General features: G+C 46.6%; 4 protein-coding genes across 4 annotated transcripts; 2 read left to right on the plus strand and 2 right to left on the minus strand.

Moving 5' to 3' along the window:
• Window positions 1-27,013: 27,013 nt before the first annotated feature.
• Window positions 27,014-77,623, plus strand: CASZ1 (castor zinc finger 1). Its single transcript, XM_065421369.1, has 12 exons — window positions 27,014-27,533; window positions 36,483-37,326; window positions 44,255-44,323; window positions 53,033-53,123; window positions 55,492-55,656; window positions 58,342-58,514; window positions 59,349-60,217; window positions 63,279-63,420; window positions 64,798-64,861; window positions 67,695-67,855; window positions 75,519-75,641; window positions 77,284-77,623. The coding sequence occupies exons 1-12, from the start codon at window positions 27,029-27,031 to the stop codon at window positions 77,621-77,623; spliced, it is 3,546 nt and encodes a 1,181-aa protein (XP_065277441.1). The 5' UTR covers window positions 27,014-27,028.
• A 35,190-nt stretch (window positions 77,624-112,813) lies between these two features.
• PEX14 (peroxisomal biogenesis factor 14) lies at window positions 112,814-211,492 on the minus strand. Its single transcript, XM_065421403.1, has 9 exons — window positions 211,439-211,492; window positions 195,998-196,045; window positions 160,288-160,372; window positions 133,535-133,657; window positions 125,788-125,873; window positions 122,952-123,054; window positions 121,602-121,699; window positions 115,699-115,790; window positions 112,814-113,379 (listed from the first exon to the last, which is right to left on the minus strand). The coding sequence occupies exons 1-9, from the start codon at window positions 211,472-211,474 to the stop codon at window positions 112,914-112,916; spliced, it is 1,137 nt and encodes a 378-aa protein (XP_065277475.1). The 5' UTR covers window positions 211,475-211,492; the 3' UTR covers window positions 112,814-112,913.
• A 1,234-nt stretch (window positions 211,493-212,726) lies between these two features.
• DFFA (DNA fragmentation factor subunit alpha) lies at window positions 212,727-220,243 on the plus strand. Its single transcript, XM_065421338.1, has 6 exons — window positions 212,727-212,853; window positions 214,858-215,019; window positions 216,957-217,090; window positions 218,112-218,301; window positions 218,510-218,664; window positions 219,663-220,243. The coding sequence occupies exons 1-6, from the start codon at window positions 212,727-212,729 to the stop codon at window positions 219,864-219,866; spliced, it is 972 nt and encodes a 323-aa protein (XP_065277410.1). The 3' UTR covers window positions 219,867-220,243.
• A 13,003-nt stretch (window positions 220,244-233,246) lies between these two features.
• Window positions 233,247-242,087, minus strand: CENPS (centromere protein S). The gene is made up of 5 exons (XM_065421339.1): window positions 242,017-242,087; window positions 239,888-240,011; window positions 238,445-238,478; window positions 234,656-234,722; window positions 233,247-233,405 (listed from the first exon to the last, which is right to left on the minus strand). The coding sequence occupies exons 1-5, from the start codon at window positions 242,062-242,064 to the stop codon at window positions 233,247-233,249; spliced, it is 432 nt and encodes a 143-aa protein (XP_065277411.1). The 5' UTR covers window positions 242,065-242,087.
• Between the last annotated feature and the right edge of the window lie 1,706 nt (window positions 242,088-243,793).

Raw genomic sequence — 243,793 nt, forward strand, 5'->3', positions numbered from 1 at the left:
CTACCATGAGAGGAGGAAGAGATGAGTCAACTCAGCTGGGATCTGAACATGTGGTTCCAGGGCATCTCGGTGGCTCATACCTGATGCTTCATCTATTGTGTGTCTGTCCATCTGCTTCAAAGACAAACAGTGTGGAGTTCTTGTGCTACTGAGTGTCCCTTGGAACACTGGGGTCGTGGCCATGGTCACTGATTTTCAAAGTTAAATCACTCGGCTCCTGTATTAGAAAAAGCAAAATTTGTTTCAAAAATAAAATTAGTAATGAGATGGCAGCTGGCAACAGGGACCAAGTGCTGCCAGGTCCCAGCTTTGGAGAGGAACCTGTTATCTTTCTGAATAGGTATGTAAAGGTGCTTTGAAGACAGCATCATAAGCAGCCAGAGGGTGAGTAGAACAACTTGGGCTGATCTGTAGCCAACTGAAGAAGGTTGTGTGGGGAGCTTGGCACCAGGACTCCTGGGTTCAGTGCTCAGCTCTGCCATTGATTCATATTACAACTGGGCAGGTTGCTTCATTTCTCTGTGCCTATGTTTCCCCATCAGTAAAATGGGTATATTAATGCTTCCTCAGTTGAACAGAGCTCCTGAGGCTTAATTAGCATTAGCTAAATGCTTTGGTGAAAGGGCGTATAAGGCCCCTCCCCCAGTTTTTAGGGTGAAAGGTTGCAAAGTGATATTTCAGCCACATGAAAATTAAAATGGCTGATTTATAAATCTCTGAAACACGCCTTCCCTGAGGGTCAGGTCTGTTGTGAAGCGGTGGCTTCCCCTACACTCCTCCCATTAACTTCAACCAGAGCAGAGTTAGGCTAGCACTAAGCACTGTTGAAAATGGAAGGCTGTTGAGACTGCAGCAGGTGGAAGTTCTGATCCTAAGTGTTCCCTGCAGGTGCAATGGAATTTAGAATCTCATAAGCAGGTTCATGGCCCTTTAAACTGAGAGTGAGTTTAAGTTCTGGGATGCAGACAAGGCCACCCTGATAGTGGTCTCCTACGTCAGTGGTCCGTGGAACCGGTGGTGAGTGAAGAGCTGGTTGGTCATGTGGTGCCAGCTCCTCCTCCTCATTTCTCTTCTCTAAATTGCATGGTGTGGGAGGTAATGGGACGTTCACTACTTCTCTGTTCTTACGTTTCCACGCAATTGCTAGAGTTGCCACAGGGGTGTCACCAGTGGTGGTGGTTGGGGTGTGTGTGCATGAGGCAATCTCTCTGTTGAGAGGTGCTGCATTCTGTGAAAAAGTTTAAGGCCCGCTGTACTTAACAGTTTTCTGTTCTGACTTATCTCCTGGGATGATCAGACATGTCAGATGGATAACACTTATTAGTGGGGTCCTAAGTTTTAAGGGGCAAACGCTGCTATTCTGCACCTCTCTGCACCTGCCTCTGCTTGTTCGAAGTCCCCAGTATGAAGCAAAGCTGTTAGGGTCTCTTCCTTCCAGTCAGTGCCGCTTGTTTGCAAATGTGTTTCCAGCACAACCAAGAGCCGGGGGATGTTCTGTAGTTGGAGGAATGGCAACGAAAACCTCTGAACTGGGTTGGGGTTTTCTCTTGCTCAGTTTGTGGGAGCGAGCGGGGGAGGGGGAGAAGCAGTGGGACTGATTCTCCTCGCACTCATGCCAGTGTAAATCAGGAGTAACTTCACTGAGTTCAGTGTAAAACCAGTGTGATCGAGAAGAGTCAGGCCTCATGAGTTTGGGACCTGAGACAGGCACTCGCCTTGGAGTGGCCAGGACATTTGGGACAGATAAGAAGTGGACATTGGGTTTGATTCCGTGTCTGTTTAGGACTAGAGATGAGCCTGAACCATACACCCCTGGACTATGGGGAAATTTTGATCCAATTGCAACTCTTGCAGTACCTCAGGCCCAGGGCAGTCTCTGACGGTGCAGGCTGCTAAGGACTGGCTGGAAAGATGAGGAGCTTGAGAGCATGCAAAAAGGAAAGGCTTTGGGGTTAGAGATAGTTAATCTGCCATTCCCAGAGAGCCAGTGCAGGCTGTGAAACACCTAGCCTTTGACTACTACACAGCATCTTGCTCCAGTGCTAACTTCTTGCTGCCATCCTTGTTCAAATCCCCCAGCCTCTGCCTTGCAGAGCAGCCTTGGCTGGGTTAGGGAGGGGAGGGAAAGAAGAAGCGACTGTCAAAGGCCCAGCTGAGCAGGGTGTTCCCGGCAGAAATCGCTGTGCCTGCCTAGCTGTCGATTCAGGGCCTTGCTATAGAAATAGGCTCCCGGGGCAGGTCTGAACAAGCCAACGATTCTCTTAATTTCACACTGAGACAGAAAAGCCACCAGGAAAATATGAAATCTAGAGATAAAGGGCTGCTGGGGGGAGGTGGGGAATGGCTCTGCTGGCCAAGCAGAGTGCTTCAATGATGTGTCTGAATGATAGTCCCCTCCCCCCCCCCCGCCCCCAGCCAACATGGGGGTGGGGGGAGTTAGCTCTCTTGCTCCCCATACGTTGGACACTCCCACATGCTTCCCTTTTAGTCTGGTTTGATTTGGCACCAAAGTTTGAGTGGGGTCTAGGAATAGCCTGATGGGCTATAAACAAATCCTCCGGTCCCGACCCCAAGCACCGCAGTCCCTCCGGCACAGGCTGTGATACTGTGGTGCTCTGGGGTGTTACTGCAGCATACCGGAGAACAGGCCACGAGCCGCATTTATGTGTGGCACCCACTGGGGCCCCCTACTTCCTATGGTGTTTGGGGGGGGGGAGAAGTGTTCGTGACCTTCATTTCCATTCACGTTGTGGTCCTGTATTGGTGGGGAGGTGCAGCTGGTGCTTTGTGACTTGGTCTGAGGTGGATGATTTTCCCATGGGGCTGCGTTACCCGCTGCAGGAGCAAAAGTGATGGATCTATGTCTATGCGAGTGGTAGGAGACTGGACAGGGCTGTGGCTAGTAGTATCAGACCCAGCGCCCTCCCCAGCCAGGGCTGCTCCCATAGGTTTCCTGCAGTTATGGCCCCCTGAGCAGCAGCCCAGCTGGCGTGGTTGTTTAACACACTGTAGCACAACAGTTTCTGGCCTTTCTTTTTGCCTCTTGGGCTTTTCCCCCCTTAGTACTTAGATGCCGTGGCTCCAGCGGAGGGGAAAACACTGTAGCAGAGAGGTGGCCCTTGGGGAAACACAGAAAACATCCTAGAAACAAACGAGGCCTCAAACTCCAGTGTTCCACTACCACCACCACCCCAGAGCTGTGGGGAGCAGCCTCCTGCTCTGGCACTGTGGGGCTCTCCTAATGTAGCGGTGTTTTGTGGCTGTGGGGATAAATAGGGAGGAGGTTGGATTTCCCCGCTACCCCCTCCATTGCACACCGACTCCCAGAGCATGGCGACCTCTGCCCTGCAGAGCAGAGAACCCTGGGGAATGGGCAGCATGGCCTTTGGGGGCTGACTGTCTGGGAGCGCAGCACGGACTCCTTAGCACTGGTCTTCGAGCAAGACAGGGAGTGCCCGGTGCTACACTCGCAGTTCATCCCCTAGGTGTCACTTTGTTAATACACCCCGGGGGGAGAGGCATTAGCCCCATTCACCATCTCCCTCCTCCCCCGCCTCAGCTCTGATATAAGTTTAACAACCTACGTGGAAATGCAATAAAGTCATCGGGGGTTGCCGAGGTCTCGGTTTCATTAATTCCGAGCCCCCCGCAATGCCATCCCCCCGCTCTGGCGCTCGCTTCCAGGGCTGTCCCTGCTAGTGCGGGCTCGCCTTGCGGCTTATTAAACCAGCACCTTTGAAACCTTAGGCTGAATTCAGATTCATAACGTCTGATTCCCCCACATCCCTCGCTCCCCCGGTGTCGGGAAAACAGCTTATTAAAAATCTCCACTGGTAATTGGCTGGGAATTCACCTTTTTAACGCTTTCCTCCGGGTTTTTAAAAGCTGGGCTGTTCCCTTCTCCAGCTGTGTCTAGCTGGGCGCTTGGACCCAGCGAAGGGCCATTATCACTCCTCTACCTGGGCTCTTGGGAATGTTCCCCAGATGCCCCACGACCACCTAGGCACAAATCCTGCTCCCATTGAAGTCACTGAATTCGATTGTTTTGGCCTGAAATGAACAAACCTTCCCCCATGGAGTGACTTTGAGCCCCTTGCTCAGGAGGTGCTGGAAGAAGCCAGGCAGTGCAGTGGCTGCATGGGAGCCTCTACCCATCACCGCTCAGGGTCTGCATCACCCACAAAGCCCTTTGCCTCTCAGTCCTCACAGAGGGGCTTGGAAGTGGGAGGGAAGAGCAATTGATTATTATTTATTATTTGTACTATTGTGGCACCTAGGAGCCCCAGTCAAGGACAGGATCCCATGGTGCTAGGTGCTGTACAAACGCAGAACAAAAGACAGGCCCTGTCCTGAAGAGCGTGTTTCCCCAGTTTCAGCAGGTAGGATTAGAGTCAACCAGCTTTTCCCTATTGGGAGCTGAGACTTTGCCTATTTTCCCCATTCCCCAAACGGTGGCAAAACAGCAAGAAAATCCCTGCCTTGCTGCAATAGATCCTTCTCCGAGGCCTTCAGGGAGAGCAGGAGGAGAGAGGGAAAACCAACAAGTGGGTGACCCAGCAAACTGTGTCTTGCCTCAGCCTCGGGTCTGAACCAGAAGTTTCAGAATGGTGTGTCCGAGTTTGGGACCTTATGGCTTTGGACAGAATATTTTGGACCACGGGACCAATACAGGATCTTTCCTATTGTGCATTTGCAGGCAGGGCAGCTGACTAATTTGGACTAGCTAAGCTACTTGGTTAATGTCAGTGGGTTACTTACTGTTATATAGTTGTGGTTAAGCGACTTTGTAAAGGTGACACCTTCTTACTCATTGGATCTGCTGTCTGTGGTATTCAGAATTGGATCTGCTGATTTGGCTGGCAAGAATGAGGTCCTTCCTGCTTTTTGTTCCTGTTAGCCCTGCAGAGCCAACACAGCAATGGGAGGGTGAGCTGGCTTCTACTCTGGCTTATGTGTCATTTGCAGAATAGATTGCAGAATCCTCATCACTTGAGATGAGAAGTGAAGCAGAAGGAACCCAGCTTGCTACTCAGATTCCAAGCCAAGTCTGTGGTGCTGGCACATGGTGCTGGCACATGTCTTCACTGCAGAGCTAGTTCAGGTGATCAGCACCTGGGTTAGCCTAGCCTAGGTCTGAGCAGCCACACTGCAAAGACCTACCCAACTTACTGGATCCTCACTGGCATTGCACTCCGTCATGGGTGTCTCTAGGACTTTTGGGGGTACATCCCACGGTTCTTAGTGCGGCAGTAAGATGAGCTGCTTGCTCTGTGATTCTTTCCCAGTGAATTGTGAGAGAACTTGCCTGTCCTTCTGTGCACACAGGGGGATTGTGGGGAAGTGTTGGAGAACTGTCAGCACACTGGGTTAGCTTGTGTCCACACTGCAAAGTAGGCTGGTTACCAGTCCGAGTGAAAGCCTCACTTGGGTTTAACCTATAGCCCCCATCAAGCCATCTAGCCTGGGTTGAAAGCACCAAACTCCGGTGAACTGGGTGTGGGTGTGTGCGTGGATGGGAGGGGGGCTATGGCAATAATCGGGTAAAAGATCAGGATAACTTTGCAGAGCAGACACACCCACAAGCAGTCTTTATTTGCAAATTGAATACATTTGCGCTGGAATCTAGGAGCAACTGCAAACCGAGGGACCATGTGATGCCATATGCATGGAGTGTCATGTCAGGGTTAGAGCCAGCTGCACTCTGAGCCCGGTAAAACACCACTGAGGCAAACGTTTGAGCACAACTACCAGAGACACCAAAAAGAACCCCAAATGAGGTCTTTCTTCAGTGCTGAACATGGGCAGGGAGGCCTGACAACCTACTCCCAAAGCCCACCTGCTCACCCATGCACCCTGGGAGCTCATCCTGCCGAGCACAGGGCATTGGGTGTCAGGGGTGTGTGGATTTTTAATATAATTCTAGGAAATATGATTTGGCTCCTATAAATGGAGCCCAGAGGACTGTGACCAATTGTTGTTTGTGTCCACTGGCAGTGGGACAAGAAGTAATGGGCTTAATCTGCAGCCAGGGAGATTTAGGTTCGATACTAGGAAAAACTTTCTAACTCTAAGGATAGTTAAGCTCTGGAATAGGCTTCCAAGGGAGGCTGTGAAATCCTCATCATTGGAGGTTTATAAGAACAGGTTGGGCAAACACCTGTCAGAGATGGTCTAGGTTTACTGAGTCCTGCCTCCACCTCTCAAGGTCCCTTGCAGTCCTGCATTTCTAGGGTTCTGTGATTTGTCTATAGCACCTAGGCTAAAAAAGTTCTGATGCAGGGGAGGAAGCAAGGATCCAGATCCTCCATTAGGTTGTAGGATGTGATCCTGTGGTAATGGCTCTGATTGGATTACAACAGAGAACGATCCTAGAATTATTATTATACTGTTAGATCATATGCCCAGGCCTCCCTCGCCATCCCTAGGCCAGGGCAGGATTGTTCCCTGCAGGATGTTGTGACCTGTCTAACTGTAAACCGTCCAAGCAATGAGGCCTCTCTTAGAAAACTCCTCTGCAGTCTCATAGATCTCACTGTCGGAACTTTTTTGCTGGGATTTACTATGGGGCAAGTATCCCTCGCTCTCTTAAAGCCCGGGGGATGATGGAGACAGATGGAGCCTTACAGTTGAGATCTGGTTCCAGAGCGTACAAACCCAAAGCACAGATCCAGGGGGTTGGTTTGGGCCCATCTCTATTTCCTTGGTGGAAAAAAGGGCTATGGAGATGCTTCATCCTGCCACCATGTCAGCTTCCCGCAGGCAGGAGAGCCTTGGGATCGGCAGGGCAGGGAGAGGGCAGGGCACTGTAATCATTCACTCTCTGTGGCAGCCAGCCACTTCTTTTAAAGACCTTTCCCAGAGAGGTTCAAACTGGATAAGAGGGGAACCTGGAAGCTGCTGGTGCAGGCCAGGTACAGGACAGTTTAGAGCGCTGGCTGCAGGAGGCACCAAGTCAGACTCTACTTCTGTCAATTGATCACCCATCTCCCTTCCTCCCAGTACCCATCTGTCCTCCTCCCTTCATCCATCTCCCCAGCACCCATTTCTCCTGCCTGCAACCATCTCCCCAGCACCATCTCTCTTCCTGCCTGTACCCATCTCTCTGGGACCCATCTTTCTCATCCTTGCAGCCCTTCTTCTCCATGTCTCATTCTCCCATGCTGCGGCTGTAAGGATGACTCTGAACTCGGCCTTGTCTTGGCTTCCATCCTGGCTCCGGTCGCACGATCTGTCCCACTGGTTTTGCAGCCGTTTTTTGCTGCCAGCGCAGGGCACTGAAAAATGCTGGCACTGCCAAAAACCCTGTGCGCACTATGGCTCCCCAAACATCCCTTTATTTTTATTGTTCTGTTAATTACTGTTTAAACTTTAATAAGTCACTTCGTCAGGAGGGGGGACCTGCAGCGAGGTTTCTGTGCAAACACTGGGCCCGGCAGTGACTCTAGTGTAACATAACCCTTTATACAATGTGGGAATGTTTAGACTGTAACAGAAACTTGTTATTTTAATGACAGTTAAAGCAAAAAAAAAAAAAGCGAGTGAAAGAGGAAAGCGAGTTTGATGGGGAGATGGCTCATCTAAATCTCCCTGGCTGGCCTCTGCTCTCCTGGCTATAACGGCAGCTGGGGAGGGTGCTTCTTGGCCCTTCCTGGGACAGTACAGGTCTCTGTGCTGGGCAGAACGTGTTCTTCTTCGTCGCTCTGGGCATGGGGCTAACGGCGAAGGGATGCTGGAGAAAGCAGCATGGATGTAGGGTCAAATTCAGCTTGACCCTGCAGCCTTGACCCAGGCAGGATTCCCCCCACCACTGTTGATATTGGCTGGAGTTTTCTCCACTGCTTCAATGCTTCAATTGCTTCTGAGAAACGTGAGCTGGCACAAGCAGATACTGTGAGAAGATGGCCCTCCCAAAGCCAAGGGAAGCTTCCTACTCTGCCTGATAATATGTGGCTTCCTCTCGCCATTCCATTCTCCAGTTCCATAGGCCTTGTGATGCGCATGTCATCTTTCTGTCTTTCTAGGCTGTCTATAAACTCCCCCCTGCTCACCCTCCAGCAGGAGATGCCTCGGTAATGGGCACCATAGAAATGACAAGAGAAAGTTACCTCTGTTGTATGTCCCTAGATGCAGGGAGGGTGGAGGGCTAGGAGCCACCCTATGTAGTGGATTGTTGTTGTTGATGTCCACAGCACTTTGGAGCAGTGGAAGGTGCCCATGAAGTGGCTGGTGTCCCTGCACTGCAGAGCTGAAGTCACCTCCACGTTTGGCTTGGCTATTTTTAGCGCTCGCTATAGATAGACAGTATGGAGAGTGATATATACAATCTGAAAAGCCTTCAACTCCTGCTGACCTCTCTGCTGCTAAAGCAAATTTGCCCAAAACCGTGCAACCTGGAAGGGGGTGACGTGAGACCAGGAGAGGGGAGAGCTCTCATCTGCCACCCGCCTCCCACCCTGTAACTTAGGGCAGTCTGGGTCCCAGCTGGATGGCTGGCAGTGTGGCCTCATGGGCAGCCTGCTCCCCCTCTGTATGGGGAGCTGGTGCTAGGGCCAACGGCGACTGAAATCTCAAAGGGGACCATGGGAACAGAGGTGGTAAGGGAGGGGGTAGACGTGAGGGGGAGAACCGGGGGCTGTGAGGGGGAAGGGGCGTGAGGGGGAGAACAGGGGGCTGTGATGGGTCAGCAAGGGGGAGTGCAAGGGAGGAGCTGCGTTGATGTGCAAGGAATCCCTCTCTCCGGAGAGCCCTGTTTCCTTCTCCTGGTCTGTTTCTGGGACAGGCAGGAGCCTGGACAAGTGGTACACTATGAGGGGAGGGTTTGAGGGATGGGATGTGGGGATGAAATCTCGGGCTGTGTTGGGGAGCTGTGTGTGTCCCAAGTGAGGGAGTGTGCAGCAAGCCGGCCAAAACAGCTCACACTTTCCTCACCTGCTGCTTTGGGTTGGGACTGGTATTGATTGGTTTTGCTGTTCTCTGCACGTTGTGCTTTTCCAGCTGAGCATTGGCTAGACGTTTGTTTATTTATTTTTGCACCTCTGTTTTAGTGCAAGTGAATGAGTGTGTGTGAGAGTGGGGGTGTAAACCAGTGTTTACACAAGTGAATGTGTCAAGTTTATTCACAGTCAGGTGTGTGCGTAAACTAGTGCAGGTATGGCTGGTTGTATAAGCAAGCATGCACAAGTGTTTGTGTACTTGTATTTTGCAGGGTGTCTGTGTGCATGGAAAACACATTTGTCCGCTGGCAGGGTGCATGGGATAGAAGTGATGCCGATCCTGGTCTGAATCTGAGCAGGGAAATCAAATAGGTCTGGGTTGATTTCCCCCAAATTCCTTCAATGAGATTGTTGTGGCTCCAGAGATAAGCTTGGTCATTGCACACTGGCTACTGATTCTAGTAACTGAGTAGCTCAGGTAAATGTTCCCTGCGTTTACAATGCACAGACATGGAGTTCAGATCAAACACAACTGCCTCCCCCTTTCCCTCTTCCTGCAAACCCCTATTAAAATAAATTCATTTGATATACATGGAGGGGACTGGGAAAGGGATGTTAAAACATTGACCATTTGGGCAGACAGAGCAGGCCAAGGGACCTGTATAAAGATCCTGCTTGTGCTGTTGGGAGCTCTCTGGCTGTGATATACCATGCAGGACTGAGTATTGGAGGGGGCACTCCAGCTAGTTCTAGGACCCCGGGGCTTTCTCTTGGGGGCTTCCTCCACCATGTGCTTCTGGTTCAAAATACGAAACGTTTTATCCCAAGGGCAAAGGGACCAGGAGACCAGTAGCTGGGTGGTGGGTGTGTTTCATGTCTAACCCCATGGTCATGATCGTGGGGCAACCTTTGGTCCCAGGACACCCCAGGGCACCACGCTGCCCCGTGGCGCTTGGCCATCATGTTACCCCAAAGCCCCAAGGACATAGCAGTGCATTGATCATCTCTACTCTGCACCTGCGCAGGGACCTATGTCCCCCTAAAGTCATCCAGCAGCTGAATACTATTTGCCCACACATGAAAGCTATAAATAGGAACCTTTGGGGAGAAAGAACAGGTTTCACTAAAATCCACTGGACAGGCTGAATCTTACAGTGGGAAAAATAATAGGTGCTTCTGGGCTAGGGACACTTAAGACCAGTGAACTCCCAATAAAAAACAGCCTTTGGATGTGAGGGTTGCTAGATGGGCAGAGATGAGCATCCCAGCTTAGAATTGCCAGTCGTGTGCGTCTCTGAGAACAACCACAGCCTCTTCCCCCCCGTCATTCCCTGTCTCCCCCCTGGCCGGTAGGGTCACTTTGGTTGGAGAGCACAAGCTGAGCTCAAGGGTAGAGCCCCTTGGACGGAGCCAAGGAGCCGCTGTATAAAAAACGCTGAGGTTTCCTTTTTCTGTACAGCGCGTTTCCCTAAATTGCCTTTGACTGTGTGCATCGCTAATGAAAGTTTATGCCCTTGTTAGAAGGACAGACAGGTCCGTTCCAGTTAGGGCTGGGTCTATCCTTCTGCCAGCTGCCCTCCCCACACACACACATACTCTCCCCCACCCCACCCCCTAGTGAATAAGTGGAGGCTGTTATAAAAAAAGGGGGGGGGAGGAGAGGGGGAAAAAATTTCCATATTTGTGTAAGTTGCTTTAAAAGCATTTTATCATGTCATAAAAAAAAAGGAAAGTACTTTCAGAAATTGATCCTGCACACGAGCCATTGGACAGAAGGACGACGGGATGTTAATGGCTATTTTGCTCCAGGGTGGCTTATTAAAAAATTTATACATAAATGCTTAAAATTGCATAAATTATTTAAAAAAAAAAAACAAAGTAAGCAATTTGCAATCCCGATTCCTTTTTTCTTCCTATCATCCTTTTCTGCCCTTCTTCCTTTTATTTTCTTTTATAAAAATTTTCTCCTTCCTTTTCTCTCCTTCACATCCCTTTCCTGTCTGAAAATTTGATGCAACCAAAATACTAAACAATAATAATAATAATTTTAAATGCCCCGCCGCCGAGCTGGGGATGGAGGGATTGAGGGGAAAAAAAGAAAAGAAAGAAAGAAGTTTGGATGTGATGAGTGTTTCTCGCAGGCGTGGAATGTCACCCACATATCCTGGAGATTGTACTGGGGAGGTTTATGATGGTTTCCCATTGATTTGTTTCCCCGACGCAGCTGCCGACCTCTATTGAGGGACAAACATAATCAGCACTGACGCAAATTAGATGGTTATTCGTTTTGAAAATTGACAGAAAAACAATAAAAAAGATGAAATGCTCCCAAATCAATAGATATAATGAAATTCAAATAATCCGAGAGATGAGGTCTCCATGGCAACTGATAATGTGGAAAAGAAAACAATTTAATAAAGGACAGACACACTTTGAAAACAGATTGGGCAAAGGGAAGGCGGGGGGGCAAGGGAGGGAGGGGGGCTGTGGGTTGGTTGGTAGGGGGGGCAGCGGGGAGGAGGAGGTGGTGGTGGTGGGGAGTGGGGGGAGTCTGCTGGTTCTCCGGTTGGTTAGCGGTGCTGTAGTGAAGGATCACTGTCCATCCCAAGGACGCTTGCCATAATTAAGAGAGGCTTTCGGTCCAGAAAGTGCAGATTCAGGTTTTAATACACAAAATTATTTCAGGAGCACTGAATCGGAAAGTCGTTTGTTATGACCTTCCTGAGAGGCCTGGAGCAGGGCATGCTGGAGGCGCGGCGGCTGAGCCAGCTGAGTTATGGCATATTTGTGTTTTTATAGTGTGGAGGGGAGGGGGGAAGGGGGGAAGAAGGTTAAACAGTATTTACAGCTCAGTTGTTTTCAGAAAGGAAAGAGAAATAGAGTTCATGAAAAGATGCGAGTGGAAGAGAGAGAGAGAGAGAGATTCCCCTGCCCGGTGTATACACTCCGCTGGGACGCTAACTCCAAAGAGACACTCTCCGATGCTCTCTTTGCCTTAAGGTGTGAGGTGCAGAGGGATTGGGGGAAAGAGGGGCTCTTTGGTGGGATGGGAACTTGTCTGTCCCTGCGGCTAAGTCTGTCTGTAGGGTCCGGATACGATCCCACTAGAATCTCACTCTGAGCTGCATAATAAATTGCTCTCCGCATGTGAGCGTGTGCTGAAAGTCTGTGTGTGTGTCTATTCACAAGTGTGCTTCTGCATGTGTGTGTGTGAATGCGTAATAAATTGCGTGTGTATGCACAAATGTGTATATGCATGGTTATGTGTGTGAGTGAATGTATACTGCTATGTGTGTGCGCACAAGTGTGCTTTTGCCTGTGTGTGTATGAACGCATGGTGCTGCGTGTATATGCACATGTGTGTATATGCATGGCTACGTATGTGTATGTATGTGTGAGTGCACCTCTGTGGGGGGAGTGTATGAATGCACAGCTTTATGCGTGTATGCATGCACAAGCATGCCCTTGAGTGTGGGTGTATGTACCATATATGTGTGTAGGTGTATCTCTGAGCATGTTTTGGTGTGTGTGTAGGTACGTGTGCACATTTGCATGCCTCTGCTTGTGTTTGTGCATGTTCACCTTCATGGCCTTTTGTGCTTGTGTTTGTGTGTGCTTGCATGTGTCAGTGTGCATGGCCATGTGTGCCTCTGCATGTGTTTGTGCACCTGCATGACCGTGTGTGTACATGTGTGTGCCAGCGCTGACGTATTTGCAATTAAACTGAATGGCTGTAGCACATGGATCTGCTCAGGGGGCAGGGTAAATAAGAAGATGAGCCCTAATGACCAGAAGAAACATCAGCAAAAGGCGAGACAGAGAATTAGGCTGGGTCTGAGCCCAAGGGGTGCTGGTATAAGTCCCCCCACAGCCCTGCTCACTGAGGCTTTCGCATTCACTGCTGACTTTGACAGGACTGCTGAGTTGGACAGTCCCATGGATGACCCATTTAGTTTACACCAACAGGCACTTTCCTCTTGCAAAGCTATTAACCTTTTCCACACAGGACAGACAAACACACTCATCACTCTGCTGCACCGAAGTTAGGGGCGCCAGAGCTGCCATGCAATTCAGAGGCCCCAGTGCTCCCATGTGGTTACAGGCCTTGAGGACTCCTGGGACCTCCAGGCGGAGACAGGCCCCAAGGCTGCTACACCCGAACCCCACGCTCCTCTCCCAAGGATCATGCACTGTGAGTTCTGCACCCTTGCTCCATCCCACCACTGATCTTAGCCACCACTTGAATGTCCATGGACCAGATGCCCACATGCCCAGGTCCCACACATGACACACTGCAGCCTGGGATTTAGAGGAAGGATGCAAGCATAGGCTGAGCTGCCATGAATGATCTAATCTTCCCTCCATCATGCAGCTCCTATTGAGCCCCCTGTGTAGGGATAACACCCTGATTTAGGACCTCTCCCCAGGAGCGCTGAAGAGAAGACACAAGAATGAGCAATTTCTGACCCTGTGCCCAGCGATTTCTTAGTGACTTTAGTGCTGGGCAAAGGGGCTGGCTTTACAGCCCAGGTACAAACTTTCCCCGCGTTACCCTGCTGACTTGCCTCAAACTTGACCTGAGGGGCCCCCTTTTAGGGGTGAGGGGAGAGTCCATTCCCATGGCCCACTCAACCCATGGCCTCCCTGTTGAAAATGCCCACCCAGAGTCCAGTTAGTGCCACAGAGTGCAGAGGCTTTGGACTTGATCCAAAGCTCATTGAAGTCAGTGGACAGCTTTCTACTCACTTCGGTGGCGGCTGGATCAGGCCCTGCACGAGATAACTCATTTCACCCAGGCTGCCGGCAATGTCCAATAACATCATGGAGCGATTCTCCACAGAGCTGAGTTCCAAAACACACTGCCCAGTCCCCTGAGCCAGCTAGTCCCCATCACAACACCTGCAGTCACACACACACGCATGCCCTGTGCCTCTCTTGCCAACAACAGGCTGCCACACAGCTCTGTTTTAATGAAGTTCCCCTCTGCTGGAGCCCCCTCACTGCAGTCTTTGGCAGTCCTGGGGCGCAGCTTTTCACACAAAGAAGGCCCTGTAGGAATTGGGATGGACTGGGTGTCTCCATTGGGGTTCCATGAGATGGAAGCCTGACATGCTCCCTGGACTTGCTCCAAAGATCTTCCTCTTTGTGTCCTGTGATGCTGGAAGTTCACATTCTCTCTCCTATTCCCATGGCCCTTCTTGTTCCAAGGCAATTCCCAGCAGCTTGGCCAAGCCACCTCAGATACAGGCCTTCCTCCTGTGGGTGTTTCCTGCTTGGGTGGATGCAGCCTGTTGGCCCTCCAGAGCCAGGCAGAGCTGCTGGGCTTTCCTGTGCCTGGGGAGCTGGCCGCAGGGGAAGGAAATCCTCAGAGTTGAAATAGGAAAGGGAGAGGAAACCTGGCCTGAGTTTAATAGATCAAGGAGCTGTTTGCCAGAGCTCTTATCTCAGGGTCTCTGCACATCCTTATTGCCTGGGATCCCCCACGATGGCTCCCTGCTACAGCCGTCGTGTCACTTCCCCATCGTTTTTTCTAGGGGTATCCTGATCTCTTGCTAGCTCTTGTGGCCCCCACACCAACCCCTCAGTCTTTCTCTATGTCCTCCATGCCAGATCCCTCAGTATGTGTAAGGGTGTCCTGTCTCAGCACTTTCTGGGCTTGTTGGGGTCCCCCTGCACCGGTCCCTCAGCATTTCTCAGGCTCCCGTCCAACATCAATCCCTCATCATCGTCAGGGACTGTCTCCCATACTGGCCTCTTGCACCCACACTGATCCCTTGATCATACTTTGAGTCCTTTACTAGCCCCCAACCCCCTGATCTTTTGGTATCTTCCCTTTGGTGTCTTCTGGGGTTACAGATCTGCCCCAGCCCCTCGTTGTCTTTGCCAGGAAGCACTTCCTTCTCTGGCCCACACCTCAGCCCTGTTCTCGCTCTGTCTCCTAGATGCAGCATCCTGAGGAGCTCCGTCTCTGTGTGTGTGGAAAGGTGAAGTTAGATACTGTGTTTGCATTTAGTTACCCTGACAACATGCCTGCTTCCTAGAGAGCTTTCCAAGGGCCACAGCCAGCGATCTCAGACCTGACTGTTCCTCCTTTGCTCTGCCTTCCTCTCTCTCTCTCTCTTTCCCCTTGTTTTCCTCAGGACCTGTGGGGAGATTGATGGCTGGATTGTGATGTAGATGTTAACAGTACTGCCTGATTTATAGAGTTACTTAAGCTAAGTGAGGCCACTTAGACTCGTCTGGATAGCAAACCTTTTAACTGGACTAAAATAATAATAATTAATAATAAATAATAATAAAAAATAAGGGAAGGACGGGAACCCAGATCAGAAAAGGAGATCTTCCCGGCTTTCTGTTATTTTTTAAAAAAGAAAGAAAAACTCTGTAAGGCAGAAGGTGCCTGGGCAGCAGCCTCCCTGCAGCCCTGACTCAGGCAGCAGCGAAAACCTTGCTGACTGCTCTCACAACCAGCCCCTGCACTGGAGATTGGGTTTCCTCAGAGATGTTCCATAAAAGCCCCTGCACTGAAGGGTTAGTTGGAAAGTGGCTGCAGGACAGAAAGGGCTCTCAAGCCGTTTCTAAAACTGTTCTGACTTTCCCTCCTCGTATCATTAGTTGTATTCCAGTAGCACCTAGAGGCCTCGGCGATGGTGCTAGGTGCTGTCCGTACACAGTGAGGGAAAGTCTCTACCCCAAATAGCTCACAGTCTGAATAGACTCACTAGACTGAGGGTGGGAGGAGAAACAGAGGCACAGCATGGGGAAGTGGCTCCCCTCACCCAGTGTCCCACAGCAGGTCAACGGCAGAACAAGGGATAGAACTTTCGTTGCCACTTTCCCCGCTCTTCTTTCTCCCTCTGCTCCTTTTCTTCTCTCAGTGAGTACCACAGGTTAACTGCATGTTGTGAAAGGGTCCCTCTCGTGCCCTGGAAACCCAGAGCTTGTGCAGTACATGCCAGTGTAATGTGCGGGACAGAGGGGGAAGAGATGGGCAGGACTGTGTGGCAAGCCAGTATTCGGAGGTGAGCAGAATAGTAACAGCTAACGCAGTGCCATGAAGCAAGACACAACTAATTCAGCACTGGGTGCAGACAGGACCAAACCACATGCCGGATTGGGCCAGTAACCTGCTCAGAGCAAGGTTCGGGCACGTTTTATTCTGAATTGGTGCTGAACGTTGTAGTTAAACCACTTTCATCATCCTTTGAGCCCGTTGGTTGGGGAAAGGCTTGTGAAGAGCTAGTGCGACAGAAATGGACTAGTGCAATGAGAGGTGAAGGAGTCGGTGCAGTGTGAGCGAGAAGCTCCGTGCTGTGTAAGGAGGCCAAGGCAGGGTGAGGACACAGTGCAGTGATGATTGTTAGCAGGTGGGTCTGCTCTGCTCCATGTCAGCCAGGTCTCTGCTCTCCGGAGGACTTTGCGTTGCAGCTCGTTGCACCATGGCGGCAAGAGCGTCTGTGTCTGGGCTGTGTTTGGGGCCAGCTCCTAGTGTGAGGTCTGTGTTGCCTCTCTCTCCCTGGACAGTGATATATGGCATAAATTAGGCCTCTGAAGGGGGATACTGCATCCTTAAGAAGAAATATGTTCTCATTTTTCTTAAACACCGTTTGCACTGAGTGAAATGTTTAGAAGGGACGCTGAGGGATAACTTTATTTCTTACCAGGGAGTTCAGCGCCGTTCAGTTAAACCCATAAAACACTGGGAGTAGGGAAGCTGACAGCCTGCCCGTGCATTAGAAAAGCCATTACTCATCCAGGGGAAATTCACCCCACGCCGGGACCTCACATTTACCAATGGGGCAGTTTGGGGGAAGATGCAGGGCCCTTACTCTTGGCTGCCCAGGGGTTCCCCAGGCTGATCAGGTGAGGGTGGGAAATAACTCCATTTCACAACAGCAATCCTGCGCTTTGAACGTGCTGCCCATCCGGGCTCTCACAACACTGCAGTTGATTAGATAGAGCCACGTGGGTAATTATCATCATCCTCATCCTATAAGTGAAGAAACTGAGTCACAGAGGGCTGAAGTGACCTGCCCAAGGTCACAAAGTGAGTGAGAGCCCAAGAGTCCTGACTCCCAGTCCCCTACTCAGTCCTTTCCAAAGCAAGAAGTAGAACCCAGGAGTCCTGGCTCCAAATTCCCTGTGTGAATCACTAGGCTATGTTCCCTTCCAGACCCAGAGGTGGAACCTAGTATGCCTGGCTTTGAGTCCTCTGCTCTAATCACTAGATCTTTCTTCCTTAAGAAAATTCATACTCCACTGAACAATGAGGTGGAGGGTTGGGGGATCCCTGACTAGGCAGGTGTGTATGGTAGCGAGACCTGTTACAAGTGTGGGGAGGGATTGGTCCTGGCTGGGATTCTTTCTCCAGTAGCTGGTGAACAGGACACCAGGCACCCAGGTAATGCAAGCTGACATGCCATCCCTGAGGCCCGCAAGTCCAAGGGCACAGGGCCACAGGTGCATGGCTGGGAGGCGCACGAGGCATCAGCCAGGGAGAGGGCGGCATTTTTATTTTATTTTTTTTTATTTTGAAGGCCCGACGCCAAAAGATTTAATATTTGTTTGAAATGAGAAACGGTTCTCAAATGAATTTGGAGAGCCTGGGAATTAATGTCACCCCCCCACACGCCCCTGCTCGCCAGCCTCCCCCCCTTTCAATTTCTGAAGCCTGCTGATTTGAATATTTATAAATATCAGTAAATTATTTATTGTAGCAATCTGCTGTGCCATTTCACCAATCGCCGTTAACACTTTAGGGCTCGCTCTTCAGGAGAGCACGGCTGGAGAGAATGGGTACCTGGGTGCCAGGGCGGGGAGGTGCATGCCTACAGCCAGGAGGGGAGGGCTCCCTCGCTGTGTGTAGCCAGAGGGCTGCGTGAGGTGGCTTGCTAGCGGGCTTTGCCTCTGTGTGTCACATGGGGCAGGGGAAGGTTGGAGGTTTTTGCAGAAGGGGATAGGAACCCTTCTGTGTGTTGCCAGGAGAGATGGAGAGGGTGTTGCTGGGAGGGTGAGGTTGGAGAAGGTGCGTGGCCTAAGGAGAGTCAGAGAGGGTGTGTTGGCGGGAGCGAGTGTGTTGGCGGGAGGGGAGGGCCGGAGTGGGTGTGTTGGTGGGGAGGGCAGGAGGGAAGGTTGCCTGGCTGTGTATTTCCTGATGCAGTCCTGAGAGCTGTGCCCTGTGGTGGGGTGGGCACTTCCACTGGCAGCTCAGAGCCCAGCACTAACCCTACCTGTTTGTAATTTCCACTATCTGTGGGCGAGAAATTTGTCTAAGACCCCCAGTAATTAAGTTTCTCTAGTGAAAATACGCCCAATTCATATCTGATTTGGCTGCTTTGGTGGGGACAAGGAGGGTTTGGGGGGTTGATCTGTTAATGAGTTTTATTGGCAGAAGGTCCTTGGCAGAAGTCAGGAGGATCAGAGCGGTCAGGGCTGCTGGGGTGGTAAAAGAGTAGGGACCTCCCCCAAAATGGCTTGCATAGAAAGCGCTCGCATGTTTGAGGGGAGCCCACTCTGTCCCCCCTCGTCCCTGGGCAAGGAGGGAAACTCCTCTCTCTGGGCCAGATTCTCTCTCACTCCTTCCTCTGTTTTCTGTGCCCATCCAATGAATACCGGCTTCTGTGTAAGATGCCCAGGCAGTGCCACCTGCGCATTGCCCCATCGCCGCCACCAGCACACAAAAGGTTAACTCGGCAGTGCTGAAACGCCTGTGGCTAAGCCAGGGGAGCAGTTTGTGTGCCCAGCCCTCTAGACTGTGCCCACGACCTTTCTCCCAGCCCTCTGCAGCTGGGTTGAGTCAGGCTCTCGCAGCGGGGAGTGGGAGAAAGGGTCACCGTTGCAGGCTCTAGCGCAGGGCTGAGCAGTCAGTGCTTGGCAGAGGAAGGCAAGCAGCACAGGGCTGAGCTGGGCTGGGTGCAGGGAGGCGCCTGTGGCAGGACCTGGCGGCAGAGAGCTCCCCCTTCCTTAGCTCTTTGGGGGCTTTTTCCAGTTCTTGTGGGGGAGCACCGAGGTTGAGGGGAAGCAGGGAGTGCAGCTGGCCACGCTGTGGGGAGGGCTTTCCATTCTCTCTCTCCTCTCTCTCTCTCTCTGCCCTGTACAGGGCAGACCTGGAGCCCTTTCGTTCTGATTTCCACACCGTGGGCTTTCCCCGGCCTCACACACACTCACGCAGGCGGGATCCATGCTAGCAGGGCAGAGGAGACTGTTAAAGAGCCATTGTGAACTCCCCAAGGTCAGGCAGAAGAGACAGCATCCACTAATCCAAGGTCATTTCCTGGGCTAAAAGCAATAAAATGTTTTATTGATAAACTGAAGAGGGGAAAATATACACACTAAATCCGCTCTCACACATCCTGGGCCATGCACAGGCCGCAGCTGCCTCCGCCGTAGCCCTGCCCAGGATAATGCAGGAATTGTTGCCCTAACTGTCTGGCTGGCATTAGCAGGGCACTCCTGTGGGGGAAGCACACCACGCTGGTGTCCCAGTTGGCACTGACAGCAGGGCATTGCTGTGAGGAAGTTCACCACTCCGGAGACCCAGTTGGCACTGGCAGGGCACTGCTGTGAGGAAGCTCACCACTCCGGAGACCCAGTTGGCACTGGCAGGGCACTGCTGTGAGGAAGCTCACCACTCCGGAGACCCAGTTGGCACTGGCAGGGCACTGCTGTGAGGAAGCTCACCACTCTGGAGACCCAGTTGGCACCGGCAGGGCACTGCTGTGAGGAAGCATGCCATGCTGGAGACCCAGCAGGGAATGGCTGTGAAGGTTTGGCTCTGTCTGAGGCAGCTCACAAGTGTGAAAGGCCCCAGCGTGCTGCATCCTCCGCTCTCGCTTGGCTCGCCGCCCTCCCTGCTCAGGGCTCCTTGGTGGTGTGGAATATCTCCATTCACGCTCGCACAACAGCCGTTAAAAAAGAAAAGGACTGTGCAGTGTCCCCCATCCCAAATAGCGCCATTAATAATTGATCGAATGAGAGCTCGCAGCTCCTGGAAAGCTGGCACTGGGGCCTCCCTCCTGAACGGAGCTGCTCAGCTGGGCTCAAAACTCTTCAATAAGAATATGAAGCTCCATCTGTTCAACGTACATGGCCCTCTGAAGTGACAATCCTCACAGTCCCTTCCCACTGCCAGACCCCAGCTCCAAAGCCAGAGCCCCCTTTCTATCCCCTTCCCCCAGCCAGAACCCCCTCCCCACAGCCAGGAACCTCTCCTCATCCCCTCCCCACAGTCAGAACCCCCTCCTCATCCCCTCCCCACAGCCAGAACCCCTTCCCCACAGCCAGAACCCCCACCTCATCCCCTCCCGACAGCCAGAACCCCCTCCCCATCCCCTCCCCACAGCCAGGAACCTCTCCTCATCCCCTTCCGACAGCCAGAACCCCCTCCCCACAGCCAGAACCCCCTTCCTCATCCCCTCCCGACAGCCAGAACCCCCTCCCCACACTCAGGACCCCCTCCTCATCCCCTCCCACAGTCAGAACCCCCATCCCACAGCCAGGAATTGCTCCTCATCCTATCCCCACAGACAGAACCCCCTCCCCCCAGACAGGAACCCTGTAATTCCCTCCACACAGCCAAGAACCCCTCCCCACAGCCAGCACACCCTCCTCATCCTGTCCCCACAGACAACCCCTTCCCCACAGCCAGGAACCCCATAATCCCCTCCCCACAGTCAGGACCCCCTCCTCATCCTCTCTCCACAGCCAGAACCCCCTCCCCACAGCCAAGAATCCCGTCATCCCCTCCCCACAGCCAGGACATCCTCCTCATTCTCTCCCCCTAGCCAAAATCTCCTCCTCACACCTGGAATGCCCTTCTTTTCCTGTTCCCACAGCCAGGACCTCCTCCCTGTCCCGTCTCCCCCCCACAACCTACTTGCCCCGCAGCCAAAACTGCCCCCCTCCTCTTGATCCCCTCTCTCCTCAGCCAGAGTCTTTTCCCACCCCGGTCCTTGCCCACAGAGCTGGAATTTCTCTCCCCAGCCCAATCCTTCCCTCTCAGTGGGGATCCCCCATTTCCCACGTCAATCCTGCCCCAGACTCACCGTATTCCTTCTATGCATCCACACTCCCCCTCCCCATACAGACAGAGTGCCTCCTATCTACCCTGATCCTTCTTTATAACACCTAGGCTCCCCTTCTCCCCTACCCCCCAGACCAGGATCATAAGGGCTGGATTCTCCTCTCACTGACGTGGGCAGGGCCGTCGAGAGCGGGTTCGGGCCCCGGTGAAAAAAATTTTTCGGGACCCCCAGCAAGGGCGGACCGGCTAAACAGGGCCGACGAGAGGGGGTGGGAGCCGGGCCCCCTTCCGGACCGCCGGTAGGGGCTCCGGTAATTTGTACCAGCTTCCCCTCCCTCTCGTCGGCCCTGGACGTGGGAGTAACTCACGTTGACCAACGGGTTCAAAGCAGGGTGAGAGGGGACCCAGGAGTCCTGCTCTGAAGGAAGGCAGGAGGCGTGTAGAGAGAGGCCTGAGTGTGTGTAGTTATGGCTGTACTGGGGCAGGTGGGAGGGAGGCAGAGACTCCATTGCAGCTCCTGTGGTAGAGGTTGCCTTCCTCGGAGCTCCCTTGCTGTCCCCTTGTTTTTGCTCCCTTAGAGCTCCCTGCACTGTTGTCCTTTCAGCCTGAAATTGTCCCGTCTGCCCTTTCGGAGTATGGGGTGGGGGAGTGTTTTCCCTTCCCTCCCCCATCTTGCTCTGGATTCGTCTGGCTCCGGGAACTCCAGCTGGCTGTCATTCAAAGCTGGGACTCAGCAGGGACCTGGTGCTCAGCCTGGTGGAAGACATGGTCGGATGTGATCTGAAAGAGTGTGGGTTTCGGTTAACAAAGGGTCCAGTCGTGAGAGGCAGGGTGGCCTTGGATGGGGACTTAGGAGATCTGCGTTCGGTTTATGGCTGTGCTACAAGCCTCCTGTGTGATTTTTAGGCCAGTCACTTAATCTCTCTGTGCCTCAGTTCCCATCTGTAGAACTTTGACACATCTGTTTAAATTGCAAGCTCCTCTGAGCAGGGACTGCGTCTTGCTTCATTTGTACAGCACCTAGCGCAGTGGGGCCCTGATCTCACTTGGGGCCTATAAGTGCTTCCAGAATACAAACAACAATAGTAGTACATCCTGGAGCCCAGACTCCACTGGGAACAGGACTGAGGCAGCTCGGCAGGGCGAGGACCATTCAAGGACCCTGTGCTGGACTCGCTATGTGATGTTCACTACCTCAAAGACGGCAGGTTTCCAGCAGGGCCACCGCACAGGCAAGTGCCATTCTGCAAAGGCAGCTTTACCGCCGTGAGGTTACTCTTGGGGCTTCTTCCCTGTAGTCTTTCCTCCCACCTCTCCCTCTTTGCTTTCCCTCTCTTGGCTCTCCCCTCCCTTCAAGTGAGGTGCGGCCCTCTGTGCTCTCAGACAGCAGCTCACAGCTTCCATCTGGGCCCGCCTTTCTCCCTCCCCCCATGAGCACGGGGCCCTCGCTGGCTAAGAGGGAACAGCTAGACTGTTGGGTGCAACGGCAGCAGGATGGGGATAATGGAGAGTCTTGTTGGGGGGTGTCAGTGAACTTGAGAGGGAGGTTCCACTCCCCTCCCCTGGGGCCCTATGCTCCATTTGCACCCCTTGTTCTTCAGGCCGGTTCCCCTTTGTGCTGTAGGAGGTCTCAGGGCAGAGCAGGGGGTGGCCGCGTCTCCTCCACCCCGGGGCCGCGGTATACACTCGCCGCAGTATTGTTTTCAGAGGAAGTGCTCAGTGTAAATAGAGCATGTGGGAGAGTTTGTCCTGGGCAGAGATGAAAAGTCCCTGTGACAGGCTCGGGTTATAAATGGCTTCCTCAGATTGATGTGAAATCAAAACATTTCTGTTTGGGAGAAGAAAATAAAGGGGGATGTTTACTTAGCCAGGAATCTTTAAACAGTGCAATGGAGACGCAGGGTGATGTGGGGTGTGGGGGCAGAGTGTGGGGGGGAGGGGAGACTCTGCTTAGCTCCCAAAATCCACCCACCTACCCACCCCTTGTGCAGAGGAGACCGGTGAGGATCCCTTGCTCAGCAGCTCAGTTCCGCCCCCTCTGCCTGCATGAAGGAAGTGCAGAGAGTCCGGCATCAGTGGGTTGAAGGTCACCTAAGGCGTCGGTCCCTGTACAAGCCAATGACCTAGGGAGTGCGCTCTCCTCCTGCACCCTTGACCCAGCCCGGGCAGAGGGGGAAGCAGTTGTGCTTATAAAGGGCCCTTCCTCCAGGGCTGTTGAGCGGCAATTGAAGCCCACCATGTTACAGAGAGTGAAACAGAGGCACAAAGAGGCAAAGTGACTTGCACAGGCTCACACAGTGAGTCAGCTACAGAGCTGGCAATAGAACCCAGGAGTCCTGATTCCCAGCCTCCTGTGCTGACCATTAGACCACATACCCCACCCCACCCTCTCCGGCTGACAATGGAGCCCAGAAGTTCTGACTCCCAGTCCCTTGCTCTGACCACTGCCACATGGAATGGCACTGTGTGTAGGCACGGCATTTGAAAGAGTGCCCCTCCCTGGTCCCTGACAGCACATCTGAGCTCAAGGGTTTCTGACAGAACTGCTGGGGTGGGTTTTGTGGGGTGCTGAGGGCAGTTACAGCGGTTCAGACTGTGCCCCAGTGCTGGGCCATGAAATCCAGGACACAATCCCCACCTTCAGAATAACAGGGTTCCTGGGAACCGGGGGAAGGAGAAAAGCCTGGCAGAAAGTGTGAGTGGAGCAGGGCAAAATAGTTGGTGGAGCAGACATGGGGACAACATGATGGGGATTAAGGGGAGACGTGATCTGCGAGAGGACCCCACAGATACAGGTGGAGGAGAGAGAGAGCCGTTGGATGGCGCAGAGCCACAGGGGATGATGAGGTGGGCAGAGGCAGGGGGTGAAGTGGGACGGAGGCACAAGGGGTGAGATGGAGAGAGGCACAGCCAGGAAGGGAAGACGAGTTGCAGGCTCCCTCGAGCTGCGACATATGCAGCAAGTGCAGCCTCACGAACGTCTGTTCTCCTCTTCCTTTGAATAAATATTTATAGATTCATTTGTCGTCTGGTGCGCGCACTTGGTTGCTCACCTCCAGGCCAGAATAATGGGACCTGCCCTGACTGTAGGAAGGAGGGGGAGAGGCAGACTGGGGAGAATCTCCTTCATCCTAAACCCTGGAGTTAGGGGCTGCGGATATTCTGCTGTCCCGTTGCCTCCAGCTGTAAACTTGTCTGGTCTCACTAGCGGAGCGGGGTTGGGCCTCATGAGAACTTGGATGGGGAACTACCAAGCATGCTAGAGAGAGTGGTGCTGGTGAGTCATAGATGACCGAGTGCCCTGCCCCGTGCCAGGGCACCGCATGCTGCTGGTGATGCTGTCCTAACCACCTGCAGTCAATGAAGCTCCCCTGGCCCTTTTCCCGAGCATATGGGCGTAACCTCGGTGTCCTGGCCTGATTCCAGTTGGAGTGATTAGCAGTTCCTGCTGCCTCTTTAGATTCCCTCTGCAGTTCCAATAGTACATGGGATCCTTCTTCACTTCCTGTCCTAAACGTGGATGGTGGATGCCTGGGTGGCTGGGTAGAAGTGCACAGGTGTATGTGGTTTTGCATCCTGTCAGTTTCGGCCCATGTTCATTTGGGGATGCCCCATGTTTGTGTGTGTGTGTGTGTGTGTGTGGGTGGGTGGGTGGGTGGGTGGGTGGGTGGGTGGAGGGTGAGCATGTAAGGAGTAAGTGTGAACAGGGTGTGTAAGTGTATGGGTCTGGGGAGATGTATATGCCTCTGTGTGTGTATGCAGATGTGTGTGCGTGAGAGATGTGGATATATTTATGAATGCATGTGTCTGCATTGGGGGAATGATACGTGTTTTGCTTGGGTGCGTGGGTGGGCTGGGTGCAGAAGGGGATGCACCGTTATAAGGGCACAGTGTGCATTTGTGCCTCCCTGTGTGTGTGAGGGTGGGGGAGGCTGACATGTTTGTCGCAAGGTGGGGGTGTATTTTTCTTACACTCCTTGACAGGAGATTGTGTCTGAAGCTGTCAGGAGTTTACACTAAGCAGCCGCTCTCTGGCTCTCGGACAGAGTCTAAAGTTTCAGTCTGTTTGTATTGGGCTGTCATGTTATGGGATTAGGGGCTGTCACAATGGCTTCTGGGTGCATCGTAGGGGGTCTGATTAAGCGCTTCTGTGCAGCAGGCTCTTCGGGGCTGGCCATCAGAGTTATTGGGGGAGCCTCAGCAAGAAGCACTTTTGCATGGAAAGCGCCAGTCCTCTGCGATGAGGAGGAGATGGCCCCTCTGCCCTGCCCCTCCGATGGACATGAAGTCAAAGGGCACGTTTTCCAGGGAGGGCCTGGAAATGCACTCGCATCTATTGGCCTGCATGAAACCCCAGGCTTATGTGGGCACTTAGCCATTTTGTGGGTGCCTTTCCCAGAGTCCCACATGGCTTAGGAGAGAAGTGTGAGTTCCAGTGAGAGGGTTGCCTGTGCTTTCTGGCCTCAGGACCCCAAGGGAGACGTCAGGTGAGTCTTTGTGTGGCCTAAGGACAAGGGGCAAGGATGGAGAGTGTTCTGGCTGGCCTTTGCAGTGCTGGTTGCTACCAGAGAAGGGGAGGAGCAGAGAGAATAAGCAGGATGAGAGAGTGAGTGTGGCTAGAGGGACAATAGGGGAAGATACAGGCCCACAGTAGAGAGGGCTCAGAGAGTGAGAGTGCGAATCGTGTGCAACAGGCACAGCTAGAGAACAAGGGAGCGGCAAGAGCATCAGAGCACAACGAGGGTGAAGAGGGATCAAGGGGATGGCAAGAGCACCCCAAGCATGCAGAGTGGCCACGACAAGGTGTGGCGAGATAGCAGCTGGGGTGCAGAAAGTGAGGGCGTGGGTGACACTGTCTGGTTTTGAGGACAGGTGTGTGACCGCAGGGGCAGAGCGAAGGCTGCACGCTCCTTTCCTGCCTTTGGAGCTTTAACCCTTTCTTAGCCTGGACACTCTTAAAGGCCATCTGAAAAACAACAACAACCGCGCAGCCCTAATGTTCTCTTTGTGCAGTTTGCTGCTTTTAATTGGATTAAATCTTGTTAATAGTTAATAATTATACAAGTAACTTTGTGGTAGGGACTGATCAGTTCAAAACATTCCCTCACCTTGAAGTTAAGGTCCTTCCTTCCTGTCTCTCCGTTTCCACCTTGACTAGCTGTCACATATGAGTAAACTACATTAAAATGACAAACCCCAACGAAGATTGTGCAGAGAAGCATAGGGACGGAATTTCCTATGTGTGTGTGTGAGGTGGAGAAGGGGTGTTACTGACTGATACTAAACCCCAGGACTATTCCCCCTCCTTTCCCCTCCCATCTGATTTTCCTGCCTCAGGATACAAGTAAATTGCACTGAGGCCAATGGGGGAGTTGCTTGCATTCCCTGGGGCTAGAATTTGGAGCCCTATCTTTCCTACAGAAACCTCTGATGTAACTCCATTGGCTTCAGTGCAATTGTGACAGTGCCATCTTGGCCGATGCACCGGGCATTGAACTGGGGACCTCCAGAGCTAGAATCCTGAATAGCTACAGCTTAAGAGAAAGAATCAAGGCTCCCTAGGTAGGGCTGCGTCCAACTTGTATCCTCTGTGGCTCAGGCACACAGGGGGTCTGTAACACACACTCACCAGTGGGTTACACAATTATACCAGAGGTGAATTTTGCCTGGGACATTCAGGGACCCATTCAGCCAGATTCAGTCCTGGTGTAAGTGGCTGCACACTGAAGTCGGTGGCATTTCACGCACTTACATCAGGGCTGAATGCAGCCTGATGTGTTTTAAAGGAGGCCTCTCTCTGTGGTGTTGCTGAAAGACTGTGGGTGAACTCCACGTTACGTTCCCTGAGACCCAGGTCCTTCACAAGGCATTGGGAGTTCATGGCAGTTCCTTCTTTCAGAGGGTAAACACTGGCTGGCTGTGTTTTAAGGCAGCTGGGTGGTGTCAGATGTTTGTAGATGGACTTTGAGTTTCTGAATGGCAGAGCTGTCCCTCTAATGTTGTGTATTTCTCCCTCTGTCTCTTTCCAGCTGAAAGAAGTATATGCACTGACGCAACCTCAGGAAAATCCAAGATGGCTGCCAAGCGCAAAGGCGGCCTGAAGCTAAATGCAATCTGTGCCAAGCTCAGCCGCCAGGTGGTCTTCGATCATGGGGGATCGGAACAGGTGCGGTTGGACAAGGGTCCCCAGAGGGAAAGCGGCAACAAGGAACCGCCCCAGCCTGAGACCAAGGAGCTGGGGGCCAAGTTTTCTGATGGACTTAACCGTGTTCAGAAGATAGAGGAGGACAAGCGGAGGGAGGTGATTGAGAAGTGGGTGAACGGGGAGTACAATGACGAGACCCTGCTGGGCCGAGCAGAGGGCAAGGAATGTAAGGCCACCGAGAGCGTGGAGGTGCCCCCCGAAGGGGTTTACATGGTACAGCCCAAGGGCTGCAGCGATGAAGAAGATAATGGGGACAATGCAGATGGCAGCTTCCCGGACGACAGGGATTCGGATGGGCCTGCCTCCAAGGATGAAAGTTACCGACCTTCCAGCGCCCAGACAGGCTCCAAGCTGGCTGGAGGAGCTGCCTCAGGTAAGTCATTGCCCCATCTTCCACCCCGCACAATGGAGTCCCGAGACCAGCATTTTAGGCAGGGCAGTGTGAGTCACCTCAGTTGCCCTACATCCATTGGGTAAGCTTGACTACCAGAGCAAAGGAGTGAGCGGCACTTTCAGAGCCCCTAAGTTCTCTACTGCAGCGGGCAGGCTGCTCTGTGATTTACAGCTGGGAGCTGCCCTTGAAGTCCCACTGCCCTGGAACTCCTTCTGGGGATTCCTTCATCTGGGTAGATCCCAAATCCCACCCCCGGATTCCTTCAACAAATGGATCCCAGATCCCACCCCTGGATTCCTTTATCTGGGTGGATCCCAGATTTCTTTATCTGGGTGGCTCCCACCCCACAGACCCCTTTATCTGGTTGGATCCATCCCCCACCCCACAGATCCCAGTATATAATTTAGATGAAGATAAAGGCATTTGGCACTACGTTTCATGTTCAGGTTTCCAGGTGGAGGGCAGGACCCAAGCTGCTCTCCTAGCCGAACCTCCAGTAGACTGCCAGTGTATTTATACACACACTTGCCTGCGCGCTCCCCAGTATATGGCAGGCAGGTTTGTGTAAGGAATATGGATGGTTAGACCACAGGCTTGGATGAACAGAAAGGCTGCTCTGTGTGTGTGTGTGTGTGTGTGTGTGTGTGTGTGTGTGTGTGTGTGTGTGTGTGGTTATGTGACTGCTGCCTTCACGATATTTGTGTCTGTTGCAAGTAAGTTCGTGTGCACATACATGTTTGTTGCATGTGTTCACATTTATGTATATGTGGTGTGTCTGTGTTTGTGTATGAATGCTGCACGTTTTTGTGTGTGTGCATGTAGGTTGCATGTGTCCATGCAAGTGCTTGGCTGCTGTGTGTGTTTGTTTATGCCCATGTGTGCAGATTGAAGGCAGCAGCTCTGGGTGTGACTTGCAAGCTATTGTTATTTCTTCTTATTATCTAAGGTGAGCCTTGAAAAGAGTCCAGGTGAATGAAGGAGCTGTGGTGTGGGCAGATTAGCTGGGAGATTAGAACCAAGTGTAAGGCTGTGTCTACACTGCCACTTTCAGCGCTAAAACTTTAGTTGTTCAGGGATGTGAAAAAATACACCCCTGAGCGACAAAAGTTTTAGCGCTGAAAAGCGCCAGTATAGACAGCGCTTTATCGCCGGGAGCTGGATAAAACTACCACCGCTCATTCGGGGTGGGGTTTTTTTATCGCTAAGAGAGCTCTCCACCAGCGATAAAGCGTGTCTATACTGCCCACGTCACAGCGCTGCTGCGGTCGCGCTGTAACATGGGCAGTGTAGACATCCCCTCAGAGAGGACTCCCTGCCCTCTCCTCCAGAGCAGCAACCCTGCCACTGGCCCAGTGACAAACACCTCCGACTTGGACACCACAATCCTCCACCGCTTTGTTTAGTTCTGTGAAGAAATCAGATTTCTCCTGCCAGAGCAAACTCCTTAAAAATGTCTTTCTTTCTTTCTTTCTTTCTTTCTTTCTTTCTTTCTTTCTTTCTTTCTTTCTTTCTTTCTTTCTTTCTTTCTTTCTTTCTTTCTTTCTTTCTTTCTTCGATTGACTGATTTGTTACTGTCAACATCCCCTCTATTGATATTAAACCCAGCCACATAACAGACACACTGCACATCCTGGTTCTTTCCTCACTTCCAAGGTTATCCTAGCCAGACAGGCTGAGGGGAGTCCGGGGTTTACCCCCGGAGTGGTGATGCCGTCTTACTCCAGTCCTTTGTAAGGTGCTGTGTGAAAAGCTCTGTCCTGCTCTTTATACCCTGTTAGGGTGACCAGATAGCAAGTGTGAAAAATTGGGACGGGGGTGGGGTGTAATAGGCACCTGTATAAGTCAAAGCCTCGAATATCGGGACTGTCCCTATAAAATTGGGACATCTGGTCACCCTGTACTCTGTGGTAACACTTGCTGCATACTCATGACTCAGAGAATCGATGAATTTCCAAGCCCTCAGGCTCTCCTGTCTGCCCCTTACTCCTCAGCACACCCCCTTCCAGGGGTGTTTCCCCCTCGTGGTTACATGCAGTTTTAGAATTTTAGTTTACTCCTGACGCAGAGAAATTCAGGGTCAGATTTGGCTCAGGCTGAATTTATCAAGAGGCACTGGTGGCCTGTATGTGTGTGCTGGGGGGAAGCCCAGGATGAATTATTTCATTCCTGGAGTGGCCAGTGTCTCCAGATCAACATCCAGGGCCATTTAAGTACCAAGTGTGGATGGAAGCTCAAGGCTGACTGAATTCCCCAGTGTAGAGTGGGCCCCTCCTGTTGAGATCTAGATCTGTCATACACTTGGGCTGAATCTCTTGATAGAAAGATCACACCTCCCCCGTCTGAGCACTTTGCAAATCCATCAAACTTTCCCTCTTTTGTGTGTGCGTGTGTTTTCCTCCTCCTGCTAATAATGCAGCCGAAGCTCATCTCCGTCTGTCCGTTCCCCTTCTGGAGAGGCACATTCTCTAGTCTTTGCGAGTTCAGTGGCAGCGCACATAATTATGCATATAAGATATAAACAGAGCTGTTTAATTATCCTTCGCCACATCAGTGACAGAGTAATTAACAAACATTGCAAGATCAATGAGGAAAAGTGTGACCTTCAGTTTCCTTTGATAGGAAAGCCCTTGTCGTTCCCAGACACAAGGTGATTGCGCCTGGACTCGGTTCGTAGTTTAGTTTAATTCCCCTTCTTTGCCCCTCCCCCCACCGTTTGCAGCTCGGATTTGCAAAAAAGCCAAATGGGGTGGGGGAAAGGGAGAAAATAGAAGTATGTGGCCAACCTTTGGGAACTAAAGAGGAGCCAGCGGTAAGAGAAAAGAGGGTTGCCAGCAATGTGCCTTTTTAGGTCCAGAGCATCAAAGGATCACATGCGAATGCATGCAGTTCTTGTGAGCAAGCAGGCCATGAGTGTGCAAGGTAATAGCACATTCAGTGCCCGAATGGCAGGCACAGCCATAGGGGTTGGACACACAAACAGAGGCACATGCAGGTTTCATGCACATGTTTTGAGAGTCCTGTTGGAAATGTGCCCCTGACTTCTCCCTGTAAGCCATGGGCTGAGGATTTCTTTCGTTGGGAAGGATTGAGTTCTCCTCGTTTTCTCTCTTCATTTAAGCCAATCCAAATTCTGGGCTTGGCCACACTGATATTCAGACCTGGTGTAACAGGGTGCAACTCCCATTGAATTAGATGGGGCTGCAGTTGCTGACACGAGGGAGGAATTTGGCCCTGTGGCTTGAAAAAGAGGCTGTGTGGCTTAAGAGCAGGGGAACGGGAGGCAGGATTGTAGCTCCAGGGTTCTGGCTTGTCAGGGCACTCACTACCCTGATCACTACCTAGAGACCTTTCAGCAGGGCTCCTTCCTCCCTCATTCACTAAACTCTCCTGGGATCTGATCCTGCATCTTTGCCAATTTGCACCTTGACACCTTCTCCAGGGGATTTCTTTCTGCTGCCCAGAATGAAAAACCCGATCAGAAGGGATTGAGTGGAGTGTGCAGAGAGCTTGCTGAGGACTGGCCTGAGCGTCAGCATTCAGGGCCGGCTTTTCAAGCCCCCAGACTCAGAAGCAAGATGGGACTCAGCCCAGGAGACACAATGAAAGGTGGAATCCCCTGTGGAGGGACAGTCTTGTTCTCTGCCTGGTTCCCTCCTCAGACACGGGGTTGACAAGAGCTGGGCTGAATGCGAGTCAGCTCCCAGCCTCACCTTGCGTGTTTTCCCATCTCTGACAGACAGGGAACATGTGCCAAATCTGAAAAGTGGGTGTTTGTCCAGAGACGGGTGACAGAATCTGTCACCAACACACAAACATGCTCATTCCTTCGTTCTCACACATCCACAACCCTTGCACCCGGACTGATGCACACTTCCCTACACATACTTTTATACACACCCACTCAGATCTCCCACACGGCCGTACACACACCGGTCTTACAATCTGTCCCACAGTAGGATGGTAGGGATAGTCACCCGGAGCCTTTTCCTCACTGAGCTTTCAAAGTTTCTTTCATTTATCTATTTATTTATTTGTTTTCTTTATTTATTAAGCCTGCTCCATCCATCAGAAGGTGAACGTCTCCTCTTCTTCCCCCATACCCTCCCATAAAGGGGTTTCCTCCCCACTTATAATTTCCTGGAGAACCTCCCGCACTAAGAAACATTTCAGGGGCATGCACCAGCACCCAGTTTCTCGCTTCTTTACCCTGTATCCCCAAAATTGGCGTGGTTTCCCCTCCTGGCCAGGACAACGGACAAAGCCCCATCTGGGACGCCCCATCCCCCGGTGTCCAGACCTTGCGCTCCATTTGGGCTGTTTTGCTTTTCCTTCCATATATAGTGTGCTGCTGCGGGCTATTTTTAGCCCCCTTTTTTTTTTTGCTCGCTCCGGATCCTTCGTGATACGATAGCTGCTCCGAGACACACAGATCTCTGCTCTTTGGCAATGCCCACAAATGGAGAGCAGCGGCAGGGGGAGAGGGAGCCCTTTGTTATCATGCAGAAGGGGAGAGAAAAATGTGCTGCAGGAAGAAGGGGACGGTGAGGGAGAGAGGCAGACCCAGGGGCCGTGCTGCCCAGGGCACGGGGGTTCAGCAACTATTGGGGAGGAGCACAGTCTCAGTGCAATATCCTCTCTGCAAGGGTTCACCCCCCCCTCCGCCCGCCCCACCGTCAGGAATGGGGGACCAGGTGGCTCCGTGAATTGGGATCAGGATAATGCAGCTGTTGGCCTCTAGGTCTGTAGTTCAACAAAATAGTTCCCAGCTTGTGGCTCTTTGGTGGTTTGTGTGAAATGAAGTGGGTGGGTCTCCCAGTGGGGCAGGTGTCCATGCTGTAGCCGCCACAGCTGGCTCTCACATGCCTCCGTCTCGGTAACGGCAGCACAGAAGCCAAGGGCTGGCTGGGCTTTGGGGACTGTCTCTCGTGGGTGCACCTGCAGGTCAGGGTCGAGGCACGCCGGCTGGGCAGAGTGCAGAAGAAACCTGCCCTGCTTTGCCTGAGATCTGCCTTGTTGGGGATAAAGAGAGGCCATTCGGATGGTTGGTCTCCCAGAACCTTTAATGTGATCATCCAGTACCGATTTGATCGAAGGAGAAGCAAAGTGGAGGCCGTGGCTTGTGGGACTGGGGGTGAACAGCCAGTTCAGGGGGGGGGCTGCTGCAATCCTCCCTGGGACCTGAGCTCAGCCCCAGACTCTGTCCAGGTTTGGAAAAGCCCTGAGAGCCCCCCCCCCCCCCCCCCCCCCCCCCCCCCCCAGTCATTTTGTGTTTTCAATGACCAAAGGTGATTTCCAATCCCAGTGGTGCAGTTTCCAGCAGCTCACAGGGCAGCATCTCCCAGCCTCACGGGGAAATTCTGGGTTTCCCAGGTCTCTTTTAAGGCTTTGGGTGTTTAATTTGTGCAAGGTCTGAGCCAGCCTGGAAGCTGCAAAGTTGACCTGGAATATGGGATCCAAAAGTGGGGTCTCCGCGCTGCTGCTTCCTTTGCTCGTGCTTCAGGCTGGGAATTGGGAAGCCCAGGGCAAGGAGGTGCAGCTGGGGCAGAGGGAAGGGGGGTTGTTTCTCACTTCTTTGATCTCTCCACCAGTTCTGCCCTGAGATGGGGCAAAGGTTTTGTGGATTTTACCTAAACCACAACTTGGTCTCCCACCTGTGGTGACTTCTGTAGGATTTGTGTGTGTGTGCGTTTGTGCACGCGCGCGCGATGGACACAGCAATGTTCTGATGAATGCGGGTCATCCCCACCCTCCAAGAGCAGGGGTAGGGACCGCCTGGCCCTGCCTTCCAGGGCAGCCATTAAAGCCAGCGATCACTTGCTGATTTAATTTCCTTTCAGATCCCTCCATGCTGCCCTTTCCCCCTTGCAGTTTGACTCGGGGTGGATGGGGTTTCACCAGGCCTGGGAGTCTGGGGAAACATGAGGGAGACCAGGGATCACTTTACAGGTCCAAAGAGAGATGAAAAGCAGAAGAGGGGAGACCAATTTAGTAGGAATAAGAAAATCTTAGACCCAGGGGGGATTTTATGGGATTAATCACTTCCATTGGGGCTATAGGGTTACGCTGGGATGGGGGTGGAGAAGAGGGAAAAGCAGCAAAAAGGTGAAAAACATTAAAGCAGCAGGAAATGCTTTAATGCCTCGGCGTGCGTAAGTGAAAGGTGATGCCCTTGGGATCCCAGAGTGGTGAGGGGCCACGGGAGGTTGGGAAAGGGGGAGGTAAAAAGACCCCACCCCTGTGAGAGGAGCCCTAGATTCCTGAGGTTTTTTTTCCCCTTTCTTCCCTTGTGATGTATCATTTTCTGAGCCTAGTTATCAAACACAGGTGCCTAAGTAAGGGGGCCCGGTTCTGCATTCAGGCACCTGTCTAGACTGACACTGAGAAACTCACATGGCTATTTGAGGGCTGGTATGCCACTTAGGGACAGCACATAGAGGCCTGGACATCCTGCTGGAGGGGAAATTGCACCCCTGGTGTGTGACCGGTTGGTCAATCTGCTCTTATTCCTGGTGTCTGGGTATAGTACGGGTAGGAGCACATGGTCTTTGGATCCAATACTCTGGTGCTACGCAGTGGAAAGGAGCAGTGTGCTCGACTGACTCTCAGTGCCACTGTCCTGAATTCTATATCCTAGCTTAGCAGGCACCTCCTCAGACCTTTGCTGCAAGCATCAGCCTCATGCCCTGTGTCAGTGGGACTTTGGCAATTCCATGGCCATGTGCCGGGTATACAGGCCAGCACTGCAGCAGGGTTTATGCCCCATGTGCCTGGCTGCATTGGGCATCACTGATGTGGGCCCAGCAGAAGTTTTCAGTGCCCATTGCATGGTCCTGTTTTCTCTGACTGTCTCTTCCCCCGCACACCCTTGCTGAAGCAAACAACTGGGGAGTCAAGAGACCCCTGGACCTAGGAGTCTGCTTCTTGGTCGGGCCGGTGTGTTCAGGAGCATTTGTGCATGTGTGTGTGGCACCGCTGTCTGTCAGATCCCTGGATCCCAGGGATCCATTTTAACCCCTGGGATCTGTCGAGCTCTCGCTCTTCCTCTCCTTCCTCTCTCAGCTCTCTTCCTTTCCGGATGTCTTTCAAGGCCGCGCTAATTCTCTCTGTGCGTCAAAACCATTGTGGCTTCCCCATGCCAAGAGCCCCCTTCCTGCTACTGCCGTACCTGCCCTCGCTGGCTCTCCCCCTCCCTATGAAAGATGGTGCTCGCCCGCAAGAGTTAGAGTGAATGATTGGGAAAGATGACGAGGGAGGTTTGAAGGACTCCTGCACACAGTAAATCTTCACTCTGCAGGAGAAAGCGAGAGGGAGAGGAGGAGGAGGAGGAGGAGGAACGCTGTGTCAGACTGAAGCCTAAATGAGTCCGAGCTGGCACGTCAGAGCAATCTTTATTTCCTCCTTTACACTGATATTGGGTGACCTCCAGATCCGTGTTCTTCCCCTCCTGGTGACCAGCAAAACTGCCTGAGGGAGTGAGTGGGGGAGGAAGGGAGCTCCAGGGAGCACAGCCCTCCCCACTCTCCTTAGCACCCCCACAGGGGGAACAGTCCTCCCCTCCAGCCCCCACCCAAGCAGAACAGCCCTCCCCACCATGGTCAGCCCACATCCCAGGGAGAAACAACCCTCTTCCACCCAGTTTGCATATCCTTGGGCCAGCACAGCCTGCTTCCCTAGGGCAGAATGGGGGGTTATGGATGCTCATAGCAGGGATACAGCTGTCTTTCCTGAACTGTAATGCCTTTGGGGGTCAGTAGGGGCTCTCCTCCCGCCCCTCAGGCCTCAGAGGGAAATGCTTAAGAGGAACTTCGCTGGAAAGAGACTTTAGAAAAACAATGGCAGGGGTTGGAATGGCCATGGAGCAGTGGTTCTCAACCTACGGCCCAATCAGCACACAGCTGCGGCCCATGTGACATCCTCAGGGCCATACGGATAGTCAGAGCTGGCTCCAGGCACCAGTGTAGTAAGCAGGTGCCTGGGGCGGCCAATGAAGAGGGGGGCGGCACGTTCTGCAGCAGGCGGGGCCGTCACTCCCTCTCGGAGCGAAGAACCTGCCGCCGAATTGCCGCCGTAGAATGAAGCGGTGGTAGAGCTGCTGCCGATCGCGATCGCGGCTTTTTATTTTTATTTATTTATTTATTTATTGCTGCTTGGGGCGGCAAAAACGCTAGAGCCAGCCCTGCAGATAGTATATATAATGTGTGGATGTCGCCCACATAACACACAGAGAGCTGCTTATGTGGCCCACAGTGGTAAATAGGTTGAGAATCGCTGCCATGGAGATTCACACCCCACTCACACACACAGCCTCGTCCTCTCTCTCTTCCTTCACGGCCTCCCCTTACCCTTCTTGTCTTACCTTCACTTCCCCTCTTGCCCCTCTTCATTTTCTCTCTCACCCCCTCATCTCCAAACCTCTGCTTCTCTCTGCTCATGCCTCCTACCCCCTCCTTTTCCCCACTCCACTTTGCCCCTCCCCTCGCCCCCCCTCCAAACACATGCTGCTTTCTCCCCTCACCCTCTGCCCCCCCCCACCCGTACATACACACACTCCCCCACTGGGATGCAGTTGCACAAACCCTGGCATATTGGCACTGGCCTCACTTTCAGTAAAATTACTTTTTCTTCATATTAGGCCAAGGCAAGAGTGCAGAGACATTTATGAAACTTTGTTTAATGTACTGAAAAGCCATCGGCTAGAACATTTAGGAAATTGATTTTCCTGGCATTGATGAACTCTTTTTATTTTACCCCAGTATTAATTACTTTTTTTTTAAACAAATTAATTTAAGAGTCGTAAAACCTAACAAGTGAGCCAAACGTCAGTAGATCATATTCCCCTCTTCCCCCCCTTCCCACTGCCGACGCTGGTACGGGAGAAGAGGGAAATCCACCCCTTGCGTGACTCTTTGTCCCTCCATCTCTCTGCAGGGGAAGCTTCGTCCCTGCGCGATTACGCTGCCACCACCATGAACGAGTTCCTGGGCATGTTTGGCTACAACGACCAGAACATGCGGGATGAGCTGACCCGCAAGATCAGCTTCGACAAGCTGAATGCTGCTACCTCAGAGGCCTCCTCTGCCACTGCCTCCCTCCCTGGTGAGGATGCCATGAGCAAGCGAGCCCGCTTCTCCAAGTACGAGGAGTATATCCGCAAGCTCAAGGCCGGCGAGCAGCTCTCCTGGCCCATCCACCCGGCCAAGTCTGAGGAGCTGAGCTCCAAGCTGGGCAAGGAGGCTTCATCAGTGCTGATGCAGCCCATCCGAGCACTGCCGGGGCCTGATGCCACCCTGCTAACAGAGACCAAAGCCACCATACTGCCCTTGCCCTCTCCGAGCAGCTCCCAGATGCAAGGCCTGATGTCGCGGGCCTCCAAGTACGACTTCTTCATCCAGAAGCTGAAGACGGGTGAGAGCATCAGGCCGCAGAACGGCAACACCTACAAGAAGACCTCCAAGTATGACCTGGAGAACGTGAAGTACTTGCATCTCTTTAAGCCCGGCGAGGGCAGCCCAGATATGGGAGGGGCCATTGCCTTTAAGACAGGCAAGGTGGGCCGGCCTTCCAAGTACGATGTGAGGAACATCCAGAAGCTCACTCCAGTCAAGGCTCCAACACCCAGCCTGGCCCCCAACCCTCTCGCCAGTACCCCCAGCAGTGCTCCAGTGGCTGGGCCCGAGCAGCCCGTCTCCTTGCCGTTCAACACCCCTGAGTACCTGAAGTCGACCTTCTCCAAGACGGACTCCATCACGACCGGGACCGTCTCTACGGTCAAGTAAGTCTCCTCCTATTTTTCTGTTCTTTGCATTCATCAGGGAAACAAACCCGGTTGCGGGGGGCAGTTTAAAAAGATGTTTGCTCTCCTCTGACACTGTCCTCCCCTTGATTTCTTCAGTAGGAGCTTTTTGATTCGAATTCTGGCTAATGGCTGAAGCTGGGCATGGGCACCTTCTTGGTTCTCACAGTCCCAATTCCTATCCTGAGACTAAGCTATTGGGCCTGCATTGGACCTGGGAATACAGTAGAGAAAAGTGCTGGGGTGATCAGTTCACCAGTTCCCATAGGGCAGTGGTTTTCAAACCAGGGTACGCGAGCTCTCGTCAGGCGGATAATATCCCTTACAGACCTTTTCTTTCTGTTTTCATCAGTATATTATGACCCAATCTCAGATGGGGGTATATGGTAGATTACACTATTTGGAAAGGGGTATGCAACCTAAAAAGTTTGAAAACCATTGCCATTGGGCAAAGCCAGCATTAGCAGCTGAAGCCAGGAGCTGAGTTCTGGAGCCCGGCACCTTAAAGCAAAGATGTAGGAAGCCATGAAAGCTTAGCAGAGTATGTTAGTGAGAGTTACTAGGCTATGGAACAGTCTCCCAAGGGAAATGGTGGAAATCCTGTTGTTTGGGACATTTAAATCTAGGAACTCAGCCTGCAATGTCTGGGATATGGATTGGTTGTCTGATTGGCCTTCCTCATCTTTAATGTCTCTGATTCTAAGCAAACAAAACTTCAGTTATGGGGGTGTGAGGAACAATCCCCAGCATTGATAGGGTTCTAGCCTTCTTGAGCCCATCAGCTCCGATAGCCATGCACAGATCCTACCGTCCCCTCGTGACGTGTCTGTGGAAACAAGATGCAGAAAGAAGAGCTGCTGTCGACACTCACAGGTCAAAATCATGGCTGCTTTCTTTCTCTCTGTCTTCCAGATCTCCTAAACAACCAGCCCTGCCTGGATTAGGGCCCAATTCTGTTCCCATTGAAGTCAGCGATTTGATGATTAGATTAGATGTTCCTGTGCTGTATGACACATGAGGCAACCCAGTGTGTCCGCCTCCATCTGTCTAATGCCACGTTTCTTGCTCCATTGTAATCTGTTTCCAAGATAGCAACATCTTTCTCAATGGTTTTATTATAGGTCATCTGTAGTCCTCCTCTTTTCCATCTTCCACCAAGTGGTATCCAGTCACAGGCTTGTCTAAGAACAGCGTTTTTTGACATGTGTACAACATATCCAAACCACTTCAGCCTTCTTTCTCAAATCATTGTCTACTGGCCAGTCCTTTACAACACATCAGCATTGGTTACTTTATCCCACCAGCAAACCCCAATTATTCTCTGCAAGTATCTCTATGGAATGTGTTAAGTTTCTTGTTGTGGGCTTCTAGCATTTGCCAAGTTTTGGAAGAATATAACAATATGGATATCACAGTGACATTGTGTAACCTTATCTTGGTCCTTGTGTGAATCTCTCTATTTTTCCAAACATTTGCCATTCTCAGAAAAGCTCCACTTTCCTGCCCAGTTCTTGCTTTCACCTACTTATGGGGTTGGCCATCAGCACTGATTGTGCTTCTGAGATATACGAACTGGTTAACCATGTTGTCGTCTTCACTGTCAATCACATATACACCAGTACTGCCGTCTCTTTCAACCATCATAACTCCTCTTCCAGCGATCCTGAGGTCAGTTGCATAACTCCCATTGACTTCACTTAGATGTATCTTTTCAGTCTGACCCATTTCTTACATAGACAGCCACGATTCAGTAAAACTTCTTCTCAGCTTTGGCAGGGAGATTCACATGCCATGTCTGACAAACCCCCTGCCTTGTTGGCAGACTCTGCACAGGGGCCAGGGATTGAATGAGCTATGAAGAAACCCAAAGGCTTTGTCTGCACTAGGATTATTTCTCCTTTTGCTACCACTGGTGCAGCTCCACAGGCGGTAACACTGGGGGAGACACCCATGTAGACAAGGTGCCCATGGCCACCAGCACCTTAACCATGTTTTGTAGACCTGCTTTGAGTAGTGTTAGATGCCATGGCACTTAAAACACCAGGGACTGCTTGGAGCCTTGTCTGTGCTAGGTTCCAGACGGTGCCACTGGAATGATAGAAACAATGGTGGGGAATCCTGGTATAGACACAGCCCTAGAGGTGTCCCCTCAAGGTAAGGGCTGAGGTACATTGGCTGGGCATTGAGGGCGAAGCTAGTACAGCTTCCACTAATCTTCTGTGGATAAACAAGCCTTGGGTTCTCCCATCAATCTGGCAATTTCCCCCAGCATTCAGTTAATGAAAAATGGCTCAACATCCACATTTGCTCCTCCTTCCCCGAGACCTCACACATAAGAACATAAGAATAGCCAAACCGGGTCAGAACAAAGGTTCACTTAGCCCAGTAACCTGTCTTCCAACAGTGGCCAGTGCCAGATGCTTCAGAGGGAATGAACAGAACAGGGCAATTATCAAGTGATCCATCCCCTGTCATCTAGTCCTAGCTTCTGGCAGTCCAAAGTTTAGGGACACCCAGAGCATGGGGGTGCATCCTTGACCATCTTGGCTAATAGCTATTGATGGACCTATCGTCCATGAAATTCTCTCATTCTTTTTTGAACCCAGTTATACTTTTGGCTTTCACAACATCCCCTGGCAATGAGTTCCACAGGTTGACTGAGTGTTGTGTGAAGTACTTCCTTATGTTTGTTTTAAATCTGTTTCCTGTTAATTTCATTGGGTGACGCCTGGTTCTTGTCTTAGATGAAGGGGGAAATAGCATTTCCTTTTTCACTTTCTCCACACCATTCATGATTGTATAGACCTTTATCATATCCCCCCTTAGTCTCTTTTCTAAGATGAACAGTCCCAGTCTTTTTAATCTCTCCTCATATGGAAAAGCTGCCCTATACCCCGCCTCATTTTTATTGCCCTTTTCTGTACTTTTTCCAATTCAAATTTTTTTTTTAGGTAAGCCAACAGTATTCAAGCTGTGGGCATACCATAGATTTATATAGTGGTATTATACTATTTTTTTCTTAATATCTATCCTTTTCCTAATTGTTAGCTTTTTTGACTGCCACTGCACATTGAGCGAATGTTTTCAGAGAGCTATCTACGATGATGCCACAATCTCTTTCTTGAGTGGTAACAGCTAATTTAGACCCCATCATTTTGTATGTAGCATTGGGATTATGTTTTCCAATGTGCATTACACAACACTGAATTTCATCTGCCATTTTGTTGCCTGGTCACCCAGTTTTGTGAGATCCCTTTGTAATGCTTCACAGTCAGCTTTGGACCTAGCTATCTTGAGTAATTTTGTATCACCTGCAAACTTTGTCACCTCACTGTTCACCTCTTTTTCCAGATCACTTATGAGTGATGAACAGCACTGGTTCCATGTACAGATCCTTGGGGGACCCCATTATTTACCTCTGTCCACTATGAACATTAACCATTTATTCCTACCCTTTGTTTGGTATCTTTTGACCAATTACTGATCCATGAAAGGACCTTCCCTCTTATCCCATGACTGCTTACTTTGCTGAAGAGCCTTTGGTGTGGGACGTTATCAAAAGCTCTCTGAAAGTCCAAGTACATTATATCCACTGGATCACCACCCTTGTCTAATAAATTGGTGAGACATGATTCCCCTTTACAAAAAACGTGTCGACTCTTCCCCAATATGTCGTGTTCATCTACGTGTCTGATGATCCTATTCTTTACCACACACCAAGATCATGTGGAGAAGGGGGGCACATGATTGTGGCCAGGTGTAGAGTTTAGACAGGCTGTTTCTGCAATGGAAACTCTGCTGCCCTGGTACATGGGGTCAGACTAGATGATCTAATGGTCCCTTCTGACCTTGAATCTCAAAATGTCTGGGTGCAAATAGGGAGGAAGGGACATGGTTTGCTCCACTTCCTTGTTCCTTGGTCTGGATTCTCTTGCCTCTCACTTGGCGCCTTGTTGAGGCTTGAAATATTTTTTGTGTGAGATAGCTATTGTCACCCATTACCACGGCTGCCTGGTTTTGCTCCCACATATTCACCAAAGAGACCTCTGTGGCAGCTGAGGGGAGGGGCCCCTGCTTTCTGGCCCTCCTGCCTTTCCACTGGTTTAAGCATCAATAGCTTTGGGTTGTGGATCTCAGTTGGGACTTTCTGATGTCAGCTCCAGTGTCTATACAGCCTGTTCAGTGCATCGGTCTGTTTTTTGTCAGCCAGGAGTCCCCTTGGGTCATTGATAGCAGGGCCAGCACCTATGTGCCATATGTCGTGGGATGACAGATCCGATTGAGTCCACCCAACTGCCTCGTCCCTGTAGAGAGGAAGGCTGATCTTGTGGTCAGTGTACAGGCCTGGAGCCAGGAGACTTGGGTTGTTTCCCTGAGTATGCCAAAGTTGCGCTATGCAATCTCAAGCAAGTCACCCTCCCCCATGCCTCGGTTTCCCTATGTGTAAGGCCGGGGTAATGATATCTACCTTCTGTGTGGCACAGATTAATACATTACTGTCTGCAAACAGCTTTGGGTTCTTATGGTTAAAGTGTATGGAAAAGGGCAAAGGTTTGTTATCAATTGCAGCTAAATTCACCTGGCCCCCAATCTAGGGAGCCCTCTAACCACCCCAAAATGCCCTGTCTGTTGTGTGGCACGTTGTTTCGTTAGACAGTAGCATTATCCACTCTGCTGGCTGTGCTGTGGAGCCCATGCCTGCCCCCGTGGTGCAAGTCTCCCAGCTGTGCCAGGAGCCTGTTGTAAATGCCTCGTTACAGAGCTCTCACTCGCTCGCTCTCTCCTGGGTTCATCGGTGTCTCTTGCTCCAGACGGCAGGTGGGGGCAGCTGTTGTTATGAACACTGGATTATAAATATGTATATATGCACAGCACCTTATCGTGATCAGTCCCCAGGTCTGTGGCTCCTTGACAGAGGAAGCCAATCAAGAGTCTCAAGGACACCCGGACACCCCTTCGGTATCTCTGCTCCCATGCCCATGCGTGTTGGGCATTCTGGAGCTGCACCCGGGGGCTGCTCACCATCCCTGCTTCGCTTTTGCTTCTCTTCGGGATCCCAGTTTTATTTCCTTTCTCTCACCCTCTCGCTCTTTCATTTCTGCGGCGGATTGGGTTCGCAGTGACTCAGTGATCCCTTCTCTAACCACAGGACTTCCTGAGGCTGGGGGAAGTGGGAAATGCTGACGGGGGTGCAGCTGGCAGTGGGGTTTGCACTGAGGCTTCTCCCCAGCTGCTCTCTCTCTCTCACACACACGTGCCTGCGGGTGCGTTTGATCCTTTGTAGCTTGGAGGGGGGCGGGGGTTCCATGAGGTTGTGATTCCTCCTCCTTCTGGACTCTAGCTAGTGCCCACTAGGTACAGTCCCTGGGGAACCCACTTCCACCAGAGTAGAGGTAGTTCTCTGTCTTCTGGTCTCTACACACATGGCACCTGAACTGGACACAGACCAGTAGTAATATCAGGCTTCTCCCTCGCCCATCAGCTGACCACACCTGTGGGTAACCTAGGCATGGTGGGTACCAGCATTCTGCCTTTCCCTGAGCCAGTCTTGCCACCTAGATGGGATGTTGACACACTCCAAATGTTGGCATGCTCTGGCTCTGTGTCCCTCAGATGCTAACGCAGCCCCTATCCCCCACAACCCCAGCAGGGGACTGCGCTGCACTTCCCAGCTCAGGGCCTCCCCCAAACTGGGCTGTCCCTGTGTTGGTTTGAAGGATGGCTGCGAAGGAGCTGAGAGGGGTGCAGGAGACAGAATAGTAATTGTGCTAGTGAGGATGGTGCTAATTACGTGACCTGGGACCTGGCCTTCCATTCAGAATCCCCTCCAGGACCAAATGCAGTCGCGGGAATCACCCCTTCGCTGTCACACAAGCCAAGGGGGTGAACTCTCTAACCCCTAATGCTGTTAACCTGGGCGAAACTCATGTTCCGACTTCAAATGACCGCTGTGCAAGTTATAGGTGTCCTGGTTTAACCAAGGTGTGGAGCTGCCATGCAGCCATCCGGGGCCCAAGGATGCAGGAGGAAGCCCAGTTGCAGTCCACTCTCTCGTCAGCCAATGCTCTAAGAGCAGCAGCCATGTTTTTAGAAGGCTGGGGCCCAGGCCTGTGGGTCTGTTCTGTGACTTTTTCTCTCTGTTGCTGGAGAACGTCCACCAAGATGTGCTTTCTGGCCGCGTTTTAAGGAAGATGCCTGTCTGAGCGAATGTGATGCCTGGGTGCAGTTTGAGTTTGATTTTTAATTACAAAGCTGCATCTGCGGCCTGACTGGTGTGACTGAGTTTGGGTGCCCTGTGACAATGAGGGCTGTCGGGGCTACTGGCAGGATGTGTGGAGAATGCAGTGAAAGCCATGTTGTGGAGGCCAGGTTATAAATGCACCCTCTCAAATGGTCACAGCGTGGATCTGCTCTGTAGTGCAGAGCGGTGCTCGCAGTGCCCTGATCAGTGCTAGAGTCATGTGCTCTCGAGCGGTTCTGCAGTTGGAGTACGTCTTTAAAGTCTCCCTGCTTTACAAACTGGAGCCTTGTAACAGAGCTGGGACGGTCCGTGTTTTGACTCGGCCACTGGTTCTGTGTAGACAGAGCCAGTGGTGCCTATGTGATGTTTACAAGAGCATAATTTAAGGGTAGGTCTTCTCAGCCCCTTCAGCAAACGAAATCGAGCCCTGGGGAGAGGAGACCTGCAGGAAGGGAGGTAGGTGGGTTACGTTAGCAGGACTCTAGTGCCCCTAGAAAGAGAGGGCACATGGGCATGGGGGGAGGTTACACAGGCATATATCTCTGCTGCTTACTGTTCCCAGAGCCCTCTGCCCTGGCACCCTCAGTGCTGCATGAGAGACAAGGAGCTTGGACTGTGCCCTGACACTGCCTGCTAACCAGCTCTGCCCTGTGTGTTTCTCATTAGGAACGGATTACCCACTGACAAACCAGCTGTCACCGAAGATGTAAATATTTACCAGAAATATATTGCCAGGTAGGCAAATCCCTTGGCTTTCTTGGGGAGGAGGCTGGGGGGGGAGGGGGCATGGGATGGAGGGGGGGGTCTCGTCTGTCTGTCCGGGTGAAATGTATAAACCAGTCATGGACACTGAGTCTTCCATTTCCCTCCGACATCCACACTGACTCTGTTCCCCCCTCTGGACAGTAGTAGCTGGGGGAGGCATGCAGGGAGCTGAGAACAAACCAAGGCTCCACCCCCATGAGAGTTCTCTTCTCCCCACACCCCTTAGCTAACCCCATAGAGAGTGGAGACGTGTTTCGGGGCAGAGGTTTGGGCCTTAACCCAGTGCCTTGTCTCCTGGCTGACGTTCTGCAGGCCCCTTGGTGTGGTCTCCAGCCTGTATCCCCTGCCCCGTTCAGCGACTGGAATCTCAGTGCTGGGGTGGGTCACACCAAGCAGTTCTTCGGGGACCCACCTCAGAGTTCGAATGGGGTCACATGTGAAATGAGCTTCTGAAGGGCTCAGCATCAGCCCAAGTAGATGTAATAAAAATCACAGTTCAGACAGCTTGGCAGCTTCTTCACAAGAGAAACCCAGCACTGGACAAGGGTGCAGGATGGAGGAGTATGCCAGAGCTGGAACAGCAAGGGGGGCTGCAGGACAGGAGTGAGGGGCATTGGCAGAGCTATGGGGGAAACCCAGGGCTGGAATAGCAGAGGGAGCTGGTGCAGATCAGGAGTGAATGACATTGACAGAGCTGGAGGGAATGTTTGCACAGCACCTGCCTACGCTATCCTTGGCCCTAGACAGTGCCATCAGCCCCTGACCCAAGCCTGATGACTCCTCCCTCTCTGCTGCCAGGGAGCCAGATGTGAAAGCTGAAGGCCTTGTGTAGCACAAGAATTGACAGTCTTCAGGGGAAGCAGCCAAACCAACCTCAGCTCAAGAGATAAAAGCAAAAAGGTTGCTCTTGTCAGTGCCAGGGTGTCGAGCCTGCAGGGAGGCTCCCTGAGGTGGGCCATGGGTGTGGTTAAACAGGAGTGGGGAGCTCTCCCTTGAGCTGAGGAAGAGGAAGAGCTGTGGTGGAGGACTGCTCCCCCAGCCCTGGGAGAAGAAGGGGAGGTGTGCTCCCCCGATCTCCATTACCTTAACCACTGTTGTAGGAGGTGAGAGGGGCAGCAGGGAAGGCGAGATGGGAAGACAGAAAAAGAAAGTCCATTACCAAGTCACAGTCCTCCAGCAGCAATGCCTCTGGCTGAGACTGCTGCTCACCTGGTCTAGGGAGAACTGGGGACCAGGTCAGAGTTTTAGGCCCAGGTTTGCCTAGATGGAGGCAGAGGGGGGCTGATGAGAGCTGAAATTGGCTCCTTCCCTGGGTACCAAACCTCCATCCTCAGTCGCTGCCAGCAGCTGTGCAGCGTTGGGACAGTAAGAAGCTGGAGACAGAGCTCCTCTCAGCTACACTCCGTGGAGAACAGTGTGGTTGCACTGCATAGCAGAGAAGAGAATTCATCCCTTTATCCCCGGTTTCTCTCACAAGCAAAGGACCCCTTTAAACACCTCCCCTCCTCGTCCCCTTTTTCCCCAGGCTCAGACAGTTCACCCAGGGAAGCCTATAAGACAGCTTTGGGACACCACTTCCTGCACAAAAAGCTTTGCAAGCTGCCCGTTGGCAGCCCGGCCACTTCCCTTTAATTTACATGTGGTTTTAAAAACTGTTTAAAGCTTTAAAATAAGCGGGGGGGAGGGGGGCGAACGACAGTGTGTCTTTGCTGCACAATTAGCTTAATGAGTTTGCCAAAGCCATTGCCAAAAGCTGCCCAGGGATAATCCATTGTCTCACACAACAAAAGAAAACCACATACTTAGCTAGTTTGGGCTGGGTTGGTCTTTTTCCATCCTGTATATTTAGAATTTTTTTTCTGTGGTATTTTATTTTATTTTATTTTATTTTATTTTATTAGTGCCTGAGCAGATGGTACTTCTGGCAGCTCTTGCTTAAATATTTATTTCTGTGGGTATCCCCCTGCCTTGTAATTGAGGTGGGGTTTTTTCCTCCTCCTGTCACATCATCGTTACAGGGTAATGAGTCTGTAAACACTCGCTAAGCACGCTGACGACTTTATTTATTATTTTTATTATTATTTATTTATCTTGGTGTTTCTTGCTAACTCCTGCCAGATCTGGGACTGGCTCCCGCTGGCAAAACAAGGGAATGAAACAAAATGTGGGGAAAGAACGTGTGTGTGCATATGTATCTGTGTGTGCAAACCGCATCTGTTTGCAGGTAGGTGTGCGTGGAATTGTGACTGTGAGTGCACATGTGTGCATATGTGTGTTTGCACATAAGTCTGCATGGAATTGTATGCGTGTGTGCATGTGGATATGAGTGTTGTAAATGTGTGTGTGCTCTTGTAAATTACGGGGGTTGAGTGGGCATAAGTTAGCAGGTGTGTACATGTGAGCATGAGTGTGCGTGTAAGTTAGTGTGTGGTGTGTAAGCTTTCCTGTTTTGAAAAACTAAACAGATGCTGTGTGTTAAAAATTAATTGCTTTGAACTGTTGCAAGTGTCAGAAAAAGCAGAGGATGAATATAACCCTTTAGGAGCCTAACCTTTTAATATTGAAACATAGCAACAATTCTGCCTGTCTGTTCACTTTGCCCTCGTTCAGAGTGCTATGCCTTGACCATCCCCAAAAAGAGCCCACTTATCCAATGAGTTTCCCACCCCACATTCTCCCCATCCCCTCCCCCTATTTCAGCCACACAAACACACTTCTGTAGCATAATAAACTCCAGAGTGGAAGGAGGCCAGGAGTTTGAAGTGCCATCCCCAATAATACTACAGCACTTGTCTGGCTCCTTCTCTTAAAGCTGAGCCCATGAGTTCCTCCTGTCGCTGCCTCTAGTAACTCGTGCCATACGTGGGATTCCTTTAGTGCCTGGCCCTTTCCCTAGCTTTAGTTAGCATCCCTGGTTGTTGCTCAAATAGCCTCACGGGCAGCTCTGTTCACTTGTGAAGTGCATGTATCTCAGTGAGGTCCCGTCTTCATCTCCTCTCTGCCCCACAGTGCAGATCGGCTTCTCCAGCCCTGCATCTCACTCGTTATCCTTTGTTCTCCCTTCCCCATCTCACCAACAGGGACAAAATGTTCCACATGAGCAGGGTATCCCATAACTGTGGTGTTTCCTACACCTTCCTCTGAAGCTACTGGTGTTAGCCACTGTCAGAGACAGGACTCTGGACTGGATGGACCTATGGGCCTGATCCATTGCAGCAGTTCAGGTGTAATGACTAGGTGGCCAGGTCTGCAGTCACCTTTCCAGTCCTAGTCTGGCAAGTCCCCTTTAGATAGGGCTGACCTCGTTTCTTCTCCTTCCTGTTCCACACCTTTGTTTGTGCAGCCCAGCATCATTGTTTGCCTTTTGGTTTGTTTCTCCACTGCTGCTAAGGTTTGTTCCAATTTCTCAATCACCTGTTCTGGCGTGATCCTGATTTCCTGCAGTATTTCTTCTCCGTCCCCTGGGAAAGGCATGTCTGCTTCTGGCATCTGTCCCCATCTCCCTTTGTGAATGCTGAGGCAAAGAAGTCATTTAATTTTTTAGCAGTGTCTCTCTCCTCTGTCAATTAAGTCCCCTTTCCATCTCCTGAAGGCCCTGCTGTCTCCACAATTGACCTCCTCTTCCTTATGTACTTCAGAAATGCCTTATTTATTGCCACTCTGCCCCGGCTCCCTTTCATCCTCCAACTCAGCTTTGCTGCATAGTCTGGCAATCTGAAACTTTTGGTTCTTGAATCCCCCCTCCTATCCTGTTCCCTTATCATTCCTTCCTGCACCCCCTCCTCCATCCCACCTACCCCTTTGTTTTACCCTTCATGCCTTTCTGCCCTTTCTTGCTTCTCTCTCATGCCTTTTCTCATGTGCAGTCCTAGTGTGCAGTCCTAGTCCTGGGTGACATGTGGAACCCTTGAGCAGATGGTAATTTATCTTTGAATGTTTCCTCTCGGAGTCCCCTTCCCTCCGCTGCTTTATCCCTTTCAAGCAATCCAGCTCTTCCACATTCCTCCACAATATGCTCAGTAAAATCCCTTATTGCCAATTACAGATCTTTCTTTCTTTCTTTCTTTCTTTCTTTCTTTCTTTCTTTCTTTCTTTCTTTCTTTCTTTCTTTCTTTCTTTCTTATGTGATCAGTTGTAATCTGTGGAGCAGCTGCTGGTGGTCTGCAGAGAGCTGGCTATGTCACTTGGTGCTGACTGTTCCTACTTATTTCCCACTGCTAACTTCCACTAAAAGACAGCCCAAAATACATGTGTACCCTCCTAATGCTACTTTTCTGTGGAAGCAATTGCTTTAACTGCCACGGGGATGCTATGCAATTGCGAATGATAGGTAGTGATCTGTTCTGTTATGACTGAGAGGAGACATGTCCACGGGACAGTCTTTCAGCTGTCTGTGTCATTTACCTATAGAATTACAAGTATCTTCTCTACAGGTTTGTCTACAAGTATCTTATCTGATTTATCTCAGGTATTTTTTTCTACCGATCTATCTGTTGTATCTATATCTATCCATCAATCTGTTCAGCTGTCTAAGGTATCTACGGTATCCATTCTCTGTACTGGTATCTATCTAATCCACTGACTCTTAACCTTTTCCATCATGTGCCACCCCTCCCCCCTGTTCAATCTAGCCATACATAAAGGGAAGGTGCTTGTGACCCCCTGGATCTGACTGAGACCCCCAGGGGGGTCATGACCTCCAGATTGAGAGCCTGTGATCGATCAATATATCTATCCATCTATCATATGACATTTCTTAAGCTCTCCTCACTGTAATATCTAGGTTCCAAATACATAATTAAGAATATTAGGAATCCTATTAATTTTTCCTCAAAGAAATATGCTCTCTTACCCCTCCCTAATGCAGGCATTTTATTTAATGGGACATCCATGTTTTAGTCTCTCTCCTCCTTTCTTAGTTCCCTTCTCTGTCCATGATGGCCAACTGTTCTTCAGTCATCATTATTGGGAGAGGCTTACCCCAAAATATCCTTCATGGCATAACTACCCCCCATCTTATCACTTCATCACCACACGCTGAGACACGCCTGGCTTCCACACCAGCCACAAGCTAAGGGTAATCTCCTACATGCTAGTCATTCACAGTCTGATTTGGGGCTGTTGCCTCATCCCATTGCCCAACCACATCCAATGCTTCATAGTACCTTTGTAGGAACAACTGGAGCCAGAACAAGCATCGCCCACCTGGAGTCCATTCAGCATCTCTGGTCTCACTCTCCCTGACACCTCCCTTCTCCCACCACTAAAAACCCTTGGATTTACCCCCCACTTGATTTTTTGTCTCTGCCATGTCTCCGCTAAGCCCTGGTGCCAGAGACTCCCAGGAGAGGAGTGCACTCCCTGTCCTTTGCTTACTTCCCAGTCTTGTTGCACTTGCAGCCTGGGGCATCTTAGCAACATTCCCCATCCAGAGGGACTGTATTGCCCTGTGAAGTGAGGTGGGGAGAAGAAACCTCCCTAGAGGTTTCCTCCTCTCCTCTTTCCTTTAGACTTCTGCATTCCTTGTTTCATTTTGTAGCTTACCTCCTCCCTGCTGACCTTGCCACATACTCGGCCAGCATCTTCCTTCTATTATTCTGGCTTCTGGAGGGGCTTTTTCCCCTCCTCAGACACCTGCCCCTTTCCTTCTGCAAGCTAGGTTTACCCCTAACAGCTCTGGCATGTGTACCCAGTACTCTGTGTCTGAAAGCCACAGCCTCCTGTGCTGTACAACATTCCTGGTGCTTCCTAGGGCCCCTGGGATTCCAACAGGACACCAGTTTAAAGTGGCAGCACAGCAATTGTGAGGGCAGAGAAGTCCACAACTCTATGCATCCCTCAGTCATTTACTCCCTTCCCTTTTGGTGTATCCTATCCATCCTACAGCAAGTGCCCGCTGGACCCAGCACCCCATTAATACTCTGACTCGTTGTCATCTGTTGTGACACCCAAAAGGCATCTTAAGCTCATGACTATGCACCCAGTTTTTTTCATATCAAGTCACTGCCCCCACCAGCATCTCTCCCCGTCTCTGTTTTCTTCTTCCCTCCCCATGGGTGGGGTTTTCACCCTTGCTTTTCCCTGGCTCTTTGATAGTTTCCATCTTTACCATCCCCCATGTACAAGCCCATCCTCAGCTTCTGCCTCTGACAATGTCACTGTGCAGTTCTCTCTCCCTTCCTGGAGCCACCCAAAATGGACTCTGGCGTCAGACTTCTGTTCCCTCACATATCACATCATGTGGCAAATTTCCCTCCTGGAGCTATTGCCCAGGGCACCCTGAGAGAGTCCATTGAACTTCAGTAAAGATAAGTGCAAAGTGTCCTGTGCTTAGGAAGGAAAAATCAAATGCACATCTGCAGAATGGGGAATGGCTGGCTAGGCGGTAGTACTGCTGGAAAAGATCTTGGGGTTCTAGTAGATCACAAATTGATGAGTCAACAATGTGATGCAGTTGCAAAAAAGGCTAATATCATTCTGGGGTGCATTAATAGGAGTATCGTATGTAAGACATGGGAGGTAATTGTTCCACTGTACTTGGCACCGGTGAGGTCTCAACTGGATACTGTGTCCAGTTCTGGGTGCCACACTTTAGGAAAGGTGTGGATAAATTGGAGAGAGTCTCGGAGAGAGCAACAAAAATGATAAAAGGATTAGAAAACCTGACCTATGCAGAAAGGTTAAAAAATACAAGGCATATCTAGTCTTGAGAAAAGAAGACTGAGGGGGGACCTGATAATAATCTTCAATATGTTAAGGGCTATTATAAAGTGGTGATCAATTGTTCTCTGTGTCCAGTGAAGAGTAGGACATGAAGTAATGGGGTTAATCTGCAGCCAGGGAGATTTAGGTTAGATGTTAAGAAAAACTTTCCAACTCTAAGGGTAGGTAAGCTCTGGAATAGTTTCCAAAGGAGGTTTTGGAATCCCCATCACTGGAGGTTTTTAAGAACAGGTTGGACAAACACCTGTCAGGGATGGTCTAGGTTTGCTTGGTCCTGTCTCAGCGCAGGCGGCTGGACTTGATGACTTCGCAAAGTCCCTTCCAGGCCGACATTTCTAGGATTCTATGACTTCAGTAGGCTAGCCTGGCATTGTGCCTTTAGAGCATTGGCTAGGACTATCTCTCCTCTCATGCCCAAACAGAAACTCCAGAGTGACCAGTCACCAAGGAGAGGAACAGCCTTGTTTGAGTCACAGAAGGTGGGAATGGAGGGTGTGTGGCTCAGGGCTGGTAGTGGGCTGAGCAGCCTCTCTCTGCTAAGTCACGGGTTCAAATCCTGCTCAGGTATTGTCCGGAAGTTGTTGCTATGTGATGACTGTTTTGTGACTCCTGTGATATGAGTTGGTGGGCCTTATTCCATGGCAAATGTCATAAAACCTACACCTACTGCCCCCTGCTTTTTGTTGGCAGTCTCAGCAGAGCCCAAGGACTGATTGGACCATGGATACTTCTGCCTTACCTCTGGGGAGGGCCCCCTCCAGGACAGCAGGCTGGAGCACAGTGCTTGGGAGAAGCTTGCAGTGCTGCTGCCCTGTTCTGTAGAGAGAGGACTTCAGTCCCCCGGACAGTTAGGCAGGGTCGTTAAACACACTCAGAGCACCGGTTTTGCTTCTCCTCAGGCTCTCTGTGGGCACAGAGGAGGCAGGATTTGTCCCCTAGAGATGAGCCTGCAGAAGAAGAATCACGTGTTTCTCTCTCCCCCCTTCCAAAAGCATAAGTAACCCCCATTTATTATCTTGTATTGTGCCGCCGTAAGACACTCTAATTTCAAGTATGCTGCTCTTGGACTCTCAGTGAGGCAGAAGAAAAAATCACCTTTGTTTATGGTGTAGTGGAAAAGCAGCTGCTGGCACCCTGCTTAATTGAAATGCAAATATGGCACATTACAGCTTATGCCCCATCTCTCTCCTGTTGCAACAAGTGGCCTTTGCAATCCTTCAGTTTTTCTGCTCCAAAGGAGCCGAGAACCGCACACACATCTGCAACCTCTCTGCAGCCCTCAAGTCTTCTCCTCTGTTTTGTCTTGCACCTTATTCTGGTGTGTTGGCTTTTGCCTGAGAATGGTAGTGCTTTCTTCACAGCTCCAACTGCAGCTCCCTCGATCTGATGTCCTAGATTCTGGTCCTCGACTCAGGACAGGCAGGAATGGGACAGTGGGGGAAGGATGTTTAGTTATGGGTGGAGGGGAAAAATTGATCAGGTTCCAATGGACTTCGTGTTCCAGATCTGCTGTGATTTCTTGGAAAATGATGTGTCAAAACTGATGTGTCATCCCTGCATCCTGGGAGTAGCAGCAAGAGGCTCACCAGACTCAGGAGTGATCCAGTGGGGTGGGATGAGAATAAGGTCAATTTCAAAGAGCTGAGCAATGATATTGGCTTGGGATGTAACGATATAAAACTTCGTTAGAAATGGGGCTTCTAACTGGAAGGGGACCCTCTTTCCTTCAGCTCATTATCACTGAGGAATTGCATTTTTCCTGGGGGCAGAGAGAATAGGAATCTTTGTCTCCAAGGAGTCCCATGTCTCCTCGGTACACTCTGAGGCGATGGATAGGTGTAGACTGCGCTGCAGGAGGACAGGGAGAAGGCCAAACTTGTTTCACTTGCGCCTTGATTTGCAGTCACCATCCTCAGAGAGCATCAGTTTCATTCTTTCTCTCGCCTGTGTTTCCAGGTTCTCTGGGAGTCAGCACTGCGGACACATACACTGTGCATACCAGTACCGGGAACATTACCACTGCCTCGATCCGGAGTGCAACTATCAGGTAAACAGGGTGAACATGAACTGCCAGAACCCATTGCCTGTCCTTACTGTCAAGGGATACAGCCCACAGGACTCCATCATGAAGCAGATCATCTGCTTTCTCCATGTCCTGGGAAGAGGGGGAGATACAATTTGAAACTATTGGAGTCAAATTCTGTTCCCAGTTACAACAGCCTAGCACTGCTGAACTCAGTGGCGTTATTCCAGATATGCACCACTATAACTGAGAGCAGAATCTAGCTTAATTTAAATCAGTGGGTTTACTCCAGATTTACACCAGTGTAACCAAGAGCAGGATCTGGCTCAGCTGAAGTCAAAGGAGTTACTTCAGATTTACACCAGCGTAACCAAGAAGATAAATTTGGCTATGTTATAAATTTTGCCTGAAAATAAGGAATGCTGTCTGTCAGTCTGTCTCTGTGGTTGTCCATGCAACATGAGAGCAGTAGCAGCAACAAAACACCCAATAAGACCAGCAGCAGCCTTGGATCTATGGTTGGGGAGAGGGTGGGGGAAGGGGCATGTGCAGTAATTGCTGGGAGAATTGCCAGAGTAGCAACATCAAGCCAGCTCTGAGTCACGTGCTGTGTTTGTTTACCCTCTTTCCAGGTCTGTGAGCATGGCTCTGCCATCTCTGTGGTCAGACTGTGTGTGTGTGGTGGTGGGGGGGAAGCAGGGGCGGAAATCCCAGAGTTTGCCTCTACTCTGCATCCAGCATGACTCCTGCCCCAGCCCAAAGAGGCACTTTGGTCTTGGGGGAATGAGTCTGACCACAGCAAGGGAAACCAGTTTGGCTCCACTCTGTCCGACTTCAGGTTTCTATTAGGGTGACCAGACAGCAAGTGTGAAAAATTGGGACAGGGGGTTGGGGGTAATCGGTGCCTATATAAGAAAAAGATCCCAAAATTGGGACTGTCCCTATAAAATCGAGACATCTGGTCACCCTAGTTTCAATTGATCAGACTGGGGTTTTTCCTTGGGATGTTGCTAGTGATCCAGAGAGGGACGATCAGATGGAGAGCTCTCAATCACGGCACAGAGGTCTCTGTACACAGAGAGCAGGGAGGACACAAAGGATGGAAAGACAGAAAAACCTATTATTATGATTGGCCTCATAATTATTTCCCAAGGAGTCCAGGAGCTGCTTGCAAAGGAGCTTGGCTGGTCTCACGGGGGAATAAGGATTTAGGCTGCTTTTTAAAATGCAAATTATTTTATGGCTGAGATATAGTTTATAATAAGTAACGCTCTGTAATAAATGGGCACAAATTAACGGTGATTGGCAATGGGAATCCTGTATGTACGCCATGGGAAATAGTACCTCTAGCCTCCGCGGGCTTCCTACTGAAATCCATATCCATATATCCCCTTGCCAATACCAATGGAATGATCAGGATTGATATTATAGGAGTACAGAGTGGAAGCAATAATCATTTGTCTCTTGTAAAGGGAGGCTGGAAAAGTTGCTAAATATTAGAATACAGGGTTTTTCAATCACTCCTCACAATAAATGGCTATTGATTTTTTTTTTTAAATCAGATTTCCTTTCACACTTTCACTGTTGAATATCAATGTACGTGGGAAATAAAAATGAAAAGCTTCATATTAAAGGCACTTTGTCTGCACTGATAATGGGGCACCAGTTCCTTAGTTCAAGCAAGCAGAGGATGAAGGGGATGGTCTGGTGGTTCTGGCATGGAACAGGGAGAGTTAGGGTCAATTCTCAGCTCTGCCACTGACTTTCTGTGTGATCAGGGGCAAGTCACTTCTCTCTGTGCCTCCAGTTTCCCCATAAAGCTGGTTTTCTTAACAAAAACCTGCCTATGTCCCAGGGGGGTTGTGAGGCTAAAATTCAATGATGTTTGTAGAACACTTGGAGAGCTCTAGATGGAAAAGGCACTATAGGAGAGCAAAGTATCTTTTCCCCTTTTCCTTTTGATATGGATTTAGTAGCCAGTGTCTTGCAAACCCCTAGCATGAGTGATTTGAAAACTGGGATTATTCATTTACAGCAGGTATAGTTCACTGGTTTCCTTTCCAGCTGTAGCAGCTCTTCAGAGAGCAGCAGCTAAAATCATATCAGAAGAATCATGTTCAAGACTACAGAAAGCATATCTTGGACATGGGACTATTGTATCTTTCACTCCTGGCTTATAGTTACTGAAATAGTTTGTGTTTGCATATATTGTCCCTTTAACAAAAAACAGACTTCTCCTTTAATCTAACCTGACCCTCATGGGGTGTCAAATGCATTGTATGGCTGAACTGTAAATCTGCAGTGTAAGGGGTTTCTAAAGGAAGTTACCCAACAATACTCACCTCAGCCACCCCTTTCAGGTGTGTGTCTCACTTTCTCTCTGTCTCCCCAGAGATTCACTAGTAAACAGGATGTGATTCGACATTACAACATGCACAAGAAACGTGATAACTCCCTCCAGCACGGCTTCATGCGCTTCAGCCCCTTAGATGACTGCAGCGTGTACTACCATGGCTGTCACCTGAATGGGAAAAGCACACACTACCACTGCATGCAGGTAACACAGCTGGACTGGGGAGAAGGCAGCAACGTGGCTGGGGAAAAGATGACCGGGCTGTAGGGAGAATGAAGAACCCAGAGCCAGTTGACCTGACCCATTCCCTTTCTGTTGCAAACCTAAAGGATCCTGAAATTCTGGCAACCCAACACTTGCCTTTTAGGGGGGACAGGAGCCTCTCCTACAGCAAACTGTTTTAAGGGAGAACTTCCAAGTAGCTTAAATGTAGCCTCTCCTGGTCCCTTCTGGTTCAATCACCTCTATGAAGAATCTATATCCAGTTTGCATGGACCTTCTCCTGCCAAGCATGATTCTGATCTGTAAGAAGGGCAACCCTCTGGTTTTGGGTTGGCGGGGCGTGGTTTAAGGTTTCTCCTCTGTTCTGTACCTGACTTATCCACACAGATGATCCCTTTCTGTGGGACTGGTAGCGGGACAAGCGGTGAAGTCTCTCTAGAGTGCCACTTCCTGTGCCCAAACAGACCATCTGACCTGCCACAGTTTCCCTTGATATAAGGCCTCTCTCTACACAACATCTGTCCTTTAGCACTGGATTTAGTTCCTTTGTAGCCAGCTGCTAGGACAATCAAATATTAATGGTACTCAGTTTGAAGCAAACCTCAGCTCTGCCTTCCTCACCAGCATTGCTAGAGGAGAAGTTCTGAGAAATACTGGGCATTACGTTGGGAATGTGGTTAAATTTCAAGAGCAAATGGTTTTGACAATGGTGTAACAGGAATTGGAATTACCACATAGACAGAACTTTCAGCTCTTTGTCCCTTTCTAGCCCAGAGGCAGTTGGAACCCTGGTTACTTTATCCATCTCTTAGAGTGGGATCAGCTCTGAAGCAGGGTAGGAATGGGGATACACTGAATCAGCGCCTAAAACATTCCTACACCAATGTGCAATGGAATTTTTAAGCACACAGAAAATAATCAAACACCCTCATAAGTTTTTACTACTCTAAAATTCCACTTCCTGGATTATTCTACAGTCATAAGACTCCAATTCAGCAAAGCAGTTAAGCATGTGTTTAAGGCCCAGTAAAGCCAGAAGGTCTTAAACTCATGCCCAAACGCTTTATTGAATAGGGATGGACATATTTAAGTCAAGTCAGCTTTTGACGTCAATGGGACTTAAGCACAAGCTTAATGTTAGGCAGGAACTTAAGTGCTGTCCTGAATAGGGTTGGACTTAAGCATGTGCTTAGTGTTTTGCTGAAATTGGGGCTTCATTTGGGTCTCTGCTATGGACATTTTAATGCTATTTCTCCTGTATTTTCCTTGCTCAGTTTCCTGCTGAGTTGACTAGGATGGGAATTATTTAATTTTTAAAGGGCAATCAAGATTACTCAGTCTGCAGCCACTCCGAGGTTCAATAAAGACCCCTATCTAGGCCTCTATATAAGGGTAATTTAGCCCTGTGACCACTCCCTTCCAGAAAGTCAATGACCATGTAAGCAGTGTCTTACAGGAAAGGTGTCAGAACATAAACTTGCAATTAAAATGAATATTGCTTAAATGGCAGGATTTGTGCCGTCCGCCTCATGTTTTTTTTTTTTTTCTTTATGTCCATAATTGGTGTGGATAAAATTCAGTTAGTTGTTTATATAAACTGACATTTTTTAGGCTTTAACACCAAGAGCCGCATTGCAAATTATTCCTAAGGAGGTTTTTGTTTAATTCTTTTTTTTAATGCTGCACAGGGTCTGTTTTTTTTCAAGGTGTCAGCATGGAGAGAGAGAGGCTCTTTTATATTGGAAATAGCTGGAGATCCTTTTTTTTTTCCCCCCCTGGGTATTTGTTATTGCCTGTTTGAATCAACCTGGGCTGAACCGAGAGGTGGTGTTTTCGTTCTCTTCACTTCTGAGATGGTGCAGGCGTTGGCACACACTGTGCAAAAGAAGAAAGGGAAAAAATAAAACCCGCTGTCAGCAGCTCAGCAGGGGTGATGGCGTTTTCAGATTCCACTGGTTTTTTACTCAATATGGCAAAGTTGCCCGCTTTGCCCGGGGGCAGGCAGGTTTTCAGCATTCCGTTCTCATCACACCATTCCCACTCGCTGCAGAAGGTTAAAATCATTGAGCAAACGATGTTGGGGCGTGATGGGGAAAAGCCACCGGTTCCTGGTGACTAGCTGACTGGGATTTCCACTCCGGTCTGTGACTAGCTAGAGTAGAACAGACCCTAGAGCTGTGTCCAGCTTGCTCCCCACCACCCCATTTCCCAGAGAGAGAAAATGAATAGATGAGTAACCACCAGTCTCTCCAGTGCTCCACAAGTAAGTGAAGGGCTGGAGTAGAAGCCCTAAGTCTCTCCAAATCTTCCCAAGATGACAAAGGGTCATGACAGTATTTGTCAGTCTGTCCAGCTCTTTTCAGGAACAGGACCCTCCCCGCCCTGTCCCTGAGCAGCAGCCTTAATCTCTCTACATCTCCCCCAATCCTCTGGCTCCTTCTCCTGTTCTAATTGTTTCATCCCCATAGACTCAGGCTTTTCTTAGACTCTTTGCAGCATCAGTCCTTAGGTTGGCAACCAAAGCGATGACTCAATACTGAGGGGAAATGCACAAATACAATTAAAATATCTCTGTGTTGCTGTGTGTTTATTACTGCTGGTACTAATAATAAAGCAGTAGGCTGCTGCTGGGATGGTTTGATGTCTCTTTCCCTTGGTCCTGGGCAGGTGGGCTGTAACAAGGTCTATACCAGCACCTCTGATGTGATGACCCACGAAAACTTCCACAAGAAGAACACGCAGCTGATCAACGATGGGTTCCAGCGGTTCCGAGCCACAGAAGACTGTGGCACCGTGGACTGTCAGTTCTATGGGCAGAAAACCACTCACTTCCACTGCAGGTGAGATGATGGGGGAGGGCAAAAATCCTACGTTATTGACGCACATCTGCTGGCCTCCTTCTGAAAAGTCATAACCTGAGGATTATACACAGTGGGGCAACCTACCAGGAAGGCCTTTCTGGATGTGAACCTCCCAGGCATCTTCCTGAAAGGACATAAACTCCAGAGTGGGTATAATCTGGAGAGAGCTTTCATGGTAGGAGACACCCTGATCTCTCCCTGATGAATCAAGGCAAGTATGCCCATTGGGAAATCTATGATAGAAATCTCTCAGGAAAGAGGCCACATTAGCTTTGCTTGAAAGGTCATCATTGAGGGGTACTGTTATAGTATTAATGGCACTTGCACTTCAGAGTTCTCTCGAGAGACCAGCCATCCAGCTCTCCTAGCTTAAGGCCAAACTCTGCTTTCAGTTACTTGAGTTCCCTTCCAATGACTCCATTGGGCACCCATATCATTTGGGAGAAAATCAAGGCACAGCTAGGGCCTATGTTTATGTCTAGGAATGACCCTCAGTCTGCCTTGGGCTCGTGTTCTGTTTGGGATGGCTGGTGGGCGGGGCTGGATCTCTGCCTCTATTGTGTTGGCTAGTCTTCAGAGTGGGGGCATTATCCCAGCTCTTGTACTTGGTCGCATCCTTGCTTCCCTTGGCTGGAAAGACCCTTCTTGGCGCATCCCAAGCCAACTCTAAGAGGGGCCAAGAGGCCTCTTGCTACCAGGGGTCAGTACTTTATACTGATCCCAAACCTCATCCCAGAGAGGAGGCAAGTGATGCGGCAGCCCCTTGGTGCTCCCAACTCATACAGCCTCCTACCCTCTTCTGTGCCCTTGTAGGCGACCTGGGTGTACGTTCACTTTCAAGAACAAGTGTGACATCGAGAAGCACAAGAGCTACCACATCAAGGACGACGCCTACGCCAAGGACGGCTTCAAGAAGTTCTACAAGTATGAGGAGTGCAAGTACGAGGGCTGCGTCTATAGCAAGGCCACCAACCACTTCCACTGTATTCGGGCGGGCTGTGGCTTCACTTTTACCTCCACCAGCCAGATGACCTCCCACAAGCGCAAGCACGAACGCCGGCACATCCGCAGCTCGGGGGTGTTGGGCCTCCCCACCTCCCTCTTGGGAGCCAAGGATAACGAGCAGGAGGAGTCCAGCAACGATGACCTCATTGACTTCTCTGCCATGAGCTCTAAGAACTCCAGCCTGAGTGCCTCCCCTACCAGTCAGCAGTCTTCCGTCTCCCTGATCGTCCCGGCTGCGCCTTCTTCCGCTGCTGAGCTTGCCTCCTCTCAGGCCTGCAAGCCCACCAACAGCATGCCACCGGCCACCAAGATCTCCGGCCTGCTCTCCCAGGCCCTCCCCAGCAATATACCTTTGGCCCTGGCGCTCGCCAACTCAGCACTTCCCGGAACGGCCAGCTCCTACTTCCCCATCATCCCCAGCCGGGTCTCCACGCCACATCCCGCCAGCTCAGCCAATCTAATGACTGCTGGTTCCTCCAGCACCAATCCAACATCCTCTACTGCTGCCAATTCCCCCTCCCAAGCCGTCTCAGGGTCCAGTGAGCCGACAGCCACCTCTTCCCCAGGTCCAGCAGCATCCATTATGGAGAGGATCTCTGCCAGCAAAGGATTGATCTCACCCATGATGGCCAGGCTGGCAGCGGCGGCCCTCAAGCCATCCATGGCGCTCGAAGCAGGTGAGTCCCCCAGCCCTCCCATCACACTGGAGCTGGGTAAAAGGTGAGAGAGTTGGAGACATCTGATTTGGAGAGAATGGGTCTATTCAATGGGCCACCCGCTGGCAATAGGGAGGTTGTACAAGAGCATTGCTGGGAGAAGCAATTCAGCCATGTCCAGTTAAAGCGTTGGGTGCCAAGGCACAGTGTTGGCTTGGGGGGTTTCTGTGGAACCTGGATGTCTTCACGTAGCCAGGAGAGGAGAAGCTGCTGCCCACACAGAGCCAGGCTTCTCTTAGCTCTGGAGGCGGAGCGTTCGCCTGTGTGGTGCCTCCCTCCCCATCTAACTGTAGGCTGGAAAGCGAGGGGCATTTTATTCAAAATGGAAATGGATAAAGAAATCACCGGAGTCCCAGGGTTACAGAGCATACTCGGGTCATGCTTCCCATGGTCCATCTTGAGGATCCGAGCATTGGGTCCCACAGGCGAGCAGGGTGAGTCGGACCCAGCCGATTCTCACAGCCCAACATGGAGCTCCCTCCCTACCCCCCTCTGTTTCATGTATATTGGGTGGACTCATCTGTGCAGATCCTGCCGCTCATTGCCCTCTTGCCCCTCAGACTTACTCCCCTCTCTTCCCCTGTCCCCCCCCCAGCTGCTTGTGCTGGACCTCTGAGGTGGGTGAACACTGAGCCCTGTCTCTGCCATCTGATTGGTGTCTCGAGCACCAGCCATGCCCCCAGAGACCTTGCCGACATGCACCCCTGATCAGAATCTTTTTCAGTTCACCAGGAGCATCTGGTGAGGTTGAACTTCTGCTCCTCAGGAAAACAGGGCAGGGATGAGGAGTATTAGGAGAGAAATTGGACCTGGCCTGGGGAAAAGGACAGCAGCAAGGACCTTTCATTGTTTGGTCTGTTGCTGTAGCAGGGGTAGTCAGTTATTGTTTGGCAAGGTCCAAATTTCTTGGTAAAGGTACAGTCAAGGTCCAGACGCCAGAGACAATAATAAAAAATAACAATGATAATAAGTAAATAAAACGATTTCGGGGTCTGTTCAAAAGTGCCTGGAGGTCTGGATTTGACCCGTGATCTGGCTATTGACTACCCCTGCTGGAGATGATCCATTAAGCATCAAGGGGGCTGTGACTGGGTCGTTCTGCATAAGAAAGAAGGCTGCACTCCAGGGAAGGCAGGGCTAGCCTGGAAAGGGGACAAGGACTGTGAAGCCAGTGAAAGGCAGAGGGGAAATGGAGTCAGAGGGTTCTGTGTCTAGCAGCTTTTCAGGCGAGCGTGAGAACGTGAGAGCTGAGCTGCACTGAACGACTCTATCCCCCTCACCTTGCACCTCTACTGCGGTAATTACAGGACAAACAACAGTGATAGATCTGGATCTGTGCCAGGATGTGTGCTCCTGTGAGCCATCCAGCCCACCCAGCACTCTCTTCTCACTGTGGCTCGTTCTAACTCCCTCATCTCCCGTTTTCTTTTTCTCTCCTTGGCTTGGGGGAGGGGATGAGTTTCTCCCATTGAAGCATCTGGTTGATCCTCTTAGAAACCACTGTGTTGGTTCTCAGATGGGACATTTTACCTTCCTGGGTCTGACAGGCAGGTTGCTTTCCTTCCCTCCCATCCTACCCACACATAGTCCCTTGACAGTCTGCAAGGAGCAGCCTGAATCCACGGCAGATCCCCCCACTGGGACTAATGAATCCGTTCTTTGCTGCCCTCTAGAACCTAAGTAGACAGTTCATTTGTAGCCATCCCTTTCAGCCAGAATATCTCAGGCCCCTTCCGACGAACAGGGCCAGACTGCTCTTGGTGACACCACTGTAAATCCAGAGTAACCCAACTGAAAACAATCAAGTGCCTTTGGATTTACACTGATGTGACCAAGAGTAGGAGCTGGCCTGCAGGCCCCAGCGACCTCAGACTCTGCTCCCACAATTCCTCTTTTCCCTGAGGGCATTGAAAACCTTTCCATTGTCTGGTGCCTGAGGCAAGCTGGTTGGGTCTGGGTGTGTCACCTCTGCCTCCTCCCCCCTTCTCAAACAAGAGTCCGCTCTTAATGAAGAAGAGATGAGAGTGACGTGATCTGGTTAAAAGGGGGGGGAAACTTTGAAATATTTTTCCCCTTATTATTAAAATAATTCTTTCCTAAAACACAGAAAGGTCATCGAGGGAACTATTTCTTTTATTTTTTAATAAAATGCCACTTGCTGTCTGTGAAACAGCTCACCGTCAGCGGTAGTGCCTGAGGGTAAATTAATATTTTAGTCACTTGGGGATTGTGGAAAAAAGCTCAGCGGACATGTTCCTGTCAGCAACTTTTTCCCCCCTTTCTTTATCCTCTTCTTCTTTTTTCTACTTCAGTTTTTCTTTCTTACTTCTTTCCCGCCATTTTTGCTTTTTTCCATCATCCTTTTTTTTTCATTCCCTTAATTTAAAAATCATATATATTTCACATTTTTCTCATTTAAAAAATATATATATTTCCCCCTCTCGTTGGGACAACTTGATGGGAGAGAGGTCACGCAGTTTGAACCAATCTGATTGGCTGTCAGCTTCAATAGACCTGACACAGCAGATGTTCCTTCTGGGCATGCTCAGTGGAGGGCCGGAGCGGTCGCTAAGGCAACGGCGAGATTGGGGAATGGAAAGGGGGCTTGACTAGCAGTCGAAAGCTGCCACATTGCCTCAGCATTAACAGAGTCTTTAATAAACGCTTAAGAGGCAGCCCCGCAAATTAGTTATGACAGTTTGTGCAGAGAATCAGGTCTCCCCCACGCTCCTTCCGCTCTTCTCCTTTAAAGGGCCCGTAGCCTGGACAACTTTGACATAATTTTGCAATAATTATCACTTGAAGAATTTCCATGCTGGAGTGGACGTCAGAACCCATCAAGTCAGCCCAGCGATAAACGCTGACCAGCAACCCGGGTGCTTCCCTTCCCCCCACTTGTTTTTTTTTCTTCTCTCCCATTATTTGGTGGTGGTGGTTTAATTCATTTATTTGTCTCCATCGCCTCTTTCTGACACTAATTTGTGTATTTTTCATGATTCTCTTTGGTCTCTGTCTCCTACAGGGAACGGGCAACTGATGACTCCCGGACGGTTCAATCCAGTTCAAATGAAGCAGGAGCCCGTGGAGAGTGTGGTATCCTCATCCCCGGCGACCCAGGTTTCCTTGCAGGAGCACAGCCTGGACCTGAGCGTGAAAGATCATGGGTGAGAAGGAGAGGCTGGGATACTTGGCTCCATCCACTGAGGCTCTCAAAGGCTATTCTCACATCCAGTAACACAAGGGAGAACGGTTTGATCTAACTTGTTTTACCTGTGGCTGCTAACTTGTGCTGAGTCAGAAAAATCTGTAAATTGCAAAGTGAAGAGCTTTAGTGTGCTCTGGACGGCTCCTTCAACTTCCCATGGCATTATAAGGTGCCTGTCCTCGATGGCATTCTTTGCGCTCATAAACTCCCATTGACTTCACTGGGCCCTGTTTATGGATTGAGAGCCCCTGTAACTTGGAACACATCCTCCCTTAAGTTAGAACACCAACAGGCCTCTGGCCAACCTTCTTCCCCCAGCATAGTGTTTTTGCAACCACCGTCAACACCATATATTTGATTGAAGACTAATGATGTGTCTCCATTAAGGGCCTGATCCAATGCCAGCTGACACCCATGAGAGTATTTCCATTGACTTCAGTGGGCATTGGATCATGGCCGAAGCAAGGAAACTGTTGGAGAAACATCAGCTGCATGAAACAGCTGCTTGTCTCGCTCATCCTTGCAGATGTTTAACACATCCTTACAGCCCTGCAGTTTTTGATAGCCATGTTGGTGTATTCTGGGAATCATGAAGCACCTATCCAACAGTGCCTGAGAGCAAGAGCTTTTGGGTCATTTTCCAAGAAGGACTGCATTGTGGAATGAATGGCTTTTGGGGGACTGGCTGAACCAGGGCAGCCTGCAACACCTGTGGTTTCCTCTCCATACTGAGGTTCAACCAGGCCTGAGCAAAAGACTTTGTCCCAGTTGTTGTAATCAGCAAGGTCCTGCTACTGCTTCAAAAATACCTGGATTGCCCTTGTGTGTGTGTCTCAGACATTGCACTCTAGTATCCTAGACTTTTTTTTGCAATGCCTCTTCATCTACTATAGAGAGGGCCTTTCTCAATTCACAACTGTCACCCTGTGGTTTTGTTATAGGAGCCCTGAGTGTTCTGTGGCATGTGTGTTTTAACAGTCCTGCCTGGCCTGGGGCAGGACAAAGAGTAAAGCAGAGTGAGTGAGAAATGAGCTAGGTATCAGGTGATGAGGAGGGAGCTGGGCTGGACACTTGAGGTGTGAACTGGAATACTGAATGGCCAAGAGATCCATTTTAGCTCTGGAAGCTTGAGACCCTCTTCTCCTGCATCCTAGCTACCACATAGAACTTGACCTGCCCGAGGGAGAATGGGCATCATCTCTTCCTCCAGATGCAGCAGGTGGGAAGTAGGGGAGGAGGGGGGGAGAGGACACAATTTGAAGGGAGAAGAATTAATCTCAGTGCTCACGGTCCCTGTGCACGTCTTAACTAAACCCTATTGGTTTGTGTGTTCCAGTAATGAATCAAATGGCCACACAGTCTCAGCAAATTCATCTCTTTTATCCTCGCTTATGAATAAGGTAAGAGCCATCCATCAAACGCCTTTCATTCCCCCCACCAAGAGAAATTAAAGCCGCGATGGCAAGGGGGGGGAGATGCGTTTGTTTTTTAATGTTTTGCCTCTAATAAGATGAGTTTGTACCATTTAAATTTTGAGACCATTTGTCATCGGGTATAATTTCAGAGCCCCTGCTTACGAATTAATTTAATGAACTGGCTGAAGAAATATATCGCAGCCCCTGACACCTTTTTTTTTTTTTTTTAATCCCTTCTAGACAGAGGAGGGCTCGAAAGAATTTTTTAAAAATTTGATTTCCAGAACCTGGCAACTTCTCTCTCTCTCTCTCGCTTTACAGTTATCTATTTTATTTATTTACTGTAAAACATTTGTTTCATGGCGGGCGAGTTTGTTTTTGTAAAAGAGAGCAGAAGAAAAAGACGAAATTACAAGTTTTGAGCAAAAATCATCAATTTCCGCCTTTCTGGCATGAGTAATGGTGTCCAACTGAGCCTGTTCTACCACACTCTGGAATATTTACTTTAAATAATGCACCGTTTCTTTTTCTTTCTTCCTTAAATTATACATCATCTCAAATATATTTTTCCCTTCCACATGATAAATTTTACTATAGCGAGATTAATTTTGCTACTGTATACAACTGCATTAGCGATCAGGGCAGCCTCTGAGCCACACTTTAATATCCTACTATGTGATAGGCTCTAGAGGCATAACTACTGCCATCCCCTTGGCTCTGGGCATTATATCCAGCAAGGCTATATAACCCTCAAGAAAGGGCAAAGTGACTTTGTCTAGTGCTCTCCCTCCTCCTCCCTCTTTTCTTCCATCGGCCTTTTACTCTCCATTTTTTCATTTTCACTGTATGTCACTTTTCTCCTCCATTCTGTTTTTTCCTCCATTTGGTTTTCAGTGGTTCCTTTATCACTTAGTTACACACATGCACTCTCTCTCTCTTTATACCTTCCTCCCCATAGTCTGTGATCCTGGATCTGCAGCTCTTACTTCTGAGAGTAGTCCCACTGGGTCAGAATCTCCATTGCCTGGCATCTTGAGTCATCCTTAAGGCCCCAGCTGAGGAAAGCTTAACTTTAAGTCCCATGGAAGTCGATGGATTTAAGCACATGTTTAAAGTTAAGCACTTGCTTACATGCTTTCCCAAATCAGGCATCTTACTCCTGTGCAAAATAAGTGCAGCATGGGCGTAAAACACTAGTGAATCAGATCGGTATCATTTAACATATGCACAGGGTTAAATGGTGTCATAAAGTGCAAGGCAAAGGAGAATCTGATCCATTGACTTCAGTGGGACTATTCACAAGAGTAAGGGTTACAGGACTGTATGGGTCTCTCTCTCCCCCCTTTGTCTGCTCTATAATGTCTCTCTCCTTATTGAGGAATTCTTTCTTTCTTTGTGTGAATTTCTCTTTTAAAAATGCCCTTCCAGGAAATTGAACTGAGAGCTCCAAAGGTTCCAAAGAAATAAGACAAACTGAATTTCCGACTCTCAGCCTCTAAGGATATGTCTACACTGCAACTGGGAGCGAGACTCATGCTAGTGGAGCTTGAGCAAGTGCGCTAAAAATAGCAGTGTGGCCATTGTGGCTCCGGTGCAGACTCAGGCTGGCCACCTGGGCTCAGATCCAGTTGCGACTTGAAATCCTGAGCCGCTGCCAAAGCTGCAACATCCACACTCGTGCAAGTCTGTCTACCTAGGTTGGGAGGCTCACTCTCAGCAGCAGAGTAGACATAGGGTGAGAGTTGCAGTCTCCAGTTAAGAGATGTTTTGTAGCAGCAGTAGCTTCACCTTCTGGCGGTGTTTACAGAGCTTCAGAATAGCCAGGGGTCCTGTAATGTACGGCAGTTGTTATGCAGTTTATTCAGGGTGGCTGTCAGATTTAGTTAATTAATGTTTATAAAGGGTTTTGAGATCTGCAGATGGGGGGTGATTTCTAAATGCAAAGCTTGGGCCTGATATTGCACTTTATTTGTGCCTGGAGTTCCACTGACTTTACTGGATCTATTCATGTGAGTAGGTGAGCAGGATTGAATTGTGGTATTATATTATATATTATTAGGAGATAAAGTTTGCTGGCTAAGCATTATTAAGTAATTTCAGTTTTTCAGCTTATATGTCTTTTTTTTGTACAACCTATGCCTGATCCCATCATCACTCTGTACTGGAATCAGTGAGAGTCTCTCTCTCTCAATACATGTACACACTCACACGTCCCTGTCTGTACATAAAACACAGAGGCTGAAATCATGACTCCACTGAGGTCATTAGGAGTTTTCCCCTAGACTTAAATGGAACTGGGATTTTATATATCCTTTAAATAAATATATCTTACAATTATTTTATAGGACAGAGTGCCGTCCTGTGGTTAGAGCAGGATGGTTGGGAACCAGAATTTGTGTTTCCTTTACTGACTCTGCCACTATGGGGCTCAAGTCACTGAGGCTCCAATCCTGTACTGGAAACACGGAGTCAACAGTTTTCCTTTAGGCACAGGGGTCCATCCACCTGGTTCTCAGTGCAGGGCCCATTTCTGCCTCAATTTTCCCATCTGTAAAATGGGGATAACGCTTCCACACCTGATGTAGGGGCTGAGAGGATTTGATGAGTGCCAAGTGCTTTGAGATCCTCAAATAGAGGGTGCTGGAGAAGGGCGATGATGAGTTATTGATTTATTCTGGAGCAATGTGCAGCCTTTGCAAACCTCTTGCCTGATCTTTCCTTCCAATCCTGAAAACGTGACTTTTCATGGTGTGCTTTTGAGTGGAGCCAGATTGGCCAGTGACCAGTGTCTGATGCTGTGTCTATGTTCTTGCCACAGATGAACCAGGCCAATGCCAGCCTTGGCAGCCTGCCAAGCTTGAAGACAGAAGGAGATGGCAACCAGGCAGGGGCTGGTGAGCCAACGCAATACCTGGGCAAAGCAGTGAAGGCGCTTGTTCAGGAGAAACTCTCTGAGCCCTGGAAGATGTACTTGCGCAGGTAAGGGAAGCGGGAAATTATTTCCTGCACAAAGGGGCCAACTCCTCCTGTAGCAAGTTTTAAGACCACTTACAGTCCCACCTGGATTCAATGCAGTCAATTATATTTGAATTTGAGGTCCTGATCCAGTGAAATGCTGAGTATCCCCTGCAATGCACTGAGCCCTCTCAATTCGCTTTGACTGCAGGGCGGAGAATTAGGTACTTAATATCTTGCAGGAGTTGCTCAGCACCTTGCAGGATTGGGCCACAAGTGTCCCTTGGGTGGTATCTAACAGCACAGACTCTCATGTGGCTTGAATGCTATGGCATGCACATTCATTCTGAAACCCTCCCCCGTATACCAGGCAGTGAATCCTAAGGATATCCTGTAGCTGTGCGCTTCAGCAGTGAACCAGTGTTAGACCATGCACAGTTAATACATGAAGATCACAGTAGCCTTGAGAGTACTTGCTGTGGAATTAGCGCCTCTTGTCTGATTCTGTGAGTGGACTAGTGATTCAAAGCAGGGAGCCCAGGGGGCACTGTGCAGACAATTGGTTCTTGCTCTGAGGGACTGTTTTTCTTGTCGACAAGGAGGCTTGCAGGGAAAATGGAACAGGCATAGAACTCACCCACACAGAGACACATGCACATACGTGCCCAGACTGACACATGATTTGAGTACACATGGATATGCCCAAACAGACATGAATGGGTTTGTGCTCTGACAAAAACACACTTGACTACAAGTGCCTGTGAACATATTATAGGATTGTAAACATTGAAGATGGGAAAGATCTCTGAAGTCCAACTGCCTATACCAGTGCAAGATCAATCCCTGCAGTCTGTTTGCTAGTGTTTTATCCAGTCTAGTTTTAACTATGCCAAGCAATGTAGTTCTCTCCACGCCTCTTAGAGGATTATTTTACTACCTAAAACATTTCATTGTCAGGATACTTTTTTTCTTGATATGCTGCCTGAATTTTCCCTTTCTTTATTTTGTTGCAATTCTCCTAATTATACCCCTTAAACCACAATAGTTAATTCCTCTTCTTGCCTGGAATTTACCCCCTTCAAATATTCACAGACTAGTAGCATATCATCATTTATCCAAGCTATAGTGATTTAGTTATTTGAATCTCACTTTGTAAATCAGTCCCTCCGGGCCGCTACTCATTTCTTTGGTTTGGTTCGGTTTGATGTGGGGTTTGTTGCGTCTCTCTGAACTCTCAGGTGTCCAGAAATGGATCCCCTACTCCAGTGCCATCACACCATAGGGACTGTAAGGTCCCTGCTCTGTGTATGCAGCCCAAAACTGCACTGCTGTTTTTGTATCCATCTCACATTGCACACTTGTATCACGTTTGTTGTGCACTGTGTCTCTGGGTCTCTCATTGCAACACTGCCTTCTAGGTTCCTCTCCTATTGAATATCCCCCCAGATGTATTAGTTGCATTTTTCCAAATATGAATCTCAATTTGTGATTCCCCCCCCCCCCCTGTCTCTCTAGGCATTATTGCATTATTTCTCTTCCCTTGCACTGGTACTTCCAGCTCCTCTGTTTAGGATCATCTGTGAATTTGTGAATGTGCTGTTTATACCTTCTCCTAGATTACTAATGAAGATGTTAAATAAAATCAGACCTAACTCAACTCATCCTTGCAGCACTCATGAGATACCTCCTTCCAGCTCCGTACATTGCAGTTTGTCATTACCCTTTGTTCATGGTCCTTCAGCCAGTTTTCAGTCCGTGTGGCAGTGTTCACATCCAAGCCAATTTGAATTAATTTTAAGCATATGTGAGACTCTGTATCAAAATGCTTCACTAAAGTCCAACTATATTGCAGCCCTTCATCCACTAATTGTATAATTCTATCAAAAAAAGCAATTAAATTTGTTTGGCAAGATTTATTCTTTATAATCCCCATGCTGTTTATTTGCTCATGGTTCCTTTATCCTCTAGATGTTTAATGATTTTCTCCCCTCTCTTAATATTTGTTCCATGACTTTACTGGGAAGAGACACTGAGACCAGAGGTACGATAATTGCCAGGATCATTCTTGTTTTTTCCTTAAAGAATACGTACCATATTTGTTTTTTCTAGTCTTCTGGCACCTCCCCAGTTCTCTATGACTTCAATATCAGTAGTCCAGTAAGTTTCTGAGTTAATTCAAGCATGCTCTCAGATGAGAATCATCCAGACTGGCTGATTTGTGCATAGTTACATTTTCTAAGCATTCCCGTATCTGCTTTTCTGTAAGATCTTCATTTCATCCTAACTATCTGCTTTGTCTTTATTTTTCATGTTAGAGGAAGATTTTTAAAAGGCGGTGGAGTAGCTCATCCATTTTTGAGACATAACCCGCCAACGTCATTTTTTAATGGCCCTATTTTCTCCCTAAGTATGGTACCTCTTCTCCCTGATAAAATAACCCCTTTAGTTTACATTAACTTGTGCTGTTATTGCTCCTCTTATCAGGGCCTCACTCTCTCTTATCTTCTCCCTGCAAGCTTTAACTGACCCCATGTATTCTGCATCCCCTGCCATTTTCCTTTCCCAGTACAAGATTTCTTTTGTTTCGTTTAACCTCAGATATTTAAGGTCCCACCTGGGACCACACAGGCTGCTGCTTGTTTTTGCTTTCCTGATCTTCAGAGGAACTGTAGTCTGTCACACCTTAATTATGAAGATTCCCCAGTCCTTCCACACCCAGGGAGGTTTAAATACTTCCTGCTATTGCACCTTACTAGGTTTTTTAAGTCCCTGGAATTTTGGAATTTGCTTTCTTGAAATCTCATAATCTTATGCTGCTATTCCTCACTATGGTGAATCGAAGCAGCTCATAGTCACTGGTACTGGGCTTCCCTATTATTCTTGCCTTCTTGATTAGTTCCACCCTGGTGGCAAGAGGCAGCTCCTGCAAGGCTTCTCTTCTGGTTGGAGCCTCCCACTTTCTGCACCAGAAAGTTGTTTCTTCTTCGAGTGATTGCTCGTGTCCATTCAACTTAGGTGTGTGTGCTCGCCACATGCACCAGTGCCGAAGTTTTCCCCTCAGCAGTATCCGTAGGGGACTGGATCCGGCGCCCCCTGGAGTGGCATGCATATGCCGTGGCATATAGGGCACCACCGGCCCCTTCAACCCTCAGTTCCTTCTTGCTGCCAGTGACGGTGCATGGGACTGGTGCTGCTTCAGCTAGAGCTGTTGCTTTTCATTAATTTGAACTCATTTGCCTTGCAAATATTACTGTATATATAGTTTCCCTCTAGTTTACTTCAAGCTATGTGTTAAGTTAGAGACTTAGTAGGTCCCTAAAGGGACTTCGCCTCGGGATGGGGCATGCCCCGGTCCCCAGGCTTTAAAGCCTGCGATCGCTGTAAAAGGCCCATGCCTATTAATGAGCCACAGAATAGTTGTTTACGGTGCTTGGGCGAAAGTCACATTCTTGATATGTGCAAAATTTGCAGGTCCTTCAAGCCCAGGACAAAGAAGGATTGTGACATTCGTTTGAAGGCACTCCTGATGGAATCTGCCCTTACCCCGATGCCGGAGCAGCGCTCCGATCTGGCACTGAGCACCATGACCTCGGTGTGCAGCACCCTGCTGGTACTGTCTACGAGCCGGCACTGGTCCCTTTCCATGGCTCCAGCCCAGGAAGACGGGGCAAGGAAGGTCTCCAGCTTCCCACAAGGGAAAGGACAAGTCTGAGGTGGCCCAAGGCCCTGTCTCGGGCGCCTCCTCACCCCCTTCGGGATCCCAGGCCCCAGCTCAGGTCGAGCGGTGTAGCCCAGCCCACTCCCCACAGCTACCCCAGATAGCAGCGGAGGTCCTCATCAGCTGTGGGTGCCATCCACACCGGAGGCCCTCCAAGCGAAGCAAGACATGATGTCCCTCCCGGTGCCACCCACTCTGGCCCCTGCGGGTTCCCAGCCCGGGGTAAACCCACATTGGGACCACCACAATCTCCACCTTTCCGGCAGCACTCCCTGCCAACAGTCGCCCTCTCGCAGCCGACACGCTTCTGACCACAATAGGCAGAAGCTTCATAGCCCCATCTGGTCTCCGGACCTAGGACAAGGGCAGAGAGGCCCAAGGCAGGGCTCGCTGGTGACCGGGTGCAGACCTCTGGAGGCACACGCCCCCCAGCAGGAGTTTTGGAGCTGGCGCCCGGAATCTCGGCAGCACCGGTACCGCTCCAGGGACAGGTTGAGGGAGCAACGGTACCGTTCTCTGGACCGTCGCCAATCTCACAGGGCGGCATCACTGTGTGGCTACATCTTCATGACGCCAAGCCCGCTCTAGTTCCTGATGCCGCTCCACATCCCAGTACCGCTCGTTAAGCGTGAGGCATAGATTGCCAGCCCGGGGCCGTTGCGGATCCGCTGACCGCCACTGGTCGCCGAGGCCCCGATCCAGATGCTCGTCGAGGTCAGCCAGATTCAACTCCTGGAGGGGCGACCGGTACCAATCAGCCCCATCTTGGTCACAGGGGAGCGACTGCTCGGGCTTTACCTCAGGTTAGGAGCAAGATTCCCTAGCGGCGGGACAGGCTCCGGTACCTACAATGCAGACTACGTCGGTGGCACCACAGCTGGGCCCATGGCCTCAGACTCGTCCAGGGACCACCTGGAGACGGTCGTCACCATCCCCACGATGGTACTTACCTCGCTGCAATGGTGGGCCAACCCCGGGAAAGTCCTGGAAGGAGTTCCCTTCGTCAGCACTCCTTACTCAGTCGAGTTGGTTTCGGACACTTTGGATCTTGGCTGGGGGGCACACCTCGGCATCCTCCAGACCCAAGGTATGTGGTCCCCAGAGGAGTTGACGCTACACATAAATGTCAAAGAGCTCAGGGGGGTGCACAGAGCATGCGTGGTCTTCTTACCTCACCTGTTGGGCAGAGTGGGCAGAGTCCTCACGGACAACACAGCCTTGATATTCTACATCAACAGGCAAGAAGGAGCGTGATCCTTGGCCCTTTGCCAAGAGGCACTCCATCTCTGGGACTTCTGCATCGACCACGGAATTCATCTAGAAATGTGTCACCTTCTGGGTGCCAGGAACACGCTGGCAGATCACCTAAGCAAGGACTTCTCCTCTCACCATGAGTAGGTGCTTCACCCGGAGGTAGCCGGCATGATCTTCCAGAGGTGGGGAACTCCCCAAGTGGATTTGTTCTCCACCAGGCAGAACAGAAGGTGTCACAGGTTTTGCTCCAGATGGGGTCTGGGCAAGGGCTCCCTCTCTGACGCCTTCCTCCTGCCATGGGTAGGAAGCCTGATGTCCTCATTCCCTCCGATTCCGCTCATCAGCGAGGTCCTAGCGAAAAATCAAGAGGGACAAGGCACAGGTTATCATGATCAGCCTGGCGTGGCCTCGCCAGCACTGGTTCGGGACGCTATCAAGCTTGTCAGCGATCCCTCCCTGGCCCCTGCCGAACCGACCGGACCCGCTGTCACAGGATCATGGCTGACTCTTGCACCCCAACCTGGTGTTCCTCCACCTCACGGCGTGGATGTTGCGTGGCTGAACCCGGATGAACGGGCCTGTTTGGACGGGGTCCAGAAGGTCCTCCTTGAGAGTAGAAAGCCCTCAACTAGGCAGACCTACCTGGCAAAGTGGACATTTGGGGCATTCTTCGGTGCAGTCCATCTTGGACTACCTGCTTCATTTAAGGAACCAGGGCCTGGAGCACTCCTCTATCCGGGTATACCTGGCGGCCATGTCGGCCTTTCATCCGCCAATCCAGGGGCAGACTGTGTTCTCCCATGACATGACGGTCAGGTTCCTTAGAGGCCTCGAGAGGCTCTTCCCTCAAGTCCAGTCCCCAGTGGAATTTCAGCTTGGTTCTGTCCAGGCTTATGGGTCTGCCCTTTGAGCCTTTGGCCTCATGCTCCCTCTCACCTATCATGGAAGGTAGTTTCCTCGTGATGGTGATGTCGGCAAGGCGAGTCTCCGAGCTGCAAGCCCTGACCTCAGAACCGCCGTACACAGTCTTCTATAAGGATAAGGTCCAGCTCCGGCCCCACCCGGCCATCCTTCCCAAGGTGGTGTCCACTTTCCACATGAGCCAGGACATCTTTCTTCTGATCTTCTGCCCTAAGCTCCATGAGACCAGTGAAGAGAGGCACCTTCACACTATGGACATAAGCAGGGCTGTGGCTTTCTACCTAGATCGGACAAAACCCTTCCGTAAATCGACTCAGCTTTTTGTCTCTGCTGATAGGATGAAGGGCCACCCAGTGTCCACGCAAAGGATTTCTAACTGGATCACCTCTTGCATTAGGACCTGCGACGAGTTAGCGGGAGTCCCTCCGCCGCTGATCGTCAGAGCCCACTTGACCAGAATGCAGGCATCCTCGGTGGCCTTCCTGGCACATGTTCCAATCCAGGACATCTGTCCTTGATGCACACGTTCACGGCCCACTACGCCATCACTCAGCAGGCCAAGGACGATGCTGGGTTCAGCAGAGCTGTGTTGCAATCTACATGTCCGTGAACTCCTTACCTGCCTCCAGGGGTAGTGCTGGGAGTCACCTAAGTTGAACAGACATGAGCAATCACTCGAAGAAGAAAAGACAGTTACCTTTTCTGTAACTGGTGTTCTTCAAGATGTGTTGCTCATTCAACGACCCGCCCTCCTTCCCCACTGTTGGAGTTTCCGGCAAGAAGGAACTGAGGGTGGAGGGGGCCACTGCATATGTCCATATGCCACATACGGACACTGCTGAGGGAAAAACTTCCGGTGCATGTGGTGAGCACACACACCTAAGTTGAATGGACATGAGCAACACATCTCAAAGAGCACCAGTTACCGTAAAAGGTAACTGTCTTTTCCTGTGTAATTTTGGGACTTTCTGATGATGCCTGTTGGGCTGTATTTGTTACACAGTAGACATCTGAGAAGTTACAATCCCCCTCGAAGGTGCTACACTGTGGTTTCAAGTAGAGATGTGGAAAAGCCAGGACATTTGGCTCTAGATTCAACCCCTTCCCATGCCCTTCAATGCCTTCTGAGTTAGAGGGTGTGGCTTTGGACCCACCTCAAGTTTCAAGTCCCATTGGAGTTGGCCAAGAGTTACTCATTCTCTCTGTCCTCCTGTCTTGTTAGTCTTTGGTTTGTACTTCTCAAACCCTGACCTCTGGCTCCACCCCCACATTTCTTCCTTTTTTGGCACTCCCAGTGCCATTCTAGCTGTGAGAATCATCCTATTCGGTTTGAGTGGTGCTCCCTAGGTCAGAATCCCCTTCCATTTTCATCTTCTTTCTTGCTCCCCAGGCCCGCTGCTTTTGTGCACAGATGCTTTAGAACGTTACTACTCTTCGTTTGTTTCAGGAAAACTCCACAGCCTGGTCCTATTGAAGTGAATGCTAGTTTTGCCATTGACTTCAACAGGAGAGAGTTAAGGCTCCCAATTTGTATGTTGAGGTACATGCCAGGTTCTTGTAATTGAGCAATAGTGCCAGAGATATCCTTTGCGCGCGCACACACACAGAGTGACATCAGAGCTGTGGCCTGTCCAGCTCCTCGGATCTAGCAAGTTAAAAAGAAAAGTTTAGATGCTATGATAATACAAATAATAAATAACACTAATGTGCCAGTTTGTTTCCCCACAATTCCCTTCAAATGATGCTGCCACCAAAGGGCTCTTTGTAAGCCATATGCTTGTCTCTTTTGGCCAGGTTTGGTACCAAGGATTTCTGTGACGCCCACTGCGACTTCCTCCATAAAGTGCATTTCCACTGCGTGGTGGAGGAATGTGGTGCCCTCTTCAGCACCTTGGATGGGGCCATCAAACATGCCAAGTAAGTGGAGGTTCAAGAATCCAGAGACACGCTCCAGGGAAACCCAAAGGTCACACAGTATAGGCAGCCTGGGGTGGGGCTGGGGGGTTCATTCTGTAACTGCCTTTATGAGTGGGGCTGTGGGTTTGCATGTTGGCTGAGAGGGCAGCAGTTGGAGCATCCACAGGCCTGTTTTAAACATATCCGGCTGAATTGCCTGCAGAATAGCTGGGCGTGCTCTTTAATTTTCAGTGACTCACAATAAGTGTGCACCTGTGTTGTGCTCAGCCTTTGGCAAATGTGTGTCTCATCTGGTTTGCAGTGTCAGCAGGGCTGAGAAGTGGCCAGTCCGGTTTTCCCCTAAGCTGCCCAGGAGACTGTGCACCAAGAACGCAGCTTCCCAGCCTTGTAGAATTATCCACATAGGAAAGACAGATGGGAGCACCGTTAAAAACCCGCCATTCACTGCCCTGGCACCTTTCTTGGAGTGGTGTTGGCAGCGCGGCAGTCACTGCAGAGTAGCAAACGTTGCATTTTTAACGGTGCCCACTGTATTTGTCTCGCCCGTGTCTCTGCAAATCCCGTTTAACAAGCACCTTCCCTGATTACCCAACACAGGAGAGAAGCTGCTTTCTCGGTCCCTATTTCCATGGCTCTGTTTGCTTTAAAGATCTTCGCTCCGTGTAGGCAGGATTCAGCCAGCCCAGCCCTAACATCCCTCTCAGCATGGGCAAGATAGCCTATGGCCCTTCTTGTCACCCTCAGAGTACTTTGGAGAGCAGTGGATGGGCAAGACTGAGGCAGCCAAAAAGTACTCGCATATGGGCCAGATCCTGAAGTCTGTACCACACCCAGAACTCCAGCTGACTCCAGTGTGAGTCTTGCATAAAGAAGGACTTTGGGATTTGGCCCCATTGTTGCTACAAGGAGAGCAGCGAAGGAAGGATTGGCCCCAAGTTCCGTCTGCGCTATCTGGAGGCAGAGAGATTAGAAAGTCTAATAGATATTTTCTACCCCAACTTCCAAGGGCCACTTCCAGCAGTCCCTACTCAAGCACAGTTCTTATTGAAGTCAATGGGAGATTTGCCCAAGTAAGGACTGAGTCAGGACTTCAGGGTGTGGCCATATGACTGTGGAAGTCTGGATAGTTTTAAATGGAAGGAAACTCAGAGCAAACAGAGCTGGAAAGACCTGCTAGGTCATCGACTCCTCTGTCCAGGGCAGGATTGTTTCCTGTTGCATTTCCACTGCTTTCTTCAGCCTGTATACCAATGTCCCAAGCAGTGGGGTTCCCATGCCTTCACAGACTCATGGCTCTCACTGGCAGGAAGATTTTAGACCTACATGGCTCACCTTAATCTTAGCCCATTGCTCCTAGCTACACCCTCATGTGCCTCCTTAAATAATTCCTCTCCCTGTTTGTGAGCAGATCCTGGGGGGACCTAAAGTCTGTGGGAGCTGGGGCTGCTCGACAGCTGTCCTGCACTTCTCAAAATTTGGGTCATGGTTTTACAACTGTCATGTACTCCGAGCTTGTTGTCATGTTCCCCTGACCCTTGGTCACCACTTAGCCAGCCTCTCCATAATCTGCTCTTTTTTCAGTCAAGGACTCAGAAGCATGCGCTTGCTCTCTCTAATCATGGGTTGTCTCTTCCCATTGCAGTTTTCACTTCCGAACAGAGGGTGGAGCTGTGAAAGGAAACTCTGAGTCTCCCTTCCCAAGTGCTGCAGAAACCAAGACTTCCTTGGCCCCCTCATCGCCATCCACTACTTCCATCACTATGGCAAGCGCTCCCACCCTGGATGTGCCCACTCCGAGCCCAGCGACTGTGCCCTCTGCCCCCACATTGCTAGCTTGGAAGCAGCTGGCTTCCACCATACCCCAGATGCCTCAGATCCCAGCATTGGTGCCTAACCTGGCAACTTCACCCTTGGCAACGACTTCCCTAGAGAACGCCAAGCCTCAGGTCAAACCTGGATTCCTTCAGTTCCAGGAGAAGTGAGTTCCTTGGGCAACAAGGGGATGATTGTCCTGCCTGCCCCAGGAGCCTCCATGTGCCCTCTTCAGCCCAAGAGAGTAGACAGAGGCTTCTCCCTCCCCACTTCACCTCTGTTCAATGCTTGATCAACCACTCTATGTCCACCTGAGGCTTTCACCTTGCGGCTGGGTGAGAGACAGACCCAATGAGAGGCAATTTATTCCATTCCCCAGGGTGCTCTCAGCACTTCCGCCCCTCCCACAATCTTGCAGAAAAGCAGCAATCCCAAATGTTTGAACATGTTTGGGAATCCTTTTAGATAAAGTCGGGGGCGGAGGGTAAACCTGCTGACATGTTGTCTCAGTTTTGCTGCTGTACCTCCAGGGGTGTGAAAGCAAAGGTACTGGGCTTTGCATTGGGACTGAGGCCAAATGGTATGGGCCAGAGCACTGCAAATCCTTCAGAAAGAAACCCCTGGTTGCCTGGTTCCAGGCTTTGTTGCAAAGCTAGACTCAGGCAATGTTTGCAAAAAGTTTGGTGAAATTGATCTGGGTTTGAGGCTAAGTTGGACCAGGTTTGGGATGAGTCTGGGCAAAATTGGGCCAATATGTGATGAAAACTAGGAGAAATTAATGAGTGATTTTTGACCTGAAACTAGGTGAAATTTGCCATTTCCAGCTATGTTTCACTCAAAGCAAGGACTGATGTCTGCAAAGCTAACTAGAAATGGGTTTGTACAGACCCCTGGGAAGGAAATTGCTCTCGGCTCTGCCCACAGTAACACCTGCTGCCTCTTTGTTAGAACGTCAAATCTGTATCTTGGACTACGCAGTGAATCTTCGTTTTCTCACTAAAAATTATAAACTGGAAAAAAAAGAAAGTGCTCAGACTCTCTGATCAAACCAGGAATGGGGGGAGGGGAGCAGATATCCATCACTTCCTGCCTTGGAAGAGCTTTGGCATCCCAGCTGGGCTGCTGTGAAAGGGTAGTAGGTCTCCTGAAGTGCTTTGCTCCCATTTGCAGTGTTATTTGCTATTATTTACAAGGTAATTCAGGGGCTAAGCATTTGCCTAAGTGCAGCTGTAAAATAACAACACCACTTAGCACCTTGTTAGAGTTTTCTGCTTTGAAGCCTTTTGCAAACATTCATGAAGCTTCATAACACTCCTGGGAAGCAGGCAAGTGTTATCTCCATTTTACAGATGGGGAAAAAGAGGCAGAGAGGTTAAGTGACTTGCCCAGGGCCAATGAAAGAGTCTGGGTCGCATTTGGGATTAGAACACTGCAGCTCCTGGCTCTCCATCATGTGCTTAGGCTGTAGGCCATGTCTCTCTGGGCCAGTAATTGACCCACTTATGTCCTCTTTCAAGCAAGCTTACTACAGGAAGCTCTTGTAGCAGGGCAGGTAGCACTGGGAACTGTGACTTGAATGCACAAGACAAGTGTTTGGCCATCTTATATACTAAGCCCTAGAAATTCCCGAGTCTATATTTACATGGCCTCACAGTTTGAACTATGGGGGTATGAACTGCCACACGAACACATGTGCTGCGTTGCAACTCCCCCGTGTGGACACTGCAGGTGCAACCTAAAAGGTACCTAGTTCGCAGTGACATAGTCCGCTTTAAACAAGTACCTTTTCGTTTGCGCCTGCAGCATTCACCTGGGGGAGTAACAACACAGCTAGTGTGCACTGCAATTCACACTCCACAGTCTGAACTGTGGGGCAGTGGAGGCAAGCCCTTAGAGTTCACAAACTGCAGCTGTAAAACAATGGAACGTGACTGCCCTGGGAGAGGCACCAAGGCCATTTAGGTCATCAAATAAATCAAGGTTGCACAAATTTCTTAGCCAAGGGTTACCCTGGCAATTTGCAACATGCAGCCCGAGTGCTTCACCTAATCTGTGCAAAAAATGGAGCCAAGCACAGCTCTCTTCACCCATTAACAGAAAGAATGTGGGGTCAACAGGTCCCAGCATGATCTGAAGGGAGCCACAGAGGCTCTAGGTCCCAGCATGCAGTGCTCCAGCTTCACACACTCCTGTCAAGAGCATGCATTGTCTGCTGGGGCTGATAGTGTCTGCAGGCTGCAGCTCCATGTTAACGAGGCTGGCCATGGGAGCTCTGTGGGCCGCATGTGGCCCATAGGTTGCACTTGGGCTACCCCTCCATTAAATGAGTGAATGTTGGGAAAGAAGCCAAGGTGTGAGGGAAGAAATGAGGATGATGTCTGGATTTTGGCTGTGTTCCAGTGACCCCTGTCTGGCGACGGACTGCAAGTATGCCAACAAGTTCCACTTCCATTGTCTGTTCGGGAACTGCAAGTACGTGTGCAAAACCTCTGGCAAAGCAGAGTCCCACTGCCTGGACCACATCAACCCCAACAACAACCTGGTGAATGTGCGAGACCAGTTTGCTTACTACTCGCTGCAGTGTCTCTGTCCAAACCAGGTAAGAGTAATCCAAGAAGAGTGCCCATGGAGGTGGGCCAGGCAGGGGCTGTGGAGGCGAGGGAAAGGATGCAGGAGAAAAGGAAAAGGTAAAAGCCTGGCAAAGACAGGAAAACAAACTGGGGCCAATTCATCCCTAATGTGACTCTGCTGAACCAATGAATGAATCTGGCCTCTAATGCACAGAGCTATTTGAAGGGTATAAACTAGAGAGAGCGAGACTTGGAACTTGGGAAATCAGCTCCAGACCAAAATATAGGCAGTTTGTATTTGTTCAGAGCGGGGGTGTGGGAAGATGTTGATTTTGGACCATTTCTAGTGTAAACGCCAGGTAAGGCAAGGAAATTGTCTGGGTAGGAGAGGAAATGAAACAAAGGCAAAGGCTGCCTGTTAGTGGAATAGTTTCCCAAGGGAAATGGTGGAAGTCCTATGATTTGAAAATAAATGGCCAGATGAAGAGCAAATGTACTGTGCCTCTTGAAGAATGGACAGTGTGACACATGGAACTGGAGGCCTTGCCCACCTGTGACATTAACAACTCCGTGACCTTCAGAGAGAAAGCAAGTTGCAGCAGGCAACTGAGAGCACGGTTGCTGGATAAGTCTAAAACAACCTGTCTCATTGGTTCCTCTACAGCACTGTGAATTCAGGATGCGGGGACATTACCATTGTCTTCGGCCTGGCTGCTACTTTGTGACCAACATCACCACCAAACTGCCCTGGCATGTGAAGAAACATGAGAAGGCAGAGCGAAGAGCAGCCAATGGTTTCAAGTACTTCACCAAACGGGAAGAGTGCGGCAGGCTAGGTAAACTCACCCTATTCATCCTGTAACCAAGCCATGAGATATAGTGCCTGACAGCTCAGGCTGATAGCATACTCAGTCTCTGGGTCGCTTTCTCAATCTAAGGGTGTAGCCATTCTCCCGATACACAAGCGACTCCAGTCATTATAAACCTTCCTTTGACAATATTTTTCATATTCTCTCTGGGCAGAGGCACCAGTAGTTTAGCTTACGGGACCATTTGACCCTATCGCATCTTTGAAGAATGGAAGTGAAATTTTCCCTCAATGTTTATAGTTGTAGTACTTCTACATCCACTATCAATGATGTATTTTAGATCATATGACCCTGTCTTGGCCAACTTGGGGTGGGGTAGCCCAAATAGGTATAAAAATGACCCACTTGGGCTTCTCCATCCCCAAATGGCCACCTGTAGTCTGTTCACTCCTGTGAGTTTATTTGTAGTACATTTATATGATCCTGAACGTGAGTGGGCCTTAAAGCACTTGACACAGAGATTGATTAAATAAGAATTATCATCCCCATTTTACAGGTGCACAGAGGTTGATTTTTCCATAATCATTTTGTAAATTTTAATAGCAAAATCAGGAACAGAACCAGTGATCTTGTCTCCCAGGCCCCAGCTCGAACCATTACAGGACACTGCCTTCTAGAGCCAGGAACAGAAGCCAGGCGTAATGGCACCCAGACCCTATCTAAACCGTAGACCGCACTGCTTCACTATAGCTGACACACAAACTGACAGATGTCAAAGATACAAAGAGTTAAAGGGAGACACAGCAGCCCCCACACTCGGCAGGGCACAACCCCTAACTTCTCCTCTAAGGTTCTCTTTGGTGCCTAAATATTGGAGTATATGAGATCCATTTCTGCCCTGGCTGGACAGGCTCCAGCTTGTATCCCCAGTGTTCTAATCAGGGGCAAGGGTCCTGTGAGCTCAGATGCTATGGCCATCTCCACCCTGGCAGGAGAGGGCTGGAAGGCCTCTTCATTCCTGCTCAAAGAAGGCAGTCTGTAGTCGTAGTGGAAAATGCCTTGTCCCTTTCTTCCAGATGGAATGACCAGGCCTCTGGAGGAGCAACTTCCCCCTTTCTGATTGTTCGAGGCCTTTTCTCGCACCATGTGCCCTGCTGAACTTGCTGCTCGTTTTGGGCTAGAGTGGGCTGAGACTGTTTTCAGTCTGGGAACAAGCAGAGAATGGTGGGAAATGTTTCTGTTTTGATGACTGCTTCTCCCTCCTGTGAGAAGGAATTTTCACACCTCCCAATAGCTATTTTGCCTGATTCCAAGCCGTTTAAGACGAAACTCTTTGATGTGCATTGCCAGGACTGCATGTCAAAAGCCAAAGGATAAATATTCCACCCCCATGGCCTCTGCAGTAGCTTCTTTCAGTGCCAGCCTTCCACTGGAGTGTCAGCTCATCAAAATATCTGATACAAGGCACTGTGCTGGGCGCCTGGGTTTGCCCGCTAGCTAGATTCGTCAGGTAGCACCAAAGCACTTATGAAATGTCGGTGCCTAAAAGCATCCAGCAAAAAGCAGGGGAAACAATTACCCCAAAGAGAGAGGCCGAGTGAGTCCCCACAAAGAGTGCCCAGGAACCACAGTCCAGCCCACTCGATTAAGGGAATTCCTCAGACAGTGCCCCAGAGCCTCCACCACACTGCATGGGACTCACACGCCCATTACTCATTTTTGGCTTAAGGAAACCAGCCTGCCCTATCAGCCCTGGTGGGAGGTTTGGCCTCAGCAGCTCCAGCAGGGTAGCTCAGCCTCGCTGTCCTTTCCTACTGCTCCCTGGACACAGCTTACTTCAGAAGCAGTCAATTATTTTATGTCAAGGTATAGGCAAGGTCCAGAGAAAATAATAAAAGAATAACAATAATGAGTAAATTAAAAAGATTTTGGGGTCCACTGAAAAGCATCTGGTGGTCCGGATTTGGCCTGCGGTCCGCCTATTGACTACCCCTGGTACTCTGTTGAGAAGCAGGAGAGGAGTCGTCAACGGCCAAAAAATACAAACCCGTGACAGCCAGAACAAAAATGCTCCCCTTCAGCTTTTAATTCATAAAAAATGTATGCCTGAGCGATAAGTCGTCCATGGTAGCCAAGGCAACAGGTGTCAACACACCGAGGCTGGTCCTTACCTGGGTCTCGGTTTACAAATGTCAGGAGATTGAGCAGTTGCTGTTATTTACTCAACTTTTGGTGTTTCAGGTGATAGCCGGGGCTAGACAAAGCGGGGCGATGATATATGACACTCAGCCTGCCCCGCTGCCCTAGCAACGGGCAAGTCTTCACCTGCCCTTTGCTGATACTGTTTCAGTCCCGCCAGCACTGTTTGTTCTTCATCCCAAAGAACAGCACAACATGATAGGTAGGGCAGATGAGGTAGGGGTGTGGAGGGAGGAGGGGCAGAATATCTAAACAAACACAAACTTGGCATACACATAAAGCACCATCTCCGCCTTAAAGACAAGGCAAATGATTCAGGAGCTGTTTGGCAATGGCATATCTACTGTGTGTGTGGGCACTGTGGGGATGCACGTACATGTAGGTATGTCTTTCCACGTGATTGTAAATGAGTGTCTGTGTATGTCTCCTTACAGGCATGTGTCTGTCGATGTGGGCAGCTAGATGTGTTCCTGCATCTGTATGCAAGTGTGTCTTTTGTTCTGTAGGTCTGTGTTGTGTTTGTTTGTGTGTACAGCAAGTGCCTGTGTTGAGTTTTGTGAGTGTGTTTTTATCAGGTGTGCGGCTGTAGGTCTCTGTCAGTGTGTAGACATGCCTATGGTTTTACTGCAGCAAGCTATACTTCAGCTATAGGACATGGTCTGGGGATTGTCTGGTAATCAGCCACACAGATTCGTTGTAATTTGCATGAGGCAGCCTGTGAGGCAGAATCCAGCATTTTCCCATAAAGAAAACAGTAGTGGGGCTGTTTGGAAAATAATGGATTCTGCTTGTCTGTCTGGAGGCAGGTCCAGCCTGCAAGAATCCATGTAAGCTGTTTCCATTACTCTCAGCCTGGTACCAGCCCCTAGGTCACCAAACCAGGAGTAGCAACAAACGCTTCCTGGCTTCTCCACATTTGGCCTTGGAACATGCACTGGTCGGGGATGGGACGGAGGAGCCTCATGGCCCAGGGTGTTAAAGGGGCTATCATTCTGCTTCCAGAGCGCACAGATCAAAAGGAGCTGGCTGTTTCCAACAGGGAACAAGCCCGGATATTATTCTCACTTTCAACTTCAATTGTAAGCTCCTTGGGACAGGGCCTGTCTTTTTGTTCTGTGTTTGTACACCATCTAGCACAACAGGGTCCTGGTCTAGGATTGGGATCTCTAGGTGCTGGCATAATGCAAATAATCAACATTAAACATTTTATTAAGTTGATGTTAAAAAAAATAGTGAACAGAGTTTGAAGTTTCTGGTTATCAGGGAATAACATACAGATTATCGAGGGTGCAAAGTTTGTTTTAAGATAAGGTGGCAAGAGGAATACATAATCTGCAATATCCCCGATTGGGGGTAAAAGGTTGATGGGTCAGAGTACAGACATTGAGATATGAGGGTATGAAGTTCATAAAGTGGCTATGTTCGGGTGTGGATAATAATGAGTGGCTATGATGATGAGGATGGATTGACCCTCATTTGGTGAGATTTAATGTTCAGGGAGTTTATGATTCCAGTTCATATGATCCAACGGAGAAGGTCACTTGGTCCCTTTCTCGTAGTGGGAGAACGATGTCACTCTGGCTCACACCTCCTGGTACTGTCGGTGGCCGGTGATGTGCTCGATGTAGATGTCCCTGGACCATCGGATGGCGTCTGAGACCATGAGGCGCCGCATGAGACGTGCGTAGCGTTGACCGATCCCGCAGGTCCGCAGCACACGCTCGTTGCAGGGGTCCCAGGCGCCCAGGGCTCCGACAATCAGGGCGTCCATCTGCACCTCATAGCCCTTCGCTCTCAGGGTGTCAGCCAGGGGGGCGTACTTTTCCAGCTTACAAGCTCGGGCTTCGCGAAATGCCGGGGTCCTGTTCTCAAAGGAGACCGTGACGTCGACGAGAATGATCTTTTTCTGGGCCTCGTCGGTGACGACCACGTCAGGTCGTAGCTGGCTGTCAGTACCGGCGATACATTTCCCCCTTGTTCCCTCTGTCACAAGAGGGATGGGGGTGCTACTCTGTGGTGTAGGCCCATTTCCTGTGTCTAAATCAATCACATCCTTTCTCCCCATTACTCAGCTTGGGAAGGATTTAATTTTGGGTCTGGGGCTGTCATTGAAGAATCCACAGAGCACTCCAGACCATCAGGATTCAATACAGCAGCAGTCTGGTGCTACCTCCAGTGTGTGCTGATACAACCCTGTCTCTTGCTATTTTAACGTACCAGATTTGTATTGGTTTTGTGGCTGCAGGTTGCAAGTATAACCAGGTGAACAGCCATTTCCACTGCATTCGAGAGGGCTGCCAGTTTTCCTTCCTGCTCAAGCACCAAATGACATCCCATGCCAGGAAGCACATGAGGAGGATGCTGGGGAAAAACTTTGACCGAGTTCCCACGCAGGTGAATCCACTGGTTATTTAAGCAGCAGATACATATGTAGTGATGCACCTTTGATTGCTCACTGCAGAACGGCACTGGGCTGAGTGCTTCTGGGTACCCTCCCAGCGGCGCTAGAGCCAAGACTCACACGCCTAATCTCTGAACACTCCACCTAACCAGGGCAGGAGTGCTAAACGTCACACCCCCAACCTCTAAGTATAGTAGGATACACACGTTAGGGCACCGGTGCCAATGTACACACTCCCATCTGAATGCATGAGAATCCACACCCCGGGGTACTGGTGCCAAGATTACCACTCCCAGCCTCTGGCTGAGGTAGGATTCACTCTCATGGCCTCAGTGCCATAGGATCCACTTGCCAACATATTCCAGCTATCCCTGAAGAACAATGTCAGAGAAAACTAAACGTGTAAACAGATGGCTTTGGTCTTGACATCTCACTTTTGGTGTGAAAAGTCCCTGTCTTAATTTCTTGCTGCAGGTTATTGGCCACACTTCAAGAAATGAAAATCTCCCCCATGTTGGCAGCATGGCACCCAGCCCAGCTTCATCAGGAACCCCAGCTTCCTTTCAGGGACCCCAAAGCATGATGGACACTGAAACAGATGAGTACATGGATTACACTGGCTGTAGCCCTGGAGGCATCTCCTCTGAATCCTCCAATATGGACCGCAGCTGCTCCAGCACTCCAGTGGGCAACGAAAGCACATCAGCAGGTAAGGGGCAGCAGGGGAGAAATAGATTTGCAGGTCTCTGCTGCCAAGAGCCCATGACTCACAACCAGAGGCCAAGGAGAAACTGTGCCTTCTGACACACTGTGTCAGCCCCTGGCTCAGCAGAATATCACCTTAGGCTAGCCTAGCCCCCCCACATCATTCACAGGGAGGGAGCCATCTCCCACATAGTTCTGGGCTGTCCCTTAACTCCTGACAATCCCTTCTTTTTCTCCCTCTGAAGAGGTTTTTGTCCTATCTTTCGGAGCTGGACCTTTTTGAATAATTGAACTGCTCAATATCTGTACCAGAGCCATTGAGTCATTAGGGCTGTAAAGTTAATTTCCCTTGCTGTTCTGCTCCTTGCCTTCCCCCAGTATCTTTTGTGTTTCTCTGTGCCACATCTAGAAGCCAGAGGTTTCCCTGCACTCCTAATGCTCAATAAACTGGACAACAGAGACCCTCTGGCTTCACTCTTTCAGGAAGTGATGTGTAAATAAATGAGAACCTCTGCCATCACTTTCTCAGGAAGTGACCTATAAAAGCAGTCCACTGAGCTCCTCTCCCCTTACGAGTTGTGATGCAGAAAAGAAAACCTCTAATGTCACTACCTCCTTATCAGAGCAATGCACAGAGGAGATCCCCTGGTGTCATGTCCTCTTTTAGGAAGGGATGCATAAAGTAAACTCTAACATCCCTTCCTGTCTTGAGGATTGAGATCTGACCATGCCTAACTTCCATAAATTATGGGATTCTCTCTTCAGCAGGCAGATACAGAACTCATCTCTAATACCCCGTAGCAGTGGGTAAGGCTCCCTTAATTGTCCTTACCTCTGGCTGCCTGTTAGTATTCCAGGAAAGCCTTCTGTGAAGTCTCCCCAGGGCAGCTTGTTTCTGAGTCTCTTTATAACATTTATTGTCTCTTGGGACCTTAGTTTCAGACTTATTTTTTTCCTACTTTCCCTTCCAACACTGATTAAATGAAAGGTCAGGTGACAACTTGAGCCCAGCATTTCCTTGCTGAGGGGGTTCAGCTCAGACCTCTGGGCTGGGGTGGATGTTCATCTCCGTTACTTTTAAACAGCAATAGGAAATAAGAGTAATGAATGATTCCCACTGACACTGGGTGGGGACAAGACTAACGAAGATGTCCTGACCTCTCACATCACACGGGGCACTAACACAACCTCTGCACGCTACCCTGACATAAACATTCCATGATAACGACAGCTGCACATAGTGCTAAAGCTCCTCCAGAGGGTTTGGAGGGGCAGCAGCACCCAGGATTCTCTGTTAACTAACCGCACCATCGGAGCCATCAGTCATATCTCCCGGAGAACAACCCACTGACTAATAACCATGTTATGCATGAATCCGAAAGCCTCTGGGATAACACCCTGCGACAGAGTCCTCTCAGCAGCAGGCTGGTGCACGCTGGCGCCACGTGGATGAACGGACAGACTAAGCAGGGCAGGAATTTCTTTTTGGAAGCCAGGTGGCTCCACCCCCTGCAATTGAGGCCACTCCTTGTTTTCTGCAGTGACCACCATTCCTCCTGCTGCTGCTGTCAATCACGCATCTTCCATCTCCTCTCTGTTACAGTTCTGTTTCGTACGTGTGTGAATGTATTTTCCATTTTCATCATATTGCTTCCACTCTTGGGTTCTCATTTCGGTTCTTTTGTTTTTCCTTTTTGTTTTGTTTTTTTCTGCTATTTTTTTCTCTCCACATTCTCCAGGCTGCCTGGTTCCTCCTCCTCCTCCTACTGCTGCCGCTGCCGATGACGCTACCCACAATGCACCACAACCTCCACCGCCTCCTCTGCCTCCATCTTTCTCACAAGCCTTGCTCAGGTCTCCTCTCCCCTCCCTCCCCTACCTCTTCTCTCCATCTTGTCTCTCATACTCTCTGCTCAGTGCCACTCTTGGATCCAGCAGGGGCATTGTCATGCCTGCCACCAGCACACCTGCTTTCTCGCCCATCATTGCCACTCCAACTCCAGTAAAAAGTGACGTTCCCCTAGTTCAGGATGCAGCAGGTAATTGTTATATGCTTTATCTCTGAGTCACAGCTCCCCATGCCCATAGTCTCTTCCCACCCCTTGAGCTCTGTTAAGTTATAAATGGAAAAGACATCACTGTCTCTCTCTCTAACTCTGTCCAAGGGCTCCCCGATACACACATACACCCTCCCTTCCACTGCTGGGATAATAACGTCATGCTGTAAACATGCCCAAGGAAGGTATCTGAAAGCACAGTAAATCGCGGTGAAAAATTCACATGACCAGAAGCAATTCCTCATCATTCCCAACCCAAATCCAACAGCAACATTTGTAATTAAACCTGCCATTTTTGAGCCGCCTCCTCCTCCTACTACTGTTAGAGAATTCTTTCCTGGGTGCTGGCTGGTGAGTCTTGCCCACATGCTCAGGGTTTAACTGATCGCCATATTTGGGGTCGGGAAGGAATTTTCCTCCAGGGCAGATTGGCAGAAGCCCTGGAGGTTTTGCGCCTTCCTCTGCAGCGTGGGGCACGGGTCACTTGCTGGAGGATTCTCTGCACCTTGAGGTCTTTAAACCATGTTTTGAGGACTTCAATAACTCAGACATAGATCAGGGGTTTGTTACAGGAGTGGGTGGGTGAGATTCTATGGCCTGCGTTGTGCAGGTCAGACTAGATGATCATAATGGTCCCTTCTGACCTTAAAGTCTATGAATCTATGAGGTGGCCAAAACACAACATGTTGACCATTTCGCATAACAGGACTTGGAGACTGGTTTAGAGCTCTTTGGCCATCCAGTCTCGTAGCTCCCAGCCCTTGCTACACATCACTACAGGCCATTCCCATGTGCACCATGAGCTTGGGACTGGCTTTCTCCATCCCATGTTTTGGGGTCTCATGGGCATAGGTGATGCCTCTGACATGATGCATCTCAGTGATCTCTGTTGCACCCACAGTTATTTACATCCACCAATTACAGCTGCAGAAAGTAAGGCTGGTTTTCAAACACCTCCGGCCCTCAGTGTTTCCTACATGACAGAGCTCAGGGACATCACAGACGGGGGAGTTTTATACCAGCTGGGAATGGCTTTTCGGGGCTTGCCCAATTTTGCCCTCTTTTCCCAGCCTGCCTCCTTCTCGGTTAATTGGAAGCATATTTGTGCTAGCACAGTATGTTTTTAAAAAGACCCAACAGCTCAGAAACCTGAGCTATCCTCTGCCAGCCAGGCACAGTGTAAGCATGCAGAGGTGTGAAACTCCCAAACAGTGGTCATTGCCCTGCCCAGAGCTTCATGGGGATTTTGACTGCTTAAGTGGGATTTAAATTATGCCTTCACATGTGGTGGCCCTCTGCAGAGGGGTGAATTTCACCCCAACAGCGGGAGTGTGGTCCAATAGACAGACAGTCACAAAACTGAATTCTTCTGACAGGCAAATTACATCCCCTTTCTGTCTCAGTTTCGTCATCTGTAAAATGAGGATAATGATACTTTTTAAAGTATTCTGACACTGATAGGTGAAAAGTACTGTATAAAATCATCATCCCCTGCTGACAAGACAGGCTGAGTATAAGCTACTTACAGTTGAGACCTGCTTCGGCCTAAATTTGTTGAGGCATGTTTGCTTCTAATTAGTTATTAGGGAATGAGCACAGTCTAGTGGTTAGAGCAGGAGACATGGAATCAGGACTGCTGGGTTCTTCTCCACCTTCACACACCCTACGCAAGGAAGTTGAACTAGGCTAATTAAATAAGTGATATTAAATAGCTTTAGTTAAACTGGTGCAAAAGGCTGGGTGGAGACTGAGTTTAAGCTGAGCTGAAATAAACCTGGCTTAACCAAACTGATTCAAAATTGTCATAAGATAAACCAAAACAAGCCACTCTCACATCAAAGTATGTGTCCATACTGGCGGGGGGATACTGCACTGGTTTAACTAAACACGCATTTCAGTGAGGACAAGGCATCAGTGTCCTTGGGCAAGTCATTTAACCTCTCTGTGCCTCACCTAGCTCATCAGTATTATGGGTATAATGATACTTACCTACCTCTTAGAGACAGTGGGAGGCTCAATTAGTTACTTGGTATACAGTGCTATGAAAACATAGTGTTGTTCATGTGCTAGGGGTTATTCAGTAATGTACCCACCTCTTTAAAACCATTAGTGGTTTAATACTTCTTTGTAATATAGACACATGGGGCCGCATTCTCTGCTCACTTACACTGGCTTTACCCCAATGTAACTCCATGACTTCTATGTTGCTGTTGTTATTTATTGTTTGTTTTACAGCAGCAGCTAGAGCCCTCAAAGGAGATCGAGTTCCCATTATGCTAGGGGCTGTAAACACCCAGCAAGAGATGGTTCCTGCCCAAAGGGTTTGCACTCGAAATAGAGAAAGAGGGTGAGAGAAAGGGACACTAGCAGAAGAGCTGGGAACTGAGGCAGAGAGAGATTACATGGTTTGCCCATGATCACACAGTGAATCTGACAGAGCCAGGAATTGAACCAGGTCTTCCAAATTGCCATCCAGTGCCTGAACCCCAAACTATGGAATTACTCCTGGTTTATCGCAGTGTAAATAAGATCTAGAATCAGGCCCAGTAACTAGACTCTTGCAGCCTTTTTCTTCCTCTCCAAAATAGGAGTGCAGCAAGGAACTGGCCTGGAGATCAGTGTCCTGTACCAGGACCTGAGTGCAGCCTGCAGAGCGCTCCTGCACCTTGCCACCTATAAGCACAGATTTGTGTCTGAAAATAAAGTGTGCTTTGGGGGACCTGGACCCTACTGGGATAGGGATTCTGTAACCTTGAAGTCACTGGTTTGAATCTGGTTGAGCTTAATAGTGATGGAGAGTTCTATCTCTGGCGGCTGTTTAGAGGTGCAGATTAAATCAGTGTAAGGGGGCTTAGCCCAGTTCCTAGTGACCATCACTAAGACAGCCATCACCGTGAATTGTCTCCTTTGTTGCCAGTGTCACCAGAGACACCATGCAAACTGAATGGGCGTGTGAGACTTCTGTCCTCTGCCTCGCTCTCCTAGGCGTGGGCTCACTCCAGAGGGATGTTGGCATTGCACTCTGGGGGGAGTTTGGCCTACTGCTGTCCATGCCGTCCCTGCTTTGTGGAGAGTTTGAACTCTTCTATCTCCCAGGTTTTCAGTCTGGTGCTGTTCCTCAGCATTCAGTGTTACTCACCATTTTGGAGAGACTATTTGTTAAGCACCATCTTAGCTTCAAGGGGCATCATTTGAGGCCCTCCCACGGCTGACATGGTAAACCAGCATCTACCACCTTGAGTACATGCTTACAGTCATCAAAAGAACTTTACAGCATTCAAACAAATGATTGAGTGCGTCTTCAGACTCCTAGAGCAGGATGCAAACTGCTTTGGTGCTGGGACCCAGACACTCTTGACACAGACCCTGCCTCTTTTCAACAGGATGGCAGCCCCACATGCAGCTCAGGAAGGCCCATTTTAGTTGGAAACTGTAATTTCCAGTGAAATTCACCATTTTGCACCTGGTGAGAGAGTCTTCTTGCCTCCCCAAGCCCTGCTCTGAGCACATTGGATCTGGAGCTGGGTTTTTCATCTTCCTCTGCAGCATGGGGCACGGGTCACTGCCAGATGCAAATAGTGGATTCTCTGTAACTTGAAGTCTTTAAACCATGATTTGAGGACGTCAGTAACTCAGCCAAAGGCTAGGGGTCTATTACAGGAGGGGGTGGGTGAAGTTCTGTGGCCCGTGATGTGCAGGAGGTCAGAATAGATCATGACTGTAAAGTCTCTGAGTCTATGATTTGACCTGAGGAATAACCAGTGGGCAGAAGAGGAAGGAAATGTGGATGTAAAGTGGTCAAATTCTTGGTATCAGGTTCAGTCCTCTGGGACTCCAGCACCTATCTCCAAGGATGGGAAACTGACATTGGTCCCTTAGTGGCAAGTGGGCTGATCGTTGAGGCTCAAGGAAAGGCTTTAAAAGTGGGATTTTTCTCTTGGAGCCCAATGGATAGTCACTTGAGAATTACCCCTCCTGAACATCTGTTTGTGTGCGCTCATCAGTGTAATATTTAGGCTCATTACAATGAGGTATGTTACACTATTCTGGCCAAAGTGCATCCTGCTTCTAAAAATCCCCCCTTGCAGTTTTAATTAGATGTGGCGAATCTTCTCCACTTCCAGTCCTAAATAGCTATAAAGTGTTGCTGTGCCTTATTAAACAGCAGTCAGGGAGAAGGACACTGTGTATAGTTTATAAAGCACTCTGGGATTGTTTGGGGTGAAAGGAGCAATGAAAGTGCTGCATTCTGTGGGCTGGGATGAGCTTACTCCTGGGGAAGGAGGACAAAGTGACAGGACAGGCTGGGAGATTTTTGACCCTGACAAGCAGCAGCAGCTGATGCTTGGACATTATCATGTCTACAAGAGTGGCAACTCTAAGGATTTCCTGGTGCCAAGCAACACAAATAGCGTGGGGGTAGAGTGTGTCAGGAAATCAAGTTCACTACTGCCATAATATTGAATGAGCACTAATCGGCACACCTTCCCCAGCCCCCGTGCAGGATACAAGGCTGGTCAGGAGACTTACTGGGTCGGGGGCTGCTTCCCCTGCAGCATCATGCATTGGCCATGGGTCGTAGGTAGAATATGGGGTATGATCCAACCTGGCAAGTACCATGCTGGTTACAGGAGGTGATAGGAGTTCCTGCTGCCCCTCTATGAGTAACGCCACTCTCCTCTTCCTGTCCCCAGGGAACACCATCACCATGCCAACTGCCTCGGGGGCCAAAAAGCGCTTCTGGATCATCGAGGATATGTCTCCATTTGGCAAGCGCCGCAAGACAGCCTCCTCGCGCAAGATGCTGGATGAGGGGATGATGCTGGAGGGTTTCCGGCGCTACGATCTCTATGAGGACTGCAAGGACACCAACTGCCAGTTCTCCCTCAAGGTCACCCACTACCACTGCACCCGGGAGAACTGTGGCTACAAGTTCTGTGGCCGCACCCACATGTACAAGCACGCCCAGCACCACGACCGTGTCGACAACCTGGTGCTGGATGACTTCAAGCGCTTCAAGTCCTCATTGAGCTGCAACTTCCCCGACTGCCAGTTCTCTGGCAACAGCACGCACTTCCACTGCCTGCGCTGTGGCTTCCGCTGCACCGACAGCACCAAGGTGACCGCCCACCGCAAGCACCACGGCAAGCAGGACGTCATCAGTGCTGCCGGCTTCTGCCAGTTCAGCTCCAGTGTGGACTGCGAGGTGCCCGACTGCAAGTACAAACTCAAGTGCTCCCACTTCCACTGCACCTACCCCGGCTGCAAACACACTGTGGTGGGCATGTCACAGATGGACTCACACAAGCGCAAGCATGAGAAACAGGAGCGGGGGGAGCTGCCAGCCATCTCTCCTGGCCCCGAGGGCCTCCATCACTCCACCCTGGAGTACAACGTCCAGAACTCTTCCGTCAACCTGGACAGCTCCCTCAACCTCAGCACTGATGCCAACAGCTCCCTCTTCTTCCTGCAGAACGCAGCTGGCGTGGGCCTCAATGACTCCTTGGACCTCAGCAAGAAGCTACCGGAGGCTGCTGCTGGCCCATCACCCAGCAGAGCAGGGACAAGCCCTCACGAGAGTGGGGTGATGGTATCCAACTCCGGCGATGTGGAGGATGAAGACGACTCATCCCAAGATGAGGACGAGGAGGAGGAGGAGATAAATGAGGAAGAGGATGACGACGAAGAGGATGACGACGATGACGACGACGACGAAGACGAGGAGGAAGACCTGAATACAGACTCTGAAGAGTCACTCCCCGACCCTGAGGGCTTGGCCACTAAAGAGGATGGGGAAACAGGGGAGGCCTCTACTTCCATAGACCACGGCGATGCTTCCAGGCCTCTGGGCGAACCAAACCCAGCCCTCACATCAGCCCCCACCCCTGCTCTGGACCCCACCCTTGCCCTGACCCCAACCCACAGCCTCGCACCGGCAGCTTCTCCTTAACCTTAGAGACAGCAGCAGGTTTGGTTTTGCTCTTAAATGAAATTACTAAGAGGACCCCTTATGAGGCGAGAACAAAGCACCGTGACGGTAAGCGACAAAACGAACTCCACACCGCACGCACGAGGCCCCACGGGCCAGACATGGTCGCATGGGGCCAGCGCACCATCACTTCATTCTGCGATGACAGAAGATAGGGCAGGACGCAGAGACACAAAACCCTTCTAGATGAACACTAGCTCTGAGGGTGACATCTGCTCTCCTTTCCTCCCCCCATTGTGGGGCGTGTGCCCAGTCTCGGGACCCCTTCTTTTGGGGTGGGCTTTTCCCCCTTCTTTTATTTCTGGATTTTATTTTTCCATGTTTTTAGTTGTATGATACTAATAATAATCTCCACTCCTCGGAAGGGGAGTGCGGGGATGACAGGTGATGAATTTTAGAATTATGTGGGTTTTTTTAAGTGCGTGTAAGGAACTGGTGGCACAAAGGCAACTAGCTAAGCCTTTACCGGGGGGGGGGGGGGGGGAGGGAGGGGTGTCTTTTTCTTTTTTCCAGCATTAAATAAATGGGAGAGACTGATGCACCAGACAGCAAGGGTGGGAGGGGGTATTTATTGTCTTACAAACGAGGAAGCATTAATGAATCAGCGGGGCTGGGAATGGAACACTTCTCTGTTCTTCCAGATCCTCTTTATTATTATTAATAATAATAATTTTTTAAATGCTATTTATATTGTTAAGCTTCCCTTTGTCTAGAACTGTCGGAACAGCTGTAGGTCACCTCCCCCAGCTCCTGCTGATCTCCTGGTAGTGATCTAGCTGCAGTCATGGGAGGGAAGGTCGCCATATGGTGGTTAAAGGGTCTGTCACTCACACTGGAGGACTGGGGTTTAACCCCTGCTCCCATCCCCAGGTGCTACCCCTCTTTCTCTAGGTTTAGGCTCTTTCTTTTTGGTGCTTCAGAGACAGCACCCCTTTCTCAGGCAGGCTGTGAATGGAGGCAGGTGCAGAAGGAGAGATTAGCATCCTTTGCCTTGGTGCAGCTGGAGGGGAAGAGCAATGCCACCCCAGCAATGCCTTGCTAAATGCTACTTGCCCTCTGACGCAGGGCGATTGATTTTTTTAAATGATGAGCAAGCAGAGTATCCTCAGTGTTTCCCTCCTCAAGGTGAGGGTGGGCAAGTAGATTCTGTGCAAAGGCTAATGAATTTCCCGAAGGGAAGAGAGAGCGAAGCCACCACCCACACAGAAAGGGTGGGGGGATTAAGGCAGACGCTGGGCTGGCAGTGGAACGACTTGGCCCTCTCCTCAGATGCTGGATGGAGAGCTATTGATTGCTCAGGTCCTGCACCCGACTACCTTTGGCTGCTGTCGTCCACTCCTGTGGCATGGCAAGCAGTGGAACTTGGGAGCAGTCCTACATGCAGTGCAGCAGGGTGTCAAGCCTCCTCCACCTGAGCGAATCGCACCAAGGCCGTCAGCCCAGCAGGCATGGGGCAGCATAGTGCAGGATGCAGTGCCTGCAGGCAGCACCATGGCAGCTGGACGGACCTACAGCACTCAAACGGTTACAAGCTCTCCCGCTGTTCTCTTTCCCCAACCCCGCCAATAAAGGGTTTACACACACACACTACAGGAGACTATCCAGCATTCTCATAGATGACAGTTGCTGTTTGACCCCCAAGTCCTGAGACAGAGAGCTTGTCTACACATGTGCACTGGCCCCAAAAGGACTAAAGGTGTGAATTAAGCTTGATGCAGTGATTTCGGTGCCAGTGTGTAGACCAGCTGGGCATTTTGCTCCCTTGTGTCTAAGACTTGGCCCTTGTTTATTTTGTTCTGTTTTAATTATTTTTTCTAATAACAAACCCCCTAAGCCCAAGGAATCCCTGTCATTCATTTCTACCCTACACAGAAAGAGGCCTCAAGCAGTTTGGGTTGTTTTCTTATTATTTCCCTAAGGAGCCAGCATGGATCTGGGTCCGAACGATAGACAAGCTCCTCAGCTGTTTAAATGCAGGGAGATGTTTGGATAATTCTTAAAAAGGAAAGGGGGGGGGGAGAGAAGAGAAAAAGGAAAAAAAAGTAACAAAAAAAATTGTACAGTATTTTTCCTTTAAAGGTTATTCTATATAGAACAAAGAGAAACAACGCCTGCCAGAGGGACCCGGGCCTGCCTTCTGGATAGCCCTTAGAGCCTAGATTTGGTTACTTGTGTGCAATTTTTTTTCTCTTTCAGGGTTTGGGTTTTTTTAAGCATTTATTGGTAGGGGGCAGCAGAGGGGGGAGGGGCCTTAACCCCATGGTTTGAGGCTGTCTTCATACTCCTAGCACTGACTGGAGCTGCACGATTCCGAATTTTAACTTGAATTTTGTAGAGATGAAACAAACAAATGGCTGTTGTGAAAAGAAGTTTGTAGTTTAATTTAATATGGTGGGGGGCGGGGGTTTGCTAGCAGTTATTTGTGTGGCTTTTATTTTTCATATGGTTTTATTTTTGTTACTCTCCTTCGCGCCCCCTCCTTCTTTTTTTCTAGTACAACTCTCCTTCGTGCCCCCCCCCTTCTTTTTTTCTAGTATAGCCCTCCCCCGCCGTTACCAATATAAGGAAGCTAGCTTCCTCAGTGGGTACAGAGAGGGACTTGGGGCATGTTGTCCCAGAGGCAGGATGGGTTAGATTGGCTGTACTTAGAGCATTTAGCTGCAGGTTTTATACTGTGTTGCCCTTGTTCAAGCACTTACCTACTAGCGTGATGGGTGCTATAGAAAACCCTCTAGTCCTAACATGGCTCCAAACCTGCAGATACACACAGCAGTGCTTAATTTGCACCACTGAAGTCAACAGAGTTTTGCCATTTACTTCAATGGAACTACTCACAAGCTTAGAACTCCATACAGTCATAAGGGTGTTCAGGATGGGGGGGCCACGGGAAGGGGTAAGATAATGGAGATGGATAGCTCCCTTGGGACCTATCCATAGTGGTTGCTATGCAGGACGAACATGGCCAAGCCCTGTTTGAAATCCGCTCCATTGGGACCTCTGCTTGCTGCTGTAAATCAGCTAGGAGCCTGCATCTTCAATTTTGCCTCAATCTCACTAGCCTCCACTGACTGAATCCTATACCTATTGGGGTTCAGGAAGTGGGCGGGCGTAAGCAGCTGTGTAGGGCAGAGGTGTGAGAAGACAACCACCACTCCCTCCCCCACCATCAACCCCACAGTGCCTCAAGCAGAAGCTGTGTTTATGACTCATCGCTGTCTCCCCCCCACCCCATCCATCTCTGACCCATACATCAAACCCTCTTCCCACCAAGCCTCCACCCACCTTAGATAGTTCTTATTTTCAGGAGCTGGCACTGGGAAAGGACAGGCTGGTACCAGACTCAGCCCGCCGAACAAGGGCCTGATCTGACAATGCGCTGAACCCCCCACAGCACTCACTGAAAGTGCCCACCACCTCAAGATAGGGCCTCAGGTTGACCCACACTGCCTGTCCCTGATTGCATTTCCTTTTATTTATTTCTTTACAACTGAAAAATCAAGATGGGTTAAAACCAACAAGTCTTTTTTGCCACATAAAGACCCTGATTCAGCAAAGCCTTTAAGCATAGGCTTAAATTGCGTGGTTTTTTAAATGAGAGGTAAACATGAGCTTCTAGTTAAGCATATCCTTAGGGGAGTTGCTGAACAGGGATGGATTTAAGTGCGTTCCTGAACTCAGGCCATGTACAGGACTCCAGTTCAGCAAGCTGTGTATGACTTTAAGCACTGGAGTCAGTGGGGCTGCTCATATGATGAAATTTAGGCGTGTGTTTAAAGTAGGTTGCTGACCTGAGGACCAGGGAATTCAACTGACTGACTTAGGAGCGGGAGAGACGAGACCGAATTAGTCTGTTCAAAACAAACAAAAAACAAACAAACCCAAAAGCCCTTGAGACAAACCCTCCCGATTCTGCCACCATTCACGGCTGAAGAGAGAAAAAAAAATCAACTAGGCCGTTATAGACACATACTCAACTGGATTAATGTCTGTGTAGAAAGAATTTTGTTTAAAAAAAAAAAAAAAAGTTTAAAAATAAACTTTTTTTCAATGTAGCAAAAAAAAACAAAACAAAAAAACCCCCCAAGATTTAAAATAAAAAGGGAGGGAGAATTTTAGCCTTTTGTAATATCCATATTGCACACTAGGACTATAAGCCATTGCTAGCTCATTTTGAATTTTAAATGTGTAATTTTGTTTTGTTTTGTTGTTTTATTTTTATTTCCATGGGGGGGGGGAGGGGAATTAATGCTTGAACCACCAATGCTCTTTTTAATGTTTTATAAATATGTATGTGTATATATATAAATATAAAAATAATATGTATGCACATATATATGTGTGTGTGTATATATATCTATATGTATATACATATATATATAGATATATAGATAGATATATATAGGTTTTGAGACAAAAAAAATGCAGAAAGTGAAAAGAAAATAAACCACCCTAAACAGGACGGTGTGCTCTGATTTACTTGAATCTGGTCTCTTCGGCACCTGCATTATTAAGAACTGAATATTTTTCCACTTGAATTTAGTGCTATTAGAAATTTAATATATGTGTTTTATTTATTTGATTTTTTTTTTTTTTTTTGCATGACTGATGCAAGGTTTGACATTTTCACTCAATAAAAACTGGAAAAAAAAAACAACCAAACAAACAAATGATGAAGTTGCCTTATTCATTGGGTTTATTTGTCTCTGGCTTGTTTTTGTTTAAGGATCTCAAAGGTTTCTGATTGGTTGTGGTTTCTTAAGGCCCCCATCCTGGTGCTAATGCCAGTGCCGGGGCAGAGCCTCTCTATTAACCAGCCACGATTGGCACCTGAGTGATGTTTTCATCTGGACTCAAAAGAGTTGAGGGGCTGAGCCCTACTGACGATGCCCCCCACTCCTGCAAACATTTAAGTACATGAGTAATTTTACTCAGAGTATTCACTGGCGCTACTCACATGTGTAAAGTGTATCCACGTGCCTTCAGTGTTTGCAGGACTGAGGTATATCTACGCACCATAAACTGTGTACAGACTAGCCTACCCAAGCGAGAACAGGGACCTCCTGGAGTCATGAGATTGAGATGGTGTTGGGAAAAGGCAGGCACCTTTGCTGGAAGGCTACACAAGCTAGCTTCTATAAACTGCAGTGTTAAAGCCCTATGCCATGGTCGGGCTAGTAAAGAACCCCCTGACAGGCAGGGCAACCAACAAATAGGCAGGAGAGAGCCCAAGTCCATTCTGGCATAAATTGCTGTTTACCTGGCTTTTAGCAGGGATCTGCCCACATCATGCTGCATATCTGGAGGCTGGCGTGACTACCCCCTGGGATGAGACGCACAGGCTATTGGCTTTGAGCAGGGCATTCCAGCGCTGCCCAAGTGTGATGCGGCACCGCTCCAGAGCAGCAGATCCGGCAGTGCTGAGTGCTGGCTGGAGAAACAGATACTAGATTAGCTAGAGCCCCAGTGGAGTACCCATGTGGAGTACAGCTTGCTCATGCACCACTGCTGTATTCCCAAACAAGAATTATTCCAGGCCTGCCCACTTGGAGAGAGGGATGTGCCATCCTTTCACCTCAGCTCACATCCCCACCTCCACACTATGTAATAAAGCTGTCCTCCGTTCAGCCTGTGTCTATAGATCCACTGTACCTAGGCAAAGGAGCTTCCGCTGAACTGACATGCTGCCTAAATGTCTCATCCATGCACAGTGAAACCTGCCTTAAATGGCCACCCTCAGGCCCAACACAATCCAGCTGCCTGCCGAGCAGGGCTGGGACTGATTGTCCTCAAAGCACAGACGGCCCCCAGACACTGAAGGCAGGCGCTTGACTCTCACAGCATTCATCACCTTGCAGCCTTGTTCCTCAGCCCCGGCAGTGCCAGGTGAGATGCTCCTACAGGCAGGCCCAGCCCAGAACCTTGCGGCTGGGCTAACCATTTCCCAGTCCCTCCAACCCCACCATGGTCCGAGCAGCTCAAGTCACTCAAAGAAAGCAAAAAGAAAGAAGCCCCGCTCCCCTGCCTTGCCCCTCCCCTCAGCTGCCCCTGGCAAGGTGTCTACTTGTGCCACGTTGCCCTCTCTGCCACCCATCAACGCGAGCCCAGAAGCAGCAGTGCAGAGCCTGCCAAACGTTGCTGCCTTGGCAGCTGCCGCCTCCTTGTTAGCGGAGGGGATTAAGACTCCTCTCTCTTTCAAAGCCCCCTGGTTGCTCCGCTGCTGCTCCCAGCCATCCTGTTTTCAGATGTCATTATCCGAACACGCTCCTAAGCTGCCCTTGGAGCACAGAGGTTTGTTCATGCTGGAGCTCTGCCTGCAGCACGTGGGACGTTTCCATCTCTGTGTTTCCAACAGGCAGGCAGGCAGGCGCGCACACACATACACGCAGCTCGGAGGCTCGCGTTGGGACTTGCCTGCCCTTTGTGAGGCTCTCATTGCACTGAAATAAAAGAGTGAGTAATTGATGGGAGACAAAGCAAGCTCAACCAATTAAAGCCATTGCTGCCGCACTCGCTTCAGGCCCTCCGCACTAGAGCTAGGGCCTGCCAGGCTCTGGGGCCTGCCACCTCCAGCCTTCGGTGCATTTCAGCACACACATGCACTGCACTGTGCGCATACACACACAGGCCCAAATGCACAACACAAACTTGGGGATGCACTGCCTTTCCCTTTCCAAACAAGTTCGCTGCCCTTCACCTGCTGGAGGTGGCTACGGTACAGGCCTGCCTGAAGGTAAATAAGGAGCATGCAGAGTAACTTAGGACACACTACTGGGGGCAAGTGGGTGCCCCTTCACCATAAGGGCCAGCATGAGAGAAATCAAAAGGTCACGTATCAGTGTTAGCCTGAAACAGGGGGTACTGGACAGTGGCGGTACAAGGCACCGACATTTCCTCCAGCTACAGGCCAACCCCAGCCTCTGTCTGAACAGGGGAAGTATAAAGTACATTAGGAAAATGGTGCTTTTAGTTGTGCCTCTCCTGATGCCCCAGAACTACATAAGTCTGAGCTACAGGAATCTCTGGTTTTTCTCATCAGGTACCTGTCCAGCTCAATCACCAAAAGCCCGAGCCAACACTCGACCCAGCAAGGGCCACAGAGAGCCAGAAACCCAGGGAGTGAGCCAAGCAAGCAGTCACTGTGTGTTGCAGCAGGCAGAGTGCGATTAGCTACACCCTAAGGTGTGCGGAGCCATGGCTAGTGCCCGGAGAGACGCTCCTCACAGCTTGTTCAGCTGAGTAGAAAATGCAGTAAAACATGTTTTATTCTGGGAGGTAATTAGCTCTGGCAGCACAATGCCTCGTACACCCAAACTGAGGCAAATTCAGGACTTCCGTAACTTCTTGGGAAGAGGGAGAAGCAGCCATCTGGGCTTCCAACTGAGCACAGTCTCTGCCCCAGCCTTGGACAATCATGCAGAAGCACTATGGGAGTTCCAAGGCGTGGTGCACTTGCTATAGACGAATCATCTTCAGTTACATAAGCCAGGCCTTCAGCTGTCTTGAGAACCAAATCTGAACTGGTCCAGTCACAGCTTCGCAGGGCCCAGGCCTGGAACAGCAGGGCAGAAATGTGGGGCATCGGTAAAGCTGGGTGGGGAGCCCAGGAGTGAAATAGCTGGGGGAGCAGTAGGTGAGGCATGAAGCACTGAGCAAGCTTCCACCACAAACCTCCAGGCTCCTACTATTCAGGACAAAGAACAGAGTATCTCCCACAGGAGGGCAGGGATGGGCCCTGCTTGCCTCCTTGAAGGACAATGAAGAGCGACTCTAGGATGGCCTCCTGCTTGCACCATGGCCAGGGCAAGAGCTGCAGTTTCCCTGGGCAAGCTGGACACCAGAGAAGGGGCAGACATAGAAAAGAGAAATGAATGAAGCCAGCTCCCTCCACGCTCTGGCACTTCCCTTCCCATTCAGCCTTGGGCTGGAGGCCAGCTGCTGCCTCCTGACCCCTCCCAACCATGCTACACCATGGGATTTATCTCCAAGGCTCTGGGAAAGAAGATTTTCATTGGGCACAATTATTGGGGAACCTCAGGGAGGATTAGGGTGGGGAGTTTGGGGTAATAATGCAAAACACCCCAGAGAGAGAGAGAGAGAGATTATGTGAGTGTCAGATGAGAGTGAAAAAGGGGTAGGGGGGTTAAGATCAAACAGAAACGATAGGCTCAGAGTTTCACAATCAGCCTCTCAAATCCCCTGCACATTTTTCCATAAGCATTTCCCAGAGGTAAAATTTTACATGTGAAACAAAGTGCACCAGTTGCTCTGCACATACCGTCTATGCCCCTGATTTGCACTCCCAAACCCAGCGCTTTCACACACGAAAGCTCATGTCAACCACCTGCAGGCGCCATTTTGAAAGCCCAGGGGAAGCCCCTTTGAAAAGGAAGCTCTTGGGGTAGCAAACCAGTGCTTGCCTCGCCATGGAGCAGAGGGAACTTCAGGCAGGAGCTTTACAAAATGACAATAAAATCTCATTTCTTCTCCTACGAGAACATAAACTTTAAAGCCGTAGCCGAAAGTCCTTGAGGAGCCTGTACCCACTCCAAATGAAAGACACTCAGGCTGCAGGGATGTTATGAGAGTTTCATATAAGAAAAACTGTCTTTTTTTGTACAGATAAGGGTGAAACTTGTGGGTGAAGCCTAGAAAGAGTGAGAGTGTGTGCATGTGTGTATACACTCTGTGTGTGTATATAAGTCTGGAGTCCGGTGGCACCTTAAAGACTAACAGATTTATTTGGGCATAAGCTTTCATGAGTAAAAAAAACCTCACTTTTACCCACAAAAGCTTATGCCCAAATAAATCTGTTAGTCTTTAAGGTACCACCGGACTCCTTGTTGGTTTTGTGGATACAGACTAACGCGGCTACCTCCTGATATATAAGACTGGGCCTTTGTGTGCACATATAAAAGAGAGTGAATGTGTGTGTGTGCACATATAGTATGGAAGGGGGTCTCTGTGTGTATGCAAGTCTGTGTCTAAGTTTGTATGCATGTGAATCCATGTGCACACACATGTACATGCAGTATACAGGGTTGTGTGTGTATTTGAATGCCAACTTTGGAAATGGCCTGTGAGGGTGCCTGCAGAGCATATGGGCATGCAAGTGTGAATGTGACACAGATCAGACTTCTGTAAGGAAGGGGGTGTGTGAGAGAGAGACGTGTGCATGTGCACACAATAGAAAGGTGAGTGAGGGTAATTCTGAGTCTGTGTATTGTGGACACAACTGTGTCAAAACACAACAGTCTGGCAGGAAGCCCCAGCTTTCTCTCTCCGTCTCCTGACCTGACCTAGCTGTGCTGGAACCCGGAAGCTGACAATAACTAACTCTGTAGGGGGGAGAATCGCTGCGGGGGGAGGGGTTGTCTGAAAAACGCTTGTTGGGGTGGTGGCTAGGATGGCCACGCAGGCTCTGGAGCAAGAATAGGCGGAGATATAATCTCTTTTCCTTTAGGGCTCCCAACTCTGCAGTCCGTTGGCTGAGAAGAGCTTTTTTCTCTCCTGGGGCTGAGTTTTTTCACCTTACCCTGGTGGTGGCCGGGTGATCTCTATCCCTAGGCTGTGCCCTGGCCCATGGAGCATCTCCCCGGCAGAGGTAGTTTGGCCAATGGGGCAGCTTCTCTCCTTCCTTTTGCTCTTTTTTGGCAGGGAAAATTTTAAACAAACAAATGAAGAAACACTGAAGATTTAAGTAAACAGCCAAAGATTTATCTGACAGGCTGGCTAAGCAGCCTTCCCCTGGCCCCTCCCCTTCCCAATAGCCACTACTTTACTGGGGCAGTCTGGGGAGATGCTTTTCACTCTGTCTGGGAAACCAGACCCCAACAGCATTTACTCTGAAGTCCCAGCTGCCACAGGCAGGGAGTGGGACCCACCACCCAGGAGCTCACACCAGCACCGCCTGGGCAGGACCCCACAGCAAGGGGCTCATTACCATCATTACCACGACCTGGGGGCTTTGAGTGGCCTCACACCCATTTTGTAATGACCTTAAACAATCACATGTGGGGGTATTAAAGGTAAAAGGAGGACTCTAAATAATGCAGAAAGCCTCGCACAGCGGGACACCAGCTCCACTTGCACCACTGGAGAGAGACAGATGTAGGGGGCAGTAGGAATGAGAGGAACTGATATAGCTCCGCTCGAATACCTCACCCATATCCACCCCTGCTCTCCCAGTTCCAGGCCCCTACCTCAGCGCCACTCGAGTACCTCACCCATATCCACCCCTGTTCTCCCAGTTCCAGGCCCCTAACTCAGCTCTACACAAGTACCTCACCCACATCCACCCTGCTTGCCCAGTGCCAAGCCCCTAACTCAGATCCACACAAGTACCTCACCCATATCCACCCCCGCTCTCCCGGTTCCAGGCCCCTACCTCAGCGCCACTCGAGTACCTCACCCACATCCACCCCTGCTCTTTTGCTACCAGGCCCCTAACGCAGCGCCACTCGAGTACCTCACCCACATTCACCCGTGCTCTCCTGGTGCCAGGCCCCTAACTCAGCTCTACACAAGTACCTCACCCACATCCACCCCTGCTCTCCCAGTGACAGCCCCCAACTCAGCTCCGTTCAAGTACCTCACGCACATCCACCCTGCTTGCCCAGTGCCAAGCCCCTAACTCAGATCCACACAAGTACCTCACTCACATTTACCCCCGCTCTCCCGGTGCCAGGCCCCTAATGCAGGTCTGCCCAGGCACTTCACTTGTAGCACCCACTCCAACCGTGAGCAGGTTATAGTCAAAACCCCCAAAGGCCACACTGACCAGGGGCATTGGAGGGAGCAGAATTTTTGACTGTCCCATATGCAGCACCTGGGCTTGTGAGGTTTCCTCAGGATTCTCTCTCCCTGGGGCAGCGCAGTGGTACGGCTGGGACGGGGGAGGGGAATGAACCCACTTCCCCAAGAGGACAGTACCTGAGCTGCATCCCTGACAATGCAAGACTACTGCCACTTCCTGGCGTCCCCCATGCTGCAGATTTGCTGTGAGGGCAGCAAAGGAGAGGACAGCCTATGCCATTAATCCATGTGTTTTACACACGCGATTGAACTCAGCCTATCAACCCCCACGAAGCAGGCAGCTTTACCCCAAACCGCCCCGGTTTGCAGCTGAAGAAACTGAGGCAAATGGGGTGGTCTACACAACTTGAGGCCCACACACTCCTAATCTAGACTGTACCCCCCCACCCGAGAAACAGAAGGGGATAAAAGTTGTTAGGGAACCCCAAGCTCCTCTGGTTACCAGAGCTCACTGTTCACTGGGGAAGGGAAAGCAGAACACAGGAGCAAGCTGGTGAACAGGCAGTGGGGGCGGGGGACACCTGCTGGTGATGGTGTAACGGGGGTGGGAGGGCAGAGCTGACAGCAGACCCTAAATCAGGGCTTGTCTATAGGCGAAAGTTACACCAGGTTACCTCACCATATCCTCTGTGTGGTCAAACTTACTTCAGCTTAAACCACTTTAAGCAAAACCAAAATAAACCTGGTTTAAACTGAAGTGAGAGTGTCCACACAGGGATTTGCACCAATTTAACTAAATCGGTTTAAAAAACCATTAAAGTTAATTAGTGCTATTTTCTCCTGTAGACAAGGCCTTGGATACTAGCTTACGGCACTGCAGGATAGTGTTACATTTCTGAATGTTGGACAAAGAGACAGACAGAGCAGAGAAAGAGACAGATGGACTGACTGACCAACAGAGAGATGCTGTACAAGACAGGCACAGTGACAAGAGACAGACAGGCTGGCAAAGTAACAGACAGACAGGTATACACAAAGAGAAACATGCAGCAAGTATGCCAGTTGTACTTCTAGAGGCACCCAGTGAGCCAATCACCTCGCCTGTCAATCACAATCCTACTGAAAAGTTGGGGTTTTCTCTAAACCAGTCAAGAAAATATAAATCCCATCTCTTCTTTCTCTCTAATCCCCCCAGATGCATTCACGCCACGTCCGTGTCACACCAGGTCCCCCATTCTCTGGAATCCAGGGGGATGGAAGACCATTATGGGTTAAACCCTAAAGCACAGAAAAGACAGGGTGAGGGCCCTGGGGGAGATTTCTAGTCTGAAAGACACTCTACAAAAATAAATTGTAATTGAGTTTAATAATCTTCCCCTTTCCAGAAAGGGTCTGACAGATGTTGCCTAGTGCTCACTTCTGCCCCATTTCAAATATTTTTACCTTATTTGGATGAAATATATTATTTTTCTAATTAAAGGATTTTTTTCCCCTCCAAAGGGCTGGTTTTCTCCTCCGTCCAGCTGGTGCCTTTATTAGGTTAGAGCTCGCTCCCTTTTGGGGATGGGATTGTTTTTTTTCCCTGAGCCGAGACCATGCCAGCCCCTCAATCCACAAACGCACAAGCTCAGCGCTCCCGCTGCACAGGCAATCGGACTGGCTTTCCCGTCCCCTGCTCTCTCTTCCCCCGATGCATCTCAGCTGTGTTTACTGTCTTATAGCAGCACAGGTAACCGCCAGGGCTGGGTCTCCATGGCGGAGGAGGCCTTAGATGCACATACAAAGGTCTACACCGGATGCACTCCTTGGGAAGCTGCAGTGTGGTGCAGTGGGCAGAGTACCGCACAGACTCAGGAGACCGAGGATCTACTCCCAGCTCTGCTGTGCGATCTGGGGCAAGTCACTTCCCCTCTCTGTGCTTCTGCCCCCCTGCCCTGCTCGCTCTGGCTGGTCTGTTTAGGTTGTCAGCTCTGTGAGACAAGGCCTGTCCCTCGTCAGGTGTTTGCCCAGCACCATCTCGGCTGGCAGCTCTGGGCATTACCCTGATACCAGTACGGACCAGTCAGGACCAGCTCCAGGCTTTGTAGGGGCAAGGCAGAGTAACACAGTGGGGACCTACCTCCTCTCTCTGTTTTCAAGGCCTGTTTCAGGAAATAGAGCTGAAACACGGCTTAGTCAACAGGGTGGGCATCAAGGGATCCCATGGGCTGCCAGCACCAGAGGGAGCTGGGTTCAGAGCCCTGTTCAACCATATAGGCCCAAAGTGTACGGCAGGGTCACAGCGAGAGGTGGCACTAAGGCTGCTATGGTGCCTTTGCTCCCAAGAACCCACAGCCCTTTACTGATGTCACAAAGGAAAAATGGGGAGTCAGATTTCTGTGCTGGACCCTGGCAGCCCCTCCCACCCCAGTCCTCCCAAACCAGACTACACAGGACAGACAAGGGGCTACTCACCTTCCCTGCCTCAGGAAGCCCTCGTGGTGCTGACGCCAGCATTCCCACAATCCACGGCTTCTCTTGGCCATCACACACCCAGGCGGGCTGCACCGCGGCTCGTGACCTCCTTGGGTCGCAGCAGATCTCCAGGCAGGGCTGAGACGGCCCCTGAGAGAAGGTGCCATCCCCCAGCAATAAGGGAAGGAAAACACAGCCAGAGTTAAGGGAAACCTCATAGCTGGGAGAGGGTGAGACGCAGCCAGGTCCAACATGGCTGCCTCAGGGCTGCCGCTGCCTGGCTCGGCCACATCTAAAGGGCCAGTTCCAGAAAGGCATGCTGGGGAAAAAGTTCCTGAGATACTCCACACTTGGGAGGAGCCAGGGCCTTCTGCACGGGGCAAACCACCACTTTCTCAGTCTCACTCTGGAGGGAGCCTGGGGAGGAGGTAATGCTTCTTTGGGGGTCATATAAGTACCATCAGTAGTTTTGCTTTGCAGTTCTTCTTTAAGATGGGGAAACTGAGGCACGTAGAGGTAAAGTGATTCAGCCAAGGCCACACAGTGAGTCAAGATTAGAAACCAGCACACTTTCCCTTATGCCTGGAACAGCCTCTAAATCTCGTATGCAAAGCTCTCTCCCAAAGACACCATGGAACCTGCCTCTTCTAGTATGCATTCCATCTACCATCCCCTCTCACCACTGGACTAGCTCAACTCCCAGTCTCCTTACTCCCTATCCCAAACCGCCTGGCTGACACTCTGTGAGCACGCAGAGCAAAGTGCTGGCTGTTCCCCACATCATCTCAAGAACTCTCCTGTCTCCAGCAACCCATGAGGGTGGCACTCAGACTGCAGTGTACACAGCAGGATTCCGACTCTGGAGTGAGACCTCCCCATGCCGGACAAACCTGCCTGCCCTTAGTTTTAGGCCGGGGGAGAGAATAGGCATTGGTTTGAGCTGAGCAAGGAACACCCAACAACAGGGGATAGCCTGCTCCAGGTCATGTGGAGACAGGACAAGTGAGGAAAGGGAGATGCTTACAAGTGGTGGTGATGGTAGGGAAGACAGGGGGAGGCGATGCGCTTTTGAGCAGATGGAAGCATGTGGGGGGAAAATATAAGGAAAATCTAGAGCAGGGGTGGCCAAACTGCCACATGCAGCTCTTTTACAGTTAAAGTGCAGCTCTTGGAGCTCCCCATGTGCTACCCCCCATTCTCCACCTACCGGGGGGAGCCTTGGGGCTTCAGCAGGAGCAAGGCTGAAATTCGAGCTCCAGCAGGCGCCTCCCGAGGTGCTGAAACCCCGACTCCCAGCAGGGGTGCCCCAGCTCTTGAACTTTTGAAGATTATTGTATGCGGCTTGGCGGGTCAGTAAGTTTGGCCACCCCTGATCTAGAGCTACAATCACTCTCTCTCTCTCTCATACTTTCACACATGTGGGGGCTGCAGGACAGAACTGCAGTGTGCCAGCAGACAGCATGTGGGAAACCCAGGATTAAGGTGCCTGGCCAGCACTGTGCAATGGGGGAATGTGCACAATGCCTGGCTCCAGCCAGTCTCTCACTTTCCTGAACTCTAAACTCACCTGGACAATCTTGCTGAGCCCAGCATGACTTTATGTTGTCTTGAGAACAGATCCTGGCTCGCTTGTCATCTGAGGTGGAGTCAGACAAAGACGACTTGGGGACGTCCCTCTCCTAATCCCTTCCCACTTTGGCACGCTTCCAGAGATGTCCTGGCATCTGTGCTGCTGCTGGACACTGGAGCTTGTGCTCTTGTGCCCCCATATTGTCTGACGCAGCACAGGCTGTGTGCATCCACTCGGGGAGGCAGGTTGGTGGATGGTGTCTCGTTGAAGTGCTTCTCAGCTGTTCACTGAGGGGGGAAGGCCTGGATCAGTGATCCTTCTTCTCTGCCAGCCTCATCTCCTTCTACCTGCTCCCCTCTCTTCATTCTGGCACCAGCCTCCCTCCTTTGTCTCATTTGCCCACTCCTGACTACATACCTTCTTCCACTTTGTCCTTTATGCCTGGAACAGCCTCCAGATGCACTTATGCAAACCTCCCTCCCACCGACACCATGGAACCTGCCTCTTCAATGAAGCATTCCAGTTACCCTCCCCACCCACCACTCCACTCCTCCCTCACGCTGCTCCACGGTGTGTCCCCCTTGGTGCAAGGGACTTGTTAATCATTTGGCACAGTTCTCCTCTTTCTGTATAGTGGCAAGAACCCCTGTAAATACAAGTAGGAGGCTACTGGTGGGGTAATCTTCACCTGACAGACAGAGGCTGCTGTCATCTCTTGTCCTGCAGAGAAAGGGGTCCCTTCTCAGGGATCTGTCAGCTAACGTTAAGGTGTTCCCAATGCATACCGGCCCCTGTACGAGTAATCAATTCCCAGAGCAAGTGACTTAACAAGCCAGGTCCCAGTAGGGGCCTGGGGTAGAGAGGAGGAGGTATTATTAACTGCAGGTCAAGCTCCACTGTTTGTCAGGACTAAAATACTGGCCCAAGCATCCCAGCATCAAGCCAAGGCAATCATGAAAGGCCCCTGACAAGAGCTGTTCCATCACCCTTGGTTAGCTTGTCAATACTTTCATTACGTGGATAGCTGGAAAGCAAAGACAAGATGTGATTGACATAGGAACTAATAGCACCCCGCACTCCCGGGAATACCTGTTGGTAAGTAGGCCTGGCTCTCCAAGAATCTCCTGTGGATGTGCTGGGTCTCCTTAGGCAGCACTTGTGAGACAATAAACACAGTATCAGCAGCAAGATGCCCAGAGTTAAGTTTTGTGACCAACAGGAGCTCTGATCCTGCTGGCAGGGGACGTACATTGGGTAGAGAACAGGCAGGCTGTGACTTAGCGAGAGAGCAAGGTTTTCAAGGCCTGGAAAATTTGGGAGGGGGAGGAGAGTCACTTTGTGCCGCTGCACCAGAAAGCAAAGCAAGGTTTGAAAAACCTGTAGCAAACACATCTTGTTAATGAACCAACCATCTACTGGGAACATGGAGGGAAGGGAAAAAAAGCTTCGGGCTGCCTGTGCTGTAAACCTCGTAAGTCACTCCGCAAGGCGCATACCTCAGCAACATATTTTCCACATTTCACTGACTGCTCTTGTCCAGGCACTTTCTATTTTCAAACCCTTCTATGTATATAAAATGTACATGGGCAGGGCAATACTTTTTCATTACATCCCCACGTTCGCCCTGTGTTTCCATTTCACAAAGATTCTTGGCTGGGGGGAAAAAAGAGTGCCATCGCCCAAAGAAAGCCTCTGCTTTTAAACACTCTCTAATTTGCCCTGTTTTAGCTAAATGCAACGTTCTTTGTGAACGTTAAAGGAAAGGGGGGGGGGGGAGAGAGAGAGAGAGACTCCTGAGGGAAGATACTCGTCCATTTAAGGAATGAGAAATCATCACATTCAACAGCAGGTCTAAATACAGTAATCTGAAGGTCCCTTTCTCTCCCCCGGAGCAGAAAAATGTCACCATGTACCAGACACACAAATACCCAGGAATCAAGTAAATCCCTCGTTTTTAAGAAGGAAGCCAAATACTTCAGTTGAGTGAAGATGGTACTATAGCAGCTATGAGTTGCAATACGTCATGCCTTGCAGCGCCTCCTGTTGGGAGAGGGTGGGGCTAGATAGCCAAGAGGTACCACACATCATTCCCTGCAGCACCTCCTACTGGATGACAGGGGGACTGGAGTAGCTGTGTGTTACCTCAGAGGCGATGCACATCCTCTGCAGTGCCTCCTGCTAAGAAGTTTAGACTAGGGTAGTTTCAAGTTATGGCACAGCCAGAGCTACTTATATTGTTCCCTGCAGTACCTCCTGCTGGGAGAGAAGGGCACTGGAGTAGCTGTCAGTAGCCCCAATCACAGATCACCTCCATCATACCTTGTGCTACCCCTTGCTGGGAGAGCCGTGTACTGCAGCAGCTGAACACAAAACCAACCTTAAATGTTTTTTCCAATTATCTTTCAAAAATGTTTTTATTGGGGCTCCATTTCTGGAGCCTGCCCTCCCTTTCACTTCCCTCCCCAGCCCTCAGAAAACAAGAGCAGCAGCAGCAGCAATCCTGGCAGCCTGGTGTTAAATAGTGGTAACTCATATTTATTACAAGTATATACAATCGTATTTTATATTTGAAATCTATACATGATCACACGGATGAGCATGTTTGCTTGGTGAGGACGACAGTGAGACTCAGATGTTACAGGAATTGCTCTACTAAGAGGCTCTTATGCAGTGAATGAGAATCAGACACCACCATTTTACCAGTTGAGAACACAATGCTGCAAACAAGAGGTTTCAGAACTTGTTGGTTTGTTTTTGTTTTTAGCCCCTGTAGGGCAAAGAAGGCTAAGTAGGGTAGGTGGGGAGGAGGAGGGGTGCATCTCTGCTCTGGAAGTGCTCTCCACACCTTGCTGAGGTGGGTACGTGTACTTTGCTCCAACACAAGTCTCGACTGACTGTTTCTGGTGGGCTTTCTCCTCATTTAGTGAGGAAGATGGGCTAAGAACTATTGCAGAGATTCAGAACTAATCAACTATGCCAGCAGCCAAGACACCTGATCCATTCAGGCTGGGCAGTAAATAGAACGGAAGACGTCAGACACGGACATGAGCTCCCCTTCTCTGCATGGGAGAGCAGCAACGAATTGAAGTGGGCGATCCAGGTGAGACTCATACTAACAGGAGAAGGCCTTTCACCTGAGGGTAATTAGTAATGAGGCTGCCTGTTCTCATGTGCATTACTATGATCATGAGGCATGGGTCTGGCCTCTAGCAAGAGGCTGCAGGGGTGTGGAGGGAAGAGCGGGGGGGGAGGGGGGGGGAGGGGGTAGGGGTAGGAGTACTGTTCTTTGGACCCCACAAGAACTTCAGGGTTTCTCAAAGGCTGGATGGTTTCAGTAACTGGGCCTGGCACGAGGTTTGGGGAAGGGGATGGCTGGACTGGGAGGCAGATCTGACAGGGATCTCAGAGACAGATACAGCCTGGGGGTGGCCAGTTTGGGGATGGCACACCATCTGATTTCAGGACTAAAACCTGATGGGACATTTCAGAGGTTGGGCAGAAGTGGTTTCAGACTGAGATGCAGTTAAAGGATTGGGGATGAGAAGGGGCTGGGGCAGGCCATCAGATGGAAGATCTCTAGGAAGCAGCGAGGAGCGAAGGGGCCGGCTGGTTCAGGAAGGACGCTGGACACAAGGGAACTTGTTTCTCTAGCTGTGGTGCATGGTCAGGTGAGTGCTCTTCTAGCCCAGGCAGCGACCCCCAGCTCAGATTCCTGCGGTGGTGCTGGGGCGGAGAGGGAAAAGAAGCCACTGGAGAGCTGCTTGGCCCTGGGGTGACACAGGACCCGCCTTGCTCACTGGAGGATCATGACGCTACTCGAGGTGAATCATGGGCAAATCACTGGCGGGGGGGAGCAGGGCCGAGGGGAGAGTTCTCTCCACCAAATGAGAGAAGCACCAGGGGGTGGGGGAAGGCTGGACAGATGCAGGGTGGGATGGAAAGAAGCCCATTCACCTAGTCAATCTCATTCTCATTGCTGGCCCCTTCCGGTCTCCGTAGCTTCTCCACCTGCTCATTAATCTGCCCATCCCCTCCTCGCCGGTCCTCGGTCTGGACGTCCAGGCACTCCTCTTCGTCCACATGGCTGACATCATCATCCTCATCGTCCTCTTCCTCCTCCTCATTCCCTTTGTCCTCCCTCTTCTCCTCCTCGCCCTGCACTTCCATTCGCACCTGGTCCTTGACGTCCATCACCACCTCGCCCTCCTCCTCCGTACCCAGCAGGTGGCAGCTGACCATTGCCCCCTCTGGGCTGTGGTTCTCCTTCACAGGTGACGAGGAGGTGGACTCGTTGCTGACGGGCGAGATGTCACTGCTGCTGTTGTGGTTAGTAGCAACAGGGTTGGAGGGCGAGGAAGGCTTCACCGGGATTTGCCAGGATGGGATCTTGGGAGCCGAAGGGGAGGGAGGGAACTGCCTCCTTTGGGGGAGGGAAAGGAGAAAAAGGAGCTTTTATTACAAGCACTGCAAGGGAGAATCATCAGAGAGAAGGGATCAGCCTCCCGGACGCACGACATGCTCAGGGAGTCACAGAAGGTGGGACCGGGATCTCAAGTCTCCTCTGTAATAAATGAATAGTAATGAGGCTCCTTCCCCTCTTGTGCCAGGACGTCAAAGCACTTTACAAGCATCCAGGAATTGAGCCCGTGCATGAGAAGGAAATACCATCCCTGTTCAGAGCTGGGCAAACTGAAGCAGTGAGAGATTGAGAGTTGGCCAACTTCATAGAGGGAGCTGGGACTAGAGCTTAGGGGTCCTGATTCTGAGTCCCCCACCCAAGCTGTAGCCACTAGAGAGTGCTGCCTCTGGACAGACAGGGAGGTTTCATTGTCCCTCCACAACCATCGCAGCTTGGGGAAGATCATTCCCATCCGTGTGAGGAGTCAGGAGCTTCAACCCCAGCCTGTGTCTGAGCCGCAGTGAAACGGCAGCCTGGTTCCCCACCGTCTCCCCCATGCACGTGTGCGCTCACACACGCACTAGCTCACTGAAGTCCAAGCTGCCCCTCCGGGGCCCAGTGTGCATTGTACCCATCTGGGCTAAAGCCTCTGCAATTGTACACCACTGACTTCCATGGAGTTATACCAATTTACACCAGCTGAGGAGCTGACCCAACTGTCCCTTGTGGCAGGCCAAGTAACCACATGGGGGAAGAGGGAAGAAGGCATGCTCCACCCGGTGCCTTCGGAAACACATCCGTCACCCAGAAAGGGACTCACCAGGACCCAATCCTGTATTCCTCATGCAGCCCCAGCTCCCATGGACGACAGCGGGAATTCAGCATGCATAGGGTTATGGGATCAGGCCCTTAAAAAGGAAGTGAGTGTGGGGAAGGGTTCACACGCTGTGTGTGTTAAGCTGGTTTGTGCCAAGGATTGCTCCAGAAGAGACCCAGGGAGGCCAGCTGCCTTTCTGCAGCGAGCGTTCAAATGAGGCCAAAGCAACAGATTTAATTTTCTTCGGCAGACCTAAAAACAACTGCACTCACCTCCCTCCCTCTGCCAGTGGCCTTGGAGGAGCTCTGCCGTTCTAGCCTCCATCTCGTCCGAGTGCAAACAAGCTAATGCCTGCATTATTCACCAGGATCATAAATGCTATCAAGAAATTCAATTTGGAGACTTTCTTGGCTCCAGTGTTGCCGCCGCCTGCTCACTGCAGGGAGATATGCCTTTTTTTTTTTTTTTTTTTTAATTTTTATTTTCCAAAAGCACTTAACCCCCGGCTGCATAAAAACAATGAATTTCCCTTAATGACAGCTGTCCCCTCGCCCACCCCAGGGAGCACTATCCCCTTGCTGCCCACCCATCAGCATCAGGGAGCAGGGACCATCCGGGCCAAATACATGAACCCGGGCAGAATCCTCCTCACTGGAAAGGCGAAGGGATAAGCAGCCCTGTGAGTTGTGCTGTTCATCTGGCCTGAGACAGAAAGCCATGCCGAAGGGCAGCCAGGCTTGTGAGCTCTGCCCAAACATCTCTGAGTGACACACTTCTCCCCCAACCCCCACCCTCATGGAGGGGCTTCAATAGCCAGTGCCCTTGCTCCTAAAACGAGGCTAGTGTGACCCAAATGGATGGAGACAGGACCTGTCACTTCAGCCAGAGAGTGACATGACATGACCCCAATTCCCCAAAGCTTTCGACTGTGATTCCCACTGGAGTGGGGCAAGGTCCCTCAGGTGCAGCTTAAAAGAAAATCAAACCCAACCCAAATTCCAGGCCTCTGCATCCATTTAGTGCACCTGCTTACGTCCAGCAGCTGTTTGGTCTCATCTTCAATGGGTCTTTGACCCCACCTATGTCATAGAGCAGTGATAATGGGCAGACTTTGTTACACTTGGGCAAATAGATAAGGCCGGGTGGGAAGAACTAAGAGCCAATGACTATAAGAGATGCTTTAGGGGAAGAGGGTGATCTTGTGGTTAATTCAGAGATGTGAGCCCCATTCCTGTCTCTGCCACTCACTCACTATGTGTCAGTCAATCTCTATCCCAAATGGAAACAATAAAAGTTACCCATCTCCCAGGGGCACCGTGAGGTTTAATGCATGTTTGTAAAGTGCTCTGAGACCCTTGGATAGAAGGCAACAGTGAAGTGCAAAGTAATATTATTAAAGAGCATTGACAGAGGGGCAAGGTTAGTTCTAGCTCCTCCCGATAATGCCCTCCTCCTTCCTGAGGGAATCCCAAGGAGTGTCGCCCCTCCTCGCAGTGCTATCCCGCTAACGCACCCCTCCATACCGGTTTAGAAGGAGCCCTTTTAATGAGTAGATCTCAGATTTCAATTCATTGATATTCTGTGACTCCAGGATCCAGTTGGTGGAAGTGGTGGCCTAGGACACAAATGGAAGAGGCAATGGTGAGAGAGTGGATTTGGAGATAACTCAGAGCTGTTCTCCCTCCTACCCTCCCTCTCCACCCCCAGAGTCTTCAGCAATGGGCCACTGTGCCTGGGTTCTGGCATTTAAAACCTCTCGATGCTGGGTAGAGGGATTTCTGCAATGTGAGCTATGTACCTGAGTGGCTCTCAAAACAGGCCAACTGTCCTATTGGCAGCCCCCTAGGAAAACTTTGCTCTGATGCTAGGAGGAGTCAAAGATTTTTCTTCCGTTCTTGGGAAGGGTTAACTCACTTCCAACACACTTTGCGCAGACTAGGATCAATGCACCAAGCCAGGCCTTTGCTAAAGCACCCCAAAGGAAGTTTTCTTCTCTTTTTTTAAAAAAAGGAAAAGCTAGTATTTCCTAGGGTGCTGAACAGAGATCCAGACAGCAAGGTGTCTGTAAGAAAACCGAGGGAGGGCAGCCAGCCACAGAACCAATGCAGCACATGTGAGAAGCAATGCACGCTTCCTCACATGGGCCTGCCAACATGCTCAGCCCTGACCTGGACAGACCACTTCGAGAGAAGAGGGCATGGGATTTTGAGTAAAAATTTCAAAAGCACATGAGTGATTTAGGATCCTATGTCCCACTGAAAGTTGGTGGGATTTAGGTGATTTGAAATTGTTACCTCGTGTCTGTAATGTAGAGTCAGTTCCTTCTCTCTTTCCTGACATTGCCCTCAGTCAAGGGAGCAGATTATAATCTGAGTACCTGCGTGCTAGAAACTGGACTGAGAGCACGAACTCAATCTCTCCTAGATCACCAAAGAAACCCGCCACCAGACTGTACTGCATGGAGTTTCTAGGGGGACTGAGCAATAGATGTTTAAAAGCCCGAAGAACTCTCCTCTAGATCAGAACAATTAGAGCTGTGCCTGAGCTACCAGACTCTATCTCCAGGAAGCAGCTGTACTAGACATTCTCCTCTGGATATTTCAAGGCAAAGAGCCCAATTTGGTGGGGAAAGAGGATGAGCAACTCACGGAACTCTGGTACTGCTGCTACTGGCACCACATCAATATTGCAGAGTAATGTCTGTCAGACTGGATGGAAACTGGGGCAAGGCCCTGCTTTGGGAAGATTTGCTGCAAATAATAACTTGGCAGTTTTTGTTTTATACATTCATGGGACTAGAAGCAATATCACTGCTTCCCATGACCAGACTGATTTTGCTTTCACATGTAAAAGCGGCTAAGGGAAGAGTGCTCAGAAAAAGAAATCATCTCCTGCATTGACAGTGCCCCTTATCCAATCCCCACAGTGAATACAAGAATGGCCAGACTGGGTCAGACCAATGGTCCATCTAGCCCAGTATCCTGTTTTCCAACAGGGGCCAATGTCAGATGCTTCTGAGCAATAAATAGAATGGGGCAATTATCAAGCGATCCATCCCCTGTTGTCCACTCCCATTTTATGGCAGTCAGGGACAAGCAGAGCATGTGATTGTGTCCCTGACCATCTTAACTAACAGCTATGAATTTATATCCTCCATGAACTTGTATAATTATTTTTTAAACCCAGTTTATACTTTTGGCCTTCACAACATCCTCTGGCAAAGAGTTCTACAGGTTGACTGTGCGATGTGTGAAGAAATACTTCCTTACGTTTGTTTTAAACCTGCTGTCTATTAATTTCATTGGATGAACCCTGATTCTTGTGTTATGTGTTATGTAAATAACACTTCCTTATTCACTTTCTCCACACCATTCAAGATTTTATAGACTTCTGTTATACGCCCCCCCCCCCGAGTCATTTCTTTTCTATGCTGATCAGTGCCAGTCTTTTTAATCTCTCCTCATATAGAAGCTGTTCCATACCCTTAATCATTTTTGTTGCACATTTTCCAGTTCTAATATATCTTTTTGGAGATGGGGTGACCACAACTGCATACAACATTCAAGGTGTGGGCATATCATGGATTTATGGGGGAGGGATAGCTCAGTGGTTTGAGCATTGGCCTTCTAAACCCAGGGTTGAGAGTTCAATCCCTGAAGGGGCCATTTAGGGATCTGGGTCAAAACTCTGTCTGGGGATTGGTCCTGCTTTGAGCAGGGGGTTGGACTAGATGATCTCCCAAGGTCCCTTCCAACCCTGAGATTCTATATAGTGGCATCATGATATTTTGTCTTATTATCTGTTTCCTAATGGTTCCTAACATTCTGTTAGGTTTATTGACTGATTTGGCACACTGAGCGGATGTTATCAGAGAACTATCCACAATGACTCCAAGATCTCGGTCTTGAGTGGTAACAGCTAATTTAGACCCCATCATTTTGTATGTATAGTTGGGGCTATGTTTTCCAGTGTGCATTATACAACGTTGAATTTCATCAGCCATTTTGCTGCCGTCACCCAGTTTTTCGAGATTCCTTTGTAACTTTTTGCAATCAGCTTTGGACTTAACTATCTTGAGTAATTTAGTATCTTCTGCAAACTTTTCCACCCCACTGTTTACTGCTTTTCCCAAATCATTTATGAATATGTTGAATAGCACTTGTCCCAGTACAGATCCTTGGGGGACCTGGCTATTATCTCTCTCCATTGTGAAAACTATTTATTCCTACTCTTTGTTTCCTAACTTTTAACCCAGTTACTGATCCATGAGAGGACATTCCCTCTTATCCAATGACTGCTTACTTTGCTTACGAGCCTTTGGTGAGAGACCTTGTCAAAGGCATCATGAAAGTCCAAGTACACTCTTATCCACTGGATCACCTTGTCCGTATGTTTGTTGGCACCCTTTAATAGATTGGTGAGGCATGATTTCCCTTTATAAATGCCATGTTGACTCCTCCCCAATATACTGTGTTCATTTGTGTGTCTGATAATTCTGTTCTTTACTATTATTTCAACCAATTTGCCTGGTACTGAAGTTAGGCTTACTGGCCTGTAATTCCCAGGATTGCCTCTGGAGCATTTTTTAAAAATCAGTGTTATATTAGCTATTTGACAGTCATCTGGTACAGAGGCTGATTTAAGCAAGGGGTTACATGCCAGTTAGTAGTTCTGCAATTTCATACTTCAGTTCCTTCAAAACTTGTGGGTGAATACCATTTGGTCCTGGAAACTTATTACTGTTCAATTTATCAATTTGTTCCAAAACCTCCTCTACTGACACCTCGATCTGGGACAGTTCCTCAGATTGTCACCGGTGTGGGAATCTCCCTCACATCCTCGGCAGTGAAGACTGATGCAAAGAATTCATTTAGCTTCTCTACAATGGCCTTGTCTTTCTTGAGTGCTCCTTTAGCACCTCAATCATCCAGTTGCCCCACTGATTTTTTGGCAGGCTTCCTGCTTCTGAAATACTTTAAAAAATTCTTTTTGTATCTTTTTGCTAATTGCTCTTCAAATTCTTTTTTGGCCTGAATAACTATAGTTTTGCACTTGACTTGCCAGAGTTTAGTGACTCCTGCTAGAAGGAGGTTTATATGGAGTAGCTGTGAATTCCCCCACAGCCAGCACTATCTACAATGATTTCTGCTGGCAGGAATTGGGAATGGAGTGATTGTGAGCATCCCCACAGCCAGTGTTCCTATCCATTCCCCCCGGGGAGAAGCCAGGACTGGGAGTAGCTGCAAACTCCCCCACACTAATTCCTACTGGGAGAAGTTGGGATTGTAAGCTCCCCCACAGCCAATGCTCCTACTCATTCCTTACATAGACTTCAGCTGGGGCTGGACAGACATGAGCACCTTCACAGCCAACATTCCCTACAATGATTCCAGCTGGGAGGGACTCAGTCTGTAGTAGCAGTGATATACACAGATGCGTTCCCTTGGGATTCACACTCCCAGCCCCCCGACAGCGAGAATCCAGGAGCCACTGTTCTGGCTCTCCAAGACTTTGAAAGCTACATCAGCACATTAACAAGGGAGTGATTTCCACTCACCGGCCTGCACAGGACTCAAATTTCCAAAACACATATGGTGCCAGATGCCTAGGATTTAGAAATAAAATCTGACATCTGGGGCTTTTTAGCTAGTCTCTTTAAAAAACAGTTGTAGAAAATTTAAGGCTTGAGTTTTTATGTAGGTTTTTTAATTACTTAAAACCCCTCTTTTTAATTTTTTACAGCATGCCGGTAGGAGTTGGAAAAGCAGATATAAAAACGTACATTACAGCTGAGAAAACACAGCTTTTACTCTTTGGTTTGTGGGGTTGGCCAAGTCTTTCTTTGTACATATGAGCTTGAGATACCGTAACAGCATGTGCTACCATTTCAGCGCAGAAGAGGAGGGAAGGGAGGGAGAACTTTTTAAAGACTCTCTAAACCACCAACACTCCTATGCCCTTTTCCCTTCTGAGAGCCCAACATGTGGTCTTAATCTTAACACTTACAACCTGAAAACAGTTTTCCAATTTCCGGACTGGCTCCAGGCCATTGATGGGCCACAGTTCCCAAGGAAAACTGGAGTGGATAGATGTGACCATAAATTGACTTTCATGGCTGGGTTTACAGTTGATTCCTACTGAAAGATATATTCACTGCACAGCCAGAGGTGGCCCACCGGTTACACACTATCAAAGGGTTTACAAGAGACTGGAGCCTGGGGAAGAAGGACTGTTACTGTGGTAGATGGAGGACTGCTCTACAAACACCTAACTGTTTCAGGGATCTCGCTATACAGAGGGCTAAAGCTCCCATTCTGCAGAGGTTGTTGACAGTCAAAGGAGGGACTGACTGATCCCAGGCTTTGATAACAGGAGGAAGGCTTTCACCTCTAGGTCACCAGTTCAAATCCAGCCCAATTCAGGAATGACTGACATCTGGTGGCTGCTGGGAGGCCAAGGACAATGAAAAGCACTGTTGCTGCCACAATGCGAACTGATTTGGGTGGGTCTCAGCCCAATTCCCAAACTCACAAGTATCCACATGGCAAAACCGCCAGCCATTACTGGCAGTAACTGGTCTCCTTGTTGGCAGTCTCAGCACAGGCACCAAGGATTGCATGAGCCAGGGAGACTGCACTCCATTCTCAGCCTGAGAGATGGCCCCTCTAGTTCAGAGCTCGCACTGCTCCTGTGCTTTGATTGTTCTGTCCTTGCCCTCCCCACTGAGAGTGCCAACGAGGCTGCCAGTTAGTGCCAAATGTGGTAGTGGCGCCACCTATTGTACTGAGAACATCAAAATCATTCACGCAGGCCACCTAACAGCCATCGGATGGTGGTGGAACCTTTAGTCATTACCTGGCCTGGAGTGGAACCAGCGACTTAAATGCAAAAGAGTCCACAGCGTATTCCCATTCCCCTGAGTCATATAATTCAACCGATCTGGGTTTGACTACGTTGGACTGATTTGCACTGAGATACCATGGTGATGGGCATAGAATACATACATTGGTTAACAGACATGTAGACAGACAAGATGAAAATACACACAAAACATCTACCTCTACCTTTTTCCTCCTTCAGTCCATGGGTTGGCAGGAGGGCCAATCCTGCTCCCTATTGCTCCAACTGGATATACAATGAGCTCTCCTACAAGGGACACTAGTTGCACAGCTGAGATCAATTGAGGAGATTGTGGACATGAAAGATGCAAATGACATCATGGAACAAAGCCTTCTCAGAAGCCATATATGTGTAGCCTGTGGCATCCAGTCAGCACGCATTGCTCTATACAAACACCCTTGAGAGACAAGGCTGCATAGAGAAACTGGCCAGATAGGATGAAGTTATGGGCTAGGGAAGCCATGTACACTAAAAAGGGCACGAGAATTTCTGAAGGGTGGCCTAGCAAAGAGATGGAGGTGAGTACCTTGGCAGCAGCCAGCTCTTGGGTGAGCTCCTGGATTTTCTGCTGTTGCTGCATCAGCAGTTCCTGGACGGAGGCTAAAGTCTTCTGCAACTGAGTCACTGTGGGATGAAAAAGCAGGAGAGTTTCTGTTAAACTGAGACATACATACACACACACACACATACACACACGTGTCCTTCCTGCTGTCTAGCTATAAGATGCCTCTATTCCTGCTATATCTAATTTATCTACAGACGCCCGCTCGCTCTAATCCATATAAATTATCTGCACTCTGGGTAATCTACCTGCACTGCATCTAACCTCCAGTATTTCTAGTTTATCTTTCCATTGTATAGATGTCTATAGCCCACAGTATATCCGTCCAAAACCTCTCCCTTCTAATTATATCAGTTTATGATTTGTACATCTCTCTGAATTTATACGTTTGTACCATTTATCTACCTCGGGCCTCACACAGGCACATGATACTTGGGGTTTATCTCTAGTCTGGAAACAGACAGGTGCCTGGATCAATCCCAGGATGTAGTGAGAAAAGAAGGCAAGCCTCTTTTATCACTTCCTCCACCAGCAGGTCCAGTTAGCATCCTCCCATCATCAGACCACCTGCCCTTTCACCCCATGATGGCGGTAACAAACCTGCCATGCTCTCTCTTCTCCCAACAGCTGGACACACATTTAGCACCCTCTCCTAGATTTCGGCAGAAATCTTCCCACTGAAAAACTTCTACTGGAACAGGAACTTGTGTCTGGATGGAGGGGAACTGCCTACAGCTTTGGTGGTTTTATCTGGAGTTTCCATCCAGTAAACAAGTAGATAAAAAAAAAAAAAAACTTTATTGGCGTGACAGGTAACAGCTAATCTGGGCCATCATTAGGGCACTGGGTAATGAACAGGCGCCCTATGGAGTCAATAACAGAGAAGGTGGCTGGGGTCAGTGGAGGCACAGTAATTACAGACTCTCTTGACCCTGCTTTGGATTCTTGGAGGCAACGGGGGGAGAAACCACCAAAAAAAAGCCCCTGAAAACCTCAGAGAAGCAGAAATTAAAAATGAACTTTACAGCCCTCCGAAAGGCTGTCATTTTATTCCCCTTATTAATATTCTGAGGTTGGGAGCCTTTCCGTAAAAACATAATTAATTGAGGCCGCGCCGACAGTAAACAAGCAATTTCAAATTAAACCGAAATGACGGCAGCTTCATTTGCAAATGTGAACAGATTCTCAGAGCAGATAAATGAAGTCACCACATAAAGTGGAGATGGAGGAGAAGGGGGAGGGGGGGCCTGGGTAGATGGAAGATGCAGGGAGAAGGGCTTTGAGGGGCGAATTGATGGAGTCATTAATCTTTACCTGTCTGTGTCACGCTGCCACTCATCTCGGAAATGTTCGCCTCAATCCTCTGAAGTTGTTTTCTGTCTTCTTTGCCTCCCATGATGAGAGGGAGCAGGTATTTCTGCACAGAGCAGGGAGATGTTGTTAAGAGACGGGAATATGCAAGGGGTTCCTTCTAACCCACCCCAAACACCTCAGAGCTTGCCAGACATCTCTACCCCCATCCCAGAAACTACCATAATCACAGATGGTGAGGAGAGGGGTCCCCTGGAAGAAGGCATTCACATAAGTCACAAGAAAACACGATGGTAGGAGTTTTGTGATCTTTTTTCCTGAGGCGCTGAGGGAAGGTCCGTGGCTGTATTTAGGAAAATTCTCAGCCTACAGCCGCTTCCCTACCTACATCCAGAAGGATTTCAATCCCACTGCACTTACCTCTCATGTGACTCCAGCTATACCCACAAGGCAGGAGATGCAGAGCAGGGAGAAGAGGGGAGCACAGATATGCAGGGGCTGGGGGACATAAGAGTAGAGGGAAGGGGAAATAACAGAGAGTATAGAGACAGGGAGGCAGGATAGTGGTGGTAAAGAGCAGAGATCTGGGGAAACGAGAATAAGAGAGCAGAGGAGATGGAGCAAAGGTAGAGGGGATCTGAGGTAACAAGAATGGAGGCAGAAAGCCATGAAGGGAGGGGCAAGGGAGGTGCTGAATCAGAGGTGTCAGGACACTAGAGGAGTGGTGGCAGCTCACTGACAGCATACACAGTAGCAATGAAATCAAACTCAGCCTCCCCTTGTAAGGGATGGACTTGATCTAACATGTCTGTAGTCATCCCTAATTACTGCGACTCCTTCTGGGACATAGCACACTTGAACTGAGTGTGGAGTGTAACAAGAGCACATTCAGACATAGCATGATTGGGGCAAGAGGGATAAAGGAGAGAGGAGGCTAGCGAGGATGCAGAAACAGCCTCAATTACAAGGGAACAGCATGTCTAACGGCTCCCTTGTATCCCGGCTTTTGGTGTACATGCTTCCAGAGAGACATATTCGAAGGTACGGTTCTGAGAAAGGCCTGAGGGGTGTGGGACAGCAACATGCTCCTCTCGAACTCAGTGCTGTTCGTTATATAGCGATCTAGCTGTCTCCGCAGACAGCTCTCATACGCACACAGTCACTCCACTTTCTTCCATCCACCATTCTGAGAAGCAAGCTGCTTCTGAAATCATAAAGTGCAACGAACAGAAGGTTCTGTTCTGAACCTCCTGGAACACTCATACCAATGGCTTGGCAGGGTGTCTTTATTTTTCAGATAAGGACCACTAGCACAAGCACAAAAATTGAATCATCTGACAAAGGAATTTATGCACCAATTGCACTTGGGGAGCTGACCCAAGGCATCTTTGGCTCCCATAAGGGAACAGGGGCCTCTGCTGGATAACCAAGGTGTCTTGTATGTCTGGATCGGGGTCGGCAAACTTCGACACGTGGCCTGCCAGCGGATTACCCTGATGGGCTGCATGCCGAAGGTTGCCGAACCCTGGTCTGGATGGAGAAGGGATCTGCACACAAAGAGAATGGCAGCGGGATGCAGTCTATTGTCACCATCACTGAGACTGTGTCAGAAATTTTAAATAAAAAAATTGACATTTGTGGTAGTTGTCATTTTACAATAGCAATAAGGCCCTCCAGCCAGCCTGTTATGAATCCAATAAGGACCAGTAGCTCCTTCCTCAGCGTCACTCTGGGCATTTATCAACCCCATCTCCTCCCCCACAGCCTTTACAGTACTGAATGGACCAGGAAGGCCAGCATCATTGCTCAACATAAAGAGTCAGGAGCAAGGGGACAATCTGAACAGCCATCTAACGAGCTACCTTGTGCAATCCTGGACATACTCCCCATACTGACCTTCCCCAGGCCAAGGTAATTAATAAAAGGAAAAAATAAAAAGGATCAAGGGGGTTTAAAAAATAAATTTAGCTTTAAACATGGGCTTTGCCAAGCACACCAGTTTGCCCGTTTTTTATAAAAATCTTTAATAAGCCAATTGTTACTTTCCATCTCATTCCAACCTCCCAAACACACACAGGCTTTGCAAGTGAAATGTAATGTTCCAGAGTGAGTGGCTGCTGCACTTCACTAGTGCTGGAGTCACTTGGCCTTTGCCCCATGCCTTGCTATATAATCAGTGCGTTGGGCTCTCTCTCAACAGCCTCTATCATGTTACTCCATACAGAACTGGGGAACAGGTCTTTAGTGACAGAGAATGAGAATATGTCCAGCCAGACAAATGCAGGGTGGGTGTGTATGTCTACACACTTGCTATACACATCCACTGGGAAGCTGATAGAGCTGGAGTTAAAAACCTTCCCTTCAACCTCCTGACCAGCCAAAGGAGATGCGTCTCTAGTTCATGGAGGCAATGTGATCTAGTGGTTAGAGCAATGGACTGGACTCGGGACACCTGTGTTCTATTCCTGGTTCTGACACTGGCCTGCTGGGTGACCTTGGGCAAGTCACTTCATCTCCCTATGCCAGTTTCCCCATTTGTAAAAAATGGGGATAATGATACTGACCTCATTTGTAAAGCACTTTGAGATCTGCTGATGCAAAGCAGTAGATAAGCACTAGGTATGATTATTATTCGTCTAAGAGATCTGCTCACCACTTGCTGCATTTCCGCATCAGACTGTCCATACAGCTCCACACATACACCCAAAGGAGAACTGATAAGAGCAGTGGCACCAAGGATTTAATCGCAACCAACAGCCAGCCTGGGACATGGGCAGCATTACCATGGTTGTTCCAGAGCACCGAGGCACCTTAGGGGAATAGGGAAAGCACCGCTTACCTTGTAGAGCTGGTGGAAGCCAAAGGCAATCCCTGCCATAATGATCGCCAAAGCACCATAGTCTCGCCATCTGGAGCCTGGGGGACCTAATAGCCAAAACCAAGAGAGAAGCATGGTCAGAACTTGCACGCGGCGAGGCCTTTGGGGATTTGCATGCATCTCACCCAAACACCTAATTCAGGCAAAGGTGGGCAGGGTGGTGCTAACTCTTGTTTCCTAAAGCTTAACAGGGACTTCAGGGTAACTCCAGAGAGAGTGAGGAGGGGATCAAAATCACACCGGCAATTAAGAGTCACATCAGTTACCTGCTCTTTTCTTGGAGAGGACCCTCAAATCTCTGCTGCATTGACCCTGGCAAGTGTTTGCACTTAGTATTAGCTTAATCTAGCCCATAAGAGCAAGCTGTGACTACTTTCACAGATCACTGTTTCTGAAACTGGGGAAGGAGAAGAAATCTCAGGAAGTGGAGGAGGGAAAGAGAAAGGAGCAATGTTCTCTAGAAGTGGGGGGAAACTCCTGAAGGGGGGGAGGGACTAAGTGAGTTTACAAGAAGAAGGAATAGCTAAAAGTGTTCTGTGTCAGTCTTTATGGATGGCTCCCTTAGAATTAGGCACTAATGGGGATTCCATAGCTTTCTTGGCTGAATTAAGAGCAGGGGCCAGAGGTAGCAGAGCCAGAATATGCACTAAGACAACTAGAGAAGGTGGGAAGAGGAGTATGGGATACTTAACACACAGTTTTGCACAGGAGCATAAAGATTCAACAAAGCAAAGCAAAGATTCAGTCTGCTCCTCTCCTGCAAGTAGAATCAGAAGACACCTGTAGTTTTCCGCCAGCTTCACCCTTTCACCTTCCTCTTGCAGCTCCCATAACACTCTTGCTAAGAATCTTGTACTGCCCCTGGTTTTCATTAATAATAAAGAGGATGCAGAGTGATCTTTCCTAAAGTTTGGTCGCAGGATGCGGGCAGACACCAAAGAGGCGAAGGCTGGCAGGCAGCCTGGAACCAGACAGATCCAAATTTGCACGTAACCTACTAGTGTTTAGGAAACGTAGTCTCCCCTCCAAACTGGGAGACAGAGACTTAATTGGTGGAGATAACTGGAAACCTGCCTCTCTTCTATCTTGCTTGCTCAGTGCAAGGACCCTACCAAAGTCATGGTCCATTTTGGTCAATTTCACGGCCATAGGATTTTAAAAATCATGAATTTCATGATTTCATCTATTTAAATCTGAAATTTCACGATGTTGTAATTGTTGGGGTCCTGACTCAAAAAGGAGTTGGGGGAGAGGTCACAAGTTATTGTGGGGGGGTTGCAGTACTGCTACCCTTACTTCTGTACTGCTGGTGGTGGTGGCGCTGCCTTCAGAGCTGGGCAGCTAGAGAGTGGTGGCTGCTGGCCGGGAGCCCAGCGCTGAAGGCAGAGCCGCCGCCAGCAGCTGCACAGAAGTAAGGATGGCATGATATGGTATTGCCACTCTTACTTCTGCGCTGCTGACTGCAGAACTTGGCCCTCAGTCAGCAGTCACCACTCTCCAGCTGCCCAGCTCTGAAAGCAGCAGCTCAGAAGTAAAGGGTGGCATGGTATAGTATTGCTACCCTTATTTCTGCACTGCTGCAGGTGGGGCGTTGCCTTCAGAGCTGGGCGCCGGCCAACAGCCCCCACTCTCCAGCCACCCAGCTCTGAAGACAGCGCAGAAGTAAAGGTGGCAATACTGCACACACCCCCTAAAATAACCTTGTGACCCCCCTGCAACTCCCTTTGGGATCAGGACCCCCAATTTGAGAAACGCTGGTCTCCCCCGTGAAATCTGTATAGTATAGGGTAAAAGCACACAAAGGACCAAATTTCATGGGGGGGAGACCAGATTTCACAGTCTGTGATGTGCATTTCTTGGTCGTGAATTTGGTAGGGCCCTACTCATTGTCCATGGAGATTTCCTGCTGCCTACCCCTTCTTGCAGGTGTCTCATTGCAGGAATTCTGCCGAACCCCAGCCCCCCAGGCTCTCCAGATAGAAAATGTGCCCATTAAGGAGGCATCATGGGAACCTGCTACCTTAGGACATGGTTCCCAGCATACCCACCAAGTGGAAATCTGAATGAATCAGAACAAAGCCTGTGCCACTTGAACTGGTAGAATGGATGAACAACAGTAGTTTGGAGAGCTAAATGAGTGGGGAACCAACGATTTCTGTGAGCGCAGCACCTGCAGCTTTAGCATTTGAGAATCTCTTATTTATCCATTTTAATGTCTCTAGAACTCTGCTCAAGATACAACACCCAGTTCTTAATAACACAACTTTTCTAATCCCATTTCTCATCCCAAATCTCATCTCATCACAACTAGGGCTGGAATCAGACAAAAGGAAATCTAGTGTCACGCCTGGGGGTCAGTGGCTCAGTTGGGATTTGAACCCTGGATCTGCTTGGATTTCCAGTTCTCTGCACTGAACCCCAGACGAAAAACATCCTTCCATGACAAAGTAACTCAATCGATGGTGAGCTCCCAACCATAAAGGGTTAATTAATCCCAGAGGTGCTATGGGTCCCAAATGTGCCCTGTGCATGGACTGTCAGGCCTCCCCTAGTTGTTCCCACCTACCTCCCAGCTGCTCTGACCTCTGGTGGAATTAAGAGACACTTGTAGGTCCCTGTCAGCTTTGCCCTTTCACCTCTCTCATCTCTCCCTCTGTTCCTGTAATGCTCGTGCTAAGAACATTTTATTGCCCCCTGGTTTTCATTATTAATGAAAAGGGACCAGAATGATCTTTCCTAAAGTTCAGAGAGTCTATAAAGACAAGAAGCTGAAATGCCATTTTACTCATTTTAGAGATGTGTGAAACAATTCTGTCTTGTGGCAAAAAAAAAAAAAAAAAAAAAAAAGAGAGAGAGAGAGAGAGAAAGAAAGAAACTAAACTGGAGAGGGACACAGGGAGGACTCTGCATCGACCATGTGATATTACAAAGAGGGGAAGGCCACACGGAATCAGAATTGTGCTTAAGATCCCCTCTCAGGCTCTCTCTCTACCAATTGTTATCTAAGCACAGGACTGAGACTTGGAACGCCTGAGTTCTCCTACACTGACTTCCTTCTACATTCTTGGGCACTTGCCAACTGCCTTGACTTAACCTCTGTGCCTCAGTTTCCCCATCTGTAAAATGAGAATAGTAAGACTTATGCTGTGAGGGTCAATGAGTGAAGGAGGTGAAAAGCACTAAGTCCTTCAAACCCTACTATTCAGTTAGAAACTGAGCCGTGCTTCCCTCATTCATCACTGGAGATACTAGGCTTCCATCTGTCCCTCACCACTCAAGGTTTCCATAGGCCAATATTGCACTACACCGAGACACACAGTTGTGCTGCTCTAGCTTCTATTCTGACGTAGTCATGGGGAAGGGAGAAAAATAACACTTGCCACTTCCATTAAGTGTTCTATCAGAGGGTCTCAGTCCTTCACAAATGTTAATGAATCCTCACAAGCCCCTGTGAGGCATGGAAGGGATGTTGCTCCCTTTTACAGATGGGGAAACTGAGGCACAGAACGTTTAAGTGATCTTTTAAGGTAGCTCATTTGCTACAGGCAGCTTCCTCTATTGGACGGTGATCGCTTGATAGGTATCTGCCCAAGGTCACACAGGAAGTCTGTATAAAATCTGCATGAATGGAGTCATGGAGAGGGACGTAGACAATCCCTAAGTGATAAGCAAATAGCTTTGCACACCTATCTCAGAAACTCCCCTGAGTTTGCTTGTAATTAAGGGGGCTAGAAAGGTAAAAAAATATATAAACCCAATTAATCATTTAAATATTTAAAGTCAGATTTTTGTCCTCACTCCCGGATTAGTGTATTTCATAACACCAGGAGCAGACAGCCCGTTTTTTTTTTTTTTTTTTTTTACTGGGGGTTCATTTCAGAGCATGTTTAAACTAGTCAGATTGAGTGATGCTTCCAGCAACTAATCGCATGTCAAATAAAAGATATTTTATGTAATAAATTACCGCTACAAGTAATTCAAATGTCATTTATCAGTTTTATTATCAGTCAGGCAAAGTCTTGTTTCTCTATATTAATCAAAATCAAGCTTTTTTTTTTTAAGCAGTTTTGACACCTCTTGGCAAAAGTATAGGAAAGGAGAGAAGGAATTACCCCCCTGGAGAAGGGGTGAAATGGTACAGGAGGCACCAAGCTCAAAGACAATGACTGGAAACTTGAGGAATTTATTTCCCTTTGCCCCCCCAAAGTTACTGTTGCTGCTCTAAAGCCAAACCAGGGATAGCTTCTACCTCTGGCAAGATCTATGCTATTTTTAAAGACTTACAAGGCTTTTTTTTTTTTTTTTTTTTAAGTACTTATATGGGCTAATAGCTATTGCCAATGAAAGATCAGAATTTACTCTACTGCCTCCACTCCCAGCACAATCTATGCAGCAAGAGGTATTTAAATCGTATAATTTGTTTCCTGCATCATCTCCTTCAGAACAGACGGCGTTACCAAGACTGCAGGAGCCCAAGCACAGTGGAATCTGGTGGGGCTCATAGGATTTAAGTTCAGCTCTCTGACTGGCCTGTTTTGTCCCTTGGGTACTTTTGAGCACTACCTACAGAGGCGCTCAGACACTATGGTGGTGAGGGTCATACAAGAACATAGAGTAGATAGAGAGCAGAAACGGGTTCTTTCCTATACAGTGCAGCGCCTGATGAATCTACCAAAGATTAAGTGGCTTGGTAAACTATCACGGAAACAACTGACCTGGGGCAGATGTGGGCCTTTGAAGAAATATCCATCAAGCTATCACCGTCCAACAGATAAAGCTGCCTGTAGCAAATGAGCTACCTTAAAAGATCATGGGGCCAAGTCTGCAGGGACACTCTGTCCTGCAGCAGAGTGTAACCCGCCAGCCATAAGGCAATTCATAGATTATTACTTGTGCATTTCCAACAGCGTGCAAAGCGCTGTATAGGCAGATATGGAGACAGGCCTATATCTAACTAGACAACATCCAGCAAGGGAGGGGCAAGAGGAATGGCAAAAGCAATGCAACCAAAGGGTGAGTTTAGGCATGCATCTTTTTCATTTCACTATTATTCTTTTTATAACCACACTTAGAGGCTCAGTGTAAATACAAGGGTCTTCAAAGAAGCAATGGGGGAAGGACAGAGAGGTAGGACACTGCCTAAGCTGGCCCCCTTTGTGCTATCCCATGTGCTTTGGGATTGCTAGAGAACGTAGTGTTTGGTTCACAAGTAGAAGACCCCGCACTGTTGCCAACCCCAAACATTCAAAAAGCAAAAGTCGGGTCCCCCACCCCAAAAATCACAAGGCTGGCTTAAAATTATGAGATTTAAAAACAAAACAAAAACTTCTGAGTTCTTCTTATTTGCCTTCTCATTTTTGAGCCTTTAGGGGCCATGTTTTCAAGCTTATCTATGCAATCAGGAAAGCTAGAAACTTACATTTTTTTAAAAAGCAGAGATTCTCACCGATTCGCAGAACTCCAAGAGCTGGGGCTCTAGAGGAACACCACATCGCTCAAAGCTTGTGATAAAGTTGTGAGGGCTGGCAATGCTGGCATTGTTTTCCAGTTTACCCTATGTGCCTCTTCACTGCTTTGGTGGTTTTAATGGGACTCTATGACATACACAGAGCAAAGACCCTGCCTGCACTGGGTCCTGAATTGAGCTAGTAAAAACTGCACTTGGACACAGCTGTCACTAATATGGGGCTAAGTTCAGTTTCCCTGACCGAGATAGCGAGGGTCTGGTTTGGGGGTTATTTTCTGTGACCATGATAGCTAGAGATTAGATTGAGACACAAAATTCATATTTCAACCCCCTTTCCCAAATGTCCGGAGGCACTGAAATCTGGATTCTTGTGCAGCCCGTTACAGACAGCAAAGCTCTCATTCCAAACCTTCCTCTCGCCACACCAAAGTTCAAGGTATGTCGGAATGAGGGAGGTCATTTTGAATCATCTCTAGTGATAGTCACATTGCGCCATAAACTAACCACTCCCACCCAGAGCAAGTCTCAGCACATGGGTTGTGGAACTGTGCTCGAATTCTACTACTGTGTTTAAATAACGTTGTACCTAGCATGAGGCCTAAAGAAAGTGCCAAGTTCAGTGCAAACAATAGAAACACTTTATGCCTCACTAGGCAATAACACCACCACTTAGCATTTACATGGCGCATTTCATCCTAAGATCTGAAACCACTTTACAAAGGAGGGTAAGTAACATTAACCCCGTTTCAAGAGAGGGTTCCTGAAGCACAGAAGTTAAGTGACTTGCCCAAGGTCACACAGCTAAACCAGTGACAGAGCTAGGCATAGCAGCCAAGTCACCTGACTCCCAGTTATGAGCCCTATCTGCTGGACCACAGAAAGGACATGGGTAGATGGGTGCATTACCTGCAACACCAGAAGGCATCAACATCATCACAATAACACTGTTTTAGGAGCTACTGACTGGTAGAAACAATAACAAGCTCAGTCCTTGGTACTTGGCAGGTAAGTGAAGGAAGAACTGCTTTTCAAACTGCCAGCCACACATGTGAACTGAACAGTTCCTCTTGATGGATTTTTAATGGTGTGCGCATTTTGGTTTTTATTGTATGGAGCTTAGATACATTTGCATCTTAAAACAAACCTAGCAAAAAATATACATAAATCTTAAGTCTACAGAGATTCCATTGGGACTTTAAAAATGGTGTGTGTGTGTGTTTTAATATAACAGCCATATATACACATATACACAGTATATCCCAAAATTTTGCAGTCCTTCTTTGAGATTGGGGGGGGTGATTGGATAACACTAGGAGAAATGTTTTTGAAGATAAATAAGCACCATTATTATTTATAATTATTTGTAATGCCATAGCATCCAGAGTCCCAATCACAGGTAGGGACCTGTTCTAGATTTTGCATACACACTAGGAAGACATAGTCCATGCCCTGAAGAACTTACAATCTAGTTTGCTGAAATTCTTTATTCACCTGTCTTAAGCAACTACTCAAGGGATCAATTATAAAAATCAGTCACTCATGGGAGGTAAGTCTTCCAATGAACGTGGAGCAGAATTATACTCAGTACTTTCTGGATAGTTTGTGATGGATTCCTAAAAGCAGGAATTTGCCTAGTAAAGGTGAACTCTTGTACAGGTTCCGTTGTAAAATAAATAACTAAATAACTTTGCTCTTTTATAGCACCTTCTATCCAAGGACCTTATTCTACTATTCAAATATTAATGAATTAAATCTCATAAATCCCCTATGAGGTAGGGAAGTACTAGCCCCCAATTTTAGGGGGAAGGGGGGGAAATGAGGCCTACAAAGGTTAAGGGACTTGTCCAGAGCTATACAGTGAGTCAGCGGCAGAGTTGGGAACAGAAACTAGATCTCTACACCATGCTTCCTAAGCATAAGCAACGACAGACTATAATTTACCACATAGCTTGTACCTCAGCTGCCTTGTGTGATACCATCTTGTGATTGTGTCTGCTGTGTACTTATGTCACTTTCATCAACAATTAAAAAGTGTATTTCAAGTAAGTTCAGGGATGTGATTCTGACAACAAGTGGGATATTTGCTAGAAACAACCACAGCAGATTCCACTGTTTCCTGGGATTCAGCATTGCAAACTAGTATCATTAAAGGAGTACAGAGGTAAGAAAGCAGATAAGGAATAGGATTGCAAAATCATTGCATAAAATGATAGGACCAGGTGCTTTCAAGAGGCTACTTACTGTACGGCACGAGGTGAGGGGGCTGCGTTGGCACCAGCTGTGTGGAAGGACCCAGGGACTGTGGCTCATCTGTGGTAGTGCCCGACTGCTGGAAAGCCAGGTCAATTTCTTCATCCGTCAGTCCTGGGGGAGAAGAGGAAACGAGATCAGTTTAGCATCTTTACTCACTTGATGCGCCTGTAATTAAATCTGCAAGCCTGGCAGAACCCTTTCAAGCTGCAGAAGGATTTTGGTAGTGATTCGAGCAGCATTGCCTCCCCGATTTCGGATTCACTAAAATCACTCCCTCTCTTCTCTCTGTTGCAATTTAACCTTAAGCGACAGAATATTAGCCTCAACACTGCTTCCAAATGTGGCTCATTCAATTTCCTTAATTTATCCTTGAGTTTATTGCTGCTTTAGAAGTAGTTTTCTATTGCAATTCTCCACTCTTCCCCCGAAAAAAAGATACCATCAACTGCAAATGTGGCTCATTTTAATCTGTAATGGTGTAAAAAAAAAAAAAAAGAGGGGAAAAAAACCAACAATAATGCATGAAAACAGACAGGGAAACAAAAAACTAATTATTGGGTTAGACGACTAATTAGTCTAGATCGTTTCCAAAGACGGGAATAATTTGCTTTATTTTATGACAAATGCAGAAATAAAAAGAAAAAATCAGGACTGACTGTGATTAGTATGAATGGGACACAGAATGCAAGGAGGAAATAAAACTAACAAAACAGATCAAAACAAGGCCAAGCTCAAACTTCCAGATTAGCACTGTCCCAGCCTACTACTGCCTGATTATATTGCTCTAGGCCAGCCTGGTTTTTATTTCGCACATCGCTGTAGCCATGCTGCACACATGGTACATTGTGGTGCAGTCTTTCCTGTCAGTAGAAAATGCGAAGGTGCCCATCTGTAAGCGGCCACAACATATGGAGAGAATTTGGCCTAAGAGGGGAAAGAGAACAGCAGCTGAAAGATTCATGATGACCAGCATCTGTGAAGGAAGCAAGCACAGCTGGATGGCTTTTTCAACAGGAGAAAATGTGCTCTAGCAAAAGAATGCGCCGCTAGGATGGAGACTGCAATGTGGGGCCTGGGAGAGTGTGCACTGTCTGTGGAATGCCATATATTGCACACAAAAGCAGGTAAAAGGCCAGGTTCCTGCCCTGAGGAGCTTACAATCTAGCTGAGGCACCACCACCACATGGGAGGCTGTCTCTGGACTGCTACTTATTAATGCATAGCACTGACAATGCATCTGATCGTCAGAGGGTTTTATATTTATTAGCTGATCTTCATAACACTCCTGTGAGTTATGTTACATATTATTATCCCAATTTTACAATGGGAAAACTGATGCACAGAAAGGTTAAATGACTTGTCCAAGGTCACAGAGAGTTGTCAGTGTCAGAAATAGGATAATAAATCTGAAGTTTCTGGCCCCCAGTCTTGTGCTCAGACAACACACACACACACACACACACACACACATTCCACCTGTGTTGGATGCATGCCTCATCAGAGCAGAGACCAGAAGAGACACATGAAAAACAAAGAGAGATGGTCTACATCAACTCAGGCTTCTATTTTAAAGTCCCAGTAGCAATATTTATGGTATCTAAACCATGTTAGAAAGCAAAGTCCTAATAAGAAAGGAACGGCTTTAACCAGTTCATAATTATCCAATAGAAGAGAGAGCATAAGCAGATGCCAGCATTGTAGATCACCAGCAACTGTGGAATTTTATAAAGCTGGAGCCAGACACACAAGCCAATATTAGCTGCTGGCTGCAAATGTGGTTCTCTCTAAAAAGGGGCATTTTGTTCTATTTCCATGCAAAGGTAGCAGATGTGATAACATTTAACATTGAGGAACATACAGTTAGTTATGGAGGATACTTTGTCCTTGAGATCTTCGGGCTATGAAAAGAACAGGAAATAATACTCATTGTTTCCCGCCCCCTCAATTCTCAGCCTGTTTGGGAAAAAGAAAGTTTTACAGATAAAATTTCTTGCATTATTCTGGTCATGCCCACTGCCCAGCGACACGACAGTGTCACTATTTCCATTACAAAATCCTGTTTTACCAGGGAAGGAAAAGCTCATGTGAATGGTAATGAGATATGGAGCCTTTCATATCTAGGTTGCTGGTTTGAATCCAGCACAAGTCAGGAGGGAGTGAAAGTTGCTACCATCCAACGGCTATTCTGTGGCCTCCATGAAGTAGTCTCATTACTCGTCGACAAATGTCTGCATCACAGAAAACACTACCAAATTGGTCCCCCTGTTAATAAGCAGAGGATAAGATTGTAACAAGCACAGAGACTGAACACTGTCAATCTGGCACTTTTCACAAATGCTAACAAAAATGTACAATATATTTGTAAAAGTCTTTTCTCAGGAGTATATAATTTAGCCATCAAAGTTCACTTTGGATTGAAATTTGCCTCACACGCACGCACACCCCAGTAGCAATTTTTCCAAACTCAGGTATGTCTAACTTTGTTTTCCAGGCTCAGAAATGCAAAAAATTATATCATCAATATAAGGACATGGGAATTTCTGTACCAGATCAGACCAGTGGTCCATCTAGCTCCCCGTCCTTGCGCCACCCCTCCTCCCCTGTGTCCTGTCTTGACTTACCATGATGGCTGGACTGCTCTTTAATAAACAAATTCAAGTAACTTGACCTCACTCCACCTATGTCCCTTCTGGCTTGCCTAAGCCAAAATGAAGTCAAGGGTCTTGGTACTACCCAGACACAATACTTCAGTAGAGCCCATCAGCTATTTAGAGAAGAGAAAGTGCTGGTGTAAGTGACACCAGGTCACTATGTTCACCATGTATCATGGCAGCAGAATATTTCTACTACTTGGCTCTTCTTGGGTTGGTGCTGGTTCATGGACAACAAACCTCAATTTGAGTTCTAGAGTCCATCAGCTTCCACCATTCGCCTCCCACCACAACTTCCACTAAGAATTTATAGTCTTTCATCATAGCGGCATCTAAAAAGCATTCACAGTCTTGTTCATTTCTCTTATCTAGTATGAATTTAGCAACCCAAATATAACACAATCTCTCTTGGGTGTACAACAGTGCCACAAAATCTAAAGCCTTGTGCTTAATAGGATTGTCTTTGGGGACAACTGTGTCAATAGAATCATATCAGTATAATAAAAGATTCCCCCCTCCCAACCCTCGCCTCCCCCCAGTTTGAAAGGCAAACATTTTAGATCTTCTGGAGTTGCAGCAAGATTAAGACCATGCAGAATCCAAAAGGTTAAAAGGAACAATAAAGGAAACTGCCAATTGTAAGTGAATTATATTTGGCTTTGAAAGCTAAGCCACGGCTATATTATAAAAGGCATCTCTTTGCGTTGTTTACCATCACCCTGACTAATGCAGGCCTTTTTTTTTGTTTTAAATAATCTCATGCAAATTAGACACACACTTCCTTCCAGTTGATTGCTATCTGCAAGGAATAATCTAACCACAGAAGGTACTGAGAAAGGACTGAGCCGAGAAGGATGTAAGGAAACTGCCTTCACAGCCCTTCAGAATGCAACCCTCCCCCGCCTCCCATCTCTGGTCCATCTATCTCATTCCTCCTTAGAGCTGCTGCTTTTGTAAGAATTAGTCATAATTTTCATAAAGTCATAAAATTTTCTTTTTAGGTTTGACGGTGTTGATTTGCATTATCTGACACCCAACAGTGCTTTGCATTCAGATGTCCTTGTTGCCTTTCTTTCAGGAACTTCACTATTGTTGCCATTTCCGATTTTCAGGAAAACCACCCAGCCTCTGTAACTTGTAGTTAAACACAGAATCAAAACAAATTAGAGAATGAAGCAGGGAGGTAAAAGTCCCCTCTGCGCCTGGGATTTTGCAGTTGGGAAAGTGATGCACAGAGAGATTAAAGTGACTTGTCCAAGATATCACAAGCTGGGTCTACTCTACAGACCTATATTGGTATAACTATGTCACACTGGGGTGTGAAGAATCCACACCCCTGAACAAAGTAGTTATAGCAACCTAATCAACCTCCTCCCCGCAGTGTAGACAGTGCTATATCGACCAGAAAGCTTCTCCCACCGACATAGCTACCGCCTCTCGGGGAGGTGGATTAACTACGCTGACGGGAGAAGCTCTCCCATCAGCATAGTAGCGTCTTCACTAAAGCACTACAGCAGCTGTGCCACTGTAGCCCTGTACATGAAGACAAGCCCACAGTTAGTCTGTGGGAGAGCTGGGAACTGACCCCTGATCTGCTGCGTCCCAGCCCCGTTCCTTAACCACAGGGCCAGCACTTCCTGGATAAAACAGGAGGATAACACACAGTAGGGAAAAACCCTGCATGAGCTGGGAGATGAACTAAATGAGCTATTAAAACTTTTTAATCTTCAACATATGCTCCTGTTAGGGCACTTTGTTCATTCCCCATCCTGTGTGGGTATTGTTCCCTACCTAATACTTGCCAGAGTTCCACCCAGTTTAGTGACTCAAGCAACAGGATTTTCACTAGTTCTCTGAAGGTAGAATTGGTTTTGACGAGAAAACTTCACACTAGGAGGATGAGAAACTTTATCCCTCCCCTAGCAGATAAAAATGTTGAGTCACGTTCTTTTGTCGGTTTCAAAAGCCGGCTTTACTTTCGCTTTGTCTGATAGGCTGTCGCCACACCTGCACTTCTACAGAGACAAATAGGTGGGTTTTTTCCCCTCCCCTCGCTGTTTCTGTTAAAAAGCAAACAAAACAAAACTGGCTGACTTTGTTTAGTTGCAATGAATCACCTGTCTGCATGATGCCTGTATCAAACCACATAACTGAAAGGAAGACCTATCAGCAGGTATCCTGAAATGACATTACAGTCCTGTTCCTGAAAGCCATTGAGTCACCTGTTCTCATAAGAACATGGTCACAGTTTAACAGAATCACCATACAAGCATCCTGGAATCTGATCCACATTAATGATTCCACCTGTTCAGAGTCAGTTCCACGCACTGCTACCTGGGTCCTTTTAATCAAGATGCCAGTACTATTTTTCCTCCAACACGCAGTCCTTTGAAAAAGTTCATAGAGTTTCATACATTTCACTGGGGTCAAAGGTACAGTCCCTTGATCCTTCTCCTTCCATGTGTCCTTGATAAAGGGCCAACATCAGGTCAATTTCAGCGTAAGGTTTTACCAAAACCCAAGGTCAACAGAAACATCTCTGTGATTTTTTTCCCTACATTTAAATGAAGTCGTTTATTTGGATCTGAACACTTCCCAGATGAACTTGTAACTCCAGTATTGTACAAGCACATGTGAACCTGAATGTCAACATGAAAATGACCAGTCTAGTTTAATTGTCAAACAGAGAAAGGAAAAAGGTAAAGCAATTTTCAAACTAATTTAGAGTGCTTTGAATTATTTCTGCCTTAATAATCTACGGCACCGTTAATTACACAACTGTGACCTTTATTTATATATATATAAACACATATATACTGTTTAATGTGCCAGAGGTCCCTCTAAGCAGCATCCTGACTTGACAACAGTGCCTTCCTCTCAGTTATCTTGCACTAAATTAAGAGAAAACCTGATTGACAGCACAAGGCTAAATATTCAGTTGAGCACCCAGGAAGGAAAGGGTTAAAAATGGCATTTCCCCCCCCCCCCCCACATTAAAAAAAACCCTAGCAGCAGTTTCTCTTCCTGGGCTTTTGGAGTCTATAATAAAATGAAGTATAATGGAGGAGAGGAGGGCAATGTCAGAGGGTGAGGGTTTGGGAGAGAGGTTGTTAAGTATCTCCCTCTCCTCAGCCGTGTTTACTCCATTTACAGGACCCTGAGTGATTGATATATGGACAGAGGGAGAATAAGCAGGCAGTTGCTGCCTCCCCAAATATCAGAGTGGTGGGGGAGACACCCCCAAATGCCTAAAACCCCCAAACTCTCTTTAAAGTGCTCAAAATTAAAAAGGCAGAAGGAGAGACTCAGCCAGGGAAAGAAGAAAAAGTAAAACAGGGGGGAAATTTTTATTTATTATTAACATTTTGTTGGAACAGTGGAGTGCAATAAGGACTCTCAGAGCCGTTAAAAGTCGTTGGGTGACCTGCAGACCCCTATTTCCCAGAGCCTTGTATAAAATTGAATTTTTTAAACATAAATTACACGTAATGACGACACTGTAAAAACTAACAGTAATGGAAAGCTGTGCTGTATTTCATTAGCCTGTATTATTCCGTGCCACCTGATCCAGCCGGGCCTTGTTTATGAGTTAGTGTGTTAGCAGATGCCGATGGAAGCATTTGCTTCGACCTTGCTCTTCTCATTGGGGCATGAAATTACGACGGCAGCACCTTGATATTACAGCCATAAATACAGTAAACTGCAAATTTAAGCCAACGGCTCCTATTGTCTCCGAACATAAAGCTGATCGGTATTTATTTAAAAGGAGAACGAAAAAAAATATTATATATCACCTTGTTTATGGGTCTGGTCCCCTCCCCCCCTTAATCTGCCTTATTCACTTGGTTAAATACTAAAACAAACAAACTAAATCCTCCCTATTTTCTACTGATTAAATATTCTCATGAAATGAGTATTGTTTTCGGAAAACTGGATCAAAGTATTTCCACCCTGAACAAGAAGGGGCTGGCTGCTGGTTTAGTGCATCTTTAAATGAAAAACCAGGCACAAGTACTGCAACTTTTCTTCTTTGTTTCTAAATGTGAGAAGTTGAAAATATACTATGAAAAAGTTGCTACTGGTGTGAGACATACAGAGAGACATACATATTGTGTATGTTTTCCTCCAGTTATCTTCTATTTTAAAATATGCCCCTTGTTAATGCTATTTCAAAAGGTGGCAGCAAAAGAACAAAAATAGAAAAATAAATTTACAAAATAAAAAATAGGTGCACACAAGAAAATGGTAGATCTCTCCCCTTAAGAAGCAGGAAAAGCTTGGAGCATCGTCTCCCATGGGCATTTTGGGTAAATACCCATGCACTAAGATGCCCACAAAATATATTAAATATAGGAGAGAAAAAAATCAACACAAAGGCAAAAGGACACTGGGTTATTGCAAAGCATATCACAGCATAAATCACAGCATTATACGCTAGTGCAAAATGTATTTCATTGGTGGTTTAAAGGAGAGGAGACACAGTTTTGCCTGTCATAAGAGAGGTCAGGTCTTCCTCTTCTAATGCAAAGAGAGCTCTCCATTTGTATGAAGTATGTTATCTCTGTCCCACCCAGGAAAAAAGGGAGGGATAGCCAAAGCAAAGGCTTCCAGTACTAAATTATACATTTCAGGGACCCAAATTAGATTAGATAAATCACTAGAAATAGAGTATAGGGAACAATCATGGAGGAGGAGGAAGTGGTTTGATTATGTGATGTAATATAGGAGGTCTTATCTATTTCAAAATTCTGTGAGGCTGCCAGATGCAGTAACATGGCCTCAACAGGATTTGAACTCATCACCTTTGAATCAACAGACTGCTCACTTTGGTTGTCACAGATTTTTGCACAAGCTCAGAGAGGATCAGAAGTGCTCATGGTCTTAGTTACAGAGCGCTCAAAGTTTTGTCCCTGAATATGGTCAAATTCCTATGTCACTACTATATGCAAAAACAGATAGGGATTTGTCTCTTAGTTAGCTCCCTACAAGGAAGCAATTGTCTATTAGACGTACCAAGTCTTTCTAGGTAGTGGTAAAACCAGCAAACAAGACAGAAATGAACTACCCCTCTATGTAACCTATATAGAGATTCCCTGAGAGAGAGAGAGAGGGAGGGAGAATTTCCAACCCCTCCCATATTTATTTTTGGGTCTCTTGCCTACAGCCTTTCATTTCTATCATCAGAAATTTTATAACAGAATGATGGGGCAAGCAAGGGGAGAAGACCGTTTCTGCCCACTACAGATATGCTTTCCCTTCCATGCTGGATGAAGCCTATCTGGCTAAGCTGGAAGCTAAAGTCACAGCAAAGGGCTGTGAGGCAGCACCCTCTGTTGTGTAACTGACTCAGAGAGGAGATGGCTTGAGACTGCCACATGCAGGGCCAAGAGCCTCAAGATAACAGAATTCAGAGTAGCAGCCGTGTTAGTCTGTATCCGCAAAAAGAACAGGAGTACTTGTGGCACCTTAGAGACTAACAAATTTATTAGAGCATAAGCTTTCGTGGGCTACAGCCCACTTCTGCATCCGAAGAAGTGGGCTGTAGCCCACGAAAGCTTATGCTCTAATAAATTTGTTAGTCTCTAAAGTGCCACAAGTACTCCTGTTCTTTTTGAAGATAACAGAAGTGATTTGCAATGCAGTTCCACACTGAGGTTAGGGGAGTCCACAGCAGGAAGCCAATTCCGAGGTAGAGTAATTTACCAAGAATGGAAGATGATCGAGACTAAATCATCTCAGGAACATTTGCTTGAGGGCCAGCATGTAAATCCACCCCCTAAAAAACCCAGATAATAGAGGAGTAAGCCTAATGCTGTCATAATATAAACACTTGCTACCACTACGACTAGGCCTCCTTGGAAATGGGGCTCTTTATTCAGATAAATGGACTCCTGATGCACCTAGCAACTAATTCCTGTTCCAAAACATCAGATCGCATTCTGTGGTCTGAGAGTCTTTGCACATGAACACCTGGCAGGTCACATGGTGCTGGCTCCTCCTCCTCATTACTTTATTTGTATTAGAAGTAGTGCCTAGAGCCCCCAACAGAGATCAGGGCCCCGTTGTGCTAGGTGCTGTCCATACACATAGTGGGGGGAACTCTCTGCCTAAGAATTCACTGTCTAAATAGACAAGGTAGAGCAAGGGTGAGGGAGGAAACAGAGACACAGAGGGGGGAGGTGACTTGGCCAAGGTCACAAGGCAGGTCAATGGCAGAGATGGGCAGAGAACCCTCTTCCGAAGAGTCCTAGTCCAGTGCCCTGTCCACTGAACCATGGTGCTCCTTTTTTCCAAGCTGATACTACTGGCATCAAAAGGGTCTAGGTACCTGTAAATGTTGCTGGAACAAGGAGCAGAGGCCAGCCCAGATGCCTCCATTATGGCCCATGACTAAAATAATAGAAAGAGGGAAAGAGGAGGAACTAACAGGAGGTGCCGATGGGGATCTTAGACAACAGTAGGACTACTCGAGCCACCACCAGGAGATGCTGGTGGGAGAAGAGCAGGGAACCGGAAGCATGTGAAGGGGAGCCAGTGGGCAGATTATCAAGGGGAGTAGGTATCTAGGCAGCACACGAAGGGAGCTGGCAAGAGGGAAGGGTACCTACAGACTGGGCAGCATGTTCAGGGAGTCGGTAACCAAGAGCTATAGCACACATGCAGGGGAGAAGGGAACCAGACAGCAAAGAGGCATGTGCGTGGAGAGAGAGGACTCAGTCAATTAATTGTATCCACCTGCTTTTTCTTGTCTTTTACTTAAGATTGTAAATTCTTTGGTGCAGGCAACTCTTGTTCTGTGTCTGGGCAACACCGGGCACAATAGGGCCTCGATCCATCAATGGAGCTCCTTGGTGCTATCACAATACAAAGAATATATAACAACAGTGCATGGAAGGAGAAGATGACATTAAGAACAGATAACGACACAGTGTGATCAGTTGTTTGGTTGGGGCTTTATTAAGGACAAAAAGGTAATTGCATTAAACACAATTAAATTACAGCAATATTTTCCTAATCCTAATTTTTCTGGTAAGCAATTGCTGTAATTGTCATAGGGATGCTGTGTGACTGAAAATGAGATTGGAAGGTAGTCCATGAAACCTATTCTTTGCTAAAGTGGGGACCATGCTAAGAACTCACGTTCCGAAGGATCCAGGAGGAAAAGGCAATTTATTCCTACTATGGGCTCACTTCTCTGACACTTGAATAGTTTTTGGTCTACACAGCACACAAATTAACCAGCTGTATTATCGGGGGTGGAGAGGTGGGGAAAGAAAACCCTCACCAAATCTTAGTTTAAAAAAGTTAGCTATAGAAAGCAGCATGGCTGCCAATCTTAACAAGAAACAGAAAGGTTAAAGGACTTTCATACAGTTCCTAAATGTGAAAAAAATGTCCATCCTTAACTCTTTAAAAGTTATTTAGTAGCAGAGAATGATTAGAACGATACTGACGTTTGGCTGATGTACAATCTGAGAGAATATTTTTTCCGGGTGGAGGGGGAGAAAATGTCAGTATTTTGGGGGTACAGAGGGAAAAGCTTGAGTTTCTCTTTCAAAACCAGGTGACAAACCCCCCCTCCCGAATTTCAGAAGGATTTTTTTAAAGTCTTATCTTTAGAATTAAAATATTAAACTATATTTCCAACTCACATGAGCTGACTTGCATCTTCAAGGCACAACCTGCCATACTGATCCCTTCAGGACCTAGGCTGACTGATTAACATCACTACAGAATTCTAGCACAGAAGACGGTGGGGGGCATTCTGGAGGGGGCAGCGGGAACTCAAACAGCTCCTTTGTTATTGCAGGGGAGCTCCAGCAGGAGCAGCGGCAAAAGCTCAAGAGGCTCCTTTGTTGAGGTGCTAGATGCTCAATGGCCAACTCTGAAGACACTCTCTTTGCAAGGCGGTTTGCTCCCAGCACTGAAAACTGAAGGCAAAGGCCTCCAATAGTCCAAGGTACGAGAACTGTTGGCCACATACGGACCTTTCTTCAAAGTTTCCATGTAAGATCAAATTAACTTGAAGAGGAAACGTTTTGAATGGTGGAGAAGAGAGGCATCATTTTATAGACTGACAGGTTTGGTTAAGTCTTTTAGTCAGGATTCCCTTGCTGGAAAGTGGTTCTGGAATTCACTGTCCAATCGTCTCCAACTTTCATAAAGAAACTTTTATAAAAATTCCAATTTATTGTATAGGTTTATCCACTTATGCCACATGGCTCTGCATCTCTTGAAAGACTTGGAATGAATTTGAATCAGAAAATTCACATCGACCTGTGGGACTGGAAGACTAGTATGAAATTCCAGACCCAGAGTTTTTGAAGTCTGAGGTTTTGGAGTAACAAATCTTACAGAAGTACTGATGACAGCTTGCTAGCAAATGCAGGGCACATTAAAGAATCATTTAACAGGATTTGTTAGGATGTCTTTTCTATATAAAAGAATTAAAAATCTTGTCTTCAGTTGCCATTCCTGGTTCTTTATTTTACTCTAGAATTTCTGATGGCTCCACTTGGAAGGGAATCTGGCATATTTTACATTACACAATGGCTATCAGGGAGTACTCTCTACAGCTAAGATTGATTGGACTGTATTTGCCTTGATGTTTCTTGCTGCCTCTGTTACTATGAACATTTTAAACTTCACAAATGAACCAACTAAACAAATCAGCCTAGGCAAATGCCAAGGAAAAAACATCTAAAATGTGTAGCTGTTGACCCTTTTAAGTGTGCGACAGGCAATGAGACACACCAAAGGCACACTAAGTCACATACAATACTGCCATGTGTATTATGCCCTCCTTACATCAGGAAGTGTTGCAATAATGGGGTGAGCACAATTACCTACTACTGCCCATTCCCAAAGCCAGAGGAGAATGCTCTACAGAAATGAACACAGGATGGAAGCCAGGAACTAGGGAGTTCTAAATCCTTCTCTGTCACAGATTCCCTCTATGCATCATGCAAGTCACCTCACCTTTCTGCCTCAATTTGCCCATCTGTAATATGGGGATAATGTTGCACACTATATACTTCATCAGGGTATTGAGGGGATTAACTTGATAAGGAAAAATCCATCTAAGTGGTAGTATTATTATGGCACCTCTGATTTGCATCTCCCTGAAAGTGAGAGACATGCCAATATACTAATATGAGAAAGCGTGGCAGCTAGTATTCATTACAGATTACAAATCACACCTGGTTTCTTTATTCTTTTTTGTTTTAGATACATCTTTTAAATGCCATTAAAACAATGTTTGCTGAATGCTAGTACAAAGCTAGCCACCTGTAAAATTAAAGGCTGATGGTGCCAATAAAAGTGTTGAAATACATTCTATTTAAGAGGTAATCCTGCTTTGTAATTTTAAAATGTATTTTTAAATTATATCTACCTGCCCTTCACAATTCTGTTGGTTACCTCATATGCATTTAGAAAACAACCATCTAGGTCATCACACAGGACACTGATCTCAGGTGGGGGGTAAGAAACAGCAGCAGATGAACTTTTAAGAAACAAAAATTTTGTATTCGGGTTATGTATACTTAGTAATAAAGGCGAAGGGAAGACAGACAAAAAATACAGGGGACATGCAAATCTAATGGAAAATGTTCCATTTAGACACAAGAGTGTTTTTTTCCATGAGTCTTCAGCAGCTCTTCCGAGTTCTAAAGAAAACTAAAGAAGTCTGGATAAAATGCCCAAAAGACGACTCATGCTAACAATAGTAAAAATAACGAAGCAGTGGAAAATACTATGGTGACTACACATACGCACACAGCGTATTCGAGTGGTAAGGTATAAAAGGAGTTTCATCATTGCTCTCTCTGGACATACACAAAACATGGTTCTCTAGGGTTACGATTACCATGCCAATACACCTCCGGAGTTTTCTTACTTGTATAATAAAAAGCCTTTACGCATTTGGGTCTATTAAAATCAGGTTTCTGGGGTGAACACTCAATTGTGATTTCAAGATTTACTTTCCATGAACAGTGGTTGTTTTCTGCCAGTGAGCTCATTGGCTGGAATCTTCACAGAAAGCAAACAAAAGAGAGGCAAAAACATGGTCGAAGTAAATTCATTTAAAAACTGGCGTGAATATTCAGAAACATTTGTGGGTATGTTACTGAGCATCCGTTAGACTAGATGGTGGGGCAGCTGGAGGGGCTGGAGATTTTCCAATATCCTTTCACATTGTGCCAGGACAGGTCTTGAAGTTCTGGTGTCTGGAAATACTCTCTAGACAAATGAAACATCTTTCAAATATAGTGGGGGGGGGGGGATGAGAAGAGGCAGACAGACCCTAAATGGCACTGAACAGGAAACTCACTTAACAGGGGCCAAAACGCGAGCAAACTTCATCTCTCAGCACATAGGGGTGCACAAACAGCTTCCCCATTATCTGCACAGAGTTGGGCTCAGTGATAAAAGGGGCAGGAAGGGCATGCTTTGCTGATTCCTGTCACTCCGTATCAATCTGAAAAGCTACATCCTCGAAGTGCAGGAATGATGCCAGGCACAAGTGGACCACTCTCTGTTGCAGCGGAAGCTGCTGTTTGGTGTGATGTTTAAGTGGCAGATCTCTATGCAGTAGCTTGTTCCCTCGGGATACCTACCCCCACATTCTTGAGTGCCAAGTGCAACGACCGGATAGAACAATTTATCCTTTACAACAACTTACCACTGCTGGTGGGCAACTTGCAGCCCGTGGGCCACACGCACCCCGTCAGGGTAATCTGCTGGCGGGCCGCGAGACAGTTTGTCTACATTGACCGTCCGTAGGCACAGCCGCCCGCAGCTCCCAGTGGCCGCGGTTCGCCACTAGCATCCGTGCCTGCAGACGGTCAATGTAAACAAACTGTCTCACAGCTCGCCAGCGGATTACCCTGACGGGCCGCATGCGGCCAGCAGGCTGCAGGTTGCCCACCACTGCTTTACAGTCACTGCAGTGTCTGAAATTCATCAGAATGACTCCATTCACTTCTTCCCCCATTTTCTCCCTGGTTTTCTTTAACAGTTCCTCGCGCCTGTCCCAGGCGGCCTGGCGTGAAGCAAGTTCTGCCTTTATGATGCAATACCTAGAACTAGGTGAGGCCCCAAATCCTCTGATAACTTAACCAACAGGCAACAGCAGCTTGTGTTCTTATTGACAGCACACAGGTGCTAGTAAATACCAACCCCCAGGGTATTCTCTGTAAACACATAGCCGCCACCACCTTCTCCTCGCTGCTCCTAACACACACATGCTCGCTTTACCGACACTGAACTCACACCTCACAAACAAATTATTTAACTACTCTGTTCCCCAAGGAATACAGTGATCATTTCAAATGCAGCTCCCTGCTCGCCTCTCATATACACGCAACAGCCTGATAGGTTAAATGTTGCCATTTAATTACCGTAATGGAAGCTGCTATTTTTTGGTTCCCCTGAACTCCTCTTCTCTCTCGCTCTTTTTAAACACACTCAGAGTCATCTTTTAAACATGTATTTTATATTTCTGGGTTTAACAGCTGCATGCTCCTGGTTACTCTAGGAGTGGGAGCAGGGATATTCTTCACTTAAGATATGAGAAACTGGTCTTTTAAATGCCCAAAGAGAGGGATTGGGGGAAATGTAGCAGAAAGGGGCAAATGCCAAGCACTGTAGAGACAGCCTGCCCTTTCATCTACTTACATGATTCTGTTTGGACTGTGGCGAATACAACTAGTTACAAACGAAGCTGGGGCCTGTAGAAGGAAATACATAAAAATAGTCTGAGAAATTATGCTGTCTCAACAACAACATATTGATTTATATTGGCACCTTAGCACAATATGGTGGTCTAAGCTCAGGACTGGGAGCAAGGAACTCCTCTATTCTAATTCCAGATCTGGTACACTGACTCCTTCTGAACCTCTGTACCTCAGTTTCTTCATCTGTAAAATGGGGATAATAATAGTTTCCATCTACCTCCCAGCAGTGTCCTGAGGATTAACATTTGTAAAATGCTTTTAAAATGAAAAGGGCTAACCAGATGAGGAAGTACAATCAGAAAGGAGTGTAGAAAAGGAGATGATAATACTTTGCTTCCACACAGTGTGTTCTGAGGATTAGCTAATGTTTGTACAGTGCTTTCAACATGTACATCGCTCTAGAAGTGCAGGATATAAGTTTGTTAACTTCCTGGCCATATGCAAAGTATCTCTTCTTTCAGGAATTCAGGGAGGGAGCTGAGGGATTATTATAGTTTATTACTGGGGAGGAGTATAATTGTGAAATTATGAGGCTACATCAATAATTATTTGTGAATTTTATTCTTTGTAGTGTATGGTAATTAAAAAGCACCTAAGAACAAAATATAGGCATTTAAAGTTTTACATAATGCCTCACCATTCCTAGAAAATACCTGAGCTATACCTGTCCTATACCTTATCCGCCCCCCTAAATGTGAAATGCTTCCATGGCAGTACAGATTTCTGCCAACAGGCAAGATTTAGATATGTGATTTGTTCAGTGGCCTCCAGCCACAGTTCAATATCCTATCTCTTTGTGCAGGGACACAGCCCAGCCTCCCTCTGGAGTAAGGCCACCTACTGGCACCCCTACCCACCCCCCAACGGAATCTTAAAGGTGAGGCAGGGCAGCAGAGGCAAAGACAAATTTAATTTTGTTTATCACCATAAAAAGGGACATTTCCACATGGACAGCAAGGACATGAATATCGTGTGTATGCAGGGGCAGAGGGGAAATTATAAACGCATTTTTGGCGAAATTCAATAAAGCTGATTCCACTGCATAAGGTCAGCAATTTACTTTAAAAAAATGATATGATTGCAACTTTTAATATAACCCATGTATTTGCTACAAGATGTTCTAGAAGATTGTGTAATGTAACCATCCGACCGCTCCACGGGAGCAGAGATCACCCCATTTACCCTTTATTGTCTTGATAAAAGCAATGCACATTTGCACAATATGACAAAGTCAACAGTTTTTACTTAAGAGAGCCTCAGATTTAATGGAGAATGAATTCTCCTCTCTCATCCTAGGGCTGGGGGTCCATTCTGGGCTAGGATCCATCAGAAAGAGCCAGAATGAACAGACTCAAGACTTAATTCCCCTCCTATCCAAGGAGGGTCCTCCCCCAGGTTAAAATTAGGGAGGGAGTGGTGGGGAGCAGAAAAAAGTAATGTGATTATAGCAACATGAGCACTCAGTCCCTTTGTCACTACAAAAGATGTGGTCTATTACACAACAAAACTATGGCCCAGGAAAGCCCACAGACTAAATTAATATGGAGACTTAATTCATCTCCCCCATCCCACCCCGGACAGGGCAGCACCAACATGAGTGGGACGGATTTCATCGGAAGAGTAACATGGCACGTCCTAGATTACATTCCCCACTCCAGCCCCAGGGAAGAGAGCTGTCCCTCCAGAACTGGAAGAGAGAGTTCATTCATGAGTGGGTTACAGACTGAATTTCCCTGGGCTGGATGGCCATGGAGACTGAACTCCTCCTTCAACCCAAAAACATATTTTTATACAAGCGTATATAGATCTCTTTGGCTGTCTGAAGGTGAAGCTTGCTTCAAAGGTCAGAGCTCCAGGGCTAGATTAGGATTGCATGCAATCTGCTTGAGCCTTGGCATTCTGACAAACTTCCCCTGCCTTATACGTCCGATTGAGGTAAATTCTCTGTGTCTCTGAAAGTGCGGTTCAAAAATCACACATTGCAGGATACACACTTGTCTAGCAACTTCAATGAGGATCCCAAATCCCTTTACAAATGTGAATGGGTTAAAGCTCAACATGCCTGTGAGGTGGAAGTAATCATCATTATCCTCATTTTATAGATGAGGATGCTGAGACCCAGAGAGCTTATGTTACTTGCTCCAGATCATGCAAGAAGTCCCTGGCAGAGACAGAAATAGAACCTGGATCTCCTGACACCTGGTTCTGAGCTATAACCATCACACCAGCCTACCTCTAGCTGCCCTACATTTATTCTCTCACTCAAGGATATCCACAGCTAAATTTCTTAAATACATACATCAAAAGATGACTTTCCTAACTGCCATTGCTGCAATCTTAACCTAGAGTCTGAAGATCTGGCTTTGTTCTCTCTGCCCAGCATCATCAATACTAAAGATTCAAAACTCAGAATTTAGCTGACAATTTGATCCAGAATGGAATCCAGCTCACTCTGCCATAGTGGTATGAGCTCTACGGTACTAACAGAAATGGAAACAACGTTTTGACAGTAAACAAGGCAAGTATGACTCAAAACACGCACAGGAAGCAAAAGGAGCTAATTTTGCAGAGTCACTTTTACATGACATAGTTATTGTCAGATAGCCAGAATGAAAGTCACTATTATAAACAGTAACCTTCCATTTATTTGTTAAAATAAAGACTACATCTGGAGCAAACACAACTTTCTAGGCACTGTCTGAGTGTGTTCTGGGCACTGTATAAATGTATTCCAATTTGCCAATACTTTGCAAACTATGAACACACAACAGAGGTGCTGATGGACCCTGCTCCACTGAAATACTGCTGACTTTCCTGGGCGACAAGTGAGCTGAGAGAAATGGGAATTATGCCTGATTCTTCACTCACTGTACTGTAAATGAAATCAGCTCTCTTTTTCTGTGGAATGCAAATCTAATTGGCTCAAGTGTGTCACAGGGTGAGCCTGAAGTAAGAGAGAGGCTATTACTACTAATGTGACTTGTACCCTCTGTTATGGAACAAATAAATGAGCATTTAGAGGATGTCAACTCTGTGCGTCTCTCTCCCTCAATGGATTCTTCTGCAACATCATTAAAACATCAAACGGGTGCTTCATGCAATGCACTTTCCAGAGCCTTGCACAGAAACCAGATGAAAAAGTCACAGCAATTTTCATCTTTTCGACATGAAACTGCAAAGCACTTATCAAACCCCACTGGAAATGTTACTTAAAGGGTCATGCTGTCAAGGTTGGTTGGCCCTAAGTTTGCCCTGCCTTTTTTCCTCTTCTGTCTTTTTGCAGGTCCAAGTGAGGGTTCCCCCCATCAGAAAATGCTGCAGTTCAAAGCCAACAGCCTAGCACCTCATGAGCAAACCTGCAAGCACGAAACAGGGTGTGCTGTTCTGCTCCTGGGAGCAAGCCTACAAAAACAAACCATTAGATACTTATTTGGTTGCAGGAAGAACGTCCGTAAAGAAGCATTTCAGTTCCAAGTAGGACTGGTCAAAATTTTTCAAAAAACATTTTTCCATTAGAAAATGCTGATTCAACTAAATGGAAACATTTCACAGGAAGATCTCAATTTCATTGATGTTTTCAATGAGAAGTTATCAAAACATTTTGTTTTGATAATATCAAAATATTCTGTTTCAATGTCATCATTTTGACTTTTATATTATGTTTTATTACATCTGTCCCTTATATTATAAATTATAATAGTAAGAAAATATTTTGGAATACTTCATTTTGCAAAAAAATCTGAATTTTCAACTTTTTATTCCAATTCAATATCTCAGAATTTCCCATAGGACAGAAATTTCATTTTTCAACCAGCTCTAATTTCAAGCTTTTACAGTGTTATACAATGCAACTTAAAAAAAAATTATTAAGCGTCCCTTGATCACAGTGGAGTTTCAAACACAAAGAGATCATTTCTAAAGTCTCCTGACCAGAACTAAACGTTTAGAGGCATTCACTGTGCTTCCCAGTTCCATTCTTGATTCCATCCCTGCTATTTCCTATCAAAAATAAAGGCTGGGTGATTTTTCAACAATTGATAACATTTATGCTAAGCAAAGCCCATGCGTCAGAACATAAGATGATCTCTTGCAGTGACCAGGAAGGATCTCCCCTTCTTTTGTCTCCAGCATCAACAAGCAGCTATCCCGGAAGTTGCATGTTTTTTGTCATCTCTTAAATCCCAGGCACTGGCCATAATCAGAGGCAGGATGTGAATCATTCTCCCCATTTGTATGGGGGTCCAGTGGCTTGCCCCCTATCTTTCTTCCAAATCTTGGAGGAAGGGGGAAGGAGGAATTTATATCCCTCATCCTAAAAGCTCCACCTTTTTCCAAAAGCTCAGCAGCCCCAAGGAATAGTCCTATCTAATCAACTCCCCGGGATATCCTAACAGTTGATCGGTTGGTGAAGCTTTGCTGGCACTGCTGTTGCACATTTCCTCTTGGCACAAAGCTGAGAAAATCTGTAGAGTTCATGACAAGTTCAGATAACACAAGCAGTGGGAAAATTGATGGGGGAAGAGTCAGCATGATGAATAGGCTGGCACAGAACACCAGATGACGGATATGCACATGCGAGACTGGCAGGATAGGGAGACATGTCTTCTTAGCAGATGGATGGAGATTCTCAATCACTTTCAGGAAAAAAAAATTAAACTAACAACATAGAGCTGTGGTCCTAATCTCCAACTCATGAATGCATTTGTACGATTGGGTCATGAGCAACCTGAAGCAGGAATCTTCTCTGTATATGCTGAACATTATCAGCATTGGGCAAACATTAGCAGAGTGCCAAGAGCAGATGTGACTGCAGATAACTTGGATTCAGATGGGAACAGTTGCAAGTTTGCTAGTGCTGAAAAGTGTTCAGTCTCTTCATCCTACGGCTCCCGTTTGAGGTCCTAGGGAGCCCATCAGATCTCACAAGATAAACAGAGTCATCTTGGCTCAATACATGGTAGCGAGGCCTTCAAAGCCCACTGTGATAAATGAAGTGGGGGGAGCTCTCTTTTATGGACACCCAACCAGCCAGTAGCTATAAAATACCTCTTAGTAGCTGTTCTCTAATCGCTCTACCCATAAAGGGTTAAAAAGTCTCACTGCTATGAATAGGGAAAAGGAAGTGAGTGGACACCTGGCCAGAAGAGCCAATGGGAAGGCTAGAACTTTTTAAAATTGAAAAATGACTCCCCTATTGTCTGTCTGGGTTGTTCTCCGGGGAGAGGCGGACAGGACAGAGCTATACTGTAAGAGCTTGGGCCAGGTATGAAAACCCATAAGTATCATACCTAGAAACTACTCATTTGAAACCCCAGATATGTAAGTAGATCAGGAAATGTCTAAGAAGATGCAATTAGATTTCTCTCTTTTATTCCTTTATGGCTTGTGGATTCCTCTGTGCTAACCCCAGGTCCTTTTGTTTTGCTTGTAACCTTTAAGATGGACCTCAAGAAAGCTATTCTTGATGCTTAATCCTTGTAGTTTTTTTTTTTAAATCTAGCAAATGCCTAAATTCCCAGATGTATTTTCTTTCTTTTTTTTTTAATTAATAAAATTTACCTTTTTTAAGAACAGAATTGGATTTTTGTGTTTTAAGAGGTTTGTACACAGGTTGTTTAAATAGCTGGTGGGAACAGCTGGTTTCTTTTTTTTTCTTTCTCAGCTCTTCCCCCGAGGGCGGGTGAAAGGGCTTGAGGGTACCCCACAGGAAGGAATTCCCAATTGCGCCTTCCTGGATTCTCAAAGGGGTTCTGCACTTGGGTGGGTGGCTGCATCTACCCATCCAAGGTCAGAGAGAAGCTGTAATTTTGGGAGTTTAATACAAGCCTGGAGTGGCCAGTATTAATTTTTAGAATCCTTGTGGGCCCCCACCTTCTGCACTCGAAGTGCCAGAGTGGGGAATTAGCCTTCACAACCACAACAATACTGCAGAAAGGGGTGTTGGGTATTCTTTCCTCAAACTTAATAAGGAGCCAGTGTCCTAGAATAATGTAAAAGGATACTGGGCTGTGCCTTTCATATGAGACATAAAACAGAGAACCCGACTCTTTGTGGTCATTGAAGATGCCCTGGTGCCTTTCAAGTATCTTAGCAAATTTTTAACTCAGGTAATTACATTCTCCATCCCTACAAGTCTCCCCCTGCAAGATCACTTGGATACAGTATTCTTCATTTCCTGTCCTAAAACTCTTGCAATATTGTTAAACAGCTGCTGCATTGTACCATCTTCAAGGTGGCTCCATTTCAATGGTAGGTGAAGTGATCTCATCATAACCCTTTTATACCTCTTAAGAGGATGATGAGAGTCTGAATCAGCTGATGGGTGTAATGTGCTCCAAGAGCCTCAAATGAAATGCACTACAGAAATGTAGACAATTATTTACTTTGCAAATACTCTGTTTCCATGGGAAAGTGCCATCCAACCTCTCTTCAGCACTCTCGTTTTATCTGTCTACAAAGGTTTTTATCATATCTGAGCGGCTGTTCCAAACTTCTGAATCACTGTCTGGAGTAAGCATCCTCCCTGGTTTGGGCCATTCCATTCAGCTCTTTTCTCTTACTCTGGTCTGAGGTTGTTGGCTCCGGTTGTATTGCATGCATAATACAGTGAGAATTCTCATGTAATTGCAAACAAACTGAAGTTACTAACAGCCACATTTTCAGCTCTGGCCTCTAGTTTTCCATCCCTTTTTTGTTGTCCATGCTACTCATGGGGTCTGTACAGTCATTTGCACACACCATTTAGACAGCTGGACAGCCAGTTATACAATCTGCATGTGCGATAAGGGATAAGCAACCACTAGCACAATCAGTTGCATGCACAGAAGTAGGCACACAAAAAACAAAGGCTGGCTGAAAATCTGTCTCTTAATGCCTTAGCTCCATTTCTTGCTCCTCTCCTCCTAAATCCATATCCTGCTAAGTCAAGAGAGAATGACTAGACTAGTCTGGATCTACGACCCCTCTACACATCCCTGAGTCAAACTAAGTGTGTCTTCAGAAGCTGGAGGAGAGGTCCTCCGCAATCCTCCTGGGATGGGTGGGTCTTGGCAGCACATTACTAACTGGATCTTTTTGCATGAGCTGTCACTGGACTCCGTTGACTTGCACTGCATTTTGTGCTCAAGGAAAAGCTTTGTAAAAACTGTTCAAGCTTCACTGAGACATGTTAAAGAATTAATTACAAAGTAAAGCTGAAGGAGAAAATTAATTTTAGAAACACAAGAGGTTACTTTTCTTTTCCTCCCTTTTCTGGAGGTGGGGGAGGAAAAGCCGTTATTTTCACTTTCATCCTGGGGGCAGAAGCTGGGAGCTGTCCAGTCGATAACCTGGCCATCAGAACAAGGTTTGTAATTAAAAGGTCAGTGACCTGGAAAGCTAGGGCCTCACTCTCAGGGCTTCTCAGTAATGATGGAGCTATTAAATTAAGACTTATGAAATCAATGCTAAAAAAGCTTTCATGGTAACAAGATTCCATTCAAGGACATGCAAACTGCCTCATGAAATGGACTTAAATTATAAAAAAGGAAAGTAATAAAAGAGAGTTAAATTGAAATCTGCAGAAGAATTTACTCCCCTTAAAACTCTCCAACTGCAGGCTGTAGCCCCTCCTCTCCCATCCTCAAGGTGATCCACCAGGGTTTTCTGCAGTGGTTTGTCTTCAGCAAAGAGGCTGTTTAGTTACTGGTGGGGGTTCAACTTCCAGGAATGCAGCTGATTAAAAGGAGGAAGAGAAGGGAGCTGATTTTCTACAGCAGATTCCTGGATTCAGTACTTTTGTTTCCTGAGGAGTAAATACCTTTGGTCCTTTTGTGGGGTGGGGCACTTAAAACTCCAAAATTCATGCACTGCCTCTTTATCAGCAGCTTAGGAGCCCTCATCTCCAGCTGCCTTCTATCCTCCAGTCTGACAACAACCTCCCACTTCTGTCATACTCTTTACTTGAACTGCACTGCAAAAGCTGTGTGGGACCCACAGGCAACAGAGCCGTGGAAAAACTTCTGTATTAACTTGCTTTCTACAAGCTGAGGTAATGAAACAGATTAATAGACCCAACATGTTCAGGGCAAAGCTTCCCACTGACCTCCTGCGCATCTCATCAAACAGAAGTTTGACTCGGTTGGGAAGCAGGTGTATATGAACATATAAAGCACCAATCAAGGTAATAAGTGTTCTAAAGAGAGTTTCTGACCCTGCAAATTTCTGGATTTACTCTTCCCCAATGAAATTCAACAGCGACCATAGTCTATCTAAGGTACTTATAAGGCCCCCAGCACTGTAGTACCTAAGCACCTCACAATCTTGAATTAATTTATTCTCCTTACTCCTGTGAAGTCGGGCAGTGCTATGATCTCCACTTCACAAATGGGGAACAGAGGCTAAGTAACTTGCCCACGGTCACACAGGAAGTCTGTGACTGAGCAGGGATTTGGACAGAGGCTCCCAAGCCATAGCCTAGCACCCTAACCACTGGACCATCCTCCCTTTGCAGTCACATGTTATAGATTCAAAACACACAATTTGAACCCGCATGAGCTACTGGATGGGTAGTTGAGCATTACAGGACATCTGAGCCCCAACAGCTCAACAACAGACACATTTCCACCAGGGTTCAAACCCCACATGCTGTCTAATTACTCCCCAGGCGCCACGGATTCTCTGTGGCGTATCATCAGCAAAATCAGCTACTTGGACAAAAAACAAACAGCATCTTTTTTTTTTCTTTCAGATACTCTGAAGGAAAACAGCTGCTTTTCCCCTTCATCTGAAGAAGTTCACCAAAAAAAAGGAGGAAATGTCATAAATTACACAAAATGCCAGTGTAAGCTTCAAAGAAAATGATAAATGATTCTAATAACTTCATGTTTCTCATTAATGTCTCTGTATTCAGAAAGTTTTAAAGTGTTCAAGACGACGCAGAAATCTCATTGAACTTTTGAAGGACCTTAAATCCAGGACATTTTCCTCACTCTCTCCATCTTCATCAGGCTTATTATCCCAGGCCTGTAATATACGACCCCCAACCTCTTAACTGGACAGAAATAGGGGCAGCCTCCCTCCACTACCACCCAGCTGCTGTTTCACACGAAAACAAACCCAACCCAGCTGATAATTCTAAAGTAACCTTCATTTCCCACTGAACTGACATGCACCTCTGGGACCACAATTTCTATATTAAATATTAAATAATGTTTAAAAAAATAAAATTGGATTTGCCTTTTCACGAAAGAGATGTTTATTTAAAAAAAGTCAAGATTATAATTCAAGGCATTGTTTCACTGCAAGTCCCAGATGTGAAATTTCCTAAGCAAAACTGAGACTGCAGTACCTGGGAGTACCCCTGCTGCCAGTGCTCGTACCCCTACATTCCCTACATCCACTCCTACTGGAACAGATTGCAACTAGGGTAGCGGAGAGCTCCCCCACAGCCAGGGTATCAATCTCTTTCCTTACAGCTCTCAGAAAGCCAGTGGTCCTGCCCCACTCTCTGCAGCAAAATCTGCTGGAAGAAACTACAACCAGACCAACTGCAAAATCCTCCCAGGAAATGATGCCTCTGTATTATTCCCTACAGAGATATGTACAAAGTTATTTTTAACATAGGGGTTCGTAGAAATGTTTATGATATGGTATGATAGATATGCTATGATATATGATATAATATATGATATAAGGAAGGAGTGTTGTCTAGGGGTTTGAACAGGGGACTGCTAGTCAGGACTCCTGGGTTCTATTCTTAACTCTGTCCCTGCCTTGCTGTGTGCCCTTGGGTCAGGCAGCTTAACCCTCTCAGGGTATGTATACACTGCAATAAACCACCCATGGCTGGCCCGTGTCAGCTGACTAGGGCTCACGGGGCTCAGATTGCAGGGCTATAAAATTGCAGTGTGGATGTTTGGTTGTGGGATGAAGCCTAGGCTCTGGGACTGGTGCTGAGTGGTGTCAGTGGCCTGTGATATACAGGAAGGCCAACAAGATGATCTGGTGGTTCTTCCTGGCCTTAATCTCTATGATTCTCGAAGTCACGAGATCCTTGATGAAACATGCTGCAGACTTGCACAGTAATTACTAATGAATACATGGACAGGATTTTTTCCTCAGAGGATAAGTCTTGAAATTTCCACTCCAGGAAGTCCTGGTAGAATACGCTTTACTAGAATTCAGGAAGAACACTGGATAGTTACTTAGAATACCAATGGGTAGATCTCAGGGTGTAAATGGAACTGAATACTCAACCATGTTAATTCTCCTTCATATGCCCAGGGTTGAACTAGTCACATCTAGGGTTAGGAAAGAATTTTTCCTGCCCCTTAGGGCACAACTGGCATGATGTACATGTGCACCTCTTTGCTCTGGAGCATTGAGCAAAGGTAACATAATATGATCAAGTGGGCAGATCCCATATGATCAAGTTCCCAATGACTCCTGGGTGCAGGCATTGCTGGACTTTCTCCTACAGTTAAGTTTCCATATGAGCAATTAGCGCAAAGGGGAGGGAGGGAATTAACAAACAGGAACAAACAGTTCTACCAAACAGTTTCTCCTCTTCGGTAATTATTAGCCAAGTAATTCACAAGAAGTATTAGTCGGGCCACAGTGTCTCTCTGCCTCCTTCTCCCCACCCCTCCTCTTCTCCCAGTCAGGGATTTATTAAAATTAAACAGATTAGATGGAGCTCCTGATACTAAAAACTGCTCAGCGAAGCCTGCGGTGGGGAAGTGCAGAGCAAACACCAGAGACATTTGTCTCTAAATTGCTCTAAATACCTTCTGCAAATGAAATTCTAACCCAGCTATGTTGAGAGAGAAAATGAGGAATAACTGGTCATTGTCAGCAGAGGAGAAGATCAGGCGGTTATAATATTGCACGATATACTGGGGGCTAAGAATCTCTCGGCAACAATAGATTTTGTATCAGGTTACCCCGGGTAATCAGCACAGCTTTTAGGCTCAGCTTTCCCCTGCTTCATTGCTTCGATGATAGAGTTGAAATCCCCAAGCTTTTATGATTAATTGTTCCCCATAGGTCCACATATTTCAAGGAAAAACTCACAGAGGAGAGTGGCTAACAAGCTCCAAATTTTGCAATACTGGCAAATCCAATGCCATCCTGATGGCAGAGCAGGACAAACAACACACCTAGCAGAGTTGCACCACCTTGCTGGGCTGCTTTGTAACTGACACTAGGGCCAGCGGGGAAAGGACCCTATTCCAAACGATGTACCTGCAGAGTACAGTTTGTGGCAAAGCTGTTAGAACACAACTCCTGCCATTCCATCCTTAGTGCTTTCTGCCCCAAGATGAGCAGGGGTCCCTGTAAGTAGATTATCTCATGCCATCAAGTCTCATGGATTTCACTAAACAATTCATATCTCCAACCTGGCTAATATAGCCCTGGGATTTCTTACTTTCCATAGCTCAAGGTCTTTGGCTGAAGAATTCAAATTACACTGTAATAAATCACAACACTAATGTAAAAATGGATCCCCATCCCCCATAATTTTGGAGTTTGCACTTACACCCCCCTCTCCCCCCCCCCAGCACTTAAACTACCTTTTCTAACTCTGTAAAGCATGAAATTCACTCCAGGGCATGAGCCTCTTTATCATGTAAATCCCACGCTAAGGACTTAAGTGATGTGGAGGGTTCTTGGTTGGGCAATCTGCACTGGAATAAACGTCACCTGAAATGTGCTAGTAAATTCCTAAATTGTTGTCTTAAAACTTCAGAACATCAAAGGAAAAAACCAAAGTCAGTTCCTTTATAAACAGAAGGGAAAACTATTATCAGGCTGTGGCCAAAGCAGGCTCCATTGGCTTGAGACAATATTGGATTTGTCAGGATCCGTCCTGCCCCTGCTATAGAAAGGGCCATGCACGGTCAGTAATCTGCCATTTCAGGCTGAAAGTCAGGCTGACCCCAAGCTTGACCTTAACCTGACCTTGTTTACTCTTACCATGTCCCTCTTCCTTCATTCCTCTCTCCGGATTTCTTCTGAAGCAGTTGACCTTTTAACTGCAGCTGGTCATTTTAAAGCCAATGTCATTAAGGAGTTAGAATTGACCATCTAGCCTGTAACTCTAAACTGTCCTCGCTTCTGAAGACCTCTACTGGTAGTTAACCCCCAAATTCCCATAACTCATTCTACAATGCCGTGTCTAGTGCCAATATTACCTCTGACTTGCAGGGAGGAAAACGGAGCTGCCTTGACCCCACACTAAAAATTTCCTGGGACAAGAGATCTTTTTTCCCTCAATACCTAATTTTCCACAGCAATAACTCCTGGCCTACATCCCACTCCCAAGCCCCCTCATTAATACTAAGAACAGAGAATGAGACGGATGAATCTGTACCTTTTTTCTTGAGAAAAGCTCTTCTGGTTGCGAGCGGACTTTGGCGGACCCGGGAGTTCTGTAGAAACTTCACTGCTGTTGTGATCTGATTAGGGTGAGAAGATTGGAGAAACAGAAGAGTGAAAAGCTCTGAGTTAAGAACATTCAAAATTCTGATTCTAAATAAATTCTGAACTACAACATCAAGGCATCAAATACAGCATCAGATGTTGACGGACTGGACCAGACCCCAGATCTGACTTTGGGGAATCTTTGGATCCAGATCAGAATTTGTGGCTCAGGCTCATCTCTAATCAGATAGTACAGCATGAATAATTTGACTTAGAGAAGTTTCTCCTTGAACATCTTTTACCAAGCTGAAACACTGCTTAGTGTGAAACAAACTCCATTAGGATACCTGATCCTGTTATTAGCAGGTGAGAGGTTATTTTCCTTGTCTTGGATCACACTAACCTACCAAAGACAAAGATTAAGTTTTATTTTCCAAGTGACCCAACTGGGCAGATAAATGGTTATATTTATGCTCTGCTGTGGTAGAAACTATATACAGCTTTGGTCTAAGAACTTTGACTTCATGATGCTCTAGAAGATGAACCTTTAAGTGACTTAGGACTTAAAGGCCCTATTTCCATAGAGTGTAAGGACTGGGATGACACTTTTTGCACCCACACAATGATTGCAGTCCCTTAAAGTGCCAGTGAAAGGTGCTGGATTCCTCTCTATGTACAGAGTGTATATAACAGGGCAAATCTCCACACACACCCCTGCATATGTCCCTCAGGCCTGCTCTGGAGGAATCACCATTAAGGATATGAGGGGCGTTGACTCTCCATAGCCCATTCAATCCTTTGTCTCTCTGCTGATATTATCTAGAAGGAGGCCAATTTTGCACCAGTTGTGATAGTGCTTTTGATGCAGTGCACAGAGCTGAGGCCCACCAACTCATTTCACACAGTCTGCTGAGCAGTCACCACATTGTAACTACTATGGGTCATACCACACAGGACTAAGAGAAAAGCTCCATATTCCAATATTAATCCCCTCAGCCATCCAGTCACATACACGGTACATCCTGCTGCACTGTGGAAAACCATCTGATCTGCCTCTATAAAAGACATCTGCTCTGGATGTGGCACAGGAGGGGATAACGGTGCTTGAAGTTGACTTAGAAGACAGACATATCCATATTGAGGTGAGAGATTGCTCCCTCCCTGTACTTAGATGAAGCTGGTCTTCCATGTACAAGGAAGAAGAGTGTGGTTTTCACCCCAAATGGTGGCATCTGCATTCCCTATAAGCTGTACTGAGTGCAAGAGAAGGAGAAAGAGGATTTGCAAGAAGTGCAAGCTACAATGCAGCTTCTAGAGTTAAGATCTAAAGTTGTTTTAAAAAATTTTCATGACAGAAAAAAAAAATCTAGCATCACTATTGAAATGAACAACGTTTCACCTTGGTTTTGAATCCAGCCCTTGGAATATGCATTTCTGGTCAGAGAGCAAAGTTCTGATGGGTTTAATGGCACTTTCAATGTACTCCTCAGTGCATTCCATCAATGTGTTTTTTTTTTTAAATTGCATCTCTTATTTCTTTAAATACATTAATCAGGCTAGTGTAGGCAAAACGGATCCATTGGACAATGCAATAAACATGAATTATCATCTATCCAACATGCATAATGGCTTAAAAATACATAATAGCAGGTGTAGTTTAAATGATTAGTTATTACACCTGTGGTGGGTCTGATTCAATTGGGGAAAATCATCTTTAATAGGTTAAAAGGTTTAGATCACCAGGCTTCCCTTAAAGTGGCTGTAGAGAGGGTATGATGGAGTACGCTGTCATTACTAATTCATTTAAGAAAAACGTGGGGGATACAGCAAAGAACAGCATAAACGAGCGAATCCAATTTAAACATCAGGTAAAGCAGAAAACACCTTTTAAAAAAGCATGATAAATGAATTTGGAAGGGAGATGAAATTGACATCTTTATTTTAACGGGAATTTGACAAAGTCCCGGCACACTTCAAAGTTAGGGGGGAGGGGAACAGTTGGATTTTTTTAGTTTACATTCAATAATTTCAAGTCATAAAATAATAGAGCAGAACACCCCACATAAAGTACATTTTGGTCTCGTTTATGTGCCGCTTGATCTGTTCCTTGGAAATGCTGGCGACAGGCAAATCACGCATTTAAATTGCTCTGATATCACTACGCCCAATGCAGAAATATAAAGCATCCAAACTAATAACTTTAGGATAATGTGCTGAATAAGAAAAATGCCCAAATAAGCAGACACCTAGATGTGCGAACATATCAAAACCACTTTCCTTCTTATGTTAATTACTTGTTTCTTTGGGAACTCTTCCACATTCCCCTCCCGCTTCTAGTGAGCTTGTAAAACAGACACAAAGGACTTGACGGAACCAGAATGTTGCAAACTCTTGGATTCATACATTAATATTATCAGTTTATATTAAAAAAATGTAATCTAAAATTAAACATTTTCCCTTCTGTTATTTTCTTAAGTATATCCATTTTTAATGTTATATTGATTGCAGCCATTTATTTGGAGATATTTTTGTTTTGCAAAATGTAAGCATTTCAACAAAAACATTTATTAAAAATAATATTACATCCCATCTCCAAAATGACTCCTGAGCCTATGTTTCTCTAGTTTGGAACAATTCTGGCCATGATAACATGCCAATTTTTTACAAGAAGGGACAAGAGAGCTTTCCTACTTTCTAAGGATCATTCTATTTGAATGAACAAGAACAATTGCAGTCCATTAAAAATAAAATAAAATAAAATAAAATAAAACTTTGCAGTCCCATGCATAGATGAAAACCCATACAGCAAATAGAATTCTGACTCAGCTGGAAATATATTGTTCCATACTATTTATGTAACATTTGTAACACTTGACCAAAATTTTCTAATATTAGGACATTGCCAAGTAGTGTGAATCATCATATTACCAACTCAGATTCTCAGACTGCCAGCACACAGTGGCCAGCGGACCCCATTTAACCAGTAGATCTCTGTCCTTTATTTTTCTTAACGAAAAATAGTGTATTCAGTTGTTAAAAGTGAATTAACACCATAAACCTGCTATCCCATCAGCCCTTCTTCTGCAATGGAATCAGACACACTTTTGATCAGAAATACCGTGGTGGGAACGCTGCAGCAGATCTTGGGATATCGTTTGATTTTCTAATTAGAAGATGAATGTGGCTATCCATGGGATATATTTGTGTCCAGCCAAATTACATAAATTCAGGCAAATATTCCACCTCAATGTCACAGATGTAACATGGAGACAGGAACTTTACTGCAGATGTTGCGGGAGTGCAGCAAGCTGAGGAAATTCCAGGCTAAGGCACTGCACTTTGACATTGGTCCCAGGTCCCTCACCCACACCCCCAATCTCCCTCTCCTCTGGTGTTGGCGAGGAAGGTGAAGTCAGCCCTCTTTACTATTATGCTCACAGCAACAGGGTTTTTACATAAGGAACCCAAGCTGCTTTATCAGCTGCTGGCATGTGAAAAATAAAACACATGGTTCAGAAGATGATGCAGGGGCAAGCAACCCCTTCCCCACCCCCTTCCAAAAAATCATCCCACACACTCATCACAGCTATGCAGGACTTGAAAAAAGAGATGAAGATGGAAATCAGACTAAAGTGCCACTGGGGGAGCAATGAGTGAGACGTATTAGATCCCCTAATATTGGGGATCCTCTGAATAGTATTTGTTCACAGAGCAAGACTTCAGGATGACCTGAGAACTAAAGGTTGGGTCTGAGATTATACATCATTAGGAGAGGTCTGTCTCTGAACAGCTTTGTGTCCGTTTAAATGCAACCTTCCTTTTCATTAAGCAGCGGAGGCACAGGCCATGAACTATGCCCAGATAGTTTACATTACATGTGCGGAAGGCAATCAACACTGGCAATATATATGACGTATGTAAAAGTATTGGGAATTATTTTTTTAAAGTGTATTAAAAATAATATGGCAGTATTAACAAAAGCTAACCTTATTTTAGCCAGAGCAGAAGGCCACGGCTACAGGGCAAATGGAACTGATCAATACATAGCCTATTGCAATACCCCCTCTCTCTCACCACCCCCCTGTGAAAGGCTGCACGTTTGCAAAACTCAGAAGATTAAATTGTCTGTGAAAGGTTTCTGTACTCCTACTCCAAAGGAGATACCCAGAATCCTGTTAACAAGCGTCAGGCTAAAGCCAGCTCACATTGTAACAAGGGCTGACTTAAAAGCCTGGCACCGTGAGCAGCAAGAGAACCCCTTCAAACAGAAATGCTGCATTTTAGTAAGAAATCAGTGCTCTGTCAGGACTAACTTGACAAATATGGTCATCGGTGGCACAAGGAAATAGTTGCAAAGCAGCTGTTAATCAGGGAAACACATTGTAGAACGCTGATGCTAGCACTCATGAAAAAATGCAAGGGGCTAATTATGAAGCCATATATCTCACTAAAGAGGCAATGTTCCTTGAGATTCCAGGCAGAGCTCTCTAGAGTCAGGGTCCTGGGACACCACACATAGAGCTCTCTCTAATCCAAGCTTCCAGTTCCCAGTTCAAACCTCACCTTTTCTTAACTCAGGGTTCAGGGTCCCAGGACCCCTAATTTATATATCACAAAAAGTACTTGTTCTTTCTAAGCAGAGTATCTGGAGGTCGCTAATGAGAGAGACATGGCTCTAAGGCTCCTAATTTACATTTCCCTGGTACACAGAGCTTTCTTTCTGGCCCCCAACCAGGACGGGGCCCCGTTGTGCTGCATGCTACACAAACACATATTAAAAGGCAGCTCCCAAAAGTTAACAGGCAAGAGAAACCTACATGAACTTTATTTTACAGTCCTAGGAAGTCAAATTTTATAGCTCTCACTCAAAATAGAGAGAGAAAAATGAATGAAATATAAAGCAAGAGTCCCAGGATCCAGAACCCGAAGGAATGAAGGTAGGAAAAAAAACAAGCTCGGCATGAGATCTACATCAGGGATCCTGAACTGAGAGAGCAAAACAGTAATGAAAGAGGAAGAAGGGTCAATAAATTTAAAATCAGAAGTCTCAGGAATCCAGAAACTCAGGCTAGAGAGAGTTCTATGAATGAAATCTAACTCAAGAATGCCAAGATGACAACACCCAGGTGAAAAGTAAAAAATATTATATGCCACAGACTGCCTAGAATTCAGCAATACTGGAAAGAGCAAGGCATTCTGAAACCAGATTAAAGGTTGGGCATGGGAGGGTGGGGGTGGATTTCCATTCAATTCAGAGTAAAACCACCAGGATGGCACGAGAGGCATAACCTTGGGACAGACAGAGCTGCAAGCGCTGTGTAAGCACAGAGCCAGTACTCCCCCTAGCTGAGACCTGGGGGAGGCGCAGGATCTGAGAGGCTGGGTTCACCAAGGAACGCAGCCCAAATTAAGTGTTTTCACTCAGTGGAAATGAAATGTTTTGCAAGATGAAACAGAAAGAAAATTGAGGTTTTAGGTAATTACTAGTTGGCATTTACATATCACAGGCTGGTTCAACACCTATTCATTTTCCTCTTTTATTTTCAATTTTTTAAAATTGCTAATTAAAATGAACATATGACAGGGATGGGGGGAAAAATTACTCTTCCTCCTTTTCTCCAGGACGACAAAATCCAGATCTACTTTAAATACATTTATCTATAATTATCACACACAAAAAAACCCTGCTTAATTTACATTAAGATGGTGACAGAAAAAAATCAATAAAAGCCAGAAAAAACCAAGCTGAGGCGCCTTCATCTCACCTTGCTGTGCCTAGTTAATACCAAAGGCAGGAGACATCCTCCACTGAGCTGAAACTCCTCGCACTCCCTTAGCACAATGGAATGAGTTAAAAGAAAGAAGTTGCAAAATCCCAGGCGTTCACTGCTATCCCATTCTCACTGATTTGAATCAAAATCTTGAAATCTAGCCCTGTTTTGTGGGACACTTTCTCCCTTGACTTACTTTTCCTCCTCTTATTTTTTCACTATTCTCATATCCACAGAAATGAGACCACACAAACATCTGCCCATCCCCATTCTCAGCTCCTTTGTTTCAGGAGCCATTTCACATTTGTTCCAGCTGACTATAGGGGCCTGATCTTTCCACGCCCTCTGCTCAGGTATAACCAGCCCCCTCTCTTCACAAAACCTCACCATTGTCTAAGAGCCTTCTCCTCTGCAATATTCCTCTCTCTCTGCCCTGTGGACTCCCCATCTAGTTTTGAATCTCATCTCAAAATACCTTCTCCTTCACATATACCTCTTAATTTTTCTCCCCTTCAGCTTTTTAAATGTTAACCTTGTAACTTTTTTTTTTAACTCCACAAAGCATTCCAGGATACAGTTTGTATGAAAAATGCTATAAAAAATAAAGTTTTATTGTATCATACATTAAGGACATAAAACATCCCTGATAGCAGCGTACAGGAGCTGACATGATAGACTAATATATTTTAAGGTCTATTGTGTAAATATGTATTTAGGGAATTCTAAAGCATGGTATTATTGACCCAAGTCTCTCTTAAAACACATTGATATATGTACTAAAAGCCCTTATGAAAAGTAGCGACTTCGTCTGCGCAGTAGCCACCTTTCAAAATGAAATATGTCTGTCATCTTAAATTTTTTTGGCTCTGGTTAAAACATGATGGACAGCTTGCCAAAATTTCACTCTTAAAAGAACAAAGCTGATATTAAGTATTATACATTTGCAATAAACAAACACCAGAAAACACTACACACACTTTAAAAGAAACACAAGCCTTAAAACAGCCAGACTCTACAGAGATACATACATATATGTACACACGTACACTCGCACACATTACACAAACAGGGTACAATGTGTATTTTTTTTAATCTCAGAAAGGAGGATGAGACATTGCAGTCCCAAGTTCAACTCAAAATAAATTATCAAGTAATAAATGCCTGAAAAAACAATTTATAAAGAAATCACTAATAAAACCTGAAATTACAGCTGTATTAACAAATGCTTCTATAAAATTCAAGCATAGTCAATAAGCTGCATACACCTTTATTCCTGGAGTGCAAAGTCAGAGTTTTTTTTGGAGGGGACAGTAGAGAATCATATTTCCTCCCATTCCCAGAAGAAAAATAAGCATACTAAATAAATAAACTTTTAAAAGCCTCTTTTTTTCTTATATTTTTGCCTTTGGAAACCTCCCTACAATTGTTGATGCTACCACCAAAGGAGATTTTAGAAAGTGGGGGGACAGGAGGAGAAGAGATGACATTTGACATTTGCTTGGCTTTGAAACCAACTGTCAGGAAATTATTTGAAGTCCTGTTTACAGAAATAACTGCAGTAACCTCAGTGCTGAAAGTGCTGGATCATTATGGATATACATGGATCATCAGGTCAGTGCCCCAGGGAAATGGGTGAAGGGTCTGGCCTCAAAATGTAGATGATGCCAGCACGCCACGGGCAAGGGAACTGATCCAATGGGATAGGTGCTAGATGATGGGGCAAGGTGAGGAATTTGATTTCTTAACTTCCATAGGCTCCCATTTTATAACTCTTCAAGGTAGCATCCCAGTTATGTATTAGCTCCCTTTAAATCTATCCTTTGTAAAGGAAGCTTAGAGAGCACTGAAGTTCTGTGCTGTAAAATTAATGAAGGTGTCAAGCTGTTGCGCTGAATCACTCCAAAGGAATGTAATGACTCAGTGTCCAAGATGCTCACTACAGGAGAACCGTGAGCTCACCCTGTTGACTTCAGGACTAAAAATATGCAGAATATAATAATCAGAGTTAGCTGATGGCAACACCCCCAGCCCCTCGACCCCACCCCGCTGACATTCTGAAAGAGCTCGGTTCTGACAGCTTTTGAAGGATTGTTCCTTTTAGCCTAACTACAGTATCTTCAAATGTGCCAGGATAAAATAATAAGTAACTGTCTCATCCTTTTAAGCACAGGACAAACAAGAATTGGTGGATCTCCATTCACATGCTATTACACTGTAGGATGACTAAGGAGGGGGAGACGGGAGGCTTGTGTCCTGGCTAATAACAATATCCAAGCATTAAAATTTTCATTGAATGTTAGACTCTGGAAGGCTCATCACCCAAGAGAGATGCACCTGAACAGGGTCATTGTTCAGACCAACTTGGCTTCCTGAGATTCCACAGGCAAGAGGCTGGCTAACCAAACTGCATACATGATTTAGATTCCCTTGCAGAAGGCCCAACATGTGTCCCATTTGTGGAGGTTGCTACCAAAGATGTAAGCAAGGGAGACGAATCTTGTGCACTGGAGAATCAGCAAGCCACAGTTTCTTGAACTTCCTGTATAGAGAACTGCTTGATGGACCTCCCACTCCTTGGGCAATGCATGGTGAGAACTGCAAACTGTGTTTTCCTTGTCATGACAGGAACCCATGTGACTGGGGTTGAAATAGGGGTTTGTGGTTGGGATTCTTACACCTGACGGTTAATTTAGTACTCACGCACCAGTACCTTGGCCTGTACCTCAAAAAGCTTCAAACATGAGTGCATACAAGCACAGCTGGTTGGGGAGGGAGAAGGGAGCCAGGCCTGCTAGAAGAAACTGGCAAACAAAAGGTCTGATATTGGAAATGGTTGAGAAGCTGGAAATACAGACAAGTGCACAATAAATCATGCAAGCCACAGCAACTGGGAAGTGGCAGAGAGAGAGGAAGGATATAGAACAATTAAGCAAATGATAATTTTACATAAACATCTTTAGATTGTCAGCTCTTTGGGACAGGGACTGTCTTTTTGTTCTTTGTTTGTACAGCGCCTGGCACAATGGGGTCCCGGTCCAGACTGAGACTCCTAGTTGCTACTGCAATACAAAATAATAACATGATGAAGCAGCCTATGCACTTTGTAACTGTTGTCAATTGCTGCATTAGGAGAGCAACTTACTATGGGTCAGAAAAACTGACTGGCAAGGGTTGGATGGTCGGGGGGGGGGGAGGTTGTTAGAGGCATACAGTTTTATTAGTTCAAATTCAGCTACATCACTCGTCTTTGTCCAGTTTCCAATGGACAGACGCCACATCACAAAAATTCTCCTTCAAAAGTGGAAAGCTAGCGAATGGATATGGAGACTGAACTTAATTTTTAACCCCTAGGATGCTCACAATGCAAGGGCAAGTTTGGGAAAAGCTTACACTGCTGCTGTCCATGTTATAAATATTCTAAGAACAAAGAGAGGATTTCACTTTCCAATGGGGTCATTTTGTCAATGTTCAGAGATCTCATATTCACTATTTAAAGAAACAAAGCAGATAGGTGCCATGATACATTCAAGATAAGACTCAACCAATACAGCAGCATATATGCACAAGGAATTCACACACCTTGTCTCCTGCCTTCTCCACCTAAAACCTCTCAGCAAATTCCCACAATCCAAGATCAAGTTCAAATGTCCAAAAGGATTAATACCACAGACAACTATCCTGGAGAGATCCTGCCCCTGCACAGTTTCAATGCAGAAATCTTCGTCTAAACCAGGAGACACTATGAGTGAGGCACAGAAGCTACAAAACAACATTGCTTATTCCTTAAACCTTGGAGCAGTCAGCACATGTCAAGGATTATTACAATTACACTTTTTACCTACTAAAAAATTAATAAACAATTACCCGCTTCAGGGGGAAAAAAACACCAGCCTTTACCTACAAAATGCTGCAGAGAGCATTAGCACCCACCCTGAATGTTCAGTCCATACTACTGCAAAGCATTAGCACCAACACAATGATTGGTCCATGCTGCAGCAGGGCACTGGCACAATACTGAATGCCTGGGTCCATGCCACTGCAAAAGCATCAGCCCAATATTCAATGCCTGGTCCAGAAGAGCAATCTGACGTTTTCCCATTTTTAGAACACGAGGAATATGGTTTGATCTTTTCTACTTCCCTGGCCTTAGTACATTATTAGTAGGTTCCTTATAGAGTTTCCTGATCATCTAGGGGTACCAAGGTGTGTTTGCACTAAAAGGCTTCCAATTTTCCTTTTAAAAAATAAAATAAAAATAAACTCCACATATTTCTTCTTAAACGGACCAGTGCTACTTAGTGTCCTCCCCAGCCCAAATCAATGGTAACCCAATTGGAATGCCTTCAAGCTCTGTCTGAGAACTAGTGGAGAGACCAGCGCTTTTTATCTGAAGAATTATGGATTGCTACTTGGCCACATAACACACCCAGCTGGCCATTTTAAAATACCGCAAAGGACACGATGCCTCACTCAATTTTGAGAAAGCACTGCAAAGATTTCCCCCTTCCATGCTGTGGTCCCCTTTGCCTGCCTGCCATTTTCCATGCTTTAAACATACAAAGATTTATTAACCTTTACAGTAAAAACAAATAAAATAATGAAGCAAGAACGCAGTGAGGTAAGGGCTACAGCTAGCACCATTTATCTGCGGAAATCCAATTAGCGCTCAAGTGGCAGAGATACCTGGAAAAGTGCTCACAATCGAATCAAAAAATGATACAAAAACATTAACCTGATGGCTAAAAACTCCACATTTAAGCAACTAAAGTAATAAAGGCGCTTTTATGGAGTATTTTCTATATTTCATTAGGCCCCAAATTGACGAGGAGCCCTAGAGATGCATTTCCTGGGCTTTGGGAACCTCAAACTAAATAATCCACTTTTTTGTTTTAAAACAAAAAAGGGAACAGCATTTCTTTGTAAGAATGACAGGATTAAAGCTTCTCTCTGCAATAGCAACATGAGCAATGAATGCAAACACAGGAAGCACCGGGGCATACACAAGCCCTTTTCGGTCTGTATGCATTCATTCTGTACCCACCCTAGGTTAGCACAGAACAAGTTTGGGGTGACTCTGCCATCCAAGAGTATCTGGATTTACTCACACTCCTGTGCTCTGCCAAAACACTACAGTGGATAGAATGCAGTTCTCTCACATCATCCCATGAACATTAGCAGTCTGGGAAAACTGGCCCAGGTGATATGAGTTGGTAGGCACAGCGTAGTTCTTAGCAGGACAGGTGTCCATAGTAAAACTGAAACTTTTGTTGGTAGTCTCAGGAGAGAGAGTGAGGATTGAATAAAATCTGAGACAGAACAGACCCCTAGAGATGGTGCCCTCCAGATTAGTCAAGTCTTGTTAGCAGGGCTGTGAGCTGGGAAGCCCACAGTGCAACAGTCCATGCTGCACTTGATTTGAGGTACTTCAATTACTTATGCTATCACTGCCTCTTTCTACCAGCATTAAAAGAGGTAAGAGGAGTGTTATATGCTCCCATCATCAAGGGACCACTAAACCTCTATGAAACAACCTGCACCATCTTTAAAAACACGTCAGATGAGCTAACACTTCATAAGTTTGATGTCCGCACATTTGGCAGAGCCTTCCCCCAAGTTTGCTAGTATTAAAATGTTATGGTTGTTTCCAGTATCAATTCATGAATGCTGCCCTTGAGCTTTACACAGACTTGACTATCCACCTGGGGCACATTGCATTAAATGCAAAATACAATGCACTGAAATGTAAGTGATGATCATCCATGGAAGTCATTCCAGGATAGATAAGCTGTCTCAAACGCAACAGCCTTTCCTGAAATGCTTCAATCAACAGAATCCCACAAAAATCACAGAAACTAGAGAAGGAAAAGACCTAACAGGCCATCCACTCCACCCCCCTGATAGTGCGGGACTGCTCCCTACAGTTTATTTTTAATGCTTTGTCTAGTCTACTTTTAACACCACCACGCCTCCACCATCCTCCTAAGGAGACTATGCCACAGCCTAATACATTATACCAGTGGTGGGCAACCTGCAGGCCGCATGCGGCCCGTCAGGGTAATCCACTGGCAGGCTGCAAGACAGTTTGTTTACATTTGTGTGGCTGCGATTCACCATTCCCAGCCAATGGGAGTTGGGGGAAGCGGCGCGGGCCGCAGGGACGTGCTGGCCGTCACTTCCTGCAGCTCCCATTGGTCAGGAACAGCGGCCAATGGGAGCTGCGGGCAGCCATGCAAATGTAAACAAACTGTCTCACGGCCCGCCAGCAGATTACCCTGACGGGCCGCAGGTTGCCCACCACTATATTACACAGTCAGGAAGTTTTCTTGATGCTAACCCTAAATTTTCCTTTCTTAATTTCACCACAATACTCGGAGTTAAACCCCCAGACTTCAGAATGTGATATGAACATGTTTAGTTGTAAATATCTGGAACTGGGAAACAGTTATTTCCTCCTCTTACTGTTCTACTCGGCAGTTACACAGACTGAGATATACTGGACTGAACAGCCCTATGTGTGGTATTCTCTTTCTGCAGAGAGTATTAATGAATTAGCTTTTGGATGTCTAGAAGCAGAGCCAGCCTTCAGGGAGCACATTCTTGTGTATTTTTATCCCTTGTGTATCAGTTTATGAGGAGGAATATGATACCTGTTTGTACTCTGAAAATCTAAAAAGTTTAAATAAAATAAAATAAAAAACGCCACCCACCACCATACCAAACAGATTCAACACAGCAACATTCAGACATTCTCTTGTACCATCAGATGGGCACTGTGTAAGAACCTTAGTAGATACAGAGACGTCCTATGCCAGTTTGGAGTATAAAATTAACTTTTATTATTCTATGTTTGCATATTGCCACAAATGTGTAAATGTTTTAATAAATAACAACCACCACCACCACCACCACCCCACTAGTCTGGAGGGGGTGTGGAAGGGAGAAATATAAGTGGGAGAAAGAGGATGACATGGGAGAGAAGAAAACGAGCTTTCTGGAATATGTCTGGAAACCAGAAAGCTGAAAGAGAAATCATTAGCAACTCCATAGTGCATTTACAGTGATACAGTGCGGATCAATTCATTTAACGCTGCCCTGTACATTTACAGAAAAGTACCTTTGATATAATAAAGGCTCATAAACACGCAGAAATTGGGTTAGACCTGTTTCAAATTCCTGCCAAACAATGGTTCAGAAAAATGAAGCTCTATTTTAATTAGCTGGACTCACGAGTGATTTGATAACAGCAGATGCTGTCTGGATGCTTTCAGCTTGATGGGCTCCACATACATGAACTTAAGAGTGGGTTTGATGCAATTAGGTCTTTCTCACTGTTCCAACATGTGTCAGGCTCAGGAACCACTGCTGTGTGTACCTACATCTTGGGATATTTGGAGATATTAACTTATCTGGAGGAGAATGAGAAGAGTGACCATTCTAGGTTACACAGAGAGATAACGTTTTTTTGGGGGACCCACTTCCATAGGCTATGTCTACACATGGAGCTGGGGTGTGATGCTTAGTTCAAGCAGACATACTCCTGCCAGTTCTCATTCAACTAGTGTACTAAAAACAGTAGTATACCCACAGTAGCATGGGCTAGCCACCCTGAGTAAAAACCTGTCTACTCAAGCTGGGGAACACAACCCCAGCTTCAAGTGTAGACATAGCCTGTGTTTCAGCAGTTCTAAGGCAGAGGAAGGGGAAAGGCCACACAGCAAATTGTGAACAGTGTCTGAGCACAGCCAGATGTGATTCTGGATGTAATGAATAAGGATCTATTGATCCAAGCTTGTTGTTGGCATGTAGACTTTATAACCATACCCAATCCCAGACCAACAAAACTCTGCCCTCTTAACTGTGGTTTCAACTCACGCCATCCTCTGTGAAAGCAAGAGATACTCCTTAGCAACACCTTGCATTACTGGAGGGGTTTCTAATGTCTACTCTAATCAGTAAGGCAACAACTTCTTCCCAGCATTGACCCATGTACCCTCTTCTTGACAGTTAACATTGACTGTGCCAAGAAACATTCAGACATTTTGATATCTTGGTAAGCCCCAGCCCCTCTAAACTGATCTAAATGCCTCACTCAATAGCCATAATGTGCAGGCTTCTGCCAAAGGACATGTGCAACGAAGGAGCCGTTTCAAAGCATCGGGGACAAGACTAATAGGAAGCCTTGATTTGTTAATTATCTGTCAGTTTGTCACAGCTGGGCTGTAAGGAGTGGGAGTGGGGAAACTTTCTGCACAGCTCTATCCTTCCCTAAATGCTGAATTAGGCTGTCAAAACCTTCATCCCATCGCAAGAAGCTGAGAGGAGGGAGTGCTGGGCTATCCTCCCCTCCTAGGGGGGAGGGATAGCTCAGTGGTTTGAGCATCGGCCTACTAAACCCAGGGTTGTGAGTTCAATCCTTGAGGGGACCATTTAGGGATTTGGGGATTTAGTTAGGGATTGGCCCTGCTTTGAGCAGGGGGTTGGACTAGATGACCTCCTGAGGTCCCTTCCAACCCTGATATTCTATGATTCTATTCCTCCCACTCCCAGCAGGAGATGCTGCTCTAGACAGACACCCTCCCACCACTTGTCCCGAAGCAGACGAGCCACACACAGAACGACCTTCATACCATCACCACTGCGCCCAGCTCAGGCAAGGGATGTTGATAAGCCTGAGCACCGTAAATCAGGGATGAAATCCCAGTTCCCGGAGAGCAAGCGACAGCCATTTATTCTGCCAAGAGCCCGAAAGATGCTGCCTGCTTCTGAATCAGCATTTCAGGGCAAGGTTTTGGAAGGCAGGAAGCTTGGCTCCCAGGAGAGTGGATAGACAGAGATACACAGATAGATACATAGCCAGATAAAGGGGTGGGATTCCCTCCCTTCTTACATCTCTGCCCCATGTAATCCCCTAAGCAGGGGACAAAGGGTCCAGGCTGTGAAATGGGATAAAGCATGCAATACCCCCACAGAGACAAAGCCAGCAAAGCGGAAAGCAGGCTTTGACACAGCATTAGGATTTGCTATAAATGCTTCTGCCTCTTAAATCCAGCCAAACGTGGCCAGTAAACCGTGCAAGCCTTGGGAGATCCCCAACCCACCCCTTCTCCTCCCTGAAGACTTCATCCAGGGTAGCTCCTCACCCAGTCTTTCCTCAGCAGTCCCGACAGTACTTAATACCCCCGGCAGGAGGTTCCCATATCTAGCACACATCCCTCCCTAGCACCAGAGCTGCCTCCCACTGCAGGTATGGGAGCTACACAAATCATTTGAATCTATGCACACAGTGACCCTACCATTTTTGCACTGGGGGAATCATGGGGACTCAGATTAGAGTACTTCTCCCCACCGCTGCTTGGGCCACTTTCCCCTGTAGTTTGAAGCACCCTTTGCTTTGAGCATCTTTCACCCAAGAATCCCTTTAACACAAAAGCACTATTGTCCCCCTTTTTCAGAGAGGGAAACACAAGCCCAGACAGTGACTCATCCAAGCAAGTCAGGGACGTAGCTGGAACCCAGGCCTCCTGAATCCCAGTCTCCCACTCTAACCACTAGACCAGGAGTGGGCAAACTTTTTGGCTTGAGGGCCACATAGGGTTTCGGAAATTGTATGGAGGGCTGGTTAGGGGAGGCTGTGCCTCCCCAAACAGCCAGGCGTGGCCCGGCCCCTGCCCCCATCCCCCCCCCCGCTTTTTGCCCCCTGATGCCACCCCCCCCAGGACTCCTGCCCCATCCAACCTCCCCGTTCCCTGATGGCCCCCCCAGGACCCCTGGCCCATCCACCCTCCCAATGCCTGTTCCCTGACCGCCCCCGGAACCCCCACCCCCACCGCCCCATCCAACCCCCCCTCCTTCCTGACTGCCCCCGGGATCTCTGCACCCATTCAACCCCCCAGTTCCCCACCCTCTGACCGCCCCGACCCCTATCCACACCCCCGCCCCGACCACCACCCCGAACTCCCCTGCCCTCTATCCAACCCCCCCTGCTCCCTGTCCCCTGACTGCCCCCGGAACCCCTGCCCCTGACTGCCCCCCGCCACCCCATCCAACCCCCCTCTCCTTCCTGACTGCCCCCTGGGACCCCTGCCCCCATACAACCCCCCTGTTCCCTGCCCTCTGACCGCCCCGACCCCTATCCACACCCCAAACTCCCCTGCCCTCTATCCAACCCCCCCTGCTCCCTGCCCGCTTACTGTGCTGCCTGGAGCACCTGTGGCTGGCGGCGCTACAGCCGCGCTGCCCGGCTGGAGCCAGCCATGCCACAGCGCAGCACAGAGCACCGGGTCAGGCTGGGCTCTGCAGCTGTGCTGCCCGGCCACCCAGAGCATTGTGCCGGCGGCACGGCACGCTGAGGCTGCAGGGGAGGGGCCGGGATAGCCTCCCAGGCCAGGCAGGAGAGTCCCACGGGCCGGATGTGGCCCACAGGCCATAGTTTGCCCACCTCTGCACTAAACCAATGCTGACTCCCTGCACAGACAGCCCTCTAATCCCCACTGTGGGACCCACCTAGAAATCTGCCTGGAGTGAAGCAACTGGATGAGCAGATCCACCTCAGGAGAGGGTTGCAGAGCTGGTCCCTGGAGGGGAAAATGCTCTATGGAGATTGGAGTTTTCAACAAGAGGAGAAAAGGAATGATACACACAGCATCTGTTTGGATTTCCCACACCCCAGAGCTATACAAGAGTTTAGGAGCCACCTCCCAGCTGGTTCTGGGGGCCTCAGGGCCCCCCACAAAGATCCTTCCCTGTAGTGATGTAGATACAAGGGTGCGGAGATGATAAATAGGACAAACACCCAGAGGAATCACCAACAGTACAACCAGAGGAGTAATGGGGGATCATTAGCTCCAAACTCTTTTTCTGGGCAGGGTCTGTCTCTCCAACAGGATTTGCCTCCCAATCTCCTTGGCTTTAATAATATCACCCTTCCAGTCACAGGGTGCAACCTGCATTGTATGCAAGAGCGCACACACACACACACACATACAGGTTCAGCTCTCTGTTAAAAAAAATGAATAAAGAGGAATTCATTAAGAAATTCTGCCAAAGAGTTCCAGAATCTGGTTTTGCTGCATTCTTGCCCACAGCCCGCAGTTCTGGGTGCCTCCTTACACTTCCCCATCTGCACAGCCCACTTCAGTTTCAGATTTCTTGCACCTATAATTACAACTGCCCTGTGCCAGGATCCTTTAATTAATGAACATCTTGTCTCCCTTTAGAATCAGACTAAGCAATTTTTTTTTATTAGCACCCATCACCTCGGAATCTAAGCTAAGCAGGATACCTTACACCACTCTGCGAGGAGTACCGCAGGGTGCAAATGGCCTCCAAAGCAACTGCTTGCATGCTGCCCTGTACAGAAGGCAAGGAGAACTAGGATCTGAACCAAAGGGAGATGCAGTGAGGGGCTGATGCAACACCTTTCAAACTTAATTACACCCAGAGAAATGACACAACTCAGTCCTGAGGAAAATGCCTGGCATGAGAACCTTGGTGTGCTAGTCAGATGCTGCTACAGTAATGAGGGTGTTTCAGTCCAAAGGAGAGGTCAAAAGCAAGAACAGAGAGAAGCATGCACACAGTCAGTATGCTGGAGATGGGGCAGCCTTATGACCTGCAGTAGGGCATGACTGGGCAGAGTGGTCTTCCCTGGTACAGCTGCCAAAGAATGGAAGTTGGGCTGGCCAGTGAATTATGGGTCCATGAAGAGCCGCAGAAGAGCAGGATCCCCATTTCATTGCTTGTACTTAAGGCTGGCTCTCCACTTGGGCCTCTCTCCCAGGAGAACCGGAGATTGGATTCCAGATGTCCTCCACCCAGCTCTTCTCCCCATCATCGCAAGCATAGGCCCTGTCTCCTGCCCTGCACAATGCCATGGGAACGGAGGGTCCTGCAACTTCCTCTCAACTCCCTGGCTGCAGCAGCTTCTTTAACCATTGTTGGGGTTTTGTTTTTAGACACAACTCTCTCTTTTCTTCAAAGTTGTTGCACCTGATTTTCAGACAAATTGCAAGTTATGTGCCATGGAGAGAGAGAGCAGAATTCAGGATACAGGTTGGATTTTTCACGTCATTGGGATCTGAGTGGGGGGGAGGAAGGAGCAGATGAGATGGCGAACATCCTGGGATTTCTCAGGACAGGCGGTCATCTAGCTGCACAGCGCGACTTCCCCAGAGAGTTTTCTCAAGGGGAAACCAGCCATCGATCTTGGGACACACAACTTCCAGGACCGTTCCTTATCTCAGAACAGCCTCTGCTGCGAATTCCTGCATGCGCTTTAATGTTTAAATTATTAAATGCATTAATGTATTTACATTATTCAAGTCTTATGTGCATTTTTCTAAGATAATTTATGTATAAGAGTTTGAATGTCCATGACTGTTAATGTCTACAACCCTTCCTGTTCATTATTGATTCTGGAAGGGAAAAAAAAGTCAGTGTTTTAATGCCTTATTTTTAATGTATTAAGAGTCTGAATAAGTGCATTCTCTTTTTTCTTTTGTAATTTCATAATTTAAGTAGTGCATTTATTAAACTGACACAGTATGAATTGTGGTGAAGTCTGGCACAGGTCCACGCTGCCAACGCAGCTCGACCGACCATCACGCTACTCTGCAAATCAAGTACAAGCTCGGCTCCTCTTGTGGCAGCTTCTACTCCCTACCTGAAATCAGAGGAGGAAGGGAGGGAATGAAGGAACCTTTTTTAAATGAATTTTCTTTGCTTTTTATAGGATTTCCTCTCATACCTACACAGTTTTTTTTTTAAGTAGATGAAAGCTTCCTTATCCAGTTTAGATATTTCTCTATTGTAATACAGATCTGATTTTGGCTAGGTATAAGTGACACATGTGGATGTGCCACGTGCATGGATGGAAGAGCGACTTACATTTCTATAGCGCCTTCCCACCCAAGCAGTGCCAAAGCTTTTCACAAATCTAAACTGAATGTTACTGTTTGTTGTTTCCACGGGTAATTCTGCACATCATAAAAAGTTTTATTTCTAAAAACCTCAAGTTTTAAACTGATATAAAAATTATACACAGGGGTCACGTTATCCACTGCTGAAGTGCAGCTACTTCTGGAGCAGAACGCAGCAGCTGTTTAACAGCGCATGGCCATAACACATGAGAGTTTAGGGCAAGCAGGCTACAATATCTAAACGAAACGGCAAGGAATTCAGATCAGCAGAATATAATGGTTCTGCTAGATATATCCACCTGCCTCTACATACAAATGAAATAGGTATATGAATATATTATATGAATATATACATTGTACCTTAGTTGTTTACAGACAAAACTGCTACTTTGAAAGTCCAGTTTTTATGGCCACACAAACTCTCTGCCAGATGCATTTAAATGGAACAATACTGACACCCAATGGTTTGTTAGCTTAACCTCTGGACACATATTCCCTGTGGATAGCCACAGGGATGAATCCAGGGGGCACCATTTCCTATACCAATATGGTAGCCTCAACTCAAATCACCTATCAAACTGCTAATCAAGACGCTGAACTGCTGAGAGAGAGACTCACTGTACTTCGGCACCATATGTAATTATGCGTGTGTGACTAAGCTACACAGTATATTCTGCATAATTACAGCTTGCCTGGCACAGTTGCCAGCGCAAGCATGAACACACACGCACACATAATGTATGCACAATATTGTACCTATGGACTTGGGAAAAGAGAGAGAGAAAGTTGCTGGCTGCTGTTTTAAGAGCTGACTCTGCCATTTCTAAGGTTAAGTTTGTGTTTTTTTTTTGCTACTCATTACCATTCTTTAACTGTTACAATTTATATCAGCATATAATGTTAAATAATTACAGGGAGCGGAGCTCACTCTAGTGAGGATATAAACGCGCTGTGGGATTCTACAGATTTAAACAAATAACACTCACAGCAGGGGGTGAGCAGATGAATTAGCATTAATATCCTGCCTGGGAGATCCCAATGCAGTGCTGCTGCTTAAATACAGATCTTTCCTGTAACAGGCAACATGACAGCTACTAGCAATACAGTCCATTGCATTTACCAGTCAATATAACAACGGCAGCTAAAAGAACGCCCTTGTAACAATCCATACAGAAGCCAGCTAAAATAAATAACTTCCCTTTAACAGTCTATATAGCAGCCAACTACATTAAAACCTTCCCTTTTAAAGTATATACAATAGTCAGCTAAATGGAAGAATTGGCATGCTTCTTTGCAGCCTCAGAAGAGAAGCCAAGCATCGAATGGGCTATGGAAACTGAACTCCCCTATTGTCCCTATAGGGGGTCCCTTCCATACCGAAGTGGGGGGAAGCTTGCAATGCCACCCCCACTGTAGCATCTGTCCTAAAAGCAGAAGGTTTCGGTTTCTGGGGCTATCAATTTGTTAACTTTCACAAGCACTGAATTCCTTTTTCTTAAAAATAAAATAAAATAAAATAAACGAGAGACATTCTTTTTCTGATCAGAACAATCTGATCAGAGCAACCCTCTGATAGTGGGTGCATGCATCCAAACTTTCTGATATTAGCAGCAGCACCTTTTTCTGTTTCTAATGACTGTTTTGCCATTAAACTGAGAGATGCCCCATCTCAATCTAAAAGGAGACACCAACCACAAACTATTTCTTTAAAGTTAGCCACTAATTTGTCACTTTCTAATACACTGTGACAGGCTGGTAAGTCTCTCTCTCTCCCTCCCCCCCTCCCCCCACCCCGGGGCTACGTCACAGTTCTTTGTGTTGTGACAGGAGCTGCAACAGATCACAACATGAACCGTGGCACAAAGTGGTTATAAAGGGTGGGGGCCTGAAAACTAAGCCGGGGGAAATCCATAACCACAAGTGGATTCCATCAGAAGGGAGCTATGTGCCGTTTTCACACATAAGGCCCAATTCTGAGCTCACAAACCTGAGTTTTACAGTGGTGTGACTCTACTGATTTGATAGAGTGGTTCTAGATTTACACTGAATTAAAGTTCAGAATCATGCCTGCAGAATTTAACAAATAAAAATGCATTTCTATTTTTTACAATTAGAAAGTACTGCAGATAAAAACAATAACAATTCATATTGAATTTACAATATACGAATTGCTGTACAAATAGTAACGAATCACTAGGAAATAAGAGATTTCTAGATATCTTTTCTGGTTTTCCACATTGCTAAAGGATTTTATTGCTATGGAATTCTGCCACTGACCTACCCTCAAGTTTGCTGGTCCTAGAAAGGAAATACTAGAATTTTGTTAGAAATAAGAAAGAAAAGCAGGAATGGCATTTATTCCTTAAAATTCTACAAATGAAAAACATCTGTCTGCTTTCCTTTTGAGAAACCTGTCCCTTTGGGCATATATAAAAAACACAAAACAGGGGCCCTACAACCCCCACCAGATGTTTAGCACCTGGGGGCTTTTCAAGTATTTGATCCAGACAATATTTTTCAGGTAGTAGAACAAAATGGATCCCTACATATTTTTATATTGCCAATACATGCAATTTTCAGCTCTTTAGAGCAAGCTCAGTTACAATTACTTTTAAAATCTTCCAAAAGAACCACGAACACACACACCACCTCAAACTCCAGTAATCGTGGTTTGAAGCTTTAACAGTATTTTGCAAAATGACAGTTAGTAAAACAACAAACATGCATAACAGTGAGTCATCTGGTTTCTAACTTCTGAGTCAAAGGGGGCCGATTCCGCACAAACCGAAACCTGGCTCTCTGACTGCTTGCATGTTTAATGATTTGTATCTCTGCACCACAGATTCAGAACAGGATGTGGAAGAAAAGAATGAAAAGAGGATGGGGAAAGAGAGGTGGGGGGCTGGTGAGGGGAGAAACGCACTTCTTTACTGGTCCCAGTATCATTGCAAATAAAGGCCACGTCAAGATTTAAACCATAATAATGGAAGGGCTATAAAGGTCCCTGCAATAATGTTTCCTCTGATATTCCCTTTCATAAAATGCCCTCTTTATGTTGCATGCTTTGCAATAATACACGTAATGTTTGTGAACTAGCCCCAGCGGGGAATCTGCATCGTACGAAGCTTTACAGAACACAGCATCAAAAACCAGACCGTCCACTTCCCAGCTCCCCAGCACTAGTGCCTGCTACACCCATCTCCTTGCAGAAAGTACAGGAAACATGAGAAGACAAGTCACTTACGGCAACCTACAACAAAATCTGCTCAGCTGAAAACAGAGCTGTGCGTACCAACACAGGGTTACCCCTTTATCCATTCCAACACCTCACAGGCTATGGATAACAGCCCTTCTCCCAGCTCCCGCTTGTATCAGCAGGACCCTTACACCTCTTCACAGCAGTGGCAGCCAGGAATGCCAGCATCGTGCGCTTTCTCTTGGCCATGCCGGGTGGGTTTGTCAATTCTGTAAGTCTCTGCATGGCAGTGCCCTGTCAGTGCTGAGAGCTCCTGCACAGCAGCGTACTCGCAGTAGACAAACATACCAGCTGAACACTGGACGCACAAGGTTAGAATGCCGGAATCTCTATCTTTGTGTCTGTATGGCAACCCCTGCTCCTGTTCCTGACTGGGGCAGCAGTAACCACACCGTGCCTGGAGTTCAACGCTGCATTCCCAGAAGGAATGACCCACAGTGACCCAGGGCTTGCGCACAGATTGCATAAAGGTAAACACTTTCATGAAAATCCAGGCTTGATTTGGACCCCCAGATGGTTTAAACCTTGGGTGTCACAACTGACCAGTGATGGACATGGACCTAGTGCTTGGTGACCCTTACCAGCAACGTGAGAGACTGAGCCATTGCTGTATGGGGTCGAGGCAACCTGGCGTTGAGAAAGGCGTTACCAAAAATAGGGCCTGGGGAGGGCTCATCACAATCTTGACTATAATTCTCAATCACTGCATAGAAAGTATTTATATCCTGTTGGCAGCGTGTGTAACCAATGCAACTCTCCGTGTCAGGGCTGTCAATTACAGCCTTGACTTATGAGGAAAGATTAAATGAGCTAAATATGTAGAACTTGGCTAAGAGACCTGGATGGGGGAGGGCGGGGGGGAAGAGGCAGAAACAACATGATAACCGTCTGCAAACATCTGAAGGGTACAGATGCTAAAGAGGGAAAGGGCTCATTTATGGTGGCATGGGGGAATAAACAGGAGTGATGGAATGGAACTAAGGAAATTTAGGCTAAATAACAGGGAAACTTCCTGACAGCAAGATGTACTAGGCTGTGGAATTATTATTACTGTGGCATTTAAGTGGGAGCCACTTAAAACAAGACTCTACAAAGCACTAGTAAATGCACTGGCCAAGGAGAGATAGAATAGCTAATCTAATACAGTGCCTCTCACTGTGGCCTAGTGATGGTCCCAGCAGATCATACAATGGTGTTTCTTTTCCTTGTTCCCATTTTGTAATCATTTTTAATAAAAGCTAAAAATATATCAGTATCTCCTACCATTCATTACTTTTTCCTTTGAGCAATTGCCATGCGGACTGTCAGGGATGGTCTAGACAATGCTTAGTCCTGCCTTTAGTGCAAGGGACTGGACTAGAAGACCTCCTGAGGTCCCGTCCAGTCCTATGATTCTATAGCTGCCACTGCTGTGGATGTTATAGGATCGTGAATGGGAGGGAGATGGTCTATGCAATTGTGAATGGGAGGAGAGAAGCAGCACCCCTCCATGAAGATGTTTGAGAATGCCCAAGGTAAGCAATCGCTGCAGCTGCCACAGAAATGTTCTGAGAGTGGGAGAGGGGAGATGGCCCACGCTATGAAACATTAAGGACGCCCTGATCTCAGGTTTTTCCCAACTCTAATCTTTTTAATTCTATTAACCTGGCTGCTGCCCTACATCTCAGAGATGGCTGCATTACATTGGTGACATGATTCCTGTATATTTATCTTGTAAAGTGCTTTGGGATCCTTGGGCAAGTCATTCCATCTCTCTGTGCCTCAGTGACCACACCTTCAACAGAAGGATAGTGGTACTAACCCACCAGCCAGGGGACCTGTGGTGAGTTTCAGTGGTTTTGTAAAGCACTTTGAAATCTTCAGGTGGAAATGGCAATTTGTTATTACTGGAGAGGAGCTCATGTCTCTGGGACTCATTCAATCCTTGATGGTCAACAAGGGAGCAACCATGATGATAGTTACACTTGTCCATTGGGCACTGAACTAAGCTCTTTCAGGGACACGGAAGGACTCATGTTCCCCTGAGTAAAAGCGAGAGGGAGACAAAATCGAGGAAAGTGTGAAATATTTGCAGGCAGATAGAGTTTGGGAGTTGAATTTTTCTCATAGCTTCTTTACCCACCATCATCATATTAGCCCTCTCTGATTAAGTTAAAAATTGATAAAGGCAACATGTGTCTGAGCACAGCAGCAGAGTCCAACTGCCCAGGAGCACTAGAGGCAGGGGGAGAGTTAAGATTCTCAAAGGAAAGGTTTCAGAGTGGGAATTAAATAATCTGGAGGCAAATGACTCCCTGAAGAGCAAGGCTTCTGCATAGAGTTCTTTCAAGAGGCTGGAAAAGCAGCAGATGCGGTGAAGTTTTGAGGCTGGTGTCTCCCTCTCTATGCAAGAGGAATCGTGAGTGGCTGCTGCCCTCTATAAGCCATTCTGCACACAGCACATTCTCCACACTCATGCTTGGAAAGATACCATTATCTCACCTTGATCCCACAACCCGTCATTACCCAAGTGTATGCAGTGCAGGCACCACCTTGCCGCGCACCGTCGCCTGTGCAGAATTAATAGGTGCCCTTTCCAACAGCCAGGATGCAGGTTACAAAAGGCTCCCAATCTCGCTGGGCAGGCAGGGAGTGGGGCTGCCAAGCAACACAGACTCACCAGCTGGCAGCTCAACACTCCAACGGTAAGAATGCTTAGCAGGTATAGAGAGCTTTACACCTCAAAAGCATGGTACAAGCATAGTGAAATTCATCAGGATTAAAGGGACACTCTCAGATTGAAAATGATTGCCAAAAACTTTGTGGGCTGATTATCAGAGCAGCTGAGCAACACGAGAACCCACTGACTTCAGTAAGAGCTATAGGGGCTCAGCACCTCTGAACGTCAAACCACTTATAGAGGCCTTATGTTCAACACCTAAGTTTTGACATTTCTGGCCTGACAATTTTAAAATTAATTTCCTCACCTGTGTTAGAACACCTTTGAGTATAAAAATTATTTTAAAAACAATTTTAAAAGTCTAATCAACTTTTGACCATTAATGCTGTTTGCCTGAAGAAGAAGAAGAAGAAAAAGCTTAGTCACTTTCCCTCCTCAAAACTCATCTCTGCCAAAACGCATATAGAAAAGTGCAAGCTGATGACAACTAGGCAGGTGATGAGTTATGACCACTACTACTGAATGGCTAAGCATTTCGCACATCCTATAATTTGTTACCCTGTCTCCCCCACCCTCACAGCCTGCTTGTTTGTCTTATCCCCCTGTTTTGGACGGTCTTTTGGATTGTAAACTCTCTGGGGCAGGGATTGTCATTTGTTATATGTCTGTACAACACCTACCATGATGGGGCCCCAACCTTGTGTAGGCCCTTCAATACTACTGCAAATGTTAAAACAGCAGCAAATTTCCATCTCTCATGCACTAGCAGAATGCTGCAATGTTTGGGTTATAAACACAGCAAGAGGAGGAAGATGAGTGACATCCACATAAAAATACTTACAGTAGAGCCTCAAAGTTATGAATACCTTGGGAATAGAGGTTGTTCGTAACTCTGAAATGTTCGTAACTCTGAACGAAACATTATGGTTGTTCTTTCAAAAGTTTACAACTGAACATTGACTTACTACAGCTTTGAAACTTTACTATGCAGAAGAAAAATGCTGCTTTTAACCATCTTAATTTAAATGGGACAAGCACAGAAACAGTTTCCTTGTTGAATCTTTTTTGTTTAATTTTCTCTTTATGGATTTTTTTTAGCAGTTTACGCTTAACACAGTGCCGCACTGTATTTGCCTTTTTTTTTTTTTTTTTTTTTTGGTCTCTGCTGCCTGATTGTGTACTTCCGGTTCCAAATGAGGTGTGGGGTTGACCAGTCAGTTCGTAACTCTGGTGTTCATAGCTCTAAGGTTCTACTGTAACTGGGTTTTAAAATAATTTCAAGAAAACCTTCCTATTGATTGCAGATCTGGGGCCTAAATTGACCCTGACAGAGTTCTTTAACTATGCTCTGTAAGTACATTTGTGTCTTCATGTTGTGTATGTCTATTTGTCTAAAAACACAGTAAAAGGAATCGACAAATTAAGAGAGAGTACATTTCGCATGAACCACAAAATAAATAAATAAATAAAAAGTCAATGAACACTCCGCAATAAGAGACAAAACCAGGCCAAATAAAAACAAAACAAAACCCTTCATTCAAAGGTCAAACACAACAGAAAATTGATTGATAAATTAAAGCATTCTCTCTGCAGCAAACCAAAGGATATTGCATAATGTAGCAACACACATCGAACTCCCCCTTCCTGGCCTGAAATCTGTTCAGCTATTGCCCTCTAAGACCTGATGGAATCATCCTCCAGCATTGGAAATCCACAGCAAGATACCCAGGAACTCCCCAAACAAACTGAAGCATTATTGCACCATTAGGGTTACTGCCTGTACATGAGGTCACAAAGCTGATAGTGTCTTTCTCTGGCTGACAGTGGTAAATTATCTTGACTAATGTTTCGCTGGGGGCTATAAGTTAGTTGCCTGCTGACTCCGGCTGTCTGGGAATCCCCTCTGGATAGATTTACTTGTAGAGAATCACTCAATGCAGGCCGCCACTCTGGACTGTTCAAACAAACCCGTTGTGGCAGAAAGAAAATTTGTGTAGCAAAGAAGCATAAATCTTGGTTTTAGCTGTAAACTATAAAAGGTATGAGGGGGAGAGAGAATGGGGGCACAAGGTCCCCTCCAGAACACTTCTGTGTCTCCTAGCAGCTTTCAAAAGCTGAGAATTACTTCCAAGAAGGCTGCATGCACACTATTGCTAATCCCAAAACACAGACTACGATTCTGGATGCTGAAAAAGTCCGAGGGTCCTAACTGTGCATGTGTCCTGAGTGAGACTGAGTTTAAGTCAGTCACACCAAGAGGCTTTGCAATGGAAATCCCTTCCTTGCATTCACTCTGAAGGCCAGTTTCAGGCAGAGGAGAGACTTTCAGAAACTCCTATCATGGGTTCTTAATAGGACTGTCAAGCGATTAAAAATTTTAATCGCACTGTTAAGCAATAATAGAATACCATTTATCTCTTTATCATTAAAGTTGAACTTAAAAATGCAGAATTATGTACAAAAAATAACTACATTCAAAAATAGAACAATATGAATCTTTAGACAAGTCCACTCAGTCCTATTTCTTGTTCAGCCAATCACTCAGACAAACAAGTTTGTTTACATTTGCAGGAGATAATGCTGCCTGCTTCTTGTTCACAATATCACCTGAAAGTAAGAACAGGCATTCACATGGCACTGTTGTAGCTGACGTCGCAAGATATTTATGTGCCAGATGCGCTAAAGATTCATATGTCCCTTCATGCTTCATCCACCATTCCAGAGGACATGCGTCCATGCTGATGACGGGGTCTGCTCGATAACAATCCAAAGCAGTGCGGACTGACACATTCATTTTCATAATCTGAGTCAGATGCAACCACCAGAAGTTGATTTTCTCTTTTGGTGGTTTGGGTTCTGTAGTTTCCGCATCAGAGTATTGCTCTTTTAACACTTCTGAAAGCATGCTCCACACCTCGTCCCTCTCAGATTTTGGAAGGCACTTCAGATTCTTAAATCTGTAGCTAACTTTAGAAATCTCACATTGGTACCTTCTTTGCGTTTTGTCAAATCTGCAGCAAAAGTGTTCTTAAAATGAACAACATGTGCTGAGTCATCATCCGAGACTACTATAACATGAAATATAAGGCAGAATGCAGGTAAAACAGAGCAGGGGACATACAATTCTCCCCCAAGGAGTTCAGTCACAAATTTAATTAACACTTTTTTTTTTAACGAGCATCATCAACATGGAACCATGTCCTCTGGAATGGTGGCCGAAGCATGAAGGGGCATACTAATGTTTAGCATATCTGGCATGTAAATACCTTGCAATGCTGGTTACAAAAGTCCCATGAGAACGCCTGTTCTCACTTTCTGGTGACATTGTAAATAAGAAGTGGGCAGCATTATCTCCAATAAATGTAAATAAACTTGTTTGTCTTAGCGATTGGCTGAACAAAAGGTAGGACTGAATGGACTTGTAGGGTCTACAGTTTTGCATTGTTTTATTTTTGAGTGCAGTTATGTAACAAAAAAAAATCTACATTTGTAAGTTGCACTTTCACAATAAAGAGACTGCACTACAGTACTTGTATGAGGTGAATTGAAAAATACTATTTCTTTTATCATTTTTACAGGGCAAATATCTGTAATCAAAAATAATATAACGTGAGCACTGTACACTTTGTATTCTGTGTTGTAATTGAAATCAATATATTTGAAAATGTAAAAAAAATCCAAAAATATTGAATAAATTTCAATTGGTATTCTATTGTTTATCTTAGCAATTAAAACTGCGATTAATCGCAATTAATTTTTCTGAGTTAATTGCATGAGTTAACTGCAATTAATTGACAGCCCTAGTTCTTAGGGCAATTTTTTTGGTGGCCTCAGAGTGTGGCCACTAACCCCTGCTGGTGGCCGCTCTGACAATTTTTCCAAGCCCAAGCCACACCGTCCCAGGCTGAAGCCCAGAATCAGAGCCCAAGGACTGAAGCCCGAAGCCCACTGAACACACACACTGGCCCCACATGTCTGCAGAGGCGCTGCCCGGAGACCCCAGGAGGCTGCATGATGCAGGGCGCTGATCCCTTGCTGGCAGTGCCAGCAAACACGAGGGCAGCCAGGAGCAACAGCTGGGTGCTGCTTGCTCCTCCCACCCCACATCTCGACCCAGGAGGCTGTCGTGGCCGCAGAAAAATCCCCTGGTAGCTGCATGTGGCCACAGTGGCCACATTTGAAAAACACTGTAGAAGGCCCTTTATTCTGCATCACCTTTTAATTATCACTTCTTGGATTTTGGATGCACTTAATGATTCATTCAGAAAAACAGCAACAAGCTTGGGCCCTGATCCTGAGAGATGCTGAATGCTCTGAACTATAATTGGCTTCATTGAAGGCAGTCAAGACCTTGCAGCATCAGGGCTTTAAGCCAAATCCTGCAGTTCTTACCCATTCAACTCAATGGGCTTGGTCATGTAATTAAGGGCCCCAGGACTGAATAGCCTGATCCTGTTTGGTCCCGAGTACCCACAACTTCCACTGACTTCAGTTTGAGCTGAAGGTGCTCAGACTTTGGGTTCAAGCCCTTAGCTCCTCCCACACAATTCTAACTGAAACTCTTCCTCAGCCTCATCTAGAAAGGCAGGAGCGTAAGGTAATGAGCAAAGCTTGGAATGGGGACATGAAACGGGAAGGGCCTAAACACACTATTTTGTCTGCCACTGAATGCTAGATGCTCAAATCCAGCCAACTGAGAGAGGATATAAATCATGGGGAGAGTCCAGCATCCTAGCTCCAGTTTCTGATCCCAGAGGGTTTACCCAGCATAAATATTTACTATGCTTTTTACTGGTTTTGTTGCTCATTCACATGGCTCTGACAAAACATTTGGCACTGGAAGCACCCAGGAATCGAACTGTCCTTCCCAGATACTCTGTGCTCACACAAAATGACCGAGATCCATCTGCGCCCCAAGATGCTTTTAGAAAGAATATTTAAGGCTCATGGAAAAGTGCCAGACAGCCCAGGAGACTGAAGTCCTGTTTGCCCACAAAGCATTTACAGAATGGGTAGCAGCAGGGCATGCTTCCTCACATACACCTCGTCCATGTCCTGGAGAGCTCCCCTCTCAGGGAGAGAGGTCAAGTCAGTCTCCATGACCCCTTCAGCCTTTGGCACCTCTGCTCAGACTTCCAACAAGGTGACAGACAGCATAATCGCCCAGCAAACCTAAACATTTACTATAACAGAGGGAGCGTGCAGGGATGAAAGATGACCATGATACAGGTATCTCTCCACTAGGAACTGGACTGAGACCACCGACTCGTTCCACACAGGACACCAGGGTAGCTCTCAGATAACTTCTGATCACCACAAAGGTAGTCCAGAATTAAACCAACAACCCACTAGGAAAAGGATTCACATCCCATTCTCCAATTCCTGCATTGCAAGCATCATCCCATGTGCAGACCACACTTTATGGTAACCACAGTACATCCTGGTTTCAGAGTAGCAGCCGTGTTAGTCTGTATCCGCAAAAATAACAGGAGTACTTGTGGCACCTTAGAGACTAACAAATTTATTAGAGCATAAGCTTTCGTGGGCTACAACCCACTTCTTCGGATGCATATAGAGGGTTCACTCTATATGCATCCGAAGAAGTGGGTTGTAGCCCACGAAAGCTTATGCTCTAATAAATTTGTTAGTCTCTAAGGTGCCACAAGTACTCCTGTTATTTTTGCAGTACATCCTGGATCATCCAATACACTCCTGCAAACATACGGTGCCAGGATCTGAAAGCACAACCAGGCCTTGGCCCACACAAGTTCCTCTGAACGTCCTTCCTCAAGTCAACTGTAGCGTAAGGATCCAAATATCAACATTACCACTGTGAACCAAGACCTCAGCGGATGGTCCAGGAAATCAAACCCAGATACAAACACTGAACTTGTTGACTGTAGCTGTGAGATCAACTTGTAGGATTAAGAGCTTGGAAAATATTTTGGATACAACTGTTTAATTCTCCTTCCCCTCTCTCAAATTTATTTTAATTCACATGAAAACGGTGAAAAAAAAGAAAAAGGACAAATTAAAGCAGCAACCCTATAAAAACAATGAAGCCGAACTGTCCCCATGTTCTAACAGGCAGCAAAATGTATTTCCTCCAGGGAAATTCAGATGGTTCCAGAGTAGACTGTGTTTTGCAGCCTACACTCGGAAAGGCTTGGAGTACAGCAATGGCTCTTAGTAGTTGTGGTAGAGGTAAGGTGCAATGAATATCACTTTACAGCAACCCCGCTCCCACGCTAACTCAAAAACTGCACTGCAGATGAAGCAGCCAAAGGCTTTCCTGAACACAGAGGTAAGTGCACAGTGAAGCACCAAGATGAGGATGCGGTCTAGTTATTGGAGGAGGGGACTGGGATTCTGGATTCCTGGATTCTATTCCTAACTCTGCCACCACCTTGCTGTGTGACCTTGGGCAAGGCATTTAATGTGTCTCAGTTTGCTCTTCTGTAAAATGGATATACCACTTATACACCTCACATGCATGTTATGAGAATTTAATAAACTAAGGTCTATGAAGTGCTTGGAGATCCTTGGATAGAAGGGGCTGTATAAGTATCATGGCAACTACTAGAGGGGAAGGAGAAGATGAAAGGATGATGAGCCAGAAGGGGTGCATGAAAGGCTTAGGACTCCAACGGGTACCAGCTAATTCTACACTCTCTGCCTGAGAGGCAATAATAACCCTCTTTACAATATACTCTGCCTGGGCCCATTAAGCAATGCCCATGCTCCAATTCCTGAGGCCACCACCTGCTACATGAAACAAAAGGGGAAACACCACATTGACAAGAGAAAGAGAAAAGCTAAGTGATTCTGCAAACACAAGAGAAGGTGGAACTGCTAAGGGAGGGGAGGAAAAATATCCTGCTCTCCATGCCAAGAGTCCTCACTAGAAACCGGTTCAGTGATTTACATTTACAAACAGTGCTTCTCCCAGACACAAAACAGCAGGTGGGGAGCAAGTATGTTTTGTGTCAGGAAGACTCAAGCAACTTGTAGAAGGACCTCACTTAAGTGCTTTTAAAGACAGCAAAAAAATAATGGCTCTGATTTTTCAGGTTCTCCCCCAACCCAGGTTCAGGTCAGGAGACTGGATATCTGTGTGCGTGTGTGAACTTTACAGTCCCTACTTATGCTGCCGCTGTAAGTTTGGCAGAAACCAGATCCTGACATCAAACACACTGGAGAGCTATTGAGAAACACTTCTGGGATGGCAAATTAGATTTAAAAGGCTACACAACGTGACTGCCGAGAGACCGAGAAAAGAAGATAGATTAAAAGAGAAAGAGGAGAAAGGATAACAAAAAAAGGAATGAGAGAGAGAAGACTAAAGAAAAAGAAGAGGATAGAAAAGGAACAAAAAAGAGGAAAGGAGAGGTCTGATATTTTAACCCAGAGAGGGGTTTTGTCCTCTGTAATTAGGTCTTTTACACATCCCAGGACTTTGCTTTCAGTGGCTGAGAAAAGACAAACCTATTCAAATTCCACAAGTTCTCAGAGCATTATGGGAGATGGCTGCACAAACAAAAGCCGGGGGCAGCAGAAAGGGACCCAGCAGTGACAGTGATCAGCCGGACTCAAGGAGAGGCTGATCCCACACCAACGATGACAAATGCAGCTGTAAACAGCAGTGGAGCGAGATGCTGACACTCTGTAACACAAGGTTACGCTTCCCACCACGGAGCTACAAGGCAAATTTTAATGGGCCAAGACCGACAGCAGGGAAATGAGTGTCCGCTCTCCGCTGCAAAAATTACAGCTTCCCCCGCCCCCTGCCCATTCCCCACTATCAATGCTCTATCACATCGACCTCTCATTAGGGAGGATTTTTTAAATGTGGACACTTTATCATAAGAGGACTGGACAGTTCAAGGGATTAAAATAATGGGACAAGGAGCCTCTGGCCTCCAGTTTGGTTGTTCCAATCACACTCAGGTTACAAGTGGCTGAAATTGGAACTATGCAATGGCTTTAAGGAGACCAGTGTGAAATCAGTTTGGTATGGTTCCATCTTGCAAACCCCCAGTAACCCTGACAAGCTGTGCTGTAAATGCCCATAATGCAGCAGAGAGTATGCATATCCTGTTTGCCTGATCCTGCGGAATGCCTCCTGCAAGATACTGAGTACCAACGGCTCCCACTGAAATCAACAAGCCTGAGCCTGCTCTCTTGCTGAAACTAGTGGGATGAAGGGTGCTCAGCAGGTAGCATGCACCATTTAGCACCATGCAGGGTCGGGTGCTTGGCTAGCCCCATTCAAGTCACACGCAAAATGCAAGCAGGATTTGACCCTAACGTGGCAGTTGCTGACCTGGCATAAGATGCCTGCCTTCAACCTTCTTACCACACAGCTATCCATGAAAGCACTCTCCTCCCTCCCTTTCAAGCAAGGACCCATCCTGTGAGCTGCTGAGCACTCTCAGTCCCCAATGAAGTCAAAGGGAGTTGGAGGTACTCAGCAGATTTGGGTCACAATTCTTTTCCAGCAGTAGCTTCTATGAGTCTATAAAAACAGGCCTCCCTCTTCCGTTGCTTCGTTTATACCAACTCTGAAGTGAGTGGGGCTAAACCGGGATGCGGGGAGGCTCCCCCCCAACATAGAGCCCACTCATGGATTGGAGCCAAATTTTGTTCTGCTGTTTATGTGAACATTTTGCAGTCTGGTGCTGTCCCAGGATGACTGGCCCATAAGGGTGAGCTAGGACCAGTGCACCTGAGCCTTATCAGCACACCCCTAGTGTGGAACAATTAATTCAGTTTAAAAGAAGTTTTAAAAAGGGTTTGAGGGCCTTCTGCAAAGGAGTTTAATTGTAGTAATTAATTGTGGGGAGCAAAACAAATAGAGCTGGGAGCTCAGCAGTAAGGTGGGAAGGACTAGGGGTCAGCAGTGGCTGGAGAGACCCACCCAGGATCAGTGAAGGGCTGGTAGAGCAGAAGCTGAGCTCCGGAAAAGGGACTCTGAAAAGCGGTCTGGAATTGAGTGAGACTTTGACCCAGAAAGGGGTCATGGGAATCCCCTACCCCTCTAGTAGGAAGAAGACTGGGAAACAGCTGAGGAGGCTGAAGTTTATGTTCAGTGTTGAACAACTTAAGGAGATATCAGGGGGAAAGAACTGTGTTTGCCCAGATGGCGAGGCTGGGAGAGACTGAATATGTCCTGCTGAGAGGTGAGGAAAAGACACTGTTGCTTTCTCATTAAACCAGCCCCAAGAAGGGGGTTTTGTTGCACGATCCCAGTCGCACTTTTTTGTTGACGTGTCCCTGGGAGAAGGGAACTACAGGATGGGCCCTGTGTAGCCACTGAGGTAGTGCAGAGCACGTCTAAGCCTGTGACAGGTACCAGCTGCCTATAAGACTGTTGCCTGGGCCCAAGCCCCACTGTATACATGGGGGGGAGCGTGCATTTTTGTGGGGGAGCGGGAGCTGCAGAAGAGAGTGTGGGGCAAGTCATCTGGCTCACAGAACTGAACTATTCATTTAATAAGGCTTCTACAGATACTCAGCTAAGCAATAATGACTCTTAAGCAGATGTGACAGAGGCTCAGAGAATTGAATATACAAAATTAATTTAAAAATAAGGAGAAAGGCTCCACCTTTCAACAGGGCTCTGGCTACCCCACATGCAGGGTTCACCATTATGCGATCAGAGTTAATTTTGGGGTTCTTTGTTATTTATATTTTATATCTATATACACACCCACATATATATAGCTGCTATGTGTTTTCTTTCCTCTGAACACTCATGTAGCTGTGTATAAAGAGGAGGAAAGATATTAATTAAATAGAAGATAATGTTAGAGTTGGCCTGGAGAGAGAGCGACTTCTAGACCAATGCCGGCTGTGAAGGTTTGCAGCCTACTCTGGGCTTCCTGGAAAAATACACTCTCAAAGAACAGGACATCAGCAAGCAACAACAGTGAGAGCAAATCTTGGCACAGGGAGCTTCAACCAATTAGGGCATGCTCACAGTGGTATGAGGCTAGAGGGATGTTCATTACAAGGCTTGTGTGCTCAGATTTCCAAATTTACCAGTCCATGAGCAGCATCCCTTCTATAAGATGTATCTTTAGCCTCACTTGCTAACTCACCGTCTCTAAAGAAATGCTTCCTTCCTTTAAAAAACAGCTCCTGGATGCTCCAGCCAAAGAATCCAAGACACAAGAGGTTTTAATGTTACCAATGCAGGGCCCTTACAGAAAGCAGTTGGGGCTTAACATTACAGACAGAGAGCCTGGTCCCACATTCCTCATGCACCCAGAACTCCCACTGAAAACAGCACCGAGCATAAGCTACTGAAGAGACTTAAAGAGAGGAGTGATGTGTTGTTTAGGTCAGCAGAGGGACAATTATTTTGGCAGTGTTTTGGTTGGGCTAAAGGGCCGAGGAGAGAAATGGTAATATGAAGTTATTGCAGCCCAGGAGAGAAAAACGGTGGCTCAATTCCCAACCCACAGCACTGAAGGAGAGAAGGTTTCGCATGGTTATCATCACACACACAAATCCCAGAGCCCTTTCCAAAACAGTACAAGTCAAAACATTGGATCACATGCAATACCTGCTGCCAGCAATCTCTGAGTTCACTCCTGGCTTATTTGAGCATACAGTCAACTTGGGATGAGGTTTCTGAATAGGGAGGTTAGTTTTAATGGACAGTAACCTTCAGGACCCAAGCTCAAATCATGTCTCAGAGGTCTTTCTTCAATGGGTTCAGACTCCTTACTAATACACACTGATCAACAGCACACACTATGCACATTTAGGACAAGCAGTGTTCTTGCTCAAAGACAGCCCAGGGCTCAGATAAGCAAGGAGGACTGATTGCCCCACAACTAACTCCTGGAAAGGAAGGAGGTGATGGGCAAAGGTCATAATTTAGAAGTCACCAGCAGGGCAGCATGGGATGGTTTAGACCTTCTCTCAGCACAACACATGCGCCTAAGAAGAGAGAAAGTACTTACGCAAAAAGGTGCAACTAAGGGAACAATTTGTAAAACTCAGTTTAATAGTTTGAAAGGAAATTATATTCTGCATCTCGATAAACTCACCAGTGGCTCCCGAGACACGGCATTCTCAGTCCCAGGAGAAGAGCCAGTCTGCAAAGCAGAGAGAAAAGAAGAGTGAGGTTACAGTGCCACCCGATGGACACAACTAAAAGTGCTTATATGTTAAGGCCCCACAGTCCCCGGCCAGGATCTAGGCACATACAACCATTGACATGAATGGCAGCTCTGTCATGGACCAAAGATCACACGTGACCCAAAAGGCCTGGATATCAGAGATGCTGAGCTCCTGCAACTTCCATTTAATCCAATGGAAGTTGCAAGTGCTCAGCACCTCTGAGGAGTCAGTTACCATGAGTCAAAGAAATCACTAAAATAACAGGAGTACTTGTGGCACCTTAGAGACTAACAAATTTATTAGAGCATAAGCTTTCGTGGGCTACAACCCACTTCTTCGGATGCATATAGAGTGAACCATATATTGAGGAGATATATATACACACACATACAGAGAGCATGAACAGGTGGGAGTTGTCTTACCAACTCTGAGAGGCCAATTAAGTAAGAGAAAAAAAACTTTTGAAGTGATAATCAAGATGGTTCAGTACAGACAGTTTGATAAGAAGCAAGTGTGAAAATACTTACAAGGGGAGATAGATTCAATGTTTGTAATGGCTCAGCCATTCCCAATCCCTATTTAGCCCTGAGTTGATTGTGTCTAGTTTGCATATCAATTCCAGCTCAGCAGTCTCTCTTTGGAGTCTGTTTTTGAAGTTTTTCTGTTTTAAGATAGCCACCCGCAGGTCTGCCAAAGAATGGCCAGACAGGTTAAAGTGTTCTCCCACTGGTTTTTGAGTATTATGATTCCTGATGTCAGATTTGTGTCCATTAATTCTTTTGCGTAGAGACTGTCCGGTTTGGCCAATGTACATGGCAGAGGGGCATTGCTGGCACATGATGGCATATATCACATTGGTAGATGTGCAGGTGAACGAGCCACCGATGGTATGGCTGATGTGATTAGGCCCTATGATGGTGTCACTTGAATAGATATGTGGACAGAGTTGGCATCGGGCTTTGTTACAAGGATAGGTTCCTGGGTCAGTGTTTTTGTTCAGTGATGTGTTCTATCTCCCCTTGTAAGTATTTTCACACTTGCTTCTTATCAAACTGTCTGTACTGAGCCATCTTGATTATCACTTCAAAAGTTTTTTTTCTCTTACTTAATTGGCCTCTCAGAGTTGGTAAGACAACTCCCACCTGTTCATGCTCTCTGTATGTGTGTGTATATATATCTCCTCAATATATGGTTCACTCTATATGCATCCGAAGAAGTGGGTTGTAGCCCACGAAAGCTTATGCTCTAATAAATTTGTTAGTCTCTAAGGTGCCACAAGTACTCCTGTTATTTTTGCGGATACAGACTAACACGGCTGCTACTCTGAAAGAAATCACTGACAGACAGATCAGTCATGCCATTTGAAAGAAACATACCTGATAATTACACTTCAGAAGTAAATAGCAAGGTGACCTAGTGGACAGAACTTGAGACTGGAAATCAGTATGCCTAAATTCCTAGCTGCACCACTGGACTCACTGTGTGATCCCGGGCAGGCCATTTCCCCTTTCTGTGCCTCAAGATTTCCATGTGTAAACTAAGGATGACAATTCACCCACCTCCCAGGACTTAATGTTTGCAAAGGGCTTTGAATTCCACAGAGGGGAAAAGTTGCTATAGAAGTCCAAAATATTGTTATTAAATTGAGTTCAAAGGTACATCTCTCTGGTCCAGTATTTCATTATCCTGTGTAGAAAGATTGAATTTAGTCTGAAGCTGGGCATGTCCCAGCTATGGGATATAATAATGCTTTGCATTTCTTTACCATCATTCATCCAAGGATTTCAAACCAAATTCATATTAATTAATTAGGCCTCACAGCAACTTTATGAATTTATGAATGATATTTAACACTTGCATGGAAGTTTCTATTTCCAAAGAGCTTTACACTTAACCAAGATACCAAGGTAACAGGCACCTTAGAAATATATTCAAGCTCACGACTCCCCAGTGAGCTTGGAATTATCACTCTCGTGTTACAGATGTGGAAATGGAAACACAGAGAGTTGAAGAGAGTTGACTTGCTATCTGACCTGAAGCAATGGTCAAGCTGGACTTAGAATTCAGGAGATCCTAGCTTTCAGGCTCAGATCATACTTTAACCTTGTTGACTGCCTCACCAGTCCAAAAGCAGAAATAACTTTATCAAAGACCCATGTTTCACCAGCACAAAACACTGAGGCTAGTTTAGCGTGCAGAGGCCCCTTTCCTTAGCACAAGCTGGTGTTTTGTGTGCATGCAAGGCCCTCATCTTAAACCATCAAGTAACACCACAAAGTCTCATGCCATATCTACACTACAAAATTATGTCGACCTAACTTACGTCAGCATACAGCCACCACAGTTATTTAATCGCTTGTGTGCACACACTTGGCTCCTTGAGTTGGCGGTGCGCGTCCTCATCAGGCGCACTTGTATTGATTGAATTGTCAGTGTGGGGCATTGTGGGATGGCTCCTGAAAGCCAGGAACAGTTGTCTGCACTGATACTGCGTTGACTCAATTACATCACCCAGTGACTCTATGCTGCTCGGGGAGGTGGTGTTACTAAATCCGTGCAGAGAGATACTTACATCAGTGAGAGCGAAATTTAACTGAAGACACTTCCACAGCTAGATTGACACAAGGCAGCTTACGTCGACCTAACCGTGTAATGTAGACCAGGCCTCAGAGACCTTCTCCCCCATGCTGTCTGACTCACTCTTATACAACATATCACACCTCTTAAGTATCTCAAATGTTCCCCATGTTAAAAAATAAGGCACTGTGTGTTAGGAACAAGCATTTACCACAAGAGGGTGCCAGTAATTCACTGCACTGCAACCTCATTGCTCCCAGTCATACTTGCAGCAGTACCAGGACTCAGATATATCCTCTAGGTCCCCATATTGCAGGCCCCATTACCCTTCTGAGTGCAGGAGACAGTATTACATGGCACCAAGAGAAGGGTGTCCAAGTGCTAAAGTGCATGACCCCATCTCCAAGCTACTAAGAGGGACACTATCTCCCCACTACAAGCTCTTCCACTGGCCTCACATTCACTCCCTCTTGCCTATGCACCCCTGCTTTCGAGATTTTATAGCAGGGTCAGAACAAGCCACCAAGTGAGCTTAAGGTCTCCCCTCCAAAAAAGTGGGAAAAATCTACAGATTAAAACAAAAATACAGTTGGTGTGGTTTATTTAGAGATCAGGGCTAAGTTAACCGCTTGGAGACTGCGGACATCTGCATACCTCATAGTAAACACTCCATAGTCTGGCTGGTTTTCTGGAAAATGCTGGTGTCCAAAGGGTTAAGATCAGGAGGAGGCTTTCAGGAAAGGGACCCTACAGAATAGAATATCAAAGTGTGGTGGGGCCACCTTTCTTCAGGACATTGTGGGAATCTGGTCAAATGTTTAAGATGGGAGCTCAGGTGTGGGGATCCTGAGTCCTACCTGCTCATTTTTCTCACTCTAGGAGCCTTAGGAGTGGCCCTGTGGTTATCTGGTATGGGGAGCTGAGCAGAGTTCAGTTAACAGCACGTATGAGCAATCTGCAGAGGATGATGCTGGGAAAAAAACAGGTTCACCCTCGATCAGCATCACCCCTTCTGAGAGGTGAAACTGATAACTCTGCAGTCTCCCCCACCTTTAACAGGTGGCAAACTAGAGTTTCTGGGTTGCTAAGCACACAGTACCAAATCCAACCTCAATCGCAATTCCCAACAGTTTGGACAGCTAAGATTTCACTCTTCCAAGTCTAGAAACAATGTTGCAAGCTCCCACTGTGCATTATCTGGAGGACAGACATTGAAACATCCACTTACCTATTTATCACCAGTGAGTGTGAAGTTCTCTCTAGTGAGTTTGAGGATATAAGCAGCCAATTTCTGCAGATTTTAAGTTTTTTTTTTTTTAATAAGTTTATGGCCCTTATGATTGCAGAGAAAACCTACCAAACATGAAGTGTAACTTATGTAATCGTGTCTGCTCAAGTCTGCAGTAAATCATCTCCAGTGCCTCTGCAGCTGCTCATTTCTGATGCTTGGGAAAGCTGAGTGAACTGACACAACATTGGTCTGTTTTACTGCTGTTCTTTAGAACCCAGGGGTTAAGAGTGAAACTTACAAGGATCAGGTCAGGTTTACCATGTTGATGCTTGGGAAAGCACCAAAAAAAAATAATGGAGCTGTTGCCTCTGGATGTAGCTTGTGGCCCTCCCCACAATCTTTCCTTTTGTCCTCTGGCTAGCAGGTATCTGGTGCATCTTTCAAATCCTGGTGAAGGACAGTAGGAGTCTGTGTGTGAGATAGGTCTCCCTTCTACAACCCAGCGGGATTACACATTAACAAAAGCCTACATTAGGGCAGACATATCCTAGGACAGCGGAACACAGCCTTGCACAGCTGGTGAGCTACTCAGTCAAAGGGAGTCTATAAACCACAAAATAACTGGGGCGTGGAGTCCTGAGGCCATCTCCCAACATATTGACACAATGCCACAGCACCAAGGCCTCAAGATCCTCCAGGACTTACTTCGACACACTGGTTGGTACCTCTTCTCCCCATGCTCTCACTCCAGCACCTAATGTACTTAGGGACCATATGGGGAGCCCTCTTGTAGTTAACGCTATGCTGTCTATGACTGAAAGCCCACTGAAGTCAATGGAAAGAATTTCTGAGAACAGGCAGAGCAAAAAGCATACTGAGGGTATGTCTACACCCAGCCGCTAGTTCGGCGGCTGGCAATCGAAGTTCTGGGTTCGACTTATCACGTCTTGTCTGGACGCGATAAGTCGAACCAGGAAGTGCTCGCCGTTGACTGCGGTACTCCAGCTAGACGAGAGGAGTACCGCGGAGTCGACGGGGGAGCCTGCCTGCCGTGTGTGGACCGAGGTAAGTTCGAACTAAGGTACTTCGAACTTCAGCTACGAAGTTGCGTACCTTAGTTCGATTTGGGGGTTTAGTGTAGACCAAGCCTGATAAAACCCTAAAAGCTACATGTGGCTATGGAGCATCACTCCTCTGTGCCACTATTCCATAGATCTTCTGCTTACGAAAACCGGTTATTCAGAATAAGTATGTTTGGCCCTTCTGTAGCACTTTCCAAGGAAATCAACGCAATTTTTCTAGTACTAATTAAGCCTCACATCCCTAATGTGAGGTTTAATTATTCCTATTTTGCAGATATGGAAACTGAGGCAACGAGCGGTTAAGTGATTTGCCTAAACTCACAGAGCAAGTCAGTAGCAAAACGTAGAAAAGAACCTACTTCCCTGATGTAACACTGCAGATTGTACAACTGTAGGATATTCCACTAGTTCCCTGAATATGCCCATATGCACTTCCCTCTGGAGTCTAACCAATATTTGCTGTAAACTCACTCCGCACACGTGGAACATTTGGCTATTCCTGGAAGTTGTCTGATGCTGGATTTGCAATGATTAACTCCTCTATATAAAGCACAGGTTACTCTGGGAAACCATACATTACACTTATCAATAGGAATTTGGATTCTGAATACTCATAGGACAAATACTGAAGCACTCTGATTGAAAGCTGCCTTTAAACAGACTGACCATATGCATCTGACTTATGAGTTATTTATGGTATTTCGATTGTATCAGCCATGTTTACAACTGTTTTTAATGTAGAGGGAGAGGGTGCATTTCCCTTGCAGCAAAGCTTCCAAACACAGGAAACTCAAGGGACGATTCAAAGTTTAAGGAGCTAGTCTCATATGACATGGAGCATTTCTCCTCCAGTTCACTAGCTGAGACAATATATTAATGCCATGTGACAGCTGTTCAGGAGGCTGGATGTAGAGCTCAGGTGTCTACATCACAAAACACCCCATCCCTTGTTGCAGTCTCAGCAGAAAGGCCTGAGGATAAATAGGTAAGAGATACTGGCAGATTTGGGGTAAGCTTGCCTTGATAGTGTCTCTTAAACAATTAGAGGAATTAAGTCTCTGCAGCTGTAAAAGCACTAAAATTTGCTTTGATCATCCCCTCCCCAAAACAAAACAAAAAACAGCTGGGCACTGGGACCACCCCAGGCCAGATCAATGTGGCTTTAAAAGTGTTTTTAGCCACACATGTAACATTTTAATCTTTAGGTCCTGGTGGTCCCCTTTATCTCCGCTCTTAATCGTTGGTATTGTATTGGTAAGTATGAAAGGTGTAGACCACCACTGCCTTCCATCCACATGACCATCTCTCCTGTTTCTGTCCCTCACATTAAAAATAGGTCCAGCCTGTCTTTAGATCACTCTGCTTTGCAGCATTATACTGAAGAAAAGAAAAACCTTGTACACGGCAAGCATTGTGCTTATGGATTATCCTACCCTAGTGGATGCAGTACCCATATTAGTACCAAGTCCCACTATGGTGGTCTATACTATTGTGGTCACCATTTTTATTAGACTATGATAAATTTTGTACAAAGTATGCCTTGGGAGATATTACTTGAAGACTCAATCTGCTGAATATTGTTGTCTTGGTAAAATGTGTGTATCAACATTGTATGAGAAGGTATTAGATTCTACTAAGTATCTTTGTTATAACATGCTCCAAGGTTAAGACAAGCAGGCACAAACCAGTTTTTCAGAGACAAAGACACACTGGCACCCCCAGACAGGTATCAACAATGTCAAGAGGGTTATCGCTTACTTAAGCAGCTATTCTCCAGCAATGGAAAGGTGTGATTAAGAAATTTACATTGCATCACAGGAACGTTTCAAATCTCAGTCCACAAGGTCCACAACAGACTACCTGTCACCATGACTCAGCAAGGATGTTTCTAGCACAAGAAATTGAGGCCTGGTCTACACTGGGGGGTGGGTGGGGGGGAAATCGATCTAAGGTACACAACTTCAGCTACGAGAATAGCGTAGCTGAAGTCGACGTATCTTAGATCGAATTAAAATTACTTACTTTGCGTCCTCGCGGCGCGGGATCGACGGCCGCGGCTCCCCCGTCGACTTTGCTTCCACCTCTCACCGAGCTGGAGTTCAGCAGTCAACGGGAGAGCGATCGGGGATCGATTTATCGCGTCTACACTACACGCAATAAATCAATCCCTGATAGATCGATCTCTACGCGCTGATCTGGCGGGTAGCGTAGATGTACCCTGAGTTATAAAGCGGGGGGATACTTGATTTTACCTCTCCTGCTCCCACCTCTCCACTCATGACATCAACAACTCTCAAAGAACTGAACTAAGGGGGGAGTGGTCCCAGGCTGGAAGGAGACCCAGCCTGTGAAATTTACAACAGCGTACGCTGAGGCAAAACCTTTGCTTTAACTTTCACTTAGCTTGTTAAGTCAGGTATTAGCTTGCCTTTTACTCTTTTATTTCTTTTGTAAACAATCTTGACTTTTATGCATTATCACTTGTAATCACTTAAAATCTTTCTGTACTTAATAAACTTATCTTATTGTTTTACCTTAACCAGTGTGTTTGGATTAAAGTGTGTGGGAAGCTCCATTTGGGATAACCAAGACTGATGCATATATATCACTTTCCTTTGATGGAATGACAGACTTTCTATGAGCTTGCATTGTTCACTAGTGTGCTGGACAGTACAAGACACACGTTTCTGGGGGAGGCAGGGAGGGGAGACAAGGTTGGGACTAAGGGCTTGTCTTTAAACGCTGTAAAGTGCCAGTATAGACAGTGCACCAGTGCTGGGAGCCGTGCTCCCAGAGCTGGTAGCTACGCCCCTCGTGGAGGTGGGTTTTTTAGAGCGCTGGGAGCCAGTGCTCTGCCACGACCACACAAGCCATGTTAAAGCGATGCCACGGCAGCGCTTTAGCATTGCCAGCGTAGACTAGCCCTAAGAATTTGCAGGTATCACCCTGTATGTAATTCATGAGTGACTGGTCACAATGCTCATGTATTTAGCGGGGAGTGAATTTGCATGCTGAAGGCTCTCTGAGCAGGCCAGGTGAGGAAGTTCTGACAGCATAGCAGTGTAAAAGGCACCCCATGCTAGAGAATTGAGACAGCTGTTCAATGGTCCAGACTGTACCCTGGGGGAATGTCACACCCACTCAGGCAGCCGCTCCATAGTTTCAATCCTTTTCTCACTCACACAGACATAGTACATGCTAACTTCTGGGTGACAGGAGTCTCAGCTTGTGTGTATCATTATACAGCTAATTAGGTGTCACTTGTATCCCAAACCAAGCAGCTTGGAAATTTAAAAGATTGTTAGCTAACCCAACAGCATCACTGCCAAACGTTTTAAAATAAATTCTAGGTTTTCCAGTGGTATCGGGATTCAGAGTTTGCTAGAAAAATCAGAGGCCAGGGCTGGTGGCTTGCTGAGCTTGAGCCATCAAGTCTATTGCCATAGAGTTTAGAGTTAACAGAAAAGCTGATGCCACAAGGAAAACTGGAAAACTGACTTTAAAAACAGTCCTGCTCAACTCTTTGCACTGTTTCTCTACTCTTCCCCTGATTATATTATTAGGGACATTCACAGAAAAGTAGGATCTTCATTGTTATTTGATTTCTTAAAGGAGGCACTGTCACAGTCTATGAGTCTAAAAAGACACCAAAAGTATATTTAGTCAACAAAAAATAAATCTTTTACAAACCCCAATAAAAACATTTATGGCCTTTTTAGAATTTTAACAGGAAACATGCTGAGGACTAAGTATTAATAGACCACACAGGGTGGTGATAATACTCCACACCTCATGCTGAACTATGTGCAAACAATAAACAAACAGCATCCATGGGGAAAAGTAAGTGCATTTTTTAGTTCTTTCTGCTTCAATTTAAGGTACTGATGTCAAAATTCCCACTGATTTCAATGAGAGTTGGATTGGACTCTGCATTAGTCATATTGGTAAAGACATCTGTTATGACTTTTTTTAGCTCAACAACGTCTCCCTTAAGAGTCCAGCCACCCCTTGTTCTCTTGGAGGCTTCATTCTGTGTTTCAACTCAACACTACAAGTTACTGGGTGCATTCAAATCCCACTGAGGTCAATGGAAGGGGAGGGCATTTGGCATCTCACAGGATCAAGTCCTGCGGGAGGACTCAACTCACTGCAGTGGAAATGTTAACAATGTCACAGACAGAGGGTGAGGACTCCAGGTGGGGAAGTCAGCAGCCAAAGCTGATGGATGTGGAGAACAACAATGATCCTATTTAATTTCCACTCGGGTGCACAGAGTAGTAGGCAGGGAGGGGGAGAAAATGTCACATGCAAGCAGGATTATTCCAAAGTAGAATATCCTTTTAAAGACTACCACAGATCAGCAGCTGCTCTTTAACCACACTTTCAGTGCTGCCTCACACACCTGGGGCAACACACACCTCCAGAGCTGCCCTATGTAGCAGCTGGGTCACTCCTGGAGTGATAACATCCCTAGGGAGTGTGAATGCGTGGAATGCCAGCACTTCCACACAGGCTGCAGTGGAGTCCAGCAAGAAAGGGGTTAGCCAGCCCCTTCCACCCCCACAGACTTCAGGCAGCAAGACATTGTTATTCCAGCCCATCCAGAGAAGCTATTTCCCTTCTCCCCAATGCAATTAAACAGACAATAATTGCCCTAATGTGGAACAATTACTCTTCAGCAGCATGTGCCAGCGAAAGGAATATTCTGTCCTATCTCAAACTCTTCTTGACAGAGAGAAAGCGGACAGAGTAATAACACCATTTAGCTCTTTACAAACGCTGACACCCTATGAACTTATAAACCATTACCATCCCCATTTTTCACATTGGGAAACCAAGACAGGTAGAGGTGACATGTCTTGCACATGGTCACAGAGAAGTCAGTGTCAGAGCTGGAATTAAAACCCAGGAGGTTCTTATGAGCCAAACACTAGGTCACATTTACTAGACTTATGAGAAAGAGAGGAGTTTCCATTTTCAGATATTAAACCTTCTTTTGAGGCACTGCAGCTCTGGATAACTGTAATAAAAGGTCTTAACAGGGGGATGGGTGAAGATGACAGTGTACATAACTTCCTTGTCCCTCCAGGCAATTCACAAGAACCCTGACTACTTCTCAGGCAACCAGACATTCCAGGTGGCACTACAGTTTATCAGATTCCTTTCTAGAATGCTTAAAACTAACAGCCCGGGCAGATTTCCCAGGTGACCCACACGTCAGTCCCAATCTTTCCCAAATTTTCATCTTGCTGAGATGTTCACCCAGGTGAGTGAGAATGGCTCATAATACCTGTGCCAAAAAGTACCACCAAGGATGACTGGCCAGCGAAAAGCTGAAAGTCCAGCAAACCTCTCCCTAAACTGCTAGCATCACCTTAGGGCTGGGTCCATGTAGAGATCTGCACTGGTACAAGCAAAGGTTTGAGTTTAAAATAATGTATCTAAACAAGTGCAACCCTCTGCATGAACAGCCTTACTTACGTTTTCATGGATATGTAGATTGTAAGGCCAGGTGAGACCATTGCAATCATCTAGTCTGACCTCCTATAGCGCACAGGCTAGAGAATTTCCCCAAAATAATTCCTAGAGCAGATATTTTAGAAACACATCCCATCTTGGTTTTAAAATGATCAGTGATGGAAAATCCACCACAAGCCTTGGTAAGCTGTTCCAATGGTTAATTACCCTCACTTGTAAAAATTTGCACCTTATTTTCAGTCTGAATTTGTCAAGCTTCAACTTCCACCCACTGGATCGTGTTATACCGTTCTCTGCTAGATTGAAGAGCCTGTTATTAAATATTTGTTCCCCAGGTAGATATAGGCTGAATTAAGTCACTCCTTAATACTGTATTCTCTTTGTTAAGCTAAATAGATTGAATTTCTTGAGTCTATCACTATAAGCATGTTTTCTAATCCTTTCATCATTCTCATGGCTCTTCTCCAAACTCTACAGTTTATCAACATCCTTCCTGAATTAGGGACACCAGAACTGGATACGGTATTCCGGCAGCGATTGCACCAGTGCAAATACAGAAGTAAAATAGCCTCTCTACTCCTACTTAAGGGTACGTCTACACTTACCTCCGGGTCCGACGGCAGGCAATCGATGTTCTGGGATCGATCCCGGAAGTGCTCGCCGTCGACGCCGGTACTCCATCTCAGCGAGAGGAGTACGCGGCATCGACGGGGGAGCCTGCCTGCCGCGTCTGGACCCGCGGTAAGTTCGGACTAAGGTACTTCGAATTCAGCTACGTTATTAACGTAGCTGGATTTGAGTACCTTAGTCCGAAGTGGGGGGGTAGTGTGGACCAGGCCTAAGATTCCCCTGTTTATTCATCCAAGGACTGCATTAGCCCTTTAGACCACAGTGTTGCACTGGGAGCCCATGTTCAGCTGATTATCTGCCATGACCCCCAAATCTTTTTCAGAGTCACTACCTCCCAAGATAGAGTACCCCATCATGTAAGTAATGCCCCTCATTCTTTGTTCCTAGATGTATACATTTAGCCATATAAAAAGGCATATTGTTTGAGTCTAGCTTACCAGTCGATCCACATTGCTCTTAATCATTGACCTGTCTTCATTATTTACCACACCCCCAGTTTTTGTCCCATCTGCAAACTTTATCAGTGATGATTTAATGTTTTCTTTGCTGTCATTCATAAAAATGTTAAATAGTGTAGGGCCAAGAACCAGGCTCTGCAGGACTGCACTAGAAACACCTGTTTGACGATTCCCCATTTGCAATTACATGTTGACACCTATCAGTTAGCCAGCTTTTAATCCACTTAAAGTGTGCCAGGTTAATTTTGTAACGTTCTAGTTTTTTAATCAAAATTTCATGCAGTACCAAGTAGACTGCCTTACAGAAGTCTAAGTATATTACATCAATATTATTATCTTTATCAACAAACTGGTAATCTCATCCAAAAACATATTAAGTTAGTTTGATAGGATCCATTTTCCATGAACTCGTGTTGATTGGCATTAATTATATTACACTCCTTTAATTCTTTATTAATCAAATCCTATATCAGCTGCTCCATTATCTTGCCTGGAATCAATGTCAGACTGACAGATCTATAATTACCTGGGTCATTCTGTTTATCCCTTTTAAATACGGGCACAACATTTGCTTTCTTCCAGTCTTCTGGAACTTTCCTCGTGTTCCAAGTCTTATTGAAAATCAACATTAACAGTCCAGTGAGCTCCTCAGCTAGCCTTTTAAAACTCTTATACACAAGTTATCCAGACCTGCTGGTTTAAAAATGTCTAACTTTAGTAGCTGCTGTTTAACATCCTCCTAAGAGACCAGTGGAATGGAAAAAGTGTTATCATATGATATGACTTCATCATCTGTTTCTTTCCCAAATGTGGAACAAAAATATTTATTGAATATTTCTGCATTTTCTTCATTATTATTGATCACTCTAGCATTTCCATTTAGTAATGGACCAGTACTATTGTTAGGATTCTTTTTTGTTCCCAATACTTATACATGCCTTCTTACTGTCCTTAACTCTGCTGGCCAAAGATTTCTCCTTGTGTCCCTTTGTTTCCCTTATCAATTTTCTACAATTCCTAGCTTTTGATTTATATTCATGACTATCAACTTCAAAGTTTAGTTAAACCTGTTTCCAACCAATTTAAACTAATCCAAATTAGCCACTCTCAAACCAAAATAAGAGTGTCCATACAGGAGTTTACATTGATTTAGTTAAACAAGTCCAAGTTTGTATGTGGACAAGACCTAGGAGACCATGAACTCTGTTGGCGGCAGTATTAACTTCATCACATTCCTCCCTGCTGCTGAAACCTCACCCAGGCCTTCATACCTCCCTTCCCCTCTTCATTATACTTCAGCTCTCTCCCCTATCATCTTCCCAAGTACCACCATGTGCAGAACTGCACACATACAGAGCAGCTACATCCTCCATCTCCTCCTCAGGCTTCCTACATTCGCTTCAGGATCCAGTTTAAAATTGTCCTCGTAGTCTTTAATATCCTCCTAGTGCTTGCTCCAGCCAACCTCACTGGCCTTGTGTGTCCCTACTTCCCTCCCCACTCAGGGCATGTCTACGCTACGGGTGCTACAGCGGCACAGGCACAGTACTGAAGCTATGCCACAGTACTGCCATAGTGTAGACACTTCCTACATCAACTGAAGAGGTTTTTCCACACCCTTCATGCTATTATATATGCCTTGCGAGATATCATTTGAAAACTAATAATGCACTGATCAATAATATCATGATGAAATGTATGTAGCAACATTATATGTAAAGTTATGAACATAAGCTGAAATCAGTGGGTTTACCAGATAAGTCTGGGGAGTGGGCAAACCTATTTCTCAAAGATAAAGGACAAGCTGATGCCGCTAGCCAAGTGTCACCAAATCTGATGGGCAATCACCTATCAAGTGGCCATTCTTTGGCAAGCAATGGGGGCTGGAACAAACAGATTTGCATCTTAGCAAACAACAGCGTGGAACCTCTTTCACCACCATACTCCTTGACTCCACTTTCTCAGAGGGAATTAACTTTATCTAAGGGTAACCCTCAGCGAAATGCTTTTCAAAGGGTGACTGAACTATAAAAGTGAGGTCCATAAACACCCGAAGTTCTCTCTCCCTATCCTTCTCTCTCTTTTTCACCTAAGAACACAAAGCAGCAGCCATTAGACTTTGGGAGAGATCCTGACCTGAAAACTGGTCAGCCCTGTTGCTGGGAGCATGTGGTAAGAATTTTATCTGAACCCAAGTCTAGTGGGTTAAATTTAGTAATGGGAAGAATTTTATCTTTTTCTCTCTCATAGCCATTTCTGACTCTAATGCTTTATACTTGTACTAACTTAAAACCTAACTCCTCAAAAACTTGTTTTATTCTTTAATCAAAACTAATCCAGCATTGTGAACTGTGTGGGTAACTCCATTTATGGTAGCAAACTGTTGTATACTGATCCCCATAGAGGAGCAACTGACCTAATATATCTGGATTATCCAGGAGAGGGCTGGACAGTGCAGAACTCATGTTTTGGAGGAAAAGCAGGGACTGGGAGTGTATTGGGGTCACCATGCAAGTGGTAACCAAGGCTGGTAGAAGCCGGAGTGTGACTGACTGGCAGGCTGCAGCTACACACAGACATTCAGGGTGTTATCTGCATGGTGGAAGGCTGTTTGTGAGCAGCTCAGGTGGGAGCTACAGTAGCACAGCATTGCAAGGCATCCAAGTTTGCTGGGCAGGGGTGACACAGTCCCTCATTGCTCTGGATTGCACCCCAGAATGTCATAACAGGTAATCCACCTCTCCAAGTGGCAGTAGCTAGGTCGTTTGTTCTGTCGACCTAGCCACACACCACGGGTTAGGTCGGCTTAACTACGGTGCTCAGGGATGTAGCTATGTCAATCTAAATTTGACATGTAGACCAGGGCTCAGTCTATCAAGGCATTTATGTTGTACTCATCGCAGTGATATCCTTAACATAGTTGGTGCACAAACCTTTTTCTCTGCCACACCTACCAACTAAAAAACTATTATCACACACTATCCCACTGACTGTCTAACTCATTCCAAATCCCAGCTGAAATGAGTCAGATCTCCCTTCTCTCTCTAACTATATTTTTTCTATTTCAAACGCTTTATCAAATTTTACCTAAAGCTCCAGAAAGAAAAATACTGGTACTGTCAAGGGGCCTGGCCTGAATGTCTCTCCCATTTAGAACTGCATTTGATTATTATAATGTATTGAGCCTCATAAATCAGTTCCTGCTAAAGCACAGACTAGAGAATGGGACTAAGAGGCCCGATTCTGGAAAGTCTATGGTTAGCAGTAACGGCATCACGTATGCCTCCTGCCTACCAGACCAGACAGACAATCTGGAAGAAAAAAAACACTGCAGCCAAATAAGGCAACTCCCTCCCTAGTCACAATCAAGGTAGACTAAGGTTTCATATGATGGCAAGGGAGTCACTTACAGGGCTTCAGCATTCCCAGCTGGAAAGAGAGCAGCAATACACTTTTCTAACCCATGGCTCACAGACTCCCTTCCCTGGAGAGCAAAAGGGCACAAGCTGGGGGAGGAAGAGGGGGACCTTGATGCATCTCCCATACACATACACGCAAACTCCCATGGGGTGGAGGAATATAGGCGAGGGGGATCCATGGCACACACACCCTCTCCCTGGGGGGGTTACACAGGGGGCAGGGCGCACACCCCATCCCCAGAGGAGGTTACATGGGGGGGCTACACAGGAGGCAAGAAGCACACCCCCATCCCCAGAGGAGGTTGCATGGGGGAAGGGGGACCTGAGGCACACACCCCTCCCCACGGGGGGGTCAGACAGTGGGGCAGAGCGCACCCAACGCTCCCCATGGGGAGTTATGTGGGGGAGCAGGGGGCGCGCACCTCTCCCCGGGTGGGGCACAAACCCCAGCCCCGCTACCAGCGCGCGAGGGGAAGCCTCCGGCCCCGTTTACCTGGCTGGGCTGCTCTGCCTGCTCTGAGGAGGCCATGTTTCCAGACCCGGCTAATCCATCCCCTTCCCTATGGATGGAACTACCTCAGCCCCGAGCTCAGGCAGAAGCAGTCACTTTCCGATAAACTGATAGGCCTCAGCCCTGGGGCTGCCTTGACCCCTACCTGCAATGAGTCTGTCCGGTCTCCATCGCAGGGCACAGCTTGTGGGGCGGTCGTGAGCAGTTTCAGCTCTGAGGTTATTTTTCATGTATTTGCTTATTAGCTCTGAGGTTATTTTTTGGTCATAGCATAATTAAAAGCAACTGATTTACCCACTATTGCTTCCATATTATTTATTTATAGTTCATGGCTATATATACAGTGTGTTCCATATTTAGTATATTATGTTATAATCGCAATGTATTTAAAATAACTTATAAAATGACTGAGGCCTCATCTGCCTGGATCAGCATGCAAGATTTAAAGCCCATTTATTGCCATAGCTATCAATATTAATAATAATAAGTGGAAATTGTACAGCAACAAATCCTGCTTAGTCTAGTTAGTTGACTTCAATGGGACTGTTTTCATGAGTAAAACAATAAGTTTGCCAATGTGAGTGATCCTACAAGATCAGGCCTTTAATTAGGCTTGATAAAGGGGATTTAAAAATCCACTTCTGCACTGCTTAAGTTAATGAGAAAACTCTTATTGATTTCAGTGGTGTCATATTGCCTATTATTTCATTGTTTTGGTTTACATACACAATTATTTTTCATTATTATGTTATTTTGATAGCTCCCAAAGTGTGCTAGGTGCTAAACAGGACAAATAATGGGTCAGATCCTGCAAACATTTATGTGAGTGAGTAACTATATTCTTGACTTCAATGGGACTACTCACATGAGGAAAGCTAGGACCTGGTCCTACGTGCAGGGAGCTCCTTCACTGGATTGGGGCTATACTGATGCACTCATGTGTTCACAGAATACTCAGAGCTATACATATATTTTATCTTTATTTATAGCCTGATGGGAGTTGTAGGCCGGTCGGGTGGGAAAGGACTACATCTCCCAGCATGCAGGGGGAGCGGGAGAGGGCGGCCGCGTTAGGCAGTAGCTGCGAGGCCAATATGTAAAAAGACTACGTGTCCCGGCGTGCACCGGGGTTGGGTCTGTGGAAGAGCCGCGCTCTGGGAGCCGGACTACAAGGTCCGGCATGCACCGGGCTGGGGCTTGTCTTTGGGCTAAGGTACTAGGGGAGCGGCTTAGCTACCGTTGCACCTCAGCCCCAGGCTAGGCGGGGGAGATGGCGGGAGAGGCTCCCGGAAGCGGGGAGGGGGTCTCTCCGCTGAAGCAGTGCCTGATCCGACGGAAGAGCCAGCAAGAGCACCACGGGGTGGCGGCCTCCTGCCTGCGGGAGCTGCGGAGCAAGGGTGAGGGGGAGCGGGGCAGGGATCCTCTGGGGGAGGGGATCTAGGTGATGGGGAAGGGCTCCTGTAGGTGGGGGGGAGGGGCAGCCTGTGGGAGAGGGGGTGGGGGAGGCAGGGAAACAGTAAATGGGGGAGAGTCTGGGAAGACGGCTGGGGCCTGAGTGGGGTGTGCTGGGGGCTCTGGTATGTTTGTTTCAGCCCCTCTCCCCCATCATACTGTGCTGCCTACATTACTCCAGTGAGCCCTTCCTGTTGTGGTGACCCCTTCTTTTCTCAGCTGGGCAACCCCACAATGGCATTGTGGGGAGGAATAGGGCATAGGAAACGGTGTGAGGGAGGTGCCATGTGACTGGGAGGGTGCTGGGGTTAGGTAGAGCAGTGGCTCTCAACCTTTCCAAACTCCTGGACCCCTTTCGGGAGTCTGATTTGTCTCGCGTACCCCCAAGTTTCATCTCACTTAAAAACTACATGTTTACAAAATCAGACATAAAAATGCAAAAGTGCCACAAAACATTACTGAAAAATTGCTCGCATTCTCATTTTGACCATCTAATTATAAAATAAATAAATTGGAATATAAATATTGTACTTACATTTCTGTGTTTAGTATATAGATCAGTATAAACAAGTCATTGTCTACACGAAGTTTTAGTTTGTGCTGACTTCACTCATGCTTTTTATGCAGCCTGTTGTAAAACTAAGCAAATATCTAGATGAGTTGATGTACCACTGAGGTAGAGATTCCCTTTGTGCACGTGGGTAGGCTGCTGGGAAACTGTTTTATTTCAGTACTGAAACTGGCACTGTGCCACACTAGCCCATTCTTCTTCCTGTTGGGGGTCTCTCCACAACTGGTGTTGGGCATCGGCACCTTGGCATTATATACTACATACGTTAAGGGCTGCACTTGGGAACTTTTCCTGGGCAGCTATCCGTTCAATGCATGGCTTTAAGATTATGAATTTTAAATACTGTTGAATCCAGACTTTGCCCATGAAATGTGATCCCTGGCATTAATAGCTGCCTGGCTTATGAGTGATGTGTGTGTAGAGCCCCACTGCTGGTTTCTTTAGGTTCTAGGAGGCTGGCAGAGTTAAATCTCCCACATGCCCAGAGGCACTGAGCAGTCAGGTCCCACATACATCACTGTAGATGCTTCTCAGATACAGCTCATGTCATGTTAAAGGTTAAGCTTCGTAATTGCATTAAAGATTTTTAAGCTCCATTAGAGACGAAAATTGTTTGGGCTAAATCTATACTATTCCCTTCAGAGAATACAGGCTGTGTGTACTTGTCTTGTGCTCTTCTTTAAAATGACTATGTGGGTTTGTCTTGCATATGCAAGTATAAATGGCTAAGAGCATATTCTGATCTCTTAAGTCTCCTTGCCCCTGTGGGTTCCCCTCAACTGCCAAGGTGCTGATAGGCACTACAGTCACTTAAAACTGTTGACAAGCAATAGATGTGTATTGCTGGACAAGCCTTGATACCTAGTGTAGTTGGAAAGGCATTTTTATATTTGTGTTATCTGGTCTGGCTAGGGGAGCTCCAGCCCAACCTCTCTACACCCACCTGTTTCTCCTTGATCTATCCAGCAACATTTCCTGAGTCTGTATGTCTGACTTTACCACCTTTTATGTCATAGACCAGGAGGATAAAGGATTAAAATTGAGGACTTGTCCTAGTGTCAAGATAGGGAGATTTGGAAAATGTAAAAGTGAAAATGTAGTTTCTAGGCTGCTCGGCCACATTTGGCCTTATAAAGGAGGATTTTTTTGAGCTTGTATCAGGAACAGCATTCAAAATCTGGATTGATGGAGACAAATTAGTAAACATAAACCAGAGAAGAGTTGATGTACAGGACCTGCATGTGGATAGAGCCCAGTCATTGACCTATCCTAGCGGTAGCCCCAAGGGAAATTTGTGTTTATCATATGTGCATAAAGGACAGTGTTTTTGCCTTGCCACTCTTCCTTCTGCCTCATGAAAACACTTAATCTTCTGCAGCCTGTGACATTCTGGCCATTGACAAGGCCTGGGAGCCCATCACCTTAGTTCTGGCAGAGGATGGCACCATTGTGGATGATGAAGATTACTTCCTGTGTTTACCGCCCAACACCAAGTTTGTGGCACTGGCCAGGAATGAAAAGTGGACCAGCAGCTGCAGAGGTACAGGGCTGGAGGGGAACTTATTGTGACGGGTTGCCCCTCCCCCCCCCGCTTCGGGGTGCCACCTGGGACTGGGGTCCCACTGAGCCTGCCTGACCCACCAGCCTGGGCTCCCTTTACACTGTATTGGTGAGGCAAGCCAGCCAAGCCCTCCCTCAGGCTTCAGACTGCACTTTACAAGCACACATACAGGTAGGGACACACCCAGCTGCAGAATTTACAGGCTGCTGTGATCAGCTCTGCATGGGATGACTCAGCTAAGGAATTGCCCAATACTCAAGTGCACCCCCTCCCCCAGAGGGTAAACCCAAAATTGTACCGTTTTGTGCTGCACAGAGAACTGTACAGTGTAAGCTCATGAAATTCGCCCCCTCCTTCAATGTGGAGAGGGATATACACCGCTTTCTGCCACAAGTTATGATTTCACACACTGGTTTTAAACAAAACAAAAGCAAGTTTATTAACTACAAAAGATAGATTTTAAGTGATACCAAACAGATCAAAGCAAATCACCTAGCAAATAAAACAAACACGCAATCTAAGCTTAATATATTAAAGAAACTGGTTATAAGTAGCAAATTCTCACCCTAAATGTTGTTTTAGTCAGATTGCAGAGATTCTTGAAAGCAGGCTGCACTTGCTTGCAGCTTAAAATTCCAGATATTCCTTTCACAGGCCAGACAACCCTCTACCCTGGGCTCAGCTCTTCTCCTCTAGTCCAGTCTTTTTGTTCTCAGGTGTTTCCAGCAGTCCTCTTTCTTGGACGGGGAATCAATGAAGAATGACCAAACCCTGATGATATCACTCCCCTACCTTAAATATTTTTTGCATATGGTGGTAATCCTTTCTCTCCCAGTGTGGTTCCCATCCCGGTCAGTGGAAAAACACTGGTATCATCATTGAGTCCAGTACCAGATGACTTGGTTACATGTCCCTGCAGCCATAACTCAGAATTCCCAGGAAGGTGGGAGATTAGCATCTTCAAAGACCTGTTGTTTTTCCTAACTGCCCTTCCCAGTGAGCCAGCTACACTGATTGCATTCTGTCTAGTGGGTGTTCCCCAGGTATAAACACATTTGTAATAGATGTATAGACAATATTCCTAACTTCAGTTCCCAAAATGATACATGCATACACGTAGGATAATCGTATTCAGTAAATCATAACCTTTCCAATGATATCTCACATGCCTTAGCTTGCACAAAATACATCATAATTATGCCATACTCATATCATCATAATATTACTATGGAGAATATGGGGCGTAATGCCACACTTATGTCTTAACTTTCCAGACACCGAGACCTCCACTGAAGATGGACTGATGACTCTGCTGGAAGCCTAGTTTAAGTTACTACCTCTGCACTCCCTCTCCTCAGGCTTGAGAGGAACAAGTATTACGGACATGGTGATATTGGTCCTTCACCCTCCTATTCACTTACAGAAACTCACTTGTGCTGAAAACTGAGGAAAGGGCAGGTGATGATGATAATTAAGGGGTGGGGAGAGTAGCAGCCAAGATTGAGAAGAGGTGTGAGGGACCATTCTTTCTTCACAGGAATTCTTGACATAGACACCATGAAAAGAGAATTTTAAAAAAGACTTTAAATGTTAAACACCCCATTCTCCATCTAATCAGTCACACAGACAGGTCAGTGCAAGAGGCTGAGTCCAAAAGGCTAATGATTATTTCCTGGAAGCAACATTTTGAATACACTCTAATTCTAGTGTAGATTTCATAGCTGTGATTCCAACTCTGAGATAAGAAAACCCCAATAGCTCAAAGCTTAGAAGCTGTTTAATTTACCACATCTATCTCCTGTTCAGGAGCTTTGTCCATACACCCCTCAGTAAGGGCTGTTTAGATGTTGTTGTTGTGATCTTTGCAACCATGAGTTTTTCCACTCTTATGGCTGTGATCATTTTTCATGTGTCAGATGGGGGCACAGCCTGGCTCTCAAGGGAGTCCATAGATGAAGTGGACAGTGGTGAAGAGAAGTGGAAGCATCTGGCAAGACAGCTGAAGGATGACCTGTCCAGCATCATTTTGATGTCTGAGGAAGACCTCCAGGTATAGTGAGAACCCATATGTCACACTTCTCTCCTTCTTTCAGTTTCCTCACTAGAGGGGAGAGGGTGAAATCTTAGGAAAGGAAAATGCATCAGTTGGTCCAAATTCAAATACTGTTGACTTGGCTCTGGTGCAGGAGTGAAGTTCTGCTCTTAGGGAAATATTCTCCCAATGGAATGAATAGGCTTTTAAAAATGACACTGTGTAAATCATTCTTTTACACACACAACACACCGTCTGTTCTCCATTTCCTCGCTCACTTGATCCAGCATCCCTCCTCTCCACGCTGACTCTCATCTTTTCTACCTTCTCTCCCATATTGATGCTGTATCCCTACTTTTTCTGGTTCTCAGACATAGACTGATTCATCTCTCATCCCACATGTTTTCTCATTCCTCACTAAGCTCTTAGTTCCTTCCTATAGGGTTTGCATCCTGGCCTCCAACTACACCTGTCCTTTTTGTTTGTCTTGGACTTTGGTCTTTGGAGGGGTTTAGAAGACTTGAGTATTGGTTCCAACAAAATGATCAGCTGCATGCCAGAACTCTTCCTGCCCCTTAACATCTGCACATAACAGGATTTGGTCTTAATGATTGTCACTTGTAGTACGCGTTCAACAGTCTGGAACAAAAGTTACTTTCCAAAAGCCAGTCCCTGTTGGTGTTGGCATGTCTCACTCAAACTGATCAGTGGGGTTTTCGCTGTAGAATTGTTAGAATTTCTCTGTGTTGTTCCAAAAGTAGGCGATAATTTCACACCTTTCTGAGGGCCCTTTGACTGCAGGTAAAGAACTTTGGCTTGTGGGAGTGCTAGTTAAAACCACTTATAACCTGGCTGACTTGACTTGGAAATGCTTAATAAAACTTTCTGTATCCTTGCAAGGTTGAGACTTTGTTTCTCCATACATGCGACTTGGGAGGTATGCCATCTTTACAGCTCTGTTGTAGTCAGTCCGATAGAACAATCAAAATGAGGCTTACCTAAATCATTCCATGTAGCAGGACTCCACTGTTTCGTTTAGGTTCTCATTGATGTACCATGTTCAGACTTGGCCCATGAGCTTTCCCAAAATCAGCCAAAAACCCAGATGTTACAGGACACCCTGCAGCAGGCGCTGGACAGACGAGAGGAAGAACGCCAATCCAAACAGCTCCTGGAACTCTACATGAAGGCCTTGAAGAATGAAGGCAGCATTTTAATCAAGGCATCAGGTAAGGAGCATGAGCAACTTTCCAGAGACATCTGAAAGGGATGAAAGGGGAGGGGAAATGAGAAAGCTCTATGAGCCATTGCTGCTGTGAAGGAGCTTGTGGTGATGCTGCAGTAGTTGGTGCAAACTGATCAAACCGCATTCCCAGCCCTCCACTTGTGTTCATGCTGCTGGCTAATGTTAAACACTGTCTCCCTGCTACTTTTCAGAACCTGACGCTGCACCCAGGGAGGAGATGAATGTAGTCGACACTGATAGCAGCAGTGCAGGTGCCTCCACAAAAAGATCACTCAGTAGCAAGATCCTTGCTGCACTGAAAGAGAAACCTGCCCCAGAACTCAGCTTAGACAGTCAGGATCTAGAGGTTGGTAAGTCTGGTCTTCACCCTGTTCTAGACAGGCTGACTGGCATCTCCCTATGGAGAGAGGGGATGTGGGGAAAACTGCCCTTTCACCTCTGGAGACCCAACTGTTATTACCTTTGTGCCTTAAACTAGAGTGAGATTTAGTCTTATTTCTCTCCACTTTATTAAACCCCAGTACATCATGGTTATCTTTTGTTCAAAATCACAGCACTGTGGAACCTTGCCACAGCATATGCTTCCTCCATGCCTGGAGCTTCCCTGTGGTATCACCTTGTCTTTTTCCCAAGCAGTACAATTACTCAAATACCCTTCTCCCCTGAAAGGAACCCATCATGGGAACTTGTTGTGAGCTTTGTCGACTATTCATAGGAAATGGCCACCCAGAGTTCAAACTAAGACTGTTTTACGAGCTAGCTCTTTGAATGCAAATCTGCATTTAGCAGTATTTTTTTTTTTTATATTACCAGGCCAGCATAAAGGTCCCAGTAAAACAGAAAAACAATGTAAATAAACCCCTATCTTGGAAAGGTGAAGATTTCTACAATTGCCTCTCATCCTGAAGTTTTCATCTTGGTTGCAAGGACCAGTGACTTCCTTGTTTGCTTCTTTCTACTGTAGACAAACGGAGTGAAAATGTATTGATTTTGTTTGGCTGGAGTTAAGTCATTCAGGCACCTGCTGGACCTTTCCAGCTCCTAACTTCTAGATGCCAAGTAGAATTAAAAACAAATTAGGCTTGAAAGGTAGAAACTTTAAGTGAGAGAATTGTGAAGCTCAAGGATAAATGTGTTAGACCCCAGTGAGTTTTTGGTCTTAATTAAATATACCAAATCATTTGCTAGTGTTTCAGCAGTTCTCTCATGGATCCACCTATTTTTACTGGGAGGGGGGAGAGGGTTCAGTTCAGGAGGAGTGTACCACTAGAGGAAATTCTGGCTGTTGTAAAAGACAAGGCGTAGGGCACTGAGGATTAGTGTGTCCAACTTTTTCTTTCACAGCTGGTTTTCAAGGAAGACACAGAAGCCTTGGCTCTGGCACTGAGCTGGGATAAGCAGAAGACTGAAGCTCTCCAGCAGGCCTGTGATCAGGAGCTCTCCAGGCGCCTACAGCAAGTGCAGGCTCTACACTCCCTGAGGAGTATATCAAAGGGCAAGAGAAAGCTGCCCTGGGGAGACTGGTTGAGTTCAAAACGCAAGAAGTAAGAGACTTTGCAGCACTACTGCTGGCACTGCTTTAAATGTCAAGGAAACATGGGTCTCTTGTGTATTAGAGCCAACACAAGCAAACGGTGTGTTAAATTCCCCAAGTAACAGTTTGCTGGTCATACTATGCTCTGCCTCTAGAGAACTAAAAACTGGGCTTGTCTCTGCCTCTGTGTTGTTAACAGACAGGTTTAATCCTTCTAGTGAGAGTCTAGGATCTCATGTAACCAAAGGCTTTATTTTTTTTCCAGAGTAGTGGTTCTTGTCAAATAACTTCTGTAAACACAACCAGTGTCCTGCTAAATGCTGCATTAGAGAGATATTTTGAATGCAGGACTGGGAGCCAGGTGCTCTTCAGTTCTAATCCTGACTAACCCTCTCTGTGGCCTCAGGCATCTCACTTGTCTCTCTTCCCCCCCCCCCCCATCTTTCAGATGTGGGGAGTTACTTACTCACAGGGGTATTGTGAGGCTAAGCCTTGGTGTACACTTAAGTTTTACTAGCATACCTATGTCAGGTAGGATGGTGGAGGGGGGAAAATCACACCCCTAACCAACATAGTTGTACAATCAAAGGGCCTACTGTAGGTGTATTTCTACTAGCAAAAGAATTCTTTTACAGGTATAGCTGATTCCATTCAGGGAACTGGTTTAAACAAGAGAACTTTTGCTAGCATAAGCTGCATCTCCACTTGGGTATTAGTGGGTTTCCTCTACCCATATACTGGCAAACCCTTTCAAGTATAGACAAGGCCCAAGTTAGAGGGCACTTTGAAGACTGCTGTGTGAGTATGAAGGTTTCCACACCAAATTCTGAGGCTGCACAGGAGAGTGCAGATCAAGCACATTCTCTTCAGATTAATTTCTAAACAGAGTGCAATAGTGAGAGATGAAGTGTTCTCAGTGCCTGTTCCTGCTGAGGTTTATTACAGTTTGGTGTAGTCATACTGCCAGTGTGCAGAGTTTTTCCAGCTACCACTTTATGTGGCATTGACTGAGAACCAGTCTGGGATCCAGGGACTTCAGGTTCAAATCCTGGTTCTGATAATCTCGTGCTATGTGACTGACCAAATCATATTTTAACCTTTGTGCCATTATTTCCACATGCTACTACCTCCCCCTGCGGGAGGAGAGTGAGAACTGATATTTGTAAAGCATGCTGAAAATTAAAATGCTTGGTTTTTAAAGGGCTTCAGGGAGCAAACTTCATATTTGGGCCTGTCTATATTCCTATCTTTTATACAACATCATGACACTGTTTTTATTTACTGGCCTATTTTTTTAAAATCATTTGAAACACTTTTTTAATGGAGAATTTTAATATTAAAAGCTTGTTATACTATTAGGCTGTTTGTGATGCTCGCACACGCTGCCTGGCTTGTTGTATATCTCCAAGAACATGACAGTCTAATTATTGGAAGCACCCTGATATCACCCAAGCACCAAGGGGGCTTGTTGTCTCAGGTTTTTTTTTTTTTTTTTTAAACTGTACTGTTTGTGGCAATTAGCCTTCCCAAAGGTGCCATTTGGCTTTGACCCACATTAACGTTGGTAACAATGCATTAGCACATACATTCTCTGTTCTATTGATAGTTCTGTCCTAGGAGAGCAAAAGATAAAAATGCTGAAGCATTTAAAAAAGAGGCAGTGAATGTTTAATATACACAATTATACAGTATTTCCAACACTGCAAAACCCATTAATTTAACATTAGGTTAAGCAGTGGAGTAGATAAGTCACTTAATGTATAGCAAAGCTGAATATTCAGATATGCCCCTTGTGTACAGATGTTGCAATCTAGCTTTTAATGAATGTGCCATAACTACAATGTTTACTATAGTGATAATGAACATAACCCCAAACCAGTTCTAGTGCCTCTGATGTAACTTAAGCAAAAATCTGCTGTCTTATAGGAAAACTAAGTTTAACTTTTATTTCCTACAAAACCATGCTGAATCTTAATTAGGACTAGATCTGAGTTAAGGGTGTCACTTACATCTTTCTAATTGAAAGGTATTACCTAGACTTAAACATGGGATCCAATTGCCAAGTACCTACTGAAGTGCTGTCTTGTCTCTGAAATAAAGCTCACTCTTGGCCTGAACTGCCCTTTTCTTTTACAATGGAACAATATGCGTCCCTGAGTTGGACAGGGAAAACAATTGTTTATCACAATACTTATCTACCTTCTCACATTGTAAGCAATTTTCCTGCCACAGTAGATGGAGTTTTTCTCCTGTTGTAGGCTGCCATAATAGCTGTATTGAATGTTCATTCAGGATAGAACATATGCATCTGATATACTACTCAGGCAAAGCCATGCCTTATTCAACTGTGTAAAAATAATTTACTCTTAAGTACAAATTCAGCAATGAACTAGACCAGCCAGCACCATGCTTTTTCAGTTTACTGATTCTCCTACTGGGCAAAGAACAGTTGAAGGCTTGCCGCTTTTTCATTCTAAAGCCTTATTTTCTGAGGGGTACAATTCACGCAAAGCTGAAACTTAGCAAGCAAAAGTTCAACCCAGTTTGAAAATCCTGTGGCCCCCATTTATATAAGAGAAACAAAAGTTGCTCTTTATAGTTATCTTTCATATTATAAATTTAATGCATGCCATTTTAAGTATGAAATGTGCTATCCTCTATCTGTTAGGAGTGAGCTGTCTAACTCACTTGCAGATAGCACTAGGTCCTTTTAGCTATTAAGTGACGGAGGCCACACTGCTTTATTTTTAGTAGGGCTGCAGTATTGAGTTCTATCTAGTTTTTCCCCACTCTAGATTTAAAAAAAAAAAAAAAAACGATAGAGGTCTTGAATTGCTTTCCACCCTATATACTGTTTTATGCTGTGCTATGGGCAGGGCTCCTTAAATCTATAAAGCTCTATGTAAAATTATGGTTCCATAGAAACACATCTGATTTCACAGAACTTAATTTATTGACTATAGACCCACCACAGCATGACTTCCAGAGTACTCTAAAAAAACAGTTATGGCTGCTTCCTACAAACAAGGTAACAATTAGACTCACACTTAATCTAGGACAAAACACTTTACCTGATACAGACACAAAATAACTGCAGCTTATTCAGATTTTCCAGATGTTTTGGACCTACTTTTCTTATTCATCTAGCATTTAAAACACTCCCAGATGTTTGCCTTGCTTAAGTTTGAAATTCAAGTTTGGTTGATAAAGGTAATTAGTATTGCTGTAATATATTTAGACTTCTGTAAGGCATTTGAATTGGCATTGCCCAACATTTTGATTTAAATAAACCTAGAATGTTACAAAATTAATATGGTAAACATTAATAGATTAAATTGGTAGGTCTCAAAAATGTAATTGTAAACAGGGAATCATAGAATGGGTATGCATGCAGTGGGGTCCCACAAGGCTTCATTTTTGGCCCTATGCTATTTAATATTTTTATCAGTAACCTGGGGGGGGGGGGAAAAAAGCATGACTGAGAAAGTTTGTAGATGACCCAAAAACTGGGTGAGTGGTAAATAACAAAGAGGACAGGTCACTGATTTAGAGTGATCTGGATCTCTTGGTAAACTGGGTACAAGCAAACAATATGCACTGTAATATGGCTTAACTGTATATGTCTAGGAACAAACAATGTACACCATACTTACATGATGCGGGACTCTATCCTGGGAACCAGTGACAGAAAAAGATTTGGGGATTGTAGTGGATAATCAGATGAATATGAGCTCCCAATGTGATGCTGTGACCACAAGAGCTAAAGTGATAACTGGGATACATAAACAGGGGAATCTCAGGTAGGAGTAGAGATTATTTCACTGCTGTATTTAGCACTGATGTGACTGCTGCTGGAATACTGCCCAATTCTGGTGCCCATAATTCAAGAAAGATGTTAATAAATTGAAGAGGGTTCAGAGAAGAGCCATGAGAATGATGAAAGGATTAGAAAACGTATCTTATAGTGATAGACTCAAGGAGCTCAATTATTTAGCTTAAAGAAGATTAAGGGGTGATTTACAGGGCTGTCGCATCTTAATGTGCATTTAACATGCGCAATTTCAACTTTACGCGGTCGGCAAAAAAAAAAAAGAGAAAAATAACAATTTTAATACTATACCTGTAGTGCGGGCGATTTCGCCCGCCATTGAACTCAATGGAATTTTGCTATACGTGGTTTTCGCTTTACGCGCTAACCACGGAACGGAACCCCCGCGTAAGATGAGACAGACCTGTAATTACAGTCTATAAGAATCTACATGGGGAACAAATATTAGCTTTGCATTCTAGCAGAGAAATGTATAAAATGATCCAATGGGTGGAAGTTGAAGCTAGACAAATTCAGACTAGAAACAAGGTGTAAATTTTTAAAATTGAGTACTTGATCATTAGAACAATTTACCAAGTGGTGGATTCTCCATCATTGACCATTTTTAAATCAAGATTGGATGTTTTTAACTGAAAGATACGCTGTAGGAATTATTTGGGAAAATTCTATGGCCTGGGTTATACAGGAGGTCAAACTAGGTGATCACAACAGTCCCATCTTGCCTTGGAATCTATGAAGCTTACTTTTAATTTATACTAAACAGTAATGCATCTCTCATGTATAGGTTAATGTTGACACAAAAAGCAAACTACTGGTAGTTGTAACAGCATTAAAGAAAGATACAGGTGCAGATATTAGAAAAAAAACAACACAAACTAGGTCTTCCAAAAAAACTTTAAGAGAAATTAAAAGTCTTTCCCAGAGCAAGCTCTACAGTGATGTAGTATAAAGTAGGAGGTTGTACCAGATAATGGTATGAAAAACCTAAGGAACAAGAATAAAAAAATAGCATGATCCTTGCAGCTCCGCTATAGATAATGCCATTGTAACTATTTATTAAACCTGCTCCTGCAGTCCCTCCTCCCCTTAGAGGATTTTGGGAAAATGAGAACTGCAGGATCAGACCAAAAGTTGTTGGGCAGTTGACATTCAGCCTTTTATCTGAACTGTAGCGCAAATAGTAACAACTTAGTACTTTTCAAGAAGCTCAGTCTGTATGTTTGCGCTCCATTTCAATCATAGAATTATTTTTGTCTACACAGTTCTATTCAATTTTTATTAGAGAATGAGGATGGGGAGAGAGAGTCTAATCACACTTATTACAAAGAGACAGTATTTGTTCACAGAAAAGCAGTCACTGATAATATTCATCCTGATTGAGGCAGCTGTTGCTAAAGCCACTCTAAAATAGATCTTCAGGAAGCTATTTTGTTAGCAGGAGGAGAAAGTCTTCCAGAAGAAGTTCCTGCAGGGGGACTTTTCCCATGCTCGAGGTTGATGAAAGGCAGACCTCTCTTGCCGGTTGGCGAGCTCTACCACCTCCTCCATCAGGGATGCATCCTCCATCTGGGATATCCAGTCAGCCAGTGCAGAGAGGAAAGTGAGCAAGGTGCTTCTCTTTACATCTGTCAGTTCCTGCAAGTACTTGTAAAAAAAGAAAGAATTATTTATCTTAGGGGGAGAAACCCTTCCTCCAAGTGAGAGAGGGCAGCCTAAAGTGTGGCTGAAAGGCACATCCTGTCACAGAGAAGGTCACATAGCATCTATGTTTGTACTCCCAACAACAGTTGCCCACTGTTTCTATTAATGTATTTCAGCATCACTGGGGCAAGCTAGCAGTGGGTAAAATCATGATTTCCCAATTACCGGTACTTTTTTTGCATGCTCTGAGTCCAGCAGTGAGACATTAGGGGGATACTTAATGTTCATAAAACATTGAATTCCTCATTTGAAAAGAGCTGTTGCTGGTAACAATATTATCTTTAAGTTAACACAATCATTCAGTTTTCATATGGAGAGGTAGAGCTGTTCCCAGGGCCATATAATGATAGCTTAGGCATCTTAAAGGAACACCATCAACTGGAAATCTAGTCAGTTATTAAGAACTAAAAGATACTGCACCTGCCAATTTCTTTGGTCATAAAATCATCTTCCTTTTTGTTTTAAAATTATTTTCTTTTCCCTATTGCACAAGACCCAGGCAAACAAGCTGCTTATATAAAAGAAATGGAAACTGCATACACAGTAAAAACTGACTTTTTCCCCTCTAAGATTTCAATTAATAGTAGTCTTAATGTTACTTGCCACAGCAGGTATAAAAGACAGAAGCATTATTTTTAATCTGTGTCCTTTTAAAATTCTGTTACTGTCTTCAACATCCTTTAAAAGTCCCACCAAAAAAATGTCAAGAGCTATCAGCTAATAAACTACCAAACTACAGTGCTGTAGCTCATTCTATAATTTCAATGAAAAATCCTTTTTTAATGGTCAAGTTTATGTACTGGTTCTTGGATCTTTTTCAAAAGAGTACAGTAAATCAAACACTTAAAGCTGAAAACTCTTTAAATGGCTAATTTAATGACATTTTTTAGAAACCAGTAAAAGCATTCAATTATCTTTATAAATTAAGGCACTTTTTTTAGTGTAGACACATATAGGCAGCTAAGTGACTAGGCCATTATGTTATTGAAGTATTCAGTTCAGAGCCGAGTTCCCTGTCTGGGGCTGACAAATCTCTTACGGCAAGATAGGATCATTTATAATGAAAAATGCTAACGCACTTCAACAAACTGCAGCTCCATTGAGTTGCGACCATTTCTGGGGTGGAGGAAACAGCAGCCAACTGACATAATGATTATATGTGTATGCTGGGGAGGCGAAAGGGGGAATTTTTGGTCAGGGACAACTGGTCAAGCCATTAGGCTTATTGAATTTCCCTAGGACTTTAATGTCAGGGGAGCACAGACAGGACCCCAGTGTTGAAGGTCTCATCTAAATGATGTACAAACAAAATGGTACAAACAAGGCAGTTATTGTACTACCAAAAGTTTATGCTTTTAAAGGCAGGTCAGCCTCTGAGGAAGTACCAAATCCCCACTAAAGTAAGGAGTGGGATAAACAAGAGGAGGAAATAGAGGGCACAGAGCAGAAAAAGGGGGAACTGCAACAAACTAATGCCTTAGGTTCTCCTGTTATTAGATCCTGGCAATTTGAGTACCCTGTGCCCCCAGATGATGAACTGTTGTTCACCTGGGTACAGTAAAAAGAAGAGTGAATAACAAGCATTATAGACATAATGGTTTTGTATCCATTCTCAGCTTACCTTGCTGTCTTTCAATATGTGTCTTTCCTGTACTGGACGTGCAGCAGCCCCCATCATCCAGGAGACAGAAGTCAGCAGAAGAAACAGGCAGAGTGGTGGATGCATGTGGAATACTGCCTGATAGAGCTCTGCAACAAGCTACTTCCCTGCCTTGCAAGTTATCTTTTTTTCCTTTGGGCGGGAGCAAAACTTCCAGCTCAGTTATTTTTATATTTCAGCAGCCCCCCTTTTCACGCGAAAAAACAAAGAGCAATTAACTTCCCAACAATACATTGTTTGGATTTAACCCTTAATTAGAGCTTCTGGATTGCGCTGCTATTAAGTGTGAATTTGCTGTTAATTTAAGCTGCATATGCATTCTGTTTGCTAAAAAAAAACCCATAATTTCCTCACCATTATTCCTATAATGACCAGGCAGTCTTGAGTACAAAATAGGGTGATTTAGCTGCAAATGATTCATGATTGTGGATTTTGTGCATGGGTTTGGTGATGGGAGGAGAGGCTGCAGAGAGTCAATTTAAAAGCAGAAGCATTGCGCCTTACGCTATCCTGAATGATCAACGTTTAAGCTCGAACATGGCCAAGAATCCTCCACTGCAGCAACCCACTGAAGTCATGGGTTTCAAAAATTTAATCATTAATGCATCTGATCAAATTACATCCTGGAAGTTTTTTCTTTCTTCTGGTCACCTAGTCAGAAAGAAGCTGCCCTGGCTGAATATCCTCATGGAGTGACATGTCCTGAGTTGCCCACCTAGCCTCAATGGTGGTTTGTCTTCCTAGGACCATGGCTGCAGACTCAACCCTCTTCAAAGGGACCAGAAACCTTGGGAATGGATACAGCGCTGCTGGAGGGTCTATCAGAGAAGCCTTGCTTTGTTTAAAACGAGTTTGAGATCACTTACAATTAATGTAAACAACTGAGCTGTTTTTGATCTTAGTGCTGTGAAGTGTAGCTATATCACTTTCAAAGGCTTCCACATTCCCTTCACAGAAGTGAACAGTAGCATCACAACCGTCCTTTGAAGATGTTAACAGGCAGCTGGAATGAAATCTTTAAAATGCTAGGGATCCACAGAGAGCATCTAAAGGGGGAAGGATGCAGTTTGGATCTGCCTGAAGTTCTCTGGGTGAGCATACGAGGCTCTAAGTTTCAATTTCTTTCCTGCACCGCACCCCAACCCAACCCAACCCAGCAATAGTTGGAACCTTTGACAGGCTGACTATAATTTGGATCAAGGAGTCCTAGCAGTAATTTGGAGCTAGAGGACAGAGCTGAAGGCATACTGGTCTTTTGGTTTGTGAATGTATCCAACATATTTAAATTTTATACTTAATAGTTTGCATTTTAAAGAGATTTACCAATATTAACTAAATAGCTGCCACCAGTCATGAGGTGTATAGGCTCTGTCCAGCAGCTGGCAAGGAAAGGGTTAACCTTCTGCCTCGAGGAAGCATCAGTTGGCCCAGAGTGCAGGAGTTTCCAGGGAGGGCAGCTGTGTAGAATGAATTATTTCTCCCTCCCAGGCCATTATCCTTTCATGGATTGAGAACTGGTTAAAGGACAGGGAACAAAGGGTAGGAATTAATGGTAAATTCTCAGAATGGAGAGGGGTAACTAGTGGTGTTCCCCAAGGGTCAGTCCTAGGACCTATCCTATTCAATTTATTCATAAATGATCTGGAGAAAGGGGTAAACAGTGAGGTGGCAAAGTTTGCAGATGATACTAAACTACTCAAGATAGTTAAGACCAAAGCAGATTGTGAAGAACTTCAAAAAGATCTCACACAACTAAGTGATTGGGCAACAAAATGGCAAATGAAATTTAATGTGGATAAATGTAAAGTAATGCACATTGGAAAAAATAACCCCAACTATACATACAACATGATGGGGGCTAATTTAGCTACAACGAGTCAGGAAAAAGATCTTGGCGTCATCGTGGATAGTTCTCTAAAGATGTCCACGCAGTGTGCAGAGGCGGTCAAAAAAGCAAACAGGATGTTAGGAATCATTAAAAAGGGGATAGAGAATAAGACTGAGAATATATTATTGCCCTTATATAAATCCATGGTTCGCCCACATCTCGAATACTGTGTACAGATGTGGTCTCCTCACCTCAAAAAAGATATTCTAGCACTAGAAAAGGTTCAGAAAAGAGCAACTAAAATGATTAAGGGTTTAGAGAGGGTCCCATATGAGGAAAGATTAAAGAGGCTAGGACTCTTCAGTTTGGAAAAGAGAAGACTAAGGGGGGACATGATAGAGGTATATAAAATCATGAGTGATGTTGAGAAAGTGGATAAGGAAAAGTTATTTACTTATTCCCATAATACAAGAACTAGGGGTCACCAAAAGAAATTAATAGGCAGCAGGTTTAAAACAAATAAAAGGAAGTTCTTCTTCACGCAGCGCACAGTCAACTTGTGGAACTCCTTACCTGAGGAGGTTGTGAAGGCTAGGACTATAACAATGTTTAAAAGGGGACTGGATAAATTCATGGTGGCTAAGTCCATAAATGGCTATTAGCCAGGATGGGTAAGAATGGTGTCCCTAGCCTCTGTTCGTCAGAGGATGGAGATGGATGGCAGGAGAGAGATCACTTGATCATTGCCTGTTAGGTTCACTCCCTCTGGGGCACCTGGCATTGGCCACTGTCGGTAGACAGATACTGGACTAGATGGACCTTTGGTCTGACCCAGTACGGCCTTTCTTATGTTCTTATGGGTATACTCTGGGGACCTCTAGAGCTTTGCCTACAGTAGAGAAAATTTTTGTGCTATGCCTGGACACCCCCCCCCCCCCCCCAACATGCTTAATGTCCACCTAGTGCTCCAAATGGTTTACATGCCTACTAAATATAGCTGGATTAATTAGGCTTGCTTTCAGCAGAACTAAACACCAGTTTAGTCTGCACAATATAAGTGCTAGTGTGGATGGCACTAAAATAGTACCCATAATCTTCTGCCTACTGTCACAGGGCACTACAGCTTTTTCAGAATCTGTTGTTTCTGTGGGCCTCGCCAGGAACTGTGGGAGATGTACCCAGAGAACACTGACACCGTTTAGAAGAGTGCTAATGTGGAATAGTTCAGAACACTAATCAACATGGGTCTATTCTCCTCCCCCCACCCCTTTGTTCAATTAGGAACAGTTAATTATTTAATTTAGATGCGAGAGTAATATTAGGGAAGGAAATAATACTCAGTCATTCCTGGCTCTTAAATTCTGTGCTCATTCCTATAATGATGGATGATTATCCCCTTTCTAGAGATGGTAAAACTAAAGCTGAGAAAGGTTGCACAGAATCACATGGCAAGACAATATCAAAACTGGGAAGAGATTTTAGAAATCCGGATTCTGAAGCCTCTTCTCTAATCAATAGTCTTTGCTATGCTACTTTTAGATGATAATTCTAAAAATATTATCCTAGCTCTGCAGTCTTGCCAACTCTGAGCATTCAAAAATCATGAGTCATGTTTATTTTTAAAAAATAGATTTGGGGTTCTTTATATTTGCCTTCTAGTTTCTGAGTCTTTAGGGTACACTTGGTCATATTTTCAAGCTTTTTTCCACCACCATGGGGGCTTTTTTTTTTTTTTTTTTTCTAATTAAAACAGATTCTTATGAAATCACGTGACTCGAGGAGCTCAGGCTTTATGAAAAACACCAAATATCACAGGTGTTGGCAACACTGTCTCAGTTGCCATAATGCTAAGAAGCAGTCAAAGCGAACTCCATGCTGAGTGCCATCTGAAATAGTAGTTTAAAGAGACTCACTCCTCATGGAGTCAGTTGCACCCAAAAATTCAACAGCTGAAGTCTTTCACAGCTCATATAGAAACAAATTCACACAGCACCAGAAGTTCTGTGGAGCAGACAGTATCAAATGGCAGATCAGCCTCAACATTAGACACTTCTATGAACTTTATTTTATAGCCTCTTTCCCAGAATGGCTAATTAAATAATCTGATTTTAAAAGTGAATAAATTAAATATCACATGGAGTAGTAGGAGGACCCAAATGATGAAAAGATTGAACAATGTCAATGGCACAAATGTTCTTAAGGATATAACCACCAGGGGCTTGGAGTCATAATCAGCCAGTCACATGTTTCAGAATTCCAAATATTTCTGATCTGGTTGGCTGGTATAGTGGGTAGTGCTCTGCACCACTATGACTCCAGAGACTCCAGTTTAATTTTCAGACATAACCCCCATTTCCCAGCCCCTCTGAAGGTGACAATGCTATGGAGGTGTCACACTCAGCTAGATAGTGATCCCCTGCTGGTTGCTTTGGAAGCAGCACTGAAGCTCAGAAGAGAGGCTCCCTTGGTATGGGATTCAAGCTGCTATTTCAAAGTTCACTGGGGACTGTAGGGACCTTTGAGGAACAAAACTTGTGTGGAAGCTCAACACTCAGTCTTAGCTAGAACAGAGGGGCACAGAGAAATTCCACTATGAATGTCATTTTTTCCCTGGAAAGAAAGTCTCATGGTGATATAACTCATCCAGACAAATCTTTGAGCATATATCCTCTTCCCACAAAAACATGACAGGGAAACGAGGTATTTGTTAATTTGGGAGAGGCATCTGATTGGTATATTCAGTGATAGAAGCCCAAGGATTCATTTCATTTACTGTTATATAGGAGTTTTGAAATAATAGAAATGTAGGGCTGGAAGGGAGGTCACCAAGTCCAGCCCCCTGCACTGCGGCAGGACCAAGTAAACCTAGATCCTGACAGGTGTTTGTCAACCTGTTCTTAAAACCCTCCAATGATGGGGATTCCACAATCTCCCTTGAAAGCCTATTCCAGAGCTTACCTACCCTTAGAGTTAGAAAGTTTTTCCAAATACCTAACCTAAATCTCCCTTGCTGCAGATTAAGCCCATTACTTCTTGTCCTACCTTTAGTGGACATGGAAAACAACTGATCGTTGTCCTCTTTATAACAGCCCTTAAAATATCTGAACACTTATCAGGTCTCTACTCAGTCTCCTTTTCTCAAGACTAAACATGCCCAGTTTTTTTAACCTTTCCTCATAGGTTAGTTTTTCTAAACCTTTTTTCATTTTTGTTGCTGTCCTCTGAATTCTCTCCAATTTATCCACCTCTTTCCTAAAGTGTGGCTCTCAGAATTGGACAAGTTATCCAGCTGAGGCCTCACCAGGGATAAGCAGAATGGGACAATTACCTCCCAGGTCTTATATATGACATTTGTTTTAATATATCCCTGAATGATATTAATCTTTTTTGCAACTGCATCACATGTTCAAATAGACACAGGTTCATTAAGCTGAGAAAGTCCATAAGGCAAAGTGCTAACTGGGAACAGCTCAGGATGACTGAGCAGCACAAGATAAGTCTAAGTTCAGGAAAGGGCAAAAAAGAAGCTGCTAAAGAGGCCAGTCTTATCCCCCTATATATTAGAATCAGAATCATTATTTAGAAGTGACCCTGAATCATAGATCCCATCCACCAGTAAAAAAGGTTGAGGACACATCCAATAGTAATCCAATGCTACATTTGACTTTAGCCAGGTCTGGCAGCAGCAGAGAAGATGAACTAATTGTAGGATAGGTTGTCAGTATCTTCTATTTCATCTAAACACAAGGGCTTGAAGTACAGCTTGTTCATCCCAATTAAAATGAGAGTGTTGCACACAAATAATTTCACTTGGGAAAATGATGCAGGAAAATCTACTTTAATAGCCAAAAAGAATGACAAGCATGAGTTATGGCTGAAAAATGTTTATACACTTCAATAAAGCAGCAATCAACAAGTGTGGAGTATCACAATTCAGACTGGCAATTTGAAGAAGCCAACCACAAATGACATGGAGGATTGCCAGAAAGAGCCCTTCACACTCTCTAGATTCTTTTATGTGGCTAGGTAAAGGATACCTTGCTTTAGAGTTTCAAGCACTCAATAATAAATTCTCTTTGGGGAAATATAAATAGAAAAACATTAAAATATTATGGCAATACTTGTCTTTGTAAACCTTCCTTTGATGACTTCTAAAAAGCTTTTGGTATTGATGCCTGTTTTTACAGATGGAACTAAAATATTAATCATGTTCACCTAAAACCTAAGGACTCAATGCTATAGCTACCCCACAAAGGCATCTCCCAATGGAGTTCCCATACAAATAGGCTGCTGTTGTTTCCCTAACATAGTATTAGATCCTTACTGCTCCATGTTTCAAAGCAGAGAGCAAGCAAAGAAGTGGTTTGAGAGGAAGATCACGCCATGTTGGAATCCTCACTCTCAGCCATAGCAGCCTCCACCTGCTCATCAGAGGTTCTTCTTCCTTTTGCTGCGCTGGACTTCTTTTTCTTCCTTTCCTTTTGTTCCAGATTATTCAATGCAAGCTCTTCACTCTTCTGGGTGATATACCTTAGCTAACCACAGAGAAGTAATCAGTCATCTGCTGGGGTCTCAGCTTGTTCACACACCCTAAGAAAAACAAGCTGGCCAACTTCCTGTCTACAGACAGAAACATTCCACACACCAGTAGGGCCAGGCACCAGCTGTCTTATTTTTTGGATAAAACCTTCATTCTCAGTTGGATTTCTGTAGAAACATCTTAGACAGCCGAGATCCCAGTGCTGGATCAGGGCCTTGGCTTCAATGTTGTACCCTGTTCCCTGACTAGCACACAGTTAGTAACAGCTATGTTTACACAGATTTGTAGCTAGGACAGTTGTGCTTCCAGTATGGAGAGAGCACAATAATCTTGTTTCTCCTCACAGACACTCCACACCCAATTAAGTTATACTGCATCTGGTAGTTAGGAATATAAAATGAAGCTCCAATCCTCACCAATTCTTCTGAGATGGACTTGTGTCACATGTTCCACATGGAAGGAAAGAATTACCCAGATAAGGCTAAAATTAGCAGCTGAGGCATGCTTGCAGAAAAGTGTACAAGCTTGCACAGAAGTACCTGTTTAGATTGTAAACTCCTCAGAACAAGGACTGTATCTCTGGTTTCTGTGCAGTGCCAAACACAATGTTGGTGCTTAACAAATACTTGTTCTAATGTGAAGGATTTATGTTCTCTTCCTGATGAAGTTTAGATGCTTACCAGGATAGCTGTTACATGTAACAGCTAAGTTATGTGGAATGGACATTGGATCTCATACAGGCCATCATATGACAGAATATTTACAGAAATCTGGGAAGAATAATCTCCACTTTACTGATGTGTTAGGTCATTTAGCAGCTTTGACAAGATTTCCCTGACCCGAAACTCAAAAACATGACGACAGGAAAAACAAAAGAATCTCTTTCCAAGTCTGAAGATATCGTAACATGTTCATTGGGGGTTATGTTCTGTACCTGGAGCCTCAGCAGCTTTGCTGTATCTAGAACACGGCTGATGCTCCAGCTGTAATCAGATCTGTGCTACTATACTGAGGAAGAAATGTCAAAAACTAGAGCAGGATGAAAAAGAAATCAAACTGATCGCCAAGGATGCTGGTTGGGAGATTGGTCTTGCCAGCCCACTATCCATATCTTTTTCTGGGTTATAATTTAACAGCAGTTGTTAATTTCACCACCTATTGTTTTGATGCAGATGCTCCTGGGAATACTCATGTAATTTATTAGGAATAAAATGGGGGGAGAGGAGGGAAAGGTGTTAATCTCACCAAAGAGTTGCTCCTCCTGGCCAAAAGCTTCACATCTTCTGAATTGATTACAGTTCGTTTTCCATGCCTGCATGAAATTAAAACAAACAACCAGTTTTCAGTATGTTTGGTGAGATCTGTAGCAAAGGGGTGTTAAAAGCACTAAGTAAAAAGGTCTGTACACCTAACCATGGGCTCTCTCACCTTTATCTGAACATCTTAGAATGAGATAGATCAGCAAGAGTTCCCAGCCACTCTTATTGATGATAATAGGTGATATTTAGACAGCACTTTTCTTTTTATCCAGGGGTCTCAATGCTCTTTACAAAGATGGATATTATCCCGATTTTGCAACGCCCCTTAGGGTGCTAACATTTCACAGAAGACATAAAAAGAAACAGTCCCTGCCACAAAGATCTTACAAGTTAAATTGATGAGGAAAACAGGCATCAAGCATTCAAGCCACTTGTCTAAAACTCACATAGTGAATCAATTTCAGAATTGGCAACAAACCCAAGTGGTCTGGGTCCACAGATCCTGCTCTAAGCCATACTTGTTTGAACCCAAGCAGTCTCCTAAAGCTCTGCTGTTCTTGAGATAAACGCCCATGTCCCCACCTGAAAAAGGTGGCAGAGTCCATGGAACATGTTAAAATGGTTTTAAAGTCCTTCCTGGAGGAATGTATCCAAAAAATAGTGATGGGAAACTGTACCTCTGCAACTAGACCCCTCACGTGCAGAATTCCACAAAGATCAATTATGTCTCCAGTCCTATTCACCTATTAGCCATTACGAGAATTGGTAAGATGACATGGACTCCAGCGCCAACAATACGCAGATGACACACAGCTCTACTTCTCCTTCACCACATGTGACTGTACCACCACTGCTAAGATGGCCCAGGGCTTTGATTAAATCAGCTCATGGATGAAAAGAAGCTGGTTGAAGCTGAACCCAAGCAAGACTAAGGTGATGCTGGTGGGAAGAGGAAAATACTTTGAGGAATTTGCAGTTATGGTGCAGCCTCCTTTGGTTGATGGTACACAACCATAACTGGACAATTCAGGCCATTGTTTAGGAGTGCTCTTGAGTCCTCACTGATGCTAAGCTCTCACATAATAGCATCTATGAGAAACATTTTCTACCATTTCCAGTTGCCTATGTCTGGGTCCTAGCTAGTCACTATTTCTAACTCTGGGTCTATAGGTCTGAGTCTAGGAGTGTGACCTAGCTGACATCCTTCCTTGGGATGTGGGATGCTGTAATCCAGCTGCCTAGACCCTGAAACCAGTGCCTTAGACCTCCTAAGCCTCCCAGTCACTCACACATGCACTCTGAGAGTTGCACCTGAGCTGTGGGAACTTTGACTTTCAGTTTACCCCCTTTGGGGACAACATGGCAGAAAAGCAAGGAACACAGACTCAGAAAGGAAGTTCTTAACCACAGAAACTTTTCTCTTAAGGCAGTTGAGAGTCCAAGATTTTGGAAAACAACAAAAAGTCCTGACACACACCCTCCCATCATCTGATCTCACTCTTCCTGCAAGTCTTTGTTACACACTGTGACAGTCGACTCCCCTGCACAAAGAAGGACCTTGCTCTTAAACAGGACCTCTATCTCTCTGCCACATACTCACACTCCAGACCCGGGAGTCAACTTTGCCCCTTTCTTGTGGGCCCCTACGTAGAGAGACTACTGTTCCATGGGGATGTGCCAGTAGTTGAGACAATCAAAATCGGCTGCCTTAGATCGCAGTCTTGATGGCTTTTCAGTCCTTCAATGAGATGTTAAACACCTTTCCCAGGCAGTGAGCATGTCCAGGATTGTGCAGTCACAGCGCCAAATATTTCCACACATAGTATGAAATAAGTTCATAATCTGACATGGACATATCCCATTCTGTCACACTCACCATCATCCACTTCAAGTGCAAGGCACATTTCTTCAGCTAGCCGCCACTAACACAAACAGAGTTGCATGCACATATTTGTTTAAAAAAAATCTACACAAACACTACACACAATTTCCTCTCTAGGGAGAAAATGAACCACACATGACGGATGTTCGTCACATCACTTAATGATTTAATGGAAGGTGCTCAGATTCTATGGTGATGATGGCAATAGAAGACCCTATATAGAACTGAAAATTGGCACCTCAAACAATGCAGCTCCCTCTAAACACCATCTTAGGTTACTGGGTCAGTTTTGACCCAGAGTGCCACCTACCGAATCCCCAGCACCACTTTAAGCTCCCTAGTTCAGCCGGATAAGACACCCCCATACTGCTAAGCATTCAGAGCTTGTGAGTCATCTAGTCTCACTCATTTAGATGATAATGCATTTCCCTGTCATCTAAAGACACTGATTTAAAGCTATCACGTGCAAAAAAATAAACCCTTCCAGTGACCCAGAGGAAGAAGTGTGCTGGCAGGCAGCCACACAGGCAGATGATGTAACACTAGGAGGGGAAGGCCTCGAGAGGAAAGAGAGGCCTGAAAGATGTCCCAGGTAGCACAGAACAAGGTGTAAGACAAGAGTGAGGAGGCTGCAGAGGGGTGTTTAGGAAAGAAGCCTTGGAAGAGCAATGAGAGTAAAGATGTAAATATGGGTGAAGTTGTGTAGGGTCTTGATGGAGGGGACAACAAGCTTGAACTTGATTTCAAAGAAGTGGGATTCAAAGAGGGGAATGACACAGTCCCAACAGCTGGGAAAGGAAGGCAATTTTAGCAGTAGTGCTTTGTACAAGCGGAGGAGTGGCAATAAATGAAGGGCTGTTGAGAGAGCAGAGATACAAGGATGCTTGGGCACTTCATGTTATAAGAGTTGAGTTACAGATACCCATCAGTTTAAAGCAAATACACAGATGACCCAAAACAGAGATTTAAGATCCCCAGGGTTTTTGCATACAGAAATAATACAATGGGGAGGACGGACTGTTGGCACCAAACCTGACTTGTTAGTACACTGAAAAGCTTCAGCCTCTACAGTCCTCAGTCATTCAAATGGTTTCATAAAAACTTTCAATAGCAATAATTTTCTGTTACCCACAGTTCTAATTGAACAGATGAGCATAAATCACAGGCACATCACACAACTGAAGTTTTACAAGCTTAAAGCCAACTACTATTAATCCGTTCTTCAAGAAGCACTACTATTGCTAATAAGCACAGCAAAATGATAACCTCTGACTGTGGTTACTGTGCTGTATTTATCCAGACACCTGCATGCAATTACATTAGAGAGAACACAATTCACACACAAGACTACACTCAGGAAGCAACTTTCAATACTAGGCTTTATTATCCTCTAGGTAATTTATTTATTTTGTATTGTGTATGTTTTTTTCCCTTCCTTGGTACAAACTGACAAAGCAATTCTGAGACCAACAGATAGGAGGGGGAAACACAAGCCACAGTATTATCCAGAGTACTTAAGACATTATTCACATCCATTAAAACAGTTTCTGAGTCAAGCACTCAGCAAACTTTGGAAAATGCCCTGACAGCTTTGAATCAACACTACCAATACAGACAGTGCACTCAGATGAAAAAAACAAACTCTTGACCCCAACCAAACAATGAACACTGAATAAAAGCTACATTCTAATTCAGCATGACTTCAGTAGCTACAATCGCCCACCAAATGAAAAGCAGGCTGGGCCCCTTGAAAAATGCAGAAAGTACAGGCACTCTCAAATACAATTGGATAGGAGGATAAGAAAGAGAGGTCATTCTGTATCCAAATATGTCACTGAATGGAGAGCAAAAAAACAAGACTTTGTAAGGATTAAGTGTTCTTGCAGTACCTACCTTGCAAACATTTCAAGGTCTTTTGCAAAATGTTCTGAAAGAAAAATTTTAAAAAGACATTTCACACAGTTAAAACACTTTCTAAAGTCAACAAGATGAAATCTATTTAAGTTGTATAGCAATTATGGTGGCCAATAATGTCTCATGTACAGAACACCTTTTGACTCAAAGCATTTCAGAAAATACATACAAGCAACAACGCTTGAAATGTCACCATTCTTAGGAATGAAGGGCAGCACCCATGCAAACAAGCAGAGTAAGATATGATGCACAACAGCATGGGGATGTGATGGATATTTTTGGATAGGGACACCAAGGCAAGTCTCTGTGTCTGATTATATAATAGCAATAAACTTCTACTCTTACAGACATTGCCCTGGGATCTTTTACATCCATGCAGAGCAAAAAGGACCTCACACTTTTAAGGTCTCAGTCTGAAAGACACAAACAGCATTATACTCAACTTATCTACCTTGGAAGCATGATGGGTTGCGTTGTTCTGCTAGAATTTGAAACTGTGGTCCCATGAGTTCAAGTATTACAAACTTGAATATTAGACCCTTAAGCCATCTACTCTGGCCAAACACCTATGGCTAATCTCAAGTGATTAATGTTTATAAACCTCTATCAGTGCTAAACATTATTATGGTTTCATGTGATACTGCTGGAGAGGCCCAGTCCACATCGTGGCTCTATGGCAGAAGTTGTACCTGGGAAGAAAATGACACCTTTTGGGGCTAATACCCAACTGTTACAAGAAAGTCCCGAGCACACAAAAGTAGCCATGGCCTTGTTTTTTTTAAAGCATTCCACTAATTGCATTTATTTATTTCAAAGACTAGATATAAAATGGCAGTGAAAGCTGCTGGACCATTATACATGATAATTTCTAGTTAAGGGGAGAAATGAACAATAAGCTGACTTGGTAAATAAACCCAGGTCAGAGAGATGCTAAGCAAGCATAAGCTTCCCAGATGGCCCAAGAATTTATATAGCAGTTATCGCGCAAAACCACCTGAAGCATTTTCAATTTACCAAAAAACAAACAAACAAAAAAAGAAGTGCAGAAAACACTATTTCAAGAAACTGAATAGCTGCACATACAATAAGAAAGGCAAGCCTCATCCCTGCAGTCAGAAAAGGCTCTCTCTGCTTTGTACTATCAGGCATCAGCCAGAACAACCATGTTATCTGGAACCATTATCATATACATTCTTGACCAGTTTCTTAATGTGGGCCATTTTGTTGCATAGATGAGGCCATATCTGAGGTTTCACAAACCTTGTGTTAAGTACCCCCTTCATGCCAGGAAAATAAAGTTAATATTTCTTGTACTCTTTAAAAGTGACCCAAGACACAGTCTAATTCCAGTTCTATTTTTTAAAAAGCACTTAATCTCCACTGATTGTTCCTGTGTACAAATATAGATATGTATGGACATACCACATTGCCTAAAGGTGATCTCTGAAATAGCTGCAATGGTTTGTTTGCTGAACTGAATGCCTTTGTCTTCTGCAACTTCTTGGCACAGACAACCAACAGTGTAGTGAACTGCAGCCTTTAGCCTCTGAAACAATCCAAAACAATTACACAGTTGACTTTACATACCAATACACCATCTCTCACGTAAATTATAAAGAAACATTCACTGACTGAAAGGATAAAACATACATCATTGTTTAACGATACAGAACAAAATTATTGCAACAGCACATTTATGAAGTGTGTAGTGCCATAAGTGGGTATGATGCTTTAAAATACAGATAAAAACGGATTCCCTTACCCGTAAGGGGTTACAGTCTAAATTAAACTGGAAAAAAACAAGATGGGAAAGGACAAGAGAGTCAATATAAAATATATTGGGAAAGGTCTATGTCCCTTAAGGATATCAAAGACTTTTAAACAAATTATTAATATTTATTATTAAAATATTCAAGTAATGAATGTTCAATCAAATCACAGCATCAATGACACCTTGCCCTTTGCTTTTCCATTACAAATTACCTATGATCGTTTCTGTTTACTTAGGTTTAAAACCAACACTTTTTTTTTTTTTTTTTGTTAAGTTCACAATGAGCTCAGGCCACCTTTGTACAACTGATCTCATTTGTACTATGTTCTGTGTATACAAAAGTAAATCCTATTTATGGGCCTGATCCAGGGAGTTGCTTGGCATCTTTACGTCCCATTAACTTCAGTAGGAGTTGCAGATGCTCAGCAGTTCCAAAAACATCCTTAGGGCCTGATCCATCTGGCAAATACTTAGGCCCAGATCCTCAAAGGTATTTAGGCTCCTAACTTTCAATTATTTCAATTGACGTTAGGAGCCTAAATACCTCTGAGGATCTGGGCCTTATATGCTTATATAGAGTTTGCTACTCTGAAGAGTCTATGAGATTACGCACAGTACTAAGCACTGCAGCAGGTGGCAAGTGGCTGAAGAATCAAGATTTGAGTGGAGATGTATGTCCTGTCCAATATCCATAACTTAATTTTGCGAGAGAGAGCCAGAAAAAGCATAATAATAATATAAATTAAGGATAGCATCTTTGGTGCTCTGAGGCCTTCTCATACTGTTGAGATGTACTCATTTTTAAATGCTGGACTTTTTTTGTTTCCTCTGGACAGTTTGACTCAAATTTGATTCTTCCATTAGGAAACTGAAAATTTAGCAACTTGATTTAGGTTTAGGGTCTTCCAAAAATGTACAGTGAATTATATAACATAACCATTTACTGCATTATAGCATGAAAGAGGCTAGTCATGTATCAGTTCAGATACTGGCATAACATTATTTGCACATACCCAGTCCAGCACAGAAACATATGGGAGGAAGATAGTAGAGCAATATCCCACAGTGGAAGTGGGTGGGAAAGAACTGGACGGGACACCATAGCTCTAGAAGGGGGTTAATGACACTTTATAGGGTACAGAGATTTTTCAAAGGCACAAATGGGAATCCTCCCCCTATATAAAATACCCTCCGCTGGGGGGTCTCCATTCTCTAAATGGGGGTGGGAATAGCATCCATGGGGATGGATGGGGAGGGGAAAAACAGAGCTATTCCCAAGAGCAGGTTGGGGGGAGGGGAGGAAGGCAAGAGTTAGGAAGAGGGAGCAGAGTTAGTGCAGTTGGGTGTGGTGGAGGAACATGACCCAAGGAATGAGCTGGGAGAGGCCACCCCAAAGTGATGGGAAATGCGGGCAGGGGGCTCCTATCCCAAGGGGATTGGGGGATAGGGTGACCAGATGTCCCGATTTATAGGGGCAGTCCAGATTTTTGGGTCTTTTTCTTATACAGGCTCCTATTACCCCCACCCCCTGTCCCGATTTTTCACACTTGCTGTCTGGTCACCCTATTGGGGAAGGAGGTGAGGAAGGAGCGCCCCAGGGTGACTGGGGGAAAAGGGCAGCACCCTTAGGGGCTGTGTATATATGGGGGGGGGGCGGAAGACACACTCGGGGCGGTGCCACCCACGGGATAAAAGAGACGGGCGGCCATTCTCCTCCGCTCCTGACAGCAAGAGGCGGCCTGGCGCCCCGGGACGGGTCGGGGGTCACCTTACCCTCTACCTGGGTGTGTAAGAGGCGCTCGCGCTCCTGCTCTCCCAACGGTTCCATGGCGCGCGCCCAGGCGGCTGTTGCCCGCGACCGGCGGAGCCCAAATCTCCCGCCCAGCGCCCACGGGGGGCGGGGCGGAGAGGCGGTGCCGCCAGCGGGCGGGATACGGCGCTGACCCGGCCTGGAGGAGAAAGGTGGGAGGGGAGCTGAGGCGGGAGGGATGGTGTGAGAGGAGCAAAGGGCCAAGGAGCTGGGGGGCGGACGGGGAGCCCGGGGCCATAGAGCTGGGGGGGGGAGGGGGAGGGAGGGAGAGAAGGGAGCATAGGAAACATTTTTGTAAAAAAATCCTCTGGCCATCTCTATAGCTGTCTAAGCCTTTACAATGTCTACAGAACTCTTGGCATCAATACTAGACAATAGCAGTAAATTCCACAGCTTCATTAAGCTGCATCAAAATAATTCAGTTTTACATTTGTTGCTTGTAACAGTGTCATTGAATGTCACCTTGTTCCTGTATTGAGAGAGAAAAAGGAGCACTCAATTTACCTCCTCGGCCCCATTGATTATTCTGCATATTTCTGTTATATCCCCCCTTTCATCTAATCTTTTCAATCTCTACCCATTTCCATTGCAAGGGTTTTTCCATTTTTGTCTTCCCCTCTTTTTCCACTGTAAAACTGTCTTGATTCAGATACACCTTAACTAGCCACTAGATGTCAGCATTTTCCTATACAATACATTTTGATAATTTCACACCATGAATTATTCTCCTCTTACTCCTGAATTTTCATTTTAAGAAAGCATAAAGGTTATAATGCTGTAGCATAAGGAACAGCCTTGCCTTAATCTTGCCCTAAGATGCATAGAACTTCTAGCATATGTAAAGTCAGAAATTACAACCCTCCAGGATTGTCCTGGAGTCTCCAGGAATTAAAGATTAATCTTTAATTCAAGATTGTCATGTGATGAAACCTCCAGGAATACAGACAACCAAAATTGGCAACCCTAAAATACAACCCCAAAACAAGCCAAAAGCAGCAGTTTTCAACTGTAAACCCTTTCAGTTTTCTGGTGTTTATCAGATTGAAAAGTTTGACTGCAACATTGCCATGCTTAGCTAGGTTGTGAGGCTTGGCTCTAACTGTCTCATCACATTGGCCGTCTGTGAGCTGAGGACATTTATTTGTGATGGCAGCTCATCTGAGATACTTATGTAAACACCCTGTGCTCAGGTAAAAATGCAAGTAATTGTACTAACTATGGAAGTTTATTTTTATAAATAATATTTTTTTAAATGGTTGGTGCTGAAATAATGTATCTAATTTCTAAACTAGAAATATACAGCTCTCTCAAATACTACAGGCTGATTGGATTAGGAATGGGATATATTGTGGTATCTCAATCTTACAGTGGTTATGAAATGATGGACACAACAAATCCTATACAGTATCTTGGCAGGAGGTTAGACAAGATGACCCTTGCGGTCCCTTCTAACCCTATGAGTCTATGAATCCCTTTGCCTGTAGGTCACAATATTATTAACATATTTATTATGAATCAGTGCTTAACAGACAACCAAGAGTGGTGCACTGTGTCCCAAAGAGTCTAAATAGACAAGACATACATAGGGTGGGAAGAGGTATAACACAAGTGAACAATATGATGGCTGCAAACATCATGTTAGTTCCGTGTTCGTTTATTTGGTGGGGAGGTTGGGTTTAGCTAGGAGGGAAGTGAGGGACACAGGGCTAGGGATGGACAAAAGGGGCAAGTGTGGAGAGAAGGTGAG

This window comes from Emys orbicularis, chromosome 22 (genome assembly GCF_028017835.1).
Source record: "Emys orbicularis isolate rEmyOrb1 chromosome 22, rEmyOrb1.hap1, whole genome shotgun sequence".
Classification (NCBI taxonomy): Eukaryota; Metazoa; Chordata; order Testudines; family Emydidae; genus Emys; species Emys orbicularis.

Excerpts from the sequence above, each read along its gene's own strand:
- CASZ1 (XM_065421369.1), top strand. The coding sequence starts at position 27,029 with ATGGCTGCCAAGCGCAAAGGCGGCCTGAAGCTAAATGCAATCTGTGCC. Across the intron at positions 44,324-53,032 it reads TACCAGAAATATATTGCCAG|GTTCTCTGGGAGTCAGCACT; the intron begins GTAGGCAAATCC and ends CTGTGTTTCCAG. Across the intron at positions 67,856-75,518 it reads TGGAAGATGTACTTGCGCAG|GTTTGGTACCAAGGATTTCT; the intron begins GTAAGGGAAGCG and ends TCTTTTGGCCAG.
- PEX14 (XM_065421403.1), bottom strand. The coding sequence starts at position 211,474 with ATGGCCTCCTCAGAGCAGGCAGAGCAGCCCAGCCAG. Across the intron at positions 121,700-122,951 it reads TGGCAGCGTGACACAGACAG|TGACTCAGTTGCAGAAGACT; the intron begins GTAAAGATTAAT and ends TTCATCCCACAG. Across the intron at positions 115,791-121,601 it reads AAGAGCTGGCTGCTGCCAAG|GCCACCACTTCCACCAACTG; the intron begins GTACTCACCTCC and ends TTTGTGTCCTAG.
- DFFA (XM_065421338.1), top strand. The coding sequence starts at position 212,727 with ATGGCGGGAGAGGCTCCCGGAAGCGGGGAGGGGGTCTCTCCGCTGAAG. Across the intron at positions 215,020-216,956 it reads GTGGACCAGCAGCTGCAGAG|ATGGGGGCACAGCCTGGCTC; the intron begins GTACAGGGCTGG and ends TTCATGTGTCAG. Across the intron at positions 217,091-218,111 it reads TGTCTGAGGAAGACCTCCAG|GTTCTCATTGATGTACCATG; the intron begins GTATAGTGAGAA and ends TGTTTCGTTTAG.
- CENPS (XM_065421339.1), bottom strand. The coding sequence starts at position 242,064 with ATGGAACCGTTGGGAGAGCAGGAGCGCGAGCGCCTCTTACACACCCAG. Across the intron at positions 234,723-238,444 it reads GACCTTGAAATGTTTGCAAG|GCATGGAAAACGAACTGTAA; the intron begins GTAGGTACTGCA and ends AATTTCATGCAG. Across the intron at positions 233,406-234,655 it reads CCAGGAGGAGCAACTCTTTG|CTAAGGTATATCACCCAGAA; the intron begins GTGAGATTAACA and ends CTCTGTGGTTAG.